Source organism: Pipistrellus hanaki (genome assembly GCF_964339955.1).
Source record: "Pipistrellus hanaki genome assembly, chromosome: 2".
NCBI lineage: Eukaryota > Metazoa > Chordata > Mammalia > Chiroptera > Vespertilionidae > Pipistrellus > Pipistrellus hanaki.
In genome coordinates, this window is record NC_140504.1 from 117,454,002 (window position 1) to 117,742,359 (window position 288,358).

Here is a 288,358-nt window from a genome sequence, read left to right on the forward strand (position 1 = left end):
ACTTTCAAAGATGCTTATTGTTTCTATTGAAATGCTAGATCCTATCTAATCAAGTGGAGATATGCTAATTGACCATCAGGCCCTCACAAAAGATGACACTGCAGCCAATAAGGAGGGAATATGCTAATTGATTGCTACACCCTCAAAGATGGCAGTGCTCACAGCCACAAGATGGTAGTTCCCAATGCCCTCAACCCTGCTGGAGTGGCAGGTGCACGGCATGGCCAGGCCCACCCCACTCCAAGGTCTGGCTGCCCTATGCACCTGCCTCTGGAGTCCCCCAGTTCTCTCAGCCCCCAGCTGCCCAGGGCCAGGCCAAGGGACAGGCAAGCCTCGGATGGTGGCTTCCCAGCACCCCAGGGTTGCCAGAGGCTCAGGTAACCAGGTCCGGCCAACGCTTGCACTGCCGGCAGTGGAAGCAGTTGAAGTGTGATGAGGGCGTTGCCTTCCCCTGATAGCTGGGTCACCTCCCACCCCTGAGGGTTCCCAGACTGTGAGAGAGGAAAGGCTGGGCTGAGGGACCACCACCCTCCAATGCATGAATTTTCATGCACTGGGCCTCTAGTATGAATATATGATATAACAGTAACTGATTGAATTCACAGGTGTTAAGTGGCACCTGTGATTGAATTCACAGGTCTTGAGTATTTCTGGCTCCTGTATTTCTTTTGTTGAGAGTATAAGCTGGGATTTAGGCAAATAATTGAAATTTAGAAGTTGGAAATTTAGTTTCTGGCTACTAAATTCTACTGGATTATTACATACTTCATGAGGCTGGTAAATAAAGTTTAGGAAGTCCCATCATTAATTAGTTTGCATCCCTAGTAGTATGCTTCTCTATAATTCTAGGGCATGTCAGGATGCAGAATTGCAATAAGCCCTCAAAGTGACTCTCCTGTCCCAATTCTGAACTAAAGCACTCTCTAGTTCCCACACACCATTCTTTCTTGACCCTGCCTCCTGCTACAGCTTCTATTGCTTTTCTCTTCTTTCTTCACAGGAGATCTTCTGTTTCTGCTCTCTCTACTTCTTCACTTTCCATCAACTCTTCAGCTGCCTTATCACCAGCTTCTACTCTGCAATTCACTTCCCAATATTACAAGTGACATTCTGGTAGTTCCTTTCAGTGGAAACTCTTCAAACAATGTCTTACTTAACTCTCCTGAAGCATTTTTTACTACAGAATCTCCTCTTTAGTGAATTCTATGGCACTAATCTCTCCTAGTTTCCTGAGTCCTCTTATCACTCTATACTGACCCCCTCATACCTGTGGCTTCAATTTCCAAATTGGAGTCTCCAGCCAGGTTGATACTAAGGGCTATTCCTATATATCTAACTAGGTGGCTACCTATGGATGGCCTATAAGGGCCTCAAACTCAATGTATCCAAAGTGGAATTCATTATCTTCTGCTGACCTCACTGTCTTTGTAAATACCATTGCTAGCTACCAGGTTATTCAAGTCAGAAACCAATGGACCATTGTAAATGTCTCCTTCTCCCTTTTTCCGTATGTACATCTAATTAATCACAAAGACCTATTTGGTCTATATCCTAAATACTGTTCACCTCTGTTCACTTCCCATATCACAGCTACCATTGTTCCCCTCTGGACGGAGGCATGGCAAAACCCTTCTTCCCTTTCCTTCTGTTTCTTTATGCATCTCCATAATCTGCTGCCACACTGCCAGCAGAGCCACATTTCTAACAAGCAAATTGAGTCCTGTCACTCTTATGTAAAAAATTCTTAGGTGACTGTCATATACGTCTCTTCACCATTGGGTCTCTTTTTGTGTCTTTAGCTCAGCTTTTGACTCAGGTCTCAGAGTCCTTGCAAACCAGGCATATGGATCTACTTGTTAGGAACTGTGGTCTTTCATGCTTCTTGGCCTTTGGATATGCTGTTCTCTTTCCATGGAATATCTTCCAATGGTTGTGTGCCATCCAAAGCAAGACATTTACTGTTTTCCTGGCTCAGAAACTGGGCGTCCAAAATGGAAGACAGATAATGAGTACTAGCAAATGCCCACATTTAGGGCCAGTCACTCTCACAATGATTACTAAAGAGACTGCAGAAGTCTCCCTACAACCTTCAGTGACGTCTGTCCTTCCTCACATTCCCACAGAGGGCAGAGAAGGGCAATCAGTGGAGCCAGGACTTATGGGCCTGGCGGAGGAATGCATGACTTTCTCAGATTCCCACCATGGAGGCTGGGGGCTGTTTCCTACCCCAAGCATGTATGCGGAACATCCGAGAATCACTTGTAGAAATGAATGAATCACCAGAAGGGAAGGTGGTGTCTCACTGATTGGCTTGATGCTCATGAAGCAGGAAATCTGTTTTTGTACTGATGCTGCCCAAGGAGCAGAGAGGAGTGTGATGAAGGGTTTGTGTGAGAGTTTGACATGTATCCCTTGGAGTTTTGGAGCATACACATCCATAGAAATGAGTGCCTCCTCTGTCAGAAATTTCTAAGGTGAAAGGCTTTCTGACCCCTGCCAGCAGGATGAGTAAGGACCATGGTTTAATAAATTTGGGATAAAGAAAATAAATGGATGTTCTCTTTGACCTTCAGGGCACCTGGAAAGGACTTTAGTGGCTTGTATGACTCGGTATAAAGGAGCACAGAAGTTATATGAGAGGCAGGAAGGAAGGCTCTTGGGAAGCATCTGAGCCCAGCAAGGGAATGCCTACCTTGGGGAGATTGAGAGCATGACTATTGTTGGAGCAAAAGATACACATTATTCCCCTTTCTGAAGGGATGGAAAATGCATGGGTAAAGTTGAACAACAACCCCCAAACTATACATCCTGGGTATATAGAAGCCACGAATGTCAGCTAAAGCACCGGCACCAGATGAACCAGAGTGGGCCAAAGATGCTCCCATTTTAACCACCAGTAGGACATCAGTTGCTTAGAATAACCTTTGCTTTCTTGTTTGTTTCTCCCAGTCCACATCCCTGGAGGAGGTAGGTCCAGGAGAGAGGTGAAAGAGATGTCTCAGAACCAGACCACAACCTTCTATCCAATTCAAGGTGTTGTCATAGGTGTGTGTTGGGGGAGAAGAATAGCTTTAAATTGTGTGTATATGTGTGTGTGTGCACGCACGCACACACACACACACACACACACACTGCAGTGCTGGTAGCCAGGAAAATATCTTTTAAAATAAAAATAGTAATTCCAGTGCTTGAGAGTTTCTATAGGTCAGTCTATCCCAGATTTTCTTAAATACTGAATGCATTTAAATTATAAAATTAACACAGCACTAGTGGGGACACATGAGGTATTTTGTAAACTTGGACTCAGGTGGTGAAATATTGTCTCATGGATGAATTAATTTCTCCAAGAAACCATTCCAAATGTATTCCTACTCATTTAAACATTAGAAATATTAAAAGAAAAAGAACAAAATATCAAAGAAGTTGAAATTCTAAGCAAGATACTTAATATAAGTCAATGATAATCAAATCAAGATGTACATTGGGATAATATTAAATTAATATATCCATAAGTAAGCAGATTGAAGCCATATATTCATACATAAAACAATCACACCCAGCAATTCTCAGCATGTTCTCTTTGGGCACACCATTTTTAAAGGCAGGTTATCAAGAATTAAGAAACACACAACTTATTATGCAGTTAAATAATTTTCTTATAGTTACACTGCAAAGAAATTTTAGAGAAAATTAAGGTAGCATATGCTTACTTAGTTTTGGCAGAACTCTGAAGAATATCTAAGGAGCTATAGTGTTCTGTGGGATACTCTTGTGAAATGTTATAAGGTTTAGTGCACTGGCCATTCCAACTGAGGACCAAACAATGGGTTAGGATTGCTGCTTCAAAACCTCAGACATTTGAATAAAGACATTGGAGTGTTAAACTGCACGAACTTTTACATTGAGAGTGAGTGGCCAGTTATGAAACCTTCTCCAGCCAAGGAGAATGGGAAATGAGGAGTTGAGAGAGCACAACTGAATGCATTAGGTTAAAAATATACATAAAATGTGTTAACATCCTGACCTTACTGAAGTGAGACTTCTTAATCAACTGGTTATTCAATACCATCAATCCTAGCCATAGTTCTTTAGTTCACTTTATTCTTACTGGTTAAGATTTCTGTTTCTTGCTTTCTTCTCTATATTAGTTTTCTATTGCTGTGTAACATGTCACCCCCAAATTTGGCAACTTAAAAAAACAAACATTTATTACTTCACAGTGTCTGTGGGTTAGGAATTTGGCCACAGCTTACCTTTGTATCTCAGACTCAAGGTCCCTCATAAGTTTGTAGTCAAACCATCAGCTTGAGCTGTAGTTTCAACTGAATGCTCAGCTGAAGGCTCCTTTCATGCTCACTCCTGTGATTGCCCGCAGGATTCGATCCTCCAGGCTGCTGGACCGAGGGCCTCAGTTCCGTTGGCTGTTGGCCAGCTGCCTTGCTCTGTTCCTTGGCAGATAGGCTCCTTCACAGGGCAGCTGACCACAAGGCAGCTCTGATTTTCTTCATAACAACTGAGTGAAAGGGGGGCCAGGAGGAAGCAACATTCCTGTCATAACCTAATCTCCGAAGGGGCATCTCAGTACTTTTGCCATTTTCTCATTATTAGAAGCTAGTTAGTAAGTCTAGCCCACACTCAAAGGGAAAAGATTAGAAAAATTTATGAATAGCCCCAGCTGGGTGGCTCAATTGGTTGGAGTGTTATCCCATACACCAAAAGATTATGGGTTCCATCCCAGTTAAGGCATGTATCTAGACTGTAGGTTTGTTTTCGGGTCTGGATGCTAACGGGAGGCAACTGATCAATGTTTTCCACATTGATGTTTTTCTCTCTGTCTCTCTCTCTCTCCCCTCCCCCCCCCCACTTTCACTCTCTCTAAAATCAATAAACATATCCCTGGGTGAAGATTTAAAAGAGAAAAGTTCATGAATAGCAGGAGGTGATAATGATTTTGGGCTCATCTCTCTTTATATTGTACTTCCCCCTTTTCTCTACAATCTGCCCTTTATAACTCTCATTTGCATCTGATGGCCTGGCCTCCTATTCTTTGTTTTAAAATTTATTTTAGAGAGGAAGGGACGAAAAGAGGGAGATAGAGAAAGAAAGAGGGAGAGTGAGAGATTGGTTGCCTCCCAAATATGCCTGGACCAAAGATCAAACCTACAACCTAGGTATGTGTCCTGACTGGAAATCAAGCCCGTGACCTTCTGTGCATGGGACAAGGCTCCAACCAACTGAGCCACACTGGCCAGGGCATGGGCTCCTAGTCTTTAAGAAAATAGGTAAGTTGTGTTTTATCTTTTTGCAACTAAGTCTCACACCTTCATCTTGAGCCATTTTTTCCTTTTATCATTGATGAATTGCCCATCTTCTTGCTGTCTCTGATTGCAAATTAAAATGTCTTTAGGCTTCTTGTCTTCCTCAAGCTATGATCTCATTACTCTGTTCCCCTTTACAAAAAAAAAAAAAAAAAAAAAAAATTAAAGTTGCTTTTAAGAGTTTCTCCACACTTCAATTCCCATTCACTCCTTGGCCCTAAGGAATCATATTTCTGTCCCTATCACTTCACTGAAATTATATTTGTCAAAGTCACCCATGGTTTGCATGTTGCTTCATCTGAGCACTTTTCTGGTTTTGACTTTATTCAACACATTTGACCATTCCCTCTTTTTTTCTTGATTTCCATGACATCACACTTTGATAGTGTTTTATTTTCCAACCAGTCTGGTCACAATTTTTCAGTCTCTATTGTTGACTTCTCTTCTATCCACATTCTAAATGTTGGCATTTCCCAGAGCTCAGTTCTGTGTCTTCCTTTGCTCTCTCTTTCCATAAGTGACCTCATCCATTCCTGGCATTTGAAATATCACTTATACATAGGTGAACATGAAATTAATTTACTCTGCCAATACTTCCTCTGAACAATAAGAATAGTTTATCTAACTCCTTACTTGGTAATTCCAATTGGAAATCTCAAAGAGATCTCAAATTTAACATCTGCACTAGAACTTCTGCTTTCTATTAATAATTCCCCTATCCCTAACTTGATTCTCTTCAGAGTTCCCCACCTCTATAAATGGTGTTACCAGCACTTTGTTTGCTCAAGTATAAATCCTTGATTCCCTCTCTTTTTCAATGTCCTATTTTTAATCTATTACTAAGTCCCATAATTTTCCTACCTCCAAATATAGGTCCAATCAATCCACTTCTCCTCCACTGTCTCCACCCTAATCTAAATCACCAACTTCTGTCACCTGACTTATACAACCATCCCCTACTGGACTTCTTGCTCTTAAGCTCTGTAAAGCAGTTAATTAAATAGTTAAACATACTAATCAGAATGTATTTCTCTTGGTTAGAACCCGTTGGTGCTGTTCTTTATTCTTGAGAATAAGTAAAATTTTTGGGATTTTCTATGATATGTCTCTTGCTTATCTTTTCAACCTCAGGTCATCGTATTGGCAGGTATTTCCTATGGATTAGCTGCACTGCCTTTTATATATATAATTGATTTTTTCAGAGAAGAAGGGAAAGGGATAGAGAGTTAGAAACATTGGTGAGAGAGAAACATCAACCAGCTGCCTCCTGCACACCCCCTACCACTAGGGATGTACCCACAACCAAGTTACATGGTCTTCACTGGAATCGAACCTGGGACCCTTCAGTCTGCAGGTAGACACTCTATCCACTGAACCAAACCACTTAGGGCTGCACTGACTTTTATCATTTCTTAAATACACCCAGTTCTTCATTTTCAGACCTTTGAGCATACTGTTCCTTCAACCTAAAATGCTTTTCCTCATTTTTCTCCATAATTGACTCATTCATTTATTAAAGCTAGTAATTATAGTTTTATTTATTGTAGTTATTTATCATCCTCCTCATTAGATTGTAAACCCCATAAGGACAAAGCCCATGTCTGCTTTGTTCACACTCGTATACCCAACATCAAACACATGTAGAATTGCCAAGCCTGAACGTCTCTGGGAAGTGCCTCAAAGTATAACGTACTTAGATTAGTGACCCAGTGCATGGATTCTTTCACAAGTGGGGTCCCTCGGCTTGGCCTGTGGAGACTAGGCTGAAACTGCCAATCCAACATTCCCCCGAGGGGTCCTGGATTGCAAGAGGGTGCAGGCCAGGCTGAGGGACCTGGACTGATCCCTGCAGGCCAGGCTATGGGATCCCATTGGTGCACCAGGCCTCTAGTATGCATCTACACTAATAAAAGAGAAAGATGCAAATTGACCATATCTCCGCTACACCCACCAGCCAACCAGGAGTGAGTATGCAAATGAACCCCTAAAATGGTGGGTTAATTTGCATATGCTGGCACCAAGCAGCTGGGGGCAGGGTGGCACCTAGCGGCCTGGCTCCTGGGGATAGGCACCAAGCCCACAGCCTCCTGGGGCCATCACCATCCTGGGAAATGAGTTTGGCTGCATCAAGCCATGCCTTTAGACTCCTGGGACCATTGCCTGCCCCAGGAGATGAGGGCAGCTGCGCAGCTTGACAGCAGACAGCAGGGCCTGCTTGGCTGTAGACGCAGTGACCCATGAGCAGGCAAATGGGCCTGCAGGCAGCACCCAGCAGAACCTGCTTGCCCATCACCATGGTGTGGAGCAGGCAGGCCCCGCAGAGAGCAGAGAACCATGGGAAGTGGGCCTAAGCCATCAGTACAACATTCCTTGAGGGCCCCCGGATTGGAGAGGGTGCAGTTCGGGCTGAGGGACACCCCTCACAATGCACTGGACCTCTAGTAAAATATATTTGGTGTATTTATAATATATGTGGTGTATTCCAGAAGAAAGTAGAAATTGATATTTCATGTACTGGCCTCTAGTATAATATATTTGGTTAATTTCTTCCCACCCTTCTCCCTGCTTCCCTCTGAGATTCATCAGTCCATGTTTTCATGCCTGTGTGTTGAGTATCTTCCCCAGTTGAACAGTGGAACAGTTGAATAGTCACTTAGGCTTTTAGATAGATAGATAGATAGATAGATAGATAGATAGATAGATAGATAGGAAAGGAAATAACATAACAGTGTTTTAAAAAATCAGCTTTAGCTGAAACTGGTTTGGCTCAGTGGATAGAGTGTTGGTCTGCGGACTGAGGGGTCCCAGGTTCAATTCCAGTCAAGGGCATGTAAGTTGATTTCCAGCACTTCCTCCGTAGGGTGTGTGCAGGAGGCAGCTGGTCGATGTTTCCCTCTCATCAATGTTTCTAGCTCTCTATCCATCTCCCTTCTTCTCTGTAAAAAATCAATAAAATATATATTTTTAAAAAATAAGCTTTAGCCTATATAATAAAAGGATAATATGCAAATTGTCCCATCAGGAGTTCGACCAGGAGACTGAGAGTTCAATTGCTCACTATGACCTACATTGATCACCAGGGGGCGGCACAGGACATGGCGTGTGACTAGTGCTGGTGGTGGGAGGGGGAGGGTTGCTGAGGGAGCGAGGGAGGGAGGAGGAGGGGAGTTGGGGAGGCAGGGAACCTGATTGGCCCTGATCACCAGCCAGACCTAGGGACCCTACCTGTGCACGAATTTTGTGCACCTTGGCCTCTAATTGAAGTATAATTGATATACCAAAAATTGCAAATATTTAATGTATACAATTCAATGGCTTTGGACATATGCATTCACCTATGGCATTATCACCACAATCAAGGTAACAAACGTAGTCATCACCTCCAAAAGTTTCCTTACGTTCCCCTCCCCTTCTTTTGGTAAGAACACTTAACATGAGCTCTACCCTCCTAACACATTTTTAAGTGCACAGTACAGCATTGCTGACTGCAGCAGTATGTTGTACAGACCTCCAGAGCTTATTCGTCTTATACAACTAGGACTCAACAATCTTGAAACAAAAGATTCTTGAGTTCCTCTGCTAAAAGATAAGAGAAACTGACATAGAGCAAAGGTTATTATGGCAAAATGCTTAACGTGAAACACACTTTCCTAAACATGTAACATCATTTTACTAGTTTAATACAAGTAGCATTTCTATTTCTCTTCAGCTTACTTCTAATGACAGAGACAGATCCCTTTCTTAGCAGAGCACATGGTTGACAGGAGCCCCAGCCTTCTGATGTCATCTGTAAGGGTTTCCTTGTACTGATTCTGGGGAGTCTGAATTTGAAACAGGTGTATATGTATGTATTTGAAAGAATCTGTTCCAGATGCCAGAAGATTCAGTTCTGGGGGAAGAAGGTGAAGGAAAATTATGAGAACAAGTGTCCTATTCACATGCTAGGAAAATAAATGTTTTACTAATCCTTAAATAACATTTTACTCTGAGGTGTATTGGCAAATTTTAGTTTTATTTCTTTATAAAAAGTCTCATTTTTAGGAATGTGATTTATATAGATTTAAGTAGTTGAGGTGACTGCTAAAATTGGTTTCTGTAATCCCATGCTAATGTGTGTGTAGGAAGAGAATAATATAGTTTTAAAGCCCTGGCATTTTGGTTATATTTAGTGAATAATTTAATATTTATTATCACTGGCTATAGTTTTGTTAACTGTTATAAATGCACATAATTTTTTATGCTTTGGGGTCTCACGTGGTAGAGAAAGTATGTGACCAGGAAGGTTCTGTGTGTTCTCTTTCCCCACCCAAAGCCTTAACCAGTAAAATTCTATCACCAAACCAGTGTTTGCTTAGCACCTTACTGTGTGCCGGGCACTGTGCTATGTGGTGGGGAACAACAAGGCTTACAGTTTAGATTTTTGGCTCTGTGAGATGAGGTACTCTCACTTGCACAAATCAAACTGGTTATCTGGAGAGTGACTTACGAGTTAGCTATTAGTTGCCTTTATGGCCCCCCACCCCAGTTCATTTGTTTGTAGAGTGAATTCAGTAGCCTCCATGTGAAACGTGGGAAAATAATGCCATATAAACGCCCACGTAGCAATTTCTACTTTCTTCTGAAATATGCCACATAAATCTTATTGGGCAGTTTGGCTTTTTCAGGTAAAAGGAAAGGCCAACGTGTGCTCATCAGCAGGGAGAAGTGACCACACTCGTTATGCAGTCATTTAGAGAAAGCCATCCCAGAACGGTGGATAATCAACAGGTGAATGTTTAAAATTTGGCTCCAAGAAAGCCTTCTCATCCATGACGGCTGCCCCTGACCCACTGAGAGATACCTGGGGGCCTGGGTTGGGGAAGACCCTTTGGTCCCTTCAGACAGTACCAGCAGGGATGACTGGAACTCCATACTTTCTTCAGGTTCCATTAGCTTTTCCCTATGCCTCTTTTCTCTGCTCCAATATTCCATCCATGGTACCACATTTATAGGAATCCTTTTAAAATTAATTTAATTCTTAATGGCCAAAATTCATATCTTGGAAGAGATTTTATATTCAGAGATTAAGCCATTGTATTTTTACTCTAGAGGCCTGGTGCATGAAATTTGTGCCTGGGGGCAGGTCCCTCAGCCTGGCTTGCACCCTCTTGCAGTCTGAGACCCCTCAGGGATGTCCATCTGCTGGCTCTAGGTAGACATCCTTTTGCAGTCTGGGACCCCTTGCTCCTTACTGGCCACCTGCTTGCTGCTCCTTAGAACTTCCACTGCTGCACTTGCCAGCCATGAGCCCAGCATCTGGCTGAGCAGTGCTCCCCCTGTGGGAGCCCACTGACCACCAGAGGGCAGCTCCTGCCTTGAGCATCTGCCCCTTGGTGGTCAGTGTGTATTATGGCGACCAGTCATTCCACTAGTTGTTTGATTTGCATATTAGGGTTTTATTATATAAGACTAGAGGCCAGGTGCACAAAATTCATGCATGGGGTGTGTGTCCCTCATCCAAGCCTGCACCTTCTTCAATCTGGAACCCCTCAAGGAATGTCCGGCTGCTGGCTCCCAACTGCTTGCCTGCCTACCTTCCTAATTGCCCCTAACTGCTTCTGCCTGCCAGCCTGATTACACCCTAACCACTCCCCTGCCAGCCTGTTTGCCCCTAACTGCCCTCCCCTGCAGGCCTGGTCACCTCTAACTGCCATCCCCTGGAGGCCTGGTACCCCCCAATTTGCTCTATCCTGCAGGCCTGGGTCCCCCCCAATGTTCCTCCTCTGCCAACCTGGTCATTCCTAACTGCCCTCCCCTGCTGGCCATCTTGTGGCAACCATCTTGTGTACACATGAGGGCAGTCATCTTTGATCACATGGGGACAGCCATCTTGTGTGTTGCAATGATGGTCAATTTGTATATTATTATTTTATTAGATAGGATTAGATAGGATAGAGGCCTGGTGCACAGGTGGGGGCTGGCTGGTTTGCTCTGACAGGTGTCTTAAGATCAGGGTGGAGGTTCCCTTGGGGCATGGGGTGGCCTGGGTGAGGGGCCTTTGCAGGCTGGCCATGACCCACAGTGACCTAAGCGGAGGCCCTGGTATCTGGGGTTTATTTATCCTCTATAATTGAAACTTTGTAGCCTTAAAAAGAGCCAAGCCTCCTGCTTGCTCTGTGGCTGCAGCCATTTTTGTTTGAATTTATTGTAGCCTTAAGCAGAGGCCAAGGCAGGCCAGGGCTGGGGAAGCTTAGCTTCCTCCATTGCCAGGGGAAATTCAAGTCTCCTGCTCTCTCCAACTCCGTGGCTGCTGCCATTTTTGTTCGGATTTATTTATCTCCTATAATTGAAACTTTGTAGCTTTGAGTGGAGGCCTGGGCCTGCTGGGGTGTGTGGAAAGCTTGGCTTCCTCCATTGCTAAGGAAACCCAAGCCTCATGCTCTTTCTGTGGCTACAGCCATTTTGATTGAGTTAATTTGCATACTTGCTCCTGATTGGCTGGTGGATGTGGCTTGTGGGTGTCGGAGGTGCAGTCAATTTGCATATTACTCTTTTATTGGATAGGATAGGGAACCTTCTTACAAGACTATCAGGTGACTTGTCTTGAAGCTGTTCTTGGTTAGCAAACACTCTATTGACTTCACTGGCTTTCGAAAATGTTTTTAAATTTACTTATTGATTTTTAGAGAGAGGAAAGGAGAAGGGTAGAGAAATAGAAACATTGATGAGAGAGAAACATCATTGATGGGCTGCCTTCTGCACACCCCTTACTGGTGATGGAGCCCACCTGGGCATGTGCCCTGACCAGGAATTCAACCAGTGACCTCCTAGTTCATCAGTTGATGCTCAATTACTGAGTCACACTGGCTGGGCCTGAGCAGCTTTTGTAGGATGGGTGCAGGCAGAGATTATGGGTTGGCTAAAGCCCCTCAAGCTACTGCTTATCAGTGTACTAACCCACAATCACTAGGGCACGAACACCGTTTTACTCACTCACAGCTAATTCACACTACTGCCTTGGCCTTCTGCAGTGGAGAAAACATGCTTTGCTGACCTTATATGAGAGGGAGGAGGGAGAAGTTGTTGGAGTGCCTTGTGCAGGCGGTACATTCTCTTGGCATTGCGGTCTGCCTCCAAAATCTCCAGAATTGAACCACTTTTCTCTATCCGTGCTTCCATTTGAGGTCCCCCTTGAACCATCATCATCTCCTGCCTGAACATTAGCAAGAGTGTTTTAGTTGGTCTCCTTGATTCCACCCTGGTTTGTTCTAAACAGAGTGGCCTGAGAGATTTGTACAGCACTGTGCTGTGCTCAAAACCATCCAGTGATCCTCCCATCTTATACTTTTTGGTGGTGGTGATGGTAATTATTTACTTCATTGTTTTTTAATCAAAGTTTTTATTGCATTATAACATACATGCAGAAAAGTGTACAAATCATGTGTATCATTCAATGAATTATGTAAAATAGACTATTTCTCTATAAACACTTCCCAGGTAATAAAATAGACCAGCTCTTAGAACACCTCTCTTGGTCTTATTCAATCCTGGCTTCCCCTCTACTCTTCTACCAAGATAACCACTAATCTGGCTACTAGATTGGTCTGATTTTGAATTTTGTATAAATGGAATTATAATTTGTGGTCTTTCGTGTCTGGTGTCTTTTCCACAACATTATGTTTGTGAGTTTCATCCATATTGTTATGCCAATGTATGATCTTTAAAAGTGAAGACTTTTACAAGAACAGCCAGGGCCCTATGCCACCTTGGCCCGCAATTTCCACCCTCTTTGGCCTTCTGATATAACCTGCTATTAGTTCCTCTCAGTCCCCCTGCTGTAGTCTCACTTGCCTTCTTGCTCTTCTTCCAACTCACCAGGCATGGCCCTGCCTCAGAACCTTTGCACTAACTGTTCCTACCGTTCTGAAAGTTCTTCCCCCAGAAAGCCTCATGGCTGCTTCTCATTCCCCTTGCAGACTTTCCTGACCATCCACAATTCCCTACCCCCTTTTCCTTATTTGATTTCTCCTCAGCGCTTATCGCCATGCTATATACGTATTAGTTTCCTGTTGTTGCAAAACAAAAATACCACACACTTAGTGTCTTAAACAACACAAGCATATTATCTCACAGTTCTGTGGATCAGAAGTCCAGTAGGCCTGGTTGCTTTCTCTGCTCTGGGTTTCCCCAATGCCTGAAATCAAGGTGTTAGCTGCTCAGGGAGTCTCTTAAGGAGAACCCATTGCCAGGTTCATTCAGGTTGCTGACAATTCAGAATGAAGACTGTAGTCACTGGGCCAAGACCGGTTTGGCTCAGTGGATAGAGCGTCGGCCTGTGGACTGAAAGGTCCCGGGTTTGATTCCACTCAAGGGCATGTACCTTGGTTGTGGGCACATCCCCAGTAGAGGGTGTGCAAGAGGCAGCTGGTTGATGTTTCTCTCTCATCGATGTTTCTAACTCTCTATCCCTCTTAATTCCTCTCTGTGTAAAATCAATAAAATAAAATAAAAAATAAAAAAAAGACTGTAGTCACTGGTTTCTGGCTATCCACTAAGGAGTGCTCTCAGCTACTAGAGATCACCTACATTCACTGGTTGGTGGCCCCTTTACCTTCCAAGCCAGCAAAGGCAGGTGGAGTCCCTCGCAGGCTACCAGTGCTTTTCTCTTCTGATTTTAAGGACCCTGGTGATTACAATGGGACAATTCAGGATAGTCTTCCTATTTCAAGGTCGCCTGTTTAGCAAGCTTAATTCCAGCTACAAAGTCCCTTTTGGCATGTAATGTAACATGTTCACAGGTGTTTAACACATGGGCAAAAAGTATGGGAGATAATATTCTGCTTATCACCATACATTTTCTTAGTTATTTTGTTTATTGTCAATATCCTCTTTCTGGAATCTATGCAATAGACGGCAGGGATCATTGACTCTTTGGTATCCCAAAACATAGAACACTGGCTGGCACACAGAAGGCATTCAAACAGATGCTGAATAAATGAATGCATACTGGGTAATTAGTATCAACATTTGTCTTTCCTTTGATAAACATCTCAGACTTTTTCTTCCTCTTTAAAAGATGACCTTAATTTTCATTTTAACATAAGTTTATCCAGTCAGTGTGGTTTCCCTGCTCACCACCCCCTGCTGCTATAGCTCTGCTAGTTAAGGATTGGCAGTATGATCATGTCATATTTTCATGGAACCTTTTAGTTGACACACAAGAGACATGTCCAGGACACAGGATACAAAGGGGGCCACAGAATGATGTTTAGAGGCCAGCACAGGCTACGAAGCTTCAAGTATTGTCCAGTGTAGCTAAGGGCCCAGTGACCTATTGGAATAAAGCTCTTCAGGGACAGTAGAGCAGGTCATGGAAATGTGTCAGCATTGTTTTGCTCAGTAAAAAAAAAAAAAAGAAAGAAAGAAAGACTTAGTCTCATATGCTAATATCCAATGAAAAATGTAAAGACCAATCATCTGGATGTTTCTAAAGACTCCATTTTAATAGACAGCTGAACTCCTCCGATGATAAAGATCTGAGTTGTGTGAACAGTTGGAAGCACACAGCAGTAACAGATTTGCTCTGTGGGTTGTAGTGTGGAAAAAACCTCTGGAAACAGGTTTATGTATTAGTTTTTCACTTTGCCACCAGATGTCCTTCATGAGTAGGAAAATATGATGGCTCGAAGGATATTTTGAAGTGTGAATGCCCAGCATTTTTGAATGGTTGACAGTGAAGGAAAGTGTGAGTGAATGTAAATGTTACCACAGGCTTTTGGATGGGGCATATATTTTGAAGGCTGTCTTACAGGTGTAGCTTTCAGAAGCAATATTTATTTAACCCTCAAATTTTCATTTCTCATACTCTACAAACATTGGCTTAACATATTTCCTTTTCACTCCACTCCAGATTGATATTTTTAAAATGTGAGCAAAATATTATATTTAGAAATTAATATTAAGAAATACCCAACTCCTTACATTAATATTAAAGATAAACTGCAGTCACTTTAAGTGAGTTTCCCAAGGACTGGAGGTGACCAGACCTCAGGCTTTTCGACACAAGAACAGCATACTAGTTGCTAAAACACTTATATTGCTAAAACACTTTAGAATTAACATAATTCTAAAATCAGCTACCTTACATCTTAAGGGAACTCTGTTGAAAGGGGCCAAGATATGTTTTAGTACAAAATCAGAGAATTCAATGCAGTTTATTGCTAGTATTATAATTAAAAGAAAAATATAGAATATTTAACATGTCAAATTAATAAACAGCATTTTTTGAAGACAAATTATTTGGTCCTCTGTGTTATAAAGGTGTAACAGAAATCCTCATAATATAAAAGGAACAAGGATAACTGCTGCTTTAGAGAATTTGTGTGTGAATTACCCTGTGCACTAATGAACATTTGTCCTGACCTGCGGGGCAACAACGGGGGCACGCAGGAACCACCTAAGAGAATGAACAAACAAGGAACGTGAAAGAATGGAGGCAAGACAAGGTTCTGATCAAGCCCCGAACTTTATTCTCTGAAATGGCTGTATTTATACAGCAGAAACAAAGGGGGGCAGGGTTGCCTATGCAGGGGGGTCTTTGGTATCTGGCAACACAGGATTGGCTAACTGCCAGGGGCGGTGTGACATTCCAAGGTGCAACATTCCAAGGCTGGGCTATCTAGTGGGGAGGATCAGGAAGGGGAAGTGGCAGGAAGATGCTAAGCAGGAAGATGCTAAGCTGCAGGTTAATCTTTATCTTCTGGCCAAGCCCTCAGGGCACCGCATAACTTCTGCTAGAAGGAACTTCTATTTGTCCAGTGTAGCTAAGGGCCCCACCTTAAGACTGAGTTGCTTGCCTCAACTCTGCTGGCTCCCAACAAACATTTGGGTACAGGATTCTCACCCTAACCCTTATTTTCACCAAAGGCATGGGACAAACCGGTGCTTTGTAGTGAGAGTTCTTCACTTTTTCGCTAAGGGGGCAGGAGTGAGACAGGCAATATTTCCAGAAAACTGATGGCCATCTGCATGATATATCAGCCAAGCAACCAGATGTGTGATATGGATTGAGTCCCACATCCGGCTTCTTGACTGAATTCCTCCTCTTTCCACCCAGATGTTTTGGAGACAAGCACAGAGAACTTAATGAAGCTTGTCCATCGCAGAGGAAGGGGTGACAATATTTTGGTGTCCTGCAGGGGGCGAAATTACCTCTAATTTTTCTACAGTTGGTTTGGTTCACACATTCCAGCAGACTCCAGAGCCAGACCTGTTCTCTCCGAATCACAGCTGGACTTTGTCCAGTTCTCTGTCCTAAGACTTTTGGGGAGTGTGAGGTGCGTGATGGGAAGGGGTCACAGAAGCAGGGCATGTGTGAGGTGGTGGTTAGGGGTTCCTTATCAGATGTTTAATTGAAAATACATCACTAAGTTCCAATTGGCTTGGAAAAGTAGTGGTCCCCATTATGAGGTTATTACCCTGTTTCCCTGAAATTAAGACAGTGTCTTATATTAATTTTTGCTCCCAAAGATGCGCTAGGTCTTATTTTCAGGGCGTGTCTTATTTTTCCATGAAGAAGAATACGGTACACATTTATTGTTAAATGAAAATAAAGGAAATTTATTACCTGTATACGGTACGGTAGTACGGTAGTTGTCAACACAAACCAGACAAACTGTGAATCCTACAATATCAAGAATTTACTCATTTTTTCAATGACAATCATGTCATCATCTTCTGGAACATTATCATAACAATCCAATTCCTGAATTTCCTGGTGAATTTCTTGTGACTCCATTTCTTTCAGAATCAGTGGACCAAATCTCTCATGTTTAGCCTAGGGGGGGCCCTTATTTTTGGGAGGATGCCTTATATTTCACTCAGAAGGAAACCTGTAAGTAGGTCTTATTTTCGGAGGATGTCTTATTTTCGGGAAAACAAGGTAAAACTCTAGAACCACATCTCTTTATCCCCTTTGCCACCAATGGAACCAAGGGCATTTCTGAGTGTTTTCTGACAGTCATGGACACCTGCTGGGAGTGGTGGGGACATGAGAAGAGCACACCCTCTTTTGTGACCTTCAGTTGAATGTTATCGTCCATATGTCCATTGTCATAATTCACTTCACACATTTTTGTCCTGGCTCTTCACAGAGTTATGTGCTCTTGTGTTCATCATCAGCCCCATGCCCATCCCCTTTATACAAGAACTGAGATACCATCTTGGTGGGGAAGGGGAGTCCATGGAAGACCTGAATCAGGGTTGCTGCTCAGATGTTTATTGAAAATAAATCACTAAGTGCCATTTTAGACCCATGTCACACAGGCCCATCTACCTCTTACCAAGTATCTAAGAAAATGGGAAAACTCTGTGTGTGTGTGTGTATGTGTATGTGTATGTGTATGTGTATGTGTGTGTGTGTATGTGTGTGTTTCTCTACTAGATCATATATGCATTTACCAAAGGTGCATGTAGGTGTGTTTTAAACTGCATAACCCTACCTAAATGATCAGACATTTACAGTTTTTCTAGTGCTTTCCCCACTGTCCTTATAGGTTGGAGCTACTTTTACTCTGCTTGTGTCTCACTAGAAGTTTTAAAAAGAAGATGTGACTAAGTTTGAGAAAAGAGGATCTTGGCAGGAAGCCTACATATACTTAGAGATTTCAGACCTTCTGATCAGAAATCTTGCTACTGTGATTTCATGCACTGCAATAATTTTATGCTCCTAATAAGTCCCATGCAGACAGAGATGTGATGTAGGCTCTTGAATTCTACAAGTCCTGGCATTCCAGACCAAGTAGTGATGTCTTCTCTTTTCAGATGAAAAGAATCCCTGCAGATGGTTAAAAACTGGCCGCCAGTGCTGTTGAAATTGTCTTGCCCGAGGCCAATGGCTATGGGACACCTGTAGAATTAAAGCCTGTCCTAAATGACCACTGTGTCTGGGCCAAGACAGAAGGAGAAAGGGTGAGCCAATGGGTGACTGGATGGTGGAAGGTAAAGACACTTGCAAAACCGATTCATTAAAATAGGATAAAAATGCTTATAAGCTCTGATCAACAGAAACCCCAGGATCTTATTAAGTCCACAAATCCCATATTCCGGCTCTCAAAAGCTTGGACTATTGAACTAAGGCTGCTAGGTCCAGCAAATGGCAGTTTTTGTTTTTTAATCCACACATGTTTCACCAGGTAAAAGAGCCTAATGTTTTAAGTGAATTTGCTAGGATCTATAGGTTACTGAGCATTCTTGGGTAGTATAAGTACAAATAAATTTACATCCTGAAAGACAGATGGTGGTACCTGCCATGAAAGTGAAACACGTGTTTTACATATTTGATCTTGTCTAACGCTCAATCTGAGTTTCAGGGCTCTATCTACTGTCCAGAGTGGGAGCTGGAATTAGCTTGCATAATGTGTCTTGTATCTATTTTAAAATGCAATGTTAACAAACAAACCAAAGCATTGAAACATTTTCAAGAAGCTAGCGGGAGGCATTTTAATTATTTTATCTGGTCACAGTCTCTCACTTCCTTTTGGGTGCTAGCTTAAGAAGCCAAGCCAAAATCCAAATGAAGAGATAAGTCAAAATATTTGGCCCTCAACCTTCCAGACGCTGGGTCTGGCTTGCATTTGGCCTGCTCCACGGCCAGTTTGTGAGCTGCTTCTGGAAGGGTGTGTCCTGACTTGCAGCAGCTGCCTTTGAAAGCCACGTGTCCACTGGACGCCTATATTATACATCAATATGAGAAACTCAGAAAGGAATGGGAAAACTATCACTTTTCTGTTCTTCCTCAAACCAACATTGACTTAGCAGCTGATTTTACTTTTTACTCGGTTAAAGAATCAGTTGAGGCGCTTTGTGTGATTCACATTGGGGTGCTGATCAGATCACTCAGACTGGTGATGACGCCCTCTGCCTTTGCTACCTTGGGACTCCCCGGGTGCCTCTAAGAATTGTCTGTGTATTTGGAACTTACGCGCCGCCCAGGCGACGCCTCGGGGGAGAGGGAGGGTGAAAGAAGGGGGCGGGCCTACGCAAATACTGGAGAGACGGGCCTCTCCATTGGCTGCCCGCCTGCCGGTTCCCCGGGAGGGCGGGGAGTCCCGGGGCCGGAGTGCGGTACCTGAGCGAGGGCGCACCAGAGAGCCCACGTTGGCTGCTGCGGAGAGCGCGGCTCCGAGAGGCGGGAGGCTGCGAATCGCGTCGCAGACGCCGCCGCGTCCCCTGCTCCGTGCATCGGCCCCCTTCCCTCTTGTCCCTTTTGTGAGAGGGTTTGGCAGGGCAACCGGGAGAACACTGAACGGAAAGGAAGATCCTTGACGCCCCCGCTTGGGGAGTTGAGCAGCAGCTCGGGGAGATTTTGAGGGGAAGCGACAGTGCCCAAGGGCGGAGGGGCGAGGAGTTTGTGAGCGAGAAGGGAGTTTGGCGTCGCGGAGAAGATTGGCATCCCCGGACTCCTGGTCGCCACAGCCCGGGCCCTTCAGCCGGGTAAACTTCACAGCGGCTGAGCGAGCCGGGGCAGCGTGCGCGGGGATGCTGCCTGGCAGTCCCCCGAGCTGGTGAGCGGTCCCTCTCCCCCGCCGCCCCGGGTCCCACTCGGCCACCCAGGGGTCGCGGACAGCGCACGTGCGCGGGCAGCGAGGCGGGGAGCGACCCCGCGGGGACCTGCCCGGGGTCCGGGGCGCCGGCTGCAGTGCCGCTTGGACTCAACGGGACGCACCTGGCCTGGACCTTGCGCTTCTGGAGGCTAGCGCGGGAGTGCGGTTCCCCGGCCCCCCTGGCCTCCCCTGCATCCTGGGCCATCGGGGGCGCCCCGGCGGACCATGAGAGATAAGGACTGAGGGCCAGGAAGGGGAAGCGAGCCCGCCGAGAGGTGGCGGGGGCTGTCCACGCCAAGGGCCATCGCGGCCGCGCTCCAGCCTCGCTCCGCCGCTCCACGCCTCGCGGGGCCCACGAGGCCAGCCCGGCCGGGCAGGGATGCCGGGGCTGGGGCGGAGGGCGCAGTGGCTGTGCTGGTGGTGGGGGCTGCTGTGCAGCTGCTGCGGGCCCCCGACGCTGGCCACCGGCGGGGGTGCGCTGTTGGGGGCCGGCGGGAGCCCGGGCCACGCGGAGCCGCCGCTGCCGCCCGCCTCCTCCTCCTCGGGCTTCCTCTACCGCCGGCTCAAGACGAACGAGAAGCGGGAGATGCAGAAGGAGATCCTGTCGGTGCTGGGGCTCCCTCACCGGCCCCGGCCCGTCCACGGCCTCCAGCAGCTGCCGCCGCCTGCGCTCCCGCAGCAGCAGCCTCGCGGGGAGCCCCCGCCCGGGCAGCTGAAGTCCGCGCCCCTCTTCATGCTGGACCTGTACAACGCCCTGTCCGACGGCGAGGACGAGGACTGGCCGTCGGGCGCGGAGCGGCGGCAGCCCTGGCCCCGGAGAGGAGCCGGCGCGCCCCAGCCCGGGCCGCCGCCCCCCGGCGCCGCGCACCCCGTCCCCCGAAAGAGCCTCCTGGCCCCGGGACCCGGCGGCGGCGCGTCCCCGCTGGCCAGCGCGCAGGACAGCGCCTTCCTCAGCGACGCGGACATGGTCATGAGCTTTGTGAACCTGGGTAAGGAGCCGGGGCGGCGTGCGGAAACCTCCTCCCAGGGTCCCGGGCTGGGGCGGTGCGGGGCAGAGGGTGGAGGGGCCCTCGGGGCGCGGGTCCGGGCTGGCGAGGCGGGGACCAGGGACGGGCGGCTGCGCTCCGCCACCTGCGCGGCCCGGGGGCACCTGCGGGCCCAGCGCCCCGGCGGCGTCCCGCAGCGCGGCTTTGCGGGCGCCCGGAGCTCGCTCCGCGCTTTCTTTCCCCAAGAGAGCTCCGCTCGGGCCAGGTTAACTAGACTGGCAGTGTAACAAGCTGGGAAAGAGAAGGCTCTCCAACACTTTCCCCTTCAATTACTACTACTACTACTATTACTACTATTACTATTATTATTATTACTACTACTACTACTACTACTATTATTATTATTATTATTATTATTATTATTAATTTGCTCCCTTAGCGCGCTAAGTGCCAATTTTCCCACCGGGACTTTTAGGGAATCCGGCAGCGGCTGAGAACTTTGGGAACTTGACATGACTGTGCGGAGTGGCATCCACGGAGCTGGGGGCGGAGGGTGGCCGAGGAGGGTGCCTAAGGGACCGCGGAGGGCGCGCCAGCCCCGCCCGCAGGGCTGGCCTGGTTTGGGGTTGGCGCCCGAGCCCCGCGGGGGAAGCCAGCCCAGGCACCTGTCTCACACGCCTCCGGCCAGTGCCCGAGGGCGAACTTCCAGTCCCCGGGCAGGGAAAGGGTGCGGGGCCCGGGCCGGGGCCGGGCTGAGCTGGTCTGAGCCGGTTGCCAGGCAACAGAATGGAAATTTAAGGGCGGCTAAATCGGGCTGCGCCGCAAATGCTCTGTGGCAAACCCCGACGGAGCTGCGGAGCCTCCCCTCACCCCCACCCCAGGTTTCCCATCTGTGAAGGGGAACTGGGTAAAGGCCCTCCCCAGCCTCCCCCCCCCCTCGCCCCAGTCAGTGCCTTCAGTCTGTGCTCCTCTTCATTCAGAAGCTGACTCCCCTTAGGGCGCACAGAGGGAGTGTGGGCGCGCGTTCCCCGCGGGGAGAACCTGGGGTGCAGGAGCCGCGCCCGGGGTGGGTGTGGCGGCCTGGGCGGTGGGTGCCCCGGCCTGGGAGGTGCGTCTCCGCTGACTTCCCTTCCTGCGGGGCGCACGACTCCGAACGGGTTAGCAGATACTTACTCGCCAAAGTGGCAGGCACGTCGCCAAGCCACGTCCAAGACTTGGGTCCGTCATCTAAGGGCATTAGTTACTTGGATGACTCCCATGCAAAATATTTTGGCGATTTGTTTACAAGTACATGTATGGGGTGATTCTTAACTCCGCTGAGTTTTGGGGGAAGAAGGGAGGAATGCGGGCGAAGGGGGAGGGGAGAAGTGAAGCAGAATAACTGGCATCTGAGTGGTGCAGAAATCCTCCTGGGAAATTCGTGAAACAGAATCTCTCAGGGAGTGAGGCTTGGGGCCTGCCAATCTTGCTACTTGCAGTGCCAGGGGCTCTGATTGGACAAGAATTTTCACAATTTATCGGAACAGAATCCAAGGTTGAGCTACTTCCAGGAAGCATTCTAAGGAAATTCTCCCGCCAGTCCATCAAGTTTCGGGAGGGGGTGCGGAGGACAAGCGCTATTCCTTATTCTAACAACTCTGTTTCTTCTGGCTTAGTAAAGTCCACCACTTGTCCTCTCCCTCACCGCCCCCCTCAACCCCCCACACACATGTTTCCCGGACAGCCTTGGGGAAATGTTTTACAATATTTCCCCTGTGGATCGTCCCAATCTGGACCAAGTGGAAGCAGAGAATCACATTGTAGTCTCCAGGAAAACAGTTCCTGGGCTTGGACCATGATTGTCAGTTTTGGCTGCCATTAGCATCACCCGAGGACCTTACAGAACTAAGGCGTCTGGGGCTCCTCCTCTGAGCAATGAAGCCAGAGTCTTTGAGGGTGGTCTCTGGTGTCTTTTTCTTTTTCTTTTTTTTTTTTTAAGTGCCTTAGACTTTTCTAATGTGCTACCATGGTCAACAAGCACTAGCCTAGGAGATTTCTGATGTCTGAAGGAACTCAATAAATCATCCCAGTAAGCCATTAAGAGCAGTGCTTCCTTATGTTAGTAGCTCCCAAATTTGCTACACCTCAAAAATCCAGATGCCCAGGAGGGACTCATGCCAATTAAATCTGCATGCGTGTGGTGGAAGCCGGGTATTTATTAGCATTTTTAAAGATCCCCAGGTGATGCCAATGTTTGGGAGCCACAGCCTCTTAGATGGTGTTTGAAATTGTGAGAGTTGGCCTGAGGCAAGTTTGTAAAGTATGATGACACCCACTGCGTTTAATGACCTCTGAAATTCTCCTCCCTTGCTTTTCTGACCTTTCCTGGTCTTCAGGTACACATTGCTTCTGAGTCACACTGCTGGACCTTGGTTGCCAACTAATACTGCAAAAGTGATGGTTTAACACAATATCTCCTTAGGGATGCTTTCATTTTTCATAAAGGAGTGCTAAAGATTAAAAAAAAAACCACTGAAAAAGTTAAAATTCCAAGAGAATGCACCAATGCTAGTGTTAATTTCACCCTCCACCCCCACCCCAGCTGATACAGAACTGAAAGAGATTCTTAGGTAGCGAACTTTGCCCCAGGCCCCTCCTATCAAACCCCTGGGCTTTCTGACTGCAAGTTATAACTACCAATCACAGGTCCAGATCTGGACTACTGTGTGCTTAGAGGAGAAAACCCTCTCCAGATAAGTGGAATTCAAGTCACAAAGCCATGCCCCTGCCAGTCAAACAATGCTATTTCATCTTAATCCATTTAGCAGTAAGAATGGGGATTTCATAATGAGAGGCTAAAATGGCTCTGAGCAGGACAGTTCTGTTGAAGAAAGTAATTGCTTAGCAATGTGGATTCTGTAAGGATGCTGGGAGAATTCCACAGATTTCCTAATCTGTGTCAATGGCCTGTTAACCGCATTACATGAGTAGTCTATTAAAGAACCTACAGAAAAATCCATGTCACAGCTCCGTGTTTTAAAGTACTCTTATACCCACTGAGTTAGATAAGTTATAAGGGAAAGTGTTATATAGTTGTAAACATCATTTTCCCTTGAGGCTGAGGAATTATTTACTCATGAGACACATTTGAAAACCCTGATCCTTGTTAGCTAGAGTGGCTATCAGGAAGTATGAATCAACAGGATAAGTTCCTCTAGTCATTGGACCAGCTCCTGTTGTTTATACTGACTGTTTTAAACCCACTCCTGCTGAGTAGGCTGGGGTGTGTAACCTGTAGCTGGCTGGTGTGCAGAGTGTGCCCGCGAAGCTGGTGTACTCGTGAACCTGCATTCAATCAGGGCCACAGATGGCAGTTTCTACTTGTTTTCTAATTCTAAAAATGTCTTGGCAGCCTAATAAACAAGCCTGCCAATTTGGTGACCTTGGAGAAGTATCCTGAAATATCCTCAGGTCTTAGCTTAAAATTCACCTTCTGAGAGAAGCCTTCTTTAACTACTCCATAGAAATCCGTGCTGCCCGTGCCCCCCCCCCCCCCCCCCCCCGCGCTTCTTTACCATCACCTTGTTTATTTCCTTGGTTGCACTTATCACAAGGAGTATATTTTTGTCTTTTTAAATTTGCTTAGTCATTTATTTGTCACCCCTGGAGGATATCAGCCTCAAAAGGCAACCAGGCTTATCTACTATCGTAACCTAAGTTCCTAACATAACACCGAGCACATGAGAGATGCTTTATAAAAACTGAATTGATGAAAACAAGGGCATATTTCCCATTTAAAATGTATATTTCACTAATCTGGGTGATCATTTAGAATGCTATACCTGCAAGTAAGTGAAGGCATTTAGGATATTGCGGTTTCTTGGTATTTGATGTATATCATAATGGTTTATTAATAGACCTCTTTTGTATTAGTTACCCATATGTATTATTAATTTGTAATATGCATTACATTTGAGACCAGTGCAAAAGTTTCTTTAAATCTGCATTTCAGGCCGGGACCAGTTTGGCTCAGTGGATAGAGCGTCGGCCTGCGGACTGAAAAGGTCCCGGGTTCGATTCCGGGCAGGGGCATGTGCCTTGGTTGCGGGCACATCCCCAGTAGGGGGTGTGCAAGAGGCAGCTGATCCATGATTCTCTCTCATCGATGTTTCTAACTCTCTTTCTCCCTCTTCCTCTCTGTGAAAAATCAATTAAAAAAATAAAAAATAAAATAAAAAAAATAAATCTGCATTTCAGATTTCATTTATTTATTTTGAATTAATGAGATGTTGATCTCCAGATGCTAGGATAAATTGAAATAACTCAAATTATGCTCAGAAAAGGGAATCAGTATGTATTAGTACAAGTAATAAGAAACTTATTCTAAAAATACTGGCAATCTTCTGACAATATTACTCTTGGGAAACATAAATTAGAAGAAAAATGGGAATACTCCCCACTTGTATGTGTAACCAGATACATTGTACTGTCTTTTTCTCATAAACATAGCATCAGTGGAATTATTTTTCATTTATGCTGCCTGTACTTATGAAGGAAGATTTTTGTTAGCAGCAAATGAACCCATGCCTGCAAACTACTCACAGCAAAAATAGTTCGGAGAGTGTGGTTCAAAAAAGCAAATTTTCTCTTAAAGAGATTTAAAATAGTAAATGGTGAAATTCAGTGGTATTTCAACAAAAAAGTTGTACAAAGTGTCCTTAAATGCAGATCAAAGGGCAAGCAGATATCATTGTTTAGACCTCAGATGGTGTTTCCTCTGGTTGTCCTTCTAAGAATGGGTATAAATCCTTTTTAAATATGCTGAATCATGCTCAGTTCCTCTATTTAAAAGCTTTCCTCTGATTTGCACAGACAAAAGGATTCTCAGTGGTATAGCAAAGTGTGTAAAGGGAAAAAAAAAAACATAATGCTCAGCACTTGACTCAGCATGTAATAAATCTGTGTCATCACTGTGTGTTCAGAATTTAGCTACTTTATTTATTTAGTATATTTTTATTGATTTCAAAGAGGAAGGGAGAGGGAGAGAGAGATAGAAACATCAATGATGAGAGAGAATCATTGATTGGCTGCCTCCTGCATACCCCACACTGGAGATCGAGCCCGCAACCAGAGTCTAGCTACTTTAAATGTTGGGTTTCACATTAATATTTTACTTGAATTTCAGGGGGAGGGTAGGTGCATGAACATTGACTATCAAAGGTAGTATAGCAAATACTTAAATATAATGGCTCTGTTATTTTTGTCTCCCACTTATCTGTTTAAAAGCTGAGTTAGAAAAGGAAAATGAAGAGGGTAATATTTTTCGGTTCTTGGATATTTAACCAGCTTTCTGTAATATTTTCACAAGTCAGTCATCCACTCTCTCCTTCCCAATCTGTATTTAAAAATAAATTAGTCCATGTAGTGCTTATTTTAATATAGACCAGTTATAGTTTTTTTCTTAACTTAAAAATGTTGAATCTTATTATTATGCATCCCCCGCTCCCCATCGCCTCAACTGCCTCCCAATCCTCTGGTCTGAATTTTAGTGACATCACCTTGAGCACTTCCAGCAGTGGGAAGGAAAGCAGACAATATTTTAATTCATATCATTGTGTATCTGATGAGAAGCTTCCATAAGACTCTGAGTAAAAGGAGTAGAAATCAGTATAGAAGCTCCCTAAGACGTGAACAGTTTGCAAGGTCCCCATGCAAGTAGCCACAGCTATTACACATTAACCTTTCTGTCCTATCCTTCCTGAGGCCATTGCTCAACCCAGCCACCAGCCGGGCGACCCAGCTGCCGTCTTCTCTACCTTTGTGTTCCCCTTAAAGAGCTAGTGCATTCTGTTGTCCTTTCTCTGTTTTCATCATGACAGCGAAGCTGCTTTTATTCAGACATGTTTTTCCTCTCATAACCTCTTCACCTCTTCCTCAACCCCCTGGCTCCCATCTCTTTCCCAAGGCTTGCCCTCCGGAAACCTGAGAACCAGAAAATGGCCCCAGTCTCTCCAGGAATATATGGAACTGGTGACGTTGTATCAAAGCGCAGGAAAATCATTCCTCTTTTAGTAAAAGACTTGAGCTACTAAAGAACCAGGGCTGTTAACTTCCAAAGTGTTTGAGAATGCCAGAAATTCTCAGAACCCCAGAGTTATACCTGCTAATCTTTTACCACAAGCGTTAGAAACACATGGCATTGTAGTTCACTGAAGTTGATGGATTTCTTTTTGTTTGATTAGTAGTATTTTGAAATTATTGTCCTCTACATTTCCTTCCCCACGGTAAAAATATAGTATTTCAGCACCTTTATGGATAAAGTTAGGTGCTAGAACTGGCTGGGGTCACAGCTACCTTCCATAACATTATTTTTCTGAGGAAACCTGCCCACCATTCTTTAAAAAAAAAAATATATATATATATATATATATATATATATATATATATATATATATATATTACTGATTTTAAAGGAGAGAGAGAGAGAGAGAGAGAGAGAGAGAGAGAGAGAGAGAGAGAGAGAGAAACATCTATGAGAGAGAAATATTGATCAGCTGCCTCCCGCATACTCTCCACCGGGGACTGAGCTCACAACCTGGGCAGGTGCCCTGACCAGGAATTGAACCAGTGACCTCTTGGTACATGGGACCACACCACTGGGGCGAGACAACCCATTCTTATGTTGTGCTTTCCTTGTCATTGATAGAAAGTTTGAAATTATTGGTCAATTTGCATTATTCATAGACAATAGAAATTAGAGCTTTCAAGGTTCTTGCATATCATCTAATCTCGATTTGCAGTAAATGTGTTATGTTTATTCAGGATCGGTCCCTCTTCACTGCTGTTATATCCTAACACTGAAGGACAAACTTTAGAAAGAGATCCTAATGCATCAGGACCATGGTCGGCAAACTGCCTGGCGAGAGCCACATGAGGCTCTTTGGCCCCTTGAGTGTGGCTCTTCCACAAAATACCACGGCCTAGGCGAGTCTGTTTTGAAGACGTGGCGTTAGATGAAGTTTAAGTTTAAAAAAATTGGCTCTCAAAAGAAATTTCAATTGTTGTACTGTTGATGTTTGGCTCTGTTGACTAATGAGTTTACAGACCACTGACTGCACCAGGGGAATAGGACCTGGGAGTGTTGGTCCACATAAATGAATAATTTAGGAGAAATGACAAAAGCATGCAAGAGCACAGCCTTGGGCAAAAGCTGGGGATGACCAAATATCTTTCTATTAGTGGATAGCATTCTCTTCCAGAACTCTGCTTTTAAAAAAGAAAAAGCTACGCATATCTATAAATATCCCCTTGTTTAGTATGTGGAAAGACTTGTTGACCCCAGAGAATTGTTTTCTGCTCTGAAAGTGAGTTGAAAACCACGTTGCTCTGAGTGGCATTGTTCCTCTGATGTCCGCAGGCACCGATCCTCTTCCTGCCCTTCCCACAGCTATTATTAAAGAGATTGGGTCCATAATAGAGATGATATCTAAATTACATCAGGTCATTCCTTGATAGGTCCCCATGGTCTTCTTATCTCTAACCCAGTCCCAGATGGCTGGGCTGAAGACTCCCCTTCAAACATTTTTGCAGAATGAGGCTCTGGTTCTGAGTGGGAGAGCCTTCCTGACTTTCAGGTTCATGGGCACACGCCCTTGATTGCCGATCCTGCTGGACAGATTGGGATTGTCCTAGGCCTGAGACATCCTTGCCCCACAGGCTGGGGTTATTATGCTCAGATTGTTTTCTCATCATCGGGAGCCCTGGGGGTGGGAGGAGTGCCGGCTTCTCAGCAGGCAGCAAACTGCCCCAGGCAGAGCCAGTGCCCTCTCCAAGCTGACCTCTGGTATCCGCCACCGTCCTTATTATGACTCTTCTGCCACTTACCCTTTTCACCTTGTCCAGAATGTGACTTCCAGCCTTAAACATCTGCGTTTGTTGATTGTTGTTCCTGTGTTTACAGTCTTGGTTTCCTGTACATGAACATAGCAAAAAATTTCGACTTGTGTATCAACAGAGCCATATCATTGGTGTGAGCCATTTTATGTGCTGATTAGGCCTGGAGATTTTTATAATTGGCTTAATCTCTGAGACCAGTTATTTCTCTCTTTAAAAAAAGCAATCTATGAATTACATTTAAATACATCATTCTAAAAACAGTTATGTAAACTATAAAATTAAGCACTAAAAGTTTTAATTGCATTGTTTTTCAGATTTTTTTGAACAGCCATATCAGAATAGATTAATAAAAGAGAAGCTGTGCTTTACATTTTTTTTTTTTTTTTTTTACTAGAACAGTGTTAGGTTTGCTGTGGAAGGTACAGCCATTTCCCATAGACAGCCTGCCCTGAAACCAAGAGCCTCACTCCCTAGCAGCATCCTTTTGTTACAATTGATGAACCTACATTAATGTGTCATCCTCACCCAAAGTCCACAGTTGGTGTGGGGAATTCTATGAATTTGGACATCTGTCATTACAGTATACAAGTAGTTTCACTGCCTAAAAATCCTCTGTGAAGAAGCTGCACCTTTAACCCGAAAAACAAATCAATACAACCCTTAAAATTAAAAATTTGGGGGAATAGAAACAAAATACCTTTGTTGGATAATATCTTGTTGTTGGTGTTTTGCCACATGATGTATAAGTAAGTAATTTTGATTGAATATGTACACCCTGTGTTGTGCTTCTCTTCTCCTTGTTGACACCAAGTCCATTAGAGATCAATCTCTCTCGCTCCTTCCCTCCTCCTCTCCCTCCCTCCCTTTCTCATTCACCCTCCCTCCCTCCTTTCCTCCTAGGAGTTTAAAAATCTTTTTTTCTTCCACATACTTTCCATGAGGTGTCTGTCACCATAGCACCTAGACAATCCCTCAGGCAGAGATATGAGCGATTAAATTTCTCCCTGGCTTGTGCCCTGTTTGATCCGAGCTCTGCAGGATTTGGGGGGTTAAGAGAAAGAAGCCTGAAGAATGAATAAGAGTTATAGGAATTCTGTGCTGGTAAATTATTGAAATTTGGGGGTGGGGTGGCAAGGGAGGGGTTAAATAGTTTTCTTTCCCCTATGAAAATGCATATTAAAACTTTGTGTGAGTTTTGGATTGTGAAACTCACAAAAATAACTTTTACTGCCCCTAAAGGCAGGATCAGGAGACTTTAAAAGATCAGATTAAAACTAAATTAATAGAGACTTCATAAATCCAGAGTGACATGGAGCTTAGACTCATTTGCTTTGAGCTGTTTTCTATGAAAAAGGGCTACACAGATTAATGGTAAATAAATGAAAAAATGCTCTAATATAAACAGGTAACATGGTAGCTCCAACAGTGCTACTGAACCAGTAGCTCGCAATGCATTTGAGGTAATTGGGGAACTTGTGAGCATTTCTTTACAAATACTGTACACGTGAGACATTTCATGGATTCTCCTCCTCAGCTATCCGTTTCATTGGAGTATTTTCTCACTGAATTTCAGTTAAATAACTTAGGGCAACTCTTATCATCGCCTACCCCCTGCAAAGATGAAACCTTAAAAAAGAGGGAAGAGCTTGGGCGGTGGCAGTTTCCTTGGGCCTGAGGAATGCAGCTTTGTTTCCTAACATCTGACTTAGAGCGTGGTTAGCCACCTCTCTGGCAGGAGGGGTGAATTGGAGGGTAAAGAGTGAGGAGGAGGACATAGGTGCTTCAGCTGGAGATACTTGGGAGAGCCGAGTTCTCCCAGAGGGCCATGGAGCAGGCCTTGGTGTTTTTATAGGGTTTACGTAGGGCAGGATCCCTTACCACTAGTTTAGGGAGTTAATCCCACAAATCTGTCACCTTGGTCATTGCATCTACATAGTTGAGGTTGTTTGACCCCATTGCTCTACTCGCACGAGTGCGGTCAGGAGGAGATGTGGACGCCGGCATGGCTGCAGGGGTGCGGGTGATCCTCAGTGGAGGTTCGTTGCCTTCTTTTACTCTCGCTTTTCCTTTCCCCTTTCTCTTTGTTTCTTCCCATCAATAAACTTGGCAACTCTGTGGCATTTATTACCTCTTTTGCATTTGTTCTTTTGCCATAGTGCCTTGGTTGTCCTTAATTTAACAAAGAGACTGTGCTCATTCCACGGAGCTGGTAGTTTGTTTATACCAGCAAAATGACTCCTGATGCACTAGAATGGTTAAGTACCTGGTTTCCTTGATGGAGCTAGGAAGTGAGAAAGAACTCTTGGTTAAGATTCAGGAAGCTTGAGTCTAGCCTCTAGTCTCAGTATTATCTGTTTTTATAATATCTTGTTCAAACCACTTAACCAAATTTCCTTGTCTGTAAAATGTGAGCATTGCATTTTCCAAATAGTGTTTCATGGAACACTACCTCTCCAACATGCTCCATAAAAGAAGATCACAGAAGCACTTGGTGTTACGTTCCTTTCTGAGATTTACAAGTCTATTAGCATATGAAAGCCCTGTGGTAAAGAAGTTTCCTAGCTTGTTTTAATCCTGTGGTTTTTAAAAAAATTACTTTTACTGTGTAACCCCTTTCTTCTGAAACACCCTGGGTCAGACCCAGGCCTCTCTGCCGCCAGGTCCACTGGTGGCCCTTCCCCAGGAGGCTGCATTTCCAGCTGCTTCTGCGCTTCTGTGGCTCCAGCTCTCCCTGGAAGGACCACCCTGTTCCAACTTCGGCTGTGGCAGCCCAGGCTCTCCCTCCTTCCTGCTGGTGGAAGGGGCTTCCTGCTGTTGTTAATCTGTGGTTCTCCCACTGCTCTGCCGCCCGCTCCCTGTGCTAAATTCCCCCTGTTGTCATCACTTGCAGGGCTTTCTCTTTCCTTGGTGGGACCCTGATTGCTCCAGCCTGTCAGTTCCCTGGAACACAGTAGAGAAACCCCAGACTGGATGATGCTCAGAAACTGGTTCTAGGAGCGTTCCCTGTGTTGTATCTCTGAGTGTTTGCCTTTTTAAACAGTTTTCTCGAGATGTAATTGACCTACAACATGGGGGGGGGGGGGGGAAGTGTACACCTTTAACATGTATCTGTACCTGTGGAACCAGCATCTCAGTCAAGTTAGAGAACATATCCAGAGCTATTCTTTTAAACAGTTGTCCAAGTCTGGGAAGGAAAGAATCAGTCCTAACAAACAGGAAGTGCAGCAAAAATTCCCACCTTTCATCGATGCCATTGCTCTTCACACTTTTACCTTATACATGTTAAACATCTTTAAGAAGGGAATTAGCTGAAGATGTTTGTGAATGATTCTCTTGGATCAGTGAACTCAGCTCAAGCCTGTTCTTTGCAGTAATGACTGGCCTTTATCCTGTATCTCACCTCCCATATTTATTTTAGGAAATAAGAATGAAAGTAGGCAGATATCTTTTCTAATTTTGAGATCAAGCATCTGGGCATTTTGGGGTTGTTCGTGATCCTATTGGCATCTTGTAGTACTCAATTTCAAAAGATACGATCCTTCTGGAAAAATTGCAAAGGTGCTTTCCTATGTTTCTGTTTTAAATTCTGGCAATTTAGGTAGGGCACAAATCCAAAAATGTGTGAAACTAGACTCCAATTTCCCCTCAACTTTCCCCTCTGTGCTTATCCTTCTCCAAATGTTTTGTATTTTTTTGCAAGAAAACATAAGTATTGCATATTTTTATGGCCTTTGCCTTAAAGAATGACTGATGTCACTTATTCTGTACTAGAGGCCCAGTGATGGATTTGTGCACATAGAAAGAAAAGTAATTATTAGGTGGCCAGCAGAGTGGGACTGGACAAGATGGGCGAGATATGCCCTGGAGCCAACCTCCTGTGGTCCTTCTCCTGCTAGCTGCAACTGGGGGGGTTGGGGGGGAGGTACTGGGGCTCGAAGGGCATCTGTGGAGTGAGTGGGGTCCCTTTGGCAAGTGGGATCCCTTGGCCTGGCCTGCGGGGATCAGGCCAAAACCAGCAGTCGGACATTTCCCGAGGGGTCCCCGAGTGAGAGAGGGCACTCTGCAAAGTTGCTGTTGCTCAGCAGCTCCTGCATCAAGTATCTGCCCCCTGGTGGTCATTGCATATCATAGCTACTGACCGGTTGGATGGTCACTGTAGGCTTTTGTGTATATATAGACCAGGGGCCCAGTGCACAAATTTGTGTACCTTGAAAGGCTGCGAGGCTGTGGTGGGCACAGGGGCGAGTCTCGGCCCATCCTCATGCCCCTGCCTAGTCCCTTTGTCATGACTCTGGGCCCCTATCTACCGGCAGCCCTGCTCCTGCCGCCACCACTCCCACACACTGATGGCACCAGCCCCATTCACATCTGCTGATGGCGCGGAACGATTGGGACCAGTGCCAGCAGCGGGTGCGAGTGGGGCCAACACCATCAATGGGTGCGAGCCGCGGTTGCTGCACTGATCGCCCCTCAGGAGCAGGGAGAGGTGGAGAAGCCCTCAGGGGTGATCAGGGCTGACAGCAGCCGCTCAAACTTGCTGATGGCCCTGAAGGATCAGGACCAGCACCACGCACCAGCAGCAGGTGTGAGTGGGGCTGGTGCTAGCGGTGGGTGTGAGCAGCAGCTCCAGCACTGGCAGTGGGTGTGAACAGGTGGGACCACAGTGCATGGGAGCCAAGAATTTTCAGTAACCACCAGAGGCTTACCCCAATGACAGCGACAGATGCTCTGCCTTGGTCTGGCACCCTGCTCACCTGCTCCACCATCCTGCTGCAACCAACGCCCACCCTGTTTTGCACACACACACACACTCTGGTGGTCAGTGCACGTCATAGCACTGGTTGTTTGGTTGTTCCACTGTTCGGTCTATTTGCATATGAGCCTTTTATTATATAAGAAGGGTTATCAGCAAGGCAAAAAGTGAGACTTCTATAGATGCCAGTTTAGATTAACTTTCAGTGGATAATAAGATAGGGAAGATTTTTGGAGAAAATTATTATTTAGAGTAGTGTAACTATTCCATGTAACACCCAGTCACAGTTTTGTGAAGTTCATTCAGAGGAGCTGGTTTCTTCTCTCCTCTCACTCCATCCTCTCTCCTTGCTGTCCTACCCCTGTATGCATCATTCTGCTGAAATTCTTCTATCAGATGCATCGGATGGCTGTGTCCTGAGTCTTCCTCCTCCTCTTTGCAAGGCTTAATGACATTGATATTCCTTTTCCCTAAGCTGTACAGTCTAAGAAATTCTCTCCTTAGCTTTTATAATGCTGTTTGCTTACTTTTAGGTGTTTTTTTTTTGGTTTTTTTTTTCTAACCCACAGACTGCTGCTGAGTTTTGGTGTATTTCCTAAAAAACAGCAAAGCAATTCAGATGGTTTGGCATGAGGCACTAGACCTACACGTGGAGCTGAGCTAGCCATGGGTTTGGGGTGAGGGAGCATATCCAGCACAAGAGTGAGGAGATAATATGCAGCCATGGGCATGGGGATGGGCAGGTCCAGGCTTTCGGTGCACTGCCGTGGAGGCTCGGTGGCCTGGTTATGGCAGAGTGGAAGCCAGCACCTGGTGTATTCAGGAGGCCACATGTCCACTACAGGGAGTTCTCTCAGTTCTGAACATACCTTTTCCTCTATTTCACTAACCCATGTATTCATGTAGGGAGTGCAATGCTTCTCAAACTGTCTTTGTGCAAGAATTTTAATTTCTGTGGACCCATACTTTTGTAAAATTCACTAAAAACGAATTGCTAGAAAAGTGAAATGGAAAACACACACAAAGTGCACATGAAATCAAGCTTCAATGTTTAATTATTAGATTCCATTGATGTAGAATTATAAGTCAAATTGCTATAATACTGTAAAGGTAGCTTCTCTTTCTGGACTTATTTCATTGCTGGCCAGCTTCAGAGTTTGTTGATTAGCACAGACCTAGCCTATGTATTCATATGCAGCTTCTTGGACTCGTTCTGATGGAATCTGGTGTGGGCAATCTCCATTTCAACAAAAGCACTTGGAGATGAGAGTGGTAACTAAGGTTTGAAAACCAGGGTGCTTGTTACTCGGGTTCATCCTCAGTCTCTGCCCTCACACCTATATCCAGTCAATCATTCCCATCTTTTTTTCTCCATCTCCTCCCTACGTATCATAGATGAGAGCTTTATGATCTTGGCCTTGACTTCTATGCCCATCTCCTCTATTGCCAGTATGCCCTTACATCAACACTAGTTCCGTTTTCTAGCACAGATGTATTCTGTTATCCCTCATCCGTCACCTTCAGTGGATCCTTGTGGCCTATTGAATAAAGCTGAGATGCCATCCAACTTCCACTCCCTTACAGTTGCAGCTCCTCCACTCTTTGTATACATATCATCCAGCCAACTAACTCTACTCCATGATTTCCTACTTCTCGCCTTTTCTCATGATTTCTCCCATTACATTGTGCAATTGCCCACTCTCACGTTCTCAGTCCTATCTGCTCTTTCAACCCCAGCTCAAAGGCCATCTTATCAAGGAAGCCTTTCTGAACTTTGCTTACCGCGTGCTGCGACCTTCGTGAAAGCACTGGGGGCCTCATGACTTTCCCTAAGGCAGAACAGCAGAGTGGCATTCTCATTTCCGATGCAGTGTGCAGATGAGCTCTGAGGCTTAGAGGAAGGACTTGGGAGCTTTGAGTTCCAGTGTTGGCTCTGCCTCCCAGCAGCTGTGTGGATCTGGGACCATCACCTTGAACACCGACTTCCCTGCTTCTCTGTCACGGAGTGCTTTGCTTGTCATGACACCTCCCCCTTCCCCAAAACCCAGCATGGCGCCTTATTTAGTTGATACTCAGTTTCTCAAAAATGAAAAAAAAAAAATAAAATTTGTGTGTTGTCTTCTTGGTCTCATCATTTATACCATCAAACATTTCAATGAGAGAATTATACATTGTGAAACACTGTGTGGATATGAGGAATGCTTATTAATTTCCATTCGCTGCAGGGGTTATAAAAAGAGACATTGCCTTCTCCTTTCAGGGTTTTATGTTCTGTGAGACTCTCTCGGTGGTTTAGGAAAAGAAGGTCTCGGGAAGAAGAAATATTATTTTCTCTCTATCTGATGTCATGATGACTTTAATGAGTATTAGTAGGAGTCAGAAAGGAGAGCTGCGAGTGTAAATTTAAATGCCCTGGTTGTGCCGCGCAGAAGGCCTGCATGCGAGGAGGCACGACTCCTCCTGCAGGTGCCGACGCAAAATACTTATCTTGTCAGCCTCTACTTCAGACCGGCTGGCTCAGCTTACATGGTGAAGGTGTTAGACATTCTGTTTACATAAGGGCTGAGGGGGTGACATAATGTCTATTGAAGCAAAGTCGCTTAGCTCCCCACTAGGCAACAGGGAGCATTTAAAAACTGAAAACAGATCAAAGCCCTGGGCAGGGTTGAGATACCCCTACCCAGGAGCAGCGTGGTCTGGCCAGGGAGGGGGTGGTCTCTTGGTTGGTTGCCCGGAACAGCCGTGCCTTATTGCCTCACTGTATTTCCAGACCATTGGTGACATGAATCAGGCAGAATTAAATTCTGAGAAGCCAATCCAGAGTGACTGCTTAAGTGGGCACAAGTGTGTCCAAATAGGTTGGAAAAAATGTCAGCTGAGGATAAGCACATACAAGATGTGATGTTTCTCTTTTTATAGAGTGTTATAAAAGTTGTTTAAAATTAAACAACTCTTCAGTACTTAAATTATGTATAATGAGACAGGTCCTGGAACAGAGAGCTTGCTTTTTCTTTTTCCCTATCCACTTAAATTTTGTTCTCCCTACCAGAGTATGCAAGACATAAATACGTTCATTTCCAGGATATATATTAGCCTTAGCATGGAGGAAAGGGTGAGAGGTGGAGTTGGTACCGGCCACAGAAGTAGCAAATCTAGTTATCTTTCGCATTTTATTTGATGAACTGCAAGGCTGTAGCCAAGGGAAGTGTGAAAATAATTTGTAAGTCTCATATACTTTTAAAATATATGTAGTTATAAAGGAAGGTATATTATACAGTATATACTCCCTTTATGGCCCTAACCCCAAATAAGTAGTTTATTGTTGTTTTTTCTTTTTAAACTTTATTCAGATGTAATTGAAAAATAGAAATTGTATATATTTAAGTTGTACATCATGATTTGATATATTGTGAAATATCACCACAATCAAGCTAATTAACATATCCATCACCTCACCTTCCTCCCTCCCTCCCTCCCTCCCTCCCTCCCTCTCTTCCTTCTTCCTTCCTTCCTTCCTTCCTTCCTTCCTTCCTTCCTTCCTTCCTTCCTTCCTTCCTTCCTTCCTTCCTTCCTATTGTGAGAACACTTAAGATCTACTGTGTTAGCAAATTTCAAGTCTGTAATACAGTATTGTTAATTATATTCACATTGCTGTACATTATATCTCCAGAACTCACTCATCTTGCATAACTAAAACTTTGTACTCTCTGACCAACATCTTCCCATTTCTCCCTCCCCGCTCCCCACAAAGCCTTGCAACCACCATTCTGCTCTTTGCTTCTATGAATGTGACTAATTTTAGATTCTGCATGTAAGTGAGGTCCTACATTGTTTGTCTTTCTGTGTCTGGCTTATCGCTCTGAGCATAATGTCCTCCAGGTTCATCCATGTAGTCCTCAATGGCAGGATTTCCTTCTATCTTAAGGCTGAATAATATTCCACTGTGCATATGCCACATTTTCTTTAGCTATTCATCCATCGATGGGGGACACCTGGGTTGTTTTCACATCTTAGTTAATGGATTGTTTTTATTTTTCTGACCATATTTAGGAAGAAGTAGTAGTGAGTCATGTCACATTACTCATGACTTACAAGGTTAAGGTGTCCTGGCTATTGTAACATTGCCTTTCATTGGTGTTATTTTGTTTCCTTTCGGTTGGATCTTTTTAGGATCACAATTGTCCATCTAAGGATAGCACTTCTCTCACTCAGTGTTGGATGTCACTCTTTTCTGAAGCAAATGGGTCATCCTTTGTTTTCAGGGGAGGAGAAACGCTTGCCCACTCTCATGCCCTTGATCTCTGTCTCCCTCATTGGGCGGCACGTTTTCACGGTCCTGGTGCTTCGGCATGGCTCATAGGAAGCTGAGCTCAGAACTGAAACCTCTGAAGTGCCACCTTACATCACTGAAACCACAGAGACAATCGGGATAGCCCAGTTAACACTACAAAAACAAAATGTGTCACCAGAACATTTCCCTGGAGTGAGGAATTTATTTCCATGATGCCCTGAGGTCAACTATGGTACATGCTTTTTCCTACTGGGCAGCAAACATTTTTTACCAAACTCTTACCTAAGTGCTTTTCGCTTACTATTCCAGAATGAATTCCTGGCTTCTTCCATGTCGACTCCTGCAAATATTGTAATTTATTTCCATACCTTTTTGAGGAAGCAAATCCCAAGTTGTGATTCATCTTTTATTTTAAATGTGTTTTTATTTTTTATTTTAGAGAGAGAGGAGGGGAGAAGGGTAGAGAGATAAAAACATTGATCGCTGCCTCCTGTATCACTGGGGATTGAGCCCACAGCCAGAGCATGTGCCCTGACCGGAAATCGAACTGTGACCTCTTGGTTCATGGGTTGATGCTCAACCATTGAGCCACCCCAGATGGTGGTGATTCATCTTTTAAATTTTGCCAACATTTACTCTGAAATTTTTCAAACAAAAACAAAAATTAAAAGATTTGACAGTGAATATCTGTATACCCGCCACAGAATGCAAAAAACAACAACAACAAAACCCCCGATCTATTTATAAAGAGATTACAAATAGCATGTGAAAACAAAGGTATGTGGGTTCTATTGTTGCATCGTTTTACATTCTGGAAGATACCGTGTCAGTGTGCCTGTAATCAAATGGACACCGAGGCACTGGGTAGCACATCCTGAGGAAAAGTTTCCTTGAATTCAGAATGTCTTCAGTCATAACAGTCATAACAGATCATAACAGATCTAATTAGGTTTATGGAGCCGTTTTAAGGCACCAGGCTCAGCACTAATGACAACAGGGAGGGGAGAGATGTGGTTGCTGAATCGAGAGAAGAAGGCAGATGCGTGGACACCTAACCCTGACAGCAGAGTATGGTGGTGTCTCTGATAGAGGTAGAGACAGAAAATGTCAGCACCAAGGAGGATGTGACTGATTTGTGGGGGGATGTGGCGTTCAGGCTGGTGTAGAAAGAAGAGTGGGATTTCTGCGGTTGGATGTGGAAGTGGAGGCGTTCCTGACTGAGGAGCACATAGCGGAGTGGCGATGGGGGTGTGGGCAAGGGCAGGCCTGGCATGCTGCAGCCACGGTCAGCGGGTGCCGGCTGTGGGTCCCGGTGGTGGTGTGGAACTCAGCCATTGAGGAGTTTGGGGAGATAGGCTGAGACCAGATTGTGAGTGATATTGACGTGATTCTAAAAAATTTGAACTTTATTGTGCGGCTGTGAGGAACTGTTTCCAGCTTTTCAGTCGGGCTGGGGCATGCCTGATGTGTGCTTTAGGAAGACATTTCGGTAGCAGTGTGGAGGAGATCAGGAATAGACAATTAAATAGACTTACCCTGGTTTTCCTGAAACTCTCTCCCTCATTTCTCCTTACAGTTAAAAACACCCATTTGTGAGCTTAGAATTGTGGTCAAGCTGCAGAGAATGTTTCCATCTTTGAAACTCACTGGCTCACGAGACGTCAGCAATGAACTAACCTTGTTCACAGGCGACTCAGCCCAGCTGAGCTGCGCAGATTGATGTTCAGCTTCATTGTCTCCACTCGTGCATGGGCCAGCCCACACCTGTGACTGTGTGAGCGAGAGCAACACTCCCCCTCCCCCCCCCCCCCGCCCCCTGCACGCCCGGGTCTGGAATTAGCCTTACTTGAGTGTCTTTGGGCAGTTTGTCCTCTCTGTGCTCCAGTTCTGTCATCTCAGAAACAGGAACTAATCATTGCAATTAGTTATTAGGGTGGTTGTGAGGATTGAGATACTATGCTATGACTTTAGCCTAGTGTCTGGTGCATCTTAAGTGCGATTATTATAAGCTATTTCTGGATTTGCTTGCAACAAGTAGCCATTTTCTTTACCATTTCACATATCATCTTCTTATGCCAAGGATAGAAGACGATCAGAAAAGAAAACTGGAAAATTCATGTAGTACATATTTATTTACATCCTTTTGGAATTCACTTACACATCCCATACCCTCTAGAACTGTGGTTGGCAAACTGCGGCTTGCGAGCCACATGTGGCTCTTTGGCCCCTTGAATGTGGCTCTTCCACAAAATACCATGGCCTGGGCGAGTCTATTTTGAAGAAGTGGCATTAGAAGAAGTTTAAGTTTAAAAAATTTGGCTCTTAAAAGAAATTTAAATTGTTGTAATGTTGATATTTGGCTCTGTTGACTAATAAGTTTGCCGACCACTGCTCTAGAACTTTAGGAGAGAATGTTTATGAGAGAAATTTGTAAAGTAAAAGCACTATAACTGCATAAAATAAAATAAACTAGGCTGTTTGGTGGCTATACCAGTTGTGGGAACTATAAATACCCTGTGAATAAGCTCAGTGCCTACAGTCAGCTTCTGACTAGCTGGAGACTGTGGCATTATTAAGCCTACCCAAGCTGAATGACCCAAGATTCATTGTCAATATCCAAACAATCATCATATACTGAGAAACATTCCAATTCCATAAGCCTGTAATTTTGGAATTCCAAAGTCCCATAATTTTCGTAGTCCTATAATTGTCTTGTATGCGATGGTCCTAGTTTCTAGGATTGCAGTGTGCTTCTGTGTTATGATGATGTCCTATTTCTGGAATCAATAGAGGATGAATCTGTCAAAAAAATTTTTGGAAATGTTCACATCATTTAGCCAAATGAGGTACCCTAGTGAAATAGGGGAAATCTGTGGTAATGCCCTTTTGAACTCTCACATCGATACCACTGGTTTTCTCTCCTTCAGTGTGAGTGCTTAGGCTTTCCTGTACATGTTAATTGTCTGCTGTGTGTTTCATCATGATGGACCACTGTACCTCGGGGGGGGGGGGGAGGAGAGAGGGGGTAAGAATAGGTTATTCTATGTTATTGATATGCATTTCAGAACATAAAGTGGTACTTATCTCAAATTGTCAGCATTGGGGACATTTAAGATATTTTTTCCTAACCAACTTTTGTTTTATGTTGTGAATATTGTAAATTGTAGGAAGGGTTAAGCCTCGGACTGATCTGCTGGCAAAGTCGAAAACAAGTCCCAGCTTGGAAGGCACAGTCCTCAAAGCATAATGAAGCTTAATCTTGTAACTGCTCCCTAGATCTTTCCTAGGGAGCTAGAGGGCTGAGGGAGAAGCAGCAATTGCTGCCAAAATAAGTGAAACTCACAACAACATTGTAGATTACCTTGTTTGTCCCTGATTATAAATAAAGCATCAGCTTGCAGTCTGGATCTGTTCTGTGGCCTCAGTAAGGCACAGAAGATCCACCTAGACCCAGCTTTTTCTCTTTGTCTATCATTTCTCCATCCTTCGTCACCCCTGCTCAGGTTCACCGAACCCAGGGCTGTGTTGGTGTGGCACAGTAAATAGTAATGTTTCCATGCTAGGAAATTCAAAATTACCTCTAATTTATTAAATGGTATTTATTTGTCTATATTAACCTTATTTTATTTTTGCCCTATTTTCCTTTCATTCTTAGTTCCACATTGCTGTATGTTTATTCTGTAAAATTGTTTTTCTGTAAATTGTTTCAGATCTATTTTTAGAAGGAGCACAAACAAATTACCACCCAAGATCCTAATATATAAAACGCCAGAGGCCATACCGACTGAAACGACCAGACGGACGACTGAACAGCAAGCTAGAGAGCTGAGGGAGTGGGACAAATGGTCACCCTGAGGGGACCCACCACCTGGATCCAGGGTGTGGCTGGCCTTCAAACTGCGGGCAGCCCTAGCCCAGGCCGGCCATCACCCCAGAGGAGACCCCCTCCATGATCAGGGTCGTGGCCAGCCTTCAAACTACCAGTGGCCCCTAGCCCAGAGAGGCCTCCTAGCTGAGGACACCCGAGTCTGTTCTGGAGCTAGGGCTGTGCTCCCTTCCCAGGCAACCTCCAAAGGGTCCCAGACTGGAAAGGGTGCAGACCGGGCTGAGGACCCCATCCCCTCCATGCACGATTTTTGTGCACCAGGCCTCTAGTCAATAAACTATCGAGGAAACTGTTGCCAGTAGTCATGGGAGCCAATAGGTCCAGACCCACCTTTACGGCCATGCCTTTGGGACTCTTTTCTAAAGAAATGGCCTGTACCCTGTGTTACATCACCATGCATGTAGGGCTGGACTCTATTGCCAGCTGATTATGTATCAGATACAGTTCCCAGTACAGATGGGACAATGTGACGTCACCTGCTTGATTAACCCTGAAGGAGCTTTGACTTGACATTAAACTTTTTTAGAGTGCCTAACTGCCAGTCTCTGGGAGGTGGAAGTGTGTCCACCGTCCACCAAAAAGTAGGACCATCGAACCGTTCACAGTCTCAGGGCAAGCACAGTCCTTGGCTGACAGGGCGGAAGCCAGACCCAAACAAAACAGCAGAAACACCCTGCCCACCTCGGCGGTGCAGCTGCAGCCCACGTGGCCTGAGCAGTGTAGAAAGCGTTACCTTCTCCCGGGTCCTGTGCTGGCACCGCCACCCCTGAGTCCTGGCAGAGAAGTGTGTAGGAGATCCTGCAGGAGTTGTGCAGTTCTAGGTGCTTTTGCCCAAAGACACCCTTTGGGATGAATTCAGAGCCACATCTCACTTCCCACGTGACAGGAAGAACCATGTAAAAGCTTTCCACATCTCTGTTTATTCTTTTGAATCCATAAAACGACCTTAAAAAAAGTATTCAGGCCACCTAAGAAAGAATGCACTTTCTGGCCAGAGCATGCAGGATTCTTTTGCCCAGCAGGTTAAAGGAAGCAGAGAGCTGGCACAGTGGAAATGGCCCTGGTGCCCTATGCGGAGACTGCGGGAATGGGGTTGCAGAAATTCCATAAGCCTCTTGCCACCTTGTCCTTTGCAAACCACACCATCCAGATCCATCAGGACTGGAGGTGACTGGGTATCACAACTGTGGTTTGGGGTACAGTAAGCAAATTCTGGTGGGGGGAGGAGGGGCGGCGCGTCTGAAAACGTCTGCAATTGATTAGAAGACTGCTCTTTATTTAAAAAAATAAAAGAACAGCTTTTTCGAGATATAATTCATATACTGTACATGTCATCTAAAATGTACAATGTACAATGCTTCTGCCTTGGCCCCCCAGTGATCAGGCCGGCAGTAGGGCAAGGTAGGGGCAATTGGGCTGGCCAGGGGGCAAGGTGGGGATGATCAGGCTGACAGGGGGGCAAGATAAGGGAGATCAGGCCAGCAGGCAGAGGGGTTAGGGGCAATCAGGCAGGCAGGCAGGTGAGCAGTTAGGAGCCAGCGATCCTAGGTTGTGAAAGGGCAGTTGGACATCCTCCAAGGGGCCCCAGATTGGAGAAGGTGCAGGCTGGGCTGAGGACCTCCCCACTCCATGCATGATTTTCATGCACTGGGCCTCTAGTCAATAATAAATTATCAAGGAAACTTTTGCCTGTTGTCATGGGAGCCAATAGGTCCCAAACCTACTTTTATAGCCATGCCTTCGGGACTCTTTTCTAAAGAAATGGCCTGTACCCTGTATTACATCACTAGGCGTGAAAGGCTAGAATCTTTTTGCCAACTGGTTGTGTATCAGATACAGTCCCCGGTACAGATGGGACAATGTGATGCCACCTGCTTGATTAACCCTGAAGGAGCTTTAACTTGACATTAAACTTTCTTAGAGTGTGGTTTGTGGATAATGGATATCAGAATCATTTGGGGAGTTTATTTAAAATTCACAATCCTGGGCTTCCCTCCCAGAGGTTTTGATTCAGTATGTCTGCTATGGCATCAAATAATCTGCATTTTAAGGAGCATCCTATATGGTTTTTAATCACGTGGTTCATGGACCAGGCTTTGAAAAGCATTTTCTCAAAAGATAGCTAGGATTTGAAGAGGCAAGGAGTAGTGCACCCCAGGTGATGGGACTAGGAGAAGCAAAGGCACAAGTTATGATAACAGGCAGGAATGGGGCAAGAAGAGTAGCTACCATGCATGTTGAGGGCACTTCTCTTACTGTCAGTGCCATTCATATATCCATCAGTTAAACACTGGAGTGCCTGGATGTGCCAGATGCCAAGGAGACTAAAATAGAAAGGCCGTTTATCTAGCAGCAGGTGTTTAGGAGAGGCTGCAGGGTAGGTACACAGGCTGTTGGAGTGGAGCAGGTACGACGATAGACATGGACTTGGGGTATGTCAATTAGGAAGTGATGAAGACAGAACCAGGAGACAGAGGGGCTATGAAAGTGGGATTTTGAGCAGATGTTTTCTTTTTTTGAGTTTTTAAAATTGTACAGTGCAGTGAGTTAGCTGAGGCTTTTCACGGTGGCTTTTACAATAACTTACTATTTTTACTGGATGGGTTGCTTATGCCCTACCTGTCTTTTTGATGCTTAATTCAAAATTACAAACTAAGGACCTCCACTAGGTGTATCTCGAGATTTTTCCAGCTGGTTCTGGAATTTGAAATTTAAAAAAATCAAAACCAATTTGATTTTTAAAATTCTCTATTTTCCAAAACAAAGTGAACATTATTTGAAAGAGAGACTTAATAGATGGTAAGATTTTAATAATGTGGCTACCATTTATTTCTTTTAAGCCTGGTTTCCATGGTTTCAAACACTTTGAGGTTAAATGTCAGGTAACCTCTTAACTCGACTATACTTCTATCCCTGTTCTGTGGTGTCCGAGCTCTAATTCTTTCCACCTTGAGTCTCTTCTTGAACCGTATTAGCTGCAATGGGGGGTGGGCCCATGTCAGGATTCTACCTAAGTCACTCTTACTCTAGAGCCAGAGCTAAAATTCTTAACCTACTTGTCCTTGGCTGTCACCCAAATCTTCGAATGCTGTTGGATTCTGCTGTACTCAGCCACATTAAACTCAGCGCCTTTGATGTAGCTTAAAGGCAGACTTGACCAAGTGGAATTGCCTCCTGCTGATATGTAGGTGAAAGCCAACACCATAAAAAACGAACCTTTTACTGAGCACGCTTGCTCTACTACCTGCAAGCCCAGCAGTTACCCTGCCAAATCGGTGAAAGAAAGGATTGGCTTGAGCGTTGATTGCAAAAGTGTGTTCCTCTGGCAGAGGAAGGGAGCCCAGACCAGTCTTACGAGGCTCCCTCCCTAGAATGTAGTCGGCATGTCAAACTCTTTCATTAGAAACTTTAAAAACCCCACAAAAACCCCACCAAAAACACCGCTCTTAAGTTGTAGTGTTATAAAAGTAGCTTGGCTAAGAAATGAAAAACAATGATCAATCTTTGACTTTTTAAACCTTACCCTATTTCTCCATTCACCCACTCACCTAGGTTTCTAGAAAACAATACTTACTGTTGTTCTAAAAGAATATATAATTGGGCTGACACATACATTCTCCGCCCAGGAGTGAGATCGCAGAAGGATTGGGCAATCTGGATGACACAGAGACATCAATAAAGTACATTTATAAATCTCTGTGGAGCAATCATCGCATGCTAAGAGCTGTAATGGTCACAGGATTAAACATGGCTTCTGTCCAATTACAGACAAACTGGCCACCACAAGATACCCAGGGCTCTCCTTTTCAAGATGCACGTTTTCTTTAGATTTTCCCAGCTATAAGGTAAAATATTCTTATTTATGAGTCACGTGAGACTATTTTTCAAAAAGTCTTAACATGGACCTCTGCAATTGATAGCGTAGAATGATGCAAAATCTCAGAAGTCATTTAAGAAAGCAGCCCCTTTATGGTGAGGGCCTGGGGTAGAGGACGGGAGTGGGGCTGAGGGGCCTAATGGGGAAAAAGGGGGGACATATGTAATACTTCCAACAATAAAGATTTAAAAAATAAAATAAATAAATAGGAAAGCAGCCCTTTGAGTGGTACATACATCTCCAAGCCCTCAGTTGTAAGAGGGTGGTCATCTAAAAGTTGATTAAACCCTTCTAGCTTTAGGAAACCAACTAATTCACAAGGATGCATCATTTAAATGTCATCCTGTTCTAGTTGATAGCTTTCTGCTCAGTAAAATGATTTTCTACCTCCTTAAAACTTCTTGGTCCTTGCCCATTCTTCTAGAGCTGGGGTTGAAAAACTTTTTCTTAAAGGGCCAGATAAGTAAATATTTTTGATTTTGTTGGCACAGTCTTTGTCATGATCACTCAACTCTGCTGCAGATGTACAGAAAGTCCTTCAATAAATGGGAGTCGCTGAATTTAAATTAAACTTCTTTACAAACCTAAGTAGCTGGCTCACAGTCTATAGTTTTCTGGTTTCTGTTCTAGAGCCATACAATCTAGGAGCTGAATATGATTTACTCAACTTTTAATTTCAGGCTGGTTTCCTGACATATATTAGGGCTCTTACTCTCCACCTCTTCTGCTTGATGAATTAATTCAGAAAGTCTAAAGTCATTCCATAAATCTGACAGGAGTCTTTAGAAATGAAATTGGAATAGGAATTTTCTGTTGTTTTAAGTATGAATTATGTTACCTAATAATAGACTAACATGTAAATTTACCATACCTCTGCTAGGCCACCTGCCAATCAGGAGTGATATGTAAATTAACCCAACAAAGATGTCAGTTAATTTGCATACACAGGCGCCTAGTGATAGGGGTGGGATGCTTGTATCATCTCCATGGTGATAACACAGGCATCCTGTCCCACCCCTGGTCTCTCAGGGCCTCTGAGAGACTACTAAAAGTATGGTATGCCTTATTAGGGAGCTGGTTAGAACTGCATTATCTCAGGCCCAACCCAGTATCTTTTGATTCAGAATCCCATATTTATAACACCTCTAGGTGATTCACAGGCACATTAGAGAGGCTCTGATCCCAGGTCACAGCCTTCCTTTTTCACAGAACTAGCATAGCAGGGCTATCTTTGTTTCAGAAATGCCCATATTCACAAAGAACTTGAGTTTATTTTGGGGACATCAGGAAGAGGAGAAATCATGCTGCCAATGACATTCAGATTTTGCCCAAGAAATCTACAGAATAAAATTCTGAATACCAAAATGATAACTAAGATCTTCCCTTTTATTTTTTTTGTAAATAGGCATTAAATGGTATAGATTTTTCCAACTTTTTACTTTTAACATATCTGTGTCTTTATATATAAAGTGGGTTTCTTATAAATAGTTAGATCTTGTTTTCTTTTTTTTTTTTAATGATCTGACAATCTTTGCCTTTTAATAGCAGTATTTAGACCATTTACATTTAATATGATTATTAATATTGATAAGTTTAAATCTACCATCTTTCTATTTATATTCATCTTGTCCTATCTGTTTTTTGTTCTTTTTTATTCTTTTTTTTTAAATATATTTTTTATTGATTTTTTTACAGAAAGGAAGGGAGAGAGACAGAGAGCCAGAAACGTCAATGAGAGAAAAACATCGACCAGCTGCCTCCTGCACACCCCCCACCGGGGATGTTCCTGCAACCAATGTACATGCCCTTGACCGGAATCAAACCTGGGACCCTTCAGTCCGCAGGCCGACGCTCTACCACTGAGCCAAACCGGTTTCGGCTGTTCTTTTTTATTCTTAGTATTTTTTATTAATTGTGTGTTTTTTATGATTTTGTTTTATCTCCATTATGATTTAAACCTTTGTATTTATTTATTTATTTTTAAAAATTATCTATTGATTGATTTTAGAGAGAAAGAGAGACAGACACACACACACACACACACACACACACACACACACACACACAGAAACTTTGATTTGTTGTTCCACTTTTTTATGCATTCATTGGTTGGTTCTTGTATGTGCCTTAACCAGGAATTGAACCTGCAACTTTAGTGTCTCAGGACAATGCTTTAACCAACTAAGCAACCTGGCCGGGGCTAATCTTTATATATTACTAGAGGCCGGGTGAGTCCTTGGCCTGGCCTGCAGGGGTCCACTGAAACTGGCTCTCCAACATCCCCCAGGGGTCCCGGATTGCAAGAGGGCAGTTCTCAGGTGACACATCCTGGAATGGGGCTCCCTCCTCTCTTCTCCAAATAATATGTCACTGTCTCGCTTCTTTCATCTCACTTTACCCTAAGTTTGGCAGTAACTGGCGATTTGTGGGCATTTAGCTGCAAAATGCAATTATTTAGCCAACAGGATTACTTAGCCTGGAATCTAGTCCACCTAGGGCAGGACCCTGCTCAATGTTAGGCTCCCACCCAGGCCCTTCAGTCCAGCCAGAGTCCTGGGGGGTAGGAACCTTCTTTCCACCTGAGCTGCTCCTTTGCCCCCTTCACTCCCTGGAGATTGTTTGCTGGAGGTTGCCCACTGGCATTACTGTCTGCCTGGAAGGAGAGAAGCTGCAGCCAGTTTCCCATCCAAGAATGGTAGCAGTAAAATTCACTGCCTCCACTGGAAATTGATATTAAGTGGATGGACTAGTGCAGGTGTTAGATGTTGGGACTGCAGCCAGTAGGTTCTGCATGTCTCATCATTTAGCGAATCTAGTCAAAAAGTTTCTGTAAGGGCCAGACCCACGACCTCTGCAATGGCTAGAGACCCTGAGGGGTCTCGAATTGCAAGAGGGCAGATGTACCCCAGAATTGGGCTGCCTCCTCTCTGGTTCCAGGTGCACCAGAGAAATGCAGCTGCCAAGTCATTGCAGCTCAGCAGTTCCTGGATTGAGCGTCTGCCCCTTGGTAGTCAGTGTGCATCATAGCTACCAGTTAGACAGTTGACCGGTCAGCCCTTTGGTCAGGGTTTTATACATAGAGGTTATTATATTTTTAGTGGTTGCACTAGATTTCATAGTATGCATATTGGATTTATCACAGTCACCTTTAAATAATGTTTTACCACTTTACATACAGTGTAAGACTTTTACAAAGCATACTTCAGTTTCCCCCTTCTATCATTTGTACTATTGTTGTCATACATTTTACTTCTTCATATGTAACAAACCCTTTAATGCTTTCTTGTTATTTTTTGTTTGTTTTGAGCAGTCAATTATGTTTTAAAGAAATTGAAAATGAGAAAAGTCTTTTATATTTATTTACAATTTCTCATGCTGTTTGTTCCTTCATGTAAATCTAAATTTCCACCTACAATCATTTTCATTCTGCTTGAAGAACATTTTTTAAAAATATATATTTTATTGATTTTTTACAGAGAGGAAGGGAGAGAGATAGAGAGCTAGAAACGTCGATGAGAGAGAAACATCAACCAGCTGCCTCTTGCACACCCCGTACTGGGGATATGCCCGCAACCAACGTACATGCCCCTGACCGGAATCGAACCTGGGACCTTTCAGTCCGCAGACCGAAGCTCTATACCATTGGACTGAAGAACATTTTTTTAACCTTTCCTTTAATACAGGTTTAAAGGTAATAAGTTCTCTCAGCATTTATTTGTCAGAAAAAAGTAATCTCTATCTCCATTTTTGAAAGATTTCACTTTTGATTTTTAATTTTTTTCAAATTATAATTCTAGGTTGATGGCATATTTGTCTCTCTGCACTTTAAATATATCGTTCTATTGACCTCTACCCTGAATAGCCTGATGAGAAATCTGCTATTATTTTAATCTTTATTTCTTTGTTTATAATGCATCTTCTTTTATCTGGCTGATTTTTAAGATTTTCACTTTATCACAATTTATTTTTATGTGCTTTGGTGTTTTATGTTTCCTTTATTTTGGAATTCTTTGAGTTTCTTGGATCTGTAAGTTTATAGATTTTTTTCAAATTCAGAAAACTTTAGCCATTACTTCTTCAAATTACTTTTCAGTCTTTTTACCCCCCTCCTTCTGGGACTCAAGTTACAGAAATGCTGGACTGCTTTATATTATTCCACAGCTCACCAAACCTTATTCGTTTATTTTCAGTCTTCTTCTTTCTGTGCTATTGCATTTGGCATAATTTTTATTGTTATGACTTCAACTTCACTAATATTTTCTTGTTCAGTATCTAAGCTGCTATTAACCTCATCTAGTGTCTTTTTATTTGATTTCTAAAAGTTTTATTTGCATATTATATAACTTCCATTTGTTTCCTGATGTTCTACATATTTATACTGATGTTTTTCTTTGGATCTCTGAGCATATTTTGAAGATTTATAATAACTATAATAGCTACTGATTTTATTATCACTTTCATTTCTGAGTCTGCTTCTATTAATTGATTTTTCTTTTGGTTATAAGTTACATGTCTTTGCATACTGCCTATTTTTTATTTGGTGCTGTGTGCTGGATTTTATTATATTCCTTTAAGGAAAGTTAGATTTTACTCTAGCGTACAGTTAAATAACTTGCAGATCTGTTTTTTTGTTTGTTTGTTTGTGTGTATGTGTGTGTGTGTGTGTGTGTGTGTGTGTGTGTGTGTTTTGATCCTTTTAAGGTTTGTTTGTTTTTAAGCCTTGTTTTGGTGGATCCAAAGATGTCTTGATTTTAGAAATAGTTTACCTGACTACTAAAGCTCAATTTTCTTTGAGGATTCTACCCAGTACTCCATCTATATATATATAAAAGCCTAAGTGACTCTTACAACTAAATGACTGGAATGACCAGATGACCAGTCAGTAGCTATGGCATGCACTGATCCAGACTTTGATGCTGGGCCCTGACAGCCAACCCCTAATCTGGTTCATCTGCACCTTGGACCTAGACAGGAGGAAGAAGGAGCCTGATTCCTTGTGGAATCGGCCATTGGTTAGCTTGCTGCTGGAACCAAGCTCCCGTGGTTCCTCCCCCCAGCCAGCTGGCACCCCCAATTGGCCCCTATTGCCAGCCAAGCTGAGAGACCCCACCTGTGCATGAATTCATGCACCGGGCCTCTAGTATATCATAAAGTGCCTGTACTCTGGTTCTTGGGCACACAACTCTCTCCAACCTTGCTTGAGCACTGGTCATTTATGTTTGTTTGTTTGTTTTCCTTACTGATTTCTCATAGTTCTTTCCCTATATTGGAGGTTTTCCTCATATGCAAGCAGTTTAGAACTCAACTAAAGACTAGAGTCCTGGCTGTTTTGCTCAGTAGTTAGAGTGTTGGCTGCAGGTTTTATGGTTTGATTCCCAGTCAAGGGCATGTACCTTGGTTGCAGGTTCCCCAACCCCAGTAGGGGAACATGTGGGAAGCAACCAATTGATGTGTGTCTCTCAAATCAAAGTTGTTGTTTTTCTCTCTCTCTTCCCCCCTCCCTCACACTCTAGAGAAATCAATGGAAAAAATATCCTTAGGTAAGGATTAAAAAAAAGACTAGAAGACCGCTTTGCAAATCTTTTTTTTTTTTTTTTTAACATATTATATTGTTTTTTTTACAGAGAGGAAGGGAGAAGAAGAGAGGGAGAGAGAGTTAGAAACATCGATGAGAGAGAAGCATCGATCAGCTGCCTCCTGCACACCCCTCACTGGGAATGTGTCCACAACCAAGGTACATGCCCTTGAATGGAATCGAACCTGGGACCCCCGAGTTCACAGGCCCACACTCTATCCACTGGGCCAAACTGGTTTCAGCTCGCTTTGCAAATCTTTGAAACTCCCATTCTCTGTGTAGCTCCTTTTGTTCTGGTATTCAGCCCTGCAAATTTAGCTACCTTGAACTCAAACCCCAGTCTCTATCTCCTGAACTCAGTGAGATTATCGGGCACTCTTTGGTCCCCCACTCTTGAACACTCTCTCCAGACAGTAATCTGGGGCTATTATAGAATTCACATTATTTGTTACATAACTTCTATCTAGTTTTCTAAGTGTTTTATGGTGGGAGGGCAGTACAGTTCCATTATGTGGTATAAAAAAGTAAAATTAGTCTGGACAGTATAGTTCAGTGGTTGAGCATTTACCCATGATCAAAAAAAGTCACTGGTTACTAGTAATTCCCAGTCAGGGCACATGCCCAGATTGCAGGTTGATACCTAGTAGGGGACATGTGGGAGGTAGCCCATTAATGTTTCTCTCTATATTTCCTTCTCTCTTACTCTCTCTCTAAAAACAATAAAAAATATATTTTTAAAAAGTAAAATTAAAGACCATACAAGTTATATTATTTCATTTGTAAGATTCATAGTATGGTGTATGAATATCCTAGATCATCCATAATAAAGTATCACAGATGAGGTGGCTTTAAACACAGAAGTGTACTTACACAGTTTGGGGGGCTAAAGGTCTGAGATCAAGGTGTCAGCAGAGTTGTGCTCTCTTTGATGGCTCTAGAAGAGAATCTGTTCTATGCTTTTCTCTTAGCTTTTGCTCTTACTGTCAGTTCTTGGCATTCCTTGATTTATGGAAGCATCACTCCAGTCTCTGCCTCTGTCATCACATGGTACTCTCATTACATCTGTTTTGTGTCTCTTCACATCTCCTTATAAGGATAGCAATCATATTGGGTTAAGGGCCCACCTTACTCCAGAATTACCTCATCTCAACTAATTACATCTGCAAAGACCCTATGATCAAAAAGGTCACATTCCAAGATCTGAATTTTGGGGGGATACTATCCAATCCAATGTGTATGACAACTTCAAATCTCCTAAGTTCCTTTTATCCCTTGAAGCTATGAAATGTCTCTGATTTCTTCATTCTCCTTCAGAGAAAAAGGAACTTATTACTAGTGGCCTGGTGCAAGGATTTGTACACATTGAAAGGAAATTAATTAGAAGAAATATTTTAATACCACTATTCACCCTTTCTCTATAATAGAAGTATCAACCAAATTCATGATTGACAATAACAGATGGAGACACGTGCATGTGATTGGCACCAGCAAGAGCTATATATGTATGTCGCATACGAGAGTCAACTTAGCCTTTTATATATATAAAGTTGCTTAATTAGACCTGCTTTTTTATTTAGCTGAACTTTTTACAGCCCAGTGAATCACTCCAACTTCTCTTTCAGGTAATTGTCAGCAACACAACAGTAAATATCAACATGAAGCAGATTATTATTGTAGATCACATAGAGAGAATCAAGGGTAAAATATTTAAGTTTGGCAATGTTTGACTATATTCTCCACAGTGAGAAAACCTGAAGTCATTTTCAAGGTCCATCATTTCTTACTTTTTTTCATTTGGGTCAAGTTTCTAAGCTTTCTAAATATCTGTTTTCTGGCTAATGAAAAGAAAATAGGATTCCACTAAGTCTTCTATCTATCTACTCCAATACTTCTGTGAAGATCAAATGAGATGAGGCACAGGAAAACACTTCACAGACCTTTGGTTAAAATGTAAAATGTTTGCACCTGGCTATAAAGCAAGTCCTGTTCCTAGGCTGAAGAAACTCCAAGGAGGCTAGTTGCTAGGGAGAGGAAGCAGGGTGTTGCTATGTTACATCATTACCCGGTGCCACAGTGACCATTTCCCGGCTGGGCTATGGGCCACGTTTTGGCATCATTGGCTGTGATTTGGTGGGCTGTCATTGTAAATGGCCAGTGCATGTCATAGCAGCTCCTGCATTGAGCATCTGTCCCCTGGTGGTCATTGTGTGTCATAGCAACTGGTTGGAAGGTAAGATGAAGGTACCAGTGGTGATGTTGTGGTGGTTGTGGTGATGGTGGTGGTGGTGGTGTTGGGGGTGTAGATGGGTGAGATGCAGAGTTGTTTTTTATTTATTATCATTTTTAAAAACATTTTATTGATTTTTCACAGAGAGGAAGAGAGAGGAAGAGAGAGCTAGAAACGTCAATGAGAGAGAAACATCGACCAGCTGCCTCCTGCATGCCCCCTACCGGGGATGTGCCCACAACCAATGTACATGCTCTTGACCAGAATCGAACCTGGGACCTTCCAGTCCGTAGACTCTATCCACTGAGCCAAACCGGTTTCGGCTAGAGGAAATATTTTAATATTGCCATTTGTCCTTCATAATAGAAGTGTCAGAGATGAAAGAAAATTAGTAAAATGTATATGAAAATATTCCTCCTGTCAGAGTCTGGGGCACACCACGGGACCCAGAGTCAAGTCCCTGCCCATCCATGTGTGCCTCAAAATTGCACAAGACCCAGGCCCAGCCACCGCGCCCCCCCCCCCCCAAAAAAAAAATGGGCTAGATCCAGACCTGGCCAGTCCCACCTTTGTCAAGCCCTGCCAGGCGGGGGCAATGAGAGGAATGGGGGGGAGGCGGGGGGGGGGGGGCGGTCTGAGGTCCCCTGTCAAGCTCCATGGGGGCGGGAGGGGCGCAGCCTCAGGTCCATACTGATTGCTCATTAAGGCTTGTTATGGGAACTCAGCCTCTGCTGTGGGTGCAGCCATCTTGTGTTATGAAACCTCCCCCACCCCGCCCTCCCCTCTCATCCACCACCCCCACTGTGGGCATCGCCATATTTATGGTGGAGTGATGGTCAATTTGCACTTTCCCTCTTTATTATATAAAATTATAGATAAGGAATACTTTATGTTGAAACAAGACTAGATTTAAAGATTCTGCCTGCATTTCCAGACCTCTTCCCTTATGTCTCTCCATCCTACCCAGCAGTCCATTGATGTTGTTTCATCGTTACATAAGGCACCCAAAGCTTCATCTTCAAAGATATTCTTGTATTCTGGCCCTTTGAAAGCTCACAGCACTGCAGAGCAGGGAGGGAATCTCATTTAGCATTTCTATTCATTCTTTCCACATTCCCTACCCTGCTAAAATGGAGACTCTGAAAGTTCATATGCTTTAGAATCCTGCCTCAAATTATCTTCTTAAGTTTCCTTTGTGACACATTTCCTGAGAAGTGACTCCTTTTCTAGATCAAAGTTCTGCAGATGAGAAACAGAATCATGGCAAATTGTTCTTTCTGGTCAGAGAAAAACGCTCATGCATGGGGAAAACACAAACCAAATATGTAATGTTTTTCACAAATGCTTCACAAATTGCCTCCCAGAGTTATCTCAGCTTCTTTCTGGGAAGATGATAATCTGTGCAGGTGCCAGCATATCTTTGAATTCATATTGTAATTGTGAGTGCAAGTTGAGTAGTCACCACAGTAGATAAGTGATATTCCACCACCTAGGCAGGGAGCTGAATAAAGAAACTAAGATTCTCATTCCAGGCTAGAAATTACTGGCAGAATCTGGAATTTTGGCTAAATACTCACCACCAAGCATTTTCTAAAGACCAAGAAATTCATCTGGGTTTCTACCGGGTCTTGCAGGACCTTACTAGGTTTGTGTTTGGAAAATAGCCATACAGTACTGACAATTATGGTTTGCAACCAAACCTATTTAAAACAAGATGAACAAAAGCTCTGTCTTCTCTATGGCACTTTGTGGTCTTGTGTGTTAATTTGGACTTTTTTTGAATAGCTGTGGTGGAAGTGGCTAAAGGTGAAGCATTAGGATGCTTTAGAGGGATTGGTCACAGGAGGCCAGTTGCCAAACCTGACACACTAGAAAAATGTAGCCAGGCTGTGCATAACAATTTTGGTATGCAGTCTTTTCTTTGACCTAACCACAACCCTCCACCCACCTTTTGTGTGCCTGCAAGTACTACAGGAGGTGAAGCCGATGTTTCCTCCTCTGTTTGCTCGCCGTGTGCACAGGTGCATCTGTGGCCTGGTGGATAGAGGTGTCTCATGTCGGACCAGCACGAGTGGTCTGCTTACTTCTCAGTGCTTCCCTAGACCAGAGCTCTAAGAGCAGGGACTGGCTTATTCCTGGGCGTCTTCAAGCAGAGCCTGGCACATGATAATCATTGAATTAGCTTCTGAATGGTTAAGTGGTTCAAGGAAGGATTCTTTTTTCAGAGCATCAGTCTCACTGCTGGTTTTGGGACTCAGGAGGTATTCCTTGAAGTCAGCTGTTCTTTAAGTTCCTCGTGACCATGTGAGTGTTCTCAACACTAGTAATATTGTCAATCCTTCTAGGAACCTGTGTCCCTAGGAAGGTCATATATCACCACAGAATAATTCTATCAGATGTGAATTTTGCCAGATGGTTCCTTGGGTAGCTCAGAGTAGGTGTGTGTGTGTGTGTGTGTGTGTGTGTGTGTGTGCGGGGGGGGGGGGGGGGGCGGCGGAGGCTTGTCAGAGCATGGTTGAAAAACATGCAAGCTATGGGCAGGTAGAAGTCAGCTTTCTTCTGAGGTCCTCAGCCACCACCACACATGCTGACATCCACAATACTTTGTTTCTAGTTTTGCTTTTGCCACTAACTAGCTGGTGAACTAGGAGTCACTTAACCTTTCTAGATCCCAGTGGCCTGGTCAGTAAAACACATGCTCTTTAAGGCCCTTTTAACCCTTAACTCTTGCCTTGACCTTGCTTTGAATTTTAAACAAAGGACTCATTATATGGGATTAAACAAATCAGATTTTAAGAGCTTGAGTGAAGTAATAGAACAAAGAAATAAATTTTAGATTCATGCTGATTCCATTCTTATTTTTAAGTTCTTTTTTTTTTTTAGAATTTTTTTGAGCTGGTGTGATAAGTTAAGACTAGTGAAATTGAAACAGAAAATGCAGAATTGTAGTTTATTTGGCCTTTATCCTGAGTATGTTTTCCTGCCTGTTTGTGGTAAAAGGAGTGACTCAGAGTGGAGTGAGGAGCACCCACTGGGTGCCTTTGGTCAAGTCACTTACCTCTCCTGGATCACAATGTTTCAATATGTAAAAAAGATGCCTGGTGAGTAAAATCTAAAAATCAAAGTAAAAGTCATGAATGGATCAATGAGTTCTCCGTGAAATCAATATTATTTTATGGGGCCTCCCAAGTTGAGCTTTCTTTGCCTAGTGCTATGATTAGTTAGCTTTGTAATGTAATATAAACCTATACATATATGTTTTTCTCCCTGGATCAGCAATGCCAGAAGACCTGAGTGCAAATGGCACATTTTGTTTGCAGTCGATTTGGCCCCACCTTATGTTGAACTTGGAAGTTACAAGGTGAACCAATATTCTCTTCAAGATTCCAACTTTCTCCTCTCATTTTATGCTTTCCTCTGTAACATTTCTGAAGGACCATCTTTGGATTACTTATACACACAGCTGTTTTATGAGACTGCATTGGAGCTTATGAGTCAGATTACTGTTACCAAAATGTTTGTGAAATCACTTCTTAAGTCATATATTTGCATCATGTACAACCTGTTTGAGAATCAAAACATTATGCCCTTCAGCGCTTGGCTGGTCATTATAGTTACTTTTCCAGTAGAGTGTTCCAACATAATATAATTGGGCAGTAGACATAAGGAACACAGTATATTATTTTAACATATTATAGAATTCCAAGTGTACTTTTCTTTCTGTAAGATTGAGAAGGATATATGATATTCTGTAATATACTCAGTGTGATCAGTTAATAGCATAGGGTATTCCAGTATGGCTGAGGGGAAACCCAAGCCCATCCGTGGTTGCTGTTTAGCAAGGGTGGAGGAATGGATTGGGCCAGAGCATGGGACACAGCCACACACACTGAAGTGGTGAGGCAGGAGCACTGCCTGTGCCTCTGTCTCTCAGTTTTCACCCTCTGAGGTCGGTACCAGAACCACTTATGCTGGCTCTATTTTTTTTCTTTTAGCCAGCTTTAAGGCCCATCTCAAGTTGTAGCTCCTTCGTTAAAGTCTTTACTGACCTCTTCTGAGTAGACTCAACTACCTCTTCTTGAAGCTTGTTACTTGCACTTCCTGATGGCTCAGCTGTCATTTGTTAACTTTTCACTGCCCCTATATGTCTGCAACCTCCTGGAGGACATGGGCAGTGTGTTACCTTGGATGAGGTATAGGAAAGCGGTTGTGTCTTCATTAAGATGTGAGTATCCATGTGTTAATAAATGTAATGTGCTATTTTTCAAAGGACAAAGCAGGTCCAGGCCTAGCCAGTGATTTCGGGGTTGACATTTCATTCAGACTTTGAGGTTTGCTTTAATAATGAGTGATCTTGCTCAGTATTACTGGGAACCTACTCTTGCTAAGGTGCTACTTGGGCGAACCAAACCCTTATGCAGCAGTCCTTGGAGTTTATAGCATATCAGGGGAGTTAAGATAGATACGTAACAAAAAGGTATGGTGTAAATATATTCTACATGCTAATTGAGTATCCTAAATAATTAAAGCCCAGTGACCATAACAGCAGAATGACCAGAACGACTACTCAACCAGTCACTATGAGGGGCACTGACCACCTCTTGGTCTCTTTTCTCAGCTGGCAGGCTCTGATCGCTGATGGCGAACAGGGGACCAGGGTGGGTGGTGACAAGATGGCCTGGATTGCAGGCTAGGCCTAGGGACTGTACCCACGCACTATTTCATGTACCGGGCCTCTCGTAGTCAATAAACACTATAGAAATGTAAGCTTACTCTTAACCCATGGTTTACTAAATATTCTTTCTAACTCTAAGCATTATAGCATCCTATATAATAAAACCCTAATATGCAAATTGACCAAATGGCTGAATGACCAGTTACTGTGATGTGCACTGATCACCAGGGGGAGCGCCACACAGCCACAGCTAGGCTTATGTCTGGTGAGCGCAGCAGTGGTGATGGGAGCCTCGCCTGTCTCTGTTGCAGGCGGGTGGTAAGGAGGGAGGAGTCCTGGGCTACAAAAGCCATGGACTGTGAGAGGGATGTCCGCCTGCCAGCTTAGGCCCAAGGCGGACAACCCTGAGAGGTCCTGGACTGCAAGAGGGTGCAGGCTGAGCTGAGGGCTTCCCTCTGACCTTGCCTCCCCAGTGCACAAATGTTGTTCACTGGGCCTCTAGTCTATAATAAAACTTACGTTCTGACTTAATAAAAAAGATACAACTCAGTGTGCATGTCTGAGTGTCTGGCCACACATTTGAAATGCTTTTCCAATGGACCTATCAAAACATTGCTATGGTTCATATTTTTGCATGTCTCCTTTTTGGGATAAGTAGTAAGATGATAGAGGATGGTGTTTAAGCTGTTTAGCAAAACAAATGTACAATTCCAATGCCATGGGAGTCTAGAGGAGAGGGCTTTTAACAGCAGTGAGATGTGGCCTCAGCCCATAAAATGTGGCCATGCTTGCCACCTGACCTCCAGCCCCTGTGCAAGTTTGCACCCACACTACTTGCAGGTACTGCTGTGGATTCCAGAGTCTTTGAGAAATAGATCAACCTTTAGGCACCTGTGTTTTGAAATATAAAGCATACATCTCAGAAGCGAATTTAGAACTTGGAAAAAGTTCACCAATGTTTTCAGTCGCCACTCTCAGCAGCCCACCCCTGGGAGGGGCAATATAAGAGAGATCTCAAAGGAAGGAGAGCACGAGGCCCCCCTTTTCCTTGAAGCAAGAGGGCTGGAAGTGTTCATTTCAGAAAAAGAGGGATGATTACAGTCTGTATTTGTGCAGAAGATAATGACCCTCTTCTAGATGATTTTACTTTAAAACGCTGAGGGAGCATTCTTATGGGAATAAAAGAACCCTGAAAACAAAAAGTATTTTTCTGAATGGAAAAGGTTTCAAGAAAACATCTGCATTTTCTTTTGTGTCCCAGACTCGTACCCCCCAGTCCTTCACAACACTGCTTAAAAAGAAGGGGGCTAGTGGGCTTCTTCCAAGGAGCCATTTGCTACAAGGGACAGTTCGCCAGACAAAAAAAGCGTGGTTTGTGTCTGACTGCTTAGCCGGCTCTATCAGGCCTGGGCAGAACCTCTGAGAGACTCGCAGGGCTACCTACTGGGCCATCCATCCTCTTGTGTCTGACAAGTGGGGACCCTGTCCCTCTGTTGTAAGGAATGGTTCAGAAGGACATGCAGGTGTGAACTCTTGGCCCTGCTTAAAAGGAAAACCTATGTCTGTATATAGGATGTTGAGCAAACAATGCAAGGTCCCCCTACATGGTGACTTTTGCTGCCCACCTCCTTGCCTCACACCAATGGCCACGTATAACTGGACTCCAAGGCTGAATATATTGTGTAGTCTGGAGGGGGAGTTGCCAAAAGGAAAACTCTGCTGGACCAAGCGTGTGCGTCCGTGTTCACTTCTAGTCCTGTAAACAAACACAGCTGTTGAGTGAAGGATCTGTCCTCAGAAATGGTGGGGGGCGGGAGGGGGAGGGGGGAAGAAACAGCTGTGCCCTGCCAGAGGGACTGCAGCAGGGAGAGAAGCTATGGGACAGGGCTGCGGAGGAGCAGTGCTGGGACCGGGTTCTTGCTGTGTATCCCAGGATCAGCTGGTATGAGGAGAGGCGATTCTGCGTTTTCAGCTTAGGCAGTTAAAGTATTTAGAATGATTAGCGTGGGAAGGCTTTGGGGGGAAGAGGGTGTGAAATGTCATCTGCCTTCCTCAAATCAAACCTGTCTAATAGAGACGCACTTAGCTGTCCTTTTCTGGAAGTGATGGAAGGGGACTTCTATCTATCTCCACTTATTTTAAATTAATCTGCAAGTTTGAGAAAAAGATGTTAGAAATCCATAGGCCCAGTATTGATAGCTCTTCCCACTAAGAATAAGTCTTGGACCACAATCCTGTTTATTTCTGCTTTCCTGCCAAAACATAGGTTTACGGTGTGAGCTCTGTGATGTATAAGGAGCGTGCTGTTATGATGGGACAGCCCTTTGCAAGTAGGTTGTCTATTCTGAGGTGGGAGATGGAGGTTGGATTTCTGCCTCACTGTCTAGATACCCTTGCCATTCAGATGCCCCTGGGAACTGCAGTGTCCAGGCCAGTAGCCACAGAAGCAGGGAAGCCCAGGGGACCATGAGAGTGAGGCCAACAAGGAGTTAAGTTTGTGCATGGAGATCTTACCACCTGCGCAGCTGACAGTTGGAGGGGTTCTAAGCATGCCTTCATTTATTTAATAGACATTTGTTAAGTACTTACTCTGTGCAGGAATTCATTGACCTCAAGAACAATTCTTCTCTCAGTCGTGGGAAACTTGTGATAAAACATTACAGCAAGCAGGGAAAAAAGAGGAAGATCCATTTCCAGGATCTTCCTCTTCTTTCCGTGCTTGCTGTAATGTTTTCAGTAAGTTACTGTCTTTGCACTTGCTTTTATTTTTTAAAATATATTTTACTGATTTTTTTTTTAACAGAGGAAGGGAGAGGGATAGAGAGTTAGAAACATCCTGCGGGGATGTGCCTACATCCAAGGTACACGCCCTTGACTGGATTTGAACCTGGGACCCTTCAGTCCACAGGCTGACACTCTATCCACTGAGCCAAACCGCTTAGGGCCACTCTTGCTTTTAAAGAGATATCACAAAGCCATTCCACAACAAATTAAACTCTGAAATTTCACTTGTATAGATAATGTAAATACAGATAATATGACTTTTTTTAAAAAGAGATATCACAGATTGAACTTTAAAAATGTTTGCCTTGAATAACTGGAGTCCCCTCTAGAATGCAAATTCAGTCTTATTCCCTAAACAGTTCCCTGGACTTAAGACTTACTGTTTCAGGGCTGGTTTTGTTGAGACTGATGTTGCATACATACTGCAGAGGTCAACTGGACACTCAGAAGGGAGGTGCTACCGGCTCCATCTTCCAGAAGGTTTAGTCAAACACACGCATGTTTCATTCTCACGGGGATGCAGCTCATTTTCCTTCATTATTAAGCTGTGTTCTAACAAATGGTGGCATAGGCACTGTCCCTAGAATGGACCAGTAAACCTTGGCTGTCTCAGTGATTGGTTTATGCATCTCCCTCCTGATTGGTTAAGTTGGTTGGTTGGCACAGGGCTGTCTGGGTTGTGGGTTTATTTCTCAAAAAGATTCACCTAGTTTCCCAGAGGCGAACCCCAATTCACTCAACCGTATTCACTGCTTTACCTGCTTCTCAGGATTGTAGGAAGGACAGGGGATAATTGCATCAGCTCTCGCCATTACAGGTTCAGAGAAAAAGAATCCTCCCCCCAAACAAGCACCTTGGTTGGTCATTCCGTGCTTGGTTCAGTTAACTTTGTTCTGTGACCCCACCTTCCCTGAGCAAGAATGTGATGTGGCCCTGGCTGGATTGGCTCAGTGGATAGAATGTGGGGCTGTAGACTCAAGGATCCTGGGTTTAGTTCCGGTCAAGGGCATGTACCTTGGTTGCGGGCACTTATCTAGTTGGGGGGAGGGGATGCAGGAAGCAGCTGGCTGATGTTTCTTTCTCATCGATGTTTCTAACTCTCCCACTCCCTTCTTCTCTGTAAAAAAATCAATAAAAATATATTTTTAAAAAAGAGAGAAAAAAGAATGTAATGTGTAAGTGCATCCAAACACGGTAACCAGGTCCATCCGCAACCCTTCTTCATCAGTACTTCCCAAGGCACTGATTCCTGTTCTTCTCTCAGCTCACTGACCTGACCCCCTTTCAGCACCTGCTGGTAGATGCCATGGGTGTTTCCTGTTGCTGTTTTAACAAATTTCCACAAGATTGGTGGCTTAGAGCAACACAAGCTTATTTTCTGACAATTCTGTAGGTAGGAGGTCTGGCATGGGTCTCACTGAGTTAGCTTCAGGGTGTCAGGCCGGCTGTGTTCCTTCAAGAAACCCTAAGGAAAACACATTTCCCTGCCTTTTCCAGCTTCTGTGGGCTTCCTGCATTCCTTGGCTTGTGGCCCTTCCTCCAAGTTCACACCCAGCAGCGTAGCATCTTCAAATCTCTCTCACCCCTCTTTATTACATTTGCCTCTCTGACTCTCCAGCCTCCCGCTTTCCCTTTTAACAGTCCTTGTGGTTACATTGGGCCAGCTGAATACCTTTTTTCTATCGATATTAGTATGCCTTGTAAAATCACACCCACAAAACCAGGACAAGCTTCCCCTTTCAAAATCCTTAACTTAACCACACCCACAGAATTAGTTTGGACATGTGAGGTAACATATTTCCTGATTGCAGGATTAGGACGTGGGCCACTCTTCCGCCTCCCACAGTAAGTGTGATGCCTTAACAAGGACTTCACAGCCTTTAAGTGGGAGATCCTTTCCTGCATTTAGCGTGCACTTCCAGCTGGCCTTTTATGCAGAAGGAAGGAAGGTCTTGTGGAGAATTTTGAGGATTGTATTTCATTTGCAGATTTTCTGCGTGGCTTTGCAATCTATCTGTAATGAGGAGCTCAATAAAATGGGTTAATAAAAGTCATTACTTAGAAGGTATGTAACAGTAGACTGTTTCCATGTGTCTAAATGTAGACTTGCTGCCTTTAGAATAATGCACACAATTAAATAAACTCAGTACATAATTTGAAGGCATATTCTCTTACAGGAAACTTTTCAGAGTTCTATGTATGGAGATACTTTAAGAACCATCCCTATCCTATTGGTAAACTTACAGCCCCATTTGAAGACTATTTTGTTTAAAAAGTCAATCAAGAGAGAGAGAGAAAAATAAAAAGACAATTAGAAATGCTCCAGTAAAGAACAACCCAAAAGGATATGGAAATAGCGTAATATTCTGATGATGTTTTTATGTTTATTGTGATTATTATAGAAGGTAGTAAACTTCCAACTAAGTCATTTATTTCTGTTTGGGGTGTCATAAAGCAAGCCTCTGGGTTGGTTTCTTTGGGTGCAGAGCAGATTATTCCCAAACTGCCTGCTCACCAGGGTGCCAGGTCGCTTTTCTAAGTGTGGAGTTCTTAGTCCCACCCTGGAGATTGGATTCAGTAGATGGAGGGTAAAGTTTCTCACTGTCTTCTCCCAGACTAAAAACTATTGGTTATCTTCAGTGAGAATTTAATACTGCTAGTGTATTCAGGCCAGAGACCATTCTTAGTTAGGTACCAGCTGGCAAGTCTTTTGCACTTGATAGTCATAGTTATTTTAGTTTCTTGATCTCATAATTCCAATATTCCTGCTATATATGTTTCAAAGTGGCTACGTCCCCTCCTTCTCTCTAAGGCGCAGGGTGAGATTTTTCTCAGATCTTCATTGTGAGAACCTGAAAAAGGTAGAACTCACACAGGTAGGGGGCCCCCTGGAGTTTTTATTTCTCAGACTTGTCCACACTGAGCCTCCAACAAGTTTTCATAAAAGTTTTTGCTCTGCTAAACTGATTTTTTGTTATCTGCCTAGCCGCCTCTCCAGTTTGGGGGTGGTGGCATGCCCTGTGATCTCAGTTCTCTGAAACGTCCAAGGAGAGTTGCTGATTTCCAGTTGGTTTAGTTGTTACTTGTTGTGAGGATGGACTGATGACTTCCAAGATCCTTATATGCCAAGGATCTTTTACTTGCATTTGGTACCCAAACCACAAGTGACTTTTACTTGCATTTGGTACCCTACCTTAGTCAGGGCTGGGTCCCCTGGGTTTCTCCAGACACCTAGACCTTTGCTGTGGGTTCTGCTCTCTTTGTACCTGGTCTTGGCCATGGCCACCTGCATCTGAACCTGGCCTCCAGCTCTTGCGAGGCCTCACCTCCACCTTCTTGAGAATTGTGCTCACCATTCCCATTTTCCCTCTGCTCTTGCCAATTGTTGTGGCTCCTCTCAAAAGTAGTCACCCAGCCCTGGCTGGTTTGGCTTAGTGGGTAGAGCATCAGCTTGCGGGCTGAAGGATCCCAGGTTTGATTCCGGTCAAGGGCACGGACCTCAGTTGCCGGCTCCTCCCTGGCCCTGAGCCCTGGTTGGGGCTCATGTGGGAGGCAACCAACTGATAATGTTTTTCTCACCTGGATATTTCTCTCTGTCTTTCCCTCTCTCTTCCATTCTCTCTAAAAAGAACTGAAAAAATATCCTCCGGTGAGGATTAAAAAAAAAAAAGTAGTCACCCACCCGCTCTGGCTGGCATCACCGGTCACACCTCTGCATCCTGCTCAGTTGCCTGGGGGTCTCCTCTTTCTTATTTCAGCCCTCTCCTTGGATTGTCTACTTCTTCCTGCTTCATCATTTTATGGGGGGAGGAATATTTCTCTCTCTGTTGAACTCTGTAACACTTTTCTGGTGCCTTTCCTGTTGTGCTCATCAGTGCTCTGTATGATCTGACGTGTGTTATGGTGACTTGTGTCCTTTTCTGGCACATCGTAAACCGTGAGCACAGGGAAGGGGCCTTATTCACAGCTGCTCCTCCACAGTGCCCGCACAGTAGGTGGTCAGTGTGCACGATGAAAGCATTAATGTACTAACTAGATAAGACAGTTCTGAGGGGGACGTACTTCCCCCAAAACCAAGCTTATGTAGTAAGTACATAACGTGTTAGTACAGTAATGCAGGTAGGAAAAACAGAACGAAGGCAAACAAGTACACAAATGTTCCTGGTCATTTCTGAATTAGAAAAGAGGCTGTTTGTGGGGGCGGGAACTGAGCTAGCCTATTGGAAACAACGCAGGGAACTCTGCTGACCAGCGCTTCCTGTCCCAGACTTGGCAAAATGATGAGCAACCTGAGGACTACTTAAGCAAGGTTCCAAACTTTGGCCTGCATTCAAATCCCCTGGGGAGCTTGTGCGAACCTGATGCCCAGGTGAGAGCAGCCCTAATTCAGTCCTGGTGTCTGGGTTGGAGTTGGGATTCCAGCTCACAGCCGCAGCCGAATGTGAGAGCCATGGCTCATGCAGATGTGTTGAATTGGGTTCAAGTTCAGCGGAGGTGTATGTGACCTTCACAGCTCAGTTAACATGACCTCTGCAGGGTATTTGGTTTTTGTGTGTGTGTGTTTTTCTTTTCTTTTCTTTTCTTTTTTCCTGGCATTTGAATTTAAAATTTGAAAGATTTTTATCTGGTAGGGTCATAGAGAAATAAAGTATGGGAAAATACTTAAGGTAGTTGCCAGAGAGTTTTGGAATGTTAGGGGAAAACATATTTGGAAAAGTATTATTATTTGTAAATTTTAATTTAATTTATATTATAATTATTTTTTAACACAAGAAAAAAAACATAAAGAAGTAGAGTTTGGATTTTTGAAGTAGATCATCAAACCATCTGCAAATAAAGATAAAATTGTACTTTACTTCCAATATTGTCTTTTTCTCATTTTACATTACCTAGGACTTCTGAGAGGTCCTAAGAATAGTGTTTTATTTTAGGTTTTATATACTATTTCTACTTATGCTAGTTACAATAGTGAGTTTCATAAATTTATTTATCAATATAAATACACTATTTCATTTATTCCTAAACATTTTTTTTTTCTAGCTTCAAGAAAAGTTCAGGTGCCCTGTATATGAGTCATACATACTGTTATGACTATTTTTTTTTGTTAAATTTGTTGGGGTGACATTGGTTAATAAAATTATATAGGTTTCAGGTATACAATTCTACAATACATGATCTGTATATTGTGTTGTGTGCTTACCACCCCATGTCAAATCTCCTTCCATCACCATTTGTTCCCCCTTTACCTTCTTCTGTCTCTCTTACCCCCTCCCTCTGGCAATCAATAGTATTTTATTATTGTAAAATATTTGATAACTAGAGGCCTGGTGCACAACATTTATGCACTCAGGGAGGAGCATCCCCTCAGCCCTCTCACCGTCTGGGAGCCCTCTCACCGTCTGGGAGCCCTCCCAAGGAGTGGACCTAAGCCACCTGTCAGACATCCTTAGCGCTGCCAAGGAGGTGGGAGAAGCTCCTGTCAAGGCTGCTGTGATCAACAGCCTTGAGCCTGGCTCAGGGCCTCTGGCTGAGCAGTGCTCCCCTTGTGGGAGCGCACTGACCACCGGGGGAAGCTCCTGCATTGAGCGTCTGCCCCCTGGTGGTTAGTGTGTGTTATAGTGACCAGTTGTTCTACCGTTCTGTTGATTTGGATATTAGCCTTTTATTATATAGGATAGCAACAATGGGCACCCTTCAGAGTAGTGACTCTGTAAACCAATTTTCTAATGTTGAATCATTCTTACATACTAGAATGAACCCTTATTATGTACTATTATTGTTATTATTTTGTTGTTGTTAGTCCTCACTGAGGATATTTTTTCCATTGATTAATAGAGACAGTGGGAGGGAAGAAGGAGGAGAGAGAGACAGAGAGAGAAACATTGATGTGAAAGAGACATATTGATTGGTTACATCCTACACACTCCCAGACCTCAGCAGAAGATTGAACCTGCAACCCAGGTGTGTGCCCTTGATGGGCTATTGAACCTGACCCGACCCTTCAGGGTACAACTGACTCTCGAACCACTGAGCAATGCCATCCAGGGCTACAATTATTGAAATAGACTATTTTAGAATCTTCAGATATGATCAAATACGAATGCTATACATTTCCTTTGTTTTTTTGTTTTGTTTTTTTTTTTGTTTTTTTATCTTTATCCACATATAAGTGGGTATATAGTCACTTATTCTGAGAACTTAAAGAATGAACTTGGGGAAGTTTTCTGCCTTTTTTTTAAAGCATGGAACAATTTAAATAATACAGCATAAAACATTAAAAAAAAAATAAGCCACATCCTGTTTTTAAGCGGTTGAACATACTTTCAAGTGAATTGGCATCTAAGTGCTTATTCAGTGATGTGTATGTGGCTTACATCATCCTGGTGATTTGGTTTGAATAATAGTGAAAAAAGATCCCTTAAGGAATGACAGAAACCACAGGTAACAATTGGTTCTCCTCTCTCTGGGCTGGTGGCCTACTGAAGAAATATCAAGTATCTACAGAATGGAGGATATTTTTTTTTCATGTTTTGTTTGTTGGCTGAATTCTGGACATAGGTTGGAAGCCAAGGCAAAGAGCTTATGTAACTTTTCCCGAATGAAGCAGTATGGTGGGTGATAGAGGCAGATAATGAGGCCAGGCATCCTGAGTCTGTTTTTTTTTTTTTTTTTTTTTTTTTTTTTTTTTTTTTTTAAGATTGTTTTAGAGAAATTGGAAGTGAGATGACAAGAGAGAAACATCAATGTAACAGCAAAAACATTGATTGGCTGCCTCCTGCATGCCCCCTACTGGGGACTGAGCCCACAACTGGGCATGTGCCCTGACTGGTTATCAAACTGGTGACCTTTCTTGCAAAGATGAACAACCAACTAAGCCATACCAGCCAGGACCAGAGTCTGTTCTGATGCTTTTTATAGTCGTGCAATCTTGCCTCTCAGGGGTAGATTTTACTGAAGATTCCGGATGGGGGACTAAGGGTGTCACAGGGAGTGGTGGCTTAGCAGACCGCACAGGAGAAGCCTGAAACTGCACTCCAGTCATTCCTTTTACTGGGAGTCACTTGGTCTGCATCCCTGGCAGAACCGGATCTGGAATGCAAGAGTGAATTAGACTTCTAACATCAGGATTCTGCACCCAATTCCAGAGACTGAGGATGCTCTAACTCTGGACAGTGCTTGAGTAAACCAGTCTGTCATAATTTGTGGACCCTCCTTTTCTAAGGTTCAATGACCAACAGGTGACACACCACCAATGCCTGTCACTGAGCAGCGCATTCTTACATCCTTCCGTTAGATATTTTATGGAGCATTTGGATCTGATTGCGCTCATGCCTCATGAGGTCGGGAGTCAGTCTTTCTCTTTATGGTGGTTTAGTTGGATTCACTACTGGTGATTTTAAAATATCATTTTTCAAGGACAATTTTCTCCGATTTTCAGATTCTTGGAGTGGATGCCTTACTATAGCCCTTATATGCTGTTTACAGTCAGGAAAATGACAGGAGGAAGATACTTAGAGGAACCAAGGTTCTGTTTTCACCTGATGCCTGATACCGTTGCTGTAGTTACCATTTGGCATGTGCTCTCATGTGGCGTACAGGAAACCCAGGGTAACCTCCTCTGCCTGTCATCTCCATGTGCACACATGTATGCAGCCCAGTAGAACAAGTTTTACTGTTGTTTATGGCATTTTTGGCAAGGCCAGATGAGTTCCCATATTCCAGTGGGAGTTAGGGAAGAAACAGGAGAACAGAACATCTGCTATTAATCGTGTTCATTCATCTCAATGCATTTTCCTAGTGAATGTGGTTGAGCAGAATGTGGTTACGCGAGGGAGTAACAGAAGAGCAGAGATCACTGTGGAAGGTATCCTACAGATACAATCAGGAACACGGAAAGGATGGGTAAGCCAAATGTTGCCACAGGTCTATTCCATGCATAAACATAGGCTCCTAATGAATACAAAAACTATTCAAATGACTTTAGAATGTGTATCGGTTTGCCTTTCATTAATATGTATGTGCATTTGTAGACTTTCAAAAGAGCATCCTCCTAAAGCCAACGTATCTAAAAAGAAAGGGGATAAAGAGGAATTCGAACAATGGGAAAACTTAAGCATAGGATCTAAAAATTTAAATATTGGATAATGCTAAGATGAGCCTTCTAGTGTCATTAATGTATGGGCAGGTGACTTTTTCTGAGGCAGCTGGGTGGGTCATTTGGAATTTCCCTGTATTTGTTATCCTACTTTTGATCTTCATATTTGGGCTAGAGTTGATGGGACAGATTCCCCTTTTCTTGAGCCTACTTGGAATTTTTGGGTAATGCCTTATTTACTCGTTGGAATATATGAAAGAGCCAGGAGCCCTGAATTCTTTGACCGTCACCTGTTTTTTCCAGAGGGGCCTGTGTCATTCCAGCTTTGCTGGCCCAGAGGAGGGCTGGTTCTAAGCCAAGTTTGGGGAGTGGATGGCAATCAGTGGTAGCGCCTGGATTTCACCAAAGGGTCTTACAGGCTAGACTAAGGTTCCCTGAAGAAATTGTTGTTAAGGAGGAGATACACATGGCACACAGGGCGGCAGGCTCTGGGCAGACCCTCCAGGTCTGCGGCAGAGACAGCACTCAGCTTGCCAGCTTCCATTCTGACTCTCCTTTCCACCCAAGAAATCATAGCAAAAGGCAAGGAGGTGAGAGACTGGGATAGACCCGAATTCATCTCATTAAAAAAGTGAGGATCTGCTGAAACCGGTTTGGCTCAATGGATAGAGCGTCGGCTTGGGGACTGAAAGGTCCCGGGTTTGATTCCGGTCAAGGGCATGTACCTTGGTTGCGGGCATATCCCCAGTAGGGGGTGTGCAAGAGGCAGCTGATGGATGACTCTCTCTCATTGATGTTTCTAACTTCCTATCTCTCTCCCTTCCTCTCTGTACAAAATCAATAAAATATATTAAAAAAAAAAAAAAGTGAGGCTCTTTTGCAGACCCCCGGATTTTATTACGTCTCACTCTGACTCAGTGTGGCTGAAGGTTGAAAACAAGCCCGCTCAGAAGCAGCCTCGGGAAGAGGCTGCTGATGAGGATGCTGCTCAGCAGCAGGCAGACAGAGGCCACCCGGGAGTGGGCAGCTGATGTCAGGTGCTCACTGGTCATCCCCAAGCACATGGTGGAGGAAAGGTGGGAAGAAGCAGTCGACAGTGAACAAAACCCCATCAAAGAATGAGGGCGATTTGAGTACTTACTATGGACCTATCTAGTCTCGTTTCATCCTTCCCCATCTTTGGGTGGTGCTGGACTCATCATTTCACACGTTAGAAAGCTCAGGCGCAGCAGTGGTAGAGCTGTAGTACCTTGTTTAGGTTCCCTCAGCTGTCCGCGACAGAGCCAGGACTTCAACCCATTTCTCTGGTCCCTTCCAGTATATCAGAGCTGCCTGTTTACTTGGTGGCCAGGAGCAGGAATCCAGAAGCAGATGGGGCCAGGAAAGCACAGTAGTTGCAGGAATTCTGGAGGGAAGGAGTAGAGCAGAAATCCAGTCTCAAAAAACAACACAGAGCCCTCTCGGTATCTAGGAGGCGATCGGGTGTGGACAGAGGGTCTGCATAGGACAGGTGCTCGCATTGGTCTTCAGGCTCCACCTGGGCAGAAGGTGGCTTAGGCTGGGGTGATGGGAGTGCCGGGATTTGGTCCCCAGTTGACTCTAGTAAGGTGGCCATGTGTCTAATGTTTTTTGTTTGTAACGATGCTGTACATTACAGCCCCAAAACTTTTATGTCTTAGAACTGGAGGTTTGTACCATTTGAACCCCTTCACCCATTTGCCATGCCCCCACACATCTGCACACCTCTGGCAACCACCAATCTGTTCTCTGTATCCATGAGGTTTTCTTAAGGTTTTGTTTGTTTGTTTGTTTTTAGATTCTATGTATAAGTGAGATCATGCAGTATTTGTCTTTCTCCCTCTGACTTATTTCACTTAGCATAACACCCTTAAGGTCCATCAGTGTCACAAATGGCAGGCTTTCTTTTTATGGCCGAATAAGATCTCAATCTTTCTTTCTCTCTCTCTCTCTCTCTCTCTCTCTCTCTCTCTCTCTCTCTCTCTCTCTCTCTCTGTGTGTGTGTGTGTGTACATCCTCTACATTTCTATATCTATTTGCCCATTGATGGATACTTAATTTGTTTCCATGTCTTGGCTACTATAAATAATGTTGCAATAGACATGATTTGCAAACATCTTTTCAAGATAGTGTTTTCATTTCCTTAAGATGTGTATTCAGAAGTGGAATTGCTGGGTCACGTAGTAGTTCTGTTGTTAATTTTGAGGAATGTCCATACTGTTTTCCATATTGACTGCACCAATATATATTCCCACCAGCAGTGCACAAGAATTCCCTTTTCTCCACATCCTCACTAAAACTTGTTATTTCCCATCTTTAAAAAATTAATAGTTATTCTCGCAGCTGGCATAGCTCAGTGGTTGAGCATGGACCTATAAACCAGGAGATCATAGGTTTGATTCCTGTCAGGACACATGCCCGGATTGTGGGCTCAAAATCCCCAGTGTGGGGCATGCAGGAGGTGGCTGAATAATGATTTTCTCTCATCATTGATGTTCCTGTCTCTCTCACCTTCTCCCTCCTCTCTGAAATCAATAAATTTATATTTTTAAAAGAAATAAAATAATAGTCATTCTAAAAGATGTGATCTCTCGCTGTGGTGTTGAGTTGCATTTCCTTGATGCTTAGTGATGTTGAACAGTTTTCATATACCTGTTGGCCACATGAGGTGTATTCTTTGGAGCCTTTTCTTGTGGGTTTGGCTAACTTGAAGGAGGGTTTGGACTTGAACTGGATCCTCTAAAAATGGGGTGATTCAGAGTGAGGAGGAATCCCCAGCTCCACCTGGTGAGGCCCCTACTCTGTGGAAGGAGTGTTTTTTCTGGTGGTGGGTAGAGGCAGGAGGTACAGCACGTTGGCATGGCCAGCATCTGCCGCGCCCTCCTCCCAGTGTGCCTTGCTGTTCTGCAGGAGCAGGGAGGCTAAAAGTGCCATTTCCCAGACACAGTGCCAGCCACCCCGGTTCAAGATGGGTCTTGCATCCCCCCAGTTAAATATGCCATGGAGGAACTGAAGTTGGAACCGACTGGAGGGAATGGGAGGCAGGTGTTCGGGGCACCCACTTGCTGGCTGGTGCTGATCTCGCAAGCCCAGTGTGCCCTCCCTCAGAGCGAGCCCCCATCCAGCAGCAGGTCCCTGCCGCCCTGGTGGTGGCTGAGAGGGCTTGTGTTCCCCAGGCCAGCCTGGGCAGGGGCTCTCTGACTGACAGCTCTTTTGGGGGAGCCTGGTCTCATTCTGGGAGGCCCAGCCCAGAGCTTGTGCCCCCAGCGCGTCGTCCAATTTTATAAGCACCTAATTGCCTGAATTAGGATCTTTCTGCTTCAAGTTGTCCATTTGGTTTTGTTACTGACAACTGCACCCTGACTACTGTGCTGTGTCACTGAGGCCCCAAGTACTCGCCCCCTGGAATGCAGAGGAGCCAGGCTCTGCCCTCCTGGGACTGTTCCCACCTTCCCTCCTCCTCTTCTCCCTTCTTTCCTTCCTGCCTTCCTTCATTCCTTTTTAAATTTTTCCTTTTTAACTTTTTACTTTGAAATAAATTTAGACTTGTTGAAAAGCTATGAAGTCATGTCTGTAAATGATTTGAACGAATTGGATGAAACAATTTACAACAATATACATGTTTGCAACAGCAAAACCTGAAACCTGTATCTCCCTTTCATATTCCTCACCCAAAGAAAAGGATTCCCAAGGTACTGGGGCAAGAACTAAGCTCCACTGAAGGCGCCCTGGGCTGGGGTCTTGCTTAGCGGGTGTCTGGGCTGGGTGCCGAGCGCGTGGGAGGAACAGGGAGTGGTCCTGGGAGCAGCCTGTTACCTTGCCTCCTCCGGATCCCGTTAGTGAAGCTGTTTTTAGTAACAACCGAGTTTTGTGACAGTTTTCTGTGCAGACAGGGATGTGGGAGTGCTGGTGTTTCGGCTCAGCACTCGTGGGCCTGAGGTCCCGGGCAGCGAGTGGCTGCCGCAGGATGTGAAGCATCAGGACCTCCTGCATGTGGTCGGGTGGATTGCCGGTGGGTTCTGCTGTTGTTCTGTTCTGGGTCCTCTGACAACCTGAAAGAATGTAAGCAGATGTTTCCAAGAATTTCTTAAAAGGATTTCAAAACATTTGTGTTAAAAGCTTCCGTGACAGGTCTCAGGCTCGAGCAAGGCCCCAGCAGAGTGGTGTCATAGGAAACACGCTGGACTCGAGACCAGATGAGCTGGGTTTAAATCCTCGCTCCGAAATCGTAAACTTCGGTTGAGTTATTTAGGAACTCTGGGGCCTTGTTTTCTTATCTGAGGATTGACAGGAGTTAAATAGATCGTTCTGGAGTCCTTCCTGGTGTTAAATGTCTCAGTCTGCAACTTATCAACTGTGGCTGCCCCCCTGACAGCGTTGGCTGCGGGACTTGCCCTTGGGCAGTTGAGGAGCAGCTCTAGGGCACACACGAGGTGGCATATGCCCATGCCTGGGAGTCCAGATTGGGAGGCTGCTGACTCCCCAACCTGCTCAGATGGCAAGAGGAGTTCGCACTTAAGGTTTGAATTTGACCCGTAGCTTACAGGTGCTGCAGTTGGCCCCAGTCCACTGTTGCCCTCACGGGACCCTTCGTGCGTTCCCTGCATCCCAGGAGGTAATTTATTCCTTGTTATTGTCATGAGCCAAGACTTTGAGATCCATGGAAGGAAGTGCTCTGTAACGGGTTCTCACTGTAATTACCAGCCGGCTGGCAGAATCAAATTTATACTATGGAAAATTCCACTGCTTGAAGTACTGCTCTGTACGCTTATTCATTCATTTACCCATTTTACAGGCACTTACTGGGTGTTTCTTATGCACTAGGGACTATGCTAAGGGGTAAAGAATGGGCAAAGCTCTTCATCCTCTAGGCCAGAGGACAAGCTAGAGAATAAATGTCAGTTCTGACCAGTGAGCACATCCTAGTGGGTGAGGGTCAAGAATAAATTATCCTGGATTTCCCTGGTGAGTTTAGATTAAACGGAAAACCAAGGGCAACTGGAGGGCATTGGAGTGAGGAGAAGTAGTTCCACCCATCACCGCCTCGGTGGTGGAGAGAGAGGTGCCGGGGTAATTATAAGATGGGAAGTTCACGACACTTTCTCAGTAAGAGTTGAGCCACCTCCCTCCCTCTGCAGGGCCTGCTGGCTGAATGACTGCTTAGCTATCTAGCGCCTGCATCATGAGGGGGCCGGTGGGCAGAGAGATGCCAGTTATATATATTCATGTGACCTGAACCCTTATTCTATTTTGTCATTTTCCAGCTGTGTGCTGAACCATTGTGGTAGCATTAATAAATGCACTTTCTTAAAAAAGGATTCCAAGCAGTTTAAAAGATTTATCTACTGCAAGACTTAAAATCTTTTTACATTAAGCAGCATTGTGAAATTCTAAAAAATGTATTTTTTTTAAATCATGAAGTTTCCTCCCACCCCAGTAATACTGACTTTAAGACTATATAAACTGGAAGAAGGAAGGAGGAAAATGTATCTAATAAGTAAGTGCCAATTACTTTTAGAATTTGGGTAGGGAAGAGGGGCAGGGAAAAGCATTGGATATGTTTTAATTTCTATTATAATGCTTTATAGGTGGTGGGTATTTAGAATCAATAGGATGTGTATATGTAGAGAGAGATTTGTTATAAGGAATTGGCTCATGTGATTATGGAAGTTGGCAAGTCCAAAATCTGCAGAAACAATGTCCCAATTCAAGTCCAAAGGCTGGAAGCTGCTGTAGAACTAGGAGGAGAAAATGTCCCAGTTCATTAGCAGGAAGGGCTCATGTCCTAGTTCAAAGACATTGGGCAAGAGAGCTCTCCCTTACTTGGGGGAGATGCAGTCTTTTGTTCTATTCAGGGCTTTATCTTGTTGGGTGAGGCCCACCAACATTAGGGAGGATAATCTGCTTTATTCAGTCTACTGATTTTAATGTCTGTCTCATCTAAATGTACCCTCACAGACACACCCAGGACAGTGTTTGACTGAATCGGGCACCCCATGGTCCTGTCAAGTTGACACATCAAATCAACCATAAGAGCTTATGCAGTGAGTGGCCCACGGTTCCACGGAGGCTTTAGTGTCAGGGTCTGGAATGGAGCTCACATCTTCCAACTGCCGTCTAGGCTTCTCTCCATCTGCTGCTTTTTAGGAGGATGGATCTTTGGTGGGATCATAAGGTATACGGGATTAATACTTCATGTCTTCCTGGGCGCTCAGTTTTCCCTAGTGATAAAGACATTATGACATTATTTATTTACTAGAGGCCCAGTGCACAAAATTCGTGCATGGTGGAGGGGTCCCCTCAGCCCAGCCTGCACCCTCTCCAATCTGGGACCCCTCAGGGGATGTCCGACTGCCAGAGTAGGCCCCCATCCCCAGGATTGGGCCTAAACCGGCAGTCGGACATCCCTCTCACAATCCAGGACTGTTGGCTCCTAACTGCTCACCTGCCTGCCTGCCTGATCACTCCTAACAGCCTCTGTCTGCCAGCCTGATCACCCCTAACTGCTCCCCCTGCTGGCCTGGTCACCACCAACTGTCCCCCCTGCTGGCCTAGTCGCCCCACACAGCCTGCTGCTCAGTCGTTTGGTCACCCCTCACTAACTCCCCTGCCGACCTGGTTGCCCCATGCAGACTGCTGCTTGGTCGTTTAGTCACCCCTCAGTAACCCCCATGCCAGTCTAGTTGCCCCACTCAGTCCGTTCGGTCATCTGTTTGGTTGCGATGGTTACTTAGACTTTTATATAGATTTAAGCATGGATATATTGTGGGACATATTGGTAATTCACATGAATGTTTAAAATGTGGCATGAATGTTAAAGAAATGATGGACCTTTAGTTAAGTTGGAGATGTCTGAACATAGAACTTCTCTCTCCTCTGTTCTAAGAATGACCTTGGTGACAACTTTTGAGAATCACAGGGCTGCTGATTACAGCCTGCTTTCTTGGGTCCCCAGGAAAAAGGGTGTGCTCAGGGAACTCTCCTGTTTATTTAGTCTGGGAGTCCCCTGCCCATGCCCAGTCTTTCGAGAGGAAGAACCTCAAGGTGTCAGGCAAACATTTGGTCATTAGAGTTGTTTCCCTAGCGTGGCCTGCTCCCCCAAATGTGTTGTTAGGCTTCTTTCCCCAAATTTATTATTGGTTGTTGACAAAAGGATATTAAGTATAATATATAGATAACATTACTTAATATTCTTTTAATGTTACAGTAACATTGTATTCGTATGGGAATCCCCTCAAGACTCTACTCTAGTTTACCTTATGATAGTCGGAGTGAAGAGAAGGGGAGAAGATGAAAAAAAAAAATACAACAACGTATAGTAGGGTGACAATCAGTCCTTAGGGATATAATTTGGTCATCACTGGAATATCTAGTTCCACATTTTTTCTTAGAAAGTCAAGACCACAGTCTGAGGAGGTCATCGTCAGACTGTCGGTGCTGTGAAGCTAGGGAGAATGGCTCTGAGCTTGGTATATGACAGCTGCCTTAGGGTTCCACAGGGAAGGGGAACATTTCCTATGCCCTTGACCAAGGAAGGATGTCTTCCACCTGAGAAAGTCGTCCTCCAAGCTGGCGGCATCTTCTGGGTCCGGGTACCCTTGGGGTGAGAGAGGACGGAGGAGCTTGCTGAGTTGGCCGATCGGCCTGGGGCTGGCAGGAGGCCCCCACATGCATGTCAGCCATCAGACCATTAACACTGTCATTGTGTGTGCAGTTCACAGGCATGCACACCTGCACATAGGCACACACATTCTTCAAATAGGCAGCCATCAAGTTGGGAGAGAGTGGACGGGATACATGGTCACACATTGGTGTTAAAAAAATAAAAAGTTGTACAAGGAGCACAGGAATACTTGCTGTAGAAGAGCCTGTTTAAAGCCCTGAGGCTCCCGGAGACTGGCCCCGGAGAGTGGCTGTGAGGAAGGCCTGCCCTCCCACTGCAGCACCTCCTGCCGGTGGGAGATGTGCAGAGGACACGCAGCTCCGAGGCCAGCTGCATGGGTAGGAAGTGCTTTGTTTCTCAGAAGTCTCTGGCCTCTGCAGGTTTGGGAAGGGAGGTGGGGGGCAGAGAGTCTGGGAGGAGAGGAAGGAATGTAGATCACTATTAAAATAAAACAAACACATGCACCTAATGAAGAGCTGTGTCTTGCTGGCATCCTTACTTTTCTAATAAACAGGGGAGGAAACACTGAAAGTAAAGCAGAGAAAACCCTAGTAAACACGGGAGAATACCAAATTAGTTCTCTATGCAAACACACCTTTCTATTTAGAGCTGGAACGCTCTGGGCTGACCTTGTTGGAGGTGGCTCCCCGGGCCCCGCCGAGGCGTGGCTGTATATGTTAGTGTTTCCTTTGGCTCACAGAACATTAAACAGTGGTGGTGTTGCCTTTCTGTTTTCCCTCCTTCCCCAAAATGAGTGCTAATAACTTTTATATAAAGCACATTACCTGTTAGTTCAGAAGTCTGGTCACATGCTCCTATTCAGAGGCGCATCTCCGCAGACGGGGCAAGTGTGCCTTTTGGAAATGATCTTAAATACCTGTTGACTAGCTGTCTTTAAGCACAATAGGAGACTCTGTTGGGAAACTGTTATAGAAGATGTGATGGGTATCTCAGACATTCTCATCTGAAAGTGGTGGGAGTACCAAGAGGATAAATGCACTATAGGGAAAAAGATAAGTGTGTGTGTGTGTGTGTGTGTGTGTGTGTGTGTAACCTAAACCCACAAACACCATTAACAGCTAACATGTACTGAGTGCTGGCTATGTAAGAAATGTGCTATCTGACTTACTCTGTGGCACTTGATGTTACCCCCATTTTAGAGCTAAGGAGACTGAGGTTTTCAAGAAGCTCAGGGCCATGCTCAAGGTTGCACAGGCAACAAGGGCAGAGTCCAGGTGTGTTCGCCTCCAGATCCTGCCCCTTGGTCACTAGCGGATTCTGCCTCTCCATAGATAAGACACCAGGGAGCTGTGCCTGTGCATTTAAAGGAGGGACTGGAAACACTTGAAAGAAGTAGAGAAAGTGGAACTGATATTACAGCCTTAGTAACGTGAGACCTAGAAAAGAGTTTGAGATGATGCATTCTTAGCCCGTTGCTATTTTAGTGGAGCCTGGCCTATGAACTAACCTCCCAAGTTTACTGAACAGAGCGGCAGAGCTTGCCCTGAGTCTGGGATGCCAGACTTCCTCCTTGTATGTCATCTGGCTTTGATCCTGCCCACTCAGAGGGCCCTATCTATTTTTTAAAAAAATATATTTTTATTGATTTCAGAGAGGTAGGGAGAGGGAGAGAGAGAGACATCAATGATGAGAGAGAATAATTGATTGGCTGCCTCCTGCATGACCTCCACTGGGGATCAAGCCCACAACCCAGGTACGTGCCCTTGACGGGAATTGAACCCAGGCCACACAGGCCAATGCTCTATCCACTGAGCCAAACCGGCTAGGGCCATCTATTGTTTTTATTCTCCCTTTTGTACATTTTTTATTTAGTCATCTTCTTGTCTCACTGATTATCTTTTTCTCTATTTGTGTATTATTTCTCCAACAAGAGTATGAACATTCTGAGGGTAGAGACTGTCCAACTTCTTTGTTTTTCCCCAAGTTCATGGTCCAGTGCTTCAAACAAGTAGGTATTCAAAGGTTTGTGATTTGGCCCGTGCTTCTTGGGGAGTAGTGGTTCCTGACCCCGGTGCTGGTGGTATATTATCTGGGCAGCTCTGGGTCCTGTGCGTCTTGCTGAGGAGCAGAGCAGGAGGACCTGGGTGCTTGCCTTTCCACCCAGGTTATAGCAGAGCAGGTGTTCGTGGTGGGTGCCCAGTAACCAGGCACTGTGTTCAAGTGGGGCGTCCAAAGTGCTTAGTGGCCACAGTGCCCTCTGGGGGATACTCAAGGTATTACTCCTCACCTGGGTGAATTTAACCTCCAATGGGCTTTTAATTTGCAAATAGTGTACTTATTTTAAAAAATATAAAGCATAGAGCTTTATATTTTCTGAAGTATTCTGAGGTGCAGTATTTCACACCCTTTGCAATGTGTTCTTGTGAAGCCATTATTTCTATTTTAGAGATGGGGACACCAAAGTGGGCAGGATACTTAAACAGCAAGGAAGTGCCATCTGAGGTCCAGGAGAGAGTGGTAGAACCAGCTTTACTGGTCTCTCCTTAGTGCTCGCTGTTTTTTGGTGGCCTCTTGGTGAGAGTGGGTGTATAAGATCTTTTTCCTCCCTGAAGCCACACGCTGCCTTTGGGAAACCAATCTGCAGCTCTCTTTCTCCTTGTTCTGCCTCTTGCGTAGTCTGTATGCACTTGGGCGTGTGTTTGCATTAAGTAAAATAGGCAGTGCACATAGGCAGTGCACATAGGCAGTGCACATAGCCAATAATTCCTGTGCTGCTGCTTCTATGGAACTGAAGTGCTAACTTGTCATGGTTTACTCTGGAGAATCAAGATGTTCTTGCCCTCGTGTTGTTTCTGTGACCAGTTTAATTCTATATTTATTGGTATATGTTGCTTGTACCAGACTATCCACCCACCAAAAGGGCATTTCTAATTCTTTTTAAAAAAGTAAGGAAGACCCTTCAAACTTATTCTTCTTTCATCCTTGAATGAATCCAAATCAGTCTTTTATGTTCAAACAGCTTTTACTTAGTAAGGGGTCAATAAGTACTTGTTAAATGGGAGTGAGACAATTAGATTGATAACCTATCTCTTCTAGCAGCTTTCTCATCCAAACAATGTAATGTATTATGTGATGATGCAGGTTTCATTTGCCCAGGCACCTTCACTGCTTCTTGTAGGCCCTTCTAGTCCAAAGCTTAGTAATCAAGAGTCAAGAGACTATGTGCATTCTATTTAATCCTCACCAAAATCAATATTGTTGCTCTTAATGCCACTCTACAAATGAGGAAACAGGCACAGAAAGCTTAAGTGATGTGCTGAAGTGGCAAAACCCATGCTCCTTCACAAGCCATCTCTGGCTGCTTCGTGACATGCTCCTTGGCTATGTGGACAGAGGCTTTGTGAGCTTCGGAGGGAAGAGCATAACTTCTAGTGTTTGATAGGCTTGGCTCCAAATCCTAGTTTTGTCACCTACTGACTTAACATGTTATTTAATTTTCATTCATTCATTCGATGTGTATTGAGTGCCTATCAAGTGCTAGGAACTGTGCATGGGATACAATTAAATAAAAACAGACCTGGGTATCAATCGGGTAATTATAGTACTGAATATAATGACCACTGAGGCAAGTGCTCTGAAGGAGAAGCCACTATTAACCAAGGCTGGGAGGTCTGGAAAGATATCCTAGAATAAGTGGTGCTTGGTCAAAGGTTGCATCAGGGAGTATAGAACTCTTAAAAGAACTGAAAGATGGATGGTAAGTGCAAGATCTTGAAGGGTGTAGTTGAGATTTTTATCCCAAGAAAAATGGGAAATTATTAAAGGTTTTCAGTGACTGGTGATGAGGAATGACTTGATCAAATATGCATTTGGGGGTGGGTAGGAATCACTATGGTTGGTATAGAGAACAGACAGAATGGAAAGTGTAGAGTGGATAGGGAGCCCATTTAGAAAGTATATTTTTAGTAGCTGGGTTAAGAAATGGTGACTGAAGTGACAGAGGAGATGAAGTTGAGAGAGATTTAGGAGGTAAATGGTCAGGACCTGATGGTGGATGAGGCACGAAGGAGAAAGTGAGAGGTGTAGAGAAGGATGCACAGGTTTCTGGCCTGCAGACCTGGGCAGAGAGAGTGCCACTCAAGGAAGTTGGTGGGGATAGAGCCACATTTGGTCATGATCATGTTGAGTTTGAAGTGCCTGAGCCAGGCCGGGACTTGCTGAGTGGGCATTGATTTATAGAGTTCTGGAGTCTGAAGAACATAGGTGGGGCAGACAGAACTTAGAGCCACTTTGAACCTATCAGTGTGTGCAAAGTGACCGGAACAATAGGCAGAGATGAACTTGCCCAGGGAAAGAGGACAGAGTGAGAGAAAAGAGGGCCCCGGATGGAGCCTGCAAAAAAAAAAACAAAAAAACAAAAAAAAACTGGGAAGGAACAGCCCAGTGACATAGGAGAGAAGCCAGGAGCATTGAGGAGAGCATATGTTAAGAAAGAGGGTGTGATTAACAGTTTCAGATACTGCAGAGAGATCCGGAAAATGAACCTGAAAACTGAAAATTGCCCATTGAATTTCACAATGTGGAGGTCATTGATTACTCAGGTTAATTTGATGGAGAGATTTAGGCAAAAGTCAATTTGGGATGGTTAAGGGCAAGAATCAAAGGTAAGGAAATGCAGACATAGAGTCTAGACAACTTTCATGAAATGTGGCCATGAAAGGGAGAAGAAATGGTGTGCACTGGAAAGAGTAGAAGGCAGAGGGTACTGTGTGGTCACAGTGGGAGAGATTTGAGTGTGGTTAAATTTTCCTGGAATGAGCTAGTTAAAGGGGGTAATTGATGCTATGAGAGAGAATAAATGATTGAGAATATGAAATGCAAATATTTTTTTCAGAAATTATTATGAAAATTAAGGGAGATAACATAAAATTCTCAAAACAGTTGATGTTTGTATTCTCTATGGTGTTGTATATTTTTATTGGATTCCTTCTAATGTTCCATTTTTCTGGTTGTAAAAGTCTTAATTATTTTTATTTGATGCCTCTTTGACATTTATTTTCTTTACATAGATTTCTTTGGTTAATTGTGAGGCAGGGCAGAAACTAGGTAGAGGGGGGCAATGGGGCATAAAAGGGGGATGACATTTGTAATATTCTCAACAATAAAGCAAAATACTTTTATAAAAAAAGGAAAATTATTCTTTCCATTTTTATTCACGCTCATTGTTTTCTTTTTTAAGTTCAATATTTTTTATTGTCAGGAAGTAGATATAAACATTCTTTAGCACTTAGAGGAAATCATCTTGTATATTATATAAAATTTAGAATGCCTTTATTTCTAACCTCCCTACTGTGATATGTGCATGAAACTTAAAGTGCCTCTTCTTCCCAGTTTCTTTTTGCGATAGTTGACATTTTTTTTTTTTTTTTTGCTTTTCATTATTATTTTATGACTCATCTTCTTACACTCCCCTTCCTTACCTAAATTTATCTCATTTCTTAAAAGAAATATGAAAGTTTGACATCTTTTTTTTGGTCATTATTTCTTTTATTTATTTATTTATTTATTTATTTTAATTAAGGTATTATATGTGTACATATCTTACCATTGCCCCCCCCATTCCCATATATGCCCTCCCTCCCCAGAGTTTTTCGTCCATTGGTTTTGCTTATATGCATGCATATAAGTCCTTCAGTTGATCGCTTATCTCCTCCATATCTCCCTACCCTCCTCGCTGTAATTTGACAGTCTGTTTGTTGCTTTACTGTTTCTGTATCTGTCTTTTGGTTCATCAGTTTATAATGTTTTCATTATCCAAAAGTTTGACATCTTTAGAGCAAGTCTCTCTTGCAATGAATTGACCATCTCCAAATATAACCTGGTGGTCTGTTGTGTATTTGCCTGAGTACATGTTCAAATTGTGAGATAGTAAATGTTCAGAGAGTTATTGCAAAATAAAGCTCTTCTCTGCCAGGATGAATTTTTTAACATTCATGCATCAACTCAAATATTTTTTCCATAGTTCCTTTACTTTTGACATTAACACATTTGGCGAAATTCAAGTTTTCTTAGAAAGTTCTTTGAACTTCAGATGGTAGTATTTGATATGACCATGGGAGAAGATCAAACACAATGGAGAAGGAAGTGTAGTAAGTTGATCTTGAAAGAAGTGTAAGAAGTCATCTTCCTTCCCAGTTAGCTGACCCTGAGCTTATAGGAGCAGCTGAGGGGAGGAGGGACCAGTTGTCCCCACAGGAACGCTTCCTCCTGCCGTGGGATTGCCAGTCACAGAGCCAGTCCCTCCTTCCTGGGGCTCCCAGTGTGCTGGGCAGATGAAGGGGGCATTGTGTTTATTACAGTCTGAGGTGGGCTTTTCAGTCCAGGAAAAGGAAATGCCTGGAGCCATCTGCCATCTACTGAGCAAGGGATAAGTACTACTTTACTGTCAAACTGAGAAGAGTAGTCATGGAGACAAGAAAGTTTGGATGAGCTCTGGACAAAACATATTTCCACACTAGACACCTGGGTCAGGCAGCTAGTGGAGGACTGTCAGTGGTTAAAAATGTGATGGTATACCAGTTAGCTTTTTGTGATGACCCACTCTCAGTATTTATAAAAATAATGCTTGTCTCCTACCCACCAGTGCTATAGAGGGAAAGAGATAACAGGTGTATTGAGTTTGGCCCTCTTCAAATAAATGATGCTAAAAAGTGCGAGGAGAGTATATAGCTGGGAGAGTAATGGTTAATTTGCTGGTTTCTCTTTTCATGTGTCATGACTTTACTTGTTATTAGCTTCCTTAGTACTAGTAAGTGAGAAAAGTTTTCTTCAATGTTTGTAATTCAGACACTTAGCAAAAATGGTGTGTTTGTTATGATTTTCCAAGATTTTCTTTTTTGAGAGGCAATAAACTGGGGAAAGACCTTGTTAGCCGACCCAGTAGGAGAGGGAGCATCTTTTTGTTTCAACTCTAATTTCATTGTAGGCTATTCGAGGGACTATGGGGGCAGGCAGCATGATGATCTTGAATTTGTAGTGTGTCTGCTGCTGGATGAAGCACGAGAAGCAGCCTAGTATTTTGTTGTGTCTTGCAAACAAGCCCCTTTTGCCTCAAAAAAGTCTGTTTATGCAGAGGGAGGACATGGCTGAAAAAACACTTGTACATAAAACAGCTGCTAAGCGAATCTCCACACACTGAGATCAAGAGAACGTGAAGAAATATGTCCTTCCAAGGTCCCTTTTGCCAACTTGGAGCCTCCTTCAGAAAATAAATACAGCCACGCTACGAGTTTCTGGTAACTTAGTTACTGAAAAATAAATTGAGCTACTTAGACCCTTGAACCTTGATTTTTGAGAAGGGATTTCTGAATACTGTTGCAGGGATGCAGATGAAGCCAAGGGCGCTGTGCAGAGTCCCTCTGTCTTCTTAACTCACGGGCCCTAGTCCTGAAAGTGCATGGAGCAGAGCCCGCTGCCCCGAACAGAACAGAGAGTAGGTCCACGTGGGTTGGGTTCTGTAAACTCCAGAAGTTGTTTCCTCTGAATGCCCCCTCCTCTGTGGTGGGGTGTGGTGGAGGCCAGTTGTGTTCAGTGGCTGCCATGTAGACTGATAGCACATCTGGGTGCACCTTTTCTCTTTCCTGCTGGGCGCACTTCAAAGATTTGATCGCCTTTGGTGTCTGCTACATAGTTGGAGTATTGTTTCTGAAAAATGAGGTCCCTTTAAAATTTCCTGCTCATACTTAGACAGTTCAGGTCGTGTGCTACAGATGTTTTACAGTTTATTTCCAAACAGCTGCTTTTCCCTTCTTTAGTCTGTTTTTCCCTCCCCCACCCCTTCTTAAAAAAATAAAATCCCTCTGGAAACCTTTCCGCTCACATCCTTGGCAATGCTTCTCAGTGAAAACTCTCACATTCCATGCCATGCTCCCAACCAGCACCTGTTACCACAGGCAGGCCGTTGGCTTAGCAGGTTGCTGTTCTGTGAGTCAGAAGTAATTTTGTGTATGTGCATCAAAACTCTATGTTCAAATAGCCTAGAAAAGACAGCCCCCAGGGAAGAGCAAGCACCACCTAGACTTTTATGAGACAACCCAGAAAGTAGAAGGAAAAGCAGTGGTTTATAATTTGTAACGCTCACTCAGAGCATCACGTAGGAAAGCCCCTTGCAGGTGACCCAGTTCAGGGGTCAAAGGGAAAGATTTTCTTGAGGGTCCACCCAACTGACAGTTTGTCCCACTTCACACTCCACCAGTAGCCGGCTGCTAATCACACCTGCCCTTTCGAGGTAGGAAAAACAGGAATCATTAAGATCCACAAGTCATCCCCCAATCTTGGTCATGGTTTCCACTATGACCCCTTTCCCCAGAGCTGCCATACAGAGCTAACCTGACTGGTTTGAGTTCAGTCTGTTTTTTATTCCTTTCCACAAATCCTTAGCTAAAGACATTGGGTAGAAGTAAAACTCCAGAGGGAGTGGGTAGCATTGGGGAGGAAACAGAAGTAAGGAGTTTGGGAAATCAGACCTTGAATAGCTAAGTGTTTTCAGTTCTTAGCAAAAGGAAAAGGTATTTATTTACTCTTTTGCCAGTTTTACATATGCAAATACATCATCTGAGCTGAAAAAGATACATGATTTTTTTTCTAGAAAGAGCCTAAATGAGTCACTCTCTGAAGCGGAGTAACACCTCTAAAATAGTTATCGAGTATTTAGGGATGAGGTGCTGCAGAGCCAAGAGAGTGAAAACAATCCATAAAGGCATTTTTGGCCAGCTCTCAAAAATCTTAGACACTTGCAACATAGTCCCTGGCCCGGCTGCTGGATTTTTCCCATTCATGCACTTTTTTGACAGATGGATTGTTGCAGGCTTCGAAAGAGCTCTAAGAGGAATCTGTCAGACTCCACTTGGGGCAGGGATCTGTTAGTTTGCAACCCTGTTAGCATACCCGTGGGCTATTAGCTTTGCCTGGTGTGCAGCTGACTCTCTTTTCTCAGCCATGGCTGCTCTGTCTGAAGGGTCAAGGCCGCACTTGGCATATTTGTGTGTTAGTTTGGAATGAAGACTCTCCATTTAGTAAATATTAGACACTGGTAAAACTTTTCTGGAATTCGTATTTCTCAACTTCTATGGAATGTTTATTAGTTTCATTATAGTAATAACAAGATTTCCTACTCAGAATCCTATAAATCACTTGAGCTTGGCATTTCCCCTCTAGCATTCTCCTTCCTTTTTCCTGATTGGTGGACTCACATTTATACTTGGCATGATATACCCACCTTTTGGTTATTATTGACTGTGGTGAGATGATTTTTTTAAAAATCAAGTCATTTTGATAAAAATTTATCAGTCTGGGGGGCCAGTTTCAAGTATAGCTTCACACCACATGTGATCAATGTGACCTGTTAGAAATAACAGAAACTGATGAGTAACGTTTAGTTACAAGAATGGTTCAGCCCCACCCTAGCTGGTTTGGCTCAATGGATAGAGCATCAGCCTGCAGAATGAAGGTTCTCAAGTTTGATTCTGGTCAAAGACATGGTCAAAGTCAATGTGTTTCTCTCATATTGATGTCCCTCTCCCTCTCCCTCTCCCTCTCCCTCTCCCTCTCCCTCTCCCTCTCCCTCTCCCTCTCCCTCTCCCTCTCCCTCTCCCTCTCCCTCTCCCTCTCCCTCTCCCTCTCCCTCTTTCTCCCTCCAAAGATCAATGGGAAAATATCCTTGGTAAGGATTAACAACAACAACAAAAAGAATGGTTCAGATCCTTGTTTTGGGGCAGTCTTTGCACAAGTCTGGAGTATATTTATTCAATTAAGATGGAGTGTTTGGCAGCATTTTCACAGAGCTCAATAAATTGGATTTAGAACTCCAAGTATTCTTGGACAGAGGCTCAGTAGCAATCAGTTGAAGACACTAGAGAAAGAAGGAGCATCATTTGCATTCAGTATGGAAAGAACTGGAGGTCAGGCATTGGTCTTTCCAGCTACACTCTATATATACTTCTTCTTGGGAGAAGAAACACAAATGTATACTATTGTATATGGTGCAAAATGGGGAAAGGATTAATCATGTGCCCCAAATCATGTTTTCCATGTATACGCTAAACAACTATTGACCCCTTCATACATTTTTAAGCTAACAATGAAAGATTTTTAAAATAAATTTGAATAGTTTTAAAGATACAATCTTTTATAAATTGCAGCACTGTGTATGTGCTTTAAATATTTTTCAGCAAAATGTTCAAGTTATGAATTTTTATATTTGGAAAATGTGCACCATTGTCCATAAAATGAATGGTGGCAGAACCAGTCCTCAACATAAAACAAAGCAAGCAAATCAGAAGTGGTCATTGTGTTTTTTCGTTTGTTTCCAGCCAACCATCTGAATTCTGAATTGAAACTCTAAAATATATAGACCAGAAAGGCAGGGGCCTTGCAGTGGATTTGTCAACTGGCAGAAATAAGGCCCCTGCTCCCTCCCCCACCCATTAGATCATATCTCCATTTGCTTCACAGCGGAGCTTTCTGTGCTTCGCTCCCCAGGGCTCTCTGCCTCAGGAATGCACTCTGGAATTACTCCTTTTATTTTTCACCCAGTGTCAATGTGCTTCGAGATTCAGGGAGAGAAGGGAGGGGAGGTAGAGGGGGAGAACCAGGCTAATCCATTTTAGGAAAGAATTCATATGGAAACTGAGGTTCTGGAAATGTAATCTGCTTTAGTATCTCTCTCACTCCCCGGGGGTTTGGGACCCCCTTTGGGAGGTCACTGAGTTTGCATGCATGACTCAGGATAGTGTAGAGGGAAAGGTCAAGGAAGAGCATCTCCAAAGAAACTGTGAAAAATAAAATTAAAGTAACTGAGGAGCAGATGGAAGTTTAAAAATAGGTAGAAAAATGCAAGGAAGAATGTGACCCATGGGACTGCAGTTCACATGGACCCTTGAGTTGAGAATGCGTAGATGGCGTTAGAGGGGGAAGCGGCGTGGAGGAGGGGCAGCGAGCTCCCAGAGGCCAGTCAGTGTGTCCTGACAGCGTCCCTTCTGGATTTGCTCTGGGCTGTGAGTGTTTCCCAGCTTGTGGGATTTCTTCGGAGCCTCTCCCTGGCTGGCCTTTCACAATGACACTTCTATCTTTGCAAGATTAAGAAGGCTCCTTATGACCCTGATGACCTGGCCAGTCTACAGAGGCCGCAGCTCTTCACATCCTCCGACTGCCCGGGAGCGGGCTGCTCTGCTCTGCTCTCTCTGGATCCCTTGGTGTTGAGTTTTCACCGGGACCGGTCCTTCTCTTCAGTTCTCCTGTGTCCCAGGAGCCTCCTGTGTTTCACCAATTGCTACAGCCAGGTTTCTGAGCTCGGGCCACTGTTTTGGAATTGGCTCAGGCATGGACATACACACAGCTGTTTTTACTGGCGTGTGTGCATGTTTGTGTGTGTGTGTGTGTGTGTTTTCAAGTTTGTACTCAAGTATTTTCTTCATGTGGACCCTCCCAGAGTGTAAGTCCGTGGTGTTGTTGGGCCATCATGGTTCATCATGGTTCTTGAGGCCTTGGCAGTGAGAAGACACTGAAACAAAACCACTGAGCTCCTCTCCCATGCACATGAGAGGTCACTGCACTTCCAAACACGTCTTCCTGGAGGTTTTCTGTCCTCCTTTCTGCTTGTCCCCTGGAAGGGCTCACACTCCTGTCCTGCCAGTTCCAGCTCTGCTGCCTCCTCCATCCGCTGGCCTTCCTTTCCCTTCACAGGCCCAGGCCCCTCCTCTGCAGGCTTCTTCGCTGAGCCCTTACTTACACATGCGCACCTCTGTCTGTCTGCCTGTCTGTCTACCACCAGAAACCTCCCTTGATTGCCTCCTCCTTGAGCACATACTCTGTCTCCTGCCTCCCCTGCCCAGACAGAATTCCTCAAAGTGCTGTCAGCACTCACACTCCCTCCACTCCTCCCTCCCTCGCCCACCACCGCTGCCTGCCTTTCCCCATCCAGGAATGGAGGGGCCTGGTTATTTGCACAAGAGGGTGGCAAAGTCTGATTTTCTGTTAAACTTGTGTGAGTTCTGCAGCACCTCAGCACAGATAGGATCACGTCTTGTTTTCAGATTACTTTCTGACTTCATATGCCTTGGACACTTCTGCAGTGGACACAGTATCTGTCTCCCACGTGGCTACCTTCACCCCCGCCCGCTAGTGAGACAGCTCTGTGATGGCTCTGCTTCCTCTCCGCTCCTCTGGGGAGCATCATCTTCCCTGGCTTCTGTGCTGCCCCGCCCGGAGTTTTCCTCCTCGGCTCCTGGCCCCCGGCCTCTCTGTCATCTTTGCAGACCCAGTAAATGTTAGAGCTCTTCATCCTCTGCCCCTGGCCCGGGTCCTTCGTGCCTCTCCTCCCTCCCAGGCCGTCAAGTTGTCTGTTAAGTCTGTATTTCTAACCCAGAACTAATTCTCTTTTTCTGATGCTTCTCTCTCACTGCTCTCTCAAAATCACTACCCAGGGTCCTTTTATTTTATTTTTTTACTTTGTTTTTCCAGCAGGTCTGGAGAGAGATGGGGAAGCCAGAAGATGGGAAGGTGGTGGGCAGAGAGGGGTGGGCCAGGAGGGAACAGCAAGGGGGCAGGTGTGGGAGAGGGAAGGGAGGGGAGGAAGGGGAATGAGAAGCCAAAAGCAGAGTCAGGAAGGGAGAAGCAAGGAGACACTGGGAGGAAAAAGAGGGGGATGAGACGGATGGAGGGGGTGAAACAAAGGGGAAGGGCCAGGAGAAAGAGCTGGTGAGCCAGGTGGGAGAGAAAAGAGGGAAGTGAGAAACCCCAGGGTCCTTTTAAATTCAACATATAGGAAACTCATTTCATCGTGTCCCCCAAGCCTGCCACTCTTTCTGTGTTCTCTGTCCAGTAAACGGCATCACCAAGTACTCAGCTTCCTAAACCAGCAGAAAGGGCATTACCTCCGGTTTTTCCTTTTCTCTTATCCCCCACCTACCATTTCAATTGCCAAATCATATCCATTCTACCTCCATAATACGTTTCATACACATTGCGCCACTCACAACTGTCTATTTGTTTTTATCCTTCACCTCTTCTCTAGACATCAGTCCGAGGAAGGTTTCTCTCACCTCACAAGCAAGGCATCTGTCAGAGCAGCAGCACCAGTTGGATGGACAGACAGATGGGCTGGATGGATAGGTGTTTGGATAGGCAGATAGAGGCTTATTTTAAGGAATTGCCTTATGCCATTGTGGGGATGGACATTCCCAAATCTGAGAAGCAGGTCAGCAGGCTGCACACTCAGGCAGGCGTTGATGCTGCAGTCTTGAGGCAGAATTCCTTCTCTCCTGGGAAACCTCTGTGTCTGCTCTGAAGGCCTTCAACTGGTTGGATATGCCACCCTACCCTGCATGCTCAAGGGCCATCTCCTTTACTTGCAGCCAGCTGACTGCAGATATCAACCACATCTACAAAACACCCTCATGGCAACACTTAGATTGCTGTCTGAGCAAATAAGTGGATGCTATATCTTAGCTAGCTGAGTTGACACATAAACTAACCATCACAGTTCCCACAGCACACATCTAACATAGAGGCCACTGTGTTAACATGGGCTGTGCACTAACCTGTGTCCTGGGCTGGACTGTGGGCAGGCACTGTGTGTTGTCCACCTAACCCGATGCCTGCACAAAATAGACAAACACATTCACACTCATTCTCTCTCTCTCTCTCTGTCTCTCTCTCTCTCTCTCTCTCTCTTCCTCTCTCTCTCTCTCTCTCTCTCTCTCTCTCTCTCTCTCTCTCACACACACACACACACAAACACACACACACACACACACACACACACACATTCATACATACATATGAAGAAGTGAATGAATGTTTTCATAGATGGTCCATGGGAAGCAACATCTCAACGGTGTGGTACCGGTAAGAAATGACATTCGATGCAGTGGGTAGTTGCAGGAAATGAACAGCGTTTCAATATGCCATGCTACTAACATTCCAAGATTTACTGGAGCCTAGGCCTGGATCCAACAACAGCCAACAAAACCGCAAAAGAGAAAAATTAAGAAAAGATCAGTCACTTTGCAACTAAATATTCTTATACTCCAGAGACTCATAACAATAACCACTAATTATTATCTACAATATATCATGTGCTCAAAAATGTTACAAGATTTTCCATTATGTGGCCATTATACACTTCAGGTCACATACTTTGGGGTTTTAAAATGTATAATTTCTTTATTTTTCCATAAATTCGTTTGCCTTTCATTGCCCCACTTAAGCTGATGGCAGAAACTTAATAGAGTTAATGCCAGAAAAGCTCAGTCACTTCCATTTTCTCAGTTAAATCTCAGTAGTCCTTCTCTGTGGGGTTGCATCTCATTCCTGGGGTGTTCACAGAGGCGAGGGGAGGACATCCGTCCTCCATCGTAATCTTCCCAGGAATGTCTCCTGGGATGTAGGTTTTCTCATCTAGTCCCTGCACTGTCCTCGGTCCACCTGTGTCTGCAGAGAGTCTGTGGTTCCATCTAGCCTGGGCCAACACTGCTGCTCTCTCACTGCGAGGCTTCAGAGCTGCCAGCTACATCCCAGCTGATTCCGTTGTCAAGCACATGGGGAAACATGCCGTTCTCCCACCTCTCTGGGACCTCCAGGAACTGCCTGTGATTCTCCCAGTTACCCATGCAGCCCTTTCTAGTCTGCTGCCTCTGCCTCTGGTGCTGGGAGTCTCCGTCGGGGCTGTCACCCAGGGCTCCAGGAGGAATCAAAGGTCTGGGCTCCAGACCTGTCTGAAAGTCCCATCATTCTCATCCCGGAGCTCTGCCGAAGGGGCAGCTCATCCTCAACAGCCCACATCAGTGTCTTGCTTTTTGCTCTTCTCTCTTGCTCTTTACAGTCCCGTGACCTGGAGGTTTCCCTTCAGGTGTCCTGGAAAGAGTGGAGAAGCTACACCTGGTTCAGCACATGATCTGTGAGCACTTGTTTATGGAAGGTTCTAGACTTTTGACACTGAAAAACCAAAAGTTGGGCTGATTTGTTCTCTTGTTCTGCTGCAGTGATTTTTTTTTTTTTTAAGTGAAATAATGGATTGACTTATGCCAACCAATACCTCGTCTCCCAAATGGGAAAGGGTCAAAAATGGGCAGGGGTGTGGGAAAATAATACATTAGTAGGAAGGACCCTGGCCCAGTCTGAAGTGGTTGGTACAGGTTTCCCAAGGATGGAGTCAAGTCTTAAGGAAGGAGGATTTGGCCCAGAAAGATGATGTGGCGGAGGTGGTGGTGGGCATTCCAAGCTGAAAAGATGAAGTTATAGGTTGTCCGACAGCCTCGTTAGTTCAGGCATCTCCAACTCAGAGCGGTGCCACTGGACCAGGAGGCAAGGGCCTGGCCACAGAAAGCTAGTTGGTCATGATGCCACTTAGATTCAACCCTGTGGGTGATGACAGGTTGTTGAAGGAATTCAATCAGGAGTGATGTGACCAGACGTGTTTGAGATGCACTGCTGGAAGATGGGAAGCTATCAGATTGTCTAGCAGAGAGATGGAGGGCTGGGCTGAGGTAGTGACAATGTACATGGAGAGCAGGAGACAAATTCAAAGGACACAGGAAGTCAGATTGGTGGGACTCAGTACTAACTGGAAAGGGAAAGGGAGGGTGGGGAGTGAGGTGTTGGAGATCATTCCAAATACTTGTGTTGGGTATGTGGGTGAGAAGTGATGCTTCTAAATGAAAGAATGAGGAGTGTATTACTCAGGGTTCTCCAGAGAAACTGAATCAATAGGAGATACACACACATACACACGATGTATGTATACATATACCTGAGGTTTATGTAGTTTATGTACATTTGTATATTATAATGTCAAAGTTATATATAAGAAATATACAATCAATTTATATTATATGTAAGTTAAAGGCGATTTATTATGAGGAATTGGCTGAGAATAAATGGAGGCTGAAAAGGCCCATGATCTGCAAGCTCGAGACCCAGGGAAGCTGGTCCAAGGCCAGGAGAAGATGAGATGTGCCACCTCACTCAGTCCAGGGAAAGGGGTGGAGCTCCTCTGCCTCCACCTTTTGCTCTGTTTAGGCTGTGAACAGATGGCTGAGGCCCACCCACACTGGGAAGGGCAGTCGGCTTTACTATGTATACAGGTTCAAATGCTAATCCAGACACACCCAGGAGCAGTGTATACTCTGGACACTTCATGGCCAGACCAGTTGACACACAAAATTAATTATCAAGAGGAGGAACAGTAGGTTTTGGGGGAAATGTTATGAGATCAGTTTGAAATACGTAGAGTTTGAGAAATATCGTATCTGCAATTGGCCTCAGGTCTGCAATTTGTAAGAAAAGTCAAGACCAGAGGTGTTGGATTTGGGGTCCACAGCATGGAGTAATGGTTACCACCATAGAATGGACCTGATTGCCCAGGGCAAGGACCTCATGGGGAGATAAAGCAGTTCCTGGGACAGACTAGGATGCAAATAGAAGAAGCCGATCCTGGGAAGGGTACTAAGCAGAACCAGAAATACATGGGATCCCAAAGCAAAAGGAAGCAAGCATTCAGAGGGGAAAGGGAGGGATCAGTAAGATCACACTCTGCAGAGGTCTTTGAAGAAGATGAAGAGTGCCATCTGGGTTGCCAAAGGGAGCTCAGTGCTGACCTGAGGGAGGCAGGTTTTGGCAGAATTACTGAGGAGGAAGCAAACGGCAGCCTTGGGCTGCGCAGGCTTTGGTTCTGCTGCAGGAAAGTTCCTTCTGTGCCTGCCGAAAAAATAATGTTATTTTCACCTGGTTCCCACATTGTTGCATGAAGGCATGTTAAGTAACATGTCTCCCTTCCTCATATGTAGAAATATTAGTTCTGGGCTTGTCTTGATGCCAGAACAGCTTAGCTAATTTTTCCTAAATTCTTAGTTCTATCATGGACAGTTTGTCTAGAGAAAAAAAAAAAAATGTGTGTGTGTGCCAAATGTCTTAACTTTTATGGAGCTTAGAATTCATAGTGAAGAAGTTTTAATTTTGCCAGAAAAACTAATACTTATAAAATAATATTGTTTTCTTGTTACTGCTTTACTCTTAATATAATCAATATATAATGGGGTTTATTTCCATTTTATATAATATTTACTCTATTAGCAAATTAATAGCAGACTTTTTATATAAAGGAAGGTTGTAGGATTCACGATTGAATATAATTTTATATTTTGTTAGCTAGTGAAATATTTCAAGGAAAAAATCTTATTCTTAATTCATAACTATCCAAAATCTTTCTGGGTAGTTCTGTTTTCCAGATAAGAGCACAGTCTTGGGTCATCAACAGAACTCCAAGTAATTTCTTTTGTCGTGTGAGTTGGGATTAATTTTTTATTTATCATTTTAAATTATAAAATGCTGGACCTAAGTGTTCTCTTCAAAGAATACTTCCTTAAGTCCTACCTATTTGTACTATGTGTCAGTGTAGACTAATAAATCCAATAATGAGGACAATTTGGTAAAGCAATAGGAAACTTTGCAGTAACTACAACAAATATACATCATCATGCTCTTTGTGGAGATGACACACTGGAAATTGCAGGTGGTGCTTATTTTCAAATGTATGCTCTATTTAATGTGTCCCTGAGTTCCCAGTCTCCACAATAAATCTAGCTCAGGCAGCCCCCCTCTTTCATCCATCCTCCAAACCCTGGCTGTTACAAATCCCAGGCAATGAAGTATATAGTTGCTTCAACTTTCTCTTGGCATATAAAGCTAAGGAACTAATATTCTAAGAGGTGATGTATTTTAATCCTAATAAGCACCTAAGAATTCATTGAGTGAAAAGTTAAGGTTAGCAATCGGCCTTGGCAAATTGATGCTTATAAATTATTTCAATGTGAAATTGTGTTTTAGGTGAGAAACAAGAGTGGGTGTTGAAAGGGAGCAATAAACCATCAAACTTCAAATGGCGACATGTCATCACACCACTGTTCTAATTGGACATTATTCACAAGCGTACCCTTGATTTATTTTTCTCACTGGGTCTGTAAATCTCTTTCTTGGAGTACAAACTACATGAGTAGTAAGTTCCATGTGCCAGGAGATTGCTTGGTTCATCTCTTAGACTCCAACTTTATTAATAACACCAACAAAAACATGGATTGATGCAAGTTTTAAATAACCCCAAAGTAAAAAATAAAAATAAAAGTATTCCTCTCTACTTTTTGTTTTATGTGTATTTCTTTTTTTCACTAAGTGAACTTCTCTGTTAATTTGTTCCATTGTGACGTTTTGAGAAATGTAGAAACTTGCAGTTGAAAAAACCAGACATGTCAATTGGTCTATCCCCTGGGGATAGGGTGACTTCTGGTTGCCATTACATTGTGCGGCTTGTGCTTCTCTATCATTTTTTCAGTGAAGCTAAATATGCCTCTAGAATCTCTCCAGTAGTCTTTGAATTAGTTGCCTTGTTTGGTTGCAGGAAGTACAAAGGAGACCAAATCATGAATTTAATAATAACAAAAAATTACCCTATGCCACAGAGTATATTTATTTCTCCAGAGTCCATTAGCCTCCTTATACTAGTAATTAAGGGCACAAGCTATACCTTTATGCCATGTCAGCGAAGTCCTTGCCATGAGAACCTGGTGTAAGACCAGATGGCTGAGGACTCTGGCTACAGCAGGAACCACAGAGACTGCTTGGTCTGTTTGGGCTGTCAACAATATACTCTAGACAGGGTGGCTTATAAACAACAGAAATTCACTTCTTGCAGTTCTAAAGGCTGGGAAGTCCAAGATCGAGTAACCAGCAGATTTGAAGTCTGGGGAGATCTGCTTCCTGGTTCATAGACAGCTGTATATTCACTGTACCCTCACATAGCAGGAGAGGGCAGGGATCTCTCTAGTGTCTCTTTATAAGGGCGCTGATCTCATTCAAAAGGGCTCCATCCTTATGACCCAATCCACTCTGTGAAATAAAGCCACTGCTCATTCCAGCTGTGAAATAAAGCCACTGCTCATTTCTTGGGTTCCTGAGCTGAGGCTAGTCATTACAATGTCTGAATCTACAGGGGTTAGATTCCGAAGGCCCACCTCCTAATACTATCACTTTGGGAGTTAGGGTTTCAACTTGAATTTTGAGGAACACAAACATTCAGTTCTTAGCAGAGATTATCTAAGTCATTTTCTTCACTTTATAGATGAAGGTCCGAGGAGATCAAGTCCCTGTTCCCAGTCACACAGCTTCTTGGAGCTGGTACTGGATGACCTCCTTCCAGTCTGGTTCTCTCCTGGTCTGGGGTGCACGCATTGTCTCAGCAACTATTCCGTATCATTGTTGGAAGCAAGCAAAAGATGAGTTTAATGTTTGTGTTCCACGTGTACCATGTGCTCATGTTCTTGGCAGTCTGTTTTCAATCCTGTTCATCTTGAGAGTGAGGATACAGCTATTCCTTTCACATTTATGCACTGAGCCCCGCCGTGTGCCACACGCTGGGCTGAGCGTGGGAGTACCAGGACACATCATACACTTGTTAACAGAAGAGGTTCCTAAGTAGTCCTGGGCCCCCACATCACATGTAGCCTAAGGAAGATGGTCTATTAAGTAACCCCGGTAGATTCAGACATTGTAATGACTAGCCTCAGCTCAGGAACCCAAGAAACCCCAGCTGGAATGAGCAGTGGCTTTATTTCAGAGTCCACGGCCAGACACCAGAGTGATACAAGGAAACCAGGAACGTGGTCACCAATGAGCTTTCTGGCAGGCCTGGGGAGATTGGATCATCTCATTACATCATTTTTAATTATTACCTCTTGACCTCACTCACTCGCTTTCTCTCACCACATCATGTACTGATTTTAATTGGTCAGTAGCCTAAGAGTGACAAGCTTACTCGAACTTTCCAACACAGAGCATGCAAACTTCGGCTACTGCGAATTCCAAGGTTTTGCATGGTGAAATCTGGCAAGGACTCCAAAGGAGGCAGAAGGGAGAGAGCAGCTTATTCAACAGAATAACCTCATTCTGAAGGCCTGAGTGCCAAGCTAATTTGTTAAAATTACCACACTCAATTTTCAATTATCCATTTCAAGGATTATTTACATTGTGGCTTTTCAATGGTCACCAAGTCTCTGCCAATCAAAGCAGGGGGTCAGGGTCAGATGCTAAACGAGTAAGTGTATATAAAGAGAATTCAGAAAACTGCCAGTAACATGGTTAATTCAGGGAAGGCCTGTTGAAATAATTGACAAGATTAAAGTTCTGTTGTTGTTTTTTCCGAAGAAAGGCTATTTGATTCTAGCTGAATGTCATTGTACAAGTTATTTAACTCTCTGGGCCTCAGATTTCCCCTATAAATGAGGATAGACCAAGATGAATTTTAAGGTCTCTTCCAGTGCCAACACTGCATTAGCATGAGACCATTACTTTAAAATACCAGTAACTGGTAATCAGCCATTCCAACCAATCAGCTTGACTTATAGTTGACAACAGCACCAGCCCAAATCTATATTTCCTGTCTTTTAGTGATTTGTGTTTGTTTTTTTTTAAAGGTATAATGTCTACAGGACTTAAAAACATATCCTATATAATAAAAGGCTAATATGCAAATTGACCCAATGGTGGAACTAACGGTCTCTAAGATGTGGAGATTTATACATCATCATACTCTTTGTGGAGGCTACCAGGGGGCAGACGCTCAATGCAGGAGCTGCCCCCTGGTGGTCAGTGCACTCCCACAATAGGAGCACCACTCAGCCAGAAGCCCTGAGCCGGGCTCATAGCTGGCAAGCGCAGCAGCAGCAGCAGCGGTGGGAGCCTCTTCCACCTCCAGGGCAGTTGGACATCCTCCAAAGGCTCCCGGACTGTGAGAGGGTGCAAGCTGGGCATGAATTTTGTGCATCAGGCCTCTAGTAATCTTATAATCTTTAAAACTTGAAAGGAGCTTTGATTTTAATTTCCACGCCCATTAGCAGTTTAACTTATTTTTTTATATAGATCATTTCCATTTGTTCAAGGAACCCTTTGCTTATTGATGGATACGTGCAAATGGTGAAAGGTCAGGTGCCAACAAGGAAGCAGACATTCCAAATTAATAAAGTCTTGAATTGATGAGCTTCTAATACATTAAGTATGTCAAACTCATGTCCTGTGGGCTGCATGCAACCCACAATGAATATTTTTGTGGCCCAATATAACAGTACCGTATTTTCCGGCGTATAAGACGACCCCTAATTTTACAGTTAAAACATAGGTTTAGGCCTATATTCGCTGTATAAGACTACCCCCCACTTCAAAGAAAAGACTTACTTTGCCATCAAGATCTGCAGGTAATTTTTGTGCAGTTTTGGTATTTTGCCCCCGATTTTCGGTTGACTTTTTTTTTTCGTTTCAAAAGTGGTCTTATACGCCGGAATATACGGTATGTAAGAAACGTTTTAATAAATATTTCATAACTTAATTTTTACAATATCCTATTATACATAATCCTATATAATAAAAGCCTAATATGCTAAGTTTCTGGTTAACTGGTCAGCTGTTCAACCAATCAAAGTGTAAAATGCTAAGGCTGTCAGCCACTTGCTATGATGTGCACTAACTACCAAGGAGCAGTCAACCAGTCGACCAGTCGCTATGATGTGCACTGACCACTAGGGGAGAGATGCTTCAACCAGTAGGTTAGCTTGCTGCTGGGGTCCGGCAGATCAGGACTAAGCTAGGTGGATTGAACACGTCCTGGAGCCCTCCTGTGATCCCTCCCCAGCTGGCCAACCTCCTGCATCCCTCCCCAGCCCCTACTGTGCACTGGTGGGTCCCTCGGCCTGGCCTGCACCCTCTCGCAATCCGGGATCCCTCAGGGGATGTTGGAGAGCTGGTTTCGGCTCGATCCCACAAACCAGGCTTCTAGTTATTAATAATGAACTACAATATTCACTAATGACTGATTACTATAATCGTATTGCATTCATTTTCCTTACATGCCTTACGCACAGGCGCACCATTTCTCTCCACTAATACTAACAGCGAATATTTTAGCAGCCGATTGCCACGTCATTAGTCTTGTACTGACTTGTTTGATGTGTGCAACAGGAAATATTTTGCTTTCGGAGATAAAGAAAAATAGGTTTATTTGTGCAGTTATGCTTATTTTGTGCAGTTATTCAGTGTCTGGTAAATTAATGTTCAAGAAAAAATATTAAATTTTATTAAATAATATTAAATTTTGTGTTAATGATTACTCATTCATTTCAGCCCTTTATATTCAGCATGTCTCTATTGAAATAAATCTACATTTCTATGAAAATTGAAGCTTTTGTTTTTTTGTGGCCCACATTAACTTAAACTTTGTTTATTTGGCTAGTGTTAGTCTTTGAGTTTGACATGCTTATAGTACATGATACTTTCTGAGTTTTTCTGTTGTTTATGTTATTCTTATCAGTATCCTTTATCCTATTGTTATTACAATAAAGGAAAGGGGAGTGTGTGTGTGTGTGTGTGTGTGTGTGTGTGTGAGAGAGAGAGAGAGAGAAAGAGAGAGAGAGAGATATCTAAAACTAGCCACCTTACCATATGATTTCCTCCCTCCTCACATAGCCACCTCCAAACAGGTCACGTTATTGTTATCCTTTATCTCAGATAAAGGCTGTAAAATGGGATAATCCTTATCTTTCCTATGTCACAAGTAGTATAATAGATACAAATGAGGCAATAAATATGAACATTCTTTGAACTTTTAAGAAGAGAGCTTTTAAATGCAGACTTAAAAACTACCTTGTAGAGTCAAATAATTCCAATGGAGAACTTTGTAGGTAATAATGTTCATAAAATATTAGGTTTGATCTCACATTTCCCCATATATTGGCCTTTGCCTTTGTAGCCCACGTTTACAGACTCTCTAACATTTATATCTTGTAAAAGCTCTGCCTCTGCCCTTCTCCCTCTGCCCTCAGTGCTGCGAAGCCCAGTCTAACCATATTGGGAGGGTGGGATTTCTTGGTTTTCTTCTCACTAAACTCTAAGAGTTTGGTAGTAGCTCCCCCTCCTAACTAAGTTTTCTTATGCTTTAGGGCTTGTGAGTAAACGTATATTTATTTAGTTATTTTGTGGTTCCTTTCTTTTTACTTTGTTTCCACATTTAGCAGCATAGTGGAAGTGTTTATTGGAATGACTTTATTTTTCAAACACCTTATCAAACTGGTTCGATAAAACTTAATTTTAACAATTATATTCAGTCCACATTTTCTAGTGCCAGTGATTCTTTACCTTGAACTGATCCGGTAAAGGTGTTCAGGTTGTGGCCATAAAATAAAGCCAATTAAAGGTGGGCCCCAAATCCTTGACCTTAGCTTTGACTCCGATCAGTTGAGCTGGTCAATCCCAACCTTGTCTATTTCAGTTTCAGAGAAAAGGGTCAGCTCGCCTCAGTCTGGAAGGAGCTGCACATCACTTTTTCGGGTTTGAGATTGCTCTCATTTGGCCACTTAATTTGGAAGAAGAAACGTGTCTCTGTTTTTGGAATGCAGTAATGAAGGCAAAGATGATGAAGCACAACATTCCTAAATTGATGATCCCTCCCATGCAAATAAATAACATTCCTTCATTCTGGTGGCCTAGCATTAATTTTTTTTTAATAGAGCATTTATTAACTTAAATAGTATCCTCTGAAAAACTTTCTTGCAGAATTTCCAAACTACGTTGTTTATTGTTTTCTTAAAGACCCAGTCCTCTTATTTTTGGCATTACCTGATACCGTTGGGCTGTGACGCACTTAGAAACTCGATAGAGAAGCACCTGCAGTGGCTGACGCTCGGGCTAGCCCCTGCCAGGCTGGATCTGAATGCATCCTTAAGAGCAAACCCCGGTGAACAGGAAATCATTTCCTCTGGTCAACACTGAGTTCTGAGATCCAGCGCTGAGGCCCAGGACAATGGGATGCTGCCAAGTCATGCTTCGCCCGCAGGCTTGGCATCCCCCAGGATCTCAGGTGTTTTCAGGAAACAGCTCAGGCACTAAAGAGGTCTGTGCAGATAATAGAGGAAATATTTTCCCTCCACCTTTCCCTCCCAGTTGGGAGATGAGTGCCAAACTGAGGTGGGCAGGGAGCTCAAGTGGCTTACAGAATGCAACGTGAATACAGATGCCTTTGTGTCCCCGGGGTTTATGGAGAACTTAGGTATGGGATGACTTGCATGAGTTGGTGGGCTCTGGGGCCACAGCGCACACAGCAGACGTGGTTCTCTTTGGCAGAAGCAGCAGCTTGACTGACATCTAGCAAGATGTGATGCAGATGGTTCCGTAGTAGAATTGATGAGTAAGGTCAGCTTGATCTAGGTCAGGGATACAGAGGGACTGCCCAAAAGTCTGTAGAAGGATCTTTCTGTCGGGGAGATATGGAATGTCCTTAACCAGACAGAGACCAAAGGTTAAATTCCCAACAGCTTCCTGAATACAGAGAACCTGCCAACAGGCCATTTAGAAGGCATTTGGTGGAATGCTCAGGAGATCTTCAGCTTGAATGAGAACCTTATGTGAGCCATTTAATTTACTACCTAATTCAGCTTATCTCTTATTATCATTAGTTATTAAAGAAAAAGCTCTATTGTTTATAGATACTTTGGATGTAAAAGGAAATTGTGATTGATGAAGCCCAGTGGGAGGAGTGTCTTGTTGGAAGTTTTTATTCACTCAATCAACAAATATTAATTGAGCACCTCTGTGTTCTTGGCACTAGTGATACAGTGGTGAATTAAACAGATATGTCTCTGTCCTCCTGCGTTCTATTGATTCATATGGCAGAGTATCGTCCAGAGACTAAGGATGGCCCTGATAGTTAATCTTCTTGAACCTTGGTTTCCAGAAGTTGTAACATTCATAAGCAAGGAGCTTTTCATATGGTAGTTAGACCTAATGGAATAAGCAAAGGTTCAGCATGACCCTAAATGTGTGGCCTGCCTGAGTCAGAAGAACACTGTTTGATAAGCTTGGGTTAGACCTCCCATCAGCGAGGGGGAAGGACAGGCCAGTGACGTGACCCCAGGGGAGGTACAACTATCGGTAACATGTGCTGCTTCTGAGGAGGTTGCTAAAAGGAGAGAGGTGTGCCAGTGGCCTTGAATGGATTGAGACTTCTTTTTTTGGATTGTCAACTGACAATGAAGCATCGTAGTGGTTTTTTTCATCTTTCCAGATGGAGACTGAATAGGTCTGCCTCCCCTGGCATTCTGGCTTAGTGCACATACTGTAGGGGAGGAGTGGGCTGGGCACTCATTCATTCGACAGATACTCATTGAGTGCCTCCTTCATGCTAGACACTGCCCGGTGCTGGGATACAGCGGAAGATGAGAGACATGGTTCCTACACTGATGATCCTTTCGTTCTAAGGAGGGAGACAAACTAAAATAAAGTGAAGAGAATATAAATAAAATCACCTTGAGCTAAGATGGGTGCTAGGGAAGAGGAATATAAAGGATTGAAAGAGAAAATAACAGATTTTGGATGGTATCAGCCAGGGCAGGTCCCTCCATTCGGGAAAATGTATAGAGAACTGAAGAATGGGAAGGACCTGCCTTGTGAGGAGCCAAGGAAGAACATCATAGGCAAAGAGATCAGCAGGTACAAATGCCCCACGGAGGCTGGCTCCAGCTGGGTTAGGTGTGGTGAGATCATGGTTGAGGGGAGAGGTGGGTTAGGCTGTGGAGAGAGGTCGTGGCCAGATCATTCAGGGCCTTAGATTTCTTGAAAAACGCTTTGGATTTGTTCTAACTGGTATCCATTAAAGTGATTGAATGCAGTTGTGATATAATCCTAGATACCACTATGAGATTAGTAGTCTCTGTGAGTTGCTACCCCTAGTTCTCAGGTACTCCCCACTGCCTTCCAATTGGCATTCATTGTCCTTCAGCTTGTTTTGTCTTTCACTTTTTCCCTTCACGCAAATTAAGTTCCCACTTAACAACAACCTCTACTCCCTGCACCCACCTACCTGAGCCTTCATCCGTGCCATCATCTCCATCTCCAGAAAACTCACACCCCTCAAAGCTCAGTTAACATGTCATCCCCTCGTGGTGCCTTTCTTTCATAGCTTTCCCTTCTCTACTAACCCTTGTAACATATGAATACCACTATATGTCATTACTTTCAAGATGCACAGTTTTCCCCACATTTGACTTCTGAAGTTAGGTTGTGCATAACAATTGATAGTATACTGGTATCATAGTTGTCACTGCTTTCACCCACCTTAGCAGTTGCATACATGAATACTGTGTCTTATAATCAGTAGCATCTTAAAACAGTGCAACTTAGAATCAGTCTACCATGTACTATAGTAATCAATATAATTGCATTTTCCCCTCCTGAAATGAGGGCTCTGAACTGAGGAACTACATGGTACCCCTTTTCATATCCCAAGGTACGCTTTCTTTATGACATGTAAAGTTGGTGCCCCACAAGGAATCTAGAATAATAAGAGAGTCTTGGCTGGTTTGGCTCAGGAAATACACAAATAAGCACGTTCTTCTTTTCTTCAAGCAGCTTCTGTTCTAAAAACAAAGAAGGCTGGTTAGTATTAGGTTACCCACCTGGTGTCAGAAAGAGCCTGCATGGACTATTATTAGACATGTACAGACACATCTGAATGGGATTGGTTAAAATAGGTGATTTCCATGACTGGACTAGGTGATTTAAAAATATTTTCCTTTTTTTTTTCTATAAAAAAATAGCCATTACCCAGAAATGTTGTTCCCTGTGTCCACCTAATGATTGTAAACTCACTTTCTGATCACCAGAGGGATAAAATCTTTCATAGAAGGCAACTTATTATTAATTTCAAGGCACTTTTATAGTTCAAAATACATTGTTTACTTAATACTGTCATTGATCTGCTGTAAATTTTTTTTGACCATTTTAATTTTTTATTTTCAAACTTTTTTCATCTCATGACACCTAAAAACCAATTAATAAAATTTTGTGGCACACCCAAAATATATATTTTTTGCTGATCTGACAAGAAAAAAAAACAACTACAATTTTGGTTCATTCACACCAGATGGCTAGTGCTGTATTGGCTGTTGACATTTTTTTTTGTTTGTTTGTTTGACAATGTAAGGGAAAAGAGGTCAGCATCCCTGACTAAAAAGTCAGGTATTGCATGTTTTAAAGACTCTTGTGACATGCCAGTTGAAAATTGTTGGTCTAGAGAGTCAGTCAGATACAGCAGACACAGAGCGAGACCCAGCTTTGATGGTCACTTCATCTGTCATCCTTCCCGTGGGCCCATGTAATCCCTGAGCTCACATTCAACACCTTCCATAATGTGCAGCTCATCAATGTTATCTTTTGGATTACAAAGCTGTACTCTGCCACACAGGTATGTGAAGTGACCTGTACCTATTCAGCACATGCAAGATTATGATCTTTGCTGTGTCTTTTTAATTCAAGACACTGTCAGGTCCCTTTAAAGAATCAAACCTGCCCTGCTGTCTTCTTTTAATGGTTTAAGAGGAGTGGAATTTTAATTATATAAATGTTATCAGGTAGTCTGGAAGGAAACCAGGTCTATCCCCATTAGAATTTGGTAGAGGTTTCAAGTTACAGGAATGAATGTGAATCAAACAATCAAAGAATATGTATTTCATTATGATGGGGGACAATAAACAGTGTCAATATTTGATTCAATAACTTTTCAGATTTAGAAGAGCATTGTAGGACCATATAAAGCCTTGTGAAGAGCATTCTGAGGGTGAGTGGAGATAATAAAATATTCCAGCACCTAAGTCACAAGGCCATTGAAATCTTAATTACAACACAATGCAGAAAATGTCCTGATGAGGGCTCCCACCCTCAGCGAGGTCATCCGAAGGCCGGAGTCTGTTTCCCTCGGGTATGAGTGGCACATGACGGCCGTCACGTTCATCTCATCACTGGTACCGTGTGCAGCGCCCACAGGGAGGAACGCAGCCTCCCACATACAGGGTCTGGGCTCTCAGGGATGTGGGGTCAGCAGTGAGGTCCAGGGCTTTTTAGGAGATTAACATCTAATGCGTTTTCTACAAAGCCTGCTTAACACTCCAAATTAACCACTGGGTGCCAGCCTCTCAGGGGCCCAGGGAGCCTGAGGCAAGAGCTGCTCCCGGTATTCCCAGCACCCTGAGGAGCCCCACCCCGCACATGGGGGGCAGGATCTTCAAATGAGGGTGACACGTACATTGCTATCAATCCAGCTTGATGAGACTGATTTCTATTATAGTGGTCACTTCGTAGCCCGGATGGGCAACCTACGCGGTACATTCCCTATGTCGCATTTCTAGAATTGCCAACTAGATGACTTCCTTGTGTACAAACATCTTTACAATCCTTTAAGTTCTCATTGTGAAAATGTGTATAGCTTTTCTCTTGTGTAAATTGTATCCTTTTCCTTTCTCTTCCCAGATTTTTGACTTGCAATTGTTTGGATCTTGTGGTTGTATAAATGCCCTCCATCAGCTCTTGATATTTTCTCTGATTCTAAGAAACATACTTTTTACTGGTCCTGACAAGTGAAAAGGAAAGTTATTTAATTAAAAGGGGTGTGTCAAAGTTGTCCACAGAGAAATTTTAGTATGGCCTTTCTTTCATTATTTTTCTTTCTTTCTTTGGGTTGGAGTACTCTGAGTATTTTACAGCCTAATGAAATTAATATTTCCCATTTAACAGCCCATCTTATGAAACTGTGATTACATTGCTAAATATTGTTTAACTAGAGGCCCGGTGCACCAAATTCATACACAGGGAGTGGGGGGATGTCTTTCAGCCCAGCCTGCACCCTCTCCAATCTGGGACCCCTTGAGGGCAGTCAGACATCCCTCTCACAATCCAACTGCTGGCTCTCAACTGCTTGCCTGCCTGCCTTCCTAATTGCCACTAACTGTTTCTGCCTGCCAGCCTGATCACTCCCTAACCACTCCCCTGTCAGCCTGATTGATGCCTAACTGCTCCCCTGCTGGCCTGATTGCCCCTAACTTCCCTCCTCTGCCAGCCTGGTCACCCCTAACTGCCCTCTCCTACAGGCTTGATATCCCCCAACTGCCTTCCCTTGCAGACCTGGTCCCTCCCAATTGCCCTCCCCTGCTAGCCTGATTGCCCACAACTGCCCTCCCTTGCAGACCTTTCCCTCCCCTGCTAGCCATCTTGTGGAGGCCATCTTGTGTCCACATGGGGGCAGCCATCTTGTATGTTGGAGTGATGGTCATTTTCAAATAACTCTTTTATTAGATAGGATAGAGGCCTGGTGCATGGGTGGGGGCCAGCTGGTTTGCCCTGAAGGGTGTCCCAAATAAGGGTGGGGATTCCCTTAGGGCAATGGATAGCCTGGGTGAGGGGCTGTGAAGGTTTGCAGGATGGCCACGCCCCCTGGCAACCCAAATGGAGGCCCTGGTATCTTGGATTTATTTATCTTCTATAATTGAAACTTTGTAGCCTTGAGTGGAGGCCTGAGCTGGCCAGGGTGTGCAAGAAACTTGGCTTCCTCCATTGTCGGGGAAACCCAAGCCTCCTGCTCACTCCGTGGCCACAGCCATCTTAGTTGGGTTAATTTGCATACTCACTCCTGTTGGGCGTGGCTTGTGGGTATGGCGGAAGTGCAGTCAATTTGCATATTACTCTTTTTTTGGATAGTATTATAGCTTAGAATTAAAGTTTCTTGCTTTATCAAGAGGCTGATTAAGCCGAGACTGGTTTGGCTGCGGGCACATCCCCGGTAGGGGGTGGGCAGGAGGCAGCTGGTTGATGTTTCTCTCTCATCGACGTTTCTAGCTCTCCATCCCTCTCCCTTCCTCTCTGTGGAAAATCAATAAAAATAAATAAATAAATAAATAAATAAATAAATAAAACCTAAACTGCGAATAATTGTAAAAAAAAAAAAAAAAAAAAAAAAAGAGGCTGATTAATCTAGTGTGACTAGACAGGTAGAAAAGGAAGAACTTCATGTATCACAGGATGGGAATGGATTGGTTAACCCTCCCTCTTCAGTTTAAATCATACTGTTGAATTAAAAGTTGCCCATAGTCTCACTATACCCATGACAAGAGGCTGTCTGTGCCATCCCATTTCTATAATTAACAACTCTCTAAGCATCCCATCCTAGCATGCCCTGCTTCAGTGCTGACTGCGCTCACTCTTACAGACAGACAGCAGCACTCACCCTCCCGTGTGAAGCTCTGCTGGGGATTCTAGGGGGGGAGAGAATGATGCTGCATGGGAGCCTTATCTCCCCCCCCCCCCCCCCCCCCAATGCACTTCACAGTGTTTCTCAAAGTGCTGCCTACAAGTCAGCAGACCGACACCTCCTGGGAATTGGTTAGACATGCACATTTTGGACTCTACCATAGACCTACTGAATCAGAGACTCTAGGGTAGGGGTGTCGAACTCAATCAGAGAAGGGGCCAAAATCTAAAATCCAGCCTAAATCGCAGGCCGAATGGTTTACTGAACAGTCATAAACTGACAATGTCATAAACTGACAGCGGAGTGCAGTGATGACAGCGCGGTGCGGGCCACATTGCAAGGCCTGGCGGGCTGGATTTGGCCCGCAGGCCTTGTGTTTGACACATGTGCTCTAGGGGTAGGGCCCCATGGTTTGTAGTCTTAACTGACCCTCCAGGTAATTCTGACGCATGCTTAGGTTGAGAACCCTTGCAGCGTAGGAAGTTGGGGAGAGGCAACCACCACTCAAACCGCCCTGAGAGCAAACTGCCTGTTGCCTCCATCACACGGCACGTGCATTCTGAAGACAACCGGGGCTGCAGCCCTGCGACGCCCCCATACCTGTGAATGACCCCCCAGTTGTTTTTTGTGTTACTAACAAAGTCTTCAAATGTTAAAATAGAAGAAAATAAGTATGCATATACAGGATTGACTGCACTTATAATTAAAGTCAGCTTCTGCTTTTGTTGGTAGAAGACAAACTTCTGTAAATCTGCACATCTGCTGATAGATGGACACAGCATCTCTGAAACAGACCTACTAACATGCACATTTCACTGACCAGAGACTGCTCAGTGCCTCTGGGACTGGGGGTGGGGGCAGAGGGTACATAGCAAGCTTATCAAAACCGTTGCTGGAGTTTCTGTGCTGCATTAACTTCTCAAGACTGTATGGTCTGAATTGCCCATTTTAAACTTTGCATTTATCCTTGGGACATGAGAGGTCTAAAGATTTGGATGGTCCCTACTCTATTCCTTGCCAAAAGTACCAAAGTTGCCAGATTCTGTTTACCTTGAAAGAGCAAATCAGGCAAATGTTCAACTACTGTAACCAGAAGCACCCGCTTCCTGTTAGTACTTCTGAGCCTTGAGACTCCTGAGAACTTGTGATCATAAGGAGAACTTAGAGCTAATTTCCCCTAATACAGGGCTCTGGCAAGGGCCCTCCTTCTGCCAGTGGGTGTATAGTGCTACTGCCAATGGGTGTATAGTGCTTCTGCCAGTGGGTGTTTAGCTTCTGCTAGTGGATGGATAGTGCAGAAATAGATCCCTTTTCATGACTGTGTTGATAACAGTTTAATAGTGATGGCTTAAACATCCTTTAAAAACTTTTGGCTTGAGTGTATTTGAGTGGATCTCTGGTAGCTTTTTGCAACCTGTAATAAACTCATTGGAATGAGAGGGAAATAGCTATCATATGTTTCCGGAACCTTCCTTGGGCCCCTGGCCAGAGAAGAGCTGTTGTTCAGGGGTTAATGGTGCTCAGGCCTTATTTATGTTTGTGTGATTGGGGATGTGGGAGATGGGCCTCTTGCACGCAGTCCAGGTTTGTGAAAGATTAGCTGTTCTCAACAGAAATGGAAGCACAGCCCAGAAGAATTGGAAAAAGAATGCGTAGCATGAGCAGCAGGATATTTTCCTGTGTGTGGCTCTGTAGGGGCGGAAAGGGATGAAATGCGGTTTAAAAATTAAATGCAGACTAACTGCTCTCCTCTTCTGAGAAATGCCAGCAAACATTTAATCCAGGAGATACTCCCGACCATTAACCTCATTCCACCCACCGCCATTCAGTGGAAATCTCCAGACTCGGTAAAATAGACTGAGACGGTGATTACTGTGAGTGGTGTTTGTTGTTACTTTAGGGTTTAAAGCCCAGTGGGTGAACGGTGTTAGAATTTATGCTGCACTCAGCTCAGTAAGTCTTCTAGGGAAATAAAACATTATCAAAGATAAAACAACAGAATCTGATCATGAATATTTGTTGTTTTACTTTACCAAAATTTCTTCCACTGTGAGTTCACTTATTCATGCACTTGTTCACTAAGCAAGTATGTATTGGCTACTTACTATGTATAAAGATAGAAATATTAGCCCAAGTTTTCAAGTCATTTTAAATATATACAATATATGGATATATATATATATATATATAATGTATACGTTTCTAAAAATTCCCAAAGTTTTATCTAACTTTCTTGGTTAATTGTATATACTAATGGAAAAATATATACAGGGTGGGGCAAAAGTAGGTTTACAGTTGTGAGTAAGCAAAACTCAGAGCTTATACTTGTATTGTTATTTATTAATTATTGTGTTATTTTCCACATGAGCAACTATAAACTGTTTTCTGTCCCATCCGGTACATTTATTTGGCTCACTGAAGAATAAGAATTAAACGTTTTCTCCATACATAGCAAAATGGAGCCACTCAAGTTGTTACACCCAAAGTTTAGAAAACAGCATCGTGGAACTCAGAAAGCTCCGGGGGATACTAGAGAATATCCTCAGTTTACAGCTGGGCACACCGTGACCCAGGAAGCTAGGTGCCGGTACAGCACCCGGGCTGCAGGGACAGCAGGTGGCATAGCCCAGCGCAGGGCACACCTCCCTCGGATGAAGGCTCTACTGCACCATCTTCTGGGGCCACAGACTTGGTTCCAGACCCTGGAACTGCATTTAATGACTAAAACAATAACTATAATAAATTGAAAGTCCCTGTTCTTGGGTAGCTCAGTGTTGATATTTGTCTTAGATCTTTCTTCCTCTAATGTAGGGGTGTCGAACTCAATCAGAGAAGGGGCCAAAATCTAAAATCCAGCCTAAATCGCGGGCCGAATGGTTTACTGAACAGTCATAAACTGACAATGTCATAAACTGACAGCGGAGTGCAGTGATGACAGCGCGGTGCGGGCCACACTGCAAGGCCTGGCGGGCTGGATTTGGCCCGCGGGCCTTGTGTTTGACACATGTGCTAATGCTATGAACTGGAAGCTTAGGAAGCATGAACATTTGCAGAGGATCTGTTAGGAAGATTATTTTCCAAAAGACTCGTCACACTTAATAGTTGCACTCATTAGCCCAGCCTGTGTGTCTCCGTGGTTAAGTATCGACCTATGAACCAGGAGGTCACAGTTCGATGCCCAGTCAGGGCACATGCCTGGGTTGGAGGCTTGATCCCCAGTAGGGGCATGCAGGAGGCAGTTGGTTAATGATGCTCTCTCATCATTGATGTTTCTATCTCTTTCTCCCTCTCTGAAATCAATAAAAATATTTTTAAATAGTTGTACTCATTACATTGTACATTACATTTATAAAATGTGAAAATGCGTTTATTCTTGAGAAGGGAAATCTCAAAGAATATGAGAGGTTACTTGTCCCCAGACATCGGGAACACCCCCTTCTAGGTGCTCAGCCCCCCTGGCTCCTGTAGGGGCACTCACTGGGGGTCTTGAGGGTTGAGTTCCAGGAGCAAGTGTCCCAGGGGTATGGACCACAGGGGCCAAAATCAGGGTGTTTGGCAGGTCATGGAGGGGGAAACGTTTGCTTGAGGGATAAAACGACAGGAGGAAGAAATCAATAGTGAGAGAAGGGGGAAGAGAACATTTGGGAGGAAGGTCTGATTCATAGGATAACGGTTGGCCTGTTAACTAGTGGCCATAGGGATGGGTGCCCTGTTGGGGCCAACGTGTGTCCCCTGGAGAGAAGCGTTCTCACCTGGCAGTACCTGACCCACCATGTAACTGCAGCCATGCGATTAGGGAGACATTTGTAAAGCACTCTGTGTTCTGAAATCCGGTCTCAGTTCTGCTCCTAGCCTTCCCTGATATTTCATTTGACTGTAATCGGAGGCGTTTTAAACATGGAACACGGATATAATTTGCCCTGATTGATTCCAGGCCTCATCATTGTCTCACTAACATTGTTTCTCTCTTTATTAGCTTCACATGGGTCCTCTGTCCCCTCGGTGTAACTTTCTCTGCTCAGCTCTCACAGACCCGAGACTCTACGGGTAACCTCTGTAATGGAAGCACCTCTTTCTCTTGGCAGCAAAAGCCCCTGGTGATGAAAATATTTATGTTTTTGTTTTTAAATTGGGATTCTGAACTAAGTGAAACATCTACACATAAAACGTTCTGCTCTGCAAATGGTTCTAAGAGATCAGGGTAGTGCCTCTGGTCTGAGCCTGTGTCAACACAGGTAGGTGCTCCAGCGGAGAAAACAGGGCGGGGTTGGGAGGTGGGGGAGGGCGCGAACCAAGGACTGCCATTCCAAACTCAACACTGGTTTAGTTGTTTTGGGTTAGGGTTGGGTTAGATCAAGGCTTGGTACATTCTATATACTTTGATAGAGCTGTGTTATAATTGGATTGAGAAAATGGAAGGACTTTAGGGAAAGAAAATAACTGAATCTGTTAGCTTGTTCTCAGGACAGATAGCGAATTCGTTCCAGACAGCAAGTATCCATCTTAAACTTACAGTCTAGGAAAAAGTTCCCTTTTATTTGCTTAAAGAACACTATTCATTCCAGTTCCTGCGAACATGGCCTGAACCTCAGGTGCAGTTTAAAAATTAGTAGTATTTAGGCAACAGATAAATTTACAAAATTAAGCCATTACCAACTAGAAGAAAATATGTGATTATTTAACTCATCACTAGATAGAAAAATGCATTCTAACCATAAGGTAATAGATAATTGTATAACATATGGTACATGTATATATTCTTTGCACATATATGCAAGGAAATATATGCCTATGTATTAGACATAAACACTTTAAACTAATGTATGTGAAAACATAAATAAAATTAAACAAACAAATATAAACTAATTCATTCATGATGTTGGCCCTGTGGTGTTATTGTTGCAAATATGATAGACGAACAAATAAGACAAAAAGCTATTCTTCACGAACTGTGCACATCCTGAAGAAAAATACTAAAATGAATTAAAAATATGCAAAAGACGGGAAATACATGGAGAAAGAAATGCAAGTGTCAGTGGTGTGTTTCTAACAACTCGTTTTTTTCACAATGTACCCATGCGGACCTGCCTGAGGGTTCGCTCCTAGGCTCCTGCTGACCAGCTGTTCCCAGGGAATGGCGTCACCGGCCAGGCCGCCTTGTGATTGCTGGAAAGGCCAGAAATCATCCTTCGCGTGGCCAGAAGACCTTAATGCCAGGCAGTGTGTATGTCCCTGGTTTGTTTTCTTTTCTCTAACCCAGTTTCCTTACTTCTTTTCATTCTGCCATATGGTTTGATTATATAAACTACCTCATGGGTTTTAAGTAAATCATTACGTAAAAATATGTTTTAAGACACCTACAGGTATTCCATCGCGTCTCTCTGTGATTTGTCCTTTGAGTTCCCTTGATTCCGAACACCTGTGTTATAAACAGTGGCTGTATACACAGCCGGCTAGACAATGACTCTACTCCTGCTGCCCCTCTGTTGCTTCCTTTTCTCTACTCTACCCAGGGATTCAGAATGAAAACCCAGCTGTTCTTGTTTGGTGGCACCACCTGGTGGCCAGCTAGGGTACTCCAGCTATTTTGATTCTTCCGCTCAAGCAACAGGTAGTTTCTAGGTGCCAGGACCAGCACAGCTAATTCAGTCCTCTCACTGACTTCCTGGGGTGCGTTATCTCCATTTTACAGATGGGGAGGCAAAGAGATTAAGTCACTTAACCAAGATCACAAATTGATGACGGGACAAAGCTAAGATTTGAATCCAGGTCAGCCAGTGTATTCATTTTTTCAGTGCTACCAAATTATCATAAACTTAAAGGGCTTAAACCAATGTCCGTTTGTTAGCTCATGGTTCTATAGATCAGAAGTGTGGGGGGCTTGGCTCAGGGTCTCACAAGGAGGCCGAAGTCAAGGTATTCTAGAAGCCATAGACATTCCTCACAGGTGGTTCCCCTCCGTCTTCAGAGCCAGCAACAGCATCTCCTGCTGGGAATCTCATGGATTTCCTTTTGAAAACTCTGCTTTTGAAGGGCTCCTAGGCCAGGATCACATCCAAATGGATGATCTCCCCCTTGATTAGCTCAAAGTCAACTGATTAGTAACCTTAATGACATCTGCAGAATCCCCTTTACCATGTAATATAGCATAATCAGGGCATGATAGCTCATCCTACTTACAGTCCTAGGGATTAAGATGAGAAATCATAGGGATCATTTTAGGAATTTTCCTACCACAGCTAAATGTCAAAAACTTAACTTTTTTTTTTATCCTTAAGGTAGCATTTATCCCCCCTCCCCCCCACCGCCCATTTCTGTCTTACTGTTGTTCATTAGCTTCTGTCTTTAATTTTATTTCAGGATTTTTTTAAATTGTTTCACATAAAGTGCACATATCCTCTTAACCTTATCCTTTTTCACCATATTTGAATTCTTCACTAGCAACCACAGGGTCTCTCTCTTTACCTTTCTCTTCCTCACATACTATCTCACTTTTTCTTCGGGCCATGGGAAGAGAAAGGCAGAGGTCTGAGGGTCTGTCCTTAAAGAGAGAATGTGGCTTGATCTCTTAGTACCTTGGTTTCTTCAACTGGCAGTAACTAAGTCTTTGTTAGCCTGTTTGGGGTATGTAATGCGCTTATAAAAAATTTAAAGAAAATATTTAAAGCTCCTAAGTCACCTGTTGCAAGACTGTTCTTCCCGTTCTGGGGTTCTGTCGCTCCCTATAAGCCCAAGAACTCCTGGGGTTTAATCAAGGTATCACTCCTGGTTTTCTCTTGCCAAGTAATTAGAGCCTTTACTCAGAACGCTTCCTTAAACAGATGTCCACCAGGTGCTGAGGTACCAAAACACTGAGGAATGGGGAGGCATTTGGGGTACATGGCTGCTACCTGTCTGCATGCAGAATAGCAGAGGGGTTAAGAGCACTTGCTAGGCTTCAATCCTGGCTTTGACCCTGATAATAGGGCATGTTTCTCATCAGTAAATTTGGATAATATTGGGCATTGCAAAAAAATGAATTAGTTGTCTGTAAAGAACCTGTCACGGCTTGGCACATAATAAGTGTTCAGTAAGTAGTAGCTATTATTCCTTTTGCTGTTAAGAATTAATGGTGGCAAGAACAATGCCAATGTCTTGGTTAAAAATACATTTAATGAAAACACTTGAGAGTTTTAAATGATCATGGAAGAGTCATATAGTTGAATCATAAATTAACATTAGATTTTTAAAAATAGAGTTTAAACACTATAATAGGTCCTTTAAGAATGGAGGAAAATGGCTTACTTCATTCCTGTTACAATTAACAATGACCAGAGATGTGCTTAATATTAACAGTTTCCTTTGTCTCCACTTGCTGGACTTCCTACTACAAAAATAGAACAAGAGGAAATAGAACATGGTAGTATGGAAATAGTATTGTAGTTCTGGCTGAAACCAAGTACTTGGCAGGGCTATTTTATAAATCATTTGTGTATTGATATTGTTTAAACTGTGCTTGCAGGCAAATGGTTAGTCTGCTCTGTGACACTTCAGGATGGAATTATGCTTTTATGTTAGAACTACAATTCCTGTGCATGAAATTCATGCATGGGGTGACGGGGAGGGGGTGTCCCTCAGCCTCTCCTGCCCCCTCTGCAATCAGGGACCCCTCAGGGGATGTCAATTGCCTCTGGCAATCTGGGACCACTGGCTCCTAACCACTTGCCTGCCTGCCTGCCTGCCTGATCGCCCCTAACCACCTCTGTCTTGCCCTGTACCTGGGACCCAGAATTCCCTTCTCTGGCCAGTCGCAGACACCCAGGACCCGGACCAGTTCCACCTGGGCTGGCCACAGCCACAGGGGACTGTGGGAGGGTGGCTTAGCCCAGGCTGCATCCACAGGTGCCCAGGACCACAGGGTAGGCAGCTTGTCCCTCTCCTGGGCCAGAGCCTGGCTGGTCCCCATTCCTCTCTCTCTCTCTCTCTCTCTACCTCTCTCTCTCTCTCTCTCTCTTTCTCTCTTTCTCTCATTTGTGCATGGCTGGTCCCCATTCCCCTCTCCCCAGTGAGTGTCTGAGCAGTTCCTGTGAGGGCATGAGGGTGTGATGGCCATTTGCATATTAGCTCTTTATTATATAGGATATATCCCACAGTGAGGTCCTAAGGAAGTCCTGTCCTCTAGGATGCAAAGCCATCAGCTAATAGGATGGAAGATTGCTAGGAAAGCTTGTGTGTATGTTTTCAAATACGTTGAAAAAGGAAGAAGAAAGTGGGAAATGAGAGTAATTAGAAGAGTTGGGGAAAGGGAATGAAGTTTCCATTTCTGCAATGCCTGGGTCTTTTTACCTTTAATCGTCTCAACAACCCACAGAATAGATGTTTCCCCATCTTAAGGGTAAGTAAGCAACTCAGAGGTAAAATGGCTCTTATATGGCACACTAATTGGTAAGTGATAGAGCTTAATTGAAACCCAGATCTGTCTAAGCACAAAACCCATGTGCTTTTTCTACTGGTGTGACTGGATTCTAGCCCAAAGTATAATTCGTAAGTAGGAAAATGTTAATACATTCAGCCATGATAACTCAGGGATGGGGGGGGGGGGGAGATGAGATTAAAGCAAAGTATGAGAGAATCTTTCTCAGTGGGATGTCTCTAGGTTAAAGTCCCATCAATGATTATGTTTTCTGTTCGTGCTGACCCTTGTTTTAGACTGACTAGTTCAACTCCATCACAGAGCATTAGCACATCATAGTATAGTTCATCTGTTTTGCTGGTGACGGTTTTTGGTTTCACTTGTTCCATTAGTACCAGGTTTTACTCAGGGGTGATAACTTAAGTTAAAAAAGAAAATTCACTATAACATTAAGGGAAAATACTATGGAGTGTTATGTAAGCACAAAGTTAGTGCTCCAATATGTCTATTACTAGTTATTAGCTGATTGGCCTTTTTATTTCAGCAATGCTTCAATTACTGAGATCAGATCCTTCCATTAATCAGGATTGTCTACTATTCTGAACTGTTCTTAGAGCAGAAACAGACAACCTCGAAAACAAAGGCAATCCAAGAGTTAGGCCCCCCTTCCCCACCACCATGTTCACTCTGGAGAAACCAACTCTCACTCCAGAGGAAACATTTAGGTGGTCCTTGGCCAGGGGCTTCCTCTAGTTTGAAAATGAGGCCTGGCCTTTGAACTTTGTAAAGGCTTCTGGATATGTCAACGAGCTGATTTGATTCTTACCTTTTTTTTTTCTTTTTTTCTTTTTCTGGTAAGAAAAGGCACCTGCTTTGACCTTCAGGATTCTTTCAGCTGGAAGACACTAAATGTCCTTCTCACCTGCCTTTCTCAGTGGCCACCAGTGTTGGCATTCTGCAGGAGCCTGGGCCTTTGGGAATGATGTGTTATCATATATTTATTAAGGCAGAAAGCTGCCCATGCTTCAAGGCTGAATTAGAAGTGTTTTTAAAATTTTATGTAACCTTCAGCTGACTAGAATATCAGATTATCCCAAACACCTCCTGTAATGACAGGAATGCAGTGTTGGGGTGCATGGGCGTGGGAATCATCTCGTCCAGACACCTCCCATCTCAAAGAGAGGAAATCAGGTCCAGAATGCCCAGTGCCTGCCTCACGCTACTCGGCTAGCTAGTCCCACCTGTTGTGGGCAGTCACATAGGGGTCCAGCCGGTGATGCCTTTAGATCACGTCTCCATGCCCGCACCTTGGTGTTTGGTTTCTTTGGTGTGTTTTCCACACATTAATAACTGGACTGTTTCCTTGAAAATTTTAGGAAAAGTATTAAATAGACCAAATCCATGGCTTAGACTGTTTTTGTTCTGCTGATTTTTCTCAGAATTTCCAAAACGCAAAAATTACAGTAATCAAAATTAAGCAAATACATACAAATTAGAGCCAGGGCAGCTTCTGGGGTTTCATAATCTCACTGCCATAGAAGAACAAAATAGGGTTCCTAAACACTTCTTTATGTAAGTCAAGAGTGACAACATTGTGTTCGCTTTATGCTCTTAGGACATTTTATATTTGGCTGAAGGGCATGTGGGGAATAAACAGAAGAGATTTTGGAATCTGTAATACTCCCTATAGAACCCTGTTACTTAACTCAGTACCACCACTTGTGGAACATTTCAGCACTTGTCATTGTGATTTTCCCCCAATGTGCTTGCAGGTGGAGGCAATAACTGACATCTTTGTGTCAGTTGCTCTTGTCAACATACACACTGGATTGGGTTCTTTAGTTCTTCACTGTCGCTGGTGCTTGAAGAGGCTTCCATTCATAGGAAGTGCTCTTGCTGGCTGGGCTGGTCCCTGGAGCCAGAGCTCCGACTCCTCCTCACAGGAGGTACCTTATCAGGGCTTGGGGTCCCGGAGCCCTGCTCCACATCGTGGGTCCCCATAATGAACAGGATGCAGCCGCTCGTGACCTTCAGGACCTTCAGCACATACAACTGTCAGGGTCTGCTGGGTCAGGGGTCATTTGTAGATGTGTGAATCTCCAAAACAGGGGAAAGGCCACCAGGATCTGGGGAAGGAGAACCTCTTAATGAACTGATGATTGCATCTTCTAAAAACTTAAACATGAAATTGACAAGCTGGTCTTCTCAAATTTCAGAGAAGGATGTTCGTTGTCCATGTTCAGCCAGATGAGAGACATAAGAACATGCACAATTAGAGGGAGCAACATGATGACAAGTGAATTGTGAGAATTGGCTGCAGAGGAAAATAAGGGAAAGAATGGGACCAGCTGTGACCAAGACCATATGTAGGCATGTGCGTATGCAATTCTGTGTGTGTGTATGTGTGAGTACCAGTGACTATGTGTGACTCGTGTGTGTGCGTGCGTGCAGACATACACTTGTGTACATGTGTGATCTCGAATCTGGCATCTACTAGAATCTGAGGTTTTATTGTATGGCAGTAGGGTTTGTCCTAGTTTGTCTGGGACTATCCAGTTTTTCCCTGTGCTCTGGAAAATCCTTCAGTCTTGTGAAACCAGTATGATGGTCACTGTACATCTTATTTAGAGATTCATCTTGCCCTGGCAGGTGTGGCCCAGTTGGTTGGAGCACCATCCTGTGCACGGAAAGGTTGAGGGTTTTATCCCTGGTTGGGGCATGTACTGGAGGCAGCCAGTCTATGTTTCTCTCATAATAATGCCCCCTCTCTCTCTTCCCCTTCCCTTTGTCCCTCTCTCTAAACAACAACAACTAAAAAGGATTCATCTTTAAGATGTGCTAATGTTTTAGTGATTGCATGCCTAACAATAGTTTTTACATCACATCTTAAGATTTAGCAGTTCTTTACATTTGAAGTTGGCAAATTTAAACAAATAAATAGGCAGAGAAAGAAGTGAAAGGAGGAAAGTAGGTGAGAGAAAGGAAGAAAGAGAAGGGTGAAGGGCCTACCTCTATGGAGAAAGTCTCAGCAATGTTACAAGATCGGAATGAGCCCACTCATGGGAATGAATTAAGATCTGTGCCAGAAACCCTTTTTATTTGTATTTTCTTATAATTACAATATTCTTCCTAAACTCAGCATATAAATGAAGACAGTCTTTTGATCCTAAATGTTGCTTTTCCATCTTTCAGCTGGGATTCAGGTAATTCTATGATTTTCAACCAGAAACAGAAACTGCACTTATTTTTTTTCAGTAGCAAAGTTACCATTAATTGGACTACAGAGAATAATATGTTTATTAGATGAAAAGAGGCATTCCAACTATGTATCTAGTTATCTGAGAGCATTTTAACAACTTCTTTGAGAAATTCATTAAGAGTTGGTGAAATTGGGAACATTTGTGGTCCACTTAAATGGAATACTTTTTTAAAAATTTTAATATCTTTGTATTGATTTCATAGAAGAAAGGAGAGGGAGAGAGATAGAAATATCAATGATGAGAGAGAATCATTGATTGGCTGCTTCCTATACATCCCACACCACTGGGGATGGAGCCCACAACTCAGGCATGAGCCCTGACCAGGAATCCAACCGTGAGCTCCTGGTTCATAGGTCGATGCTCAACCACTGCGCCATTCCAGCCTGGCTAATTTGCTCATTCTTTACCTTTAATTTTCCCCAGGACCTTTGTCCCATTGAACAGAATCCTGGCTGTTGTGGGGTGTTGCTCCAGAGGCTCCTTTCTTCCAGGGAATCCTCTGCCTTCTTGAGCTGAACAGAACACCCAGGCTTCCCGGAAGTCTCTGCCTTGCTCCTCCATCCACATCTGCCCGTGGGAGCCAGGATCTGTGAGGTTTGGGACTCTGACCACCTCAGCCCCAGCTGAGGGCCAGCTTCTAGCCGAGTGGAAGGACTCAGGTTGGGTCTAGGGTTCCTGCATTGTGCTCATCACCGCTCTTCAGCCATGTGTGTGTTCCCAGAGCCTTTCCCTGGCTGCCTGCAGGCACTGTGGCAGTGAGTATCGCATGTGTTTTGCAGTCAAGACCCAGTTCTGACCTGATCAGTTGCATGACCTTAAACAGGTTACTTCCCTCTTTGAGAGCCTGTTTCCCACACATGCAATGGCCACAGCAGCAGTGACTACCCATGTGGGGATTATGAAGACTGAGTAAGACAGTGTATGTGCACCCCATTGCGAACTATCTGGCACCATCAGTGTTCAGTATATTCTCATTTAAACAGGCCGTTTTCTGAACTAGGCACAGTAAAGAGGGATCTGTAAGGGGGCTTTGGCTGTTTGAAATGTGAGGGGGAAGAGTTGCAGAGAATGAGGTTTAACCTGACAAAGGGCTTAAGGTTATGGATTTCAGCTGCACACTCTAGACCCTCTGCACCCAGGGCCTGGCTGCAGAAAGGACTCTTCGGGGGTCCTGGCCTTTGACAGGGGGCAGTCTGCTGAACAGGGGCCTTTCCCTCTGCCTCGTGCAGTGCTGGCTGGGTGTATTCCATCAGGGCTGGGAAGCTTTCCTTCACCCCCACTACCCCCAACCCCTGGAGCCTGACCACACCTCTTCTCGCATCAGGTCACAGCCTGAGGCCCTGCTGCGAGCTGACCTATTTCTGTGGGTTTGTTTCCATCCTGGGAGCGTGTGGAAACACCCTCCTCGCATCCCTGAGGCCATCCCATTCTGAGGTCACGGGGTTCCCTCCCTCTTCCTCCCGCGCTGTCAACCCCTGCGCACTCCTTTTTCTCACCACCTTTTAGGTTATCCCTCCTAACTGTTACCACTCCTCTGGGAACAGCTGTACAAAATGAAGCAAAATGGGACAAATTACCAAAGTTGTGGTGTGACTTTCAAAAGCCGAGTTCCAGAGTCGTCAGCGCCCGCATTCAGAAGGTCTCTGCTGTGCTGGAGTCTGCAGCCCCGGTTCCTCCGGCCTCCGGAACCCACGGGGCCTCCGCACACAGTGGGTCGGCGCTGTTGGCCTCCCCCTTCATTCTGGCCTTGATTCATTTTTAAGTTTCATATTACTGCAGGAAGGCTCAATATCCTCTAAGACATTCAGTAACTTATGTTATTTTACCTTATATTCTCCCCAATTTTCATTTTCCACAGAAAAAAAAAAAATTAAGTTTCAGGCACCACCACGACGTGTCGCTGACGACCTGCAGCTCATTGTAGGCGGTGGTGCTGACTGAGCTACTGACTCTGCTTTGCCCCGGTGAACCCCAGACATTCGGCCTGGGGTCCACACCTCCGTCGCACCATTGGAAATGTGCAACTTTAACCCACAGGCCTGCCTTCTAGATTCTCTTGCTGGCGTTTGTTGACATTGCCAGGTCGTGATAAGATCTGGCCGTATGTGCTAACTGGTAACTTTTAAAACTTCCGTGGTTTTAGGAGACAAAGCGTTCTCCCAAGCTCTGCTTCTAACCATGTGGATATATCACAGACTCAGTCTACCATAATCCAGTGGCCACCTATCCCAGACAGCATTCTCCAGTCTCCTTTCTCTTCCTGTCAGCATTTTGTTTGAGGCAGGGCCCCTCACAAGCTCTTACGTAGCTCTGACACTCTGCAGGGACAAATCCTATTTCCCGTCCCATCTTGGCTCTGCCTGGTCACAGTCGCCAGGCTCTCCGGCTGGGACAGGACTGAGGAGGGGCTCAGAGATGGGGTGGACTCAGGTCTCCTGGGTCCTTCCGGACATGGAGGGAGGTTTGGGGCTGGTGGCGGTGGCTGTGCTGTATTATTATATGCTGGTGTCTCTCTGTGTCCAGGTCCAGTTGCCTGGACTTCCTTCTGGGTCTACAAGGGCTCTGAGGCTACAGCTTCCTTTCCTGTCATGCGGAGGTCACTTCCAGCGGAGTCACATCCTTCCTGCCGGAGCGTTCACATTCGCTGTCTCCCGGTCTGACTCTGCATGTGGCGCAGCCTTTGGTGCACGTGTCTCCCAGGTGGCTGTCTAAGCCTCAGGGTGCAGCCGAGTTGAGGAGGCTGGAAGGGTCCATGGAAGTGCCTTTGCCAGCCTGGGCTGAGAATCACCTGAGGGCCGTCCTTTCATTCCTGGTTTATTTTGCACGGGGCTCCTTACTGCCAACTTCTAGGCATTTGAAGGCTATTAAAAGTGAAAGATTAAAATTCAGCCCATTAACTGCACTGATTGATAATTGCTTTGGTGGAAGGTTTTGTGGGGAAGGCACTAGTGATCAAAGGTAGTTTGAATAATCACCCCTGATTTTTCTCATTCCGACTCTCTTTTTGACTCGATTTGACTGATTATTGCCAACACCAGACAGGAAGAGAGAGTCCAGGGAAAGCTGGGGTGGGAGATCCGAGGTGGGCGTACGACTGCCACCTGTGCACGGGCCACACAGCCACCTGTGCGGGGAGGACAGCGTTAGGACAATTACCCATTAAGAGGGAACTAGACTTGTCACCCTGGCTTATATGGGATCCCCTGGCAGCCCCTTTCCACGCATTTCCTCTCACCTGTCTCTTTTTGTTCTGCGAAACATGACTTTTGTTCATTTCAGTGCCCTAATGAGGCTGCAACGTTGGTCCAAATAAGTCACAGCCCTGGGAGAATCTGAAAACCAAAGGAGATTTCCCACCAACTGCATGGCTCTCCTCGCTTCTTTCCCAAGCCCGTTTTTGCCAAGCCTGTGTGCTGGCCTCATCCATCTGTGATTTGAGATCCTGAAAGAACCAAGATCTTGTGACTTGGCAGGGAGAGCCACCCGCCCCGCGGACTCACCCACCATGTGGACCTGCTGCGCTTCAGGGAAAACAAAATGTGAAGTGAGCAGTTTAGCTTGGACTTAATCTAGAGGCAAATCGGTAACTTTACACTGAGATACTCTCTCCATTGTGTTCTCAGGAAAATGAAGTGAATCACCGGGGCAGAGAATGTATTCTCCGGTGCTGCACCAATAACAGAGTCGAATGTTTTGAGTTAGAAGAGGGAGAGAGTAACCGAGAAACCTTTGGCTGGTCACTTCGTTGCTCCTTTGCCTCCCCTGCCTTCCCTCAGAGTGCTTGGACGAGCGCTCTCTCCCCCAGCCTGGTTCCTCCTGCGCTCCATCCTGCGCTGAAATGACAAGGCCGTGTTAGACATGGAAATTACTGCAGAGCATCACATCCGAGATCATTACTTCACTGAAGGCTCCAGGAAGTGGAGATGGGTTGTGAGAGCGTAAGGTTCCAACTCAACCCAAGTCTGTTTTTCTTGCCCCGTTTGTTAATTAGTAAATCAGAACCAAACGAAAAATGCAAGTAAGTGCATGTCACAAATCTGTCACACTTGCCTGTTTCCCAGCCTAGTTCTGTCTTCCTCACTCTATACTGCCCGTTGTCATCATCCAGACATAAGAGCACCCCAAAGCACTTCGATGGGTTGGAGTCCATTTCAGTCTGATGGATAAAACTAACCGCCCAAGGAATTACATGTTGTTCGCCTGAGATTATTCGGTTAACTCAGAAGTTACGTGATTTGTTTATTTGTTTGATAGTAGGAGCAGGAAGATGGGAGGGATAAGGCAGTATGTTTCCCACTCTCATAAGCTTTTTGTTGGGTTTTTTGGAGTTCGCTGTTATTCTTTTTTGCTTTTCAACTCATACACTCAAATGCTTCCTCTTGATGAGTGTTATTAACTTAGGAAGCACTGCCTGCAAACACCTCGCACCAGGCAGGGCTAAATATACTGGTAGAGTCATTGCCTCAAAGAGACCACGAGGGCTTGTTGTCCCAGAAAAGGAAAGGTATTCTTTAAGAACCGTCCAGAGAGAAGCATTTTGTTGTGTTTTTGCAAGGATGTGGGGATCCAAGTTTTGCCTCTTAAAGGAAAGGAATGGCCCTTTCCTCTGTTTGTGTGCTCAGGCCCACGGCTGTGCGCGGAGAGGTCGTGCCCGGGGTGGCGGTGTCCAGTCTCTAGAACTGCGGGGCTTCTGCTCACGTCCCGCCCACACCTCGCAGCTGTGGTCACATCTCGGTTTAGAGCTGCAGGTCTCAGTTTGCCCAAGGAAAGGTCACGTGTCTTTCCTTTGCTGAAGCCAGGCAGGGCCCTCCACTGCTTGCAAAGTGTGGCCCCATCCTTACGCATTCAGCTAACACGTCCTGTCTGGCACTGTTTTAGGCACTTGTGGCGCATAAGGGAACAAGACAAAATGCCTGCTCTGGTGAAGGTGCGTTTTCTAGGGGAGTTCCAGCCTCAGCGATAACACACCTGCGTTTTCTTTTTCTGTGGCCACCGGTGTGTGGCTGAGCTGAGGAGGGAGGGCCAGGTGCAGATGTCCCTGAGGCGGGAGGAGTGCTGGCCCTGCCTCCCCGATGGTCAGGCCCCCTGGACCAGTCCCGTGGAGGAGAGGTTGGAAGAGATCATGAGAAAGGACTGGCCCCACGTCCCGTGTTTGGCATGCTCACTTCTGTGCCGAAAATAATAACAGGTCATCTGATGCAGTGCAACTTGATAGGAATATGAAACCCCGGGAACGCTGGGAACCCAAGCAGGGAGTTGGCCTGTCAGTTCCTTTTAAGTTTTAGAACCTGAATGTTTCGTTAAACCAAATAGCTCCATTGTCATGGTTAAAAGACCACTGTGGAGGAAGGCAGGAGTTAGTGTTTATTTAAGCTGCCACCCAACGAGAGAAACTGTTGCCTAACATAGTTCAATCCCCAATTATTTAAGGATTGATTTTTCAGTCTGAGTTTTTTTGTTTTATTTGTTTTTTGTTTTTTTGTTTTTTGGTTTTTTTTCATGCTCTCTGTGTGTCTCTGCAGAAGTTTTGATGGAAGCAGTAGAATTTACTGGCAGGTTAGGGTGTGTATGAAGGAAATCCCTGATGACAGTGGTCCTGCGAGTAATGCTCTGAATAAAAAGACGCATCGTCTAGCACTTTGTAGCCCTGGCGGTGTTCACAGAGCCCTTTATGTGTGGCTGGTCACCAAGTCAGTAAGCACAGGCAGAATCCACAATAAACAGTTATTGCTATTACATTCTGACACATGATAAAATAATAAAAAGGGAAGCCAGTGCCAGCAGGCGGTGGAAGGAAAGCTTGCTCTTGCCCTCTATGGATGATGTGAGAGACTGCGAACAGTTAAGTAACTTGACGGGGCTGAAAGAGCCCTTGCTGCCTGTGACCTCACATCTTCAGCCTATTGCTCCTGCGCTCTTTCCTGCTTATTAGACTCCTGACTTTCAAAAGAGGGAACAATAGCCATTTGATTAGGGTTCCTCTCTCTTCAACTTTCCCAGGATTTCTCCTGGCAAGACGCTATCTCTCATCTGTGCTTCATTTCCATTCTCTCTTGTCACCCGCCCCACCGTGTCGACTTCGGAGGTATCCTTTACCCCTTTTGACTTTTGGTCTACAGCATCTGTCCACTTCTCCTTCTGGAGGTCTCTGCTGCAATTCCCCTGGATCAACCTTGTTTATAATCAGACTCAGCAAACATTTATTGCAAACCCACTATGTGCCAGAGAATGTCCTGGGCACATTCAACACTCATTCATTCTCCAGCCTCTTTGTGTTCAGGTGTCTTGCGTAGCCTGGCCTTGAGGAGGGTGCTTTGCTGATCGCTCCTGTGTTTAGGACAGGCTATGATTAAACTCTGATGGATAATTATCATTCCCTCTCACAGTAACTCTGGGGAATCAGAGGCTGAGAAGGAGAGACAAAGAAAAACAAAAGAGAGTGAAAGAGATATACAGGGTGGAGCAAAAATAGGTTTACAGTTGTGACTATGTGAAAGAGTTTATTATTGTATTATTATTTATTAATTATGATATTACTAGAGGCCCAATACACGAAATTCATGCAAGAGCAGGCCTTCCTTCCCCTGGCTGCCGGCACTGGCTTTCCTTTGGCACCCAGGACCCCGGCCACACGCGCAGCCCCGGCTTCGTCCGGAAGGTCGTCTGAAAGGACATCTGATCTAATGAGCATATTGTGCTTTTATTATTACAGATTTTTCTTATGAGCAAGTGTAAAAACTTTTGCCCCACTTGTATACTCAGATAAATTGAAAATAAGCATTTGAATACATGTGCATGCATATTGATAGAAGCACTATTCACAATAGCCAAATGGTGGGAACAGTCCGTCAGTGGGTGAATGGATAAACAGAATGTGGTATGTACATACAATAAATGTCACCTGGCCACAAATATATATCAAGTACTGGTACATGCTAGCACTGATGACGAACCTTGAAAACATGCTAAGTGAACAAAACGAGCTACAAAGGATTGTATGATTCCATTCATATGAGAGATCCTCAATATGCAAATCCGTAAAGATGGATTGTGGGTTTCTAGGACCTGGGGGACGAGAGAATAGGGAACTACTACTTAATGGGTGTGGGGTTTTCTTTTTCAAGTGATGGGAATATTTTGGAACCTGATAGAGGTGTATGTACTAAATACCACTAAATTGTTCACTATAAAATGATTAATTTTAATATGTAAATGTCACTTCACTTTAATAAAAAAGAATAAAAGAGAGAATCAGAGGACTGTTCCTCTAAATTAAAGATGGAATTTAAAATTTTATTCCATCTTTCTTGTATGTGATGACCTTGTGCTATGGCTTGAGTATAATTGAAGTCATTTGAGAGGATTAATTTCTTTACTTGGCTTTTTAAAATTTAACATGCTTGGAGTCTGCATCCTGAACTCAGTGCGAAGCCACTTGTAATTGGTATTCTGGGCCTGTAGTGCTGCTGCTTCAGAACTAGGGTCTGTACGTGTGCTTCGTCCTGGAGGTGAAGGAGGGAAACACCTCTTAAAGGGCAGGGAGAGTGTATCAGTAAGGCAAAGGCCTGAGGTCCAGGGGAGTGTGGTTGGAAAAACAGCTGTTTAATGTCTCCCAAGAGTATCAGTCAAGGCGGGGAAAGGTGAGGAATGAGGCTGGAAGGCAATTGGGGGAAGAAGATCGGAGGCTCTCAGACAAGCTACAAGGTCAGATTTATAACCGTGCTACTCGCTGCAGAATGGAGAATAAATGGACAAGAGGCAAAACTGGAGCAGCAGGACTGGGCTCTGCACCAGGGCAGTGGTCTCGGAAGGGCAGGACCTGGTGGGTTAGGGTCCTGTGCTATCCAACAGAATGTTCTCTAATGATGGAAATCTACAATGATGTGTCTCTGTAGTACCCACCAGTCATGTGGCTCCTGAATACTTCAAATGTGGCTAGTGAGCCAAGGAGCTGAACTTTCGTGTTTAATCAGTTTACATTTAAATAATTGCATGTGGCTAGTGGCTCTTGTGTTGGACAGTGCAGTTCTGGAAGGTACAGTCAACAGGAGTTGGCGATTAATTGTCCAGTCTGGAGTCACCAGATGGGCAGAGTTGTGGCTATTGGGCAAGTAGTTAAGGGGGAGGTGGTGAGTTCCATTTTGTACATGTGGCTTCAAGAACATGAGCGGCTTCTGGATGAAGTGCTCTACCCAGCAGTAAGAGAAACACATCCCCTAAGGAGAGTAGTGAGCTGGATGTGGAATTGTGAAAGGCTGATGCATAAAAATAATAGTTGAAATCATAAAAGTGAGTGGCATAGGAAAGCCCCTTAACTGCTTTTAGACTCAAATTCCTATTGATATGAGAATGGTAATATTTGCTTTACCTATCTTCTGGGCCTACTCTGAGAAACAGATGAAAATGTAAACGCTTCAAACATTAGGCTGGTTTTATAATGTCTTTAGGAATTAAGAGGGACGTGCTCCAAATGTTATTTTCTAAACACATGATAAAATAAATCCTTCAAATTCTGGAAGGATTGTAGACCAGATAATCTGTAAGGCCTTCCTGCTGACATATGACTAGATCCAGGGTAAACAGGAGCAAGTACGTCTACACTCTACAGCATGAATGTCAGGGACTCAGGGCCATCTTTGAGGACTCCTCTGGGCGTGTGACTATGAGCAAACAAACAGAAAAGCCAGGTTTCTGTGAGTGCGAATACTAACACAACTGCAGATCACGAGACCAGCTCCAGGTCCAGGCCTGTGGGCAAGTTGCTCCAGAGGTTCCCAAATTAAGCCAGGGTCCTCAACGGGACTTAAGTGGTTCCAGGCTGGTCGTGTTCCTCACAAAAGGAAACATACATCTTTTGAGGGGAGAAAAGCAACACAAATTTAAACATCCAAGATTATTTTCAATCAAAAATTAAAATCTCCAAACCCACAAGGAAATAAGTAAACCTCCAAGATGAAAGCCATCAGAGAGATGGGATGGAAATTATGCAGATTAAGTTCCCCAAGCATTTTACATATTAGGAAACAGACACCAAGTAAGAGAAAATGTAAGACAACTACATAGGAAATGCACAAAGGAAAGTGACCAAGTGACCACACAGCAACAACAAATGGAGCTATTGGAATTTTTTTTTTTTTTTTAATGTCACCAAATGGCAAACTAATAGATGGCTCTTAAAATATACCTACCAGCTGAAGAAGGAATTGGTGAACTTGTCCATAGACCTAAATAAACTGCCCAGCCAAGAGACAAGGAGATCAATGATATAAAAAAGCAGTTAAGAGACATGGAAATTAGAACAAGAAAGTCTAATACTCATCTAGTTGTCATTCTTTTTTCTTTTTAAAAAAAAATATATTTTATTGATATTTTACAGAGAGGAAGGGAGAGAGATAGAGAGCTAGAAACGTCAATGAAAGAGAAACATCGACAAGCTGCCTCTTGCACACCCCCTACCAGGGATTTGCCCGCAACCAATGTACATGCCCTTGGCCGGAATCGAACCTGGGACCTTTCAGTCCGCAGACCGACGCTCTACCGCTGAGCCAAACCGGTTTTGGCTAGTTGTCATTCTTGAAGGAGACACTAAAGAGAATGAAGAAGAGGCCCTCAATGTTGAACTTATGACTCAGAATTTTCCAGAACTGATGAAAGATAGGAATCCACAGATTCATGAAGTACTGTGTGATCTGGGCAGACTAAATAAAAATCCCACAGGGAAGCTCCAGCACACCGAGGACCAAGTCATTATATAATCAATGAGAGACACTGGATCATCTACAAAGAAATGGGTATTCTGGGATAATGAATATATTCTCAGTCAGGGAGGATATTCTGCCCGTTATTGCTCTCCCATTGGAATCATACTACGTAGGTGAGTCTATATTTCTCTCTTCAGGCTGTCCTGTGCTAAACTTTTTCTTCATTGCATATTATATATACTGATTTTCACTATATGTGGTCTGATTGCTTCTTTGTAACAGTTGTTTAGTTAGGCACAAATGTGGTTATTTGATGTTAATGGAACTCTGTCAAGGCCTGCGTTTCAGTCTTTCCTCAAGACACGTTTATTAAGGTCCTGAGTGTATCCTCTCGTCAGCTGAGGCCTGTGACTTATTTCCATTGTCAAACATGTATGGTTGTAGCTATTGCACTTCTTCCCAACCTGACTGATGTTAACACCTGTGTTCGGGTGTCAGAATGGTTCTAAAATGCATTTTTTTAAAAATGATTTGATTAACCCTTATTATTCATGAGATAGTCACTTACTATTATCTTAAAGCTCTTTATAAGGTAGGAGCTGGGTCTAGTTTGAAAAGCCATTTGGATAGAGGTAGGCCCAAGGAGTGGCTTTGCACAGTGTATCTGAATTGTGGTGGAGGTTATAGGAATCTATACATGTGATAAAATGTCATAGAATTATTTACACACATAGCAAAAATTGTGTAAAAAAATGGTGAAAGCAGAGTATGGTGTGTGGTTAAAGTATAATGCCAGTGTTCTTCGGTTATAAAATATGTTACATGCGATCTCTCTATTTTTTTTTTAATCCATTCCACTATGTTTTGAAGCCACCTGTGGGATTGTATAATTATTTTAAATAAAAAATAAAGTTTAGAAAAATGTCACTTGGAGCATGGCAACCAGGAAAATAGATTCTTCTTGGTATTTGTGATTTTTCTAGGACACGAATACAAGTATTTAGAAATATCTGGTGACTCCTGGAGGGCAGTCTGCCATCTCACTATGGTTAAAACGTGAGTTGGGGAGTTCAGTTGAGTATCACTGTGGGTGAGTGGTGTGTGCTTGCAGCATGAAGTCAGGAGACTGCCGTGGGCACAGACCCTGGAAGGCTGGCCAGAACTCTTCTTGTTGCCGCAATTAAATAAACGTGTACCATGGCATGAACGCTTGTTTAGAGTAGCTGATGGAATGGCAATTAAAATAAAGAGTTTCAAGTTTTTCAACTTTGATGTGTAACTATAAGGAGAAGCATGCAGCATTTGAAAAATGTAGAATTTGAATTAGCTATTGAGTGAGTCAATTAGTGAAAACTAATAAATATGTGACTACTTATTAAATAGAGAGATTATTCTATTCTTTTTCTTCCCTATCTCCTCTTTCTTTTCTATTTTATATTTTCAGTTAAAATAGATGGTATCTTTATTTTTCTCTAGACAACTGTAATTGGAATAATTCAGACTTTGTGGGATGATATTCAGAAAATACCTCTATTAAAATATCTTTATTGCCATGGACACAGATAATAAAATTAGGGTGGTAAAGGCCTGGGGTGGGGGACAGAGGTGGGCTGGAGGCAGTCAATGGGGGGGAAAAAGAGGGCATGTATAATACTTTCAACAATAAAGATTTTTTTAAATATCTTTATTACAATAAAATTAAACAGTAGTGAAAAAGAGAAAAAAAGAAAATTACCTCCAATAAGATGAATCACAAGTAAAGATATTAGAATTAGCCCTGGCCTGTGTTTCTCAGTGTTTAGAGGGTTGGCCTGCACACTGGGAATCATGAGTTCGATTCCCAGTCAAGGGCATGTACCTAGGTTGCAAGTTCCTTCCCTGAACCCAGTCTGGTGTTCTCTCTCTCTCTCTCTCTCTCTCTCTCTCTCCCTCCTTCCCTCCCTTCCTCCCTCCCTTTCTTCCACTTTCTCTGAAAAGCAATGGAGAAAATATCATTAGCTGAGGATTAATAAAACAATAACAACAACAAATATTAGAATAGTAAAACTATAGGTAGAACAGAGATTTGAAAAATAGAATACTCTGAAAAAGTTTATGGTAATAAATTTGAAAAATTTAACCAAATTGACAAACTCTTAGAAAATGCACACTGACTTATATGCGTAACTCATGGACACAGATGACAATATGGTGAAGGCCAGTGGGGGGGCAGGACCTGGGTGGAGGTAGACAAAGGAAGGGGAGATGAGGAGGGGGACATCTGTAATAGTGTCAACAAAGGAAAGAAAGAGAAAGAAAGAAGAAAGGAGGGAGGGAGGGACTGGTCTGAAATGTCAAAAGATATAGTTTGAGGTAAAAATAAAGAATAGGGTGAGTTTTAAAAAGCTAGATTAAAATTTCAAGGATTGCATGTATTCTTCAATTATGTCCTTTTTTTAAAAAAATTTGGTGTTAGGAGGACCTTTACGAATCAAATCATAGAGTTAAAGAGCATAGTTTGCTATCTTGTTTTACTGTACTTATAAATAGTAAACAGAGAAAGTAGGTAACCTTGTGTAAGGTCACCACCACTAGCCCTTGAAATGAAAAATTATAGAAATTATTGCCTTGGAGAACACAGCACTACATCCATTAGCCAAACACCAGGGCTGATACTCAATATGGTGATTTCACTTACTGCCCTTTTCACAGAACAAATCTCTAATTAAAAAAGCTAATTTAGCAGAAGTTAATCAGCCCTATTACAGACTCATGAATAAATTTGAATTAGTCAGCAGCAACATAATCTAAGCTCAAAGGAACCAGATTCTCAAATATCAGCTAATGATAATTACAAGTAACATTTACTGAGCTCTTCCTCTACCACTGACTATTTTGTATGGATTGCCATACATAATCTTCAGAAATGTTATTATTCCCATTTAACTGATAACTGGAAGTTTGACTAGTATCTTACTCAGCATCACATTAAGTAAGAGGAAAGGGAGCTGGAATCCAAACCAACTTGGCAGTTTGACACTTCATCCACACTCTTCGCTACTACTTAATGGTTTGCCACAGGTGGCAGCACTGTTGGAAAGCCAAATGCTAGAGGCTGCAAAATAGGTAGTGAGTACTGAATTCAGTGCTCAGCCCTCTCTCATACTTCTTGAACTCTGAAATTTAAGGAGTTCGGAATCATACAACTTGAAGGGGAAATGCTAAGCTCACTTGAAATATTACTATTTCACCATTGTGGTCTTCAGATGTGTGGGCGGGTAAGTGACCTAATTGTGCTCAGCTTTTTGTGTTATAACTATGAGACATTAAGAAAATACATTATGTAAATTCAAGTGGAGGCAAAAAAAAAAAAAAAAAAAAAACTGGGGGAGAAAACAGGAATTTCAAGCAAACTCCAGTGACTGGTGGCTGAGGTATCTTGAGTCAAGTGAGGAGGGTGGTACTACTTCTAGCTAAAAGGCATGAGGAGAGGAGAGGCACCAGAAAACAGCAGAGTGAAAGGTTTGGGTGAAAGAACATAAAAATAGGTGGGTAGCAACCAGAGACTCATGGGCCAGAGAAGGATAAAGAAAAAGCAGAAGAAAAGTTCAGAGTGCTTCAAGATAATGTCTTGGTAGAGGAGAAATGAGAAAATGCATATATAAGCAATGAGTTCTAATTCACATTGTAATAAAATGAAGGCTTTGAGCTACTATTTTTCTGTTTTCTTATTTTTAGATTCTTTATCTCTCCCTTCACATGTGTGAAGGGAGAGATAGAGGCCCAGTGCATGGATTCGCTCCTCAGCCAGGCCTGCAATCTGAGACCACTCGGGGGATGTAGGAGTACAGGAAACATAGACAGCTGGGAGGAGCCCGAGCCTAGGCCCTGCTCATCCCTACGCTGCGGTGCCTGCTCAGTAGTGCTGCTGCGGAGGCGGGAGGGGCTTGCACTGCAGCAGCTGCTTTCACCAGTCTGGCACCCGTTGGTCAGCTGAGCAATGCTCCCACTGTGGGAGTGCACTACCACCAGGGAGCAGCTCCTGTGTTGAGCATCTGCCCCCTGGTGGTCAGTGCATCTCATAGCTACCGGTTGACCAGTTGCTTAGGCTTTTATATATATATATACATGTTGCCTCCCAGCATTTCAAAATCCTTATTCTTAAGAATATCATGCAATTTATCTCCTTTCTAGCAAGGTCAGATATCCCTTTTCATCTTCTCTCACTCTTTCCTGTCTTCCCTTCCTTCTTGTATAACAAGTCACCCAAGACAGAGTGGCGTAAAACAATAATGCTTTATTATCACAGTCTTATGAAATGACTGAGTTCGACTGGGTGGTTCTCTCTTGAGGTCTCTCATGCAGCTGTAGTCAGAGGGTGGCTGGGGTATGAGTCATCCAAAGGTTCCACTGGATTGGACCTCTCAGATGGCATCTTTACAACATGTGTGATGCCTCAGCTAAGGCTTTCTAGACTGACTGGGCTTTTCCCTCCCTCCCCTCTCCCCTTTCCTTTGTCTCTCCATGCACCACACAGCTTCTCTGCATAGTTAGCTTGGGCTTCCTCACAGCATGGAAGTTCCAGAGTAGCTGGACTTTCTACATTGTGGTTCTCTCTCCTCACCGAAGCATTCCAAGAAACATAAATGGAAGAAAGTTTAAAACTTGCGTCCTAGCATAGAAAGTCGCTCAGCACCACTGTTGCTGCATTTTGTTGGTCCAAAGATGGTCAGAGGGCCAGCCCAGAGCCAGCCCAGAGCGGGGAGACCACCCAAGGCTATGAATACAGGGAGGTGGTGCATCTCCCCAAAGACTAGCTACCACGTTTCCCATTTATTGACATTTCTGTCCCTTTCTCTCCTCCTAACTGAAATACCTTGTTACTATCTTATATCTTGCTTTACTATCTATGTTTTTCTTTCTAGTTGTTTATATTAAGAGCAATTGAAAGACTTCTTTTAGGAATTCTTAAGCATTCTCTCTCAAGTGAATCTTAGACATATTTTTTCATTAAGTGACATTAAAGTTTAAACACCCAAAAGGCCCTTAGAAAAGCTGTGCGACTATTTTTCAGAAAGTCTCTTTGGGAAATCAGATTTGATTCCCTTTTTAGCCACCGATGATAACGTATCAAACTTAAAAGGCAGATCAGTTTTAGGGAAAGTGATACAGCATCATGTGTGGGTGGCCTCGGCTGAACTCCCCAACAATATTGCTTTTCATGCTCAGCCACTAATTAGAAAACCTGCTCTCTTGTTGGGACTAAACTATGGTTTACTTTCTGGTGAGACCTTTTTTTACTTATATTCAAGCTTTTAGTTAAGCCAACGCCTTTCCTTTTATTAACCCCAAAAATTAAAGAAAAAAAGAGAGAGAATCTAAAGGATTTGTTGCAGAGTCACAGGGCAGTTTCAGAAATTCTTTGTTTAAAACCTCATACCTACAGATGGCTTAACTTTCCTTAGCTTCTGCAAATGCCGTCAAGGTCTTAGGTTCTTATAAAGAGTTATTGGCTTTTTTTTTTTTTTTTTTAAGAAGCTAAATCTCCAAAGCTTTTCTCTGGTGATTATGGAGAACAACACACGTGGGAGAATGTGGGCAGTTAAAGGTGGCAAATGATTTGATTTGATTTTTTTTTTCTACCCACAACCCCTTTGGAAAACCTCATAAAGGATTACTTTGCTCATGAGATTTTACTGTGTTGCCATTGGGCTTCCTCACAGCAGGAACAGCAGGACAGAGTTCTGAGCTCGGGAGAGAGCGAGGGTTCACGGTGGGAAGCTTTATAAGGGTGGGATCCTTTATAAGGATCCTGGGTTAAGCATCTGAGGTTGATACCATTTCTCTCACGCAGACTCCACTCAGACATCGGAAAGGTGACTGAAAATGATCATTAGTAGTTGCAGTTTTTCACAATTTGGCTTCTCTTCAAGCAGGGAAAATATTTCATTAAAAAACACACAAACGGGTTTAGACTCCTTCCTTTCCCAATGTGAAGACACAGCATTGGAAAATAGCAAGCTGCCCCGTTAGTGGTTGGCTTCCTCATCTGTGTTTTCATACTTTGGTTCTATGTGCAGATCAAACGGAGACTCCAGCCGCTCACAGTGCGCAGAGTCCCCCCCCGCACAGGGAGGGCAGTGAACTTGATCAGAGCAGCATTTTCCATGAAGTTTTATCCTAAACCCTTCAGCAAAAACTTCCACTGAACAGCAGGCACAACTTGAGGACACAGGCAAATGCGCTGCTCACTGCCCTTCCCGCAGCAGGATCGCTACCTAAGGCGGGTCAGGGCTATCCCTGTCCTGTCTGCTGCTGACGGCCTGAGGGGCTGAGCTGCAGGAAGGGGAAGGGGAGCTGGGCGGGGATCAGGGCCAGGATCACCTGATGCGTTGTTTTCTTAATTCTCACAACATCCCTGTGAAGAAGCGAAGAGTTTAAATCACTTGCTTTCAGGCAACTTAGTGAGACTAAGTATTTAAAGTATTTAAATGTAAGAATTTTATTTAATACTTAGGTAAAATGAAGGATTTTAACCTGTCTGCCTGACAGCCTAGCCAATGTTCTCTCCATCGCCCCAGTCCTCTAAGAGTCATTGGTAACCTGTAACCCACGTATGAATTAAAATGGGAGTCTTTCTTTTGAGCTGAGCCTGTGGCACCTAGTCAAGTAACAATAGTTGTCACTCTCTCTTGTTTAATCTTATAGTGGAGTACGACAAGGAGTTCTCCCCTCGCCAGCGACACCACAAAGAGTTCAAGTTCAACTTATCCCAGATTCCTGAGGGTGAGGCGGTGACGGCTGCAGAGTTCCGAATCTACAAGGACTGTGTTGTGGGGAGTTTTAAAAACCAAACTTTTCTTATCAGCATTTACCAAGTCTTGCAGGAGCATCAGCACAGGTATGGAGGCTCAGGGAAGCCCAAGGGTGGGGCTGGCCCCGTTTCTCACCCTGTCACATACAACGACCAGCGTGTCTGCGGAAGGCCATCCGAGTTCAGGGCTTGTCCATGGGCATGATGAGGGGCGTGTCCTAAATGGCACCGTTTAGCCAGCAGGAAGGTTTTTTGCTGTTAAGTTGAAGAATTTCCAAATGATTTTTTTTTTTTCCTTAAGTAAGCCACTAGATGGTATTTACTAAGCATCCTTTGTGATTGGAAAATATATGACTAATTAGGGATAAAATGTTTCCTACTATTGTTTAGTCCCTACTTTCAATGATGGGAGAGGATGGCTAAAATAAATTCACACATGAAAATTATGTAAGGATGCTTACAAATGATACTAATTCAAGTGGAAAAAAGGCTACATATTTTCTTTGTGCATACACCTATATTATACATATGCATGATAGGTCTTTCAGTAAATGAGTGTATGTGAAATGTATTATTTGGATACAAGAGACCATGGGCTTTTTCCCCCTGTGTCTTGCATTACTGTGATTTCCTGAAATTAGGCCAAGTCATTCTATAAAATAACTGCCTTCCTAGCAATAAAATTAAAATAAAAAATAAAAAGACTTCCATGGCATGATATTTAGAGGAAGGTCTGAAGAGTAAAGTATTTCAGCAGTTAGTTCAAACCTATAGCACACAGAAAATAAGTCAATGACCTTGAATTTTGCTTCGTATTTAGGGGTCAGTTTAGCAGCTTGGGGAGGGTGGGGTGCTGGTGCACAGTAGGTTAGCAATGCTATAGACTTCTCAATGTGCATGAGGTGGGACCAGCATGTGACAGCCTGGCAATCAGATACGAAAATAAAAGTGGAAGAAGAGAATGCAGATGGTTAGGGAACCCCACACGTACAGGCTCTATAAGGGACTTGCAGCTTTGGCTTTATAAACCAAGTGCACATTCTTGCTCTAGTTCTTGGAGTTCTATTTACTTCCTAAAAATGTCCAAAAGTTTAGGAAAATACCTTAATTTATTCTAAAATTATAAATCTGTGTGTGGATCTATCACAAATACACACACCAAGATAATAACAAATGTTAACTTGCCCCATAAAAGGTTTATCTTAGTTTTGAGAACACCATTCAACATTTGACCCTAATGCATAGTCAAATCTCTAAGGATGAAAATAAACAAGGAAGAAGGAAGGACACTCGCCAGGTTTGGAGAACCATCATGGTGTTGAACATACACACTGATGGTTGTATGTGAATTCTTGCTGGAATGGTTAAATAATAAGTAAAATATAGCCACTGTGTCATCTTTATAACTAACCAAAATTTCAGAATTAATGGGAAGTTTTTTGATGGCTTATTTTCACTCCTAAATAAAAGCATACTCAATGACCTAACTAGTAAGGACCTCTTTTGAAAAATAAACTATTTGTTGCTAGATTTTCATCTTTTGATGCTTCAGGGAGATTTGGTGTTCAGTGAGTCTTTGGAACTGCTTGAGCCATTGATTTTCAATCCGCCTCATTATCTGTCCCATTATATTTTTCTGGTGGAAATAACCTCTTGGTATCTTTTTGGCTCAGAACTTTGTCAGATTACATGGCTTTCTCTGGCCTACAGGAAAAGCTTTATAGTGAAAACACTAGATTGTGGGCTTTGTGACTATAACATTCTTTTTCATTTTTATTTTTAAAAAGAGAGCTAGCAGACCATTTGTAAGGTTTATGTTGAACTTCAGCCAAAAATGAGCAGCTGCCTTGAGCTTCAGCTGGTGGTGTCATACCTCCTCGGGGCCAGCAGTGAGGTTGGAAAACAAAATCTCCGACTGTCCCAACCTTTGATGACTCTGTCAAAGTGGAGCTGCAGTTTCTCCGCCTTCTAGGATGGAGATATTTTGTGACTGGGTGCGTTTAATTTTTATGTATAGGAAAAGGGAAAATACTGGGGAAATTGGGGGAATTTCATGCTTTTGAAGGGTTCCGGTTGGCCAGGAGGATATTTTCTTTTCTTGTGGGTGGGCCAGGGGCCAGGCCTCCTGCTGTCCCTCATGTTCTTGCAGGGGCCTCAGAGTTAAGTGTGTGACTGGGGTGTCTTGGCTGAAAACAATTCTCTAGACTTGTAAAGAAACTTATTTGTCTAATCTGTGTCCAGTGAAATTTGTAGTATTTGATGGATTAACTTTAACAAATGTGTGTATTGCAAAATAGTTGGCCTCCTTGCAAGAAAGAAAAAAGGGGGGTGGGGGGCAGGTGGTTCAATGCCCTCATATTCTCAGCTGAGGCAGAATAAGCCATGTGCTGGGCTTCCTGGTATAAAGGGCAGCTAGGAGGCCTGACCCAGGGAGGGTTAGGGAAGATTCTTGGAAGCTAGGTCATTGCTGTGATCACTTCAGAAACATATTCCTCAGACTGATAAGAAATCATTAGACCAGGTAAGTTAAAAAAGGGACTATTTGACTAGATGGTGCTTTGAGTAAGAATAGGGAAACATGTGATCCTTTATTCAAAACCTGAGAATAAGCTCTGAGATGGAATCTATGTCCTGAAAGTGTCTGAGCAACCCATAGAGCAGAGTGGGATTAGCCCCCCAGGAGTGTGACAGCTAAACCAGAGGAGTCCAGGGTGCCTTTGTACTTGGTTTTGTAAATGTGCCCTGTGCTATGTATGTATGGTGTTTATACTTTAAGATGAGTTTGGTGTTAACATCTGGTGTTATAAATCATTATACTTTTATGATGACACTGGTAAAATTGGCATTTACATAGTAGTTAGAGTTTGGAAAAGACCTTCTCATATATTCCCTCATTAGGATTTAGCCATGAGCCCATCAGTTAAGCAGGACAGGCATATTACCTATTAGAGAATGAAACGTGGTACATAGGAATTTTGCCACGTCCAAATTATGCCTAAACTTGTCTTCTATGCTTCCCAAAGTTAGTCTGATGATGTAAGGACAGTGTCAGGATAAAGGTAAAATGCCAGAGAGCGATAAGCTGTCTCCTACGGGCATGCTCCACATCTCCATCTCCTTAGTCTTGGTGGGAACATCCAAGGATGCTTCTGTTTGGATAGCAAGCGACACAGTTCTCTTGAAGGTGAAAATGTGTCTTAGAATTCATTGACTTTCAAGGCCTTCCTTGAAAAACCTTTGCAAACCTTTGTTGATCTATTAACCAAGCATTGATCTATTAGCAGCTTTTCTAGAGGAGGGATATGAAGGGGAAGAAAGACTTGAATAAATGTATACAAAAGTATTTGTACCTATTCACAGTATTATACATTTGTCCATTTATTTCACCATTGTCTTCTGCATCTCAACACACTAAGCTGACTTCATACCTAGATACTCTGAATAATGTTGACCTTTCCTACTCAGGTATAGTAACATCATGGTAGCATGTTGCTTGTCATAAGATGTATCATGATCTTTACTTTTATGGCACCTTTAGATTCATACAGCAATTCTGAGACCTTTAAAGAATATCATGTTTGTGTACATTTCTTATTTGGCTAAGAGACATACATTTAATGGCTTTAATTGGTTTTGTGTACTTAGAAGTGAAAGAGCATCTCCTGAGAGCCAGCCAGAAATTTTAACAGAGGAGCACGTCCAGTGTCTGAAAGAGGGCCCTATGGGTCCATGAATTGGCCTTATTTGCCTCTGCTAGTTTTGAAATGCCATGTTCTGTTCTGTTTACTTTGGTGATTGCATTGCTTAGCAGTGATAGTCTAGCTTCTGTGTATATGATAACTTCACTTTCTTTTTTTTGTTACTCCTCACCCTCTGATATTTTTCCATTGATTTTTAAACAAAGTGGTGGGGGAGGAGGGGAGAGGCAGAGAGAGAGAGAAACATCGATGTGAGAGAGATACATTGATCGGCTGCCTCCCGCATATGCCCCAACTGGGGTTGTAACCAAGGTATCTGTTCTTGACTGGAATCTAACCTAGGACCCTTCAGTCCTTGGGCTGATGATGTACCCACTGAGCCAAGCTGGTTAGAGCTGATAACTTTTCTTTTTCATGTTCTATCTATGGTGCATTTAAAGTAAGAAATAATTACCAACTTTAAAATTCAGTATTTCTGGTATAAGTAGTATCACAACTTACTCCTCTGTTTACAAATAGGAAGAGTGTGTTTTTTTACATATATACTTTTTAAACTTTGGTTCCTACAGGGTGGGGCAAAAGAAGTTTACAGTTGTGAGTATGTGAAACACAGAGTTGATTCTTGTATTATTATTTATTAATTATTGTTTTATTTTCCATACGAAAAACTGTAAACCTACTTTGCTAGACCTGCTTGTTTATCTTAATTTCAGAGTCCTTGGGATGTGAAGAAATGCATCTGTGGGTCTAGGAAACAAGGCAGTGCTGCTGGAGAGCTGGTTTTCAAACTGAGAAAGATTTCCTTAGGACAGCCCAGAGCCAGCCCAGGGTCCTGGACAAAAGCCCAGACTGAGTTATTACCTAAACTAAATATCTGACAAAATTAACCAATTCTGACCTATTTTTCAGAGAGAATATAATTTTCCGAGGAGAGAAAATAACTGTCAAAGGGCCAATGCGCATTTTCTCAAACGGTTAGATTGATATGCTACTCTGAACCACTCACAGAGCTAGGGACCACAAGAATAAGTCAGGAAGAGGAATGGGGATGAGGTCTGGTTTGGACATGGTTGAGTCATGGTAAGAATGCCCAGGAGGCAATGGAATATGGGAGTGCTTAGCTCAGCAGAGTGAACCAAACTACATAGCAGATATTTGAAATCATATCTGAGCTATTGAAGTTGATTAGATGTACCAGCTGTATAAGAATAGAAAAACCTAATTGACCTAGTAGCATTTATTGAAAATACTTTTTGTTTTCAGTGGTATCTTTGTCCTGAATCAGGTGATCACATACATGTGGGACTATTTCTGGGATCTTTATTCCGTTTCTTTGGTTAATTTTTCTCTTCTTCTACCAATGCTGTACTCTTAGTTCTTTTAGTTTTTAAAGAAAGCTTGATGTCTGGTATGTACGTTCTCCAATTTTATTCCTTGAGATTTTCTTGGCTATTTATAGACCTCTGCATTTCCATATAAATTGTAAAATAGGCATTTCAATTTCCACAAAATAAAATTGATGGGCTTCTGATTGGAATTTCATCAAATTCAGAAATTAATTTGGGAGAAATCGACTTGTACCATATTGAGTGTTCTAATCCAAGAATATGGTATTTACTTAGACTGTCTTTAACTTATCAATATTTGGTGTGGTTTTTTGTTTTTGTTTGTTTCTTGAGTATTTTTTTGTTAAAATTACTCTAAGTATGTAAGTTTTATATGATATTATAAATGGTATTATTAGCTTTTTAAAAGTTCACAGTCTAATTATTTTTTGCTCACATTTAGAAATACAGTTGAATTTGTACTTTGTTCTTTTATTCAGCAACCTTGCAAATTCGCATATAAATTCTAACAATTTTTCTGAGCAATAGTTTAGAAATTCTATAAATACTAGAGGCCTGGTTCACTGATTCATGCACTGGTAGGGTCCATTGGCCTGGCCTGCAGGGATCAGGCCTAAACCGGCTCTCTGACTTCCCCCAAAGGGGTCCTGGATTGCAAGACAGCACAGCTCAGCCCAATGGACTCCACTGATGCAAGATTGGGCCCAGGGAGGGACTGCAAGAGGGCTCCAGGGCATGTCCGGCCCATCTCTGTCAGTCCCCATCAGCCGCACCCCAGCAGCAAACTGACCTACAAGTCAGAGCATCTGTCCCCTAGTGGTCTGTGTGCATCATAGCGACTGGTCAAATAGTAGAATGAAGGGTCAGGCACTTTGCATATTAAGCTTTTATTATATGAGATAATCATGTCATCTATAAGTATCAGTTTTATTTCTTCCTTTGTATTTCTTGTAGTTTTTTCTTGTTTTGTTGTGTTAGCTGGACATCCAGTACATTGTTGAATTCCACTCAAATTTCTGTGAGATTTCTAACCTCAGATTGGAAATCCCTGTTAGATTTCTAATCTTAGGGTGGAGAAGGGAAGATTTAATAATTTACCATCAAGGATGATGTTTTCTATAAACATTCTTGTAGGTATTCTTTATTATATTGAGGAAATTCTTCTCTATTCCTAGTTAAGAGGTTTCTTTAAAATTAGAAATTAGTGTAAAATTTTATCAAAAAATTTTTCTGAAATTTTGGAGATGATGATATTATTTTTCTCCTTGCTAGTGTTAATGTGGTATATTTCATTAAAGGCTTTCAGATGTTAAACCAAATTCACATCCCTGGAACAGGCCCAACTTGTAATTTATTATCATCTTTTTATAAGGCAGATTCAAAAATTGTGTCTGATTAACTCTATTATTTGGATTACCTATGGCTCTATTTCTATTATCTGTTTGTTCCTTTGATTTTTCCTCATTTGGTTTTATTTCCTAGAAATCTGATAATTTTTAAAACTAAATTATTGACATTATTTATAAAAAATAGTCCTAGATACTGTTTCCTTCCAGACTGGATTTTATTTTCTTCCAGAAAGCAGGCACAATGCAAGCAGATTAGTTTGTTCTTTTTGTTGAAGTTGAGGCTGGATTTCAGGATGTGTTAAGGTTTTCTCTTTCTCCTAGAAGTTAGCCCTGGAGAGGTCTCAGCTGAAGGTCAAGGCTGTTTACCAGGGCCCCTCTTCCTTGGTGGGCTCTGAACTCTAATGTTTAACTCCCCAGCATTGTAATTCTGCCAAAAATTCTGCTTTGCTTTTTATGCTCTAAGCATTTTTTTTTTTTTGCATGTTTTCTCAGCTTCTTACTGCATGCATACACAGCCTAATATTTGGCAAAATACTGGAGTTCAACTCAGCCAGAACTTGAAGAGCCAAGGTCCTAGAGGAAGTGAACCCAAAATTCTATGAGATCACATTTATGAGCTCACTTCTATGCAGCTCTTTTCCTTTGGGACCTTAGCCTTCAAGTCCTAGCTGCCTTACACTCCAGTGGTCCCCAGCCAGTGACATTGCTCCAAACTCTAGGCTGCTGTCCCTTTACGTTTGCCATCTATGCCTCCTGCAAGGAATTAACAAGTGCTTTGGGATGAAAAGGCAATAGCAAATACACTGCTTACCTTCATGCATTTCCCTTCTTTCCAAGATCTTGACTCATCAAGTATTGACTGTGTTAGTTGCTCTAAGATAACTTCAAACAGGTTTATTTTTTAAAACTTATTCTCAGTGGGAATGTTAGTTTGATACATCATAGCCAGAAGCATACATCTCTGAAGTATCCTATTTTTACTTGGAATTCTTTATAACGAATCCTCACAAATGTTGATATTTGATTCATTAACCAAATAGTATAGTTCTGAAAACAAGACTTGAACCCAGTAGTTGATCTGGTTCCAGGATCTCAGAGGATAGTTTCCTTGGAAAAGCATTTTTTATAGACTGATTGCTCTATGAATTCTGTTGGATGTTCATTGCTACCTGCTGAAGTGAAGTGGGTGTACTTTTATCATCACTGAGATAAGAGTGAGATATCTGAGACTGTTTTCTGTTTTGAAGAGAAGGGCAAATTTGAGAAAGCCAGGATAGGAGAACACCATTGTGGTTGAGTAGGAGAAAATCAAAGCCTTTTATCACTGTGTGCAGCCACACCTGTTTCTCTTTCTGTACCTGGCTTTCATAGGTATGATCCTCAGGGATTCCTGAAATCTTACTGCTGCCTTGATAATCTCTGGCACACTCAGTGTGAGCCTCAGGCAAGCATTGAACTTTTCAGTATTTGTTCCTTTGCCCCCAAAAAAGGGAGAATACAACTGACCCACAGCTTGGGTTATGTAACTAGTTAGCTTTATCTTTTTAGTGAAGTACATATTATTTATACTTAGAATGGTCTGCCTGAATTTAAACAAGTAAAGGCTTAAGAAGCTGCCAAACCTTGTTCCTCAGCTTATGTATGTTCTGTTCTTTGTAAAGGCACAGAGTAGACAAGAATGCTACAGAGAGGAATTAAACATAAAGAATTGCATATACTCAAAAGAATGCTAAATTGGGGGGCGAGGAGACGTCAGGGTGTGGTGGGCAGAGGAAACTCTTGTTTGGGAACTGCTTATCCACTTGGTAAACATGAAAGAGAAAAGGAAATAGGTTTTTATTTCTGGAAACTATGCCTTCTGTATTATTCACTCCCAGGAATGGATTGCTTTGATTGTAAGCACCTTCTTGCCAGGATGGTCAGGGCTGTGGGAGGCAGGCCGTGGTAGTTAAGCTTATTTTGTGAAACATCTTTTTAAAAAATCACAAATTAACAGTATTATTGCTGCTTTATTTCCCCATATTGGACAAGGATATGGAAATGCAAAATTGTGATGAGAACTAAAACATACAAGATTTGTATAAAAGGTGCAGAACTCCTTGTTTAAACTGTGTGCGGTCAGCAGGGCATGTTGGAGTGTACCCCAGTCTTTGGGAACATCATTTGTTTATGTGGCCAAAGAAGACAGGTTAGGTAGCTATGAATTTATCCTATATAATAAAAAGCTAATATACAAATAGACCAAACAGCAGAACAACCAAGCAACCGGTCTCTATGATGTGTGTTGACGAGCAGGGGGCGTGCGTGGAACATGGCAGGCATCAGCCACAGCAGGATGGTGGAGCAGGTGAGTGGGGTCACCAGACCAGGCAGGGTGCTGGTTGCTGTCATCGGGGCCAGCTTCTGGTGGTTACTGAAAATTCTTTGCTCTCACACACTGCAGTCCCACCTGGTGCTTGCACCTGCTGCTGGCTCTGGAGCCACCACTCGCACACACTGCCAGCACCCAGTGCTGACCCCAATCACTTGGCACCATCAGCAGATGAAAGTGGCGTCAGAGCTTTTCCACTTCCTCCTGATCCTGAGGGGAAATCAGGGCTGGCAGCTGCCTCTCGCAATTGCTGCCAGTGACAGCCCTGCTCACACCCATTGCTGGTGCCAGCCCCAATTCTCTGCGCCATCAGCAGGTCCAGGGCTGCTGGCAGACAGGGGACTGGGGGCTGAGGTGGGATTGCCCGGGTGGAGGCATGGAGGATGGGTTGAGACCCTCCCCTGTGCCTACAACAGCCTCACTGCCCACAGTTCCTTTCAAGGTGCGTGAATTTGTGCTCTGGACCCCTAGTATAAAATAATCTTCTACCTTCTGCTCTCTTCCTGTCTTAGATACATAGACTCAAGCCTTATCATGATACTGCTGCCTTGAACTAGGTCTTACCTGTGATTCCAATGATTAGTCTATGTTGAAAACTCCCTGAGTGTAAGGTCAGTCCATATGACAGTCAGATAGTTACTTGAAGAGCAGTCCACATTTGCTTTGCACTGTTGAAGGAGAGGAGAAAAGAATCTCAAGAGCAGATAGCTTTGAACCTTTAGTCTAAAAAGCACGTAAAAATAATACTACGCAAATATAAGAGAGAAGGGGTGTACTGTAGGTCAGAGGCTTGCAAAATATGGTCCTCAGACCAGCAGCATCAGCATCACCTGGGAACCTGTTAGAAATGCAAATTATCAAGTCCCCCACCCCAGGAATTCTGGGGTGGGTCTAGCAGTCTCTGTGTTGACAGGCTTCCAGGGGGTTCTAATGAGGGCTAAACTGGGGAATGGCTGCTATGACAGCTAAGAACATATGTAATATTTCAGCCAAATTGATTGGTTTCAAATCCCAGCTCTGTACTTACTGGTTGTGTGACCATGAGTGAACTACTTAACCACTCCGTTCCTCAGTTTCCTTATCTGCCAACCTGTGATGCTGCTAATATGATTTACCTCTTATGGTGGTTGTGAGGAGTTACCATATGTGAGAGCACTTAGTACAGTAATGTAGTAAACACCATGTAAGGGCTTGCTAGGTTAATATTCTGACAGCAAGTGATTTTTTTTTTTTGCTTTGTTGAAGATAAAATGTCCCTTTGATATTTGAACCTTCTTTTCATGCCATGCTAGCTCTTGAAATGAAATTTGGGTAATATCAAGTGGCATAAAATCAATGAGAACTTATCTAATTATATAGTAACTCAAAGCCCAATGCATGAAATTCATCCCAGCCCTGGCTTCATCCAGAAGGACATCCAAAGGGTCGTTCAGCTGTCCAGTCTAATTAGCATATTATGCTTTTATTATAGATTATTATAGATTATTATAGATAATGTCTATTCACCTATGTTACTCAAATCTGTGTGTGTGTAGTAGTAGTAGTAATAGTTTATCCTGATTTGTAGTGTTATCTTTCCAAATCCTATATCTTTTCTGTCTTTTTAGTGGAAAAATTTTAAACATAATCCTATGCATATGATATATGAAAAAAATACAAATCTTTGTTTTACTATCTAATTTTCTAAAATGATTGACTCCTTTGACTTTCATCCAATTCGAAAATTGAATTTTCATTATTGCATAAAGTTGATTCACCAATGTATGAATGTTGTTTTATATCTTAATTTACCATTAAGTCCAGACCCATATATGGCAAAGGACTATGAAGAAGTAAAGGAACAAACCACATACTCACCTTATCAAATATTTCAAAAATCTGCTTGCTTCAAACCCATAAATTCCATTTATGAAGAACATTTTCCTACTGAAATGGTTAGTAGTAAGCACAGTTGTGCTTAATCCAGGGCAGTGTGACTTTGATGGATAACATTTGTCAGGAAAGGTCAAAATCAGGAACTGAGATGCCTCCCGACCTTCTTCAAGGGCAAAGGAGAGAAACCCACTGTGTTTGCCCCTAGTGCTGTATGCTCCTCGGCCTGAAGGAATATCACTGACAAGGACAGATACCCTGGAGGCTGTGCAATAGGATGGACCACACATGGTTGACCTTGTCCACAAACACTAATTCTGAAAGTCTTAAGAATGGCTTGCTGGTCAGGCACCTCTAGCACTGGGATGAATTTTTAAATTTCTAGAATTCTCTTGTTAGGCTTATTAATTGTTGAGAGTTTCATTTGTCCAGGATGATCACAATATGAGGAAACTCATGTCCTTAAGTTCGGATCACATTGAGAATAATAATGTGATTATTATTGTATCCTTGAATATAGAATGCATATTCATCATGAAACATGGGTCTATGAGTTGCTTGAGAACAAAATAGGCAATAAATTCATTCAAAATTGTATCTCTATCTTGTTTCAGCATTTCCTTTTATCGTATTCTCAATTGAGTGACTATCATTTCAGTGGGAGAGTCCAGATAATCCCGCTGTGGTCAGATCGGACAGACCCTAGGGCTCTGTTGGGAGACAACTCCTATTTTAGATGGGAATGACAGACCTCAGCCCTGCTGCAGCGAGATGTAGAGGGCATCCTTGTTTCTCACACAGGCAATCAGGGGCATCTTGCTCAAGGTTACACTTTTACAGAAGTGGTAGACTAAGAAAGCCATGTGTCACTGAAGAAAAGTAAATAGGTGTGGGTCAGACCAGAACCGTTTCATTGACTTGCCATAAATTGTGTCTCTTAAATACCTGAGCTATTGGAAGCATTGAGGGTGAGCCAGCACAGTTGTTTCTGAGAGCTGCGATTCTGAGAGTTCCTCACCCTGGCTGTGTGACTGCGTGTCAGTGGTGGGCTCAGTCTCGACGACCAAGAGTGTCCTGCCTAGGAGCAGGGATAGGGCAAGGCTGGGCGGTCCCTCTCGGATCCCTCTCACACACTCTCCCCTCTCCCCTTCCTCTCTGTACCCTGATAGGAGAGCCTGCTCATGATTTCAGATCCTGTGCCAGCCCTGAGTACACTCATGTGTTTTCTGTATCCACCCGACTTTGGCATTTACATGCAGTAGATTGTGATCCCTTACCTTACTCTGAGCCTTTGCTCAGTCATTTCAACCTGTGCCTTGGACTTTTCTTGACTGCTTCTGAGAAATGTGGTGGCTAAGAGTCCGGGCTCTGACTTTCGGTTCTGGCCAGCCCACTTAACACCTGTGACCTTGATACACTTACCCTCTCTAGGCTCTGAGCCCTCAGCCACAGGACCCGCCTCTCCAGGCTTCCCGGGAACAGAGAGGCTCTTGGCACAGACGTGTGCATAGAAAGCACAGTAAATATCTGTTGTTTCTCTCTCCACTTAGTCCAGTTATCTTAAGCCCAGGCTCTACCTCACTCCCTTCCTCAGGACCTCAGTGCCCAGGATTTCATCCTGTAAATCTGAAACTGTCTGCCTGCTGGTGAGCAGGTTTTCTTCCTGCCCTCAGTGCGGGACCGGGTTCATGAACCCCTGCACCCCACGGGGATCTTATGCAGTGAGGTTGGCATTGTCCTTACTGTGCGGCCAGGGGAGTGGCACAAACAGGAATAGACACTGGGGCTCTCCACGCCCACTCTCCCCCACTCATCCTGCCTCTTCATTGCTTACACATCGTGACTGTTATCCTTCTTCTTAGCAGCACGCTTCCCACATTTAGCCTTTGGCTCATGTTCGCCCTCTTTAATCCATGCCCTTCTCTTTCTGCTTTTCTCTCACCTGTTTTTGGAAGCTGGCCTTCTATCCCACCCCCCACTTTCTCTTGTATATTTCTCCGTCTTTGTTACAAGACCTTAAACACGGTGGGTATCATTGAAGCTCTGTCAATAGCAACAAGCGATCTGTGGCAATAGCCCATGCGCTGATCCTCTTTGCCTCGGGGGCAGCCTCACGCCCGAAATTCCCACAGCATCTTCGTTCGGGGGTGCTTCCTCTGGCCCAGGCTGCCCCTCCCACAGACTGTCCATCGGGCTGTTATTGCTGGACAAGGTCTCAGACCTTCCAGAGCAGGATTTATGTCTTCTTGCATCTGAACTTCAAAGCTTTGGACTTGCTATTCCCTCTTGCTGTTTTCCATGGACACACCATCTCCCTGCTCACTGTTACCTCAGCAACAGGGAAGGGGGGTGACTTGTCAACAGGGGGTGAGACACATGCGGGTAGGAGAGCGCTTTAAAGATGGCAGGCCTGGCTGTGCCCCCTGCAGACTCCGTTCAGCAGCTGAGTAAACTGCCTTTAGCTCTATCTACTGTTTTAAGCTTGGAGAGGATGACAGAAGAGTTTTCTTCTAACTCTAAGCCATGTAAACAGGAAAAATTGTTTCCCCTCTGAGAAATCTAAAACTGTTAACTCAGATGTTTCACGGGCCTCACAGATATTCGAAAGAATAGCGATAGATTATGTTCACTTGTCCCAGGTTGTCTTACGTAACCTCAGAAGGCAGTATGTCATGATGGGAAACTGTGTCCACGTTCTTGTCATTGGCTAGTTCTTTCGCTTACCAGTTTTTGATCTTGGCCACATGACCCTCACCTCATATCTGAGGCTCAGTTTCCCCAGCTGTAAAATGGGATAGCAATGATCTCCAGAGCTTTTGGGATTGTCCTAATGACTGAGGAAAGTAAAGTATATGGAAATGCTTTATCACTGATTTAAATGGACTTCATTAGTATTGACATGATAATCTTAAATTTATAGTACTTAATTCCAGTAATTTTCTATCCTCTAAGGTATTTTGGAAAGTATCGCCAGCACCAGGAATTTATATCTTTCCATGACCGAAGCACGCCTCTTCCCCTCATGGGCCTCCAGGCTCAGGCTCAGTGTCCGCACACAGGAAGGGACCGTGCCCTGGCACTGCTCTCCCAGCACGTGTGGGTGAGCAGGGAGAAGCCCCCACTCCATCTTCCCACAACCCTTAGGGTTATGTTAGTTGAAAACTGTAAAAAATATTAAAATATTCCCCGTGGAGCCCAATGGAAGGAATGGACTTGACAAGTTTGCCTCAAGAGAACCCCAGGCTGGCCCACAGCTGCTCTGGGATAAACGTTAAAATCACTCAACACACACCCACGGCACACAGTCCAGGTGAGAGGACTTGACACTCACCATACACCATCAGATACTTTAATTAAAAGAAAAGAACCTGCGATTACTCAGAAATATGAAGTGGCTTCTTGTTTCTCCTTATTTCAACATGAAGATTGTCACATGTTAATGTTAAAGAGAAAATGCACAAAACACAACTTTGTGAAAGCTCATATTCATCCCAAATTTAGTATTTTCTTTTTTTTTAATATATATTTTATTGATTTTTTACAGGGAGGAAGGGAGAGAGATAGAGAGCTAGAAACATCGATGAGAGAGAAACATCGACCAGCTGCCTTTTGCACACCCCCTACCGGGGATGTGCCCGCAACCAACGTACATGCCCTTGACCGGAATTGAACCTGGGACCTTTCAGTCCGCAGACCGACGCTCTACCACTGAGCCAAACCGGTTTCGGCCGAATTTAGTATTTCCTTAATCCCTTTCCTCATTGGCCTCCCACTTTCTCTCTTTCTACAGTTCATTAGCCATAAAATAAGGAACAGTATGACCCTATCTACCTATCTATCATTTATCCTAATTCCACAAGGGATTTGTATAAGCATCGTAGGGAGGCTGTATGTGAATCGGAGGGGCCCTGCCATTGTCAGAGAAAGCCCGTTTCTGTGCAGCCCCTGGCACCATTTCTCTCCCTGCGTGTCAGTCCTGCCCTCTGTGTGCCACGCCCGCCAGAGCTGCAGCGGGTCGCTGGACATGTTGCCCTACGCGGGACCTGATCTGACTTGGGCATCTTTTACTGTGACACCAGCAGGACAGAGCGAGAGTGGGCAGAGGGGACAGCCTGCTGTTCACTGCATCACCTCTTCTTTCTTTCAGAGATTCTGACCTCTTCTTGCTGGACACCCGCATGGTGTGGGCCTCAGAAGAAGGCTGGCTGGAGTTTGACATCACTGCCACCAGCAATCTGTGGGTCGTGACCCCACAGCACAACATGGGGCTTCAGCTGAGCGTGGTGACTCGGGATGGTAAGTCTGCCAAGATCAGGCCCAGCAGTCGCTGTCACTCATTTCCTCTTCAACAGTCATGAGAGAGCCGTGGTCCACAGCCCAGTCCTCAGCTCACAATGACTTCCTTTACTGTTTCCTCGTAACTGCTGTTGAAAAGCAGAACCTTCCCCTGGAAGGACTCGGAGACAGTCAGGTGGTCCAGGTTCCGAGAGAAACATGGGAGGCGAGCACGCAGAGGCAAGGCAGGTGGATGACGTTGAGAAGAAGAAAGACTGGAACATAGGATAAATCCTGACCTTAGTCTACCCCTCCCAGCACCCCTTCTCCTGCAGCATCCGAATCCAGCAGATCCAGGGCCCCTAACAGCCTTCAGAGTGGGCACGCTCGGTGGGTTGAAGTCACCTCACTGGTTGGGATGAATATGATCAAAAAGAAAGAATGAATATGAAGGAAAAGGACTAGCAGAAATGAGAGAGAGATGTGAGAGAGACAGATCGATCGGTTGCCTCCTACACACACTCTGACCTGGGCTAGGGATTGAAGCTGTAGCCCAGGTTTGTGCCCTTGACCGGGAATTAAACCCACAGCCCTTTGGTGTGAGGGCTGGTGCTCTAACCACTGAGCAACGCCAGCTAGGGCTGGAAGGAGGGTGTTGATGTTGTCCATCCAGAGGGTGCCACCAGAGATCCGAGAGTACCATGCTTTCCCCTCACCCGCATTCTTTGTGATCAGTCCCGGGAGGCTGGGAAGGACCTGTCATGCAGCTGCAGGAGTACGTTTACATGGAATAAAGAGGGGCGTGCTATGGTTTGCATTCAAGGACTCAGCATCAACCCCCGAGCTGCGGGCCTGGTGGGCAGAGACGGCCCGTACGACAAGCAGCCCTTCATGGTGGCCTTCTTCAAAGTGAGCGAGGTCCACGTGCGCACCACGAGGTCAGCTGGCGGCCGGCGGCGCCAGCAGAGTCGCAACCGCTCCACCCAGGCCCAGGACGTGTCCCGGGCCTCCGGCGCTTCAGGTAGGTGAGGGTGGAGTCTCGTTCTCTGTTGGCCCTCGGGCCTCAGTGAGAGCAAGGCCGTGCGATGGTTTCATATCTGCTCCGCTTCTGCACGGCAAATACAAAGGCCTGCAGGTGCCTCTCATTGTCGCCGACCATGTAGGGCCACAGAGGGGAACGCTTATTCCCAAAGATGGAGTCTGCAGCCGCAGGCATCCGGGTGTGTGTTTGTCCAGAGAAGCATCCTTCTGTTTGGTAAGATTTCTCCAGCTCCTTTTTCACTCACAGAAAGATCCCAGTTTTTCTCCCAGTTGCATTAAGCCTGGGAGGTTGTGGGATAGAAACAAGCTTCATACATTTGTATAAGATGGACTTGTATTTGGCAGTGCCCTTGGCTGCCCCATGCGCCAGAGTTGATTGGTTCATTTAACTCAGACGTTCAGGGCTTCTAGTCTCGGGCATGGCTGCCTCCAGGGGCTCAAAGGAATCTCTCTGTCTCTACTGTGTTGGCAGCATTCTCAGAGAGGCTCTCTCTCCGTGGTGGTAAGAAAGGCAGCCAGTAGTTCCAAGATCATCTCTTTCATGGTGGCTTTCCAGCAGAAAGCCTGTCTGGAGCCATGTGTTCACCCCAGGAGGTGATGGGCCAACCCCAACCCGCCCTCACCGGGGAGGTTCGAAGGGTCACGCGAGAGGAAGCAGCTCCCTCTGCGTGCGTGTCCGTTCCCCGGCTCTTCAGAGACGGCCCTCCGTGCGGTGCTTTGTTAGGAAGTGGCAGGGAAGTCCACGCATCAGGACCTGATGGAGGGGGCACAGGTGTGGTGCCTCAGAGAGTGAGTGACTGTTCAATTCCAACGCAGATGCATCTCGCTCTAAAGCCCGAGCTGCAAGGTCTGGGTTTCGTTCAGCTGTTTAAATCGTGCAAGAATCCAGCAGCAGGAAATTGAAGAGGCGCCGTGGGCTTTCCAGTCCGAGAACCTGCTTCCCTTGTTACGACTCTGTGACGTTGGACAAGCTTCATTCCTTTCCTCTGCAGTTACTCCCCTGTGCAGCAGGATGGCTGCTGCTCGGCAGATTTGCGGGGACTAAATGAGGAGCGTTTGATCTGGTTCCTAATAGCGCTCCAAGATGGGTTGCATGCAGTTGTAGGAAGCAGGTTGTCAGGCCTAGGTTAGGACCTTCCGAAAGCATGTAAAATACTTCTGGAAGATGCTTTCCTTCCTCCAGGGGACTGTTTAAAAATGCCATCTCCGGTGGCCAGAAAGAGTCTGTGCAGCTTCCCCAAGTACCCGTCGGAAGGAAGTGTCTGCAGCGTACGTTCTGACTTCATCAGCCTTTTCCCTCACCAGCGTCTTGGACGTGAAACTTGAGGATCCACCACCCAGTGTGATGTGACATTTTGCCTCTTGTCATCCTGGTGTTTCTTGGAAGCGTTGCACAGCATGGGTGTTCCTGTGTTTACCACTAGAAACAGTCGGGGTTGGGGTTTGTAAAAGAAGAAGAAGAAAGGGGTCTTTCCCCTGCCGAATGGAAGGAAAATCTCGGTTTTCCTCTGGGCACGAGGCTGCTTCTGTTCATTAATGAGCGCGGCCAGGCTGGTGCTGGGACCTCAGACATGAAGGCAGCTCTTGAAATGTTGATTGCTTTTAAAATTAAAATTTCACTTGATTTATTCAACATCCCTTCCGCGCCCCAGTACACATTGGAATTTTTTATTTTTAAATTGAGAAAACATGTTGTCTTAGATTTTGGTTTTAGCAGTGTCACCCAATTTTTTCCCCCCCCAAAGTTCCTTTCAACTTTCTTTTCTTTCAATGTGATGACTTCAAGTTAAATATGAATGTTAAATCTTTTCTATTTCAAAATAAGATACAAGTATATCCGGTTTTCTTCTTGGTCTTCCTACCCCACCCCCCACCTCCCGGCCCAGTACTTTCCAATTTGCTCTGCTCCTTCCAGCAGCCCTGAGGCAAAGAGCTCATTACAGATCCTCTGGCCTCCGCTGTGCAAAAGGCCAGACACCCCCCACCAAGAAAGTATTCCTACAAAGGATCCTGTTTGCATCTCACTATCTTCAAAGACCCTCTCAAGCTGGTGTGAGAAATTCCTCATGTGAGGCCGTATTTGGCTCACTCTTTCTCATGTATCCGCGCTGTGCAGGAGTGGACATGCGGAAGAGGAGGCTGCTCTTGGAGAAGGGGATTCCAGGAAGGTGGCCTGCTACCCTGAGAGATGGGCCAACCAGCGTGGCTTCCTGTCCAGGCCGCGGTGGGGCCAGATGTTGCTGGGCCTTCCTGACCCAGGCAGCTGCTGCGGAGACAGAAAGCTGTGGCTTCTGGTGTGCCTCCCAGCAGGCCTTTCCTCTTGTAAATCTTTCAGGAGGTCAAAGGGAGAGATTGCTTTGCCTCTGCTGCCCCCCGTCTTCCACAGCGTGCTCCCAGGGAATTAACATTTCTCCACTGCAACCACCACCAGCAGGAGAAGCCCGCTAGAGAACGTCCCGCATGGGATAAGGGAGTTAACAGAATTCACAGAATTGCCCGTTCTCGGGGTGAAACATGGCAGGGAAATACGTGTCTGTTTTGAAAACAGTCCCCTGGAGGAAGAAAGCATCTGTTTTTGCAGGTGCCTGCGATGGCAAGACCAGTCCACCACAAGGGAAAGGCCAGGAGCCCCATCCACCTCCTCCCTACGTACTGCCCACCAACATCTGCTCTCACATCTGTACTCAGCCTTTAAGCTGGACTTCCTAAACACATGCACCAAGCAGTGGGTTTGGATCTAAGTCATCCTGGAAGATTTTCACTTGCCCTGGCTGCTCCGTAGCTGTCGGCTCCAAATGGGAGATGGGTGTTTGCTGTGTTGCATGTCTGCGGCGGTCTCAGATATCATCTGGACAGTGTCATCTATCGTTTTCACTCTTCTGGTCTGTGCCAGGCTGGGCAGCCCACTGGGGATTCTGGTAAATCTGGCAATTCCTTTCCGGCCTCCATGTCTACCAGCCTGCTGGTCTCAAGTGCTTCGCACTCTTTGGCTTCGTTTGATATCTCTACTTGCTGTCTTCCCCCTCTTCTATAGTTTCTTTCTCTTGGGGTCCACTATTTTGTCTTCTGGGGACTGGGCAATCCATCATGAGGGCTGTGAACAAAAGGCCTTGATTCTAGATACTGATCTAGCTTATTTTCCAGGATCTTTTCAAGATATCTTTGGGGAGTGGGTGGGTAATGGGGTTTCAAGTCAGCTGTGAGGTTTTCTGCCAGGTCAACCAGCTGGCTGCCAACAGTGTGCCTCACAACTGCTCTTTCTTTTGGCAACGGTAGTTTGCAAACATTTTCTGCCACTTTTAACAATTCATGTAAAACTGAATTAGATGAGTTGTAGGCCTCTTTCATCCTTGATGTTTATGTTGCCACCACCCAGATCTCTGCCACATCTACGAACCAGCAACCTCTCAAAACCCTGTCTGTCCTTTGGAATGAGTTCTTCAAAAGCTCCCTGTTAGCGCTACTTACAGTCAGTTTTCCTTCCATCTCTTTCCAAGCATGTGTCTGTAAGGTCCTGGGGGACATGTGGCTCTGGTGCATTTAGATATACTTATTTGACCTCGTTGATAGTTCATATCTTCTATTCCCTTGAACTTTCCAATTGAGCGGATTCAGTTGCTTCCAGATAAGACAGGTAACCAGAATTCCTGGCTTGCTGAGCAACAGCTTGGGCATTTTATATGACTCTGAAATTTTTTGCTGTGCATTTCAGGGCACTCCAGCCCACAGACGAGGGGGTCTCATTCTTACAGGTCAGCGCGTATGCGGCCTTTTAGTTCCCAAGCAGGTGTCCCCACGAGGTGCTCCTTGCTTCTGTGGGATGGCCGCCAAAGCCGGGGAGGAACAGACTGTTCATAATTCTTCAAAGGAGGGGGCATTTTAATTTATCATTTTGATCTTAAATTAAAATTTTAGGCCCTACAGCTAGGCTTCCAACTGTACCAGTCAAAAAGTAGAGGCTTGTTAAGAGTTTTCTAAACGAAATCAAATTTCCACCGCTGTGGAGCACAGGTATGGCATTGGTGGTCTGAACGTTGGAATAATTCCAGATGCCGAGTATATAACACCGACTCCTTGGCCATGGCGTGCTTGAGGATATTAGTTATCAGGGAGCGAAACCGCCTGGAAGGGTGTCCCATCCCTGGTGGCAGCGATGCTGAAAGGTGTAATAACACGGTGTGGACAGGTGCTGCCGAGTAATTCACCAGCAGTCGCTGCTCCTGAGGGGACTGGGGGGCCTGAGACTCAGTCTAGGAACTGACGGGAACAGAGGTGCTCGGAGCACAAGGGGTTTTAAAGCTTCATGTTCAAGGGGAGTGTTTATTATCTATTTTCACAGAACTTAGCTCCGTATTCTTTTGCACTCAAGACAGAGCCTAAGGGGAGGCCCAGGTGGCCCGCGGAATGGGATCTCCTGAGACCTTGGGGTGCTGAGCAGCAGAAGAATAGGGTCGCGCTGGGGTCCCGTGCTACCATCCAGCCTGTAAACAAAATCTAGATTCTGAAAATAAATCCCCCCCCAACCCCGCCCCACACTTCATGAGATTACAGACATTGGAAATCGAGACTCTGGCGATCACCCTGCAGCCTGCTGTGCCTGAGCTCAGGAGCTGGGCTCCTTCCAGCGTGTTCTCAATGGAGTCTGTGGGAGCCAGAGACTTGTTTGGATAAGACGGGCAGATAAGGCCGGGATAAGGGAAGAGCGGCCAGGCCACTGAAGACAGAGGTGCCATTTTAACAGCCGCTGTTGTCCTGCCCCTCGGCATCCTGGGAGAGAGGGGAAGTGGGAGTGAGTTGCTCACTCTGAAAAACAAGTTCCTCTGGGAAGGTGTTAGCCTGAGCTCAGGAAAGACAGTGTGGACTTGCCACTTTGTCCCCAGTGCCCGCCCTGCCAGCATCGCCCTGGCTGAGCGTGCCTCTCGCTGAGCAGGGACAGTGGCCTCAGCGGCCAGCCCGAGGTCAGCCCACCAGCCAGGAGCCCACTCTGCAGGAGCCCCGGCCAGAGGCGCCACCTGTCCTCGCCTCGTCCTTCTTCCCTCTCACCTAATTTTGGATGCTTGCCCTGCCTTTGTCTCTCTTCTGCCTTTCCCCTCTCCATGTCTTCCTTGTTGTTTCCCTCTCCTCCTGTAGCTTCTCTCTCATCCTCCCCTACTGGGGTTGGAAAGGAAAGTGGGCGGGCTGCCTGGATCCCCGGAGCCTGGGCTGGGCTGGGCTTGAGCGCCGTGGCTCAGGTGCAGTCACCACCCTGGGGTCCTCAGGTGGTGGCTGTGTGGCCCAGACTCCGCTGCGATGGTGCCCCTCACGCTGGCCGCACAGCTTCCCTGCACGTCAGGATCATCGCAGGGCCCTGCCCTTCGCATCCGGGGCTCATTGTGTTCCGTTCAAGGGAAACCTGCCGTTCAGTGCACTGAGCGATTGTGCCACAGAAGTAAACCAGCTGTGCACCCAGGCTCTCCTAGCACTGGCTCCTGCAAGTGTGGTCTCCAGGGCCAGGTACAGGGAGTGGGGGTGGAACTGACCCCAAAGGCCTCTTCGGGCTGTGGGATGTGCCCCTCGTGTTTGGGTGGAGCACACATGCAGTGTCCGTAGCCGCTGCCTGGGAACGGAGATGCTGTGAGGAGGTGGCAGGCCATGGTGCCGCAGCAGTCAGAGCACCCTGCCCTCCCGCACGGAATTAGAGAAATGCTCCCCTGCAGTGTCCGCTTGCCTGAGCTGAGTGGGGCTGGTGGAGTGGCCTTTTTGTCAAGTGGGCCCAGCCATCATTGGGAAGAACGGCTATAGGGCCAGGGAGTAGAGGCTGTCACCAGCGGAGGTGAGTGTCAGGGCCGTGACCCAGCAGCCGAGAAGAAAGAGCTCCCAGCCAGAACCAAGACCGTCTCTCAGCCATAACCTGCGTGGACGTACAAATGAAACAGGGGACAAGGTGGCCTAGGAGGGGCCGGAAGATGGGAATGAGGATGAACACAGGGATTCATGCCAAGCTCTGTGTGCTGGGAGCAGCATCGGCCTCTGGGCCCACCCAGCTGTGACTGATCCCCGTCCCCACCCTCCGAGCAGGACTGTCAGATGTGGGCGCTCGGGTGTCTGCGGTGCAAGGACAACATCACCCTCCTGCCATCAGCCAGACGCCGGGAAGACGCATTTGCGAGCAGCTCCTTTGGCGCTGGCCGCCCAGCACCTCCGGTGTTCTCGGCCCCAGGGAACCCAGCGTCACAAATCATAAGGACACGGGCGAGGCTGGGGAGGAGGATGGCACAGCCACTGAGGCAGCGGATGCCACGGTGGGAATGGAAGCCACTGGTTGACCTTTAGCAATGGACACGGCACTTCTGTGTATCGGAACCACCGGTTTAATCGTTCAGCAGGCTGGAGGAGATGCAACCCCCTTGGCAAAGTCCTGGAAGAATAAAGACTTAATGAAGACACACGTGGGGCTCTGCAGCCTGGCCCTCTCTCCCAACTCTCTTTTACTTCCTTCCTCCCGAGGGACCGGCGGGCTGCGTAGCAGTCCCTGTGCCTTTCCCGCCGTGGAGCAAGGAGCCTCTGCTGAAAGGCCTTCCCTTAGGATACTGGTCGGCAAACTCATAGTCAACAGAGCCCAATATCAACAGTACAACGATTGAAATTTCTTTTGAGAGCCGAAAACCAACTTCTGTGCATGGGCCATGAAGGTTCAGTCACACTATACGTGCGTGCCCGCATGTGGCTCGTGAGCCGCAGTTTGCCAATGAATCGGGGCACGGCCATTCCTCTTGCCAATGACTAGGATAAGCAGGCTGGTGGCTCTGGAATGGCATACAGGGGGCATATACACATCAGATCTCTGGCACTCCTGGCTTAGGAGTTGTTGCTTAAATGCAGGTTAAAGCATTTAAATAGATCATAAATCTATTTATGGTTAAATATGTTTAACCAATTTAACCAAAAAATGGTTAAATAAAGCAGAGAGGCCGGAGGACAGTGCCGATGAGGATGGCCCCTGCTGCAGCGCCGTCTCCCTCTCTTCCCCACTCCTGGGCCTCCTGGATACTTCCCTAGCCCGGCAGCTAGCTAAAACCCCTGTACAAAACAAAACCAAAAAAACCCTGTACAGCTTCAAGACCGTGCCTGTTAGAAATATAGCAAATCCTGCCGAGGATACTCGTCTTTTACTGCAAATATGATGTCTTCCAAGTCAGACGTCCAGAGTGTTTGGGCATCTTGGAACACCCTCTCCATAGACCTTGCACACAACAGGGGCTCACAACAAACACTGGTTGCTTAAGAGATTCCAGTCAAGTCAGTATTATGTATCATTTGCAAGTGTGCCCAGCACTAAACCCAGAGTGGACAAGACAGAGTGTGTAAAACACCCTCGCTACCGGGAACTTCATTGAGCTGTTTGGTGACCAAATTTGTCTCACAGAGGCCTTGTGCACTGCTATCCTGAGCCTAATACAGTGCAGGGCGAGGGAATGAATGAGTTAATGCCTTTACCTTTTTATCTCTTCCAACAGATTACAACAGCAGTGAGCTAAAAACAGCCTGCAGGAAGCATGAGCTTTATGTGAGCTTCCAAGACCTGGGATGGCAGGTGAGTTCTCAGAACAAGGGGGACCACGTTCCTTTCTCAGCAGGCCCTTCTCATCCTCATGGCGGCAGCCATCATCATCCTTGAGCTTTAGGACTGAGGTGGTTCTTCCCAGGAAGGTACATAGGAGTCCTCCCCAATGCCAGGCTCTTGGAGTGAGGTGGGTGAAGGCCTGGCCTTCGTGTGCACACGGCCCTTACTGGCACCTTTCCAGGGAGCCCAGGGTTTCCCAGCTCTGCGTACCTCAAAATCAATAGCCACCTTTTTTCAATACTCTTTCCTCATTCTCTCAAAGTCCACCGGGTAGGTATTTACATTTACCAATTAAACAAATTTTGTTTTGAGAAAGGGTTGGAAAAATGGGTCAATAGTTAAAACTGCAATGGCTATAACTAAACTACTAGAAGAGAACAAAGGTTCTGACCCACACCTGAGTCACCACAGTTTATAAGAAGCAAATCGTAGGTGACAAGTGGCAGAAGGTAGTTTCCATATGCAGGTGGCATGACAGGGAGTTCCCCGGGCTCCTGGAGAGGCTCCCTCGGGTCAAGTTCACAAAGCCAGCCCCATGTGCTTCCGGGCTCAGCAGGCAGGTAGCAGCTAAATGTCGTTTGGGCCTGTGGAAAGAGCAAGGGCTCTGCGGTCACACCCATCACGGTCACACCCAGCTTTGCCACCTGAATGTGAAACTGACCTTCCTGCATCTGTCTACTGAGCTGTCCACGGGAGTGATTTTCCTCACAGGATTACTGAGAGCACAGATGTAAGGAGTGTATGTTAATTATCTCTTTGTTGCTTGCTTTTGCTTTTTTAAACTAAGGACTGGATCATTGCACCCAAGGGCTATGCTGCCAATTACTGTGATGGAGAATGCTCCTTCCCACTCAACGCACATATGAATGCAACGAACCATGCGATCGTGCAGACACTGGTGAGCTCAGAGCCCTCCATCACTGTGTGGGTGGGTGTAAGCCAAGGCCGGGTCATTTCTGATGGAACCTTTTCCTCCTTCTGTTTTAAAACAGGTTCACCTTATGAATCCCGAGTACGTCCCTAAACCATGCTGTGCGCCAACTAAACTAAATGCCATCTCGGTTCTTTACTTTGATGACAACTCCAATGTTATCTTGAAGAAATACAGGAATATGGTTGTGAGAGCTTGTGGATGCCACTAACTTGAAACTGCCTGCTGGGGTCAGAGGTCCTGCCTTGGATTCCTAGCTTAGCCCTGCCTTAAACAGCACTGACATGTGTGGGCTGTGACAGTGGGACGATGACTTTGAAACCCTCTCTTGCCTATTGGTGCCTTATTGCCCAAGGAAGACTTTGAAGGGCCTCAGTAACGTCTTGCCCATGTAGTAAAGAACGTGAGTAGTTGGTCTGTAGGCGGCTATTTGAATGGCTGTAGTATGGAGTCTGGACATTGCAGAAATATAACTTTGAAGGGTTCCTCTTCCCCCATAAAAGCCCACCAAAATTAGAGTTAGCTTTATATCAAGCTATTTGTGGTATTACTGAGTGAACAGGGAAAATAATTTTAAAGAAGTAAAAGTATCCTTGGCTGAAGTATCAGCCAATTTAGAATGTTTCTCAAAAATAGATTTTACAGTTAACAGAAATTGGGGATGGGGGGAATGCCTCTATTCAAGGATTTCGTTCCTGGGAAGGTCAATTTCATATAAGATCAACAGCCCAAGCCATAATCAGGGCCACGTGGAAGTGCCTGTTGTTTGGTAACTGCTGTCAGGTGTTTGTGCTGGCGTTCTGTTGGTGTGAAAAAATAATTATTTCAGTTAAAACAAACCACGTGATTTCCACACGTCATTCCTCCCCCATTTGCTGTTTTCCTTGCGAGTACCAGCAGCAGAGCGTTGGTGCTGTGCGGGGAGCCACAGGGCGAGCATCTTCAGCAGCCCCCACGGCACCCAGGTGACAGGGGCAAGCAGTGCTGACCTCCTGCTGTTTGCAACGGCCCTGAAAGCACAGGGACTTCAGAAAGGCTGGCTCTCATATCCCATCTACTTCAGTGAAACAGTTCTTTCCCTCTTACTGTACGGCCTTCCATGTCACAGGCGAGAACCAACACATGACAAAAACTGAGCGAGGGGCGCTGGCCTGTAGGAATGGGTTTGGAAGGCCATGATGTTTATGAATCGAAATCAGTTTTCTCTTGTAGAAAGTAAGACTCAGATTAAATCTTAGAGTATTTTTTAAATGTCTTTCTCACAATCATATACTAGGAAACCAATTTCATATTAAACTGATTAAATAATACATTTATGATCTATAACTGTTTGCACTTACAGCTTTTGTGTAAATATAAACTATAATTTATTGTCTATTTTATATCTGTTTTGCTGTAACATTTAAGGAAAGACTAGACTTCTTTTTTAAAAAAAAGAGTTTATTTAGAAAGTATCCGAGTGTAAACAAATTATACCACTTTGATTTTCTTTCAATACAAGACTCATGATGCAAAGCGGAAGCCACTCATGAGGATTGTGCTTCTCCTGAAAAGCTGGTTGTTTTTTTTAACAAGAACATCTGTGACCCACACACAATTAATAAAGATTTCCTTAAGGCAGAGGCTGGTCGAGATCCTGCTCTGTTGTCATCTGCCGCAGACAGCAGATGCGTCCTGTGTCTGAGATTCTTACCAGCAGTTACTGTGTGCCAGGGGACTGGCTCCCCCAAGCACGGGAGGCGGGTGAGAGTGGCAGACAGAAGGGTAATTTGGAAAGGTAACTTGAGGGCAAAGAACATACAGGGAGCCTGGTCCTATGGTTACTTCCAAGGGTGATGGTAAAAATGTTTAACAACTAGGGAGGCATGAATTCTAAGAGCATTAGCACTGATGGTAGCACAGCCTACTTCAGCTGACACAGCCCCGCCTACTCATTCTTTGGTCTTTAGGTAAAGTTAATACCATTCAATCTCCGTGAAGGCAGACGATGATGTACAGAGAGCCTTTTAATAGGGATGGGGAACCTTTTTTCTGCCAAGGACCATTTGGTTATTTATAACATCATTCACAGGCCACAGAAAATTATCAACTGAAAAATTAGCGTGCTGTATCTGATCAAACATTAAATTAATTCACCCCTAATGCCTTGGTAGGGCCAGATGAAATGATTCCTCAGGCCTCTATACGGCCCTTGGGCCAGACGTTCCCCACCCCTGGCGGCTAGGACTACCGAGGAGCAGAACTAAAACTGCTCTGCTGGGGCCCTGGAGCAGGGCTGCCCAAGTCCCCTGGTCCCTGATACCCGGACCCGCTCATTAGTCCTTTTCCCAGGTGACAGATACCACCAGGATCTTTCTCTGAGCTAACAGAACAGTCAGGACAAGCCTGGTGGAACTTTCCATGCCCACATTTTCCACGGGGAGATAGCAAATCTTAAACATGGACTTAAAATCTCCTCATGGATCCTGACTTAATGTTAACGTAACTAATGAAATCTTTCACCCAGGAGAAACAAACAGAAGTATCCTTTGAACAGTAATAACTGACCTGACAAATATCGACACACACGTAAGATTATGGCATCAGCATTACCTTTCTCAGGCACATGTCAAATGTACCGCTGCTTTCATTATGGCAGACCTCTCGCGATGAGAGAAGTATTAACAGAAACAAAATCCAAGAGTGGCTGGGAAGGTGCCTTCCAGAGGTGTGGGGGTTTGTTTTTAAATCTGCTCCAATCACATAATTAGCTGTGACCTTGAGATCAGAGGAATGACAATACGCCATGAGACTACCTTTCCAGACTCGTGGGCAGTTCAAAACTGTGCGTTGGATGATGCTTTCACCAAAACCACTCAGGAGCCAAAAATAGTCCAGCGATTTGCTTTTCCTCAACTCTTGTTTTAGTTTCAAAAGGAAACCATTTAGATTCCATCAAGAGAAGGTTAAAAGGGATGATAGATTGCCACTGAAAATACTTAGTTTGCAAAGGAATCATTATTTACTTAGAGAAACTTAATAAAAATCCTGTAGAGTGTGTTGGCTTTACACACACACACACAGAAGATACCCCAAGTTCGGCACAGACAGCTTCTGAGTAACCACCACCTGAGCCTCCCGAGGTCCGCACGACCTGCTCCTCCTCTCAGTCCGGGAGGCCGGCGGGAGGGCGACTTCCCTGCGCTGTTATAGCTCGTCCTTCGCCTGGCGCAGAACGAAGTGGTGCAACGAGTCAAGGTCCCTGCTGCCGTTGTGCTCACTGACTCTCTTTCCCCCGCGGAAAAGCAGCAATGTGGGATAGCCTCGTACCTGTAACGAGAAAATGCAGTTTGTAAACTGGCCTGAATCATACACAGATTACTTAACTAAAGCCAGAAAAAAACACCTTACGTGGCCGGGAAAGTCTATGGTTAAATTTCCATTTAAAAAGTACCAGCTAATTCAGCAAGCACTGGACTATTTATTCAGTTTCTAACCCAAAATTACGTCCACGATTAGTGCCAAAGGGATGCCTCCCGGAGTGGAGTCCCGAGTCCCTGCCGTGCACGCTCCCCCGGTCGGGTGGAGTCAGCGTGGGGCCTGAGGCTGCGTTTATGACCAGCTTCCCGTGGTGCCCAGGCCGTACTGAGGAGAAGCGAGGCCCTCGAGGAGATATATTTTTAAGCTGCAACTCACGTCTTTCCTTTTTTGAGAACTTTAAGGCGCGCGCACACACACACACACACACACACACACACACACACACACACACACACAAAATGCCTGGCATCTCCCAATGATAAGTAAAAAAAACCCAAAATGTCATCTATTCTCAATCTGATGAGATGATAAATATGATAAATATCAGAAGCCTCAAAAGTCTTTTAGGAAAGCAACCAAAAGAACAGTACAAGTCACAAATCTTGTAGGCTATTAGATGGTGCTAATGGCTAGGAAGGAGGCAACAGCTGAAGGACAATCCAATGCAAGACTGGCTGGTGGTGAGGCCCTCTCAGGAGGAAGTCTATGTTCTAATGTTGCCTTATTCAGCCACTGACTCCAGAACGCTGGCGTATGTAAAAAAATAAAAATAAGGCCACTTTGGTATCTCGGATGAAGGCTACGGGCCAGCTGAATGTCAGTGAGAATGTGCATTCGGAGGGGGCCTAGCTCCTCAGGGTGGATCTCAGATACTGACCAGCAGCCTCTGCCCAGCAGCAAGGCCGAGACCCCTCTGAACATGTGTGTGGCAGAGGGAGAGAGCCTTTCTTTCAGAGCATCTCTTCCTTTTCAAAGTGAAAAAACAAAACACCTCCAAAGGACACAAACAGCGCTTTGTTGAGGGAGGAGGGCAGCGAGTTATCTTGGTTGAGACAACGATACCACATTCCAGCTCCACCTGGATCAGCTCTGATACTCGGCATTCCCAGAAGTGTCTCCATCCACAGTACCCACCGAGTACTTGCTGCAGATGTTGCGCTCAGCAGTACAGTCCACTTCGGCGACCTTGACCTCTGCCAAGCCAGGGAATTCCTTTTTAGAGAGTTCTTCCCAGGTAGGAGCCAGGTTCTTACAGTGGCCACACCTAGAAATGGAAGAATGACCGCTTTGTTCAAGTCCCAGGTCGAGGTCACTCGCCTACATTTCGCTGCCAAGCCTTGTGTTTCTATGAGGCTGGCAACAATTGCCTAGAAGTTTAGAAAACACCAAATTCTTCCATTGTTTTCCTCCTCCTCCAAAACAAAGACAGCAAAGTCCACCTGAAGCAGACTTCTGGGTAACCTGATGGAAACAAGCTGGTCTGAAAACAAGTCTGGGTTTTGAAACCATTTTAGTGACCCATAAATTCGGCTAACTGGTTTATGAATGAATGCATCACAAACAGGAGGAAACAAACAGGAAACAAAATGGACTCCAAACGTTGTTGTTGTTTTTAATCACTTGAAGGCTAAAAACATTTTAGCTTTGATTGCTTATGGTCTCAACATTTCAAAACAACCTCACAGCTCCCCTCAAGCTTTGGTGATGTGGTGTGAGCACTAAATCATTCAAAACTTCTGTGTCCCTTTTCTGACTCCAAGAACTGCTCCCCTGCAATAAAAGGGGATCTGCTGTCTTCAAACTTGATCTATATAGCTTTTTTGTTGTTTTTTAAATAGAAGATAGTTTTAAAGGCATTATTTACTAGTGTTTCTTTTTTTTATTTTCTTGATTTTTAACAGAGAGGAAGAGAGGGATAGAGAGTTAGAAACATCAATGAGAGAGAAACATCGGATCAGCTGCCTTGCGCACACCCCCTACTGGGATGTGCCCACAACCAAGGTACATGCCCTTAACCAGAATCGAACCCGGGACCCTTCAGTCCGCAGGCCGACGCTCTATCCACTGAGCCAAACCAGTTTCGGCTACTAGTGTTTCTTTATATATATAACACATTTTTATTTATTTCAGAGATGAAAGGAGAGGGAGAGAAACATAGAAACATCAATGAGAGAGAATCATTGATCGGCTGTCTCCTGCGTGCCCCCGACAGGGGATCGAGCCCACAACCTGGGCATGTGCCCCTGACCAGAATCGAGCCAGGGACCCTTCAGTCCAAAAGCTGATTCTCTATCCACTGAGCCAAACTGGCTTGGGCTAGTGTTTCTATTTTTAAAAAATTAAAACAGCACAACTCATACAAGTCATGTGCTCAAATCTTTTTTTTATCCTCATCTGAGAATATATATATCTTTTTACTGATTTTAGAGAGAAAAGGAGAGGGCGAGAGAGAGAGAGAGAGAAACATGGATGTCAGAGAGAAACATCAATCTGTTGTCTCCCATATCTACCCGACTGGGGATCGAACCCTCAACCTAATTATGTGAACTAGAGACCCTTCAGTTCCTGGACGACACTTCAACCACCGGAGCAAACCAGCCAGGGCTCATTAACTTTTATCTCTGCTATGATGGTTTTTCATGAATATCTGAAATGGTATTTTGCTCTATAAAGAGCAAAAATGGCATGTGGTGACCTTGCCTGTCCTCTTTTAAATACGGAACTGACTCTCCCAGCACCCTGCATTCCCAAATGCAGTGTTTCATTTGTGCAGACACCCTTCAGTTTTACTGCTGGGGTTCAGGGAATTAAAGGCCACCCAGAGTCACAGCAGTTCGGGAAGTTCCGGACCCCTCGTCTTCCCACCACGCAGATGCCTTGGTCCCAACCCCGTGCACACGGCCCTGAGCGCCGTGTGGCAGGAATGGCTCTGACCGACTTCAGCTGCTGGGTTTCTCCATGATCTCTACAGGAGAGGACTGGTATCCATGCACATGAGCAGGACCAATGGACACCGACTATCGGGAGTGGGGGCAGGGAAAGGTCAATGGGGGGAGGAGGGGAGGAGACATATGTAAAACTTTCAACAACAAAGAATTTAGAATGAATGAATGAATGAATGAATGAATGAATAAATAAATAAATAGACTAAGGAGCAGAAGTACATCAAGCTGTTCATGGGTTATGTAACCAAAACAAGCTATCTATTTGGCAAAGCGCACAGATACCACAATGTAAGTCCTATACGACCACCAGAGTTCTCTGCCATTATTATGTTTTCTGCAAAGCAGACCGAACTATAAAATAAACTAACCTAATTTTCCATACATGTTTATGAATACCTCCCAACTGGAACACACCTGAACACAGGAGCATAAAGATCACTTTCCTTATTTCCTACGACAGAGCCCCAGGATGGGCCTGGAGGGTGGGCTAAGGAGCTGGAAAATGCGAAGGGACGGAAGTGCACAAGGAAATGTGGTTTCTAATGAGGGAGCCACTTACCATGGAGCGTAAAACTTGATGAAGGTGATTCCTTCTGCTATGGTGTCATCGAAGTTGTTTTCTGTGAGTGCCAGCACAGTGCCCTTCAGGGGAGGGAGAGCCACAGTGAAACACATCACTCACAGCACACGGGATAATGCTTTGGGATTGCAGGAAGACAAAGCAATGATTCTGAATGCTGCTATGCATACTCCAAGGTCACACAAAACTGCCTACACGACTTGCATTTCACCAATGGCACACAAGGGCAGAGCAGTGGCCTCTGAAGGGCAGAGGGACATCACCGGTCCCGTGGGCCCTGAGCCCCGGGACGCTTCGGGGAGGTGGCAGGACAGTGCAGCGCTCCTCGCACCACCCCCTCCCCGCCCGCCTCTGCCCCCGCCCCAGCCCAGGGCGGGTGAGGGACAGCTGCTGCCCCCGGGGCTGGGAGTGTGGACCAGTTAGCTCTAGGCGGACAGGGCCTGAGTCAGACCTCCCTGCCTCGGAGCCTCCCACGCTGACCAGAGCGCAGACACCCCCTTCCCGGGCCTCCTGAGGTCTGTGCCCATGGCCCCTCTCGCTGACTCAACGCTCTCTATCACAGGGATGCATACAAGTGACTTTCTCCGTCATAGGGGGAGCTTACAAAAAGTTACAAAAGCACAGGCAATGATGTGTTTTTCATGTAACAGGCTTCTTTCCATTTTTAAATTCGAAGTAAATGTAAAAGCGGCTCCTCTGAGCTCTGGCTGCCTGGTGCCGTCCGCTCCAAAGTGACTCTACCGTGATAGCTCTTTAGAGGACCGCGTCTCGTGTTTCTCCAAAAATACATCTGGGATTCTCTCAGGAGAGCAAGAACATGGGTGATTTATCACGTGGCTAAAGGTAGCAGGGCTGCGCCACCCGAGTCCGGCATCGCGCGGGTCTGTCGGTGGCGGGAGGCGCTGTAGAGCACTGCCATCTCTCTGTGTGTCCGGAACAGGACGCCACTCTCCCCGAGAGGCCCGCTTAATGGAAAACTTCATTATAAATAGAAGCCGCTCTGTGTTTGATGAAAACATCCATAGTGTGTAATTATACTCCATTTGGGATGACCTTTCTAACCACCATGACACACACACTCCTCTAACGTATGTGGTCATAACAACGACAAAATCATGTGTTTACTTCTTAAACCAAAACTTCAACTTTTAACTCACGCCCAACCTGCAGGAGTCCAACAAGGGATGGGCTGTGGGGACGAAGAGGCCCTGCTCCCAGCCCTGAGAGGATGGGTCGGGGTTTCCACTGGTTTTTCCAATTCCAAACAGCTGGGGCCCAGGGACGGGTGCTCCAGCGCGCCGGGACCTCTGCTGTGAATGCTGCGGGCTGGAGGGCTCCCGGGAGCGGCCGGGCACATCTGGCTCGCTGCCCGCTCCCCGGGAGCGCGGGCACCCCGCCCCTTCCCTTGCCCCAGCGTCCCAGCGTCCCGGTAAGACCTGGCATGCTATGAAGTACAGTCGTGTGAACTGAAGGAGCAACATTAAGTGTTCTGCTTTAGAAATATGTTGACAGACAGGCCTTAAGGCTCTTAGCTAGGAAATCCAAGCATTATTTTCCTGAAAAAACATTATTTTGAAGTCCCCTTAAATCTCATTCTAACCCATGAATGCAGCAATAGTTTCCACCTAAAGTTCCATATACACGTAGTGTAGACAGCCTGCTTTAGCTGCAGGCTGATACACTGTACACAGTTATCACCTCAAAGCCTTGAAAATCAACACCTTGAAAACTGATGGCATCTCCATCCTCCCCTCCCCCACAAAGCCCCTTGCTTGTGCTCGGTGTCATCGTCCACCAGCTACCTGGCAGCAGCACAGACCCCACCGTCCTAACTGCTCAGAACTGGAGTCCCTGTGCTGGCGGCACTCCTGCCCTCCATCCCACCCTCGGCCTCAGTTTGGGGTCTCCTCATCTTTTATGACCTAATATACCAGTTTTCCATCTCCTTCATACACGCTGTTGCCAGTCATCTTTCTAAAACTCAAGCCTTCCATTGGATCCCTATTAATAAAGCTCAAAATCCTTGGCTGGCCAGCAAAGTCCTCTGCAACCCAGCTCTCCCCAATCCCCACTCTTTCCCTCTGCATCCTGCCCCTGCATCCTGTCCCCCTCTTCACCCCGCCCTCCAGCCGGAGCAGGCCCTGCCCCGTGTCACTCGCCGGCCCCAGCGCAGTCCTGCTGCTCACACTCCTCCTCCACCAGGCATGCCTTCCCCCGCTTCTCCAGCAAGCACCCTTCACCTGCCACCTCTCCAAGACATGTCTGCCTTTCGGCCCCTGCTCTCACACAGTGACCGGCCAGCCTGCACACACTGAGCCCTGCGAAACAGGCATGCATGTGCTCTCACACAGCCCCCAGTAGACCCAGGGCCAGCACAGGCAGCAGCATGGTCTGTGTTTACCTCCTGGTGGCCCAGGACAGTGCCTGAAACCTAACAAGGGCTTGATAATCACAGAACAAATGCTAGAGTTAAATTCAAACTCACTGAGAACGAAGATGCCCTCAGTGAGTCAGAGACTGTCTAAGGAAATTAAATGTCCTCCAGCCCCCTGCCTTCAATCCCAGCACACAGCTCTCCGGCTACCCAGCGTTCCCAGTCTTTATAAGCCACAGGCTACGGTAAAGTGCCTGCAGCCCGTTGTGGAAATGAACAGACAGTGGGCGTGCGAGGCAGCAGACAAGCTTTCAGAGCGAATACCCTCAGGTACAGTGGTAACTGAATCAAGGGGAGGAAGTTCCCAGAGATCTCAGCTCCATCTCGGGATTTCCCTCACACCCATGTTGCTGTTTGCCCCTTACAAACATGTAAACATAGTCAAAGAAAATGTTTCCTTTTGAAAAGTCAGCTATAACCAACCACCTGAATGTGTCAATACTGTCCTCCAATGTCCCGTGTCCCCAGCGCCAGAGGAGAAAGCCCTCTGCGGGCGGTACAGGCGGGCACCCACCTTGTCGGCCTCGGGCTCTGCAGCACCCACCGGGGCCTCTGTGGGTGGGGTGGTCTCTGGGGCGCCGCGGTCTGCACCCTGGAGCTGCTGTTCCACATACTCTCTCAGCGAGTCCAGGTCCCGCTTTCCCTTGTACTGGTCCACCTGTCCAGGGAAGGGCCACACGGAAACACGGCCGAGTTAGTACACCGAAGTGCCCAAACCACTCGAACCTCCTGCCACCCCTCGCCCGCCTGGACCCTTCCCCTGGCTGTGTGAGCTGTGCGGTGCCCGCGGCCCGGATCTAACTGGGAGAGCACGGATTATAATGGGAGGGGTTGGCTCCGGGGAGAGCTTTATGGCCCTTCCCTCTGCAGAGCTACGAAGCACAGCCCGGCGGCCCCCGCAGGCACTCCGAGAGGCTGCCCATCAGCCGGAGCGGGAACGGGAACCTTAGCGAGAGGCCGCGTGAACCCTGCTCAGAGGTCACAGCCAGAGCTCGGTTACCCAGGACGGTAACGAAAGGCTTCAAAATAGTATAACAATTGGCAGTGCTTCTCCACTACCCAAATCTTATCCGTTAAGAAAAAGGCATTTTTTTTGCCGAGACCGGTTTGGCTCAATGGATAGAGCGTCGGCTTGGGGACTGAAAGGTCCCGGGTTCAATTCCGGTCAAGGGCATGTACCTTGGTTGCGGGCATATCCCCGGTAGGGGGTGTGCAGGAGGCAGCTGATCGATGACTCTCTCTCATCGATGTTTCTGACTCTCTATCTCTCTCCCTTCCTCTCTGTAAAAATCAATAAAATATATTTAAAAAAAAAAAAAAGAAAAAGAAAAAGGCATTTTTGTTCCATTACACGTATCCTTTAAACTGGTGCCCAAACTGTCCATTCTGGGAATTCGCGCGCCTGTTAGGCACCTGACAGACAGCCCAGCCCACCATGGCTAAGACCCAAAGACACACCTTTTTGCCGTCCCGGAACCAGAGGAGCGTGGGATAGCCTCGGACCTGGTTGCCGGAGCAGAGCGCGTGGTGCTGCGTGCAGTCCACCTGCAAGGCAAGACCACCGTCCAGTCAGCACCTGGGAGCCCGCCTGGCAAAAAGGATGATGGCGCTGGGAAGTTTCTTTACAAAGAAAACTTCTAACCCTGACCTGCAGCACCTGGGCCAGCAGGCTGCAGTGTATGCGACCTTCCCTGCAGATGCGGCCCAAAGACGCCCGAGCCCAGGGAGCAGGAGACGTGAGACGTTCACTTTAGAGGTGTGAGTGACGTTGCTCACTGAAAGTGGCACTTTCAGAAAGCCATGCCTGGAGCAGGCTAATCAGCGGAGAGGGGCAGCCTGGCCTGACCCCGCGGAGGGGCAGGCCTGGTGTCGGTGACGGACACCACCAGTCACAACGCCAGCCAGCTCCTATATTCATCCTCACTTCAAACTTACGGAGTTTTAAAATTAAGGAACAAGCAGTCAATTGCAAATATAAATCCTTGGTATATGATAAAGATGAAACTAAAAAGATGTCCAATTAAGTTTAGACTATGTCCCTAATTCTACAAACTCAATTTACCAACCATCACAGCTCTTCAGATTTTTTATTTCATTTAAATGTTCATGCAAAAACCGTTTGGCTCAGTGGATAGAGTGTCGGTCTGCGGACTGAAAGGTCCCAGGTTCGATTCCGGTCAAGGACATGTAACTTGGTTGCAGGCACATCCCCAGTGGGAGGTGTGCAGGAGGCAGCTGAACGATGTTTCTCTCTCATCAATGTTCCTAACTCTCTATCCCTCTCCCTTCCTCTCTGTAAGAAATCAATAAAATATATTTTAATAAATAAATAAATAAATAAATGTTCATAAGATTCTCCTTTTCAACATTTTCATGAAACATTTTATCCTAAGTCACTTCTTTCATTTCTACTGGCATTAAAACCAGCTTGTGGGTCCATGCTGCTCTTCGCTGTGTCAAGAAAGGCGGCTGAAAGTGCTACATTAACAGAGAACGGAAATCAGAGAGCAGTTACAAGTGCTGGACTGAAGCACAGGACACCGCAGACTGAAATCGGGTGGGGTGCATGCACTGAGCCCAGTCTCACCCAGGCACACGTACGTCCGGGGATGAAGGACCACAGCACAGTCACTTAAACTGTGTCTGCTCTAGTGGCATAAACTGAAAACAAAATAATCTCCCATCGAAGTCCAAAAGACAAAGGAGACAGGCGCAGGAAGACAGCGGACAAGAAGATTGCTTTACAGTGACTTCCATTAAATGTTCAATAAATATAAAATTTCAATCACATCCATATATGCGAGGACATGGTATTGAAAGTGTTGCGGGCAACACTGAAAAACCCATTGAACTAACAGCAACTACCACAATTTACTAGCCACTGCTCCGTGCCAAGCACCGTGCCAAGCTCTTCGCTTCCACCCTCAGGACTATCGGTCAGACCTCATCTCAGTTTCACCGAGAGGAAGGGCGAGGTGTCAGGTTGCCCCGGCTGGCCAGCCAGGTCTGTCTGACGTCCAAATTTACGCTTCTGACATCTCCCCATGTCGAGCAGACTATCTTATTAACTATAGTTCCTGGACACAGCGTTACTTCTGTACACAAACTGGCCCCTGGCGATGTAGACAATGAGATTAGCAGAAACCCAGGCAGGGATGGTCTGCTGGGTGCCAGAGGACCGATAAGATTAAAAGTGCTTGATGGCGCAGAAGTGGCTAATATTTCGAGAAAATCCAGTTACACAGAAGTTGTCAGACACCACTGCTGGCTTCTCTGCGTAAAGTGGGAAAAGCTGGAAAGAGTTCAGGCAGCAGAGCAGCTGGGCCCCCGCGGAGGCTCCCTGGGTGCCTGTGCGAGCTCAGAGGGTCCTTCAGGAAAGAGCTCTTGGGTGAGATCAAATGTGGACGACGTCCAGGGAACATTCTCGGAGGCACTGCCCCTATCTGTGCAGAAAGGGCTCGGGGGCTGCCAATTCTGAATTGGCCATCGCTTCAAAATACACAAAGGAGCCAAAGCCGTAATTTATCTCTGGGCTGTGGAAAAGCCAGCACACTCGACACTAGGCTGCCATCTGTGAAGGTGAAATGAATTATCAAGTGGCACACCGAATGGAAATAATAAATCAAGTCTGCGGCTCCGCACCCGGAGTGAATAATGGGCTCCTCTGCTAATTAATCCAGCCGAAGCCGTCTCTTTCCAGCGTAATAAGGGCTGCGCTTACCTTGCCAATCTTGACAGCTTCGGAATGTTCGAGGCCCAGGGCCAGCTGCTCCCAGGTCGGGGCCAGCGCTTTGCAGTGACCGCACCACGGAGCGAAGAACTTGATGAAGTGGTCGCCTTCCGTGGAGCCGGGGCAGGGAGGGAGAGGGAGTGAGATTTACATGACACCTAGCCAGCGATGGAGCGGAAGCCTCTCATCTTTGTCCTCTTGCCTCGCTCAGTCCAGGATGAACCGTTTTACTTATAAAAAGTGACTCTCCATCAAAAATGTCTCTACCCACGAGTTCATAATGCTCTCAAAGCAAAAACTAATCTGTCATCTTTGGAAGATAATAGGGAACCAACTTATTATTTGAAAAACTGGAAATAAAGGGGAAAGAATCAGGATTTACCCTATTGTGCATAACCAACTGATAAGCCAGGCAAGTTTCTCTTGGTAAAAAAAAATAAAGGCTAACCAGTGGTTAGAGCATCGGCCCTCAGACGGAAGGGTCTCAGGTTCGATTCCAGCAAGGGCATGTACCTCGGTTGCAAGCTCAATCCCAGGCCCTAGTTGGGATGTATATGGGAGACAAGCAATTGATGTGCCTCTCTCACATCAATGTTTCTCTATATATATTTCTCCCCCTCCCTTCCACTCTTTCTAAAATAAATAAATAAATAAATAAATAAATAAATAATCAATGGAAAAACATCCTCCAGTGAGGATAAACAACAAAGTGGAGACAGGATTCTTGAATTAGAGCAGCAGCATTTGGTATCCAGAATAAATGAGCATCTCTAGGCAGTGACTGTTAGGCTGCTGGTATCACAGACTCAGCAGCTATGAAGTCTTGTCCAACCGCCCAAAAACATCAAACAGGAACTGCTAATGCCTCCTGATCCCAGTAGCAGTTCACAGGGAACAGAGAGATCAGGGACACATTAAGCCACACCATGGGGACAGTTAGAGGGCTGTAACTGGGATGGGGACAGCGAGGCTTATCTTGAACTGAACAATGGTTGCAGGGTGACCATTTTATAACAATTCACTAAGCCTTACATTTGTTTCCTGTATCTGTGTTTTATTTCACAATAAAGTAGGCTTAAAAAAATGAATATTACTCTCCTGACTGGAAGAAAAAAACAGATCCTCAAACATCATTATTTAGACATGGAAGATTTTTTTCTAGGCTGCTCTACCTTGACCATCCTGGGGCCTAAAGAGGTCAGGCTGAGATCAAACTGAAATCAGGCTGCGGCCAGAGAGAAAAGGAGCCAATGAATGCTAAACTGTGGCCTGGCCACGTCATGGCTCACAGCAGCGCCTCAACACTATGGCAATGATGCGTTTGAAGGAAATGGTGAAAAACTGGCCTCAAAAGATTAGCAAATGAGCTTCCAGACTGAACCCATCTCTCCAGACAGCTTTGGTGATAACACTGTGTGGTGAGGGGGAGAGGATGTCCAGGGACCCATCGGAGTGTCCCCGGGAAGGTGCAAGGCCGGAGGCTGGAGATCCTCAGGCCAGCAGCACAGGCGGCATTCCCAAAGGCCGCCTTCAGCGCCGGCTTCAGAGGGAGGGACCAGGGTGGCTGCGGGGAAGGGTCTCCCACGAGGTGAGTTGGGGAGCACATCCTGCAGGGAGCCCAAGCTGGTCTCAGGTTAAAGGGAACCCCCTGCAGGGAAACCCCTCGAAGCTGCACTGTCAGAAGGCTGGCACAAGCAGCCACCTCCAAGGAAAGGGACACAGCTGAAGGCACCAGTTACTTCTGACCGTCAGTGGGTTGGGGGGAGCTTATTTAGCACTGACCCGGAGGCTGACTCCCCGCAGCATGAGGTCACAAGGCCAGATGCGATTTTAAGCCCCTGTCACAACATTTCCAACCCAGGCTCAGGGGAGGATTTCTCTCCGTGGCAGCATTTGAGAATGGAGTTGGCCAGTCATTCACTGCTGAGCCAACTCTTCCGAAATGTGTGAAGAAAGGAGGACCTATATTATTAACATCAGAAACTGTACACAGACCATTTCCATATCTAGGAGACCACTTTCAAAAACAGGATATGTCTAAGAAAAGATTTTAAGTGTGAAGAACTCTGATTAACATGTTATAATAGTTTCACTAAATAAACTAAATTCTAGTTTAAACAGATAAGAAAAAGTTGTTTGTTTTTTTGTTTTTGTTTTTTTAAAAAAAACAACTGATTTTAGGGAGAAAGGGAGAGAGAGAGAAACACCAAAGTGAGAGAGATACATCGATCAGTTGCCTTCTGTACACACTCCAATTGGGGATCGAACCCACAACCTAGGTATGCGCCCTGACCAGGGATCGAACCCAACCTTCCAGTTCAGGGGCGATGCTCCAACTAACTGAGCCACCTAGTCAGGGCAGATAAGAGAAAGTTTTATTTCTGGCTCAGGTCAATAATATATGATTAATGTGAATATAAACACACCTTCTTGTCCAAGGATGCACTGTCCAGCTAGTGTAGGAACTGTCACTCAGTCTGTGCACTCCAAATTCCCTCACCTAAGGCTTTTAGCTTAGCATTAAAACTCTGGTTTACGGACAGAGACCAAAGGAGGAATTTCCCAGGGGAAGAGCATTAAACAATGATGTTACTGGTCCCTGGAGAGAGAAATCCTTACTGAGCCCTGTGTACACCGTAAGTGTCTATAGACACAAGTGGCACACCTTCCCCACACGGCATGCACGCCTACAGCCGCAAACCTCACATATCAACCCTGGCCGCCCAATTTTAAAATCAGACTTATGAGTGACATCTCTGGGTTTGTAAAGAAAATTATGGTAACTTAAATTCATAACTATTCCAGCGCACACGGAAGAAATGGGGATGGCTTCCGTTTTAGACGCGTGGCAGTTCACTGGTTAGTGTCCCAGATACTGCTTCCTATGAGGCCTCCGGTGGCAAGGACAAGCCCAGCAAATGAAGGGGTAACACACAGTCAGTGTTTCTGAGAGGTGTGCCTCCCACCGTGAACACCCACCACGCCATCCACTCGCCATACCTTGTGCGACGTGCTGCTCAAAGTTGTTTGCAGAGAGCTCATACAGTCCCTGCTTGAGCTCAGGGGCCCTGGGCGGTTCTGGTTCTGGCTCCGGTGTCTAATAGGAAGAAACAAAGATATAATCACTGAGTTGTCTGTGAAGACTTCGTGCGAGCCATCGAGGAGGTGGCCTGTGTATCTAGAGCACATGTGTCAAACACAAGGCCCGCGGGCCAAATCCAGCCCGCCAGGCCTTGCAATGTGGCCCGCACCGCGCTGTCATCACTGCACTCCGCTGTCAGTTTATGACATTGTCAGTTTATGACTGTTCAGTAAACCATTCGGCCCGCGATTTAGGCTGGATTTTAGATTTTGGCCCCTTCTCTGATTGAGTTTGACACCCCTAATCTAGAGCGTGCTGCAGGTCTCCCTCCTCACCTGGCCACCCTGAGCCTGTATGGGGTGCTGCTGTGTGGAGGGAGGCCAGCGCAGGACTCGACTGTCAGATCTTCTGTCAGAAGCCCCTCGGGAAGCAGGTGACAGCCAAACCCACTCCAACCTGTCCTTTGCTCTCCCAAACCCAAGCAAACAGAGCAGACAGCCTGAAGGACTCTGCTCTGTTCTTTGAAATGGGATGTAAGATTTCACACAGAATACAAATGACATTTCTGACTGGCTGATCTGAAGGAAAGGGTAACTACAGGCACAAAGAGAACAAAATGGACAAAACTGAGAATGAAAAACCATGAGGACAGAATGGACACTGATTCACACAAACAGTAAAAAAATAATAAAAACAAGAACTGGGAAGAAGATAAAACTCTGAAGGACTCGTAAAAGAGAAAAGTAGATGATGAGAAGGTAAATTGAGATGAATCAAAGCAACAAAGAGAAAACCACAGGGCAAACATGAGCTGTACTTTTAACTCACATGACTAAGTTTGGGACAGAAACACAACAGTGATACAATAAATGGCTTCCCCTTCCCCCCTTTTAAACTTATTGGGGTGACATTGATCATACAAATTTCAGGCATAGGTTTCTATCTGTGTATTGCATGTATGCCTACCACCCAACGTCAAACCTTCTCCCATCAAGAAGTAAGTTTCGAAGAAAGATGTGCCTGCCCTGGCTGGGTAGCTCAGTTGGTTAGAGCAGTAGTCAGCAAACCAAGGTTCACAAGCCACATGTGGCTCTTTGGCCCCTTGGGTGTGGTTCTTCCACAAAATACCACGGCCTGGGCGAGTCTATTTTGAAGAAATGGAGTTAGAAGAAGTTTAAGGTAAAAAATTTGGCTCTAAAAAGAAATTTCAATCATTGTACTGTTGATATTTGGCTCTGTTGACTAATGAGTTTGCCGACCACTGGGTTAGAGCATAGTCCTGATATGCCAAGTTAGGGGGTTCAATCCCTGGTCAGGGCACATACAAGAATCAATCAATGAATACATAAAGTGGAACAACAAATGGATGTTTTTCTCTCCCTCTAAAATCAATCAATGACATTAAAAAAAAAAAAAAAAAAAAGACACTTCTGCCAGTACCTGAGCAGACACAAAGGTGTACAGCTATGCATTTACTCTAGTACTTACTACACAATTTTAAATTTGTCCACTTTTGAGGCCAGTATAGCTGCAATGAAGAAAAGATCACTGAAATACCATTTTGCTGCAGACACTGGGGCACTACTCAATTGTTATATGGCAGTTCATATTTCTATTAAAAAGAATATCCAAGTTAAGTCACTGAAAGCTTTAAAGGTGCTGACAGCTCAAAGATGTCCAGAGCTGTAATCATAAACCTCATGAAGTTTTCCTTTCTGCTGCTGGTATAAGATGTTCAAAGGGCTGCCAGTATTAAAATGCTATTTATGGCACTAGAGGACACCACCCCTTCCTGTGCTCTGGGGCAGTCACCAGCCCAGTCCTACTACAGGAGAGCCCCACAGTAGGTCACAGAAATGGGTCCACTCTAGATTCTTTTTTAAAATTTTTATTTATTTAGTCTTTATTTTATTGTTTAAAGTACCGTGTTTCCCCGAAAATAAGACATCCTCCGAAAATAAGACCTAGTGCATGGAAAGATAAGACATCCCCTGAAAATAAGACCTAGAGCAACTTTGGGAGAGAAAAAATAAATATAAAACACTGTCATATTTTCGGGGAAACAGGGTGTTACAGATAGTAAAGTACATGTCTCCTTTTTCTCCTATTCACCTCTCCCTGGCCTCCCCGACCCCCCAGCACATGCCCTCACCCTCCTAGTGTCTGTGTCCATTCATTATGCTTATATGTATGCATACAAATCATTTGGTTGATCTCTTACCCCCCAACCCTCCCATGCCTTCCTATTGAAGTGTGACAGTCTGTTCGATGCTTCTTTGTCTCTATTTTTGTTCATTAGTTTATGATGTTCATTATATTCCACAAATGAGTGAGATCAAGAGATGTTTATCTTTCTCTAACTGGCTTATTTAGCTTAGCATATTGCTCTCCTGTTCCATCCATGCTGTTTAAAATGGTAAGAATTACTTCTTTTTTACAGCAGCATAGTATTCCATTGCGTAGATGTACCACAGTATTCTAACCCAGCAGTTACCAACCAGTGGTCTGAGGACCATTCATCTGCTGATGGGCACTTTGGCTGTTTCCAAATCTTAGCTACGGTGAATTGTGCTGCTATGAACATAGAAGTGCAAATATCCTTTCTGACCGGTGTTTCTGATTTCTTGGGATATATTCCTAGAAATGAGATTACTGGGTCAAATGAAAATTCCATTTTTAATATTTTGAGGAAACTCCATACTGTTCTCCACAGTGGCTGCACCAGTCTGTATTCCCACCAGCAGTGAACAAGGGTTCTTTCCTCTGCATCCTTGCCAGCACTTGTCATTTGTTGATTGCTGATGATAGCCATTCTGACAGGTGTGAGGTGGTACCTCATTGTCGTTTTGATTTGTAGCTCTTGGATGATTAGTGACTTAAAGCATGTTTTCATGTCTCTTGACCTTCTGTATGTCCTCTTTCGAAAAGTGTCTATTTAGGTCCTTTGCCCATTATTAGATTGGATTGTTTATCTTCCTTTTGTTAAGTTGTATGAGTTCCCTATAAATTTTGGAGATTAAACCCTTATCGGATATAACATTGGCAAATATGTTCTCCCATGCACTGGGCTTTCTTAATTATTTTGTTGATGGTTTCTTTTGCTAATCAGAATATTTTTATTTTTATGTAATTTCATTTATTTATTTTCTCCTTAGTTTCCATTGCCCTAGAAACTGTATTAGTAAAGATATTGCTACAACATATGTCTGCTATTTTGCTGCTTATGGATTCTTCTAAGATTTTTATAGTTTCTCGTCTTACGTTTAAGTCCTTTATCTGAGTTTATTTTTGTGTTTGGTGTAAGTTGGTCATCTAGTTTCATTTTTTTTTTTGCATGGATCTGTCCAATTTCCCCAGCACCATTTATTAAAGAGACTGTCTTCACTCCATTGTATGCTCTTGCCTCCTTTGTCAAATATTGAGCATAGTGGCTTGGGTCAATTTCTGGGTTCTCTGTTCTTCTCAATTGGTCTATAGGTCTATTCTTGTGCCAGTACCAGGCAGTTTTGATTATAGTATAGCTTAATATCTGGTATTGTGACTCCAACATTTTCCTCTTTCTCAAGATTTCTGCAGTTTTTCAGGGTCTTTTTTTTAATTTTTTATTCCAGATGAATTTTTGGAGAGTTTGTTCTAGGTCTTTGAAATACGCTGTTGGTATTTTAATGGGGATTGCATTGAATATATAGATTGCTTTGGGTAGTATGGACATTTTAATGATGTTGATTCTACCAATCCATGAACATGGTATATTTTCCATTTGTTTATGTCTTCCTCTATCACTTTTTTCAGTGTCCTGTAATTTTCTGAGTACAGGTTATTTACCTCCTTGGTTAAATTTATTCTTAGGTATCCTAATTTTGTTGTTGTTGTTGTTGCTGTTGTAAATGGCATTTTTTTTTTTTTTAATTTCTCTTTCTGTGAGTTCATTATTGGTATATAAAAAGGCCATTGATTTCTGGGTGTTAAATTGGCTATTGATTTCTGGGTGTTAATTTTGTATACTGCTATATTGCCAAATTCATTTATTAGGTCTAGTAGTTTTTTTTTTTTATGGAGTTTTTGGGGTTTTCTATGTATAGTATCGTGTCATCTGTGAATAAAGACAGTTTTACTACTTCTTTTCCAATTTGAATGCCTTTTATTTCTTCTTCTTGTCTGATTGCTATGGCTAGTACTTCTAGTACTATGTCAAACAGGAGTGGTTATTGTGAGCATCCTTGTCTTGTTCCTGTTCTTATGGGAAATGGGTTAAGTTTCTGCCCTTTGAGTATGGTGTTGGCTGTAGGTTTGTCATATATTGCTTTTATTATGTTGAGGTATGATCCCTCTACTCCCAATTTGCTGTGAGTTTTTAATCTGGAAAGGGTACTGGATTTTGTCAAATTCATTTCCTGCATCAATTGATATGATTATGTGATTTCTGTCTTTCAATTTGTTTATGTGATGTATCACGTTCATTGATTGGGGATATTGTACCAGCCTAGCATCCCTGGAATAAATCCCACTTAGTCATGGTCTATGAGCTTTCTAATGTAATGCTGGATCTGATTTGCTAGAATTTTGTTAAGGATTTTAGCATTTTGTTCATCAGGAATATTGGCCAAACTGGTTTTGGCGAGAGCCAAGTTTAAAAAAATATATATTTTATTGATTTTTTACAGAGAGAAAGAGAGAGGGATAGAGAGTTAGAAACATCAATGAGAGAGAATCATTGATCAGCTGCCTCTTGCACACCCCCTAATGTGGATGTGCCCGCAACCAAGGTACATGCCCTTGACCAGAATCGAACCTGGGACCTTTCAGTCCACAGGCTGATGCTCTATCCACTGAGCCAAACTGGTTTTGGCGAGAGCCAAATTTTTAAATCTTAAACTTCTTCTAACATCACTTCTTCAAAATAGACTCACCAAGGCTGTGGTATTTTGTGGAAGAGCTGCACTCAAGGGGCCAAGTGACTCTTACTGAAGGTAGTGTCAATCTCCAATTCACTATGAGGCCCTGGAACCCGTGACCATAGGGAGCAATTGTCCCGTAGTCTGCAGTTGAGGCAGTGGGACTCTGCCAACCACTGGGTTAGAGGATTTATCCAGTAGTGTCAATGGGGTATTAAAGTCCCCTACTATGATTGTATTGCTGTTGATCTCTCCCTTGATATCTTCCAGAAGTTTTTTTATGTATTTGGGTACTCCTATATTAAGTGCATATATATTTACCAGAGTTATACCATCTTATTTAATTGCCTCCTTTAGTATTATGAAGTGGCCCTCTTTATCTCCTGTTCTGGACTTCACTTTGAGGTCTATGTTGCCAGATATAAATATTACTACTCCAGCTTTTTTTTTTCATTTCCATTTACCTGAAAAATTATTTTCCATCCCTTCACTATCAGTCTGTGTGAGTCCTTTGTTCTGAGGTGGGTATCTTGTAGACAGCAAATATATGGGTCATGTCTTCTTATCCATTCAGCTATCCAATGTCTTTTGATTGGAGCATTTAATCCATTTACCTTTAAGGTTATTATTGATAGGCACTTGTTAGTCACCATTTTTATTCTTTATGCCTGTGTTCCTTCTTCCCTTTTTGTTTCTTCTATTTACATCAGTCCCTTCAGCATTTCTTGCATTGCTGGCTTGGATAAACTCCCTTAACCCTTGTCTGTGAAGCTCCTGATTTCACCTTCAATTTTGAATGAGAGCCTTGCTAAGTATAGTATTCTTGGATTCATTCCCTTGCTTTGCATCACTATGTATATTTCATTCCATTCCCTCTGGCCTGATGAGTTTCTGTTGATAAAGCATTTGATAGTCTAATGGGAGATCCCTTGTACGTAACTTTCTGTCTCTCTCTGGCAGCCTTTAAGATTCTTTCTTTGTTTTTGATGTTTGCCAATTTAATTATGATGTGTCTTGGTGTCGGTCTTTTTTGGGTTCATCTTATTTGGGACTCTATGTGCTTCTTGGACTTGTATGGCTTTTTTCTTCCAAAGATCAGGGAAGTTTTCTGTTATTATTTCTTCAAACAGGTTTTCTAGTCCTTGCTTCGATTCCTCTCCTTCTGGAACCTCTATTATGCAGATGTTGGTTCATTTCATGTTGTCCCAAATCTCTCATAGGCTCTCCTCCTGTTTGTTGTTTTCTTTCTAGTTGCTGCTGTTTGTTTGTTTGTGTGTGTGTGTGTGTGTGTGTGTGTTTTTCTACCTGTCTTCTAGTTTGCTGATGCAGCCCTCAGCTTTTACTACTCTACCATTAAAGCCTTTCATTGTATTTATTATTGCGGCTATGTCATTCTTCATCTCCTCGATTCCTTTTCATGTTGGTGGCATTCTCATTCAACTCCTTATAATTCTCATAGATTTGTATTTGTCTTCCAGACATTTAAGCACCTTTATAACCATTAATCTGAATTCTTTCTCTGTCCAGTTACTTGACTCCATTTCATTTAATTCTTTTTCTGGTAATTCTTCCCCCCCCCCCCCCCCCCAACCACCTTTGGGATTGTTTTTTTGTTTTTGTCTTTCCATTTTTATTTATTTATTGCTGTATTGTTTTAATTGTTTCTATGTCTTAGATCTAACCGCTTTGCTATCCAGATTCTTTTGGGAGTGGTTCCATGTAGTTGATGATTTTTGGGACCCAGTGGTGCAGTCTCTCATATCCCCTGAGCTTGGTGACCTCGTGGAGCCCCCTACTTGTGCTATTTGGGTTCTTCTGATCTATTTGGGCTTTGAATGTTGATTTCTCATTTGTGGATGAAGTCTCGCCATGGATTGTCAGGAAATGTGACTCATTCCTGGTTTCATTGTGCAAGCTGCTATGGATGTGATCATGGTTCTGGCTCTTGTGAAAAGGGTTGCCTGAGGTCCCAATGGTCTGTGTTCACTGTGATTTCCTGGAGTCCATGGCCTGGGAAGGGATATTGGGGCCTGAGGCTCAGGTACTGTGACTTTGGCCAGTGTTGTGTGACTCTTGCTGAAGGTAGTGTCAATCTCCAATTCACTATGAGGTCCTGGAACCCGTGACCATAGGGAGCAACTGTCCCGTAGTCTGCAGTTGAGGCAGTGGGACTCTGGCCCAAGTGATTTCTTTCTGAAAATTTCCAAGGGGAGTCCAGGAGCCAGCAGCTGGGGATGTGGGAGTCTCAGTGTCTATGGATTAAAGCTGTGTGACCTTGTCCGGGGAGGCAAATCCTCAGTAACTCACCAAGGTGTTCAGAAGCAGGCAGTCAGGAGGGGGAAGTTGTGGATCCTTCAGAGAAGGCTGTGGGCCCTTGGTTGCGGAGGCATGCGCCCAGTGACAGCTCACAGAGGGGCCCAGGTGCTGTCTGCTCATGGGGCCCACATGCTGGAGAGATGCGATTGTGGTGTATTGTGGTGTCCAGATGCTGGCCGCTGGGAAAGGGAACCTCACAGTTTCTGCTTCATGAACCCTTGATTGGGTATGCACATGCCCACCAGCGGCTTACAGTGTCACCCAGGAAGTGTCCACTGGGGCAGTAGGCTCAGGGGGCCTGCGTGCTGGAGCAGTGAGACCATGGAGACCAGATGCTGGTAGCAGGAAGGTGCAAGATCCAGCTTCTGCTGCAGGAGCCCTGTGCCCTTAGTTGAACCACTCATGCCTTGCAGTAGTTCACAGAGGCACCTGGGAGCTCACTCACTCACACCCTCTCGGTCCTGCCAGACACCATCTATTTTCCCACTCTAGATTCTTAAGAAAGCAATCTGCCAATATTGATCAAGAGCAATAAAAGTGGTCTTGCATTTATTTATTTATTACTATTTTATGTCTGGGAATATATTCTAAACACATCCTTGAGAGGTAGAAAAAAATGTCCTTTATAAATAGGTTCCTTAGAGCATTTCTGATAACAGAAAATTATAAGTAACTGAATATCCATTGTCATGATATGTGATCAGTATAAAGACAATATCACTATATAAGATCATTCATGAAATGAACTATGTTCATATGACTATAACTGTTTAATACAGATGTAAACATGGAAATGTAAAAATTGGGGTAGACTGTAAGAAATGGTAGGTTTCTTCTCTTTGAGTTTCTTTAATATTGCCATTCACTCACGGGGGGGGGGGGGGGGGGGATCTAAATTTATCCTGTTTAATATAAAAATGTATATATCCAGTTACATAGATATAAATATAGATAACTTTTTAAAAAGTTTTTGTTTATAATAAACAGCAAAGTTCAAATTGAAAAGGTTTTCAGATTGCAATATAAAGTTTGAATATATGAGCTTTTCTACAGTAAGGCTCAGTCATTGTTTCTAGCAATTGGCTGAGATCCCTATTGCTCTGAGGTACTAAGATATGGCCATTGGGTTAACTGTGGTTCTAGGGTGGTGATGGGTGGATTCCATGCACCGTGCCCTCCCACACAGAGACAAGACGCTGCTTCTCAGGACATCTACGCTGACCCTGGCCCCGGCCCCACGCACGGCCCTCCCAGCCTGCACATGGCTGTCCCCCATGAACGGGACGCTCTCTGGCCCACAGGTGAGCCTCTCTGCCATCCTGATACTGGCTGCAGGTTTCTTAAATAACGTCAACCTAGAAGACGGGGGGGGGGGGGGGGGGGGGGGGGGGGGGGTTGTGTGAAAAGTTTATTTTAAAAGTTTTTTCGAAACTATTTGCTCCTCTTTAAAATTAGCTTCCTCCCATCAGAGAACATTTTCACAAAAGAAAACAATCTGAAGCTAAAATCTACATGAAAGTTGCACCTGGCTCACCCAGTTCTCTTGCCAAGATGGAGATGCAAATTACTCTCTGTGAGGTTTGTGGTTTCCCATGTTTCTTAAGTTAGACAAGCCTCTGGTCAACTTATTCAATGCCACATCCCAGCATTGTTCACCATATACTCATGGACTATGAGGTGTGAGATACAGGTGCACACAGGAAGCATCAAAGTCCCCGGAGCCTCTGGGGACTGACAGTCGGCACCACACTCAAAGGGACACGGCATGAAGGACCACACAGACACCCTGGAAAATGACAGCAGTAGCAGCTGAGCCCCCCAAAGACTGGAACTGCACATGAGCACAACCAACCTTTAAATCTGTGAACACCTATCTGAGACAATAAAGTAGTCTAAATTAAGGGTTTAAATTAAAATTACATTCTAAGACTTCAACTGCTCTTAAAATGTTTCACCAGAAACATCCAGCACGGGAATGCTGGCCACCTTTCCAGCCCCTCACCAATTCAACATCACAGACCACCAAAGCCCCCCACTCCTCTGAAGACTGAGCAGTCAGCACCACACTAGAAGGGACACGTAAAGAATAACTTACAATCATAATGACTCATAAAAAAAATTAAGACTCCCAACATCAAAGAGGAGAGGATTGTAAATTTTTTTTGTAGTAAGGAACATTCTACACACAGCGATGTCTTTAAAAAATAATCTCAGAAATCATCCAGTTTCCATGACTTCCTGGTATCACCCTTAGTGTACAGAGGAAATTAAGACACTGAAAGTTTTAAGAATATTACGTTATGTTATCAGCAAAGCCAGCAGGGTCTTACAGACTGAGGGTTGAGAAGAAAAGAAGGATTCACACTCTAAGATACTTGTTGAAGTGGGGGATGGACACAGAGACCATCTTCATTAACCTCCTCCTCACTCAGACATCGTTCACCGGGCCAGCGGTTTTCAGCCTTTTTCAACTCGTGGCACACAGAGCTAACTACTGGAGAGTCAAGTGTTGCATGTTTTAAAGATTCTTGTGGCACACGGGATGGACATCATGGCACTAGACTCTTCTTTCTACTTTTGTACATGTTTGGATATTTCCACAATAAAATGTTTTTAAGCTGAAACCGGTTTGGCTCAGTGGATAGAGCGTTGGCCTGCAGACTGAAAGGTCCCAGGTTCGATTCCGGTCAAGGGCATGTACCTTGGTCTCGGGCACATCCCCAGTAGGGGGTGTGCAAGAGGCAGCTGATCCATGATTCTCTCTCATCTCATCGATGTTTCTAGCTCTCTATCCCTCTCTCTTCCTCTCTGTGAAAAATCAAAAAAATATATGGAAAAAAAAAGTTTTTAAAAAGCTAATCTTTTCCATTTACATAAGGTACTTAAGAGTTAAAATCATAGAGCCAAGACGGGTTTGGCTCAGTGGATAGAGCGTCGGCCTGTGGCTGAAGGGTCCCGGGTTTGATTCCAGTCAAGGGCATGTACCTTGGTTGCGGCACATCCTCAGTAGGGGGCGTACAGGAGGCAGCTGATGGATGTCCCTCTCTCATCGATGTTTCTAACTTTCTATCCCTCTCCCTTCCTCTCTGTAAAAAGTCAATAAAATATATTTAAAAAAAAGAGAGAGTTAAAATCATAGAGACAAAAAGGAGAATGGTGGTTGCCAGGGGCTGGAGGGAAGGGAGCTCGGGAGTTCGTGTTTAATTGTACAGTGTTTCTGTCTTAGAGCTGAACAGAGTTCAGGAGACGGAGGGTGGTGATTTTTGCACAACATTATGCATGTATTTAATGCCATTAAACTGTACATTTAAAACAGTGAAGATAGTATGTTTTCTGTTGTGTGTTTTTTAACACAATAAAAAAACTGAGAAGGAAAAAGAAGTTAATCTTATATCAATGAATCCTAAAAAGGTAAAAAGTAGTCTGAAAATAGTATCCTTAACTCTTCACCTAAACTGGCCTCTGTATTACCCCAAAATGTAGGAAGAAAGGGAGGGAGGGAGGGAGGGAGGGCGCTCAGTGCACTCACGGCAGGCTCCTCGTTCAGTGTCTGCAGCATCCAGTTTTCCAGGGCCTGGAAGTCCCGGGGACCTTGGTATTTCACACCTTCCTGGCCAGGCTTGAACAGCTTCAAGCTGAAAGGGGAACAGAGGATTTGACAGAGCAGATTTTTAAAGCGCTCCAAACTGCTTGGAGCAAAGAGCACCATCATATCAGGGAGCAAGCTGGTTTAGTGAGGCAGCCAGGGAGTGAGTGACCAGTGGGCTGCAGCCAGGCAGTACCTGCCACTCTCTGATGAAAATTGCAAAAATAATAATAATAATAATAATAATAATAATAATATAGATAATATGTTCATTTAATCCTATAGTCTTTAAATTTTTATATTTTATTCAAGAAAAATAAAGCCGAGGTGGACACATCAAGCCCAAATCTGTGCATTACACCCCAGGCTGCAGGTGTTCACATGTGCAGAACTCTCAAGCTTTCCCTGCCAGGGGTCTGCCCTCCTTCCCAGCTTTAGTAGTTTGTGTCCCGCTTTTTTATATTTTTTAAATGAGAACTGTGATAGAAACAACACTGTATTTCCAGGCTGCCATGACAGCTCCTTGACTTACAAAGCACAAGCATCCAGGTATAAGAAGAACCTTGACAATGGCTAAAGGTTACTCACTTCCCCACAGAGAAGGAATCTTTTCTTTTTCTACACATATTAGCCCCTGAAAAGATCTGCAGAGTATTTAGCATTCCTTTAGAGGTGAGCAAAAGACATCATCAGAGGCTCAAGTTAATGTTTCCAGACCCTGTATCACGCCACCGGTCACGTAAAAACATGCTCGTGATAAAACTTGGTAGAAGGTGTCAAGGAATAGGGGGCAGGATTAATTCTTCTATTGACAGAATTAGTAGAAGATGTCAAGGACGGAGGGGGAAATGTGGCTACTGACAGAAAAACACACAAGACAGGCTTTTTTTGGCAACCCCGCTCATCTGAAACACCCCTGACAATCTACAGCACGCACCTGGAGTCTGCTGGCAGATGCCCAAAATTCAGTGTCAGAATGTAAATGTGCCGCAATCAGAACTGTGGGTTTGACTAGCTAACTCCCCACATGACTTAAAATGAAGTCTCACAGCTACACCAGAAAACCACACATTGGCTGCAGAAGGTCTTTGCATTAAAGCAGGCTTACTGGCCTCACCCAGAAGCAAGATCCTGCGATGGGCTTATTAGGTGACTTTCCTAATGTGCCGCCAACAAAGAATATTCATGCCACTTCCTCAGCAGCCTACACTTTTACAACCGTAACAAAAAGCCAAAAGCTAACTAGATTTGGCAAGAATGCCTGACTTCCTGAAGTTTAATATTGTAAGCAACTCCAAAGTATGATTTCACAATTAAGAATATACTGCTGTAAAAAATAAAGAACTCTTAGCCCTAGTCAATTTGGCTCCATGGATAGAGTGTCGACCTGCGGACTAAAGGGTCCCGGATTCGATTCCAGCCAAGGGCACATGCATGCACAAAGTAGCAAATCAATGATTCTTTCTCATCACTGATGTTTCTATCTCTCTCTCCCTATCAATTAAAAAAAATATTTAAAAGAAAAAGGAAAGAACTCTGAAATCAATTTTAAAAAATATTTAAAAGAAAAAGGAAAGAACTCTTATCATTTGCAATAGCATGGATGGACCTGGAGAGCATTATGCCAAGCAAAATAAGCCAGTCAGAGAAAGATAAATATCACTCAATGACCTCACTCATTTGTGGAATATAATGAACAACATAAACTGATAAACAAAAGTACATCCAGAGACATTGAAACATCGAACAGTCTGTCAGTCTTCAGAGGGAAGGTAGTGGAGGGTGAGGATGGGGAGGTAAGAGATCAACCAAAAGACTTTTATGCATATAAGCATAACCAATGACACAGAGGGTGAGGGCATGAGCTGGGGGTGGCCAATGGGGAAAAAAGGAGACCTATGTAATACTTACATGTAATACTTTAAACAATAAATAATTTTAAAAAAAGAAGAGGAATGCCCAGACCCAGCCCTGGGACCGTAGAAAGCTCTGGAAACATGTGCTTGGCCCGGAGAACTAGAAGATGCTACTGTCCTCTCTACCTGCTTTCTCCCTCCCAAGCATCTCTCTCCAAAGAGCTTCAGGATCCTCAAATACCAGAAAGGCGTTGTCAAACTCATTCCCCATTTCTTTGCTAACTTTAAAAATCAGTAAAACCCAACCTGTGCTATTTTTCCAACATGGTGTGCTTTGAGCAAAAACAAAACAAAAATTTTTAAAAATCTCTTTTTCATGGACTGAAAACTTCTCTGCCTGCCCACGTCTGAGATTCTTCCTGAAGTTCATAGAGCCTAGAAATAAAATTAGAGCTTCCTCTACAGGCTTTTCGGTCTGACTTCAATTCTCTCTGTGGAGGGAGAGAGAGCTGCAGGATATAAGGCCAAACTGTTCTGCTGGCATTTGGGAGTTTTTGGTCATCTATTTCTTTTTCAAGGAGACCTCCTGGGAGCAAATGTATAGGTCACTGTGGAAAACAATGTGACAAAAGTTCTGCTACAAGCAATGAGGTAGTGCTATGGACCGAACTGTGTCTCCCAAATCAGATCTGCTGCCGTCCTGACCATATGAGAATGTGGCCTATGTAGAAAGAGTATATTTACGGAGGTAAGTTAAACTGAGGTTAATAAGGTGCGCTCTCATTTACTATGACTGTGTGCTTATGAGAAGGAGAAATTTGGACACCTGGAGAGAAGGCCACATGAAGATGGAGGACCGGAGGGGTGCATCTACACCCCAAGCAACACTGAAGATTGCTAGCAAACCCCCAGAAGCAGGGAAGAGGCAAGGCTTCCCTGACAGGTTTCGAGGGAGCATGGCCCTGCTGATGCCTTGATTTTGAGCTGCTGGCCTCCAGCACTAAGAATAAACGTCTATTCTTTTCAACCAGCAGTTTGTGTGCTCTTATGGCAGCCCTACGAGCCTCTTTTAGCCTGCCCCTGCTCACGTTCTCCCAGAGGAAGGAGGTTATTTTCTGGCTCCACAGGAGGACCTCAACACCTTCCTGAGCAGTCAGCCACCTGCAGGGGCACGGAAACTCACTGCCTCCCTCTCCAATCCTCGTCTCCAGTGACAGGGGCCAGGAAGAATAACACAAAGGCAGATATAGCGACACACACACCCCATGCTCAGGCTTTGACATCCGCTACTCGATTCAGGCCTTGCAAATAAAAGCTCAACAGGTAACCTGAACACCCTCCTGTGACTACATTTTATTCAGCACATCCGCCTCCTGCCTTCAATGAAACTAATCTCTCCTCAGGCACCTGTGTGTCATGGGCATGCAGGGTCCTTCCCAAATCACATCCAGCATAGTGAGAAGCTCACTTTGCTTTGTTTTCAAACACAAAGCCAATGTTTTATTTGGGAGACCTTATAATAGAAAAACATGTAAATTGACCATACCTCCGCTACGCCCACCAGCCAATCAGGAGTAAGTATGCAAATTAGGACAAAGATGGCAGCTGCCCAGCTCTCCAGGCGCCTGCTATGAAAGGGAGGGCGGGGGGTGAAGGGATCTATAGGAGTGGCACTCCCCAACAGCCAAGACAAAGATGGCAGTCTGTAGCAAAGATGGCAGTCTGTAGGGAACATGGCAGACTCCGGCCGGAGCAAAGGCCTGGGTCCCAGGTGCCGGAGGAAAATCGATGCTGGAAGCCAAGGGAAGAAAGGCCTATTGCACGGATCTCTTTGTGCAACGGGCCTCTAGTCTTCTTAATGAAAATCAGGACACGTGACCCAACATGGATCTTTTAAAATCTGCGAAGAACGTCTATGGAGTTGCAGCCAGATAACTCATATAGTCAAGTCCAGGTGGAACCTCTCCTCCCCTCTCTGCTGCCCCTACCGTGCGCCCTCAGCCCTGTGACAGCTCCTGTTGTTCCGCCTTCCCTCTGGCAGGGCTGGTGGTGCACACAGTGGGCCAGCTGTTTCAGAGCGGCCACCGCAGTCAACCCTCGCTGCGGCCCCTGCACTTTGAGGTCACAGGCTCTCAATAGGTGAGCAGCTATCTCCTCTCCTGCTCCTACGACTCAGTGACGGCTTCTTTGGGACACTCCATCCAAGCAGAGTTTACTTTAAAGGCAATGCGATGACGCCAGGACACTGGTGCCTTTAGAAAAGGGACACACGGTGGGAAATTTTATCTCTATGTGACCTGACTTGGTGCAGACTTTAACTATGACACGTAGATTAGCAAGCATTCACCAAAGACCAAGAATTCCAGAGACCTATGTGGAAATGCCGAATTTCCAAATGTCAGGGGAAACCTAACATTGCTGGGTATGCTCAGAGTGGTGTTTGCACACATTCTGTTTCATAACCATGTCCAGGGGAGTGGGGTGAGTCTCAGCGTCCTACTTTAGACTCAGAAGTCAGCCCGTGTGGCCAGAGTTACACGGTTAACTAGACGGTGGGGCTGGGATTCAACCCCGGCTTCTGGGTTCCAGCCCAGAGTTCCTTCCGCTTTTCCATCCTGACTCCCAGGCTGGGAGGTAAGCTCAGGTTTTGGATAGACTTTCCTTAGTCTATCAATGTGAACAAGTATTTCTGTGGCTGCAGCAGCCAACCCCTCCGCCGCCCGCCCTCTTTTGGAGAAGGCTCTCCCCCGCCGTGCGGCCTGAATGGGGCTGTTTTCCTATGAGATCCGGCCTCTCTGTTCCCGAATGAACACCCGCCCATGCTGGGCCAGTGAGTAGTGACCCAAGTCCACCCTGGCATCAGAGCCAGAGCCAGAAGATAGAGGCATCTTAAGGGAGACCCATAAAAACAGACCCCCAAATCTCTGCAGCTGAGTTTCAGAGCTCCCCTCACAGTCTTCTTTGTTTATTAAGTCAGTTTCCATTTCTATGTCTTAAAACCAAAAACCCTTTTAACTGTCATGGAAGGAAGTCATGTTACTTGTCAGAAACACTGTATCCCACTTTGTTACCTTTCTGTCCAAAAGAAATAGCCTTGTGCTAGTCACATGGAAATTACTCTAGGAAGATGCTTAGGAATAACAGAGTGATCAAAAATCAATACTGAGCCGAAACCGGTTTGGCTCAGTGGTAGAGCTTCGGTCTACAGACTGAAACGTCCCAAGTTCGATTCCGGTCAGGGGCATGTACGTTGGTTGCGGGCACATCCCCGGTAGGGGGTGTGCAAGAGGCAGCTGGTCGATGTTTCTCTCTCATCGACGTTTCTAGCTCTCTATCTCTCTCCCTTCCTCCCTGTAAAAAATCAATAAAATATATTAAAAAAGAAAAGAAAAGAAAAATCAATACTGAATAGATGACAAAATCTGTACTCAATTGTGTAATGTCCTCTTGAACATCCAACCTGACAGGACCTCATAGAGACCATCATTTTTACCTTGAAAACACATGTTCCTATAAACAGGAAAACCCAACACTGATTAATGAAAGGTTTTTCCCATAGAAGGTACAATACAAAAAGACACCTAGTATAGACCTGGTGTTAAATATAATCTTTCTTAACAACAGGGACGGCCTGCTTAAATTCAGCAGCCCCTCGCGCCTCAGAACTACAAAGGAAGGTACCAAAATATGAGTTGGGCTTTCTTTGGCCAAAGGCAGCTGGCCAGAGATGTGGAAAACCTGGAAGACACGGGAAGCACGTGCCCTCCCTACTTACGTGGGGTATCCTCGCACCCCCTGTTCGGAGCACACGTCTGAGCTGGCCGTGCAGTCCACTTTAGCCACGTAGATTTTGGCATCTTCCATGTTGTTGTACTTGTCTCCCAGTTCATTCCAAGTAGGCTGCAGCCGCTGGCAGTGTCCGCACCTATATCAGGGTGGGAGTAACAAGTATACTGAGTGCAGGGTCAGAGGCTGCCCAACCCCTGCCCCCTTTCAGCCATTTCCACGGGCAATGGGGCTCTCTGACTCCTTCCTTACACCACAGCAGAGATGGGTTAGCTCACAGCAGTGCAAAACCTCATTCCCCTGCTTACAACCCACCCACCTGAAAGTCCCCGCAGTTTTCTTACCATGACATCCAAATTTCGCAAGGTACTGACTGCTAGGTCCTCCCGAGGTGCCCCTCCTGAGCTCCCCCTTCACCCCGTGCCCCAGCTGCCTCCTGCCCCTGCAGGCCCCCCTGTCCTCCACTGCAGGACCCGCAGCTTTCTGAAAGGGCCAGAGCTGCGTCACTACACGCGCTCTGGTGCCTCCTCCCTAAACCCTCCTAGCTAACTGCTGTTTGCCCTTCAGGTTGGTTTAGGTGTCCCTTCCTCCAGCCCTGACTTCTCAGGCTATTCGGTGCCCATTCTCTTCTCTTTCTCTACTGATGCAGCCTAGCACTTTTTGCTATAATTGCCTCTTTATTATTTAGTCAGGTCTCCTCTACTATATACCCAATATCTGCAAATGCAAGGCTACCCCAAAATTAAATCAATTCTGCACACTCTCCTGAATGAGAAGCTTTAAAAAAGTTTGTGTCCACACACACTTCTAAATTTGATATAACCAAATGTATGCTTATAATGGTCATTGTATGAGTTTAACTACACAGAGATATTTTTAAATCGCCAATCATTTAAATTAATGTTAACTTGGAATTATTGGTTCGTGCTGTTCTTTACACTTCTTAACAGCATCAGCATCTTTCCCATCAATTAAATCTATTGTCATATAGCTGATCTTCTTTATCGTCTGCTGTCTGCGGTGCCATGACTGAATTCTAGAAACTTTGTATCAAGCTTCAAGCGGTCATGTATCATTACGGCACATGGGTACTTTTTCCCCATTCACCCGCTAAGTGTGTTTGCATGGTGTCTACAATGTAACTGCTTGCTGTGCTGCTTTCTAAAGTGACCTTTAATGCTTTGAGGATGCTTGCTTATCCTCAAAGTAATTTCTCAGTTAAATAATTTCTTCTCTGACAGATATCTCTACAATACACATCTAAAAGTAGCACAAAAAAAGTTTGCTTTAAGCCAATGTATCTTCCCTAATCAGCACTTTCTTGGGAAGCTAAGAGAATCCCTGCTTTCTATGATATTCCAAAAACAATATGACTCCCTCTTTTCTGAAAGATAATTGTGGGGGGAAACCAATGTAATATCTATGTATATGTGGTAAAGGGGCCAAGACGACAGCATAATCTTTTCACAACTGTGTTCTCTGCATCTAGCACGTGCCTGTGGTATACTAATTTCTCAGGGATAGAGCCACAGGTGCCGTGTAGTTAGCACTTCCGGTTTGGGGCCTCCTGGCTGCAGTGTGACCTGAGACCAGCTGATTCAGAAGGTGTCTTTGGCCATGGAGCAGAGCAAAGCCACCTGGTCCTGCCAAGGAGGTGGCCCCAACCTTCACCGCACCGTCACCACAAGGTTTAGTGTGACCTGCAAACCAGTCCTAGAGAAGATACTGGCACAAGACCCACAGTGGGACCACCCTACATCTGTCAAGTTCAGGGCAAAAATACAAGGTCGATGTTTTCATTGCATGGTACCCCTGATCTCAAACCACATGTGGGCTTCCAGCATCCCACAGAAACTGAAACCGGAATGACATGGGGGGGTTGGGGGAACCCACTGCATATTCTGAGTTCCAATCTGCTGTTAAAGTGTAACTTTTAAATGTCGTCATAGAAAACCCCCACATATCTGTTTAAATACTTCATAGTAGACTATTCAGAGGCAAAATAAAAACTTTAAGTTACTTTTCTGGGGGCATCCACCTAAATAAACCACATACAATGAAAAAAGAATTTACTTAATACCAAGAGCTCAAATTTCCCAGTCTTCTCCCTCACTCAGTCCAGGACTAGCTGGTATTACAGATTCTCCAAAATTAATACTCCATTCCATGCATGGACTTATTATGTCTACATGCCATTTTTTTCTTCTAAAAATAAAGAGAAAATACAAAGACAGATTTATTCCACTGGAATTAGCTCCAATTAAGTACTGTATATAATTGAAATAGTTACTCTAAGAATATTCCTTCCCAAAGTAACTATTAATACTGAATAATTATTTTATGTACTTTTCTATACCAGTGTACTTTTTATGTATAGAAAAGTACATAAAAATAATTATTTTAATGTACTTTTCTATACCACTTTTTCTATATCAGGTTCTAAAAATCCAAGTCAGCTGAAACCGGTTTGGCTCAGTGGATAGAGCGTCGGTATGTGGACTGAAAGGTCCCAGGTTTGATTCTGGTCAAGGGCATGTACCTTGGTTGTGGGCATATCCCCAGTAAGGGGTATGCAAGAGGCAACTGGCCGATGTTTCTCTCTCATCGACGTTTCTAGCTCTCTATCCCTCTCCCTTCCTCTCTGTGAAAAATCAATAAAATATATTAAATAAATAAATAAATAAATAAATAAAAATCCAAGTCAGTTGGTTCTTGAGAACTTGAAACACTGTTAATACATGATAGCTGTGACTCAAACCCACCCCCGAAAGTTGATTTAACTCCAAATAAACTGAATACGGTCCAGTAATAACTTGAATATGGGGAGAAAGGGGGAAAAGTTCCTCCATCTTCTGCCAGCACGTTTTCTGAATAGGCTGTTTTTCTTAGGCATCTTCTCTCTGTTCCTTCTCCATCCCTTTCCCACACCTCAATGGGCTTCTCCCTCACAGTGGGGAAGGAGGCCGACTTCTGCAATGAGCCTGCAAACTGCCTTGAGCCCAAACACTAGCTTTCTGCTCACCTCGGAGGCACCTAGGAAGAAAAACACCACCTGTGCTGGTGCAAATCCTTCCTAGGACAATTCTCAGGGTAGGGGTCTCTGAGGTTAGCCCTACCCAGAACTATGGCAGGAGGTGCCGTCCTTTCTCCGCGGTGAGTTCTGCCATCTCACACTTTCTAGAGGAGCAGGCCCGGGAGAGCGGAGGGGAGGAGGGGCCAGAAGCCAGCCGGGAGCTCCAGCCATGGGCTCCGGCCCTCAAGAGCGCAGCCCCGTCCCCTGGAGCTGCGGGCGCGGCCCCAGAATTCGCACTACACTCGCGGCTCGGGAACCCTCTTCCGCCTGGGCCACCCTTCCAGAGTGGGAATTCACACCTCAGTGAGTTCCTATTCTCCAACTAAACCCTCAGGCAGGCGGTGAGCCCGGCACAGACCCCGCGGCAGGACCCCCGGTCCCCACTGGCCGCCGCACGCGGCCCGGCCCCGCCGCTCAGCCAGGCCTCCGGCCGCGCACAAGTTTGGGGAGGGGCCCGAGGGGTGGCCCCTAGGTTTCCAGCAGCCCCAGAGCCCCGCGAGCGCCCTTCCCCTGGTCGGGTGCGTGGACCCGGGGGAGGGGGCCTAAGGGAGGAAGGGACGGCCCATTCCGGCTCCCGGGTCGGGACCGCCCCCTCCTGCTCCGCCCCGGCCGCCCGGCGCCACGTCAGCCACGAGCGCCCCGGCCCGCCCCGCGGCCCGCGGGGTCCCACAGCCCAGGCCCCGGCCCGGCGCCGCTCCGGGGGCGCATTCTGCGGGGCCCGAGGGGACGGCGCGTGCAGTTACCAGGGCGCGAAGAACATGACGAAGTGCGCGGCGCTCCGGATCCCGTGCGTGAACATGTCGCCCGTGTACAGGTGCTTGGTGTGCGGGTCCTCCGGCTCCCCGCCGAACGCCGGGAGGGGCTCCTGCGCCGCCGCGCCCGGCACCTGGGCCCCCGCGCCCCAGCGCCCGCGCCCGCCGGGGCCGAGCAGCAGCAGCAGCAGCGCGGCCGGCGCCAGCAGCCGGGGCCGCGCGGGGAGGAGGCGTCCGGGGCGCGCGGGCATCGCGGCGGGGCTGGCGCGTTCCTACCGGCGGCCGGTCCCTTCCGCGGCGCCCCCGCGGCCGCCCGCCCCGCGCCGCCCCCCGAGGCCGCGCCCCCTCCTGGCCCCGCCCCGCCCGCCCCGCTCGGCGCCCGCGCGGGCCCTGCCTGAGTGCGCGCTCCCGCGGCGCCGGAGAGCGGGGCGGGAGTTGGGGTAGTCCCACCGGGCCCCTGCGCTTCCCCAAACCCAAACAGTGCCCGCTGAGCTCAGAGCAAGGGTGAGGGTTGGAGGGGCGGAGACCAGGCAGGAACGCCACAGAGGGAATGTCAGCCTCAGCCTCGGGTAATCTTGGCATACAGAGACCCGGCCTTTTGGGCAAAGGGAAGAAAAGAGATGGCTGTCAGCAGAATGAAGGAAATTGAGCAAAAGTGGGTGGGGTGTGCACCTGGATGAGTCAAATTCTTGGCGAGACATCAACTGTGATTCTGAGTCTGAGCTCAAAGGTGTGATGGAACCCTTGCCTGTTACCCCTGCCCTGCCTTAACTTGGGGGAGAATAGGGGGAGAAACTCAGAGAAGCCTCTTGTAGACAAGTCCTGCAGGCCTCCTCCTTACAAGACTAGCTGGTGTGTCTGACCGCGCCCTAAGTCATGGTGCATGAGAGTTAGAAAGATGAATGACAACATCCCTCCTCCCGCTGAACCTGTCCCTGTGGATGGCTGAAAGGTATCCCCTGGTCTTGGGCACCTCACAATTCACACTGCACACAGCCCTATTGCTTATGGCAATGGAAGCTTCAGATCGTGCCCTGGGGATCCGAAACTAAATGAGGGACCATCCATGGTTAGCTTCCTGGGTCCTGCTTGGTCCTTGATTATCCTCATTCTGGGAAACTGGAGGCCGGGACTCCAGACCTGGCATCAGGGGAAGAGCCCACCGATGCACCTGTCATGACAGGGCTCCAGCAGTGGCTGAACCTTTAGCCAGGATTTACCGAATACCAAAACCATTAATTTACATTCAAAACCTATTCTCCCCACTGAAGCTTAAACATGAGAACCATTCCCCACTCGTCTCTCATTTCCCTTTGCTCTAATTGAAACCAAGCACATTCCTTAGAGCTATTATTTCTTCCACTATTCTCAGAATTTATACCCTGAACCCTTAATACTGGCCTGTTGTAATAGCTTTCTAAGGAAGGACCTCTTTTCTTCAGGATTGATTTCCCTAAAGCCTGCCTTTGACCATGATAGTTTGCTGCTCAACACCCCAGCCTCAAGGTAAGACACATTCTCAAGGCCCTCTGTGATGTGATTCCACCTGCTTGGTGTCCTCAATAAAACTCACTATTACACATCCAGGGATCCTTTCCCATAACCTATTGCCAGACTCTCATCTCTGTCCTCCTGCAAATCTCATACTTCCCAAACCCTTCCATTGTGATGTTGGGAAATTCCAACAAAAGATTAGCACACATTCTTATTGCAACCACTTCTTAGTACAAGTGTAGAAACAGGAGCCCTCTCAGAGAGCCACGGTTTGCTGCTCTGGTGACTAATGAGTTAGCCGACCACTGCCTCAGAGCCAAGACATGCAGAAGGTAGCTTTCCTGCTCCCCACTGCTCCCAAACCAGTTCTTCACCTTCTGCTGGCCAACCCCCAGCTCCCATGTAATTGATGTCATTAGGTGTGGCATTTACTGCTCTGCTGCTTCCTGTCATCTCTCTATGTTCATCATCTAACTTCTTCCAGGTCACTCCCCCCACCGGCACCCCATTCACCCCATTCACTGAAGACTTTGCTTCCGGGCCACCCCTTTCCTGTCTTCATTCCTGGTATCTTCAACCTCTAGGTGGATGGTCATCTGTTTGTCCTTCAGGGACTTCCTCCAAAAACGGAAACCCTACAACTTGGCATCACCAGAAACTGCACTGTCTTCAAAATCCAAAGGCATCCAACTCTGCCCAACACCTCTTGCACTTACAGTTCACTTTGCTCACAATCCCCTCATCATGACCTGTGAGCTCCCAATCCCACCATCTCACTGTCTCCTCACCATCCCTTGCCTCCTGATCAAATTATATCCCATCCTTGTACTGACTACCTTGCCATCCTCTCCTGCAGTGATGCTGAAAAGCCTAAAAGTTAGTTTTTCCACTGTATGCAATCCCCTCTCCACCCTCTTTCAGTCATCATCCCTCTCAGCTGTCAACATGACCTCATAATTCTCTCAGAAATTGAAGCCAAAAAGCATGCCCTCCCTCATCCTTTCACCACCAAATCTGCACAGCCCCGCAGGAGCCTCTTCCCCCTCTTCCTCTGGTTACACAGATAGAAATTATCCTCCTCCTAGCGAGGCCAGTCCTCCAGAGGTGTTTTAGAGCCATTCCAGGTCCTAGTCCCTGGAACCTCTGAGTGTGACTTTACAAGACAAAGGAGACTTTGAGGGTCATTAAAGAGGAACGATCTTGAGGTGGGGAGATTATCCTGGGTATCTGGATAGGCCCTAAGTGTAATCTCGAGCGTCCTCATAATAAAGAGGCGGAGGAAATTTGACTGTGGATGAGCAGACAGTGTGACCAGAGCAGAGAGGTTTGAAGATGCTTCACTGCTTACTGAAAACAGAGGAAGGGACAATGAACCAGGGAATGCAACTCAGAAGCTGGAAAAAGTGAAGAAAGATTCTTCCCTAGAGCCTCCAGAGGAGCTTTTGGCCCTACTGACAATTTGACTGTAGTCCAGTGAAACTAGTATTTGAATTTCTGACCTCCAGAACTGGAAGAGAATAAATGAGTGTTTCAAGTCCCACAGTTGGTGGTAGTTTGTTAGAGCAGGCATGGAAACTCATACACCATCTCAGCTCAAAGACCTCTCTCCCTCAGCTGTCTCTCTCCTGCATGAATTTCGGCTGTTGTCTCTCTCTATTGGATCATTTCCATCTTTGTGCAAACATACTTTAGTATCTCCTAACTTAAATACTTTTTAAAGCCCCTTGACCTCATATGCCCAGCCACTATCCCAATTCTTTGTATTTTATTTTATTACTTTCAGAGAGAGAGAAGACAGGAGGGAGGGAGGGAGAGAAGGAGAGAGAGAGAAACATCAGTGCGAGAGAGAAACATCAGTTGGTTGCCTCCCACATGTGTCTGGGGCCCGCAATCTGGATATGTGCCCTAACCAGGAACCAAACCCGCCACCTTTTGGTGTACAGGCTGACACTCCAACCAACTGAGCCAGGGCTATCACAATTCTTTAGTTTCCCTTCATAGCAAAATCTTACAAGGATTATCTGCATTTCACTTTCCATTAATTCTTTAGCACATGCCATTCTGGTTCCCATGCCCACCATACACCTGTCACTGCAGAGGCCTGCATTGGCAAGTCAGAAGAATACTTTGCTCTCCTCATCTCCCAGGCTTCTTGGCAGCTTCAGTACAGGCTTGGTCTCCAACCCACTTTTCTTCTCTCTACACTAACTCCCTAAGTGTTCCCATTCATAGCCATGGCCTTAGACACTGTCTATATGTGATGACTCCAAATTTTATGTTACCAGCTGAGGTCTTTCTCTGAGCATTCACTATCTACCTGATGTCACCATTTGTTTATATTACAGGTGTAGCCAAAACCAAACTTGTGATTCCCCACAGCCATCTGCTTGTCCTTTGGTTTCTCCGCCTCTGTAAACGCTGCTATTTGCTCAAAGCGGAAACGTGGGTTGTTACATCCTGTGTTCCCCTTTATCCTTAGTGCTGTGTCTCAATCCGGACTCCAGCCCCCACTCACATCAGCAAGCTCAATCGTTTTCATTTCTGAAAGCCAACTCCAGTCGACTGATGGCTTCCACGACTGCCATATCCCTTCTTGTTTTGTCATTTGAAATAGCGTCCTAATGGTTATGTTACCATCCATGTGTCCCTCCCATAGCAGTGGGAATTGAATCACCTCCTTTTTCACTTACCGTCCTTCAGTGGCTTCCTTGTCACCTTGAATAAATTCCCAGCTCTTTGCCTTGACCTTCAGGGCCTTTGGGAAAGACACACTCTCCTGCTGCACGCGAGCCCGGCTCCCCCAGGTTCTAGCCATTTCGGATGATTCTTCGTACCCTCCACATGTTTCCCTCCTCTGCACCTACAGTGCCCAGTGCCTGCTCCCTCTCTTGTCTTCCCCTGTGACTGGCCTCCTTGTGCCCTCAGGCCTCCTTTTTTTTTTTAAGGGTTTCAAATTGAAGATTTCATTAACATGGTAGTTGTCTTTGTAACATGTGCAGACACACTTGCACATTCAAAATGATCTGCCTCCCCCCCCCCCGGGTGGGGGGAGGAGACTTTGTATGCCTAAGGGGAAAATGAAAAATTTTTAAATTTCTATAGGTTTTCATTATCTTAGGCAATAATGTCCATTATTACCCCCTCAGGGTCACCTTCCCCAAGCATCTCTCTGGCGCAGCCTTCCTCTGCCCGCTGTGCTCTCCCCGTTGCTGCATCACTGCACGGCCCCTTTCCCAACTTGATGCTGTCTTGTTGCAGATTTGTGTGTTAAGTTAGTTAACTGCCCTTCTCCAATGGTGAGCCCCATGAAGGCCACACCTACCTGTCATATTCATCACTATCTTCCGGAACCCAAACTCCTGCCACAGATAGATGCTTACCTGTGTTGGGTGAAGGAGCCCATCTTTCCACCCAAATCTGTCTCCCCGGCTCCACGAAGACTCGATGACTTAGTCTTGGCTGTTCCCTTTGCTGGGAATGACATCCCCCTCCCCCCTCCCCTGCATCAGTCACATCCTGCCTTCCCTGGAGGGCCCAGCAACAGAAATGCCCCACATGCAGCTGTGCTCACCCTCTCAAGCCCCAGGCTCAGGGTCGGACCTGTGGCTTTGTGTGATAGCAGCTACCCATGCCTCTGCTAGAGCCCCACCCTGAGCACCTGAAGACAGAGAAGTTAAATTGTATAACAACGAAGTGAATACAACTTTCTCAGGGAAGACTTTTCTAACCCCAGAAGAAAGCTGCTCCCTGCCCCCACTGTGCTGCCATATTGTCCTTTCCCTCGTACCCCTGAATAGAAGAGTCATTTGTGTAATTTTTGTTTAGTGTCAGGCTTCCACTCTAGTTTCCGTGGGCAAGGCGTGTAAACACGGTGTCTAGTGTAGGCTGTTGAATGAACACACGAAAGAATTAATGAAAAGTCGAATTTGTTTACCTTTAGATCAGGGGTCCTCAAACTTTTTAAAGTGGGGGCCAGATCACGGTCCCTCAGAGAGCTGGAGGGCCGGACTATATGAACTACTAATTCCTACTGTAACACCTCGGCTGCGCTCACTGCCCAAAAAACCTGGCGGGCCGGATCAGACTCCTCTGCGGGCCGCATGTGGCCCGCAGGCCGTAGTTTGAAGACCCCTGCTTTAGATAGTGGCTTCCTTGACCAAGAACCCTGACAATTACTGCCCAGACCCAGCAAATAAGGCAAAGCCTCTTGTGTAAAGCTGTCCTCATCCCAGTGAGCACAATGGTCACCAAACTGGAAGGAATTGCTAGGGAGGGCAAACTCTGGCTTTCGTTGTCACCTCCTGAAATAAAACGAGCCCTAGTGAGTGTCATTTTGGGAAGAGAGCCCTGGAGGACATTGCTCATACAGAAACTGAACTGCCACCATCCCAGCCACTTTAACAGGTGCATCCTGAGCTGCTTTGGGCTGACGGCGCTGCTTTAGGCGGGCACTGCACACATTTGCATTCTGTCATTCGGTTGGTCAGAGCATTCATGCCATACTTTTCTCACTGAGCTTTTGTAACCGTTCAACGTGATGGTTGGGAAAGAGGGCAGAGCTGGAGGGCTGCTCTCATCAGAGAACATGTAACAGAAAAGACTGGAGCGACTTGCCAGCCTGCAGTCACCCCGAGCAGCAGAGCTATTGTCAGTGTTTTAAAATGGCCAATGGAAATTCCATAACTACCCACACAACTTCCTCGAACAACACTGTCCACTTCCTTCTACCACATGTGTCAAACACAAGGCCCGCGGGCCAAATCCAGCCCGCCAGGCCTTGCAATGTGGCCCGCACCGCGCTGTCATCACTGCACTCCGCTGTCAGTTTATGACATTGTCAGTTTATGACTGTTCAGTAAACCATTCGGCCCGCGATTTAGGCTGGATTTTAGATTTTGGCCCCTTCTCTGATTGAGTTCGACACCCCTATTCTAAACAGTAAGCACAAGAAGGCACATTGTAACATACTAGATTCAGTTGGGGGAGATCAAGCTTTCAAAATCCATGTGCGCTCCACGCCAGGGAAAATAGGAAGATTTCCTCTGCTGAATGTATTGTGACCACTAAGCTGAAAGAACTGTGCTATTTCTCAGGGTCCACGGATAGCTGGGCCTGGCTTTCCCCACCGTGGCCCACTTAGTCCTCGCACATGCTCCTTATGCTCCTCACCTGCCAGCCTCCCAGGCCTCGTGTGCTGGAGGCTATTACGCCGCCCTCTCCCTGACCCCCTCGGTGAGGGGCCAGTGTGCTGCTGCAGAAGCCTGCCGGTCAGCACCCGGTTTGAGAACAGGAGAGCAGGCCTCCCACCGAAGCTGAAGGCCACTCACTTCACAGCTCCACTCCTCTCTTGGCTGTGCTCGCTGGCGTTGATGGCCTTGGCCGAGGCCTGCAAAGTTCCTATGAGCAGAAGGACAAGCTTCCTTCGTGGTGCTTAGAGGCCAGCTCTTAATGGCCGCCTGAATCCCAGAACACTTCCAAATTCAGAGTCTAGGATAATGGTTTGCCTACCTGTGTGGTTCTCGACTCTGGCTGCAGTTTGCAGTCCGCTGGGCCCGGAGAGGAGTCCTGCTGCCCTGCCTGGCTCCCAGGGCTGACAAGCACTGGGATTCCTCGGTGCACCGTCGGCCTCTGCTCCTGGGGTCCCTGGGCAGGGGCACTGCAGGACCCTCAGAGCACAACATGGAGCAGACACCGAAGGGATGCTGGTGTCCCTGCAAGTTAATAGGCATTTTCTTAAGAAAAGGCCCTTAAGACAAATGTGTGTACAGGACACTGGGCTAAAACAAGACAAAACAGTCAGGAGTGATGTCCAAATTGTGCCATAATACTGCTCAGATCAAGGTGCCATAATACTGCCACCTTTGGGTGCAAACTTGACCTGGCCCACCTCTGCGACAGGCCACCCGATGTGGCTGCTACAGCTTCTGCCCTGCCACCAGCCTTGCAGGGATGGATGGCACATGACACCTGCTTCACAAATCTGGCTTCCAATGGAAGCCCCACAGTATTAGGGCTGAGCAATCTGCACTCTAGTTCTAACTTGGGGATGTGAGGTGGGAAGCCCTGCAAACACAGGAAAGGCATTTGAAGGAGCTGGAACCAAAGAGAATGGCCAGATGAAGCTGGCATGGGGGCAGGAAAGAAAAGATGTGTTTATTTGCCAAAAGACTTAACAGATTTTTATATATGAATGCACCCTAGGAATCTCTAAAAGCATCAAATACAGTGTTTTCCAACTGATCTGATCATAGAGTCCTTTTGTTCCAAATATATCTTGTGACATTATTGTTCTGAAGAACACTATGCAAAAGGCTTTATTACAAGAGAAACAAGATGGAGTAAAAACCTAAACTGCTGCCTTACACACAATTTCAAAACTACAACTAAAAGACAAAACAGACATCATCCAGAACCACAGGAAGGCTGGCTGAGTGGAAATTATACAACTAGAAGGAAAGAGGAAAGCACACTGAGACTCAGAGGAACTGCAGGAGGCAGAGGTACTGAGACACGCACACGGAGACGACTGGCAACCGAACGCATGGCTGGCTTTCTCAAGCAGGAGGAACATAAAAGCTCCCGACTGCTGAACTCCAGTTCCAGGCTAGACTCTGGGGACCCAGACTCATATGGGAAGAAACTGGACTGTCAGGAAAGAGAAAAGCACACTGAGACTCAGAGGAACTGCAGAAGGCAGAGGTACCGAGGCATATTCTCAGAGAGTGTGGGCAACTGAGTGTGCAGCTGGCTTCCTCAAGCGAGAGCATAAGGGCAGAGGGTAGGGTAGGAACCAGGTAGATGGGAACTATGGGGGAGGAGGGGAGGGAGAAAGGAACAATTGTAATAATCTGAACAATAAAATTTTATTTTTTTAATAAAGAAACCAAGTCAAGTTCCCAATGTGGAGCAAGGAAAGAAAAAAAAAAAAAAGAAAAGAAAAAACAGGCTTTATTAAAGTTAAGGAATATTTCTGGTGGGAAGATAATTGTTTATTTTCACTTGCAATAGCTGCAACATCCTCTCTTTCATTTCATGTACTTAGTTATCAGGAAATTCACTCAATTATGTGCATTTGAAATATCTCTCTGTGTCTAGTTGTGTCAAGCAAAATCCTAGGTGCTGGAGATTCAGCAACAACTGAAATAGGCAAAAATAAACAAACAAACCCTGCTATAATGGAACTTCAATGTTGGCTGGAGAAAGAGCCAACAGACAGGGTACAGAAGACCTATGCCATGCTGGTCAGTGGTGAGTGCAAAGGAGAAAAGGCAAGGGAGGGAAGGAGACCGGAAGTGTCAGGGTCCCAGTGGGACTGGAATTTTAAGAAGGGCTCATCAGGGGTTTTGAGTAAAGATGTAAGGGAAGTGAGGAAGCAGCAGATGTGAACATTTGGAGGAAGGGGATTCTGGCTGAAAGAACAGGAACTGCAAAGGACTCGGAAGGAATGAAGGGGTATGAGACGAGGTGGTCAGAGGTAATTGGCACAGAGGGAGGCTGTTCGGAGTGAGAGCATTGGCCTTTATAGAGGAGCAGGGAAATCGTGGGAGGTTTTTCAGCAGGAACATGATGGTTCTGACTTCCATTTCAACAGCATTGCTCTGAAAGCTGTCCTGAGGAACGCCAAGGGTGCAGGCGTACAAGTCCTGTTAGGAGCAGACCAATTAGGGAGCTATTACCATATCTCAGCCGAGATGCTGATGACTCACACTAGGTTGGAAGCAGCAGGGCAATGAGATGTGGTCAGATTCCAGATCTGTTTTGATGTAAATGCCAGCAGGGTTTGCTTGGTTGAGCAAATGAGGGCTGAGAGAGAAAGAAGGGCATAAACGATGACTTTGGTTTTTAGCCAGAGCAACTGAGATGTCGTTCATTTTGATGGGGAGCAGATTTGGGGGATATATTTTTTCCACATATTCAATTGAAGATGTCTGTAGATTCACAAAGTAGGCAGTGGGATATTTGAATTCTAGGCAGAGATAAATTTGAGAATCATTAGCATGTGAATGGTACTTAAAGCTGTGGGATAAGATTAGATGAATGTTTGAGTGAGCGTAGAGAAGAGCATAGATCCAAGGGCTGAGCCCTAGGCACCTCACTGTTATAGGGGTGTCGAACTCAATCAGAGAAGGGGGCAAAATCTAAAATCCAGCCTAAATCGCGGGCCGAATGGTTTACTGAACAGTCATAAACTGACAATGTCATAAACTGACAGCGGAGTGCAGTGATGACAGCGCGGTGCGGGCCACACTGCAAGGCCTGGCGGGCTGGATTTGGCCCGCGGGCCTTGTGTTTAACACATGTGGTTTAGAAGACCAGCAAATGGGGAGGGACAGAAAGAGGCAGAGACTGACAAAGAACAGTCAGGGAGGTAGGAGGACAACTTGGTAACTGTGGCCCTGATGGTTAAGAGCAGAAATGTTTTCGAGGAAGGAAGTATGCAGTTGTTTCAAATGTGCTGATACGTCTTGGTTTGGCCTGCACTATCCTTGTTTATACCTACGGACTTGGTGCAATCATTACTAGCACCCCAGTCACTCTCAAAAGTGTCCCATCATCCTACTGACAGGTCAGGTGTGATGAGCATTAACACTGATATCTGGATTTGGCAACCTGTAGATCACCAGTGGCTGTGATCATGGTGGTCTGGGTGCAGACACGGCAGTAACGATCTGACTGGAGTGGTTTCCAGAGGGACAGGGAGAGAGGAATGAGTATAAAACAACATGTCCAGGAACTTCTCTTGTCAAGAAAAGGCAAAGAGAGCAACAGAAATTAGAGGGGAGAATGCAGCCAAGATGGTTGTTTCTTTCTTAATATGAAAAAACAAAACAGCTCATTTCCAGTCTGATGAGGCTGATCCAGAAAAGAAGAAACCATTGATGTGGCAGGAGAGAGAAGGGAGGCTTTCTGGGACTGCATGCCTGAGTGAGCGTGGGGGATGTCACTAGGTCCAAAGGAGGAGAGGTTGGCCGGCCCCAGGGGCAGGGACAGTTGTCTATAGTAAGAGAAGGGCAGGCACAGTGGGTGAGCACAGATCCAGAGAGGTAGGTAGAGGTAGTTGGTGGTGGGAGGTTATATCGGCCTTTTCCTAGTTACTTCTATTTTCTCATCATAATGGGAAGCAATAACATGTGCTGAGACTGAAGACGGGGAAGAGGATTGGAGTTTGGGGAGGGAAGGAAAGGTCTGCACAGCGGTCTAGAAAAGAAGAGAGTGAACGCACTAGGCTGGCAGATTGCCCTGTGGCTTTGCCGGTCCACTCGAAGTCACTGTGACATACTTGTTTTTCTCCAGGTATGCTTTACTGTGTGATATTGCCACAGAGTAGGAAAAGTGTTGGATTTAGCCAAGTGAAGTAGCAAAGGCAGAGAGAGGCTACAGAGAAGAGTGCATGTAGGGAAGAAATTATTATACTTAACCAGGGAATTTAAGCTGGCTAAATTAATGAAACAATTATTGTGGTGGTTTTTTTTTTAATCCTCATCCAAGGAGTGATGATATTTTTTCCACTGATTTTTAGAGAGAGTGGAAGGGAAGGGGTAGAGGGAGGGAGGGAGGGAGAGAGAGAGAGAGGGGGGGGGGGGGAGACATCAATTGGTTGCCTACTGCATGCGCCCTGACTAGGGACAGGGATCAAACCTGCAACCCAGATATATGCCCTTGACTAGGAATTGAACCCACAACCCTCTGGTGCATAAGCTGATGTTCTAACCAAGTCACTCATCTCTGCATCTCTACTCTGCTGGGCAATCTGCTAGACGTTGCATTCATTTTCAACTCTTTTCCTCCTTTGCTCATTCCGTATTTCCCTGCTTTTCAAAATTCAACCCACTATATGTACTAAACTGCAATAGTGGTTATTACAAGGAAAGGAATGAAGACCAAAGCTGGAGTGGGAAAACAAAGACCCATGCTTGCCCCCTCCCCACCACAGGCTAGCAAACATCAAATAATAAGCGAGAAGTCTGCTTATGGGGAGGGAGCAAGAGCCTGGAGAGAGACTTCCTCTCTTTGACACACTGAAAAGACTGAGAGTTGAGGGTGGAGCAGGAATATTGAGGGAAACACTTGGAGTCCTAACCCCCATCCTAAACACAAGGTAATGTTAGAGAAGTTGAAGCCAATTTCGGTGTACACCGAAGGTAACCATAACAACAACAAAACTCAAATCCACCTCAACTTCTGATACTAATGGCAGATTTACTCAATCTCCAATACTAATGGCCTAATAAAAGAGGTGTGCTCATTTACAGATATAAATTCTGTTTACCTCAATGTTGATTATTCTATACATGATGTCCAAATTCAGTTAAAAAATTACAAGACACCCACACAAATAAAATAAAACCAACCAAGTCAAGAGACAAAGCAATGAACTCTCAATAATGTTCAAGAAATTATGCTCTGTAAAATTAAAAGATGAGGTGTCAATAATATGACACTGAGATGGAAGCAGGACCATAAAGAGAAATGAGGTATTGAAGAATGTTTTAGAATTAAGCAGATAATATCAGAGTTTCAAAACATATATATGTGTGTATAGATAGATAATTGATTGAATCCCAAAAATGTGTGTGTGTATGCACATAAATATATACCATAATGTAAAAAATAATGCAAAACAGGAAAAAGTATAAAGAGCATATTTCTTGAATGTTATTGTGCTAAAGAGCATATGCTATAGGAAATTCATTGTTTATTGCCACAAATATTTTTCAAAAATATACACTTTATCTGACTCTTACTATAATATTTAGTAGGATTTCATGGTAACCTTTTTATAGATACCATACTAGTTTTATTCTTGCTTAGTGGTTGTTACTAATCCAATTATCTAGTCTGAAGATAGCAAAGAAAGCATTTGAGCCACAGGCTATGCTGATTAGGCGTTTGGTCTCTGCAATTGCTCTACTACTGTATTGAAGCCACTCTGCCTGCACCAGGCTTCTGGCTAGGCCTCCAATTTGCACATGGATATCTGTCTCTTCAGCTCAATTTTTGTATTCGACTGTTATTGTGTCAACAAAGATTGGCCACCATCCAGGGGTGCTGCTCCCACAGCTACCAGCCTCTTGCTCGGTGAAATGGTTTTCTTTGGGGTCTCCAGCCAGCCCAACTTCACCAGGCTGCGTATGACCATGCTTACAATCCCCTTTACACGTTGGGAAACTGTCGCCAGAGCTAGAAATCTGTTCTTCACTTATGACAGCAGCCTGATGTCTAAGTCAGGCTGACTGTCCTGGGCGTTGCCAACAGTCCACACAGCAGCCAGACTTCACAGGGCATGTTCCAGGCTAGTCACGCCCACCTTTTCCTCCCACATGCAGCCCTCCCAGCCCAGAGACTCCGTGGGGACAGGACTTGGCCTATTTATTATACTTCCTAGAAGGTCATGCCGTGCCTGCAAGGAGGGATTAATTTCTGCTTTTTTGATGATTTGCTTTCTGTTTTCTGTGTAAATGATGTTTCCCCCAATTTTATATTTCTCAGATTATTATGTAGGAATTAGTTATGGATGAATGAAATTGTATGCAAAAGCCAAGCCTCTTTATCTGAAAGCTCCTGTCCATTTGGGCTACTGTGACAGAACACCACAGACCGGGTGGCTTGAAAACAACAGAAATTTCTTTCTCCCAATTCTGGATGCTAGGAAGTCCAAGATCAAGGTGCTGGCAGATTTGGTGTCTGTTGAGAGGAAGCCCTCATTGACAGACAGCAGTCTTCTCACTGTGTCCACACATGGCGAAAAGGGCGAGGGACTCTCTGGGATTTCTCTTATTAGGACACAAATCCCTTCATGAGGGCTCCACTCTCATGACCCAATCATCTTCCAAAGGCTCGCCTCCCAATACCCTCTCATTGCGGTTAGGATTTCAACAAGTAAATATTGGGGAATATGAATATTCAGTCTATAGCACTTCCAGAATTTTTAAAAGAAAATCATACTTATCTTAGGCATAGTGATTAAAGCAGGGTTTTCTTCCCTTCCTGTGCTTTTAAACAACATGGCCCTTCTTAAGTTGAAGTTAGAACTGTTGTTCTCTTTTTGCATTATAGATTAAATAGACTGCAAATTAGACCTTGTCTTCATGATTAAAGAGAAACTACTTATAAATTTGTTTGCTTTGAATTGAAAAGCTGAAGTGAAAGTTAATGCCTTCAATTTCCAATGAAAGACTCCTCAGCCCCTACTGTGTTTTATTTTATAAATAGCTGATTGAGTAACATTGAAACACTTACATGCACATCAATTCAAAGTGAATTAGCACCCATCTAGAAAACAGAAAAGAAAACAAAAACAAATGACTCATCACTGGCACATTTGTGTCTAAAGAACATCAGTTTATTCCTCTTAACTTACAAAGAATAATGCCTCACTCAATAGACCTTTATTTAATGAGCATACCTAAATTTCCCTTTTCTGAATCAAAACTTCTGGCATGTAAGACAATGAAATTAATTTTAAAGTTGTTTATAAACAGAGACCCTCATGGAAAACTTTGAGAGACTTTTTTTTTTTTTTTTAATACACAAGTACATTTTCATCTGCTCTTTTTTAAATTTTTAGTAAAGTTATATCTCCATAGACATAAAATCGCCTTTTAAAGTATTTTAGTCCAATTTTAATTTCTTCTGGAGATGTCATTATCTTCTATGTTTTTTCCTGTTTTTAATTCTATGTATGCAAAAAAAGATCAAGGTTTAAGACACTTTAAAACTGATTGCATTAAGGCCTTCGGTCATCAAGCTCACAGATAATGGGATAACTGTGCAGGTGTGTACCTTTTGACCGGCATTAAAAATTAGGTCTTGGATATTGAGTATTTAGTCAGTTGTGCCTTCTTGCTCAGTGTTTTACTAGTTCTATACATGGAAGAATCCACAGCCTCACACATGTGTGTCAGACATAATACAAAATAAACCAAATGCATTTAATGATGGGCAAACCCCAGTGATGTAACTAACTTTTGTGCTTCATTAAAAATCTCTGCATTTTTTCATAAACAGAGTGGTGTTACTGCTGTTGTTCCAGCCAAATCCCAGCACACCCCGCGGCATCCTCCCTGCCCTGTCGGACCAAGAGCCCGGGGCGTTCCTAGGTGTGTGGTGTTGCTATGCACAGTCAGGCAGAGGGTCGGCGTGGCGACTGCTTACATCTGTGTCCCCGGGCTGGCCGAGTCTGGAATTTCTGAGTTATTCTGAAATTCAGGACTGTCTCTGCCAAGGACTTGCTGGCAAAGTGTCTGCAAAACAGACACAATAATGAGGACCTCATATGGATTTTAAGAAACGCCCTGCACCCTGGAAACATATTTTGGAAGAAGTGAAGGAAGAAATCCACTCTTTTTCTATAAAATATGTTTCCATAGCAGATCTAAATTTTGTCCCTTGTATAAGCAATAAAGGCTGTTTTTTAGATGGGGGCGGTGGGGGGGGGGGGCGGGATGGCTCACAGTAGGAGAGCTCTAAAACCAAGACCTAATGGTCCCAGCGTTGAGGCTCTGGAGTGTCCTCTTAGTTACACCTCTGCCATCCTGTCCGGTTGGGCCGAAAGCGTGCTTGAGGTTGGCTGGTGGGAGATGCAGGGTCAGAGTGTCTGTTATGTAGGAGCTGACTTGTGCACTCCACCCCTCAGACTCACGTGGAAGCCCTCACCTCAGTACCTCAGAATGTGACTAAGTTACTAAGAACTTTAAGGAGGTAATTAAGTTAAAATGAGGTCATTGTGGGCCCTCCTCTAACAGCACTGGTGTCCTGATAAGAAGAGGAGATTAGGGCACAGACACACATGGAAGACCATGTGAGGACACAGGGAGGAGATGGGCATCTGCGAGCCCAGGAGAGAGATCTGAGGAGAAACTAACCTGCCAACACCTCAGAACCATCAGGATGTGACTGTCTGCTGTTAAAGCCCTCCTGCCTCTGGTATTGTGTTACAGTAGCTCTAGCTACATACAACCATCCACTCTCCCTTCCCTTGGTGGGACTGAGCCTCAGAGTAGCCTTCCATCGCGGAGGGACAGGTGCGGCCCAGGGTTGAGGCCTGCAGTGGAGAGGGCTCTGCCTGTCCTCACACAGCTCACTGAGGGAGGCACATGCTGCCGCCCCGGTGAACTTCCTCCTGTTCTCCTCTCCACACTTTCTGACACAGCCAAGGATGACAAGGCCGATGATCAGGAGACTAAGTAAAGTCACCAAGAGAGCCCCAGCCACAGGGCCAGGTGCGAGCCGGGACCCCCTACACCCCCACACTGCTCACAACCCATGGCATCTGTGAGTGTCAGGAGGGCACGTCTTACAGAGAGTATGGCTGAAGTCACTGCTGGTAACCTCAAGGCGGGCATTGACTCCGAGTTAGAAAGTTTTTGCCATTTGGGGGCTCACATTTCAACCCACATCCAGGCATTTCTAACCCTCTCCCACCCATCAGCACAGCATCTTACCAGCGGAAGTTTACTTCCAACACCAAGAGCCCTTTCGCTTTGCAGTGCTGCCTGACAGCATCCACTGACTGTACGTTTGTTCAGTTTGTTGATGCTTCTCAGATTTGGGGGTCACCAGTTGAAAGGTACTCAACCCTCCAGATTTTGATAGCTGTACAGCAATGTCTCCAGACTATGAAATTATCACCTGGTCCCTCTTTTGATGATCATTTGGTGACATAGGTGGCTCTGCATCTAGAGGTCTAGGGGTGAATTCGTATGACAGAGGGGCGGTTTCTCACTGGGCTCTGCGGGAGCAGGCCTCCCCACTCCAGCAAGGCCCACGCCTGACCCCCATGGCCGGTCCCAGGCCCAGTGCCCAGGCCTCATCTCTCATGCCTTCTGGGCTCCCGAATCTTGCTCGTGACTCACTCGCAGCAGCCATACCTCTGACATTACATTGGTGATATTACTGTACTTTAAAAATGCACATTAATTAATGTGTGCCTTGAGGGTTTACAAAGCTCACAGGAAAGTATGTGTTGTTTTCACAGCTGTGCTCACACGCTCAGATGATGCCTTTTCAAGGGAGATAGCGTGATGTAATGTTGGTGGCAGCACAATTGTCATCCTGCTGAAGAGAAAAGTATTGCAATGTCTATGGAAAAGAAAAGTGAGGCTTTCGTCTGTAAGCTCAGATCCCATTTGCTGCAACACTCCCAACTTCTGAGCTGGGCTGGGAATGGAAATTACTACAAGCTGCTGAGTACAGATGACATCACCTTGCCACCCACAAATCTTATGAGTTTGACAGCCAGGGGATGGCATACGCTGGGAGGAATGCAAAGCCAAGTATGTTGACGAGTTTTGTGTGTTTGAGAGGAAATAATTCCGTAAAAATTATTCTCTTCTCCATTTTCTTCCTGGGCTTGGCAACTGCCACTACAGTGAAATTCTGACCATGACAACAAGCCAGTCACTTTCCCCAGAGCCGTGATCAGCAGCTCCCTCTGCGTGGAGGTACGTGCATTTGAGAGCCCTTTCCCCTGGGAGCTGTCACCCCTGGACCCTGGAGGCTGGGGTCTAAGTGACTGCATATGCTACTGGGCTCTTCGTCCTCACGCACTTTCCCTTCTATGATGCTCATCACGCTCAGGCCACCAGAGCTCAGACATGCCACAGCGATGCTGAAGTTGTCACAGGTCAAAGGGAGAGTGTTTCCTCCCTGCTGAGTTTGCGGCTACTCTGTGGCTGATGGGATGCTGGGCACTTTTCTATGGCAGGGTCTCTCCCACTGAAGGGCACACACCTTCATCCCAGTTCCTGAGCTGCTCTGCCTGCAGCTCTAGGTTCCACTGTCATTCTGGCTGTACTAATATATCCATGTGATGGAACTGTATGCTGGCAATTATAAACGTGGAGTTAAAAGAAAAGGGAGCAGAGTCAAAGGAACAAATGCACCAGAACCATAAGGTACCTTTGACACAAATGAGGCTTTGAGGGGAAAACCCCTTACGCCTCTCATTTACTCACTCTCAGGGCTTGGTCTAGCACTTTTAGGATTGAGTGGGATAGCTGGTTTTAATTACGTTTTAGGCATGTTTTAATACTCAGTTTCTTTCTCTGCTACCCACTACCCTTTCAGGAGGGTTTAGAATCAATGTATTTCAGTATTAACCACCAAAGAAGGGAGGCTTTAACATATCCCTTTCCTGGACAATTGTAATTCCGGAACCCCACATCTGGATGAGACATCCCTGTGCAACAGCGCCACCTCTGGTTAGGAAGACTCTTGACAATGCTAATCATTCTAAAAGGCTGGGTTGCCCCTCCCAGTGTTCACAATTTCTCAGTGTGTCTTCTAACCCTGGGGACATTTTGGGAATGCTGATTCCAGAGGTCCTCTGAGGTCTCACAGAAAGGATGTTAACAACACACAGTATTACTAAGAAAGAAAAAGGAATGAAAATATCAGCACTTTAGACAGTTTTCTCTCTCCCTCTTCCCCAAATGTCCACGGAGGTCATGACTCCACCTGTCTCTGCTCTCTGGTTAGAGTCCTGCTACAGCATCCATTGCAATGTAATTATGTTAAACTTCAGTGGCAGTGCGTTCCCCACCTAATGCAGCAATCACCTCTTTTAATCTTAATAGTCCCCTCAAAGTACCAATTCAGTAAACATATGTTGTATTGAATTAGGCCCTCAAAAAAGTTACCAGTCTGAGGCACTAAGGTTTATACGGATAAATATCCATAAAGAGCCACAGGAGTATTTGTTTTATTCATGAATTTAATATGTATATTCAGGCACACCATTCCTTATATGAAAACTCTGAGTTCCAGTTACATCAGAATTTTTCAGATTTCCAAAAGTTAAAATGGTTCTTGTATTATGTGGTATGTTATCAGTGTGTACATTTACAAAAATGTATAAGTAAAAGACTGCATAAGGACTACCCTAACATTATTTCAGGTTATGCTTTGCCATCAAATAAGTTTGCTGAAAACTTATGTAGAAAATTCTTTGTTTTTAATGCTTTTTAAATTTCTAGACAACAAAGGATCACGGGCTTATGTTCAAAGAGAAAAACAACTATATAAATTCCTATAACTGATAAATTATTTCTTTTTTAAAAATACCATAGTCTATTTCGATACTCTTACTGGTTTTAAAATATTGCAAGCAACCTATTAACGCATGCTCATTAGTTTATTCTATCCCAACAAGAGAGATAAAGCAACAGCCCTCGCAAGCAATTCCCCTTCTCATCTCGGTTTTCTTTTCACGGGCTCCCTGGCCTTCAGAAACTACACAATTACACACCAGAGCTCAGCGCAGGGTAACTATTCTTAATTTTTTGAGGAGCCTCCATCCTGTTTTCCATAGTGGCACCAGCAGTGAGCGTTCCTTTTCCTCACAACCTCTCCCACACCAGTAATTACTTGTCTTGGTCATAGCCATTCCAACAGGTGTGAGGTAGCAGCTCATTGCAGTTTTGATTTGAATTTCCTTGATAGCTAGTGATGTTGAGCATTTTTTCCTGTATCTGTGGGCCATTTTATGTTTTCTTGGGAGAAGTGTCTGTTCAGGTCCTCTGTCTTCGATTTTAAATGGAGAAAAGGGCTTTGCTCAGTGGGAAAGCTGCTTCTAATTTACTTCTCCTTTTCCTTGTGAGAAGCAGCATTGAGGAGCAGGCAGCACACAGCCCCACTTCCACCCCTTCCCCACCCCTGCCTCCTGGGCCTGGAGCGCCATCACACAAGCGCCCCCAGCAAAAGACCCACTCCAGGCAGAGCCAGGTTCCGGAAAGCTGGCCATCCTCCTCCACTTACAAGTTCTACTACCCAAGTGTCTCTTGGAAATCCTAGTTTTTTTTTTTTTTTTTAAACATACTTTTTATGGTTTCAGAGAGGAAGGGAGAGGGAGAGAGAGATAGAAACATCAATGATGAGAGAGAATTATTGATCGGCTGCTCCCGCCTGTCCCACACTGGGGATGGAGCCCACAACCTGGGCATGTGCCCTGACCTGGAATCAAACCATGACCTCCCGATTCATAGGTTGACGCTCAATCGCTGAGCCACTCTGGCCAGGTGAAGTCCCAGTTCTAATATAACCAAGTGTAGACATCTTTTACAGTGACTTTGAAAGAAAAATTCTTCAGAGAAGGGAGAACTGTCATGAGTAAGCTTTTTGCAATACCACTGGGTATGTTCAAAGGCATATAATTTCTCATAATCCAAGCCACACAATGGGGAACTGGTGGGGGAAATGAAGGAGCTGAAGGAAAAGCAAGACATGTGCACACGTGTGTACATAAACACATACATACATGCTTACCACATATACACATGTCACATACACACACATCACAAATAAACACAGAGCCAAAATAAGTAATAAAAAATTTAGAAATCCTATATTAAACATGTTCCAGTATTATAAAAACTGTTAGTAAGATGGCTTATAAAATGGAAGCATCCATCAGTAACTAAAGCAACTATAAGTGCCATTTATTGCTTAATTGCCCTTGAAAAGAGCACAATGAAGACTTTCTCACAGTTACTATCATTTCTAACAGAAAACAATTATTTTTAAGGACTTGGCATATAATAAATATTTGGGATATGAGTAATATATGTTCTTGTTGAGTATATAAAAATCAGTTCTCTTTAAAAAATGTGCCCAGCTTTAAGAATATTATATGTGTATATTATTATACAGGGGTTGGCAAAGTAAGTTAATAATAATAATAAATAATACAATAGTTAATAAATAATAATGCAAAATAAATTCTGTTTTGCATACTTGAAACTGTAAATTTACTTTTGCCCACCCCTGTATATATGCTATAAACAGCAGTAAGTTTAAGGCCACTGAATCCAGTGAAAGATAATGCTAAATAATAAATACAATAGCTTAATCTACCTAACATTTTGATAGGTTTCACATCAGCCAAGTCGTATCTCATTTTATGGAATGCAGCACTTTTTTTGAAAGTTAGTGAGAAAATACGTTTCTGCTTATTTTATCATTAGTAACTTCCCTTATAAGACTGAGGATATTTTCCAACATATGATATGAAAACTAAAAAAATCATACTTAAGGAGTAGGCAAATTTCAAAAGTCATTCTTTAGACTAAAAACCTCTTTGAAAAGCAGCATCAATATCTATAACTCAGTGTATAATATTGGGACTTAAAATATATTATACCAGGAATTATATTCCCTTGGGCCCAGGTAACTCTACTGAAACAAACAAAAAAGTCCTACTTCAAATTACATACGTAACTTTATTTGTACTGCAAGGCAAAAAAAATCATTTTTTAGATCACAAGCTTGTCAAATGACACTATTGAATGAAACATTGATGTATATGAAGTTCTTTTAGCCTTAAAAATGCTGTTCCCTATAAAACTATTCCAGACTGACCCTAAGTGCTCCTTTGAAACGTGTAGGCAGAGTATGCACTTAGAAAGCCCATTCTGAGTGACTTGCAGGTAATGTGATGTGGAACGAAGTAGAACTCTCCACAGCAGCCCCAGCAGACCAAAGTAAACACACAACTACTTCCCTGCCTTCTAAACTAACACAGGAAATGTGGTGGGATATCTCTAACCAGTGATAAGCCCCCTGCTGTGCAGATGATATACGTATAACTATGTTTTATAGTTTGATTTGGCAAAGAAGGAACTGCTGTTACCAGCCATTTACCAGTTAATTTCTTCTTTCTTTCCTTCTTTTTTTTTTTAGAATCCACACATGAGTTTGTTTATTGGGTCAGGGGAAGAGACTCAAACAACTAGGGTTTTGTTTTGGTTTTTATAACTTATATGTTTGGTATTTATGTGAGAAAATATATTTTTTTAAGTTTCCAATTACATTACATCATTTTCTCTAAGGGACAAAGTGGAGTCACAAATATATTACCAAATGATACCAGAGAGAATGTTTCAGAATCAAATCCAAACCAATGAGGGAACTGGGAAGCACGTGAGTTGCAGAGAGATTTGAGGTCACACTGGCCTGACCACTATTATCCTTTTTGTCTTCTTAGGTGGAATTTTCACGGTTCTCCAATGTTTAGCCCAAAACTGGCATTTTCTTTGGACTTTTAAAAGATGAATAACTCTCCTTTTGTGTTAAGGGTGTATTAGGGTTGCCCTCCTAACGTCCCCACTATTTGATATGTATGTACCTATGGTCTTTGTACTTATCAATTATTGTAGGACATTGACAAGACTGCAGGGGTCCTCAAACTTTTTAAAGTGGGGGCCAGATCATGATCCCTCAGAGAGCTGGAGGGCCGGACTATATGAACTACTAATTCCTACTGTAACACCTCGGCTGCACTCACTGCCCAAAAAACCTGGCGGGCCGGATCAGACTCCTCTGCGGGCCGCATGTGGCCCGCGGGGCCGTAGTTTGAAGACCCCTGGGGGGATCTAAGCAGTCTCTTTGGTGCCAATGTTAAGAGCATGTAGAACCTTCCAGGGACTTTTTAGGGCTGATGGTGGATGCTGTATGTCTCAAGATGTGCATAGCCTAAAAGGGTGTAAATCCTCAGATCTGATCAACAAGGTCCAATAGGAACACATTGCTGGGCTAGATTTACCCCTCCTTCTAATTTTTCTTGATAATTATTCAGCTACTTGTCTTAGGAGGCTATTAAAAAAAAAGTTGCAGTGTAGGTTTTAACCTACAAAAACCTTCTTTAGACTTTTTAAAAATATATTTTATTGATTTTTTTACAGAGAGGAAGGGAGAGGGATAGAAAGTTAGAAACATTGATCAGCTGCCTCTTGCTGTGCCCGTCCCCCCTGCCCCCGGGATATGCCTGCAACCAAGGTACATGCCCTTGACGGGAATCGAACCTGGGACCCTTCAGTCCGCAGGCTGATGCTCTATCCACTGAGCCAAACTGGTTTCGGACCTTCTTTGGACTTTTAAACTTACACAAACTTACTTGAATTCATTTATTTGAGCTGAAAGGAAGGCAATTGCGTCACCTTCCCCGTGTCATAAATAGGTGCCAGGAGCCCAATAAAGTGTCCCAAGGTCTTTGCCAATCAGGTGAGTTGCTGGCAACTCACAGGCTGCAGCTGCGGAAGGAACGGCCCAAGCGGAGTGGCATATTCACTCTGTGCCTTAGATAAACAACTGTTTACATTATGGGAACATATCAGCTCATCATTAAGCCCACTATGCTCTGGAAATACAGATACTGATTTCAAAAGATATATTATTTTGGCACTATCTATAAAAAGACTTAATTTTGCTCAAGCACTTGTTTTCAGAATTATTTCTAAGAATTTATACTAAGGAAATAATCTTGGAGGTTACAAGATGCTTTCTTGCTTGTGGGTTTTGTTTTGTCTTGTTTGCTATTATAAGCAATACATGCTCATCACTTGCATTTATCATAAAAGTAAAAAAGTTCAAAAATTTTTAAATTTGATTAAATGTATCTATGGTTAAAACACTATGCTGCCACCACAAAATTATGCCTTACTAGAATATTTAGTGAAAAGAGAAGTATCATGTAATATATTAAACTAAAAGCTGCCACAGAGCACATACAGAACCTGAGCCTTTTTATTAAATGAGATATTACATGGATAGGCTTAGCAGTATGCTAAAATTTTAATTATTGTTATAGATAGAATAAATGCTTATTATTGTCTACATAATAAAAGGCTAAATGACATATTCTAAAACATATATCTGAGTAGTATTTAGTTATATCTGTGTGATTAGATTACGGATAATTTATTTCCTATTTTCTTCTTTTTGGTTTGCATATTATAAATTTTCTACAACGAATATGTAAGAGTGAAAAACTAATAAAAGTTACAGCTCCCAGAACTATATTCTTTAAATAGGATACTCAACTTAGACTCCTTTTTAAAAGTGCCTGGACCTAATTTGTATCAAGTCACGTGCTGTTTAATGATGAGCCTACATTTTTTATTATTAAGGTATTGTATGTGTACATACCTTACCAATCCCCATGTTGAGGCTACTTTTAGAGAAATGTTACAGTAGGCAGTTTCTCTGCGCAAACATCATAGAGTGCACTTCCACAAACTTGGATGGTATAGGCTGTACACACCTAGGCTCTGTGATAAATGATTTGCTCTTGGGGCTACACACCTGGATGGCATGCTACTTTACTACATACTGCAGGCACTGTGATGAAATGTAAGTTTTTATGTATCAAAACATATCTAAACATAGAACAGGTACTGGGACAAGACCGTATGAAAGGTAATAGTTCACCTGTATGGGGCACTTATGAATGGAGCTGGCAGGACTGGAAGTTACTCTGGGTGAGTGAGTGAGTGAGTGAGTGAGTGCTGAGTGAGTGGGAAGGCCTAGGACATCACGGTGCACTGTCGCAGACTTCACAAACACCGCGCATTTAGGCTACACTACATTCATGAAAACAACGTGAGATTAAATGAAGCATAGGAGCTAATGACGCATGAGATGTATGAGGCTGCTGTCATAACACAGTACACTGCTTCACAACAAACATTTCTTTTTATAAGTAGGAAGACTATACTCCAAAATAATGATAACAGTATGGGATAGTAAACCACAAACTAGTGACATACAGTTTATCAGCATTATCAAGTGTTACATAACTACAGCTATACTTTCATACGGCGTGCACCACAGACACGTGAGTGACGCTGCACTATGACAACGTCAAGGCGGCTACATCACTAGGCCATAGGAATTTTCCAGTTCCTTTATAATCTTATAGAACCACCATCGTATATGAGGTCCATCATTGGTTGAAAGGATGCTGCATGGCTGTATATTATTATCTGTATATATTATCAAAAATAAAATTTTACAATATTTTACAACATCAAGAGAAATTGGTTTGATATTTTTAAGAATAATGAAAAACTTGCTTTTAGAAGTGTGTCAGAATTTTTTGAATTCCATGTGACCTCATATTACTGTTTTCCCCCAAAGAAGTTCATATATTCCAAATAACCAAAAGTGGGTATTAATTACATTGTAAATTTTTGATGGCAAGAATTATTTCTTACTGGCTTTTGTATTCTTAGGATCTGATTTCAAGCACATACTCTATATTGGTTAAAAAAACAAGTTAAAAAATGTTTAAATGTTTTATGAAATTTGTTTAATTTTCTGTTTATGTAGTTTTTAAAATAACCTTCCTCCATATTAAGAAACATTTCTATTTAGAAATAAACTTGGAACTTGGATGACCCAAGAGGATAGCATTTAGAAAGTGACTTCTACAAGCAATTTCCCAGTATCTCCTATGGAACAAGGAACATAATTGTGAACAGAATTTTAAATCGTTTGATTGAGGTGAATGGTCAAGGGTAACGCTTGTGGCCTAGGGTTTGACTCTCTTTCCCTGAACCTGAGAGGAATCAGATAGCATCTTAGATTCTGTTAGCATCCTGCTACAGCCAGCCAAGCAAGTTTGCCAGGGCCTCCAAGCCATGCGTGTGCCAAGTCAATGAAACATCCTGCAACACAAATGAAAGTTTCCTTACAACCAGCCTGAGCCATCTCTGCCCTGTGGTTCTGGTTTCCAGCTCCTTCCACGTGTACAGGTATTCCTGGCCTTCAGGAGTATTTACCTGAGTGGATCCACCCAGGTCAATCTGGGAAAGTCAAAAACGTCTCAGAGCAGGAAATTATTAACTGCAGAATTTTACAGATTAACCATGAAAAGGAAATTGCTGATGTTAACAGGTGCTCAGGCTGTCTTCTCATTGAAAACCCAAATGTCCAGTAAGTAATCCTGACAACAAAGGAAAGAGGAAAAGTGGCATTTTAATATGAATTCGGATGATTGAAAAGTTTAGCCTTTGCTTCTCAGAGTTAATCACTCAATGACATATTTCCTTTCCTGAATAAACACTGACTTTTGACATCTGGTGCTGGGTCTCTCACATTTATGGATCTGGCTCAGTTCCTGGGCAGATGAGGGTTAGTTACACAGAGTGAGTCATTGGGCCACGCCTCGTGTCCTCGCCACTAGGATACTAATGAAGGACTCACAATAATGTCAGACATTTCATCTCTGCAAAGAGTTCCATAAGAGGAAAAATGGTTCTAAAACATAAAAAGGATAGGGAATGGTGAAGAGTTTTCTTATAGTACATAAGAATTCTGTGGTAATAATTTAGCACTAAGTATATTAAGTGACAGAATGAAGAACAAATTCACACGCTGAAAGCTTAATTTACAACCATAGCCTATTATAGTTTAATTCCCCTTTCATATCTTATGGTCTATACTTTAGGGACTGAAATTCTTAAGAATTTTCTGTGATATTGTTTTAGTGTTAAGGGAAGGAAAATAATCTTTGAATTATGTAACACACAGAGTTGAATTCTAACATAAACAGATGATATAAGGCCCAGATGAAAAGGGATTAAGAATATATATTGGGGAGAGGGTTAATGGCAGGGGGAGGGGGGGAGGGGGGGGAATACTTTCAACAATAAAGAATTATTTAAAAAAAAATAATGTATATTGGGCATAATTAATGTAGACTATAACTAGTTTTATAACACAACTATAAAAACTGTCCTTAAAGAAAAAGCTTATTAACTTTTTTTTGATAGCTAGAAGACAGATTTGAGAAATTTTAGGGGAGAAAAGCAAAGTTTTAATCCCCTTTAAGAACAGCAATAAGTGCTTTAACTGGTTTGGCTCAGTGGATAGAGCATCAGCCTGCAGACCAAAGAGTCCCAGGTTCAATTCTGGTCAAAGGCACGTATCTTGGTTACAGGCTCCTCCCAGGCCCAGGCCCTCCCTGGTCAGGGTGCGTGCAGGAGGCAACCAATCGATGTGTTTCTCTCACATTGATGTTTCTCTCTGTCTTTCCCTTTCTCTTACACTATAAAAATCAATGAAAAATATCCTCAGGTGAAGATTAAAAATAATAATAATAATAATAATAATAATAATAATAATAATAGAACTGCAGTAGGTCTCTTTTGTTGCCTGTAAACTGGGAATTTAGCTTTTAACTCATTCAACAATAAGTACCTAATGTTGTCTAAGCAGTGGGTTGGGGCAGAGAAGAAGACAGACAGGGCTTTGGCTGGCGTGGGGTTCACAGTCTAGTGAGGGAGAGAGCAAATGTACAATAAAGAAACAAAGTACAAGGTCTTTTCAATACTGCCAGATGTTATAGATCAAGCAAACCAGGATGATATGATGAAGGCCGTGAGGGTGGGGTGGGAAAGGTGCAGCCTCTCTGAGGAGCTGAATGAGCTGAAGGACCCAGACTGGTGTATTCTAAGACTGGAAAAAGGACAGAGTGGCTGTGTAGGGAGAGAACTGAGAGCAATCCGGTGTGAGATAAGAGGGGCAAGAGAGGCAAACATCGTGCTGAATCTGATAGGCCTGCAGAGAAATTGACATTTAAACTGTAAAAAGAAGGCTTTAGAAAGATATTAAGGATGTTGGGATGTAATCTGATTAGAGATTTTTTTTTTTTTTAAACACCTTTTTTAAAAAAATTCTCACCTGAGGATATTTTTCCATTGATTTTTAGAGAGAATGGAAGAGAGAGGGCAAGACAGAGAGAAATATTGATGTTAGAGAAACACATCAATAGGTTGCCTCCTGCAACAAGCCCCGACTGGGGCTCAGGCCTGGGAGGAGCCTGCAACCAAGGTACATGCCTTTGAACCCAGGACACTTTGGTCCACAGGCTGTTGCTCTATCCACTGAACCAAACCAACTAAGGCTGATTAGAGATTTTATTTATTTATTTATTTATTTATTTATTTATTTATTTATTTAATATATTTTATTGATTTTTTACAGAGAGGAGGAGAGAGGGATAGAGAGTTAGAAACATTGATGAGAGAGAATCATCGATCAGCTGCCTCTTGCACACCTCTTACCAGGGATGTGCCCACAACCAATGTACATGCCCTTGACCGGAATTGAACCTGGGACCTTTCAGTCCGCAGACCAATGCTCTACCACTGAGCCAAACCGGTTTCGGCTGATTAGAGATTTTAAAAGAGCTAACATGGGTGGGAGTGCTGAAGTAAAAATCTCTGAAAATCATCTCCCTCCATAAAAGCAGTGAGAACACCCCAAATTTGTCCAAATCCACTTTTCTAAACTCTAGAAATTAACTAAATGCTTTCAGTATCTAAGAAGCATATCTTAAATCTTGAATTTTGATTACAATAGCAAATTTTGAGTTATTTTAATGTGCCATAAACCCACCCTCTCTACCAGCCTCTGCAATAGCCTTGCAAACCAACATCCTCACCAACACAGTGAAAATCTGAAGCTTGCAGCCACTGGAGAAAGCAGAAGGGGTTGGAACTTTTCCAAAGTCCCATTCCTAGAGAATAGTCATTATTGGGTATACCTGGAAGTTCCTTGGAAAACCTCACTTACTTGATCGGAAACAGCTTCCTTCCCTTCCCCCAGCCCCAAGCCAGAGCAATTGCTGAAAAAAATCAGTGGCTATTTAATACCACAGCTGCCTGAAATGGCGGTAACTGGTGGGGCAAACAACAGCTTGACATAACACCTAAGGAACAGCTGGAGAATGAGATGTCCAAAGGGCATTATAAAAATCTCCAACAATGCTGAAATCGGTTTGGCTCAGTGGATAGAGCGTCACCTTGCGGACTAAAGGGTCCCAGGTTCGATTCCGGTCAAGGGCATGTATCTTGGTTGCACGCACATCCTCAGTGGCGGGTGTGTAGGAGGCAGTTGGTCGATGTTTCTCTCTCATCGATGTTTCTAACTATCTCTCTAACTCTCCCTTCCTCTCTGTAAAAAAATCAATAAAATATATTAATTAAAAAAAATCTCCAACCAATTCCTGGGACTCTAGAAGACTGTGTGCATGCTCAGGAAAGAACTGAGCCCTGGCTTCTGAATAACTTGGGATCTCTATGCAAGCAAGAAGTGGAGGCGAAGGCAGACTTGTCACCTGCCTGGCTGCATGTTGATGGCATGTCCCACATGCACACAGAAACTCTCAGCAAAGAATGAGAGATTTAATTGTTTCAGGTGTGTAAGAAAATGTGTGTCCAATCATTACTTGTCCATTAAACTAATAAAAAAGAGATTTCAGTGACCACACACAACAAAGAATACAGAATTTACAGATTTAGTTCACAAAAGTCACTAAATAAAAAAAAACAACAACAAACACTGGGGAGGAAGGATATTCAGTAAACAGACAGAAATTATAAATTTTCAAATAGAAATTCTGAAGATAAAAAGTACATTAATTTTAAAATATCTAAAGGATTCAACAGGAGATTTGAGAAGGCAGAAGAAATAATTAATGAATTTGAATTTAGTACCACTAAGACTAATTCAGGAAACACACACACACACACACACACACACACACACAAAAACAAAAAAAAACAGAGCCTCAGATATCTCTAAAACACCATGAAATACATTAGTATATGCCTAATTGGATTCCTAAAAGGAAAGGAAGAGAGAAAGAAGCAGAAAGCATAATTGAATATATTAGTCCAAAAACTTAAAAAAAATTTTAATGTAATAAATCTTTATTGTTCGGATTATTACAATTACTCCTCTTTTTTCCTCCCATAGCTCCCCTCCACCTGGTTCCTACCCCATTCTCTGCCCTTCCTTTCCCCTTCCCCCCAACACTGTCCTCATCCATAGGTATACGATTTTTGTCCAGTCTCTTCCTGCACTCCCCACACTCCTTCACCCCTGAGAATTATCAGTCCACTCCTTTCTATGCCCCTGCTTCTATTATATTTACCAGTTTTTTTGTTTATCGGGTTTTTTTTTTTAAATTCACTTGATTTTTAGATTCACTTTTTTATAGAGATGTATTTTTTATTCATAAAAATCTTTATCTTTACCTTTTTCTTCTTCCTCTTCATAAAGAATACCTTTCAGCATTTCATAAAATACTGGTTTGATGGTGATGAACTCCTTTAGCTTTTTCTTATCTGTGAAGCTCTTTATCTGCCTTTTAATTCTGAATGATAGCTTTGCTGGGTAAAATAATCTTGGTTGTAGGTTCTTGCTATTCATCACATTGAATATTTCTTGCCACTCCCATCTGGCCTGCATAGTTTCTGTTGAGAAATCAGCTGACAATCATATGGGTGCTCACTTGCAGGTAACTAACTGTTTTTCTCTTGCTGCTTTTAATATTTTCTCTTTGTCTTTTGCTCTTAGCATTTTAATTATGATGTGTCTTGGTGTGTCCTCTTTGGATTCCTTTTGTTTGGTGTTCTGTGCACTTCCTGCACCTGTAAGTCTATTTCTTTCACCAGGTGGGGGAAATTTTTGTCATTATTTCTTCAAATAGGTTTTCAGTATCTTGCTCTCTCTCTTCTTCTGGCACTCCCATAATTCTGATGTCAGTATGCTTGAAGTTGTCCCAGAGGCTTCTTATACTATCTTCATATTTTTGGATTCTTTTTTTCTTTTTGTTTTTTAGGTTGGGTGCTTTTTGCTTCTTTGTATTTAAAATCTTTGACTTGATTCTTATGATCCTCTAGTCTGCTCTTAGATCTCTGTATAGTACTTTTTATTTCAGTCAGTGTATGCTTAATTTCTAGTTGATCTTTTTTAATATCCTCAAGAGTATTGCTAAATTTATTGGCCTTTTCTAGAAAATTCTTGAAAGACCTTATGACCATGGTTTTGAACTCTATATCCAATCTTGAAAAAGAAGAAAGTTAAAAGACTAACATTTCCTGGTTATTATACTTATAAAATACTAGTGGGCAGTGCACTAAATTCATACATGGGGTACATGTGTGTGTCCCTCAGCCCAGCCTGCACCCTCTCCAATCTGGGATCCCTCGAGGGATGTTTGACTGCCCATTTAGGCCCAATTCCGGGACATCCCTCTCACAATCCAGGACTGCTGGCTCCCAACCGCTCACTTGCCAGCCTGCCTTATTGCCCCTAACCACTTCTGCCTGCCAGCCTGATTAACCCCTAACCACTCCCCTGCCAGCTTGATTGCCCCCAAGTGCCCTCCCCTACTGGCCTGGTCACCCTTAACTGTATTCCCCTGCAGGCCTGATAACCATAACTGTCCTTCCCTGCAGACCTGGTTACTCCCAGCTGCTCTCCCTTGCTGGCCCACTCACCCCTAACTTACCTCCTTTGCCAGCCTGGGTGCCCCTAACTGCTCCCCCCCTACAGGCCTGGTCACCCCTAACTGCCCTCCCCTGCCAGCCTGGTTGCCCCTAACTTTTCTCCCCTGCAGGCCTGGTCCCCCCAACTATTCTGTCCTGCAGGCCTGGTCATCCCTAACTGCCCTCCCTTGTAGGCCATATGGCCTACAACTGCCCTCCCCTGCTGGCCATCTTGTGGTGGCCATCTTGTGTGTTGGAGTGATGGTCAATTTGCATATTACTCTTTTATTATATAGGATTACAAAACTGCAGAAATCAACACTGTGTGGTACTGGCATAAGATCATACATATGGATCAATTGAACAAAATAGAGATTTTACAATAGCCCTTTATATTTAAGGTCAATTAATTTTTTACAAGGATTCCAAAACAATTCAATACAAACAGAATAGTTTTGTGTGTTTTTCAACAAATGGTACCAGGACAGCTGGATTTTCACATGCAAAAAAATGAGGTTGGACCCTTTCCTCACACTACATAAAAATAATAACTCAAAATGGACCAAAGACATGAATATATGAACTACAACTAAACCTCTTACAAGAAAGCATGGGCATCAATATTCATGACCTCTAATTAGGCAATGGTTCTTGGTTAGGACACCAAGAACACAAGCAACAAAAGAAAAAATAAATAAATAGGTTTTTATCAAAATAAAAAAACTTCAAATGACAATATCTGTTGGGGAGCACATGAGACTTGGTTGGAAAGTTGTAAGGAGGATATTCTGATAAAAGGGGAGTGTGTGGAAAGCCACCTGCCCTGTTTATTGGAATTCCAACTTAGGGGAGTGTCAAAGGCGGCGCCCCTAATTATTCCTTGACCTTCCACACAAGCCTGTATATGCAGACCCCTGGGTGTAAACTGGAACCCTTATGCTTAATCCCTGGATGCCCTTGCCTAGGGGATAATGTAAACACATGTGTCCTCCCAAGATTACTCACCCTAATGATTGTATCTAAAGATAAAAATTCCAATAAAGGTCTAACGAGGCAGACAATGGAGGCTGCATGGCTGCTGACAGTCAGGTCTTCCCTTAGACCTCTCCGCCACAGTCAAACTGTTCATCCATCATTCAGGGGCTGCTGTCAGCCCCGGCAAATATTAAGAAGGTGAAAATCTGACACACAGAATGGGAGAAAATATGTTCAAATCACATATTTAATAACAGACTAGTATCTAGAATATAGAAAGAACTCTTACAACTCAAATAACTTCTCACCCACAGAATCTCCATAAACCAAAGTCAGATAAAAAGTGCTGATGATGTGAAGAAATCAGAAATCTCCTAAACTGGTTGTGCAAATGCAAAATGGTGCAGCTACTTTGGAAAACAAATGGTTAAACACAGATTTAGAATATAGCTACGAAATCCCACTCATTGGTGTCTATCCAAGAGAAATGAAAACATGTGTCTATAAAAACTTATATCAGCATTATTCAGAGTAGTGGAAAGGGGGGAAAACCACCCCAAATGTCTATCAACTGAAGAATGGATAAACAAAATGTGGTAATATTCATACAATGGAATGCCATTTGGCCAAAAAAGGAATGAAGTACTGATACATGCTACAACATGAATGAACCTCGAAAACATTATACTAAAGAAGTCAGTAACAAAAGACTGCATGTTACATGATATAATTTATATAAAATTCCAAAAAAAGCAAATCCATAGATACAGAAAGTAGATTAGTGGTTGCTTAGGATTGGGGGATTGAATGGATAGGGGGTGATAGCTAAGGGGGATGGGGTTTCTTATTGATGTGATGAAAATGTTCTAAAATGATTGTGGTGGTGGTTGCACATATCTGTGAATATATAAAAAAAAAAACTTGGAATTGTACACTTTAAAGGGGTGGGTCATATATTATGTGAGTTATGTCAGTAAAACTGTTATTTAGGAAAATAGTCTGGGTGATCTTGCCACAAATTATAGGCTTTGTGGAGCTAGGCTGAAAAAAATAAGCATGCTCCTTATAGTGATGGCAGCTCTACCATATTTGGAAGAAGATACGCCAAAATGCCATCCCTATCCTACTGGCTGAAACTTGGAATAGAGACGTAGACTCTAAGAACTGGTCAAAAACTCCTTGGTTCTTCTACTTCAGACAACCAGAATAAGTCTCCCATTCTGAACCCACGGCTGTCTTTCTATGATCCTTTAGGAAGAATAACAACTGAAAGAAAAAGCCCAGGGCTAGTGGGTGGTGGTGGTGGGCTGACATAATATAGCAAAGTTTTTTAATTACAAGAATAAAAAAATCTCACATGGATTCCAGATAGAAAAAAATATATTTCCCAGAAAGGTTTAAAAATTTGGGTATTGTCCTGGATGGTTTGGCTCAGTGGATATGATGACTAGAACGGTGAGCCGAGGTTTTTTCTCACCGGGATTGTGTCTCCTGATGCTGAAGAATGAGCTCCATGGACCTGAAGATTTAAGCAAAAGTGTGGAAAATTTATTACAATCAGATTCAGGCAATAGTGGGCTGCCCGTTAAAGCCTATAGTCCAGGGGTATATATTTGCTGGAAGCCTGCTCTGTGTCTACCTATGTCATCACCTGATTGATTCCCTTGATTGTTTTTGCCCAGCAACGGACCTACACTTTCCCTGTGTCTATGTTTTCTTTCTCTGTTCATATGCTGACCTTACTCCGTTTTTATGTGTTTGTACACCTTATTTACTGAAGGCTCTCTCTTGTTTTCTCATGACTCCTGCTCTATATCCAAAAATATTTTATTATTTCTGCGTGGTTGGTTCCTGTGATTAGGCTGCTCAAACTTCCGTGTCTGTCCCTGCCTATGTTCCACCTGCCTTTGTTTTCCACTGGACCCCTGCCTTATCTGCCTGCATTTCAAGCTAACCCTCTCAGATAGAGCATAGGCCTGCAGACTGAAGGGTCCTCAATTCCTCCTGGTAAGGGCACATGCCCGGTTCCAGGCGATCCCCAGTGGAAAGGATTGAAGGAGGCAGTCAATCAATGATCCTCTCTGATCATTGCTGTTTCTATCTCTCTTTCCCTCTCCCTTCCTCTCTGAAATCAATATGTATATTTTAATTTTATCTAAGTCTCCCACGTGAAAGTAACAGATGAATACCAGTATAATCAGCAATTAATGAATAATAATCAGGGCAAATCCAGGTTTTGTGGAATCTAAAATTAAAACTATTGGGCCAAGCCTGTGTGCCTCAGGGGTGAGAACCAACCTATGAACCAGAAAGTCAGGGTTTGATTCCCAGTCAGGGCATGTGCCCTGGTTGCGAGCTCCATCCCCAATATGGAGCCTGCAGGAAGCAGCTGATCAATGATTCCTTCTCATAATTGCTGTTTCTACCTCTCTCTCTCCCCCCCCCCTTCTTCTTTGAAATAAAAGACATAAAATTAAGACAATTGGGGGAACTTCTTTAAAATATGTAGTATTATGAATTCAACTTTAGAGGTGGAATATTGGGAGGGCACTACAAGTGAGAAGATGAAGCTTAAATTTATGAGCGATATGGTAAAGCTACCTCTGATTTAAACATGCACCATACTCACTGCCTCTTGAAAAAAATTACTTGGAAGAATAGTCTATTTAGTTGACTAAGAGATAAAAAATTTTTTAAAAGATGAAAACTAGAGACCAAAAGCATTAGCTATAAGCACCTAGGCAGATAAAGACAGAGTTGTGAAAAATACTGTCCCAAAAAATTAGTTGCTAAACTCAAGGCAAATGTGAAACATAGCACTTGAAAATTAACATAAATATACCTATAAAAACTTTAAAATAACAGTCATCTTAATTTAAAACTCCTGATTATATTGAAGAAGGTTAGGATTTGAGGTGAAAGTACATATAATAATAATGGGAGAAACCAAGATGGCGGCCAGGCTAAGCACCTAAGCTGCTGCCTCTCACAACAATTTCAAAACAACAACTAAAAGACAGAACAGACATCATCCAAAACCACAGAAAAGCTGGCTGAGTGGAAAAATCTACAACTAGAAAGAAGAAGAGGATCCCGGGAGCCGCAAAGTGCTGAGGTAGGGAGACGCTCGCGCACAGAGAGAAAGGGTGGCCAAGTGCCTGGCTGATGTGAGAGGAAAGGAAGCCCCCTGTCTGCACTGAACCCCAGTTCCAACTGCACTGAACCCCAGCCCCGGCCAAAACTCCGTGGACCCAGGCTCATATGGGTGGAGTCTGGACTGTAGAGAAAGGCACCCAGAAACTCAGAGACTGGGAGACTTAGGGGAGCCAGGAGCCAGAGTGGGCAGGGTCTACAGGTGCACGCAAGTGAAGAGGGGTTGGACTGTGGAGGTTGCCACAGCCTCCGCATAGTGGAAGGAGTCAGAAGCTCCAGACTACAGAAACCCAACCTAATTCTGAGAGAGCCTCTGGGGAACCCATGCTCTTACAGGGGGAATCTGGACTGTCAAACTCAGGGGATACCTGGAAGGCAGAGGTCTGAGGCGCACACGTGAGGGCAGGGCTGATGGGAAGTCAAAATTGATGGCTCAACCCTGAGACTCCACACCATCCAAGCTGAGCACAGAGGCTTTTGAAGTTTTGCAAGTCTGATCCTATAAGACTGTCTCCAATACAGAAGGTATTCCAGAGTAGACCCAGCTGATATATCCAATTGGCCTGGGGATCAATTCTTTCCAATGATACCAACAACATTCAAGACTTAACCACAACAAGGCTGTACACACAGTCCACAAAGGGGAGCACCAAGTGTGTTTGGTGTCCTATATGACCCAGTGGGTCAATCTCCTCAGTTACTTGAGGTGAAGGGACTGAAGTCTGTGTTGATGAAACATCTTGATGGCTGCAGTGGCTGGCAGTGGCTGCAGCAGAGGGGTGATGGGGCTGGCGCCTCCTGCAAAGGGAGCCCAGACTATGGCTTAGGTCTGCTCCCAACAGGGAGTGGGCCTAAGCTATCAGTAGGACATCCCCTGAGGGCTCCCAGTATGTGAGAGGGGGCAGGCTGGGCTGAGGGACCCTTCCCCAGTGCACAAATTTCATGCACCGGGCCCCTAGTATAAAAATATAATACCATTATTGTATCATAGGACATAGGATATTGTATCATGGGCAAGTTCTGTCTGGAAGAACTATCCTATAGACTGCCTTTTCTGGGTATGAAAACACAGAGAATAATACATATGAATTATTGCCTAGCCAGTGTGGCTCAGTGGTTGAGCACTGATCCATGAACCAGGTCACAGTTCAACTCCTGGCCCAGGGCCAGGTTTGGGGCTCAATCCCCAGTAGGGGGTTGATCAATGATTCTCATCAATGTTTCTCTCTCTCCTCTTCCTCTCTCTATCAAATCAATAAAAACATATAAAAATACATATGAATTACGAATTACACCAAGAATATGTATTCCAATTTGCACATACACGTCATCAATGCTTTTAGGAATACCAGTGGTGGTTATTATAAAAGGAGGAGAGCCATTTATCAAACTTAAAAGGTGAAGGGAACATCTAGTGGCTATCCTAGAGTTTCATCAGAGGAAAGGGGTCCAGAAGAGTTCATGGTGGAAGGGAAGTGCGAGATTAAAGCAAGAAGTGAGAAGGCACTGAAAGAAGAGGTTTAGAGCATAACAGCACAAGAGAGACAGGGAGAAATGGGGAAGAATTCAGAAGGGCAAAGGCAGCTGGTGAGGGGCCTGAAAAAACTTCGTATGAAAATTATTCACTTAAATCAATGCATTTAACCTAGTGATAAGCAGAATGGTGTTTTCAAGCCAAAGAAAAATTGGGCCTATTCTGTATGCCCTCTAACAGACACAGCTATTCCCAGGGGGTAGAGAGAAATTTCAGCTCAATAAAGGAAAGAAGCGTCTGCTAGAGCTGTTCAATGCTGGCACAGAGCTTCGGGAGCTAATGAATCCCGGAGGCCTCTGTGGATAGAGGAGCCTTGGGAATTGCAGGCTTGTTTGCTTTCACTCCCTGCGCTGATGCTAGTTATCCTCTTGCATGCAGTGTGCTCTCTATGGGCCACTTTTAATTTAATTATCCACCAGCCGGCTACTCCTGATAGTTAAAGAAGTCTTTACAAAACCGGCTGTAGTGTATCTCAGACAGTGCTCTGCTGACTTTCTCTTTCCCTGTGGTTCACCTGGATGGAGCCATCAGCGTAGCAGCAGCTGGCAGGTAAAGCATCTGTCAAGAGCCCAGCTTATCCCTAGGAAACACCAGTGAGAACATTTTCCATTTGTTTCTTTCCACTTTCATTTCTCAGAGAACAGAAGGAGATAGGGAGGCGGGGAGGGATAGTCTTACCAGGCTGTACCAGGTGATGGCCCCGTGTGGGGAGCACCGAGAGCGGGCGCTCGATGGAGGAAAAGGAATGGAGAGCCCAGATGAGTTTCCAGACCTTCCAGACACAAGTGTGTACAAAAAGTACTTTATAATCTATTACATTCATTTGGATTAAGCTCATCATTGTCTGGTGGATCCAAGCAGATGACAAGAAATCAATACAGCTGTATTTCAAATGGGTTAGAGTTAAGAACTATAACAAAAGCTATCTCTAAGCCGGATATAAAACAGAGCTACTTATAAAATATTGTGAGAAAGTTGCCTTTAGTGTTGAAAGTTCCCACATTTGGTTTCAGTCCAAAAGTGATTTTTCCTCCTTGCATGACTTCATAATAAGGCATTCAGTCAGCCAGGGGTTGCTGCCTCTGAAAAGGCAACATATGCCTGCTGAGTGCTCCCTGCCCACAAACATTCTGCACATTTCACTGTCACTGCCGCGCCTGTCGGCATCGGTCCCTGGAGGGGCGCTCCCCACCAAGACTCCTGAATGCAGGACACCTCCAGGGGGTGGGGGGGGGGGACTTAGGCTGACTGTGACCTTGTGTGCTGTGAAAATAGACTCACTCACTACCCTACATAAACAGAAGGAAGGTTTATTTATGGAGCGAGTGGAGGGAGGAGAGAGAGAGAGCGAGCCACGGAACCTAAAAGAGCGGAAGCAGGGCCGTTCATTCCTGAGCTCTCACTCCAGCAGGAAACCAATATGGACTCCTGGAGGCCTTTGGGGGGACACTGTGGGAAGCAAGGCAGGAGGACACAGCGACTTGAGCATGAGGTTTTCCCACATGGAACGTTCAGAAAAGGATGCGAGGTTTTCTCCGGGAAGAGGGTTTCCCTGGTGCGAACCAAGAGCAAACTCAAGCTGAACAAACTTTGGTTCAATTTCTCTAATTTCAGACTTAACATCAAATGGCCCCTTGTGGTCCTATTTGTCTGTAAATCCCATGTTCTCAAGGACCACATACCCCTGGCTTCCATGCAGGGTGACCCTAGAATTCTCCCTTCTCCTCCCTGTATATGGGAATAAAAGTGAAACCCATGGTTGCTACTGGGAAAGAGGAGAGAGACAAAACGTCAACCATTCAGGGTTTGGCTTAAATGCTGCTTCCTCAGAAAGGGCTTCTCTGAACACCCAGCCTATCACTTTAGCTTATTGTAATGTTATCTTCACAGCGTGTACACAATCTGAAGTGATCTGTATATGTTTACTTGCCTGTTGGCCCTGCCACTAGTCTGGGATTTCAGAGGCAGGGCCTGTGTTTTGGTAACCACTGCTCTATTCTGGCACTGCCACCATGCCTGGCCTAGAGGAGGCGCTCAAGAGGCTATTGAATGAATGAATACATGAAGGGTCAAATGAGTGAATGGATGCACTAAAGAAGTGGGTCAGGAAATTTTGATTTGTGGGATCTATGGAATAGGATAGCAAGGAAAAGAAAAGGGAAAAGAATATTAGCTTGTTTGCAACCTGTGATCACCTACTGTCTGCCAGCTCTCTCTGCCATGCCCAGGCTACCCAGTCCTACCTTAGGTTTAAATCCCAAGACCGGCATTGCAAGGTATCTGGTGACAGTGCCTTCAAGGGCACAGGGAACAGGCTCTCTGGAAATACTGATGATCTTTGTTCCAGAAAGGGGCAAGATGACCAAATCATATTTATGATTCAACTATAATCCATCCCAGAAATTCTCAACGAGCAGGAACATATGAGAATCTCTGGGAGGACAAACAAAGTGAAGAAGTGTATAGAGTTTAATGTTGTCTGGATTTTAACCACCTTGTTTGCTTTTGTTTGTTTTTTTTCTCAACTTTTTTTTTTCAACACATTATCAGAAGGCCTAGGTTGAAAAAGGCTGGAAAGTGACCTAAATAATGTGATCAGACAAGATTTACAGGAAATTTTGGTGGCAGGAGAAAGTCAAAGAAGGATCTGAGAGGTAGAGCTTTAAAACCAGGAAGACAGTGGTTTCTATTAATCATTATGGAAATTTAGGGCAAGCTAATTTGGGTGAGTGAAGCCAAGCAGAATTTTGGATTTTCTGAACTGCAGATGGCAGCAAGACATCCCGCAGAGACCAGCAGCCTGAAGCAAGCCAGCAGCAAGGTAAGCATCAGACACAAATAAGAACCTCACATAAAATCTGAACTATGGCCCCTGGTATGATAGACACTGTATATCTGGTCTTGGTTCCCTATTTCTGGTCCAGAGCTTCAAAAACCTTTGGAATTTTCAGAGTGACAGGTGTCTTTGTTGTGCTAATAAGATGACCCAAGATGCTTCAGGATGGGGGCTGGTCAACAGAAAGACTAGCCTTGTGAGTAGAGGGTTGGGATTTTGGACCAGCCCAAGATCCAGGGAGTGGCCCTGAAGACTGAGTTCAATCACGGGGCCAAAGATTTAATCAACCCTAAGTAGCAATGAAACCTCAGTGAAAACTCTGGACACTGAGGCCCAGTGGAGCTCCTGGTTGGTGAACACATTGATGGGCCAGGAGGCAGCCCCTGCTTCCACAAAGTAAGGCATGGAAGCACCGTGTCCACACCCTTCAGACCTTGCCCTGTACGTCTCTCCTATTTGGCTGCTCATGATTTGTACCCATTATACCACAATTGTAATCATAAGTATGCTGCTTTCCTGAGTTCTACGAGCTACTGTTGCAAGTTATCAAACCTGAGAGGGGCATGGGAACCTTAAACTTATAACCATTCAGGCAGAAATGGGGGTGCCCTGAGACTTTCAGCTGGTGTCTGAAGCACCAGCAGTCTGTGAGACTGAGCCCTGACACCTGTAAAGTGTGACCCCAACTCAAGGTTACTGGTGTAAGAACTGAGTTGCAGGATACTCACTTAGGGTGGAAATGTAGCATTTACACATTGCCTGCAGTATGGACACGTGTATTACACACATTTTATATTTCATTTCTCACCATTCTGAGTAAATAAGGAATTGTAAATATCATCCTACCTAATAAAAGAGTAATATGCAAATTAACCATTACTCCACTACACTCACAAGCCACACCCACCAGCCAATCAGAGCGAGTATGCAAATAAACCCAACCAAGATGGCTACGGCCACGAAGAGCAGGAGGGAGGCTTGGGTTTCCCAGGCAACAGGAACATCCTCCAGACCCAGGCTGCTTCTAGCCTATAGGCCCGTGTTTGGGTCCTGAGTGGCAGGGGGTCCCAGAACGCCCCCTGGCCATTCAGAGCCTATGAGAGCAGGCGCCAAGTAGCTGGGGGTGGGGTGGAAACGCTTTAGCACCAAGTGGAAGTTTGGGTCCACATCCCCAGCCTGGGGTCTCCACATCCACGCAGAGATCCCCTCCCGGCCTAGCCTGGTTCTCAGCCAATGAGTCACACTAGCCAGGTAGAAATAGAGAAATCTTAAATGTTGCTGTTTTTTAATATATATATTTCATTGATGTTTTACAGAGAAGAAGGGAAAGGGATAGAAAGCTAGAAACATCTATGAGAGAGAAACATTGATCAGCTGCTTTCTGCACAGTCCCCACTGGATATATGCCCCCAACCAAGGTACATGGCCTTGACTGGAATCGAACCTGGGACCCTTGAGTCTGCAGGCTATTGCTCCATCCATTGATTCAAACCAATTAGGGCTGTACAATATGTTAAAGAAAAAACCCTATCTAATAAAGAGGGAATATGCAGGGAGGGCATTTGGGGGTGACCGGGCTGTCAGGGGAGGACAGTTGGGGATGATCAGGCCAGCAGGAGAGCAGTTAGGCATCTATCAAGCTGGCAGGGGAGTGGTTAGGGTGTGATCATGCTGGCAGGCAGAAGTGGTTAGGGGCAATCAGGCAGGCAGGCAGGTGATCAGTTGGGAGCCAGCAGTCCAGGATTGTGAGAAGGATGTCTGACTGCCTGTTTAGGCCCAGCAATCGAATATCCCCTGAGGGGTCCCAGATTGGAGAGGGTTCAGGTTGGGCTGAGGGACACACACACACACACACACACACACACACACCGTGCACAAATTTTGTGCACTGGGCCTCTAGTAATCTATAATAATAAAAGCATAATATGCTAAGGAGACCAGACAGCTGAACGACCTTCCAGATGTCATTCTGGATGTCCTTCCAGACAAAGCCATGGCAGTGGGGCCGAGGCAGAGGCAGTCAGGGGCAATCAGGCAGACAGGCAAGCAGTTAGAGGCCATCAGGCAGGCAGGCAGGTAAGTAGTTAGGAGCCAGTGGTCCCGGATTGCAAAAGGGATGTCCAACTGCTGGTTTATGCCCAATCCCTCTGCTGGAACAGGCCTAAAACAGCAGTCAGACATCCCCCGAGGGGTCCCAGATTGTAAGAAGGGACAGGCCAGGCTGAGGGACACCTCCCCACTCCCTGTTACCCCCCTCCCCGCCAAGCATGAATTTTTGTGCACCAGGCCTTTAATGGGTAATAATTTTGCTTACATTTTACCCAAGAAATATAGAGTAGGATGACCACCCTCCGATGGGATACTGCTTTAAGGAGAATCATTTAATCAAAGAGAAAAACACTGGATCTTTAAACTTTAATATGAAAAACTACAGATGGAGAAATGTGGGAAAATTTACCTCTGCTAATTCCTGACCTCTTCATTTCTATAATTCTAAGATGCCACTGATTTGGGGAGAATATGGGATAGAAAAATTAATATTACCACATTAAATATAGGTATGTTTTGTAAGATACTATCCAGTTCAGAAAATGTAACATGTAAAAAATAATGTTCACCTTAGAACTGAAAAAAAAAATATGGTGATATTGTAGTAATTAAGATTGTCTTTGCTTCTCTTTAAATTTCTGATGATTTTTCCTAAATGCATTCAATAAAATTACTTTTTCTTTAATCAGCTAGCTGTTTCAGAATATTACTGTCTCAAAACATAACTGTTTGTAATAAAATGTCTAGGTTGGGGGTAAAGTGGTTGAGATAAGACAGGGACTTATATTATTCCACAGTAAGCATTCTGAAAATAAAAATTAAAAAAGACTTCTTTCCCCACATTAACTGAGTTTTGGAAAATAATTCTTCACTAATCATACATTAATATAGCTTACATAGACAGAAATCAGTGTTGTCTCATGTGTATACACCTAAACTGCAGGCCTCCCATGGAGTGAGCAGGTATTGTCACCCCTAGGTCTGTCCTGCTCTGTGGAGGAGACGCAGAACACAGCCCTCAGGCCCCGGACCCTGGGCGGCCCACCTGCCTTCCAGATGGCTGGCCCGTGGGAGGCAGAGCCACACAATTCAGAATTCTGTGTTTAGGGCTCAGTGCCCAAAGATCCCCTCATAACCAGTAAGTCATCTTATGCCTTCCTGACCTTGAGATTTCTCCGAGTTCTCGATATTAAATCAGTGAACTGCGCAGTGCACGGAGGTGGCTATGACTGAGCTCAGGTGGCTCAGCACAGGAGACTAATGACGGAAGGCTGTGGCCCTCACCCACGCCTGAGCAATCGGAGCCAAGCCTCACCTTCACCTGCCAAAGCCTTCCCGAAAGTGTGCGTGTGACAGGCAGTCAACCTGGCCTCTACTGAGGTAAGACCTTCTGCTGAGACCCCTCTCTTCAGAGGGTTGGAATGATCAACATATAAAAACTAGCCCATCCACACAGTAAGAAAAAGGAAAATCTGGAGGTATTTTTTTTTTAGGTGACTTAGCACATAATGTGACAGATGCCTGATAAATACTTCTGGAGATGATACTGAGCAGTTTATGATAACTGTCAGAGCAGGAGTAGGTATAAGGTGAGGAGGGATATACTGCATTGACACACAGTTAAGTCACTTAGCTTTGAGATGGGAGCATTCAGACAGAATCTTAAATCACTATGTAAATATCTATTACGTATCAAAATTCCAATGCTCAGCAAGCCTTGACATTTGCTCTGAGTCACTGCTGAAGAACAAATTCTGTGACTTTGAAAAATTATGAAACAGAACTCAGCTTCCTTGCTCTCCATGGCCCTCAGGTTGGCAGCGGCTGTACAGGACTGGTGTGAGGCTGCCTAGTTTAAGTAACTTATAGTGCAGTGCTGACTGAACTTACACAAAAACACTCATTCCTCTGTCACTGTCTCCGTCATTATCCTAAAGCTTTCTGTGAGGCAACGAAGGACATTTGCATCACAGATTGACAACAGAAATTGCCTCATGCCTTGAACGGCTCGAGTTGAAGCCGCAAAGCCATCTGCATCATCCGTGCTTCTCTAGGCCTGTGGCGAGGAGAGCAGTTAAGACTGGTTTCAGATGCTGTTTAGAATAAGCAGGACATCAGAATAAGCAGGACAAATCTCAGATGTATTCAACTGCCTCTCTCGTTACAGAGCCATCCTTTGAGAACGAAGGATGTGTCAGCAATTGAGATGATTTATAAGATTATGAAAACCTCACCTTGGCATACAGTCATGTGGTTTTTAACAAGAGCAACTGAAAATGAACAGATCCTCTCTTCTAGGAGAGTTGCTTGCATTAAAACAAAACAAAACACACCTCGCCCTGGCAGAGTAGTGCAGTGGTAGAGTGTAGGCCCGGAATGCCAAGGTTGTATGTTTGATCCATAGTCAGGGCACATACAAGAATCAACTAATCAATGCATAAATAAGTGGAGCAACAAACCTCTCTCACTCTCTCCCTCTTCCCCCCCCCCCCACACACCTTCTGCTCTTTCTCTGAAATACATAAATATTTAAAAATAAATTTAAAAGATAAAAATCACACCTATGAAGATTCTTCAAATAATTAAATATAGAACTACCATATGACCCAGCAATCCCACTTCCGGGTATTTATCCAAAGACATTGAAAACACTAATTCAAAAAGAGATGTGCCCATCCATATTCATTGCAATATTATTTACAATAATTATTTACAATAGCCAAGACATGGGGGCAGCCTAAGTATCCACCAACAGACAAAAGGATAAAGAAAATGTGGTACATATTAAAAAAAAAAAAAATGGAATCTTCCCATTGGCTACAACATGGATGGAGCAAGAGGGCATTATGCTAAATGAAATAAGTCAGACAGAGAAAGACAAATGCCATATGATTTCACTTATAACTGGAATCAAAAAACAAAATAAATGAACAAATGAAATAAAACAGAAACAAACTCATAGATTTGGAGAACAAACTAATGGTGACCAGATGAAAGAGGGTAGGGTAGGGAGATGGGTGAAAAAGGTGGAGGAATTAAGAAGTACCGACTTCCAGTTATAAATACAGTCACAGTATAGCACAGGGAATATAATCAATAATTCTGTAATAGCTGTGTGGTGCCAGGTGGGTGCAAGACATACAGGGGTAATCACTTTGTAAGTGGTATGAATAATCACTGTGACATACACCTAAAACGAATGTAATAGTGTATGTCAACTACAATTTAAAGCATTCTTCAAAAAATTTACAGCTAGGGGTCCAGGCCAGGTGGTTCAGTTGGTTGGAGCATTGTCCTGTACAACAGAAGGTTGTGGGTTCAGTTTCCAGTTAGGGCACATACCTAGGTTGTAGGCTCAATCCCTGGGAGGCAACTGATGGATGTTTCTCTCTCTCTCTCTCTCTCTCTCTCTCTCTCTCTCTCTCTCTCTCTCTCTCTTTCTCTCTCTCTCTCTCTTTCTCTCTCTCTCCCTCCCTCCTTCCCTTCCTCTCTCCTTCTCTTTTTGCCTCAGCCCTTCCTCTCTAAAATTTAATAAAAACATGCCCTTGAGTGAGGATTAAAACTAAAATCACAGCTGTAGGAATTCTTGCCTGTGGCACAAACCTTTAAGTATTCTTTACACAACTCGGGACTGAGCTCAGTCCTCTTGGCTCACTTAAGAACATTCGCTTGTGTTGACAGCAAGGACTGGGCAACCGGGAAACCATGTGCTGATTGGCTGCTTCATCCCATTTTCCTTTTCAGCGTCTGCCAGGTGTAGCCCTGACTTCCAGAGTGCGTCTGGCTCTCCGTCGCATCCTGCCCATTATCTCTGTCTGGCAAACACCCACTCTGTGCTTCCAGAACCTCAGATCTTTCGGGCAGCGATGATAAGTTATGCGCAGCCCACTCTGCCAAGAGTTTTTGGCCGGCAGACTGAGGAAGACCATTGTTGTCGCGGGCTGTTATCTCCCCCTCGGACTCCACTTGGCAGATGTGCAAGTCCATCTCTCTGGTGTGCAAACGGGGCGCTGGACTCTAGATGAGTCAACGCGTTAATAAACAAGAGTCACGGAGGAAATAGCAACCAGTCTTGAAAACAAAAAAAAGAAACAGTTTGAGGTTTGTTGGATGCCGAGATGTTTGTCCTCCATAGCGCGCCCCTGCTTTATCTCACCGCACAGCCTTCCTATCAAAGACGTGGGGAAGTTAATAGTTTATCGAGTGGTAATCAGCTGCAATGTTTATGTACTACTTACACAGCATGGAAAGTATTTTTTGGTGCTGGGGGTACTGTTTTCTTTAATTGCAAAGTTATATCTTTGTCATTCATCTCCCTTTTTGTCAGGCTCCACATTCTAGGAAGTCTCCAGTCTACCAAGACATTTGTCTCCTGAGCTTATCCGCAGGCCATCAGGGAGCCCTCCTGGCGGTGGCCCGGAAGTGCCTGCGGTGACACAGATGCTGTGCTTTCCCTTCAACAGCCCGAGGAGCAGCCGGGAAGCCTTGTGCCGGAGGCTGTGCATCTGAGGCAGAAGCACAGGGAGAATGAGTGAGTGCTGTACCTCACACACCTGTGTCCCTGAGAACAGCAGGATGCTGCAGACTAAGTGCTGGCCACAGGAACCTAGTGACCCCACATCTGCCTGGGTCACACCTGGCCAGACACCAGGCTTGGTGAGTCCACAGGAGTTGGAGGGCCCACGGGAGAGCGCAGCCTTGAACACTGCTGCATCGCATGGGGACTCTTGAGGAAATGTAGGATGGAAGCCGGCTCTCATCCTGAACTTCCTCCATCTCAGCGTGGTGCTATATATACCAGACACTCCCAGGTCCCATGGGATTGGGCTCACAGGAGGGATGGGGCTGCTTCGGTAACTCAGGGGCAACCTGCGATAATCCTGTGCTGACAGAGTCATAAGTGTGGCCATATCCCCAGCTTCCTCTGGAGGACTGAGTTTGCCCTGGCACATGCGTTAAAAACACCTTTTTCATGCTCCAAGTGTCTTCACGTGGGTGTTGCATGGTCCCCTGGGCAGTCCACACCCCGGGGCTGAAGATAAGCTCTCCCGATCCACAGCTGCACCCCTGGGGCCACTCACCACCTGGGTTTTATTTAATGTGGTTTCAATAAGCATTTGCTCAGCACTCACGGGGTGTCAGCCACTGTGCCGGGCAAAGGGGACAACGGCATGCACATAAGACGACTGACTCATCACAGAGGCAGGCCTGTGTCCCGAGCACAGCAGAGGCGCCCGGCAGAGGACCTCGGGGCTCTCGAAATGTCAGGTCAGCGGAGTTCTGTCCTCTTGGAGGATCGTGTAGGGTACGTGCCGGCTTGCACATGGGTGAGCAGCGGTGGTGTGAGCAGAGAGGAAGCCATGGAGACGTGTGGTTGTGCCGCGCCGGGAAACATGAGCATCTGGACAGCAGAGTGAGAACAGCAGCACCGAAGCGCTCACACTTCCCCCTAAAGACAGGCACAAGGTTTCATTTCAGCATTTACTCTTATCGGTGCTTGGCTACTACCATATATACATACATACATACATACATATATATATATATATATATATATATATATATATATATATATATATATATTATATATAGTGCACTCTATCTAAGATCCAAGCATGGCGCTGAAGATTAACAAGTAAAATTTCTCCCTCGATTCTATTTTCACTGTCTCTAGCATTTAGCCTAGAGTTCAGTAAATGGTAAGTCCTGATTTAAATACACATAATCTCGCCGAAACCGGTTTGGCTCAGTGGATAGAGCGTCGGTCTGCGAACTAAAAGGTCCCAGGTTCAATTCCCGTCAAGGGCATATACAGTACATTGGTTGCGGGCACATCACCAGTGGGGGGTGTGCAGGAGGCAGCTGATCAATGTTTCTCGCTCATCGATGTTTCTGGCTATCTATCTCTTTCCCTTCCTCTCTGTGAAAAATCAATAAAATATATTAAAATAAATAAATAAATAAATACACATAATCTTTATCTTTCAAAAAAGTGTACAACACAATTAATCATCCAGATGTTGTGATATATTGTTCTCTTACTATATTGCTACATGAAATTTGTTAATATTTTATTTAATTTTTGTGTCTGTGCTCATGAAGACCTGGCCTATAATTTCCTTTCTAGTAACATCCTTGTCAGAATTTGGTGTCAAATTTATGCTGATCCCTAAAACACATTGCGATGTGCTCCTTGTATTTATCTCAGGAGTGTTTGTGAAAGATTAACCACTGTGCTAGGCAGCCCCTAAGAGGCCCCCAAGGCCCTGCCAAGGGTATTGATGCCCTTGTGTAAGTCTCTCCCCTTTCGTGTGGGCCAAACGTAGGGACTCACCCCTTTCTCTTTTGCCTTCTTCGGAACTGACTCAAATATTTTAAAATACTTTTTTCCCGTTAACCTGGAAGTTTCCAATTCTTTCACTATTCTTTTAGCAGCAGGGATTACAGCATGCTGATTTTCAAAAACTATTATCATTAATACCTTTGCTTTTAAATTCAAGAGACCTTGGAATAATTTTATTTATACCCCTCTTGGTTGTTGAGATGTTCAAAAATCTTTCTATGTGTTTTTACCTCCCCAAAATAATAGCATTAATAACTTTATAAAGAACATTTATTTATTTTCACACTTATTTTCTCCATTTCTTTATTCTTCATTTCTTCCTCCATCTCTATGGAATTGGAATCATTTTCTTCTGCTTGAAAACACTCTGATGTTTCCTTTGTTTGGGGTCTGTTTGTGATTAATTTTCTAAGTTGTTCATATGAAAATGTCTTTATTTCCTTTTATTGACCATAGAATTCCAAAGTTGGAGATTTTATTCTTCTTTAAAAAAGCAAAACAAAACAGGACAGTGCTCCAACCAACTGAGCCACACTGACACGGGGCAATTCTTCTGTCTTTTATTTCTGTAAAGAAGTTAGTTGTTAGTCTTATTGTTGATCCTTGGAGGATAATCAGTTCCTCATTTGGGTTGCTATAAAGATTTTTCTCTTTCTCTTTGTTTTTCAGTAAAATTGTACTATATTTTTTTCTTTATATTTATCTAACCTGAGGTTTATAATGATTTTGCAATCTATGGCTTTATGTCTTTTATCAATTTAAAAAATATATATTTGTATTGATTTCAGAGAGGAAGGAAGAGGGAGAGACAGAAAAAAATGATGAGAATCATTGATCAGCTGCCTCCTGTACTCCCTCCACTGGGGATTGAACCCAAACCTGGGCATATATGACTTCCTGGTTCATAGGTTGACGCTCAGCCACCGAGCAACATTGGCTAGGCATGTCTTTTATTAGTTTTGAAAAATGCTCAGCCATTCTCTCTTCATTTATTGCCTCTGTCTTCTTTTCTCTCCTTTCCTTCCAGTATTCCAAACTCACATTACATTTTTCATGATATTCCCTGCTCTCCACTGTATTTTCTAAACCTTTATTTTTCCATGCTTGATTCTGGATATTATTTTAAGATTTTTCTTTCACTTCACAAGTTCTTGTTTCAACTGTATCTAATCTGCTATAACCCCTATCTTATTTCTTTAAATACTATACTAATCAGTTATTTTACAGTCTGTGTAAGATAATGCTATTATCTAGAGCCCCAGAGTCCTTTCTATTATTGTTTATTGTTTCTCTTAGGAATTAATCATATTATCTTAACTCCCTGGGTGTGATTATATTATATTGAGTTATAGACATTGTATATAAAAATCTGCAGAGAAGTTAAGGCCTAGGATGATGCTATATTCCTTCAAAGTGAAATATATGTTTGCTCTGTACAGACATCTAGGGACACTAGCAATCTCAATGACCTTAATCCAAGCAATCTCAATGACCTTAATCCAATGAGAGATTGAGTCAATTCACAGATGAATTACACTGTATGTGAAGGATGGTCTATTTTTTTCCCACTCTCATTCCTGTGGGAGCCTTTCAGATCCACATTGTTGAGGTACACCAACCTGCTGCCTTGACACACCCAAGCTCAGCTTTTAGTGCCCTAGTCCTATGAGCTTGTCAAAAACTCTACTCAGCTTTCAATCTCTCATGAAAAGTGCCCAAATGCTTCCTTCTCTGTGATTCTTTATTTTCCCAGATCTTGGCCCTATAATTATTCACTAATATGTTAGCGCTTCATGTATTCAACCAATTTAAAAAATTGTTCTCTGAGGAGGGTTGATCTGAATTGTTAAGTCTGTCATTAACAGAAGCAAATCTGCACTATAATAGCTTAATTACCATCACAAATTAAATACATATATTCATGGTAATATGCTGAGAGTATAGCAGGGGAGAGAGTACATTTTATATAAATTAAGTACACAATTATTTCTAATTCATTACAGAATATATTTGCTGTATTAATTGATAGAAAGCATATCATTAGCGCGGGTTTTGACAGGTAATAGGAAGCAAATGGTGCACCTAATCCCACAGATTTTAGTATGTGGAGGGATCACTTGGGTCACCTCTTCATTTGACAGAAGTAGTAGTGACCTTAGGGCAGGGTGAGTAACTTACCAACATCACCAGCTAGTGCCACAAGTACATTTTAAAACCAGTCATCATACTTCCTAGAGCTCTGAGTTTTCTTCCTTAGCAGTTTATTGAGAAAGCTTGTACATGAGTTGGTATTTTAAGTATGTTTTGTTCCTAAGAAGGAAATAAAGATGTGCCTGGCTGGTGTGGCTCAGTTGGATGAGTGCCATCCAATGCACCAAAATGTTGCTGGTTCAATTCCTGGTCAGGGGACAGGCCTGGGTTTTGGGCTGGATCTCCAGTAGGGGTGTGCAGGAAGCAGTCGATTGATGTTTCTCTCTTACACTGATGTTTCTCTCTCTCTTCCTCTCTCTCTCTCTTTCTCCCTCCCTCCCTCTCTTCTTTCCCTGCGCTCTAAAGTCAATTAAAATATTTTAATTCATTTTAAAAATAAAATTAAAAAAGAAAGAAATGAGGCTGGAGCACTTGAGATGATAAGATATCAGGTACAACTTGAAAGCAAAGGCTTGAAGGCAGAGATAGGCTGACAGGGAAGAAACTGATGGCCTCTCGGATAAGATGAGGAGGAAAGCAGACAGGGACTAGGGAAAGTTGAAGTTATCTTGTGAAAGCAGAAAAGTCAGGCTCTTGTTCTCTTATCTGCCAAAGGAATGACCCTGTGATTCAGTTGACAAAGTAGCTTAACACACCTGACCATAGCAATGGAAAAATCGGGCAGGAGCAATGGGAGGGAGGCAGCCATGTCTGTCAGGGAGTGGTAAAAAGCAGGTCAAGATGAAAGGGAATGCCAGGAAGAGGTGAAGGCCATTGTAAAAAATTAAATCAAGTAGAAGTAAAAATTCTGTGGGTAGTGGAAATTTTTTTTCTGGACTCAGATTTTATAAATGTAGGATACATTTTATTTTTTAGAGTTCTTTATCTAGTTTAGATGAGTTTGCAGTCTTTATATTAATTGTTCCATAAGTCCAAAACATTACTTGTATTGTGTGTTTCTAGAACACACTCGCTAATAAAGATACATACTAGGTGCTTTAATAGGAGACTTCTTTTATTATATATGCTATTAGCATTGCTTCTGAGCCATATTAATTTGTCCATTCACATACGAAGTCACTCATTTTAGAAGCACTTATCAACATTTATGCTAGGAACTAAGAAAACAGATAAAAGATATGGTCCCTGCTGCCAAGAAGTTGCTTGGCACACTGATGAAATTTCCCAGTACCCCATGTTGATCTTGGCTATGCAAACATTAGATTTTTCAGATTTTTTTTTTTACTCAAAGTTATTCCATCTAGCAAAAGAGGCTTCACAACTATTTTTGTTGAGGTTGCCATTCAGATATTAGGTATGAGCGCAGGCTTCATGTCAGGATCTGAGTAAAAACTATAGCCTGTGCATGGCGACAAGACTTATCACTTTTTTTAAAACTATTTGGAAACAGCAAAGTGATATCTTACTGCTTTTAAATTTTTTAATTTATTGATTTTTAAGAGAGAGAGACAACCAGATAGAAACATCAATTTGTTGTTCCACTTGTTCATGCACTCGTTGGCTGATTCTTATATGTGCCCTGACTGGGGATCAAACCCTCAATCTTGGCATATCTGGATGGTGCTCTAACCAATTGAGCTACCTGGCTAGGACTTTGCTTTCAAATCTCAACGAGAAAACGTAGAGCTAGTGCTCTGCCTAGGACGGGAGAAAATGGCTATATCACTTCTGTATATTTGCTGGGATGCTAATGTCAAAAGTGGGCCGAGGACAAAAGAAATGCTAAAGCTCAGATGTCATTGTTGTTTATAGTGAATTAAAATCAAATCCTATGTACATTCAGTTCCTCAATCACACCATCTGCATTCTAAGTGCTCCATGGTCACATGTGGCTACCCTATCGGGCAGCACAGATACAGAACTTTTCCATCAGCACAGAAAGTTCTACTGGACAACACTGGACATGGAATGGGTCTCCTAAAAGTGTTGGAAGTTGAGATATGCACACGGTAGCAACAAAAGGAAAAATAGTCATGTGCCATATAATGGCATTTCAATCGATAAAGGACCACATAGGAGACTATAGCTCCTAAGATTATAATGGAGCTAAAAAATCCCTATTGCCTAGTGATGTCAGTCCTCATGCCATTGTAGTACAATGCATCACATAAATAACATTGTGTTACACTTGCCTACAATATTCAATATAGTAACATGCTCTATAGGTCTCTTGTCTAGGAGCTATAGGGAATAAAACTTGTCTATGTGGTATGAGGATTATTTTAGGCTGGTTAATTTTAAGAAACAGAAGACATGGGAGAAGCTCTGAAAATCAAGATTACCCTTGTAAAAGACACTTATGCTTGTCAGAGAAGTCTCCTTTGTGAGGGTGTCTCTCTCACTGTACCAGGAAGAGGGGGGTGTCCTTATCTCCAGGAACTCATCAAAGCAGAAGACAAGGACTTAAACCTGTGTAACAAATGCACCTTTGTTATAGTGTGCCTTTTCTTTTCTGGTAACCTCTCACAACTGACTGTCCCCACCCCCATTGCTTCTGTTTTTCAGCAGAAGATGGTATTTAAGGTGGTGGCTTCTGTCATTTAACAAGTTATTCAATTTTCCTGGGTATACAGGAGGTCAATATGTTATTTGGTTTGTTTCTTGGGTGTTAATCTGTCATTGATTACAAGGATGTTTCAGCCAACAACCCAGAAGGGCAGAGGAAGACAGCTTCTCCTACAGGGCAATAGGCTACACCGTGTAGCCTAGGTGTGTAGTAGGTTGTGCCATCTAGGTGTGCATAAGCACACTCCATGATGTTCACACAACAAAGAAATCACCTAACAATGACTTTCTTAGAACGTATCCTGGCTGTCAGGTGGCACATAACCTTGTAATAAATGTAATGAGAGATGTTTTTCAAAGGTTCAGCTGGAACTTTCTGGCATGTAAATCAGCCAAATAACAATGATGGAAACAAACGTTCTTCCTCAGGTGTTTGGAGGGCCCACTGCTTTGAACCCTGTCTGTGGGAAACGCGAGCTGCACGTCCCTGTGTCCAGCACCAGATGGGCTCGGGGTCACTGTGTTTTCTGCGAGCCGCCCAGCTGCCGGCTGGCAGAAAAGGCTCTGCAAAGCAAAGCACTGCAAAAGGGACACCTTAACAAACCCAGTCGCCTGCTACTGGATCCCATAATATGGGAGAAACCCCTTTGATAGAGGGTACTCCCATTCCTGTGGTTGGTCGCTAAGGTTGCCTTGATCTGATCCCACAGGAAGGGCAGAATGGAGTCATTCCTCAGTGGATTTTGTTTAGTTAGACTTACCTTGCTCATAGTGACATAGTATACTCTTCTACACTCATTGACTTGCTCAAATCCAACTCAATTTGATACATTCTACTCTTGATCTTTAAACATAAGAAGAGCGTGAGCACAGTATTCCTCATGTGGGTAAACATGACCAGTAATAATGTTAAGCCTGTAAATGGGGCTAAATGAGATGGGTAAGCACTGGCTTATGTCTTCAGTCTACCCCCTGCTGGAGGGATTCATGACTACTTGGAGCCAAAGGAGGAGAGAGAAAAAGGCATGAATTGTTTCCTGAATATCTAGTCAGTCTCTCCCTCAATCATCTGTTGCTTATACAAGATTGCAGACTCCACGGGGGAAGAACTGCAACCCATTATTTCCCTTTGAACGTGTTCTTTCCTGGTAATGGCGGGAGTGGTGCCTCAGCAGGAGGACCGACCTGCCAAAATGCTTAACTTGGAATGAAGGGGCCATCACCCTGGGTGCAAAAAAAGACTTAAGAGCTTCGCTGCCCAGGCAGCTCTGGAATTCTTCCCTGGGCCATGAATAATACCTAATGATTCAGAGGAAGTACTGTCCACGCTTCAAAGCGGACCTAGCTCATTGTGTAATGTTATTCTGAGGCACTGGGAGAAGCCAAAAAAGAAGGGAGTTGGGCAGAAATTCCTTCCTTTGCAATGATCAGCTTACATCCTGCACATCAGATTTGATTATCCTTATCTTTTCTTGCATAACTACAAATGTTATGACTGGACATAAGTAACCAGACTTCCAAAAAAGAAAAAAATTCCAGCCACAATATTTGACTCTAGGACTGCCTGTGGCGGTAAATTCCTTAGACTGGCCACATACTGTGTGAAAAACTATTTCCTTTGATTTATTCACTTAGCAGTTCTTAACTCCATCAGGTGCCCCTGTTCTCACATTAAAGAAGGCAAAGAGAAAAGTCTGTTCATTGTGCATCATCCGCTTTCATTTAGGCAGTTTAATCTAAATATCATCTAACCTCTTTTTCTCAGATTGCATAGTAATTTTTAAAATAAATTCTTTTTTAAAAACTAGCTTTTAAAGAGATCAAATACATAATACAAGGATGTGATTAAAATTACTTAGGCATCATAAAAAATAGAAAAAGCAAGTATCTTTCCTACAGCACACCCTTGCCCCTCCCATCCCCATCTCCAAGCCAGCCATCACTACCAGCTGCCGGTGTACACTCCAGAAATACCCACACCCAAGTCTGTGTGCATTTCCTCCTTTACAAATGCATTTCCACAAATGATCTGTCCTAGGGAGCATTCCATTTGGTCATAAATATGCTACCCTATTCTTTTTCGTGGCTTCATAGTATTCCATCTTGACTATACTGTAATTTATTTAACCAATTCCATATTAATAGATATTTATGTATTTCTAGTAGTTTGCCCATATGTGAAAAGCTCCAACAAAGATATTTGTATACATGTCTCAACCTACAAATACAAATATGTGCATTTTAAATGTTGATAGATATGTCCAGTTGCCCTCTGAAAAAGTTACATCAATTTATACTCTCACCACTAATTGTATGAGTCCTCATTCCCCACTTCCTTGCCAAGATAATAATATATTCTAATAATATTTTACAATCTTCCATCAAATACCAGTTTTAGCTGAAAAACTGAACAAGATGTAGGAACCTCCAAATAAACATTGCGTTCTGTCACGGCCTTCCACGTAGTCTCTTGTAAAATCAATCTTCCATGTATAAGCCCCAATAACTAACAGAGTAAAACAAGATGAAAATAAACAAATAAACAAATTGGGTTACATGAGCAAACAACCAGAACTGGTAGGCAGAGCAAGGTCAATGGGCCAGGTACAGAAGATCAGCAGGGTGAAAAGCCCGGATGCACAGCAATGGACAATTGTTGGGATCTCATCCCCAGGGTGAGCTTTTCTCTCCTAGCATATCACTGAGTTCTTGGTTTGGATCCCCTGACCTTTCTTCCCTAGAGATAACATCTAGGTCTCAGTTGCATTTCAGCTCCAGGCCCAGCAAACCAGAAAACCAACACCACAGCTGCACTGAATAATGCCCCCCTGCCCTGGTGCCAGCTGAATTACTCTATCAAGATCCTCCTCCGGGACCTCCCCTAAGATCTCTGCCCTAACCACCCTTGGGAGGGAGGAGGATCCAGTGCACTCTCCCCCAGGGAGCACGCTGGGCCTTTCCCCTCTTTTCCTCCCCCAAGTGCATCACCTTGACCTTTCTCACTTCTAAGCTCCAAGGGCCCTTCCTTTGCCTCTGTAACTTGTTTCCTAAGCCCATTTCTTCTACAAATTGCTTCTACCTCTGTGGCTTTCTAAATAGTGTGAGTCTTGCCGAAACCAGTTTGGCTCAGTGGATAGAGCGTCGGCCTGCGGACTGAAAGGTCCCAGATTGATTCCGGTCAAGGGCATGTACCGTACCTTGGTTGCAGGCACATCCCCAGTAGGGGGTGTGCAAGAGGCAGCTGATTGATGATTCTCTTTCATCGATGTTTCTAACTCTCTATCCCTTTCTCTTCCTCTCTGTAAAAAATCAATAAAATATATATTTTAAAATGTTTAAATAAATAAAAAATAAATAGTGTGAGTCTTGGCTCTGAATTCTTTCCTAGCCGGAACTCGGGTACTGAGGTTGTGGTCTGAGCCCACCAGTTGAACACACCTGGTGATGTTCTTGCTGCCTCCAACAGAACCACCTGAGGTCCTTAGGTAGCGCCCAGTTTGCGAATTACTCAATTTGTACCAATCATTGTTAGTGTCTGTGCTTTCTGCGGGTTCGAGATAGTGAGAGGAATCCACAGGGATCAGATTCTCAAAATGGCTGTGACTTCTGCCAAGAGCTAAAAATCAGTGACCTGGGTAATAACAAAATAGAAAGAGACAAAACCCAAACTGTGTAAAAATCCAAGTGCCTGTTTTTATGGCTTTAAAGAGATAAGCTAAATAACACTGTAAACTTAAACTATTATTACATAAAATACTGATATCACACTAGAGTTGTAATTTGTCAAAGTTCTATTACACCAACTAGAGATGTTAACAAAAAAATAATAATAATAACTGTTCTGTCGTCATTTCATAAGAAAATGTTAACACCAAAGAGTAAGAAAAACTATAACCTTAGAGTAAAAGGCAGTCCTCTAAGTTGAATAAATTTAACTCTATTAAAACTCACTAAACAGGCCCTCATTTCTCATTTCCCCATCTAGTCTGACAATCTGAATGACACAGACCGGAAAGCCGTGTTATCCTGTGTAGGCTGGCGCTAGGAAACACTGCATCAAGGACCTGCTCTCAAATTCACGAAAGCCAGAGCTCCTTACCACCGTCTTGGTTTTGATATGTGCAGCCGAAAAATCTCGGGGAAAGAGCACCAGATTTTGAGTCCTTGATTTGCCATTCATTAACTTTGGTTAAGTTACTTACCACCTCTTTCAACTTCAGTCCTTAATGTCAGATGAGAACACCTTTCCTGCCTACCTCACAGGACTGACAGGTTCAAATGAAATAAATATGTGAGCAAGTTTATTTTTTATAAACTATGATGTATGAAAGAACTTTAAGTACTACCGTGTTTCCCCAAAAATAAGACATCCTCCGAAAATAAGACCTAGCGCATGGAAAGATAAGACATCCCCTGAAAATAAGACCTAGCGCAACTTTGGGAGAAAAAATTAATATAAGACACTGTCTTATTTTCGGGGAAACAGGGTAGTATTTACTGAGTATTTAAAAAAAATAATTTTTATTTTTACTTTACAGAGCAGAAGGGAAAGAAAGAGAGAAACAGAAATACCAATGATGAGAGAGAATTATTGATCAGTTGCACGGGGGAAGGAGGTTTGGGGGTAAATGGCGATGGACAGAGACTTGACTTGGTGGTGAACACACGATACAGTGTACAGATGATGGGTTGTAGAATTGTGCACCTGAAACCTATATAATTTTGCTAACTGGTGTCACCCCAATTGTAGCTTAAGCTCTACAGCGGAGAAACCAGGACACTGGGGCATCAGTCACAGGCAGGGTCTGCTGGCAGCTGAGGCGGCTCTGACCACCTCGGAGGTGGGGCCGCCGGTACCAGCCTCCCCCCACGTGTCCTTTCTTTGACTCTTCGCTCTTCCCCCAGCGCAGGACCACTTTACCTCACTCTTCACTGGCAGCTTCCCCAGCTGGCTTCCCGCACCCCACCCTACCCCACACGTGCTCAGGGCAGCACTTCCATCTTTTCCACCCCCATCCACGAACCAGCTGGCTCTCCAGCTCCCTATGGCATCTAGTCTCAAGTCCTCTGCCTGGCGGCTAAGGCCCCACATAATTGACTTCCCCCTGATTTTATCTAGTCACTGTTTCATTGCTTCACAAACCCACCCCTACTGCAGCACAAAGAAGGCTTCACCTTTCTTTAGCAGACAAAATGTTTGTTCTTAATTCTGGCTGGGATTTTCTACCTGCACTTTCTGCAGGGTAATACAATCCATAAAACGTATAAATTTGGAGTCAGACAAAATGTAGGTGTAAATCTCAGTCAAATTCTCTCTCAATTTCTGTGTACACACACACACACACACACACACACACACACACACACACACATATTATAGATACATTTATTGAATAGCTACAGTATATCAGAAAGAATGGTAGGAATGTCTCAGGAAGTAGTTTCTTCTTCACACGACACCTATGAGATAGCTGTAATGATTTCCCCATTTACATGGGAAAAAACTGAATCACAAAGAAATTAGTCACACCAGTCAGTATAGAATAGGGGTGTCGAACTCAATCAGAGAAGGGGCCAAAATCTAAAATCCAGCCTAAATCGAGGGCCGAATGGTTTACTGAACAGTCATAAACTGACAATGTCATAAACTGACAGCGGAGTGCAGTGATGACAGCGCGGTGCGGGCCACATTGCAAGGCCTGGCGGGCTGGATTTGGCCCGCGGGCCTTGTGTTTGACACATGTGGTATAGAAGATGGGATTCAAATCCAAAACTGCCTGGAATTCAGAGACAGTAGTCTTAACTACTTAATAGCAACTGGCTAGTTGGACAAACTTGAGCAAGCTACTTAATGTCCCCAGTCCTTCCTCTTCTCATATACAAACCGGGATGCACTGGTAAACGTCTGTTCTGCAGGATTAAAAGATTATGCATGTGAAGCTACTGTCAAAGAATATGGCGTTCAAAAGAGGAGCCATGAGTGCTTCTGTCTCTTTCCTGTCCAATTACATTCCATGCATCTCTCCCACTGCCTCTTCCTCCTGGGGGAGGGAATGAACTGTGTCAGCCTCTGTGATTTCTTCCTCCTGTGCAGTCCTAGGGCTCTGCACTTTAGTGTTAGATTGTTTACTATGTCATTTAAATTAGCCTTTGCTTCTTCACCTCCAGGCTCTCACAGGCAGTATCCACACATTACACCTCATTTACATCCCCTGTATTTTGCTAAGTACATCGTAAGAATCAGATAAATGCTGACTGGATTAGCGATGTAGCCCCCTGGGTGCAGTCTAAGATAGATCTTACTTTAGAAAAAATTTCATACTATATTTTAAAATGCTTACAAACAGGTATTAAGGTAAATACAGATTCGTGATGTATCATGTATCCAGCACGGGTAACAATGAATTGAAACTGAGGAACAAACTTTAACTTTCCTACTTTATGTGCTTAGCATGTTTAGGTACCTTGTGCCTGTGATGCACCTCGTTGCTGAAGGCTAACAGACTCTCGGTGTTTAAAAAGGTAGACGTCTTACTGAACTGCTACATTACCAAGGAAATAATGTTGGCACTAGAGAACTTGAATAGTACCCATCCTTAAATATCAATGGCAGCCATTAGGATCTAAGTGCTTCACACGTGTGTCGGTCACTCAGAGCAGATGATTTCCCCCTGAGGGAGTCATAAAGACTGTGAAGGTAACTGGAATTTATAGAACTGGCTAACTATTGTGTTAAGCCAATCCTGGGAGCAAGCCAAGATAAGAAGCCAAAAACGATTCCACCGATACAAACTAGAGCCAACACATAATGACAGCTGATGTAAGGTTCCAGTTCATTCTCTCTGAGTTTTAAAACAGCCCTAAGACCTCTGAGCCCCAGCCAGCAGACTCCCCAGGAGGAATAAAGCACCAGGGCCTTAGGTGTGGCCCTCTTCCATCCCGAAAGACTCACCGCAGAACCGGCTGGCCTACTTCCTGTCCATTACTTACAGGGCCATAAGCCCTACTTTCACTTTTAGCTTTTGGCAGGGTCTCTTCTTTAAATGTTCTTAATTTTACCTGTTATCTTTTCACACGTGATCTTAGCCAAAAGTCTGGGAAGCAATCTCTTTTTAATGAAACAAATTGATCATTCCCATTTATATATTCTCAATGTATAGATTTAAAACGTCAGTGGGAGTCAAAAGGAGACAGTGCCGCGTGGTAAGACATTCTTTGATGTGGACATATGGTCATTAGGAGCCAGATGAAGGTGCCAACCACACTGCTCAGCTAAGTAAGGATCAGGCTAAATGGAAAGAGAACTTGAGGGAAGAAAAGTTCAATATAGCTATTCCCACTATTTCCAAAGAATCCTTCAACTTCTAACAACCAGAAATAGACAATATTAAATGCAAATTTCAACTACACTTCAAAAAGTCATATTTTCATTAGAGAAAATGCCAAGCAATTTGATGGTGATGTTGCAGAATGAAAAGACACTAAAATTTTCAGACAGGGGAAAGATTTATGAATACCCAACCAAACCGGAAGGAAAAGTGTCTTCTTGTGAAAAAATTCTGCAGACAGCTTAATCAACCCCCCTAAGTAATGTTACAATGCCTCAAGTTTCTCCTTATTCTGCTAAATGTCATGCCTGTGACAGACACTTAAACACCATGCATAGAGATGATGTATCAACACAAAGTCAAGTAATAATATGAAATTCCAGACAGGCAGTCTTCTGGAAGTTTCTAAATCCTATCTAATAAAAGAGTAACATGCAAATTAACCATCACTCTGCTACACCGACAAGCCATGCCCACCAGCTAATCAGGAGCGAATATGCAAATAAACCCAACCAATATGGCTATGGCCACAGAGAGCAGGAGGGAGGCGTGGGTTTCCCAGGCAATGGAGGAAGCCAAGCTTTCTGCCTGCCCTGGCTGGCCTAGGCCTCCACTTAAGGCTACAAAGTTTCAATGATAGAAGATACACAAATCCAAACAGAAATGGCAGCATCCATGGAGCTGGAAAGAGCAGGAGGCTAGGGTTGCCCCGGTCAATAGAGGAAGCCAAGATTTCTGCACACCCTGGCCGGCCCAGGCCTTGGCTTAAGGATACAAAGTTTCAATTATACAAGTTACATAAATCCCAACAGACATGTCAGCAGCCACAGAGGATCAGAAGGCCTGACTCTACTCAAGGATATAAAGTTTCAGTTGTAGAGGAAAACAAATCCCAGATACCTGGGCCTCCACTTGGTTGTCCGGGGGGCGTGGCCAGCCTGCAAATTGCCACAGGCCCCTCGCCCAGGCTGCCACACGCCCAAGGAAACCTCCACCCTGATCCAGGACACCCTTCAGGGCAAACCAGCCAGCCCCCACCCCTGCACCAGGCCTCTATCCTATCTAATAAAAGAGTAATGTGCAGCTGAAACTGGTTTGGCTCAGTGGTAGAGCATCGGTCTGTGGACTGAAAGGTCCCAGGTTTGATTCCAGTCAGGGGCATGTACATTGGTTGCAGGCACATCCCCGGTAGGGGGTGTGCAGGAGGCAGCTGGTTAATGTTTCTCTCTCATTGACATTTCTAGCTCTCTATCTCTCTCCCTTCCTCTCTGTAAAATATCAATAAAATATATATTAAAAAAAAAAAAAGAGTAATATGCAGATTGATCATCACTCCAACACACAAGATGGCTGCCTCCATGTGGTCAAAGATGGCTTCCCCCATATGGACACAAGATGGCCACTACAAGGTGGCCAGCAGGAGAAGGCAGTTGGGAGGGACCAGGCCTGCAAGGGAGGGAAGTTGGGGGTGATCAAGCCTGAAGAGGAGGGCAGTTAGGGGTGACCAGGCCAGCAGAGAAGGGAAGTTGGGGGCAAACAGGCTGGCAGGGGAGCAGTTAGATATCAATCAGGCTGGTAGGGGAGTGATTAAGGGGTGATCTGGCAGGCAGAAGGGGTTAGGGGCAATCAGGAAGGCAGGCAGGTGAGTAGTTGGGAGCCAACAGTCCTGGATTGTGAGAGGGATGTCCAACTGCCTGTTTAGACCTGATCCCAGGCAGTCGGACATCCCTCAAAGGATCCCAGATTGGAGAGGGTGCAGGCTAAGCTGAGGGACACCCCCCTCCTATGCATGAATTTTCTGCACCAGGCCTCTAGTATATAGATAACATTCTATGAAATCAGAAAATAGCCCTTCAGTCCCAAACTCATTGAACACATGTGCTCCTCCTGTGGCCCTCCCTGGACCTGGGTCTTGGGGGTGGGCCTTCACAGGTTACCTTTCAGGTGCTGAGAGGGGCTGGGAGACCCAGCCCGTCCTCTGCTCATGGGTGCTGGCAGAATCTGCTCCTATGGGACCATTCTGTTCTATGTCTCTGCCTAAGCCACTGCCAGCTGCCAGGGGCCTCCAGAAAAGCTTGGTCTGTGATCCCTTTCTCTAGCCTCAAAGCCAGCAATGCATGTTGAGCCCCTCTCATGGCATCTCTGACCCACCCTCCTGCCCACTTCCCACTTTCAAGAACACCTGGTTACTGACGGTCAGGACCTTAGGGTGGGGCCACAACTTCTGCATGTTCAGTACAGGGTCTGGGATTTGGTGCTTAATAAATGTCCAATCACTGATTTAAAAACAAAGAAACAGCCAAAACCGGTTTGGCTCAGTGGTAGAGCGTCGGTCTGCAGACTGAAGGGTCCCGGGTTCGATTCCGGTCAGGGGCATGTACATTGGTTGCGGGCACATCCCCGGTTGGGGGTGTGCAGGAGGCAGCTGGTCGATGTTTCTCTCATCGACATTTCTAGCTCTCTATCTCTCTCCCTTCCTCTCTGTAAAAAAATCAATAAAAAATATATTTAAAAACAAAGAAACATCCGGTTAACTTCACCACCTGCCTAACCCAGGACAGTTGCCAGGTTACCTCTGTAACCTGCCTTACCATTGTGACCTGTCTTAGTTCTGTGACCTGTTGCCACATGACACCCCACCAGGCTGGGCTGGGGCCACTGCAGGGTGTCTCCCCTGCAGGCTCAGGAAGAGCTCCCCAAGATCTTGTCATATTTAAACTCAGACTCGGCTGTTGAGACAGAGCTGGCCACATGGAGAAAGGGGAAGCCACCACCAAAGGGGCAGCAAGTGCCCCCAGGGCAGGGAGAACCAGGCTGGCTGGGTGCAGGAGAGGACGGGTGAGTAAAGGGCCCTTGTGTGGGGAATGACATGATCAGGTTTATATTTTTTAAAAGTCACTGTGATTTTTGGCATTTGAAATGATACTTGAGGGGGTAGGATCCAGACAGCTGAAGAGGGTGAGATGTGCTTCAGGTACAGAGAGTGGGAACATGGCCTGGAGGCAGGAGAGATGAACACAGGAGACCTGAGCACACACCTCTCAGAGGCCGATGAGTGAGGGACAGGGCAGGGAAACAGAAGACCCTCCATTGAGGGTTCAGAGCAGGGGGGACAGGGGACTCTCCATGGAGGGTATAGGTCAGGGGGTAGGGGACTGTCCAATGGAGGGTACAGGGCAGGGGGGAGAGACCCTCCATGGAGGGTACAGGGCAGGGGGGAGGGACCCTCCATAGAGGGGGCAGAGCAGGGAGGATAGGAGAGGAGGGAGGGATGACATGGGACACTGCCCCCTCCAAGGAGGGTCCCCTTTCCCCCCAAGAAGGTTTTCCTGTTCCCCCAGCCCTGCCCCTTCCCATGGTCCCCTGTTCTTCCTGCCTTCCGATGGAGGGCCCACTATTTCCCTTGTTTGACCACTCTATGGTTGGTTCCTTCTCTCCTCAGCCTTGCCCCCTCCATGGAGGGTCTTCTGTTTCCCTCTCAGATCCCCTCACTGACAGGCATCTGAGGGGCATGTGCTCTGGTCTTTCCGGTCTTCATCTCTCCTGCCTCAGGCCACGTGCTCACTCTCTGTACCTGAAGCACATTCTCACCCTCTTCATCTGTCTAAATCCTACCTGTGCTCTCAAGGCACATCTCAAATATCATTTCAAATGTCAAATCATAAAGTGATCTCCACAGGGGATGGGGGTGGGGGAAAGTAGGAGATGGCAAAGTGGGGACAGATGGTGATGGAAGAAGACTTGCCTTGGGGTAGTGAACACACAATACAATCCTACCTAATAAAGGAATGATACGCAAATTAACCATCACTCTGCAACACCCACCAGCCACCTCCATCAGCCAATGAGAGAGAGTATGCAAATTAACCCTAACCAAGATGGATGGGGCCACAGAGAACAGGAGGGAGGCTTGGGTTTCCTGGCAATGGAGGAAGCCAAGCTTTCCACACACTCCAGGTGGGCCCAGGCCTCCACTCAAGGGTACAAAGTTTCAATTATAGAAGGTAAATAAATTCCAACAGAAATGGCAGCAGCCACGGAGCTGAAAGATCAGGAGGCTAGGGTGATGCAGGAAGCCAAGCTTCTGCCGCCCTGGCTGGCTCAGGCCTACATTCCACGCTACAAAGTTTCAATTGTAGAAGATAAATAAATTTCAGATACCAGGGCCTCTGCTAGGATCACCGGGGAGCGTGGCCGGCCTGCAAACCACCACAGGCCCATCTCCCAGGCCACCCTACACCCTAAGGGAATTCCCACCCTGATCCGGGACACCCTTCAGTGCAAACCAGCTGGACTCCACTCATGCACCAGGCCTCTATCCTATCTAATAAGAGTAATATGCAGATTGACCATCACTTCAACACACAAGATGGCTACCCCCATGTGGTCAAAGATCCTGCCCCCATATGGACACAAGATGGCCACCACAAGATGGCCAGCAGGGGAGGGCAGTTGATGGCACCAGGCCTGCAAGGGAGGGAAGTTGAGAGGGACCAGGTCTCCAGGGGAGGGCAGTTAGGAGTGACCCGGCCAGCAGAGGAGGGAAGTTGGGGGCAAACAGGCTGGCAGAGGAGCAGTTAGACATCAATCAGGCTGGCCTGGGAGTGGTTAGGGAGTGAACAGGCTGGCAGGCAGAAGTGGTTAGGGGCAATCGGGAAGGATGGCAGGCGAGCAGTTGGGAGCCAGCAGTCCTGGATTGTGAGAGGGATGTCCGACTGCCCGTTTAGGCCTGATCCCAGTGGGATATCCCTTGAGGGATCCCAGATTGGAGAGTGTGCAGGCTGGGCTGAGGGACACTCCCCCAATGCATGAATTTCTTGCACCAGGGCTCTAGTATACAGATAATGCATTTCATAAATGTATACCTGAAACCTATATAATTTTATTAACTAATGTCAGCCCAATAAATTCAATTAAAAATAGGTGGGGCCTTTTTTAAAACAATAAATATTTTATTGATTTTTTTTATAGAGAGAGGAAGGGGGAGAGATAGAGTTAGAAACATGATTCTTTCTCATCCATCAGCTGCCTTCTGCACACTCCCTTCTGGGGATGTGCCCACAACCAAGGCACATGTCCTTGACCGGAATCGAACCCAGGACACTTCAGTTCGCAGGCCAATGCTCTATCCACTGAACCAAACCGGTTTCAGCAAAAGGTGGTGGCCTTTGAGGGTGATTGGATCATGAGGGTGGAGCTCTCATGATTAGGATTAATACCCTTTTAAGAGAAACCCCATACTGGACTATTCCGAGGATCATTTTGCAAGTTCTATATATGTCTATGCTGTAAACTTGAAATATTGAATGCCAACTCTAATTGGGGGAAAAATTAATTATTAAAAATGAAATTTAAAAATAATAAACATAAAATGAAAAATCAGAAAGAGATCTTTAAAAAAATATAAATCAGATCATGTCTAAAAGTCTGAAGGGCTCCAGCAGTAGTCAGCTGTGCAGACAGAATCATGTCTGTGATGGTGTTACACTGCTGGGAGAGGAATGCCCTGTCTTCTTCCTCCAGTCGCCTCTGTCAGTGTTCTGACCACAGCTGGCACTGGGGCAAGGCAGAACTGTGCTTCCTGAGAGCAAGCTAAGCATCACTTTGGCTGCTTAGTTCTGGTGTGGGAGCAGACACAGCGAAAATGTATTTTTAAGCCTTAATGGTTCTAATAGCATTTTCAGCCCTCCCAAGGGACAAGTGACTTTTACCTGCTCTTCCCTGCACTCCTGCCAGCCTGGCCCACCCAGTCTTGAGGACAGAAGGCTGGAGCAGTGTTGGCCAGGAAGCTAGGGAACATGCATCTGGGTGGCCGTCTGAACAGAACTGCAGTTTCCTTAGGAAGGAAATGGAGGGAAGCATCTGCTAGTTCAGCCACGCATGAAGAGACTATACTTTTCATGACACAGTAATAGGATCACAGCTGCATGACCCTGCCATGCTCTCCCTCCCCAAGCACATTTCAGGGGACCCAAGAATCACCCACCATGACAAGCAGCTTCCTGGCCTCAGAGAACTCACAGACACTCTGCAAAGCCCTTCAGCTCACACTGCTGATCTCAGACTATGGATCCCAGACATCTTAACTCCTGGGAAGCAACCTGTAGTGACTTTTAAATTCCACTCTTACACTGGAATTACTTGAGGACTCACTGAGAACCTGCCTTATGCAATCTGAGTACCTGCAGAGGCTCTTTCAGTGACTGAGCCTAACAGGCAGCCAGCAGGTGGAGGCAGATCTTGGGGTGCCTTGGGAGCTTTGTTGAACGGCCCCTAGGCCCAGTGCTAAAAAAAGCCAGCCTTGGTTTGGACCTTCTTGTGCTCATTCAGGCCTAGCAGAGGGAGCCACACACTGTGAATTGCTTTGTAGTTCCCAAGAGGTTGCCCAGGGCCAGTCACAGGAAGCATCTGAAATTGGCTGGCACCAGAGTCCCTCCCAGAAGGTCCCAGTGGCCAGATTCAGTTGACATCAGAGCAGGATCCAGTTATCTTTACAAGAAGCATAACCCACATGATGTTATTAACCAATAGATTCGATTTAAATCACAGGAAGAATATTGTGATAGAAGCTATAACATGGATGGACCTTAACAAGACATTCAGTGCAAAAGCCACTGAAAAGAAGACAACTACTGTGAAATTCCACTCACATGAGGTCCCTAGCCCCATCGGAGTCAGAGATGGAAGGGAAGATGAAGGTACCAGTGGTGGTGGGGGTAGGGGAAATGGGGGTGGAATGCAGAGTTGTTTACTGGGGACAGAGTTTTGGTTGGAGAAGATGGGAAAAGTGATGGAGATGATGGTGGTGTGGGTCACACAACTGCACTGTGCACTGAAAAAAGATGGAAATGGTAAATTTCACTGTGATAAAACTATCCAGAAAAAGAGAAAGGAAAAGAAGGCCAGGTCTTCAAACAGAACCATGGACACAGGTGCTCAGGCCACCTGAAGCCCCGCTCCCAGCAGGCCTCTGGGCACACAGTGATGAGAAGAGCCCAGGGTGTGAGGTCCATTGAGAAACCCTGGGTAAGCCTTGGTTCCCCCTTGCTACCCAACCGACCTATTAAGAAAAGCAGAGAAGCTTCGAGGGGGGCACCATCCTGTGCAGAGAGGCACACATCTCTGTGGGGAATGCATTTTGTGCAGCCAGTATGGAAAGCAGTAAGGAGTTACCTCAAAAATTAGAAATGGAACTTCTTTATGGCTGAGCAACTCCACTTCTGGGAATGTATCCCAAGGAATCAGCAACATTGATTGGAAAGAATATATGCACTGCTATGATCATTGCAGTGTTATGTACAATACCAAGATTTGGAAGCAGCCTTCTGCCCATCAGTAGTGAGTGGATAAAAATGCTTTGGTACATTGAGATCCTGGAATACTGCTTGGCTGTGAAAAGGAAGGGAATCTTACTATTTGTGACAGCATGGATGGACCTGGAGAGCCTTATGGTAAGTGAAATAATGTGGATGGACCTTGACATGTTTAGTGCAAAAGCCAGTCAAAAGAAGACAACTACTGTGTGATTCCACTCACATGAGATCCTTAATGCCAGCGGAGTCAGAGATGGAAGGTATGATGAAGGTACCAGTGATGATGGTGGTGGTGGTGGTGCGTGTGTGTGTGGGGGGGGTGAGGGTAGGAGGGTGAGATGCAGCGTTGTTTTTTATTTATTTTTTATTTATTATTATTAATTTTAAATATTTTGATTCTTTATAGAGAGGAAGAGAGATGGATAGAGAGTTAGAAACATCGATGAGAGAGAATCATTGATCAGCTGCCTCTTGCACTCCCCCTACTAGGGATGTGTCGGCAATCAAGATACATGCCCTTGACGGGAATGGAACATGGGAACCTTCAGTCTGCAGCCGGCGCTCTATCCACTGAGCCAAACCGGTTTCAGCAAGAGTTGTTTTTTAATGGTGCCAGAGTTTCCATTGGAGAACATGGGAAACATGATGGAGATGATGATGGTTTGGTTCGCACAACAATATCAATGTCCTTAATGCCACTGCACTGTGGATTGAAAAACAGTGAGAATGGAAAATGTCACCATGATAAAACTATCCAAAAAAAGAGAAAGGAAATGAAGGCCAGGTCTTCAAACAATACCGAGGTGGGACATCTCAGGCCACCTGAATCCCCTCTCCCAGGAGGCCTCTGGACACACAGTGATGAGAAGAGCCTGGGGTGTGAGATCCATTGAGAAACCCTGGGTAAGCCTTGGTTCCCCTGGCTACCCCACCAGCCTATTAAGAAAAGCTGAGAAGCTGTGTGGGGGTCAATATCGTGTGCAGTGAGGTACACCTCTCTGGGGAATGCATTTTGTGCAGCCACTGTGGAAAGCAATAAGGAGTTACCTCAAAAATTAGAAATGTTACTTCCATGTAAACCAGAGATTCCATTTCTGAAAATATATCCCAAAAAAATCAGAGACATTGATTGGAAAGAATATATGCACTGCTATGTTCATTGCAGTGTTATTTGCAATACCAAGATCTGGAAGCAGCCCATGTGACATCAGTAGGTGAGTGGATAAAAATGCTTTGGTACATTGAGATCATGGAATACTGCTTGGCTGTGAAAAGAAAGGGAATCTGACTATTTGTGACAGTGTGGATGGACCTGGAGAGCCTTATGGTAAGTGAAATAATGTGGATGGACCTTGACATGTTAAGTGCAAAAGCCAGTGAAAAGAAGACAACTACTGTGTGATTCAACTCACATGAGGACCATAGCGCCATCGGAGTCAGAGATGGAAGGTAAGATGAAAGTACCAGTGGTGGTGGTGGGGGTAGGAGGGTGAGATTCAGGTTTTTTTAAATTTATTATTTATTTATTATTATTATTAATATTTTATTGATTTTTTACAGAGAGGAAGGGAGAGGGATAGAGAGCTGGAAACATTGATCAGCTGCCTCCTGTACACCCCCCACCAGGGATGTGCCCACAACCAAGGCACATGCCCTTGACCGGAATCGAACCCGGGACCCTTCAGTCCACAGACCGATGCTCTATCCACTGAGCCAAACGGGTTTCGGCAAGAGTTGTTTTTTAATGGGGCCAGTTTCCATTGGAGAAGATGGGAAACATGATGGAGATGATGGTGGTTTGGCTCGCACAACAGTATCAATGTCTTTAATGCCACTGCACTGTGGATTGAAAAACAGTGAGAATGGAAAATGTATCTGTGATAAAACTATCCAAAAAAAAAGAGGAAAAAAAAGAAGGCCAACTCTTCAAACAGAACCATGGTCGGAGGTGCTCAGGCCACCTGAATTCCTGCTCCCAGCAGGCCTCTGGGCACACAGTGATGAGAAGAGCCTGGGGTGTGTGGTTCTTTGAGAAAGCCTGGGCAAGCCTTGCTTCCCCCTTGCTACCCAACTGACCTATTAAGAAAAGCAGAGAAGCTTCGAGGGGGGCACCATCCTGTGCAGAGAGGCACACATCTCTGTGGGGAATGCATTTTGTGCAGCCAGTACGGAAAGCAGTAAGGAGTTACCTCAAAAATTAAAAATAACTTCTTTATGGCAGAGCAATTCCACTTCTGGGAATGTATCCCAAGGAATCAGCAACATTGATTGGAAAGAATATATGCACTGCTATGTTCATTGCAGTGTTATGTACCATACCAAGATCTGGAAGCATCCCATGTGCCCTTCAGTAGGTGAGTGGATAAAAATGCTTTGGTACATTGAGATCATGGAATACTGCTTGGCTGTGAAGAGGAAGGGAATCTGACTATTTTTGACAGCCTGGATGGACCTGGAGAGCCTTATGGTAAGTGAAATAATGTGGATGGATCTTGACATGTTTAGTGCAAAAGCCAGTGAAAAGAAGACAACTACTGTGTGATTCGATTCACATGAGGACCATAGCGCCATCATAGTTAGAGATGGAAGGTAAGATGAAGGTATCAGTGTTGGGTGGGGGGGGTGGCGAGGAATGGAGTTGGAGGGTGAGATGCATAGTTGTTGTTTACTGGGGCCAGAGTTTTATGTTGGAGAAGATGGGAAATGTGATGGAGACGATGGTGGTTTGGTTCACACAATAGTATGAATGTCCTTAACGCCACTGCACTATGGATTGAAAAACAGTGAGGATGGAAAATATCACTGTGATAAAACGATCCAAAAAAACAAAAAGGAAATGAAGGACAAGTCTTAAAACAGAACCATGGTGGGACGTGCTCAGGCCACCTGAATTACCGCTCTCAGGAGGCTTCTGGACACACAGTGATGAGAAGAGCCTGAGGTGTGAGGTCTGTTGAAGAACCATTGTCAAGCCTTGGTTCCCCTGGCTACCCCACAGGCCTGTTAATGAAAGCAGGAAAACTCTATGGGGGTCACCATCGTTTGCAGAGATGCACAGATCTCTATGGGAAATGCATTCTGTGCAGCCACTGTGGATAGTAGTAAGAAGTTACCTCAAAAATTAAAAATGGAACGTCTTTACGCTTCAGCAATTCCACTTCTGGGAATCTATCCTAAGGAATCAGCAACATTGATTGGAAAGAATATATGCATTGCTGTGTTCATTGCAGTGTTATATACAATACCAAGATCTGGAAGCAGCCCATGTGCCCATCAGTAGACGATTGGATAAACATGCTTTGGTACATTGACACTATGGAATACTACTTGGTTGTGAAAAGGAAGAGAATCTTTCTATTTGTGGCAGCGTGGATGGACCTGGAGAGCCTTATGGTAAGTGTAATAAGCCAGTCAGAGAATGACTAATGGCATATGATTTCACTTATATGTGGAATCTAATGAACAAAATAAATTAACAAAGAAAATAGAAACAGACTCATAGAAAGAGAACAGACTGACGTTTGTCAGATGAGAAAGGGACTGTGGGGCTGGGTGAAAAAGGTGAAGGGATTAAGCAAAGAAAAACAGCAACTCAGAGACAAAGACATAACTATAGTGATCACCAGAGGGAAAGGGGGTGGGGGAGGTGGAAGAGGGTAAAGGGGGTCAAATGATCATGAAAGGAGACGTGACTTGGGGTATTGGGCACACAATACAACATGCAGATGATGTGTTATAGAATTGTACACCTGAGGTCCACATGACTATTAACCAATGTCAACCCAATAGATTGAATTAAAAACACAGGAAGAATATTGTGACAAAATCTATAATTTGGATGGACCTTGAAGACATGTTCAGTGCAAAAGCCAGTATAAAGAAGACTACTGTGTGATTCCACTCGCATGAGGTCCCTAACGCCATCGGAGTCAGAGATGGAAGGAAAGATAAAGGTACCTGTGGTGGTGCGGGTGAGGGTGGGGATACAGAGTTGTTGTTTATTGGGACAGAGTTTTGTTGGAGAAGATGGGAAAAGTCATGGACATGATGGTGGTGTGGGCCACACAACAGTATGAATGTGCTTAATGCCACTGCACTGTGCACTGAAAAACAGTGAACATTGTAAATTTCACTGTGATAAAAGGATCCTAAAAAGAGAAAGGAAAAGGCCAGATCTTAAAACAGAACCTTGGTGGGACGTTCTCAGGCCACCTAAGTTCCGCTCCCAGGAGGCCTCTGGACACACAGTGATGAGAAGAGCCAGGGGTGTGAGGTCTGTTGAGAAACCCTGGTCAAGCCTTGGTTCCCTCCTGTCTACCCAACAGGCCTGTTAAGAGAAGCAGGGAAGCTGCGTGGGGTCACCATCGTGTGCAGGTGCAGAGAGGCGCACAGCAGGCCAGCCCCCGGGACGCTCACACCTGAGGGAGCCCCGCAGCCCACCTGAGGCACAGCCGCCTGCAGTTGGCTATGGAACCCCCATGGCAACCGCACCGCCCACCATGCCACCGAGACGCCCTTGGAGGAGAGAGCTGAGAAGTGCCAACGGGGCTTAAAATGGGGGGCTTTTAATGTTTATATTAATAAATATTCTAAGTGCAAATAATGGATTCCTTATGATAATTGTGCCACCACAGATAATTGTAGAATTTACTCTCTAAAGTACTGACTCACAGGGCTTCTTCGATGATGTCCACTATAGGACATGTGCTAGAAGTGGATGGTATCGTGGTTCAAGGCTGGCCATGTCTCGCTGTGACTTAAACTTCATCTGAATAGACCAAAGGTCTACATTTGAGGCCTTGAGGTTATAATAAAAAAACTCGTTCCCAGGGTGCACACACACATGCACATTCATATACACCAATTCACAATCATTCATACACATTGACATTCACACAGCCTCACACACATTCCTTCATATATGCTAACATACACATTCACACATTTAGTCACACACTTCATACATTCACACACACATTCATACACACCTACAAACAACCATACAAGTTGACATTCACATGTCCCTACACACTCACTGTAACACACACTTAAACACACAGTAACATTTAGTCACACCCAGTGACATCCATATTTATACATATCTTCACACATGTTTTCACACACACACACACACACACACACACACACACACACGGGCAGGAATAAGAGAGAGAAGTGGGGAAGTCTCTGCCTCCTCCAGGAGCTCAGAATAACTGAGAATTTGCCGGGGGAAGAGCAGGACTTTCTGGCAGGTTCCACTGCAGGTAGCACTTAGAGAGCATGGCACATTTAACCAGCTCAGGGAAGCCTTCAGCTCCCTGAGGTTTGCCCGCCTCTGCTCCCCCTGTGCCAGATCCCTACTCTATGCGTTAGGTCACTGTGAGTGAAACCATGACTGGGCTCTGGGGATAGGACCAGCCAGACAAAGTGACCTCAAATTAAAAGAAAAATAATCTCCACCCTCACAGATGTGTCTTGGAAGTCAGCCTACCCCTGACTACGTACAGGTTTCACTCAGGAACAGTTTACTTTATTAAAAATATCACTATTTAGATACCTGAAATCTATAATTAATTTGCCAGTAATGTAATTTTTTAAAAATACAGAATTCTTAGAGTTGATTTTTAAATGAACCCTAAAGCATTATAGACTTTCTACTTTTAAAAAGTAGTTCCTCTCAGGAAATAATTTAATAGAGTTATTCTAGTGTATAAAACTGGGTAAACTATGAAATCAGATCCAAACACAAGATCTAATATTTAATTTAAGAAACAGTCTAAGAAACCTTTAAAAAAAAAAAAAAGCACAATAGAATGTAAGAATTGTGGTTTTGACTTTGAAGAAAAAATTAACTCTACTTGCTCCATTAGAGATTTCAATTTTGTTTGTCACATCTTAGATGGATATTAGCTGAACCCAGTGTGGTAATCATTTCACAATATATGCAAATCCAACCATCATGCTGTCTTCCTTAAACTTATACAGAAGTATATGTCGATTATTCCTGAATAAAACTTGAAAAAAGTAAAGTGCCTTGAGAAATGGAAAAAGTGATTTTATAGGTAGAAAAATGCATACACCATAACTAAAAGGAAATAAATCAGGATAAACACATCATGAATGATATCATCAAGACAACAGAGCTGAAACACGTTTGGCTCAGTGGTAGAGCATCGGTCTGCGGACTGAAAGGTCCCAGGTTCGATTCCGGTCAAGGGCATGTACCTGGGTTGCGGGCACATCCCCAGTAGGGGGTGTGCAAGAGGCAGCTGGTCAATGTTTCTCTCTCATTGACGTTTCTAGCTCTCTATCCCTCTCCCTTCCTCTCTGTATAAAATCAATAAAATATATTTTAAAAAAAAAAAGACAACAGAAATAAAAATAAGTATGCAATTGAGCGTGGACGCGAGCATGTGTGTGTGTGTGTGTGTGTGTGTGTGTGTGTGTGTGTGTGTGTTGAACATTGCAAGTATCACTAGCCTATGCATATAAAGAGGTCACATCACAGTCCAGATTGCAGTGGCTTTACAGCCTTACAACCCTCTCACCAAGCACATACCAGCCTGTGCTCAGCACCAAATCCAAGGAGGCCACTTCCCTCGTTTGTCCCCTCATCAGGGCTCTTTCCTCTGACCCTGCTGTGAATGTACTTCATTAGGACTCTCTGGAAGCTGAATTACTTGGCCTCAGGAATACATTCTATTAAAAGGAGATGCTCTTCATTCTAAAATTTTGCTTGGCTTTTTAAGAATATGTTCTTATTGATTTTAGAGAGGAAAGGAGAGGGATAGAGAGAGAAAAACATTGATGAGAGAAACATCATCAATCGGCTGCCTCCTTCATGCCCCCTACTGGGGATCGAGCCCAAAACTCAGGCATGTGCTCTGACAAGGTCTAGTGACCTCATGGTTCATGGGTTGACACTCAACAACTGAACAACTTTTGCTTGGCTTTCATTCTTGCATGCTAACATCGAGCTAAGGAATCCGACAAGAAAACAACAATGTAGCTTATGCCTACATTGTACAGACCTTTTCTAGGCCCTCCACCCAAGTTATAATTTCTTAGTTATCCTCACCCTTCCTTTTTCATATGGAACTTCAATAGATCTAGATGGCATTCTGCTCAGTCATTTTAGGCCTCATGGACTCTACAAAGATAAGGAGCCTTAAATCTGACCCAGACCCAGTACCTGAGTAGGCTACTGTTACCCACTGACAGAGGCTGCTAACATAGCCTGCCTGCCTGCATCTCTGACTACTGCAGCTTGTAGCTGTGCTCCATCTGCCACCTCTCTGGACTTCTCTGAGGCCCCCTGCTTGCCTGGCCTCCCACCAGTTGCCTAATGACACTCCACTTGCTGGAACCCATGTTCCACCTGCCTCCCATCAGCAGCAGCTGAGGCTGAAGCTCCAACACCAATCCCAGCACAGCAGACAAGTCTAGTTCCAGGTCCAAAGATCTCCCAGCCTGCTGGTAACTGACAGTGAGCTGAGGGTTTTTCCTGGGGTTGTGTGGTGATGCCCAAGAATAAGCTCTGTAGACCAGAAGGTTTAAGAAGCAAAAGTGTGGAAAATTGATTACAAGCAGGTTCAGAGTCACCACATGGAAAGGGGGCCAAACAATGGGCTGCCTGGTGAAGCCTTGTAGTCCAAGCTGATATACTTGCTCTAAGCCTGTTTTTATATCTATTCGTGTCGTCACCTGATTGATTCTCTCAATTGTTCTTGCCCAGCATCGAACCTGAACTCTCCCTATATCTATGTGTTCTTTCTATGTTTCTAGGCTGAACTTCCTTTGTTTCTATGTCAGTACACCTTATTGTTGCGGGCCCTCTCTTGTTTTCCTATGCCTCCCGCTTTGAGTCCAGAAACACTTCATTATTTCTGCTTGGTTGGTTCCTGTGGTGAGGCTGCTCAAACTGCCTTGTCTGTCCCTGCCTATGGCCCACCTGCCTTTGTTTTCCACTGGAGCCCTGCCCTGTATGCTTACGTCAAGCTAACTTTTCTCACTACGATGCCCACCACAGTAACCCTACCATATCTGGGTGTAACACTTCAATGATTCTGTGGCATACATTTGAGATATTCCATTTTTTATTGTTTACCTGTTCCAGTTTCTTCAAATTAAGTTATCTGGAAAAAGTAAACAGTTGAAATTTGAGTTTATCTTTTTGCAGATTAAGGACTGATAAGAGAAGAATATTAGACTGATTTAATATTGTCTTTTAATCTGCTTCACACTGCAGAATGGAGGTGATGCTAGATTGCGAAAAGTAATAAAGGCAATTACTTGTCTGTTCCTCAGTATGACCTACTGCCATGATTGTGCGACTAGCAAGTCTGAAATCTGTAGGGCAAATCTGAAATCTGATGCTGCAGTCTTAAGGAAAAACATTTTCTTCTATTGGAAATCTCAGTTTTGCTCTTAAGACTTGGGTCAGCAGCTTGAAAGGTGCCAGGGCAGAATTGTCTGGCTTCAGGAAGAGAGCTAGGAGGGCAGCTTTCCCATAGAAAGGTGCCGGCAGAGGCATTGCTCCTTTGCCCAGCCCTCCTCACACAGAGCCAGGAGGTGGGCGCCATATATGAGTCTCCATCCCATGTTTTTATTTTTTACTTTATTTTTAAATATTTTTATTGATTTCAGAGAGGAAGGGAGCAGGGGAAGGAGCAGGATAGAAACATCAATAATGAGAGACAATCATTAATTGGCTGTCTCCTGCATGACGCACCCTGGGGACCAAGCCCGAAAGCTGGACACATGCCCTGACCAGGAATTGAACCATGACCTGCTAGTTCATAGGTCAACACTCAAGCACTGAGGCACACTGTTCAGCCTCCATGTTTTTATTTTTAATAAATAACATAAAATTAACCATTCTAACCATTTTTAAAGATTTCCACTTCTATTTTTCCCATTGATCCTTAGAGAGAATGGAAGGGAGGGATCTCACACTGATTGGTCGCCTCCCACCTCCCACCCCCAACTGGGGGTGGGATCAAACCTGCAACCCAGATGTTATAATAATGTAACCCCTCTAATTATTGTGTGAAATGTTTACTATATGGAAACCCCCAATACACTGTAACTTCCAAAATTAATGAACACCTTGATATCTTGATGTAAAAGCTCTGCATCCTTCAAATGTAAATGCCCTGCTCCCAGTATAAGGCACACTGTCTGGCCCACACTGATAAGGACACAACTTGTTTATGGCGGTCTGTATGACCTCGGGACCAGCTTCAGTTGAGTTTTCCTGCCCAATAAGAGGAGGACTCCATGTTGTTCAGAGAGACAAGTCCCTGATTGCTCTGGGACTATTGGCAGTGCCCTGGGAACAATACCAGTGGGCAAGGAGGAGGTTATTTGCTACATCAAAAGCTAGGAAACCAGAGGTGAGCTGTAGTATTAGAAAACGGTTCCCCCTGTGGGGCCTCATACTGGGGGCTCCTACGTGGTATTGGACAGGACTGAAATAAAGCAAACTCTAGTGGAACTGGAAACTTCTACTTTCAAAGCTGAACTATCTTTTATTTTTGTTATTTAAAAAACTTCACAAATTTATTTCTTTATCAGTTTTATTGAGATGAATTGACATTGCATGGTATAAATTTAAAGTGTACAATGTGTTGCCGAAACCGGTTTGGCTCAGTGGTAGAGCGTCGGTCTGCGGACTGAAAGGTCCCAGGTTCGATTCCGGTCAAGGGTATGTACGTTGGTTGCGGGCACATCCCCGGTAGGGGGTGTGCAAGAGGCAGCTGGTCGATGTTTCTCTCTCATCAACGTTTCTAGCTCTCTATCCCTCTCCCTTCCTCTCTGTAAAAAATCAATAAAACATATTTAAAAAAAAAGTGTACAATGTGTTGATTTCATACATTCATATATTGGAAAATGATTATCACCATAGCATTAGCTAACACCTCCATGACACAACCATTTTCCACTTGTGTTGAGAATATTTGAGATCTACTATCTTAGCAACTCTCAAACACTGGTATATAATCACCATGCTGCACATTATATCCCCAGAACTTGTTATTCTTGTAACTAGAAATTTGTACCCTTTGGCCAGTATATTCCATTTCCCCACCCTCCGCCCCTGGTAACTACCACTCTACTCTCCTTTTCTCTATGTAAAGCTGAATGATTTCTCTATGAATTATACATTCCCTTTTGCTTGGTACGATTTTTATATACATCTATGTTTATATTATGATATTATAACATTAATAACAATATTATTACATATTATTATTTATATTATATATTTGAATATATTTAAATAATTTTATATATATATATATATATATATATATATATATATATAACCCTATCTAATAAAACAATAATATGCAAATTAACCATCACTCAACTATACCCAAAAGCTGTGCCCACAAGCCAATCAGGAGTAAATATGCAAATAAACCCAACCAAATGGCTATGCCACAGAGAGCAGGAGGGAGGCTTGGGTTTCCCCAGCAATACAGGAAGCCAAGCTTTCCACCCGCCCTTTCTGGCCTAGGCCTCCACTCAAGGCTACAAAGTGTCAATGATAGAAACACATGAATCCACACAGAAATGGCAGCAGCCACAGAGCTGGAAAGAGCAGGAGGCTAGGATTGACCCCGGCAATGGAGGAAACCAAGCTTTCTGCACACCCTGGCCAGCCCAGGCCTCTGCTTAAGACTACAAAGTTTCGATTATAGAAGTTACATAAATCCCAACAAAAATGGCACCAGCCACAGAGCGATCAGAAGGCCTGGCTCTACTCCAGGATACAAAGTTTCAATTGTAGAGGAAAACAAATCCCAGATACCAGGGCCTCCACCTGGTTGCCCGGGGGGCGTGGCCAGTCTGCAAATCGCCACAGGCCCCTCGCAGAGGCTGCCCCACGCCCAAGGAAACCTCCACCCTGATCCAGGACACCCTTTAGGGCAAACCAGCCAGCCCCCACCCCTGCACCAGGCCTCTATCCTATCTAATAAAAGAGTAATATGCAGATTGATCATCACTCCAACACACAAGATGGCTGCCTCCATATGGTCAAAGATGGCTTCCCCCATATGGACACAAGATGGCCACCACAAGATGACCAGCAGGGGAGGGCAGTTGGGAGGGACCAGGCCTGCAAGGGAGGGAAGTTGGGGGCAACCAGGCCTGCAGCGGAGAGCAGTTAGGGGCAAACAGGCTGTCAGGGGAGCCTTGTGGCCTAAACGGGCAGTTGGACATCCCTCAAGGGGTCCCAGATTGGAGAGGGTGCAGGGTGGGCTGAGGGATCCCCCTCCTCCCCCATGCATGAATTTCATGCACTGGGCCTCTAGTAGCTTTATAACTGGCATTGTATAGATTTAACATCCAGATGACTGTCTCCAATTTTTTCTCAGTGCATGGAAAAGAAAACCTGTGTATGCATCCCTGATAGAAGAATCCTTTGTGCCAGTTTTCCTCCGGATAAGACTTCCAGAAGGCAATGTGTAGTCCATTAGAAATCTAATTGCTATTTCTTGCCATGAACATCAGTAAGGCACCTTGGCAATGTACAGATTGTTGAGAATCACAGAGCAGACAGATCTCATTAGGAATCCCTCCCAACCCACAAAACAGCTCGCTCTCTCTTCCCTACTTGAAAACATGTTTTGATGAAATAGGTATTCATTTTTGTGTGTGTGTGTGTGTGTGTGTGTGTGTGTGTGTGTGTGTTTTCTAGCAAGAACGTACATTTCTTATCTGCAAAGTCTGGAGCGAAATCCCAAGTTCTCTTTAGGAGTAAATGGAAAACAAGGCCACAAATAAGCACAGTTCCAGAAGCGGCAGGTAGTCTCTGGACTGGTTCCCAGAAGTGCACACAAAGGAACTCCAGGCCTCATGTCACCGGAGGCTGGACGGCAGGACGGTGTTCCCGAAGCGGAGACAAACAACTCCCCAGCCAGAGCCTCTCAGGAACGCGTGTGGGCAGTAATTAATCCAGGGCTGCTGGTTCCTGGATTCCAGCGAAGGAAACTGAAATGTCATACCTTCATTCACAACACTGTCTCATGGAATTATTTTTTCCGGATTCCTTGGGAAGTTAAAGTATTTGAGAAGAATATCAGGAACTGTTGTTTCAGCCTGTTTTGTGAGTAGATAATTGCCTTCCAACTCCATTATTTCAGGAAATGATATGTGCGGCATTGTTCCTGGATGGGGGTAGCACTGGTTTTAACGAGACCTGTGCATGCTTATTAAACAAAACAAAACAGAAGCACGCAGTCTAAGCCACTTCGCTGAACTCAGACGTTTTGCATCTGGTCTCTAGATAAGAGACTGGCTCCAGACAACCAGCCCACATACCAATAACATTCTTTCAAAAGGGTGTAAGGAAAACATGTTTTGAGAAATGAGAAATTTCACCCAAATTACTAAATGTGGTAATAAATAACTTTGGTAAATTATCAAGTTGGGTTCAGCAGAGACCTATTTGAGAGGCTAGATTTTCCTCCAATTTGGGTCTGAATCAAAGGCCAGCCTGGGAACTACAAGTAAGACACATTCTATCCTGAGAAGTGCCTTTGGTTCCATGGAATATATTAGCTGGTCTTCCTGAAACGTGATGTCATTTGTGGTACCAGCTGGATGGGTGTGCCAGCTAAGGATTTACAAAACTAGTGTTTCCTTGCTTTAATGTGTATTTTAAGATCATAGAAAGCAGTCTAATCCAACTACGTGCTCCAAGGGGAACCACTTTGGACTTCATTTCAAGAAATTTAAGCTACTTATGGTCATGACCTGTCAACATTTTTACGGATGGCTTATAAAGAGTGAATTCCCAAATGGGCACCTAAAATCAATGATGATGGTGATAAAATTCTCATAAAAGCAGACACTAAATGTAGCACATATATCAAGGCTGTATTTTAAAATATTACATAAGTTAACTCATTTAATCCTCAAAACAAACTTGTAAGGTATGTTTTGTTACTTTTACCACCTTTGTTTCACAGACGAGGAAGCTGAGGCACAGAGAGGTTAAGTAACTTGCGCACAGTCTCTTAGTTTACTGGCAGAAGAGGTAGAATTTGAACTCCTCGTGGACACTCTTACCCCTTAGCTCCCCCATTTTTCATGGTCCTCAGATACTTCTGACTCAGTGAGGATACAGTGGACCCACCTCCTCTTACTAGAGACTAGAGGCCTTTGTGCATTGGAGGAGGGGGTGTTGCTCAGCCCGGCCTGTGCCCTCTCACAATCTGGGACTGCTCACTTCTAACCACCTGCCTGCTCGCTCCTAACCACCCACCTGCTTGCTCCTTACTGCTCCACTTGCCGCTTCTTAGCGCTGCTGCAGAGGTGGGAGAGGCTCCCACCACCACCTCTGCACTCTAGCTTCTGAGCCCAGCTTCTGGTTGAGCAGTGCTCCCGCTATGGGAGTGCACGGACCACCAGAGGGCAGTTCCTACATTGAGCATCTACCCCCTGGTGGTCAGTGCACATCATAGTGACCAGTCGTTACAGTTGCTCCGTCATAACAGTTGCTGGGCTTATATATAGAGAGATTATTATTTGGATAGTCTGTATATAAGATGAAATGTCCCCCAATTTTTTTTTTTTTTAAATCATGGTAGAGCCGAAACCAGTTTGGCTCAGTGGATAGAGCATTTACCTTGGGGGTGTGCAAGAGGCATCTGATTGATAATTCTCTCTCATCGATGTTTCTAACTCTCTGTCTCTCTCTTCCTCTCTGTAAAAAAATTAATAAAATATATTTTTTTAAAAATCATGATAGAGTCTCTATCATGATTTAAAATTAATTTCCTATAGTTGCTTTGGGGAGGTTTTATTTTTCCCTGAAGAGTACTAGTATGCTGTTCTATATGATCCTATATAATAGGGGTGTCAAACTCAATCAGAGAAGGGGCCAAAATCTAAAATCCAGCCTAAATTGCGGGCCGAATGGTTTACTGAACAGTCATAAACTGACAATGTCATAAACTGACAGCGGAGTGCAGTGATGACAGCGCGGTGCGGGCCACATTGCAAGGCCTGGCGGGCTGGATTTGGCCCGCGGGCCTTGTGTTTGACACATGTGCTATATAATAAAAGGGTACTATGCAAATCATCCAAATGGCAGAACCGGTCACTATGACGCACACTGACCACTAGAGGGCAGACACTCAGTGCAGGAGCTGCCCCCTGGTGGTCAGTGTGCTCCCAAGGGGGAGTGCTGTTCAGCAGAAAGCCCTGAGCCAGGCTTACAGCTGGTGAGCGCAGCAGTGGTGGCGAGAGCATCTTTCTTCTCCACGATAGTACTAAGGATGTCCGACTGATGGCTATACTTTCACTATGTATAGTTTACCTTAAAAGCTTTCCCGGACAGCAAGCAAATATCATAAATTAGCTGGTGATAGATGGGCCTACTGCTTTTAGACCAAAAATAATTCAACCCCTTCATCTAGTGTTTACCTTCATACGCAATCACTATAAAACAACTGTAAACAGCAAGGACAATTCAAATCTTCCTCACTCAAACTCAGGACCAGCCTTACAATGGGGAGAGAACTTTCCTTTTTAGATACACAGCACATGTTCAAAGCATGGGATATAAAACGCATTCTTTGTTCTTGAACAATTTAGTCTTCTGGGAAAGAAAATGGGAAATCCTTATATAGGGGTAGCTGCTTAATAAAACCCTACAGTATTTTCAAGTTATATAAAATCAAAACATTTATATAGACAAAGGTACATTTTTGATATCTTAACATCTTTTTTATTTCCCTAATTTATAGCACTTAGTGTTCTCAAAAGAAAAAAATTCAGGCACTTGGGATAACAGTTATGAATATTTATGTATATCATATATATATATATATATATATATATATATATATACACACAAAGGCAATAGAGCCAATTACGTAAATCTACAGCTGGGCTAGTATTTGTCATAATGTAAACAGTACATAGACATATCTATATATGGATGTTAAAAATTCCCACTATCTTAAATTCCAAAACAAGAGCTTCACCTCTAGCCCTACTCTGTCTAGACTAGGAGTTGCTATATTAAGCCACATTCTAACAAATCCATGTGTAGGGTAGTGAATTCCTCTATCAATCACACATCTGAATCTATAGAGTAATCTTCTTGTAACATTTCCATCATGCCACTTACTCCAATAATCTCATTACCTACAGAAAAATGACAACATATTAAAGCTGGAAATGCTGAGAAAATTGTCTAAGTGATGTGTTTAAGTTCCTGTATACATTCAGCGACAGGAACAGAAGCCTGTTACACTCACAGTGATAACTGCACCGGTAGCTGCTGGGCACTCAGGCGCACTGGCCCCAAGGTTCTCAAAGAAGAGCCATAACTCCTTCCTCTGCCTCCATGGAAACATCAATGTTGAGAGAAAATCATCAATTGGCTGCCTCCTGCAAGGCCTTGCTTGGGACTGAGCTCACACCTCAGACATGTGCCCTGACTGGGAATCAAACTGTGACTTCCTGGTTCATAGGTCTGTGCTGAACCACGGAGGCACACCAGCCAAGCCCTTGCTCTACCTCTCCAGACCTGTTTTCATACCAGATGCAAACTAGACCAGTATATGGGGCTGGTTAGAAGTTTGGCTTTGGAGTCAAGTTCTGCTGGACTCTTCTGCTCTACTACATTCTATGTGATTTTGGAGAGTTGTTCAGCCTCTGTGTGTCACAGGTTTCTCACTGTAAAATGGAGATGATAATGTTATTCACTTCGTAGAATTGTTGTGAAAATGTAATGAGAAAATATGTATAAAGTCTTTGAAACAGTGAATAACTGTTGACAAGGTCAAAGGTATGTGTGATAGATATAATTACTTGCATTTGAAATGAGAATCTTAAATCAGATTTAGTACTGTCAACATGTATGATAGAGACTTTAACCAAGACAAGAATTAGGAGGCCCATGGGAGGAACTCTCATGTGGTATGCCATGAGAAGCCCTATAGAAATAACTCTGTTTAAAACAGCTCCATGGTTATAACAACCCCTCCCATACACTTCTTTTTTCCATCTGAAAAGGAACTTCCCTCTTTTTCCCCCTTTTATACAATTATTTATTCACTAGTGGCCCAGTGCACGAAATTCCTGCATGAGGAGGGTGGGTGGAGAAGGGATTCCCTCAGCCCAGCCTACACCTTCGCCAATTGGGGACCACTTGGGTGATGTCTTGACTGCTGGTCGGGCCTAAAGCAGCAGTCGGACATCCCTGTCAAAATCTGGGACTGCTGGATCCTAACCACTCAACTGCCTGCCTGCCTGATCACCCCTAACTGCCCCTTACTGCCTGCCTGAATGCCCCTAACCCCTATGCCTGATCTCCTCTAACCCCTCTGTCTACATGCCTGATCACCCCCAACTGCCCTCCCCTGACAGCCTGGTTGCCCCAACTTCCCTCCCGTACTGGCCTGATCTCACCTCCAATAGCCCTTCCCTGCCGGCATGTTATTGCTCCCAACTGCTCTCCCCTGCCGGCCTGATCTTGCCCCCTAACTGCCTCTGCTTGCCTGCCTGATCACCCCTAACTGCTCTCCCCTGATGGCCTAATCTCGTCCCCAACTGCCCCCACCTCCATGGTTTTGTTCTGGAGGAAGATGGCTGGTTAATCCAGTATAATTATCATATTATCATTTTACTAGTATAAATAGATTATATGCAGGGGTCCTCAAACTTTTTAAAGTGGGGGCCAGATCACGGTCCCTCAGAGAGCTGGAGGGCCGGACTATATGAACTACGAATTCCTACTGTAACACCTCGGCTGCACTCACTGCCCAAAAAACCTGGCGGGCAGGATCAGACTCCTCTGCGGGCCACATGTGGCTCGCAGGCCGTAGTTTGAAGACCCCTGTTATATAGGATATAATTGCTTAAATTGGGAGGAAAGCCTTTTTCAGCAAAAGGAGATGCTCTTGGTGGACAAAAATATATAATCCCTATATCTGGACTGATAGCCAGCCATATGCACTATACTGACAAACTGGTCATTAAAAAATTGAACTGCTTTCTTACACCTTACACCAAACAGCTGTTGCCCTTAAAACCTTTCCTCAGCCCCCTCCTTAGGTTCTGCCTTCGAAGTTCACTGATTTGGTTCTGATTGGTTGGTTTTTATACCAGTCAGCGTCAAAAACTCTGCCTCCTAGGCAGCCACTGGCTCCTCACAGTTCACCCAGATTTGGTTCTGATTGGTCAGTTTCTATGCCAGTCAGCGTCTTTGACCAGAGAAGCAGGGCTGATCAGAGAGGCCAGGCTGATCAGCAGCCCTCATGGAGGCTGGGAGAGAAAGAGGCACAGCTGCTGGTGAAGCCTGGAGAGAGAGAGGCAAGGGCTGATCAACAGGTGCCATGGAGGCTGAGGATCAGAACCTGCCTCTCTCTGGACCTGATCCGCAGCCCCCTTGGCAATCAGTGCTGGGCCGCCATGCTTGCAGTGGCATCAGTCAGTGCTGGCTCATCACAGCAACCCAGCACTGACTGCAGGACTGACTTCTGGTGTTCAGTTGAGCCTTCGGTCATTATGGATTAATGACCTAATATTAAACCTAATATATATTAGGATTAATTTTAGAGAGAGACAGAGAGGGAGAGAGATTTGTTAACTAGAGATCAAACTTGCAACCTTGACATATTGGAACGATGCTCCAACTAACTAAGATACCCGGCCAAGGCTGGAACTTCCTTCTTTTTGCTCTCAGAAATCCTGTATGACTCACCGTAACTACAATTAGCAGACTGCAATGCCCTCTATCCCTAAGAAAAAACAACAACACCTTCTTTGCTAATGAAATATCTGCACAACTTCTTGTATACAGGCAATAATAGGTGTGTTTCAGAACAGCTGTGGTTTAACCTGAGGAAGGAGGAGGGTCTGCTCTGGCCGTGGCAGATCTCAGCATACCTTGGCCTTTGCTGACCTGCTTCAGGCTCAGTACTGGTGGCAGCTGGCCACAGTTCAGAGCTTGGACCCTCCCATGTACATTGATGCCCAGCAGAGGCAGCTACTAACTGTGGATACCTTTATGGCTTCTAACAGGTAGCCTAAGGCCAGTCATAGGCAGCATCTGACATTGACCTGCACCAGATTCCCTCCTCAAAGTCATAGAACCAACACATCCAGAGGCTGTCTTCAGACCACCAGAGTACCACCCAAATAGCTCCACAGTTGGCACGACACAAAGGGAGATCAGCAGGCATCTGAGATCAGCTCTTAAAACTGTGGTGGGGGAGATCTTCATAGTCAACCAGGCTGAGGGTCAACCCCACCCATGGACATGCCAACAGAAATCAAGGCTGAACTACAACAGGAGGGCATACATAGTCCACACAAGGAAAAAAACAATAACTTAGTGACAGAAGCATGATTAAAACCCTGGAGTTCTGACTCTCAAACCAATGCACGATACAATATCCAGTCCTATCTACCTCTATTTTCAACATCAAAGTCTATTATCATTTGATTTTTCCAGTATTTCCATCTGTGTTTGTTAGGATCCCTACTCTCTGCACAGGCATCTAAAGTGGGAACACAGTTGTCCCATAAATGCTTATTGAACTAAACTGAACCCCTGGCTGGGTAGTTCAGTTGGCTAGAATATCATACCAATACAGCGATTTCAATCCCATCCGGGCACATACAATTATCAATCAATGAGTGCATGGATGAGTGGAATAATAAATATTAATGTTTCTCTCTCTCTAAAGTCAATCAATAAAGTTTTAAATGTATATTTAACTAAATCAGGCATTTTGCCATCCTTTTTCATTCTCTAAGTTCTACTCAAAGTTTTATTTTTATTACTGGGAAAGGGAGGTCTCCTCCAGCCCAGCCTGCGCCCTCTTGTAGTTCGGGACCCCTCTCTCCTTACTGCCCGCCTGCTCGCTGCTCCTTACTGCTGGGGTCACTGCTCCTTAGTGCTGCTGTGGAGGTGGGAGAGGCTCCTGCCACCACCACTGTGCTTGCCAGCTGTGAGCCAGGCTTCTGGTTGAGTGGCACTCCCCCTGTGTTGAGCGTCTGCCCCCTGGTGGTCAATGTGCATAATAGTGACTAGTCATTCTGGTCACACTATTGTATGATAGCTTAGGCTTTTATTATATAGATAATTCTTTGATTATAATTCAAAGATAGTTCCTACTGGAATTCACTTAATCATAATCTGCTTGCTTTATATATCATGGCTTTTAAATATCTTATTTAATATCATAATCTTGGTTTTTCTATTTTATTATTACATGTGCATAACTCAATTATAAATTTCTTTAAGGTGGAGCGCCATTGTTTCTCTCAGAATAGAATCTAGAGATAGCACAATGTTCCAATGAATGAATGTTTTATTAAGTTTTACTTTGGCTTCCATATCTGACAACTAGCTCTTTAATTCCTATTATTATTTTTTTTTTTACCAGTTACCATATTTTTGTCTCTAAAGATTAATTTAGAAATTATAACTCTACCTTAATTTGGAAGAAAGGATCAAAAGTTTTTAAAAATTCATTTTAAAATTTACTAAAAATGCTGTTTCTTGATTTAATTTTGGCTATACAGTTGTAATCCAGTGAATTGTACATTATTCTCTACTTCAATATAAAGTCCAAAACATCAGCAGGGGTATTTTACTGTACTTTTACTGTTAATAAAACTTTGAATGTGAAGAAATTTAAGAAAAAATACAATTCTCTTAAGTACTTCTAACCCTCTAGGTATACTACATGTGCTTTCCTCCATTTTGGTATTTTTGTTCAGTGATACAACCTAAGTCTATTGTCTCTTAATACTCCTTCGTTCATAGATGTTATGTAGCCATCTTATAGAACTGCTTAGAGGGGGAAAAAAAATCTGTTATCACAGTGACACCTGCTGGTTTTTAACTATACATTTTAGATTCCAAGTGAAAAACATATTTAGTTTCAAAGTTTTTCTTAGTAAAATTAAATATTTATGCTTTAATATTTTTAAAATATTTTAATCAATTATTTATTTGATGTATAATTAATTTTAAACAAATTTAATACACAACCGACCACATAAAACATTTTTGGTGACAATGATCTCAATGTAATTTTGTGATTTTTTTTCTTAAAAAATATAATTTCTAAAAAAGTTGCTTAAGCATTTCAGAGTACATGATTTTTTTTTTAATTGGTTTATCTTGTGGTTTTCTTTTAAAATTCTTTACAAATTCTATTTTAAGGGAGTGCACTGTATTAAATTTTAAAAACATTTTAAAAAAGAAAAATTGTAATTTTAGCAATATGGGTAATTCCATATAAGTCAAGAATGAGATATGTAGTAATAGAAAAACTTTTAAACATAATCTAGCTGACCTCCTACACTGACTTTTTTCTCCCCATTTTATTGAAATATAATTGACATAAACATTATATCAGCTTCAGCTATACAGCATGATGGTTTGACATATGTATATATAGTGAAATGATCACACAATAAGTTAGCATCAATCAACTCACAGTTATATTTTTCTTGTAATGAGGACTTTTAAGACCTACTGTCTTAACAACATTCATATGTACAATACAGTATTATTAACTGCTAGAGCCCTGATGAACGAAATTCATGCAAGGGCCTTGGCTCTGGCCCCCGCCTGCCACCACCACGGCCTTGGCCCCTGCCTGCTGCAGCTTATTCAGGAAGGGCAGACATCCAGAAGAATGTCTGATCTAATTAGCATATTACCCTTTTATTATCATAGATAATCTCCATGATAGTCACTACATCTCTAGAACTTATTAATCTTTAAGTCTGGAAGTTTGTATCTTTTGACTCCCTTCACTCATTTGGCCCACCCCCTATCTCTGGCAATCATCAATCAGTTTGCTGTTTCTATGAGTTTGTTATTTTTGTTGCTGTTTTAAGATTCTACATATGAGATTGTGCAGTATTTCTTTCTCTACTTTATCCTTTTTTATGGTTAAATAGTATTCCACTGTATACATCTAACACATGTTCTTTATCTAATTATCCATCAAGGACACCAAGGTTGTTTTGGCAGCATATATAATGCTGCAATGAAAACAGGAGTCTATATTCCTATCTAAAATAAAAAGAGTAATATGCAAATTGACTGTCACTCCAACACACAAGATGGCCTCTCTGATGTGGTTAAAGATGGTCACCCCCATGAGGACACAAGATGGCCACCACAAGATGGCCAGCAGGGAGGGCAGTTGGGAATGATCAGGCCTGCAGGGGAGGGCATTTGGGAGGAACCAGCCCTGAAGAGGAGGGCAGCTGGGGTGACCAGGCCAGCAGGGGAGGGCAGCTGGAGGGGGAGCAGGCCTGCAGGGGAGGGCAGTTGGGGGGGACCCAGGCCTGCAGGGGTGGGAAGTTGGGGGGACCAGGCCTGCAGAGGAGGGCAGTTGGAAGGGAGACCAGGCCTGCAGGGAAGGGCAGCTGGGGGCAACCAGACCTGCAGGGGAGAGCAGTTAGGGGCAATTGGGCAGGCAAGGGAGCAGTTAGGTGTTGATCAGACAGGCTGGGAGTGGTTAGGGGGTGATCAGGCTGGCAGGCAGAAGCAGTTAGGTGCAATCAGCAGGCAGGCAGGTGAGCAGTTGGGAGCTAGTAGTCTTGGATTGTGAGAGTGATGTCCGATTGCCCATTTAGGCCTGATCCTGGTGGCCTAAACGGGCAGTTAGACATCCCTCGAGGGATCCCAAATTGGAGAGGGTGCTGGCTGGGTTGAGGGACAAACCCCCCCTCCCTGTACACAAATTTTGTGCACTGGCCTCTAGTCCTATATAATAAAAGGGTAATATGCAAATTGACCCTAATGGCAGAATGACCGGTCACTATGATATGCACTGACCACCAGGGGGCAGACACTCAATGCAGGAGCTGCCTCGTGATGGTCAGTGAGCTTCCACAGGGGGAGTTCCACTCAGCCATAAGCTGGCTCATGGATGGCCAGCGCAGTGGCACTGGCAGGAGCTTCTTCTGTCTCCATGGCAGTGCTAAGGATGCCCAACTGCTGGCTTAGGCCCGCTCTCCTAAGTTGTTAGTTGGACATCCCCCAAGGGCTCTTGGACTGCAAGAGGGTACAGGCCGAGATGAGGGAACCCCCACAGAGTACACAAATTTTGTGTACCGGGCCTCTAGCTTTATTAACAATTAGAGGCCCAGCACATGGAATTGTGCGTGGGTAGAATCTCTACTATGCCATCTTCCACCTGCTCACCAGTCCCCAGTCCCACCCTGCCACCACCCACCCTGGTTCCCCATTTGCCATCCGGTGATCTGAGCCTGCTGGCTTGGGGGGAGGGACCGAGAGGTGGTCAATGCACCTCAAAGTGACTGGTCGAGTGGTTGTTCTGACATTATAGTCACTGGGCTATATAGGATGGCCATTCTGGCAGGTGTGAGATAGTATTTTATTGTGGTTTTGATTTTCTTTTCCCTTACAGCTAGTTAAGTTGAGCATCTTTTCGTACATCTATTGGGCATTTGTATATATTCTTGGAAAGGCCCTGTGCTCATTTTTTAATTTGATAGTTTTATTGTTGTTTTTTTTTTTATGAGTTCTTTATAATTTTTGGATATTAGCCCCTTATCACATGTATTGTTTAAAACATCTTCTTTCAGCCAGGACCGGTTTAGCTCAATAGATAGTTGCCCATTGGGGACTGAAGGGCCCCGGGTTCGATTCCGGTCAAGGGCATGTACCTTGGTTGCATGCATATCCCCTGTAGGGGGTGTGCAAGAGGCAGCTGATCAATGACTCACTCTCATTGATGTTTCTAGCTCTCTATCTCTCTCCCTTCCTCTCTGTACAAAAATCAATAAAATATATTTAAAAAAAAATAAAAATAAAACATCTTCTTTCAGAACCAAAAGATAGATATAGAGACAGTAAAGCAACAAGCAGTTTGTCAAATTACAGCGGGGAGGGGAGGAGGATCTGGGGGAGATAATAGATGAACCGAAGGACTTGTATACATGCATATAAGTACAACCAATGGACATAAAACTCTGGGGAGGGAGGGGATGTGTGGGAGGGAGGGAGGGGGGCAAAAAAAATCAATAAAATATGTAAAAAAAAGAAAGAAAGAAAGAAAGAAAGAAAGAAAGAAAGAAAGAAAGAAAGAAAATAAAACATCTTCTTTCATTTGGTTGGTTGCCATTTTTGTTTGTTGATGGTTTCTTTTGCTATGCAGCTTTTTAGTCTGGTGTAGTCCCATTCATTTATTTTTGCTTTGACTTCCCAAAGGCTCAAGTTCAGAAAAATCCCTTGGGGGATGTCCAACTGACAACAAGGTCCATAAGTTTAGTGTTTTCTTCTTGTATTTTATTATTTCAGGTCTTATATTTAAATAAGGGGCCCAATGCATGAAATTTGTGCACTGAGGAAGGGGTCCCTCAGCCCAGCCTGCTCCCTTTCTCATACTGGGGATGTCCTACTGATGGCTTAGGCCCGCTTCCCATTGGGAGCAGACCTAAGCCGCAGTCTGACCTCCCTTTGTGGGAGGTGACTGGACTGACCAGGGGAAGGCACCAGCCCCATCACCCTGCTGCTGCAGCCACTGCCAGTCACCACAGCCACCAAGGTGTTTTCATCAACACGGACTCCAGTCCCTTCACTATGAAAAAATGACAACTTTCTTTAGGCATTTTCAAGATGTGTTTTTCATAGGCTATGACCTTTCTTTATTTTTCTCTTTATCCTCACCTGAGGATATGTTTTTATTGATGTTTTCCCCTTCCCTCCGATTGCAGGCTTGGCCCCTTCCCAAGCCTAAAGCCTCTTGATTGGAACCCAACCCCCCCCTTCCTCCAATGGCTGTCTGGGTGCCAAGGAGGTTCCCAGGACCCAGGTATGTATGCAAATTAACCTCCATATTTGTCGGGTAAATTTGCATACTCACTCTGATTGGCTGTGTGCATAGCAGAGGTATGGTCAACTTACATGTTTAATATTAGGTAAGATATTTAATCCATTTTGAGTTAATTTTTGTATAAGGTGTCAAATAGCAGTCTAGTTTCATTCTTCTGCATGTGGGTTTCTAATTTTCCCAGCACCATTTATTGAAGAGGCTTTCTTTTCTCCATTGTATGTTTTTGGCTCCTTTGTAAAAAATTAGTTGCCCATATACATGGGGTTTATTTCTGGGCTCTCACTCTCCTGTTCCTTTAGTCTATGTATCTGTTTATCTGCCCAAATCATACTGTTTTGATTATTGTAGCTTTTTAGTATAATTTGAAGTTAGAGAATGTAATACCTCTGGTTTTGTTTTTTTATCAGGATTGCTTTGGCTATTCAATGTCTTTTGTGATTTTATAAAAATTTGATGATCTTTATTTCTTTGAACAATGCCATTGGGATTTTGATGAGAATTGTTTTTAATCTTTATATGGCTTTAGATAATATGGCCATTTTAAATAGATGATTATTCTAATTGATGAACACAGTATCTTTCCATTTATTTGTGTCTTCTTCAATTTCTTTTATGTATGTCTTGCAGTTTCCAGTGTATAGGTCCTTAATATCTTTTGTTAAATTTATTCCTAATACCACATTCCATATTTTCTTTATACATTCATCTACCCATGGTTATTTAGTTATTTACATGTCTTGGCTATTATAAACAATGTTGCAATGAACGTGGTATAGATAACTCCTCCAGATAGTGATTTTCTTCCTTTTGGATATATACCCAGAAATAAAATTGCTGGATTATATGGTAGTTATAGTTCAATTTTTTGAGAAATCTCCGTATTTTCCATAGTGGTTATACAAATTTGCATTCCCACCAACAGTGCACAAGGGTTTCCTTTTCTTCACATTCTTGCCAACATTTATTTCTTTTTTGATAATGGTCATTCTTACAGGTATAAAGAGATATCTCACTGTAATGTTGATTTGCATTTCCCTGATTATTAGTAACTAGAGGCCTGATGCATGAAATTTGTGCAAGGGGCTCAACCCTCATAGCCCCGGCTGCCTCAGCCCTCAGGGCCCCAGCTGCCTCAGCCCTCGCTACCCGCCCCCCGGTCATTCCATAAGGTCATTTCAGAAGGTCGTTCTGCAGTTATTCTGCCGTCCAGTCTGTTTAGCATATTAGCTTTTTATTATATAGGATAGTCAGTACTCGTTGCCCATTTTGTATGACTTCTTTGAAAAAATGTCTATTCAGTTCCTTTACCCATTTTTTAATCACATTGGTTTTTATTTTAATTGAATTATATGATTCTTTATATATTTTTTTATTCTAACACCTTCTTAGATATATGGTTTGCAAATATTTTCTCTCATTCCATAAATTGCTTTTAATTTTCTTGGTTTCCTTTGCTGCACAGCTTTTTAGTTCAATGTAGTGCCACTTCTGTTTTGCTCTTGTTGCCTTGGCAACAACAAAAAATCATTGTTAAGAACAATGACAGCCGAAACCGGTTTGGCTCAGTGGTAGAGCGTCGGTCTGCGGACTGAAAGGTCCCAGGTTCGATTCCGGTCAAGGGCATGTACCTTGGTTGCGGGCACATCCCTAATGAGGGGTGTGCAAGAGGCAGCTGATCGATGATTCTCCCTCATAGATGTTTCTAACTCTCTGTCCCTCTCTCTTCCTCTCTGTGAAAAATCAATATATTTTTTTAAAAAAGAACAATGACAAAGAGCTTGCCCTCTAAGTTTTCCTCTGGATGGTTTATGGTTTCAAGTCTCACTTTCAAGTCTTTAATCCATTTTGAGGTGCTTTTGTGTACGGTGTAAGATAGCGCAGTCCATTTTCAATCTTTTTTTATGTGACTATCCAGTTTTGCCAACACAATTTATTGAAGAAACAGTCCTTTCTCCATTTTATATTCTTGGTTTCTTTGTTGTAAATTAATTAATCATATATGG

At 44.3% G+C, this 288,358-nt stretch overlaps 2 protein-coding genes across 2 annotated transcripts; one reads left to right on the plus strand and one right to left on the minus strand.

Moving 5' to 3' along the window:
- Nucleotides 1-19,397: 19,397 nt before the first annotated feature.
- BMP6 (bone morphogenetic protein 6) lies at nt 19,398-160,987 on the plus strand. The gene is made up of 7 exons (XM_084875605.1): nt 19,398-20,889; nt 134,776-134,968; nt 149,665-149,813; nt 150,616-150,813; nt 158,330-158,406; nt 159,224-159,334; nt 159,429-160,987. The coding sequence occupies exons 1-7, from the start codon at nt 20,280-20,282 to the stop codon at nt 159,576-159,578; spliced, it is 1,488 nt and encodes a 495-aa protein (XP_084731731.1). The 5' UTR covers nt 19,398-20,279; the 3' UTR covers nt 159,579-160,987.
- TXNDC5 (thioredoxin domain containing 5) lies at nt 160,787-196,028 on the minus strand. The gene is made up of 10 exons (XM_084875606.1): nt 195,694-196,028; nt 191,867-192,016; nt 186,179-186,284; nt 175,357-175,453; nt 172,348-172,463; nt 170,085-170,171; nt 169,141-169,284; nt 166,172-166,254; nt 163,802-163,931; nt 160,787-162,676 (listed from the first exon to the last, which is right to left on the minus strand). The coding sequence occupies exons 1-10, from the start codon at nt 195,951-195,953 to the stop codon at nt 162,554-162,556; spliced, it is 1,296 nt and encodes a 431-aa protein (XP_084731732.1). The 5' UTR covers nt 195,954-196,028; the 3' UTR covers nt 160,787-162,553.
- Nucleotides 196,029-288,358: the final 92,330 nt, after the last annotated feature.

What these genes read in the sequence shown, in the direction of transcription:
- TXNDC5 (XM_084875606.1), bottom strand. Translation starts at nt 195,953, where the DNA reads ATGCCCGCGCGCCCCGGACGCCTCCTCCCCGCGCGGCCCCGGCTGCTG. An exon ending in GGTTCCGGGACGGCAAAAAG is followed by an intron (nt 169,285 to 170,084) that starts GTGTGTCTTTGG and finishes TTCCCTGGACAG; the next exon opens with GTGGACCAGTACAAGGGAAA. An exon ending in ATCAAGTTTTACGCTCCATG is followed by an intron (nt 163,932 to 166,171) that starts GTAAGTGGCTCC and finishes TTCCATTTCTAG; the next exon opens with GTGTGGCCACTGTAAGAACC.
- BMP6 (XM_084875605.1), top strand. Translation starts at nt 20,280, where the DNA reads ATGCCGGGGCTGGGGCGGAGGGCGCAGTGGCTGTGCTGGTGGTGGGGG. An exon ending in TTGCAGGAGCATCAGCACAG is followed by an intron (nt 134,969 to 149,664) that starts GTATGGAGGCTC and finishes TCTTTCTTTCAG; the next exon opens with AGATTCTGACCTCTTCTTGC. An exon ending in GAGCGTGGTGACTCGGGATG is followed by an intron (nt 149,814 to 150,615) that starts GTAAGTCTGCCA and finishes TTTGCATTCAAG; the next exon opens with GACTCAGCATCAACCCCCGA.